General features: G+C 37.6%; 4 protein-coding genes and 1 long non-coding RNA gene across 9 annotated transcripts in view; 2 read left to right on the top strand and 3 right to left on the bottom strand.

Moving 5' to 3' along the window:
- SLIT3 (slit guidance ligand 3) overlaps window positions 1–17,235 on the top strand; it is a 490,388-nt gene extending 473,153 nt beyond the window's left edge. The window contains exons 33-36 of the mRNA XM_034406116.3: window positions 9,089–9,243; window positions 10,299–10,584; window positions 10,893–11,101; window positions 13,915–17,235. Coding sequence (XP_034262007.2) covers window positions 9,089–9,243; window positions 10,299–10,584; window positions 10,893–11,101; window positions 13,915–14,153 — 889 coding nt within the window. The 3' untranslated portion in view covers window positions 14,154–17,235. The remainder of the gene's footprint in view (window positions 1–9,088; window positions 9,244–10,298; window positions 10,585–10,892; window positions 11,102–13,914) is intronic.
- Window positions 17,236–55,865: 38,630 nt separating this feature from the next.
- Window positions 55,866–147,945, top strand: LOC117658005 (rho GTPase-activating protein 7-like). Of its 3 annotated transcripts, none has more exons than XM_034406128.3 (14): window positions 55,866–56,234; window positions 121,483–121,554; window positions 124,101–124,182; window positions 126,724–126,787; window positions 128,953–130,325; window positions 130,947–131,117; window positions 133,618–133,777; window positions 134,626–134,824; window positions 136,160–136,376; window positions 140,034–140,148; window positions 142,036–142,251; window positions 142,880–143,097; window positions 144,822–144,998; window positions 145,387–147,945. In XM_034406128.3, exons 1-14 carry the CDS (start codon window positions 56,120–56,122, stop codon window positions 145,487–145,489), a joined length of 3,282 nt encoding a protein of 1,093 aa, XP_034262019.2. In that variant the 5' UTR covers window positions 55,866–56,119; the 3' UTR covers window positions 145,490–147,945. The 3 variants fall into 3 exon arrangements, with proteins under 3 accessions (XP_034262019.2, XP_034262028.2, XP_034262036.2); XM_034406137.2 differs by lacking the exon at window positions 55,866–56,234 and adding an exon at window positions 113,380–113,710; XM_034406145.3 differs by lacking the exon at window positions 55,866–56,234 and adding an exon at window positions 114,610–114,649.
- LOC117658041 (uncharacterized) lies at window positions 100,287–113,373 on the bottom strand. Its single transcript, XR_004589220.3, has 3 exons — window positions 113,174–113,373; window positions 102,905–103,035; window positions 100,287–101,758 (listed from the first exon to the last, which is right to left on the bottom strand). It is a non-coding gene; the product is annotated as an uncharacterized LOC117658041 (long non-coding RNA).
- Window positions 147,946–148,316: 371 nt separating the features above from the next.
- Window positions 148,317–172,315, bottom strand: RARS1 (arginyl-tRNA synthetase 1). 3 transcript variants are annotated; one of them, XM_034406162.3, is made up of 16 exons: window positions 172,170–172,262; window positions 170,719–170,903; window positions 170,211–170,345; window positions 167,670–167,864; window positions 163,134–163,245; window positions 162,688–162,788; window positions 161,202–161,323; window positions 160,747–160,867; window positions 158,699–158,828; window positions 157,630–157,734; window positions 155,662–155,840; window positions 155,129–155,238; window positions 151,837–151,942; window positions 150,817–150,989; window positions 149,400–149,647; window positions 148,317–148,519 (listed from the first exon to the last, which is right to left on the bottom strand). In XM_034406162.3, the coding sequence occupies exons 4-16, from the start codon at window positions 167,820–167,822 to the stop codon at window positions 148,410–148,412; spliced, it is 1,770 nt and encodes a 589-aa protein (XP_034262053.1). In that variant the 5' UTR covers window positions 167,823–167,864; window positions 170,211–170,345; window positions 170,719–170,903; window positions 172,170–172,262; the 3' UTR covers window positions 148,317–148,409. The 3 variants fall into 3 exon arrangements, with proteins under 3 accessions (XP_034262053.1, XP_034262045.1, XP_087743504.1); XM_034406154.3 differs by lacking the exon at window positions 170,719–170,903 and having other exon boundaries at window positions 172,170–172,315; XM_087887378.1 differs by lacking the exon at window positions 170,719–170,903 and having other exon boundaries at window positions 172,153–172,262.
- A 2,646-nt stretch (window positions 172,316–174,961) lies between these two features.
- Window positions 174,962–285,642, bottom strand: WWC1 (WW and C2 domain containing 1). Its single transcript, XM_034406175.3, has 23 exons — window positions 284,928–285,642; window positions 223,278–223,387; window positions 215,198–215,401; window positions 214,201–214,277; window positions 212,485–212,564; window positions 210,603–210,732; window positions 210,053–210,199; window positions 209,757–209,830; window positions 207,133–207,375; window positions 201,764–201,853; window positions 200,671–201,206; window positions 196,000–196,108; window positions 194,435–194,515; window positions 193,798–193,884; window positions 190,002–190,194; window positions 189,125–189,277; window positions 188,873–188,967; window positions 188,186–188,336; window positions 185,897–186,061; window positions 180,872–180,964; window positions 180,076–180,306; window positions 178,140–178,261; window positions 174,962–177,349 (listed from the first exon to the last, which is right to left on the bottom strand). The coding sequence occupies exons 1-23, from the start codon at window positions 285,044–285,046 to the stop codon at window positions 177,283–177,285; spliced, it is 3,357 nt and encodes a 1,118-aa protein (XP_034262066.2). The 5' UTR covers window positions 285,047–285,642; the 3' UTR covers window positions 174,962–177,282.
- Between the last annotated feature and the right edge of the window lie 2,716 nt (window positions 285,643–288,358).

Here is a 288,358-nt window from a genome sequence, read left to right as displayed (position 1 = left end):
TATTAGTTTAAGGACTATAGCAGAATGAGGATTAGCATCAACCTCAAAAGGGGAAAAATTGTGCTCAGGGAAGAAAAACTGCAGCCAAATAATGTCGGCAGACCAGAGACAAGGAGCTCCTTAAGTGGATTAGATCTATTTAGCGAATGGGATTCAGAATGGGAACAGGTCCAATTCCATTTTCTTTCTATTTGGTGAATCATTTCTTTTTCTTAGCAGTATCTCTAAAGTGGTATCAAATGGTATGGGTTATAACTGTGCTGTTGGGACACACAGAATTTTGGATTGGCAACTGTCATAAGACTCTTAATGCACCTTCCTAAAGTAAGTTAAAAATCCCGCTTTCGCTAAGATACTCCCACTATTGGAAGCAGACTGAGATGTTAGTAGACACCAGCCTAGAAATATAAATACTGTACATCTAAGGTAGTACTAAATAAGCTGGTAACTCTTGGGGTCTTTAACTATATCTTCCATAATGCCTCACTTTTGTCCCTCTTTTGTGGAATATGGCAGGCCTTGACATTCTCACCGTTCAACATCTACATGGAATTGCCAAATGAAATCATTCACCATTTGGGGTCTGGTATCATCAGTATGCTGATAATATTCAATCACATTTTTTAGTCCCAGGCAGCCAACTGAGGTTTCCCAGATGCTATCTCAATATTTGTAGGCTATTTAGGTCTGAATGGAAGGAAACTCTCTGATTTACCAAGTCTTACCAAGACCAGCTGGCAATGAATGTTGGCCCATTTAAATGGGCCCAACGTTTAAGTGGGCCCATAGGAATGTGTTTGCTAACCTTGGATGGGATTGCATCCAAGGTTCCCTATTGAATGGGGAAGTGCTATCTCTGAGTCTTCCAAGATTCACAGCTTGTGTTTGATGAGCAGGTGGCAGATGTGGTCAGGAAGGTCTTTGTGAAATTTCATCTGGTGTGCCAGTTGTACTTCCTAGATCTAGATAAGCACTTATGCCCTAAGTCAACTCATGGGTCAATTCCTGCAAAGACTTTCCTGTGGAGCTACCTTGAAAATCATTCAAAGCTTTCAAATGTCCAGAATGCAGCTGCACAAGCAGTAATATGATTGTTTCATGAGTTGCAAGTGCTGCCAGTTGGTTCAAGATGCAATTCAAGGTGCTGGTTGTGATACATAAAGTCCTAAACGGCAAAGGGTCTGATTAATTGAGGGATTGTCTATCTCTAGAGTCAGTCTGATTTAATCTGACACAGTTAGCACATTCTGGATTGCTTTGATGAATCAGTGTCATACATAGGACCCCAGAAACATGCCTTCTCTATGACAGAGCATGCCCTCTGGAATAAGGTTCTGGAGACCAAGCTATGGGTTAGAATAATTCAAGCCCCTTGTTGGGTGCATACGTTTGTTGCTGATGAGATACACCATGATGCTTACTGTTACCTGTTTTATTCTTTTGATTACACATTTTTTGGGGGTTTTGCTTTTATCTAGAAGCCATCGATTGAACAATGGCAGCATTTAAACCAAAAAAATTAACTACGTTAATTAGACCTAATAGGAGTTGCAGTCCAAAATATGCAGCAGACCCTCATTTTCTTACCCCTTGTCCAAATCTAAGGTGTACCATTATCTTGATTCCTGCACACTCAGCATTAACTTATACATCATTTAAAACAGTACAGATTAAAACTACATATAGCAAAAAGCAAACAACAACAAAAAAAAAACCTACATATGAAATAATTTTTTTGCCAAATCATTACCAAGTTCCAGAAATTCTAGAAAATATATTTATCTACTTTTGACTATAATACTAGAGACTGGCAGATGACTGCAGACACTAATTCCTTCCTTCCTTCCTTCCTTCCTTCCTTCCTTCCTTCCTTCCTTCCTTCCTTCCTTCCTTCCTTCCTTCCTTCCTTCCTTCCTCCCTCCCTCCCTCCCTCCCTCTCTCCCTCCCTCCCTCGCTCGTGAATTTCCAAATTTCCATTTAAGGTCTGTTGCTCTAATCTCACATGAGCCTCTTTTCCCAAAATCATAAAAATCCCCATTTTGTCTCTCTTGTAGTTCTTACTTAGTCAGACAGTTTATCCTGATCTCTTGCTTAGAAGATCAAAATGAACCAAATTGCCACTTCTGGATTTCTTCACTGCTATTGCCCTCCAATATATACATATATAGAAAATATATTACAATTATATGATATCTACAATGAAAAAGAATCCCTCCCAGGCTCATATTCTTTCATTTTTGTTAAAATTGTGCTGAATTGATAAATGAATATGAAGGAGAGGTTTTTTCAAATTTAATCAGATTTTTCTCAGCCTTGTGTCCTAGAACAGAAAGATCAAAGTCTGCATTAATGTTTTCCTGAATATTTAGGTATGTCAGGTAGAAGTCAGTTCATATTTTTGTCAGAGATTATGAAAGGTATTGTCTTCTATCACTGACTTCAAAAGAGTGGAAAAATAGCTCTAGAAAATCCTTTAATCAAATCAGGACTGTCTCATCAGAAATTTTTAATTTTAAAATTGGAAACTTTATCACAACTGTATATATGTATCTGTGTCTTACTAGTTTATTTGTAAAACTTTCAGGTCTGTCAGAATTTTTCTTACTTTGTTTTTAGTCTCTGTTAACTATTCATGTCTAGTTTTCTGCTTTGTAAGAAAAGTAAGGATTATAATTTTTATTATATCTGACATTTGCAGGAAAGGGCTTCTTTTCCCCACTGGATAGTTTTTGTTCTTCACTGTTATTAGAATGTTAAACATTTTAAATGTAACTTTACAATCTCTATTTTTTTTTAAAAAAAAAATACAGTATCCATTGTCAATTTAAGATAATGTAATTTAGGCAATTACTGATACCTTTTGCCATTTCCTGGACAACCTTGTTTATGGTCAATATTAGAAAGCTTGAGTGTAAGATTTGAAATTTTGAGAACTGTATTAGATGCAATGCTTCAAGCCTAACTGAATGATAAATATTTAAAGCAAGACAAAAAAACAAGTGAATTAGTTATCATTCCCACACAACTAAGTCAGGAATTCAAATATATGATATGTTCTTTTGAACATATCCAATGTTGGGATGTTGCAATTTCTTTAGGGAACTGTCAAAAGTCCTTTTTTTTGTTGATGTTATACTCTTACTCTTAACTGAAACATAGACAGATTCACATGTTGAAAAAACGCTAGCCCAAACAATTAGCCCAGAAGGAATTAGCTTTATCTCCACATATTCCAGAATTGGTTGGGACTTAATTAACTTACCCCACTAGGTATGTCATCCAAATGGCAAACAAAATTGATTGCTGCTTTTCGACAAAGGAAGTCCTTAAAGGATTCTGCAAAAAAGAGAACTTTATAGATACCTTGTCTGCTAGGTTTTTTATTTTCTCCACTACCCCACCATGGCCATTTAGCCACATGGGGTAAAAAGGTAAAAAAAAAGCCTTCTCCTAATTTTGTTCTTAGAAGAAGCAAGCTTTTTTCAAGCTACCACACATTTCCTTTAAAAATTTGTTTGTTTATTTATTTATTTATTTATTATTTTATTTATTTGATTTGTATACCGCCCTACTCCCGAAGGACTCAGGGCGGTGAACAGCCAACAATAAAATACATAAATACACAAAATTTAAAAACCCGATAAAATCAAATTAAACTTTTTGGCCCAGACAAATTAAAATACCCCAATAATTTAAAAACAGATTAAAATTTACATATTTAAAAAGGGAAGAGATCAGGCCAAGCCCGCTTGATGGAATAAAAAGGTCTTCACAGCACGGCAGAAGGAGCGCAGATCCGGGATCCTCCGTATCTCCGGGGAGAGCTCATTCCAGATGGTAGGTGCCCCCACAGAGAAGGCTCTCCCCCTAGGGGCCGCCAGTCGACACTGTTTGGCTGACGGCACCCGGAGGAGTCCCTCTCTATGAGAGCGTACTGGCCGGTGGGAGGCTATTGGTGGTAGTAGGCGGTCCCGTAAATAACCAGGCCCTAAGCCATGGAGCGCTTTAAAGGTGGTAACCAAAACCTTGAAGCGCACCCGGAAGACCACCGGGAGCCAGTGCAGCTCGCGCAGGAGAGGTGTTACATGGGAGCGCCATGTCGCTCCCATTACCACCCGCGCGGCCGCACTCTGCGCCAGTTTAAACTGAAAAAGGCAATGACATTCATCAACTACTTTTGAAGTGACTAGGAGGACTAAAAATGGATATGAAATGATTTGACCTTATTATCCCAGATAGCAATAGCGACACCACTTAGACTTGTATACCACTCCATAGTGCTTTGCAGCACTGTCTGAGTAGTTTACAATGTCAGCAAATTGCTCCCAACAATCTGGGTCCTCATTTTACTGACCTCAGAAGGATGGAGGGATGGATCAGCCTGGAGCCCATCAGATTCAAACTTGATTGTACAATATTGTTGGTACATGGAGAAAGCTAGATTGGCCATGTGATGTGCACATGACCATAACTGCTATTAATGAAAGAATAGGTTTCTTATTATTTAAGTCTATAATTCTTTAAAAGACCATTATTTCTTATCTTGAAATCCTAGTCCTAGTCCTAATCTTTGGCATGACTGTCATTCCAGAACTTCCTCCTATAACTCAAAGCTAGAAGGATCTAGTTTTCTGGAGATCTACAGGCTATGTGTGCAGCAAATACCATTTAATTTCTTCAGCATTGTACCATTTTCCTATGGAAATGCATACCATAGCTTGGATTTGGAAATATTTGATTAGGATTAAGTCATCGTATTTTCTTTCTCCAATTGCTTAAGGAATACTTCAGCAGACTTCATTATTTCTAAACTTGACTGTTGAGTGTAACTGCCTAGCAATAAAATTGCTATATAAAATAGCAATTGATAAAATAGTTATCATTATTTCTATTATTCTGCTACATACTTTGCTCACTAAATATCCAGAAACGTGGACAATCTTTTTACTTTCCCTGATTTCTTACAGTTGGAACAGAAATTTTAAATTTATGAGTACATGATGCAACCCATCTAATAAAGTGGAAGCAATTTAATTTCCTGGCTAGCTATCTGGTTTCTAAAGAGACATTTTTTTCAGAGTGTTCAGCTTTCTGTTTCAGCTAAACAGCTTTGTTTTCTGTCTTTTACACAAGCCTGGAACATTTTTAATTACCTTCCGTTCTAGGCACTGTCAATAGAGCAACTGCACGCAAACTGAAACCATTGCAAATCTTTTTAGAAGAATAAGGGTGATAAAGGTGGTACTGAATTAAGCATGGACTTTTAAATATGTGTTTTCCAACTATTATTTTTAATCAGTACAACATAAACACGGGACCTGATTTTGTTGCTCGTACTTTGTTTCTATCCTGAATATAAAATACAGAAAAATCTTAGATATTTTATATTAGGTTGTTTATAAACATAACAACCTTGGTCCTTCCTTCCTTCCTTTCTTTTTTTTTCCTTTTAGTTTTGTGGCATTTAATGGAAAGCAGCTGAGTGAACCTGCAGTCTAAATCATAGTCGAAAGTTAATGTAAGAGAGATATTGGGAGAAAGATAAACTTGATTTTGTTTGTTCAGGACAGCCGTCCAAACTGCCTCCCTTAGGTTCTGTTTTTGAAATCACCTCTCTGCGGGCCTCTTGCTTTTATTAAGGGTTACAGAAAAGCACAGCTTTAAATAAAATGAAACAAAACCAGTTTTAGTAGACAAAACAAAACCATTCCATGAAGCACAAAACAAGCTTGAATCACTGTTTTATGAGGTAGCACATAAGTAACATTATTCTAGTGATGCTTATTTTTTTAAGACTGGATGCAATGGAACATCAGTGTAAGCTGTCTTCTAAATTCCAAACTCTCCAGGGATTCTTGAGCTTCTGAAATCAGAAACAGAACACACTTTGGCTCTTTTTGGAATATTTAGTTGTACATCACCTCTGTTATCACTTGTTGGATTAGATCCATTGGTTGTGACTCCTTTACTATTCATTATTCATGACTTTGTTATATATTATTCATTATCTTGTCTGTGTCCACCTAGGGCTTAATGTTATCACATTAAGCCCTAGGTGGACACAACAAGATAATGTCTATGTCTATCTTAATTGTTTATCCCATTTTAAATAATACCTGGTACAGAGCACAATGCTTCTAACCAAACAGGATTCTGATGTATCTTTTCATGTTACCCAATTTTTCACGCTTATTTATTCTATTCGTTCCCCAACAATGACTGACGATTAGCACAAATCTTAGTGATTGTCACTTGTATTATTTGCGTCAGTATTATTTCTCTTATGTTGATTTTTATTGTTTTGTAATTTTATTGCATTTTTATACCCATTTTTTAATCCTAGTAATAATTTTAGTTCTATGTATTTCTCTGTAGTGTTTTCAGACCTAAAGGTCATAACAAAGGTTTGTTGTTGTTGAAAGGAAATAATACGAATAACAAAGGTTATATGACAAAATATTTCCATTTTTTGCTCTTGGATCAGAGTACTAACTTTTTTACAGTGTCTCTTTTAGAATGCATTTTAATAATGTTATTATTATGAGAATATATTATTATGAGGTTATTAGGAGAATAAACCCACAAAAGTATTATTAATAAGAAAATAAGTGAATAAAGCCATAATGATAATACATTGATAAGTAATACTATTCCGGATGATAAGTTATCATCCGGAATAGTCAGTTCTTTCTCTCAATTCTAGTTTCATGAATCATAATTATGATTTACCATTTAATTTGATTTCTTTCTGAGAACTGAATGAAGGTTATCAAAGTGGCTTAGTGTAGGATCTGCATTGTATTCTCTCGTCCTGTCTTTGATAAGTGTTGCTGACAGCCATTTTCCATAAATTGTCATTTGGTTTTTATGAGCATTTTTTCCTCCCTTTGAATGTAGATGGAATATGGCTATTTTATTTTCTTGGAAGTGTCAAATGAAATACAGCTGGCTATCTTGAAAAGTGTTTATATTTCAATAAGTTTGAAAAAGTATATATTGTGAATTCCAGAGGAATGATTCTAAACAAGGCAGATTCTACTTAGTATACAGCATTTTAATAGGTTTATTGGAATTTAGCCCAAAGTGAAAACTAGAGAACTGTTTCTAATTGGTTGGCAAACAGTTGTTAAGACAAGCTTTGGCTTTTTGAATCCAAACACAAAAATTGGAACCAATCCAATTCCCATTTTAATTTTTCTTTTTCTCTCACACGCACATCCCCTTATTGCTATATCTTACCAAAATAACTTTTGAAAGAGTGTTAGGTATGTTTGCAATCCTAGATCATATACAGTTAATTCAAATGTTACTTTGCCAATTGTAGGGATCAGCCTCATTTTTCTCTCTTCTTCCAAAGCTTTAATTTGGGTGGTAGATTATCCTGATCTAACTTCTAGTCCTCTGTTATTTGTTTACATTCTGATTTGAAGTGAGTGTATAGTACATTGGGTAATATGCAAGCATATTTGCTTCCCCCCCCCCCCCCCCGGTCTAAAAATTGTATTTTTGTGATGCTGTACTGCCATCTAGAAATGAAGCATCAGACTGCACCTTTCTTTAGCTGTACTTCCCACGCTGGTATATTTATCTCTTATATATGAAGCTATAACTACTACTGAAATTTTTATCTATAATGATATTGCCGCTGGGGTAGGAATGCTAAGAAATTATCCTGTGTTTCAAATAATGGGCTTATCTGGTTGATTGTCACATTTTGTAATTAAGCCTTGACAGAGGAATGTTTTCATCTGTAGCATTGTTTTTGAAGGATCAGTGTGAGGACACTTGAATCAGCTCCAATTTTAACACAGTTTCCTCGTTGTAGGATATAGCCTCTTTCTCTACCAAAATCACAGCCTTCGTGCGTTGCTGGCTCAACTGTGGTGCACTGTTCAGTGTCTGTGGTTTTCTTCCATTAATCTCTCGCCAAGCCACTGTCTCTGACTGTCTCTGATCGTTGTAGATTTCCCACACACACACAACAGCATCAAACCAGACCTTCTAGGGTGAAATGAATGAGCATTTATCTTCTTGAAAAGAAATCTTATCCATGAATCCAGGGTTGTCTTTTTGAGGAGACAGCAGTTGCTGATTGAACAAAATGCAAATTTCCAGGCTTCTCTTGAAGCAATACACCTACAAAACACTGATGCACAAGCCAGCCAATGTTCCAGTTCCATATGTTGAAATAACAGAGCTATAAACATGTGTTTAACTTTCTGATTCAAATAAAAATCAGTGTTTAACTTCCTGAGAGACTGATCCTCAGCTGAAGCATGCTCTTAGGATTCTTTATTAAGTAAGTGCCCTTCAAAACAGTTCCCCTGTCAGGATAGTTTCCCTCTGGACAGAAAGCATTGAAAAGGGTTTTCCTTAAAGTAAGCACCTTTCCTCACTTGGTGCAATAAAGGACATCTTCCCTTTATCCCTGAGGCAGGAAGTTGGGCTAGGGCCTTTTCAGAAGGTTCTTTGATGGACAGGCAAACCAGTTTCATCTTCTGAATTTAATAAACTCAATAAACTGAATAGTCAAAACTTTTTGGAAGAGGAAGCCTTGTTCTGTCTTCCAACTTACATACCAATTAAAGCTGAAAAGTATTGAGTTAAGCAGGAAGGGAGGAAAGGAGATTTTACATTGCTAAAAGGTTAGGAAAGTAAGTTTTATTGGAACTATTGTTTTCTAAAAACGAAATCTAATAATCGTCCATTTTAATGTTAGCAAAGGTCTAGACTTTCTCAAAGATCTTAAAAATACTCCTCAACTTGCAACAGTTTGCTTAGTGACTGTTCGAAGTTACAATAGCACTGAAAAAAAGTGACTTATGACCGTTTTTCACACTTACGACCATTGCAGCTTCCCCATGGTCATGTGATTAAAAATTCAGGCATTTGCTAACTGACTCATATTTTTGATGATTGCAGTTACTCTTATTCGCTACCTTTTTCTAATTCTTTTATTCTGACTGCATTTATGAACTCTCTTACATTTCTATTTTTCTTATGGCAATTATATGGAGATCAGATAATTGCAAAAGCTGTTCATCATAACTTCTCTTGTTCTCTTGTTTTTGTTTATTTTTCCTGAAAGTGTGGAGACAGTAAATGATGGACAGTTCCATAGTGTGGAGCTGGTGATGTTAAACCAGACCTTGAATTTGGTAGTAGATAAAGGCACTCCCAAAACCCTTGGCAAACTGCAGAAGCAACCCGTGGTTGGTCAAGACACTCCACTCTACATTGGAGGTGAGTTCCGATTTCTGCAGCGTTTCAGCTGAGGGGCAGGCTTAATAATAGTCTTAAAACCTCCACAAGTGCATAATAAAAGACAATTAGTTGACATGTGAAATAATTGCAGAAGATTCCAATCTTTTTGCCTGAAACACAGTGCTATCTCACAGCAAAACACATGTCGTCCTCGATTTACAACAGTTTATTTAATGACCGTAAATGAAAAACAACTTACATTTGAAAAGTGACTTACGTTCATTTTTCACAGTTGCAACCTTTGAAGCATCCCCATGATCATGTGATCAAACTTCAGATGCTTGGCAACTGGTTCATACTTATGACTATTGCTGTCTCCCAAGGTTATGTATCACCTTTTGCGACCTTCTGCTTCTGACAAGCAAAGTCAATGGGGAAACTAGATTCACTTAACAACCAGGTTACTAACTGATCAGCTGCACAATTTAACAATCACTTAACAATTGTGGCAAGAAAGGTTGAAAAGTTGGGCAAAACTCATTTAACAAATGTCTCCCTTAATAACAGAAATGTTGGGCTCCATTTTGGTCTTAAGTCGAGGATTACCTGTAATGTGTTGATGTTATTATTATTATTTTAAATTCATATATTTGTATGGACTTCAAAATCTGTGCAAATAATTTATTTTTTTAGCATACATTTTTGAAGCATACACACACACACACACACACACACACACGTGTGTTTCTCCGAAAATAAGACCAGGTCTTATATTAATTTATGCTCCAAAAGATGCATTAGGATTTATTTTCTGGTTAGGTCTTATTTTGGGGGAAATACGGTACTAAATGCATCCATCTGGCTGACGATCTTAACTGGGGCTTATTTTGGGGCTTATTACAATCATCCTGAAAAATTGTGGTAGGACTTATTTTCCAGTTGGGTCTTATTTTCGGGGAAACAGGGTATATATTGTTCATTGATAAACTGCTGCAATCTGCTTATCTAATCTAGCACCACTATGTCATTACTTTCAAGTGAAATATCAGAGTTACTCAAATAATGCCCAAAGCATTTTGCAACTTCCTTTGCAGGAATTCCCACATCTACAGGGCTGTCTTCCTTGAGGCAGGGGACAGAGAGGACACCAAGTGGCTTTCATGGCTGCATTCATGATGTTCGAATTAATAATGAGCTGCAGGATTTCAAAGAACTACCACATCAGTCAGTAGGAGTCCTTCCTGGCTGCAAATCCTGTAACATCTGTAAGCATGGAATTTGCCGCTCTCTTGAAAAGACAAGTGTGGTCTGTGAGTGCCATCCAGGCTGGACAGGTTCACTGTGTGATCAAGAACTTAATGATCCCTGCCTTGGCAACAAGTAAGTTTTGTTCAGTGTAACCAGGGGTGGGCTCCACTTACCTTTACTACTGGTTTGCAATGGGGGCACGCATGCGTGCTCGTTTCGTGCACGCCCTTCTACACATGCACAGATCACCCATGATGATGTCGGAGCAGGTGGGTGGAGCCTCCCACCAGTTTTACTACCAGTTCTATAGAACCAGACTGAACTGGAAGTAACCCGCCACTGAGTGTAACATTCCTTACAGATAAAAGGAATGTGTGAAAAATGTGGGATGAAACAATGTGAAATCCAACATATATTTTTTTTCCCTTTTTTTCTATAAGATGCCTTCATGGAAAGTGCATTGCCACCAACTCTGCTTATACATGCAAGTGTATAGTAGGTTACACAGGTATGCACTGCGATCGAAAAAATGATTCCTCCAACTCCTGCAGATTTCTAAAATGTAACCACGGACAGTGTAAGATCTCTGCACAAGGGGAGCCCTACTGCGAATGTGATCCAAGCTACAGTGGAGACCGTTGTGATAGAGGTTGGTGTCTTTGTAATATGTGATACGTGATCTGCGCTGTCCCTTTTACCCATTTACAAAGCAATGCCGAAGCTCTGCTGATGTCTTTCCATTTCAAAGAAAATTTCTATTTGTCTACTGTACATTTACATATTGTCTTACATATGTGACCTGTCTTCCTTTTACTTGACAGAATTGGGGTGCTAATATGGTTAAACAATAAATCTTGAGCCATGGTGGCGCAGTGGTTAGAGTGCAGTACTGCAGGCTACTTCTGCTGACTGCTCACTGCAGTTTGGCAGTTCTAATCTCACCAGGCTCAAGGTTGACTCAGCCTTCCATCCTTCCAAGGTCGGTAAAATGAGGACCCAAATTGTTGGGGACAATGTGCTGACTCTGTGAACCACTTAGAGAGGGCTGTAAAACACTATAAAGCAGTATGTAAGTCTAAGTGCTATTGCTATTTATTACCCATATCAGAAGTTACATCAGATGACAACAGCATGAAGACTTGTCTCTTTTTAATTCCTGTCAGCTGAGTTCTGCAGTAGTTGAGACATACAGCTAGTTCTGTCTTAAATCCTTATTATGTTAGCAGTTTGCATAGTAAATCTTAGATAAAAATCCAGAAATCACAGGGACACAAAAACATCCTTATTCCGATTAGACTACATAGCTAGGTATTGTCTTCTCTGAGAAGCAGCACTTCTTCAGGGCTTTAAAAACAACTTTTCCCAGTCCTACTTACAAATTCTACAAACTGAATGAAAATGTTTTTGTACAGGAAATAAATATCCTAATGAAATATCATTAAGCTATAATCTCTGCCAGGATGAATTTTTGAAAGAGAATGTTACGCAATGCCCTTTTAAAAATAATTTTTATATTAAATTGTGTTAATATTTCAACTAGTGTTTCGGTTAACTTTTATTAACATAAAGGAGATGCATGTTAATATTAATGGGATGTACTTTTAACAAGATTATAGACCTATAGCTAATTACTTTCTCACAGTTTATTAGCAAAATTAAGTCAGAAATTTCTCAGTGTTATAGCTTGATACAGATTATACTAAAGGATATTGCTTTGACTGAGAAATAAAGCTGGACAGATACGTCAGATTCCAAAAAGCATTGTCTCATACTGTCATGCTTGTGAGATAATTCAGACAAGAAGCACACCCAGAAATATTAGTTCTGACTCTATTGTAAGATTACATTGCAGAATATTGCAGGTGTGAAAGTACATCTCTCCCCACCTCATCTTTACAGTTCAAGAAATTAGGGAGTGCCTGTTCTGAGATGTTTACCACACCCACATTCCTCTAAGAGTTCAGTTCCCACTTGTCTGGTCCTTGCCTCCTGCAGCTCTTCCACCTGTCTTTCAAGCTCATTTCCACATATCATTACATATTATTTTGCTAACCTAAGGCCAATCTGTTTCTCCATGTTCCATTTGTACTATGGTTTCCTGATCTACAGATAGGTTTTTCGTGAGGAGGATAAAATGTTCTGAGATTCCCATTTTTCTAAATACACTGCAGACCTTAACATGATCAACACCATCAAAGACATTTCTGTAATCAATGAAGCACATCTCTTTCTGCTGTTGTTTGATTATCCCATATGTATTGTTAATAATGCTTTGTGTTCCTCCGCCCAAATTCAGTTTGAACATCTGGTATTTCTGTTTCCAGAATAACAGAATAACAGAGTTGGAAGAGAGCTTAGAAGTCTTCTAGTCTAACCCCCTGCTCAGGCAGGAAACCCTATACCATTTCAGACAAAGGCATTCCATGTAGAGCTCTAGTCTGTGTTGGATTATTCTGCTAGTGTGCGAAATTAAGAATACTGTGCAATAACTTGCATACTCTGTTATGTCAAGTCTATTAAGTCTTCTTTCTTTGGTATTGGTATGTGGATTGACTTCCAATATGTCACTAAGTCTCCAGATTTACTGCCACAGCTTTATTAGAATCTTTATGAACTAAACAGTGTCATCTTATCTCTTTCAGCATCTGTCCCCTATTGCTTCATAGCTCTTACTCTAATAACACTCCAGAGATCCCTACAAATGTGGTGGCAGCCTTGTGACAGTGTAGCTTTGAAGTCCTCATTAGTCAAGTTCAGTTTTATAGTTGACTATCATTCTTTTGGTTGGCTTTTTATAACTACTGCTTTTGTTTTTTCATTTCTAAGCCGCCCAGAGTCACTAAGGAGTCAGATGGCCTTGAAATTGGATGGATGGATGGATGGATGGATGGATGGACGATAAGCAGGCAGGCAGGCAGGCAGAGAGACATTAATAAATGGAAGATAGATAGATGATAGATAGATAGATAGATAGATAGATAGATAGATAGATAGATAGATAGATAGATAGATAGATGGATGGATGGATGGATGGATGGATGGATGGATGGATGGATGGATGTGGGTGGGTGGGTGGGTGGGTGGGTGGGTGGGTGGATGGATGGATGGATGGATGGATGGATGGATGGATGCAGAGAGACAGAGAGAGAGCATGGACAGACAACAGACAGAGGAATGCTTCCCGATCATCTCAAAAAAATAGGTGTCATGCTGCAATTCTACAAACTTAGATTATATTAGTCACCAATATTACATTGTAACTCTCTAATAGTAATTTAACACCAAAATATTCAGGAAAAGGGTCATTTATAGCAGTTTTTTCTGCAAATATTTTTAGGTCATATGGCATGAAGCCATGTTCTTGATCTTGATCTTCAGATTTTTTTTTAATCAAAAAAATTATAAAAGATTATCTTAAAAGATGACAAAAGATTAACTTGAGCCATGCTTTTGTCTTCACAGAAAATGTTTGTCAAGGAGAGATTATTCGTGAATTCATTCGGAAGCAACAAGATTCAATCGCTTGTGTCTCCATGGTGAAGGTACCTCGTGTGGAATGTCACGGCACTTGTGGGAACAATCAGTGTTGTGTTGTTCTCCGCAGCAAAAGGCGGAAATACGGCTTCCAGTGTGTGGATGGCTCTTCTTTTACAGAAGAACTAGAGAGACATGTGGAGTGTGGCTGTGCAAAGTGTTTATAAGCTTATGATCAGCCTCTTTGCCCTTTGTATCAAATCTGCTTTCCAACACAGGACCTATTTACTTTTAAGTGAAGAAGAGAATATTAAGTATATTGTAAAATAAGCAAAAAAAAGTTATTTTTATTATGAAAAGTGACTATTTTCATCTTTTATTATATAAAATCTGACCATTCTGGGTATATGTATCATATATGAGTTATTTTTACTATGGATTTTTTTTTTACAGTTGGTAAAAAAAATGGGAAAATATTCCAAACCTAAACACAGGGATTAAAAAAAAAAGAGTATAGTTGATAAGCTTTGCACAGTGGCCAGATGTGAAAGGAATTCAAACTGTTTGCCACAGAATTAATGAAACAGGTGTTGAAATGGTCTGGATATATATACATAGTAGGAGCGATACATTCTATGATCATTTGTGCCCAGGATTGCTCAGTTAATAGCCTTCTCTCATGACAATGAAAGCTATATTTGTCACTGTTGTGATTTGCTTGATACAATTGCCAATCACACACACACAGAGACTCACTGTGATAACACTGTTGTAGCTTGGGCCTTATGCACAGATGTTTTTATGCACACATTAATACAATGGTAATAGTAATGTATTTTGTCTTCTGTATATGATTGATTGGCACTCAATTACATTTATCCTATGTTGGGGATCTAGCACAATCACTCATACATGGTAAAGTTGGGAAACGTATTCTTTATAAATTTATTTAGACTAACAAACTCAAAGGACATTTTATGAAACTCATAATGAATAACAGAGGGAATTATCCAATTCCTTGGCACATACTTCCTTGTCCTTCGGCCTGTGAACTAGACCAGTGGTGGGTTGCTTCCAGTTCTGACCGGTTCTTGCGAACCGGTAGTCATAATTGACGATCTGCGCATGCACAGAAGCTTCTGCACACGCGCCCATTGCGAACCAGTAGTAAAGGTAAGTAGAACCCACCCCTGAACTAGACCCTCTATATCTCAACACCCAGAGCATATTGTATGCATCCTCAAGCAAATAAAGAATGAGAAGGTAATTTCCTGTGGTGATGAGCTTTTCATTTGCCATTTCAGAGGATTTAGGGTTTTTTGGTTTCTAGTTGCAAAGCAGAACGGCAAAGAATGCACTGAAACACTGCCTTACCCGATCATGACAATCCATTTTAAAAAGTATTTACACAGATATATTTTACTTAATCCAAGAGTGTGGTATTCAGGTATTATTACCTGAATATCAGTTCTTTGCAACTGACTCTGCATATATTGAGGTGTCTGCAATTTTGCAAATTGTAAAGGAATTTCCCCATACCCTCCAGATGTAAACTGAGCCACATATGGCAATTGCCTAAAACAACTTCTGACTGCCAGCATGTAGAAGTCTTTCCATCAGCCCTGTCTCCACCTGTTGCTGGATTGCTAGTTATGACATGGAGAGTTATTGATACCAATATAGTGCGTGTTACACTTACCACGTAAGAGAACCATGATACAAAAGCTGTTTCATTTAGTTCTCAACATTTATCATCAAGTCTTTCCAAAAGAGCTTTTGGAAAGGAGAATGTTAACAGAAGGAGACATCTCAGAAAGTTGTACTTCAGCACCATAAATGCCTTTCGCCCTTTGCACAACTGCATTTAGCTTCTTTTCCTGGATCTCTCTTCTTTTTCTTGGTATTGTAGTAGTAATAGGAGAGCCTACCTTGCCATGGAGAAGGGTGAGATAATTTTCAGAAAAAGGAAGAATAGGAGAGACAGCTCTTCACATTCCAATGAGATCTTGAAAAACCAGCAGAAATCTTAAATTTGAGATATGTAGACTGTAGCCACATTCATCTGGAGCAATGGTTTAGTACATTTGCCTTTGAAATAGCAAAATATTGGTGTCTTTTCTACTAAGGACAAATGTTTATTTTGTTATCATGCTTCAAGCATTCATTTTCAGAAGTCTTAAGAATCTAAGAATCCTTATTCTATTGCAGTCTTTTGAAAGCCACAATAGTTTGTTCAAGATTTCCTAATGGATTCTCAGGATAATTTTAGGCAGGAGGGAAATAACTGATACAATGGTTACCTCTCAGAGTAAACGGTAATACATGGAGCCTGCAATCAGTGTAAAATAAAACAATCACTAGTTACTTTGCCAAAAAGTGATTGAAATAATAGAGTTCAGTGGCTGGCAGGGGAGTAAAAGGCTGCAATGGAGATTGGGGTTTGTTATTTTGAGCACAATATGTGATCTGGAAGCAGCTGGAATTTATAACACACAAATGCACCGTAGTTTGCGGAGACCAAAAGTTTGCAAAAAGAAATGCAGCAACATTCTTTGAATAAGACTTTGGCACAAGGCATCCTTTCCTTAATGATTTATTCTTATGCATGGCATCTCTTACCCAAAAAGCCTCTGCCTCTGTTGCAGAGCATAATTCAGCCAGAATAGACAGATCTTAGTTGAAAGGCTACTAAAGAATGTATACTCCTAAATAGGAAATGAAAAACATAATATTAAGATAGTAACAAAAAAAGGTACAATCTGTACAATTCATTATCTTCTGTTAGCAAAGTAATATATTTGACAGGACCAAAACTAATAATAACAATAAAAAGCCATCAACGTTTTGTGAAATAATTCCAAAAATGTATACAGAATTTCTGAACTGAACAAGAATTAACCACAGTGGAGTAATATTGGCTGCCTTCCCTCAATATATATTTGGATTAGAAGATTTAGAAGAAATAATAGACACTTTATTTGCTTGCTGCCATTAGATAGTTTATGCTGTGTTGTGTTTCAATTGATTATATGGAATCTGATTTCTTTGTCTGTGTTTTTTAAGTGCCAAAAGATCTATGAAGTTAGTTTAAAAAGTGTTAATTAGATCTCTCTAAGCTGTCAAAATGACAGTAGTACGTCTCAGCTATTGTATGGGGAATGCAGTACCCTACTTTTTAAAAGTAATATAAAGAAAGAACCCTATAAAAAGTGTACATTGGCAACGTGGATTAGTATGAATTTTGTGTATTTTACTGGATTGTCTTCTTGTGATGTAATAAATTTAAGTAAATTGTTGGGTTACGGATAATTGTACTTTGTCTTGTGTTGCTATTTTTTTTTCCTGTCAGTTGGGCACATTTCCAGATCCTTTCCAGACATTTTTGAACCTGTTAGCCATCTCTTGGGCTAGGGGCACACAAGGGAACGTGGAAGATTTAGGAGGTGCAATGGTTCCTGAAAAATTGATCACTTTATTAACTGACATGAGCTTTCATATTATTTAATTTCTGTTCTCATACAGATGAACCACAAGTGGAAACAATCTGAGCTATAACAACACTGGGCAGAAAGAAATCTTTCAGTAATATCTTTTTAAAAATTGATTGGTCCCTTTTTTATATATTTGTAAATATAAAATATGGTATATAAAATTTATATACCATTCCAGTGCAGTTGGGCTGTAAATGAAAATCATTTAGATTTAAGGCAAATGTGGACATCTGGCCCAAGGCATAGAGATGGATTTTAAATTACTACTTTCAATAAATCTTAAGAATCTACATGGGGTGAGGGGGTGAGTCAAAAGGAATTAGTTCAAAAGATGCATATTTAATTCCATCACGGCATAATATATTGCGAAATGACCCTTTTATTCTCTGCCTCTTCATTGTGCTTTTGTCTCAGGTTGCCCAAATAGTAGAAGTCATCAAGACCAAAATAAAGTTATTTCTGATAAAGCAACAAATGACATAAAATAGGAGATTGCATTTCAGATTCTCCTTATCATTAGAAAGAATGAATCTGTTTTTATTTTTAAGTGAAAAAAGACCAAAATGTTTACCACTATAATTTGTTGTCCTCATCATTACCTTCATTTTACTGCCAGGAATGACTGCTTGCTAACCATTTTTATTTTTCCGAAAGATCTATCATATTTATTTTATCCCATAGGCAGTTAAGTCCCTTCAATAGATCCTGGTTCAATACATTGTCTGAGAAGAACACATCTTCTCAAGAAATAAAATTAAACCACTAACAGAATTGCAAACATTCTTCTGAAAATTGTCATGATACAAATTGTGATCAATGGGTTAAGCAGAAGTGAATTATCAAAATAATCAATAGAAAGCAATTTAATCTTACAGCCCTTTTAATTGAACATAGGGTAATATAATAGGAAATGAAACATTAGGCATTCCAGAAAGACAGTGTGTTGCTACAAATCTAGAAACAAGTCTGGTAACAGTAAGTACTTGTCACTTTGTACTTAAGACTCATTCCACACCGATGTGATGGCATTATAGTGACATCATGAGTTATGAAGACAAGATTGTTTTCACTCAGTAAAATTTGTATGTTTAAAGTGAAGTTACTCTGAATTTTATCAAGAACCCACAAATAAATTTAGCAATCTTGAAAAGAACATATACATAAAAATAATGGGAGAAATGAAAGCAGTGCTGGGGTTTGTATTTATCAGCCACCAGACAACTGGCTGCAAAGCACAGATAGCAGAATGCTAATAGGTAGCAAAATTAACAGAAAAATAATTACATGCAATTCTTATCTTGATTCATTCTCTTATGAATGAACACATACGCAGTTATGTGTTCTATTAGGCACTTGGGGGGAAACAGATAACATGATAGGATTGAAGCCAGTAACACAAATACAATTAAGGAATTAGATGAATTACTTCCTAGAATACTAAAGGAACCTGGACAAGTCAATACACATTATCTCTGAGAAATCCTGGAGACCAGGTAAAGTACCAGATGATAGAAGAAACACAAATATTATCCTTATCTTCAAAAAAGTGGTGGTGAAGTGGAGAGAATCCAAGGATTTATAGACCAGTCATTCTGATACCAGTTCCTAGGATGATCCTATTTGAGAATACATCTAAGCACCTTGAGAAAGATGTAATTGCCACAGGGTGATATGGATTTGTTAAGAAGTCTTTCCAGACAAAACATTCCTCATTTTTTGTTTGGGTGACTTTCTATGTATATTGAAATAGAAATAGAATAACAGAGTTGGAAGGGACCTTGGAGGTCTTCTAGTCCAATCCCCTGCCCAGGCAGGAAACCCTACACCAGGGGTGGCTTCTACTTACCTTTACTACCAGTTTGCAACAGGGCTGCGCACACGCACATGAGCAAGCGAAGCGAGTCCGCACGCGTGCTCTTCTGAGCATGCGCAGAAGCGTTTTCATGACATCAGGGCAGTGGTGGGTTCCTCCTGGTTCGGTCTGGTTCAGCCGAGCCAGTAGCGGTGACAATATGATGTCACCGAACCGGTTCTCCCCGCCCTCCCACCCACCCACGTTATTCTTACCTTTTATTTGGTCCCACCCCCAATCTATTGCTGCCTCCTGAGTCCCAGCTGATGACTAGAGGGAAAAAAACTGTTTAAACTCTTGCCGCGGGGCTTCAAAGGGCCGTCCTACAGCTAATCAGTGTTAAAAGCAAACAAATGAGTTGGGTCGTAAGTCGAGGACTTGGTCGTAAGTGCGAGGACCTTCCAGAAATGACTCTGACCAGCTAGCCACGCCCACCTAGTCACATGACCTCTAAGCCACACCCACAAAATAAGCCACGCCCACAGAACCAGTAGTAAAAAAATTTAGAACCCACCCCTGCGTCAGGGTCAGTGGGTGGGGCCTCCCGCCGGTTTTACTACCAGTTCTATAGAACCGGTGCGAACCGGGACAACCCACCACTGCCCTACATCACTTCAGACAAATGGTTATCCAACATCTTCTTAAAAATCTCCAGTGTTGGAGCATTCACAACTTCTGCAGGCAAGTTGTTCCACTTATTAATTGTTCTAACTGTCAGGAAATTTCTCCTTACTTCTAAGTTGCTTCTCTCCTTGATTAGTTTCCACCCATTGTTTCTTGTCCTACCCTCAGGTGCTTTGAAGAATAGCTTGACTCCCTCTTCTTTGTGGCAGCCCCTGAGATATTGGAACACTGCTATCATGTCTTCCCTAGTCCTTCTTTTCATTAAACTAGACATACCCAGTTCCTGCAACCGTTCTTCGTATGTTTTTAGCCTCCAGTCCCCTAATCATCTTTATTGCTCTTCTCTGCACTCTTTCTAGAGTTTTAACATATTACATGGACATATTACATCTTAACTTTGATTTAAAAAAACATTCATTTTTTTAAAAGAGATATCCAATCTAGAATTAAGGAGAAATTTCTTGACAGTGAGAACAATTTATCAGTGGAACAGCTTGCCTCCAGAACTTGTGGGTGATCCTTCACTGGATTTTTCAAGAAGAGGTTGGACAACCATTTGTCTGCAATTGTATAGGGTCTCCTGCTTGAGCAGCAGGTTTAACTAGAAGACCTCCAAGGTCCCTTCTAACCCTATTATTTCATATTCTATTTGAGAAAATACCCAATGGCATTTTCCTTAGTAGCCTACTGAAGTGTGTGCTGAATGCCCTGACAATTAAATTGGTAAATAGTTAACTTAAAATCTGTACTAAAATGGTGCTCATTAATGGTTCTTCATAAAATTGTAGCATTGAATGGGATATGAGAAAATCGACATGTGTCCTGTACTCATCATAACTTTATTAAAGTGAGATTTTTCAGAAAACAGAAAATCTTTAGAGAGTGCAGAAGTGTTCCTCTCTTCTGCTCAACGCTAGTAGCTCACTGCTTATTTCATCTGCTACACTTATCAAAAGCTTTGACAAGCAATGTTGTCTTCATTGACCACCTAAACATTTGCAGGAGACTGAATATTGATTCTTCTGACAGTACTCGCTAAACCTTTGGTGCCAGAGAAGCTGTGAAGCAGAGCAAGTTGAAGCAACTTGATTGCTTTGCTCTTAGAATTAAGGCAATCAGATTGCTTCATGAAGCAGATTTGAGAGAGTGCTTCACTCAAACTTTCAAAAATGGTACTCCTCATTTGAAGGTCTGCACAGTCGTGATTGATTATTCACAGGGTAGTGTGCTTCCATTTACTAGACATGTTCAAGTAGTAGAGGATGGAAAAAGATGGTTCAGTTTGGTTTCTTACGCTATGCAAAGATTTGGACTTAATGACTAGGTCATTATCTACCCCTTCCAGATATAAGATTCAAAATTTGCTGATTTTTTTTTAGTTTAAATGAAAAAACTACAAGTTGATTTCAAATATCTCATCCAATGCCTTTTACGTTAAGGGCTTATCTAATCTTCATTCACCAGGCTAAATAGAACTGGTTTATGGAACTTTCAAAGAAAAATCTTTCAACTTAAATATGTACATAACTTCTATTCAGTCAGCATTCCTTCAAAAAAGCTTCCCAGTCCTGAAAAAGAATTGTGCTAAAGCAGTCCAAATATAAATGAAGTAACTGTTTAAACTATCTTAATTTTAAATAATAAGAAAAAGAGAAAAGTGGAAATCTTTTTAGGGAGCTCATTCTAGATGGCAATCTTTCAAATAACTTTGGTGTTGCATCATAGCTTTATCATCTCCAAGTAAACCCATTAGTTTAAAATGAATTATTTTATTTTATTATCCTTATATCCAGTGGTGGGATTCAAGTAATTTAACAACCAGTTCTCTGCCCTAACGATTTCTTCCAACAACCAGTTTGCCAAACTGCTCAGAAAGTTAACAACCGGTTCTCCCAAAGTGGTGCGAACTGGCTGAATCCCACCACTGCTTATATCGGAATATGCTAACCATGAATGGACATATTAAACGATGAACAATGTGTCATAATGTCATAGGATTGAAATAATGAGCAGTTTCATGCAATATATTTGTGTAAATAGACATGTCTGAAAGAAATCAATCCAAAATGGGATAGAAGACAAATAGATTTGCTCAAATAGATTTCAGTCTATGATGATATGGAAAAATATCAGATTTTTTTTACTAGTTTAATAATCTCCAGTGAAGCACAACCAAACATTTCCTTCCCAAACTTATAAGATAAAACCTATTTCCTCCCAGGAGGCTTTGCAAAAATAAAGCAAGAAGAAAAAGACAAGAAATGGGAGTAAATGGCTTTGTAACACCTCTTGATAAAATCCATCTAGTGTGAAAAAAATGATTTGTCCTTAAAGGAATGGTTCAGTTTTGGAGAGAATTCTTCAGGAGGAGCTTAGGGAAGTACCTCTTGAACTCTCTCCATCCTACATACAAGAATTATCCAAGATTTCACAGAAATTGGATTAGCTCAAATATTACCAGAATGCTCTTGAAGTTGAAGGCATTGACAATTTCTCTGTGCTGATTCAAGAACTGGATGAGGTCATGTTTACCTGTAGAGCTGCAGCTGGCAGACATGCTATTTTGAAACCCAAGACTGAGGAGAATGGAGGACAGCAACTGTGCAAATGCCATTTCCTGGGCCCCGATACAAGTGGGTTGAAGTCATTTATTTGGCATGTGGACCTATTTGATGAGGAGAGGTTGCTAACCTTTGATAGGTCCTGCTCAAACAAGTCCAGCGGGAGAGATGCTTTTTGTTATTGCCACAATTAGAAATGTGCAAAATGACAGCCTCCAAATGTGATCCACACAGTCAAATATTTTCTACTTCCTGCCCATCCCCAGTGGGCAAAATAACACTGCAGGGAAGTGGAAAAATTGCCAGGATAAAGATATTCGCAAGGTTACTATGAGCAGGATTGCTGAAAGAAGAAACATATGCTTTGCATAGGGAGAGGTGGGAGCGGAAGAAATATCTGAATGTCCATTGTGTACAGATACATATTTTGTATTTTTCCTCATGCCTGAAGAGCCAAAAGAAGTGGAGAGGGGAATCCCCCCCCCTTTGTATTACTAGAGAGATTCTGAGGGAATCTAACATTGACTATTTAATATAGCACAAAAAACATATATTTATGGCACAGATTTCATGGGACCTTGAATTATGTAATCTTGTTTACAGATGTGAACATATTTAAAAGTAAAGAGGGATTTGTGGCTTTAAATGTCTCTTGATAGGCTTAATTTTGGTCTCCATTAGGGAACAGGAGGGAAGAAAGATACAGGAGGCACTTGGTGTATCAAAGATGGGACAGAGCAAAAAAACAAAGAGAAAAAGAGAAAACAATGGACAAAAATAGCTCATTAGTAAAATAGACTTTACTAATTTGAAAGAGTTAAGAATATAATTGGGAGGAGTTTACTTTCTTACCCCCTTTATCCTCAACCCACCAAAAACAATCCACTTTCTCTCAAGCGAGCTAACAATTATAGCAGAAAATATACCCAGCAGAAAGACTGGGGAATCTCAGAAATCAGCTTACAATCATCTTACAACAGTTTACAGATGACACCTATTGTATAATCCCTGCATTTCAATAACCTGATCTAACTCAAATCATAGTTAGAGTATGGATGCTTTCTGTGTACAATATGGCTTTACTAGTCAGCAAAAATAGACCCCCAGGGTTTCTGATAGTAGAGTGAGATCTAAATCTAAAAAGAGATAAAGCAAACTGGGGAAAACAAGTGCCTAACTACAAGAAATGCTTTCAAGATATGTACAGGTAATCCTCAAATTATGACCACAATTGAACCAAAATTTATGTTGCTAAGTAAGAAATTTGTTAAGTGAGTTTTAGCAATAGCAATAGCACTTAGACTTATATACCGCTTCACAGTGTTTTACAGCCCTCTATAAACAGTTTACAGAGTCAGCCTATTGCCCCCAACAATCTGGGTTCTCATTTTACTGACCTCGGAAGGATGGAAGGCTGAGTCAACCTTGAGCCTGGTGAGATTCAATCTGCCAAACTGCTGGCAGCCTGTGATCAGCAGAAGTAGCCTGCAGTACTGCATTCTAATCACTGCACCACCGCGGTACTATGGAACTTTTATCCCATTTTACAAATTTTCTTGCCACATTTGTTAAGTGAATCACTGAAATTGTTACACAGTTGTGTAACAAAATTAGTAACACCTTTGTTAAGTGCATTTGGTTTCCCATTGACTTTGCTTATCAGAAGTTTGCAAAAGATGATTAAATGACCCTGGGACACTGCAACCTTGATAAATGTGAGTCAGTTGTCATCCGAATGTAAATCACGTGACCATGGGGATGCTGCAACGGTCATAAGTGTAAAAAATGGTCATAAGCCACTTTTTTCAGTGCCTTTGTAACTTCAAACAGTCACTAAGCGAACTGTTGTAAGTCGACGACCACCTGTATTGGACTGGCAAATATAGGCACAAATTAGCATAAAGTGAGCTGGGTCACCTTGCACCAGTCACTCTCTTTCAACCCTAGGAAGGAAGCAATGGCAAACCACTTCTGAAAAGCCTTGCCAAGGAAACTGTAGGGATTTGTTCAGGCAATCACCAAGAATCAATGCTGGCTCAAAAAAGAGGACACCATGATAAAGACACTAGAGACAAACAAGAGACTCTCAAAAGAAAACGTTTACTTTACTTATAAGAGAAATTAAATGTAGGAGGGGAAAAAAGGCAAATAAGCTTAAGTGCATACTTTTGAAGGCAGGGACTCAAGATGCTGAAATATGTTTGAACTATTATAGACCAGAAAAATATATGGACATAAAATTTCCCATGAATGGTATTTATAATGTGTTATTTGAATGCTAAAACTAAAACTTAAAAAAAATCCATGTCATCATTTAGATACTTAAATTAAATGAAACACATCTGTATTAACCCTGTTTATATTTTATGGGCACGTCCAATACTATCAGACTGGGGCATTTGGAAACAATACTGATGGATTTGGATTTGAAATATTTTTCACACGGTTATGTATTAGGGACACGGTGGCTCAGTGGCTAAGATGCTGAGCTTGTCCATCGAAAGGTTGGCAGTTCAGCGGTTTGAATTCCTAGTGCCGCATAATGGGGTGAGCTCCCGTTACTTGTCCCAGCAACTGCCTAGCAGTTCGAAAGCACATAAAAAATGCAAGAAGAAAAATAGGGACCACCTTTGGTAGGAAGGTAACAGCATTCCGTGCACCTTTGGCATTTAGTCATGCCTGCCACATGACCATGGAGACATCTTCGGACAGTGCTGGCTCTTCGGAGATGAGCACCGCCCCCTAGAGTCGGGAATGTCTAGCACATATGTGCTAGGGGAACCTTTACCTTTACCTTATGTATTGATAAAATTTCCCTGAAAATGGGGGAGGGGGAGTAAAATAGACATAGGGGTTTTGTACTGCAGTTTTGAATATGTGATATTTTAGCCATTAGCAATGCTTGGCAACCAGGTATTTAGACTCAGAGATTCGCAACATTAATCGAGATATGTATGTCATAATAACCATAGCCAGTTGTAAGGCACTTATTTATTAGATACTGGTGATTAGTGAATCTGTTCCACCACCTTGACTTTCTAGTGTTTTCAACCATTTCTCCTTACTTTTGTTTTTAATCCTGGTCAGGTAGGTTTTCTTCTAAATAAGGAATGCAGGTATACATTATATTTATTTTCTAAATATGCCTATGGGAACTACGTGGGGCAGTGAAAAAGATACATCCGTAGAATCCAACAATTTTGCCCAAATGAGTGAGGGTCACAATATCATGATTGAAGCTTTGACCTTAGCATACTGTACCTTTGTGTGATCTCATGACATGCAATACAAAATGGACACAGCTTACATCACAATGATACAGTGTTAATTTCATCATTCCCACCACCATGCCACCAATGATAAAATGATGGTTCTAAATAAAGATGCTATATATCAGAAGCTGATACAATTCTATTAATGGAAGGAATCTCTTAAAAATTATGTAATTGGGATAAGGGATTGGAAATCCACAAACAAGATGTTTTCTGGGTATCTCTGGGAATCTACCATATCTAACAGAATATTAACAGAATAACAGAGTTTGAAGAGTTAAGCTATTGCTTAACGCATTGTAAGCCACCCTGAGTCTCCGGAGAAGGGCGGCATATAAATTAAAGCAAAAAAGGGGGGGACCTTAGAGGTCTTCTAGTCCAATCCCCTGCTCAAGCAGGAAACCCTATACCATTTCAGACAAATCTCTTCTTAAATCCTCCAGTGTTGGAGCCCCCACAACTTCTGGAGGCAAGTAAGCAACTATTAGTCTCTGACAATAAATGGTAAAGCCCATCGCTAAGTTAAGCAGGATGAGTTCCATTTGCTGACTAGATTAAAATTTCCTTGGGGACTCTGTCAGAGCTACCGTGAGTTTCATCAAAGAAGAAATATAGGAAGGACAAGAAATAATACAGAAATAGGTGAATATGTGAACTAAAGAAACCAGCAGAGGGAGTACAGAGATCATCGGATCCCTCTAGTTTTGCTATAAGTGAATTACCAATCTAAACCATTCTTTTTCTTATACAACATATCTCAGCTACCTTCTGGTTTTTATGGGAACCAAAAACACAAGTCAGACAGACCTTGTTGATAGTACACTGCCTGTCACTCCAGCGCATGTACTTAAATTGTAGGGGTAAATTTTATTTTTAAAAAAATCACTTATCAAAATAGAATGTTGGCTAGAGTTCATAAACCCATATCTGCAGTCAGATTCATGAAATACCAGATTCATGACGGCTGCACCATAGAAACAAAACACATTGCTAACTTGGTAATGCTGTCCTATGCAGTTCTAATCCTTACTAAGAGGGATATGAATGCTTTTTCTTTCCTTGAGAAGTCAGGCTGCCTGATCGCCATGAATAGTGGATTCTGCAAGAAAATTAAGCCTTGATACGGAGTTCTGAATGATTTTGTGGGGCCTATCATCAATTATTTGTCATAGCACAGATAATTGGGTTTTTTCGGTGTTTGCAAATGTAAAGACAATCCAGAAATATTGCAGTTATACTCTTCTTTTTCAGTAGAGAAGCTCATACAATCTGTGGGACATTAAGGCCACATTTGAGGGGCCTCTTACATTACATCCACATCCAGAGATGGGCTGCTGGGGGTTTGCAGGGGTTCGGGAGAACCTCTAGCTAAGATTCTGTGCAGTTTGGAGAACTCCCAAATTTCACTCCTGGTGATTCCACCCACCCTGTTCCTCCAAGGAGTCCCCATGCGGCCTGTTTTGGATGCAGGGTGTGCGTGGAGGCTGGAAGTTTGGGAAGGTCTGTTTCCATCCTCCAGAGCACCTTCAAAACCTGGGGAGGCCATTTTCGCCTTCCCAGAGGCTTGAGGAAAGCTTCCTGAGCCCAGGGAGAGCAAAAACGCCCCGCCACTGCCGTGGTGCAGCAGGCCGACTAGGCCACACCCACCCAGCAACCGGGCAGAGAACCCCTTGCTAAAATTTTTGAAGCCCATCCCTGCCCACATCAATTCTATTTTACCTAGGTAGAAAACTAAGAGTGTCATATTTGGGTGGCCCAAATTTAAATGGGAACTTGATAGCAGCAAGAACTGAGAGTTTGCTGTGTACGGTATCTTTGCAGCTATTTAGTACTTATCTCAATATGGTATCCATCCAGAGCAATTATGGACTCTTATCCATTTAAAGTTCTGCCTAAAAAAAGACCTACCTTCATAAAGCAGCCTAGTTGTACTTATAAGCAGATATCAAATTCCGAGAAAAATATAAGCTTGGGGGAAAAGCCACATATCATTTTACTGCATCAATTAATCAATCAGAATAGAGCTGGAAGGGACCTTCAAGGTCTTCTAATCCAACCCCTGCTCAAGCAGGAGACCCTATACCAGTGATGGTTAACCTTTTTGGAGCTGAGTGCCCAAAGTGTACGCACATACGTGCGAATTTATTTATTTATTTATTTATTTATCAAATTTCTATACCGCCCTACTCCCAGAGGACTCAGGGCGGTGAACAGCCAAGATAAAATACAGATAATACAAACATTAAAAATCCATTAAAATTATTAAATATTTTGGCCGAAAACAAATTTAAAACACCCAATTTATAAAACAAATTAAATGATTTAAAAATTTAAAAGGGAGAGTTAGGAGAGTTCTGAATGCATGCCCGAACTCCCAAAATGCAATGTGAATGCCCCCCATGGTTGAACCCCAGCCTGCGCATGCGCCCTGGCCCCTTCCACCCCGTTTTGGCTTCCAGGTTGGTGCAGGAGGCTTTTCAGGCTCAAAATGAGGTGCACGGGGGGCCACACAAGACCTCCCAGTGTCCCATTTTGGGGCTGAAAAGCCTCCTGCACCAACCTAAAAGCCAAAACGGGACACGGGGCACCAAGTGAGGCCACCCACACCCCATTTTGGACCTGAAAAGCCTCCTACACCAACCTGCACCCCCCAGCACATGCATCCCCCCCTCCACGCATGCACGTGGATGTCCCCCGCATGCACCCTGCCCTGTGCATGCATGTCAGAGATTTGAAGACCAGCTGGCTGGCAGGAGGCGCATGCACATGCATAATGAAGCTGGGCTGGCGTGACTGCTGGCATGCCCGCAGAGAGGGATATGTATGCCTTCTGTGGCACGCATGCCATAGGTTCCCCATCAGAGCCCTATGCCATTTCTGACAAGTGGCTGTCCAATCTCCAGTGATGAAGCATCCACAACTTCTGAAGGCAAGCTATTCCACTGGTTAATTGTTCTCACTTTTTGGAAGTTTCTCCTTAATTTCAGGTTGCTTCTCTCCTTGATTAATTTTCATCTATTGTTTCTTGTCCTTCCCTCTGGTGTTTTGGAAAATAAGTTGACCCCCTCTTCTTTGTGGCAACCTCTCAAATACTGGAATACTGCTCAGGTCACCCCTAGTCCTTTTCTCCAGACTAGCTGTACCAATTCCTGCAACCCTTCTTCATATGTTTTAGTTTCCAGGCATTTAATCATCTTAGTTTTTCCAAAGTCTCATCATTTCTGTAATTGGTGACCAAAACTGGATGCAGATTTCCAGGTATGAGCTTACTAAGGTTTTATAAAGTGGTACTAATACTTCATGTGATTTTAATTCTATGCCTCTGTTTATACAACCAAGGATTGTATTAGCATTTTTGGCTGCTGCCACACACTGCCATCACCCAATATAAATTTATAATAAATTTAATAAACAATAATGCCAATCCTAAATTACAATTTAAAACCCATACATCTGGAGGAAAATGCACCATACAAAAGTAATAAAATGCATAGGAACCACCCCTCACCCAAGGCCTAGAAGAGCCAAGTGTAAACCACAAGAATCTTATGTGAGATTATGACAGAGGTGCTAAAACTGTGGTATGATACTTTCTAGGCCTCATCAGATGATGATGCTTATTGGAAGGCATCTGGAATATTTTGAATTTCTTCTGGCCATGAAGAAAACTAAATCTCTTCCATAGTCTATTTAATGGAAGCTGCTTAATATTTACTAAAAATAAAGGCCAATGAATTGTCAAGTAGTAATTGCATTCTGGATTGGAACTTTAGATACTAGAATTGCTCAATAAGAAATATTTTTTAAATGAACCTGTTAGTAATAACCAGTAACATATATATATATTCAGGCATAATGTGGCTGGTTTGTGGCTTAACACATTGTAGGAAGCTAGCTATTATGGTTTATAATTCATGTTTTATGGCATAGCACGTTGAGCTATTTGTTTATTAAGCCCTGGTCAAGAAAATCATTACTAAGTCTGGATTGTTAATAAAGCAAGACACTAAAAGTATCTTTTAAATAAGAAGTTGCCTTGTCGAGGAGAAGGTTACTTTGATTAGCTTGCTGATTTTTGAAGGAAACTTCTAAATTCTAGGAAATCTGACAGATAAAATGATCACACCAATGTCTTGATAAATTTCCCTCGCGTAGGCCAAAAACGTAGTCCAAAATAACACTTTAAATGAAATTAAAACCTAGCCTTTTGTTGTGGATACAGAAAGGTGTCATGTCATAAGGTTGTGCATGTGTTGATGGTTCATAGAAGGCATTTAATTGGTTTGATTGCTTTTTACCCTTGGCACTGTTCCCAAATGAATGGAGAAAAATATGCATTTTTGTGAGCTCCAGTTTCATAACCTTTGGCCCTTCAGCTGGAACTCTTGGCAGCACAATTGCTAACTCAGCTTCAGAAGAAGAAGTGGCTTATCTGAAGAAGTTCAGGGGAAAAGACACACAGTTCCTATAGGGAATCTCATTTTCTAACCCCACAACTAATAAACCAGCTCTCCTTTCTGAGTTTTCAATTAAATATACACACTTGGTTACAAATCTATTCCCTCTCTAACTTGTTTAATTCTGCCTTTGGGGAGAATATCTGCATTTGCCATTTAAGCTGATGTTGTCATGTGGTCATATTGGCTTGACTCTAAGATGGGATAAGAAAATCATGTCCCAATTGAGATATTTTGGCAATAGTCAGAAAAGTTAGAAAACCATATCCTTCCAATGGACAATTCTTCTGCTGCTATCCACCCTGACCTTTCTGTTTCAGGAAAGGAAAGCAATGACCAATTGCTTTCTTTCTTGTGGGCAGGTCTTTCTGGATTAATATACTTTTATGCATGTTGTTTGTATTTAAGATCTATACAACATTAAACTGCCTTTATACAAAGTTAAAGTATCATGATGCACTTGCATGCAGGCATAACAATCAGCTTTTAATAAAACAAACAAATTATCTCTCTGCTCCCTTTCTATATCTTGAGCATCTCATTTACCAGGAATGCTATAATAGCACAACGGTTATAATTCTTTCCTTATAAATAAAAAGGTTGCTGTTTTCAAAGTCAATGAAAATATGTTTTAATTTCACTGAGTCTTCTGATTTTCTCCATTCAATGGTTTTCCATTCAAGGTACAAGGCTTTATTGTTTATTGTTTGTTGGTTGATTGGTTTATTCTTTCTTTCTTTGAAGGAAAGAAGCCATGAATGATAGTTTCATGATTTGGTCCTGAAGAGACTGGCGCAGAACAAGTAGATAGACCTCATTAAAGATTGAGCATATATACAGAAAAGGTGCATAAAAAAGATAAGAACTAAGGAGAAATTTCCTAATGATGAGAGCAATCAACCTAGCTTGCCTTCAGAAGTTGTGGATGTTCCATCATTAGAAGCTTTCAAAAAGAGACTGGACAACTATTTGACTGAAATGGTATAGAGGGTTGAACTAGAAGACCTCCTAGGTCTGTTTCAACTCTATTATTCTATGTTCCATGAGTGTGGAATTAATACATGGCAATGTCATCTGTTTTTGCCCTCACCGTAAGAAGCACAATTGGTCAGCAGTGTCTTTTTTGAAAGACTAAGTGATTTTAGTTGTACTAGAGCAGGGGTGGGCAAATGTGGCCCTTTTACAACCTGTGGACATCAACCCCCAGAATTCCTGAGACAGCTTGGCTATCTCAGGAATTCTGGGAGTTGATGTCCACAGGTTGTAAAAGGGCCACATTTGCCCACCCCTGTACTAGAGTCCTTAATCTGACTATAGTTTCATAAATCTACTTTTTTCTATCAGCTCTCAAAACTAGAAATCAATTATTTTCTCTTGCTTTATTCAGGGGATTAAAGAAAGGATTTTGTTTTTCTAATCATTACCAAAAGAAAAATTATTAATAGAAATCTAACAACATACACTTAACACTTGAAATTTACACAAATTTTGGAGTTTAATATTACAAATACAAATTACAAATAACTTGATTCACATATCATGACAAATCACAATCTAGATTTGTTTTAATTTAGGTTTACTGGGTTATGTGAAACTAGTCATTGTGGCTTGTGCAAGAAGTAATAATTCAAATAAACCATGACTTAACACATATATCTCATATGATTCTTATTGAATATTATTTTATTATTTGCAGTGCAATTCCTTTTACAAACAGTATTGTGTAATATTTTTCTGTCACTTTAAATAATTCCACATTAAGGTTATCAGGTCTGGTGAGCACTAGATTTATTTAAAAGTGCACAGAGCATAATGCAATTCTGTGAGAGAGTGAGGTTACATCGGTGTCAGCTTGAGGTTACGTGGGCACACAAGAAAACAGAACTATCATAGTTGAGCTGCATATATTTTAACAATTATTAGATGGCAGCAAAGATGCAATCATTTCTGTATCTATTTTGTGATTACTGGATTTATTTATTTTGATAGCTCAGAACTGGCATCCCTATTCAGCATCAGTCTCTACCTTAAGTACAAGTTATATTTTGCCTGCTGATAGAACAAATAAATATATTGTAATAATGCAAGTGGTGATGATAATGACCTCATCACTAAGGGTAAGAAACTAAACTCTTAATTGATTTTCTTATGCAAAACTATGTTCTTAATACTGGGATATTCATACATGAATGATAGCTTCTGATTTGGTCCTGAAGAGACTGGCGCAGAACAAGTAGATAGGCCTCATTAAAGATTGGGCACATATAAAGAAGAGGCGCATAAAAAAGGTAAGAAGAATTTCAACCAATCTCTTTCTTGACCTGGAGACAGGGGTGAAATGCTCCCGGTTTTGTCTGGTTTGCCCGAACCGGTAGTAAAAAAGGCTACTGGTTCACCGAATCGGTAGTAAAAAATGTAAAAAAAAAAGTTCCGATGATCAGGTGAATAACGTGCGATCGTCAGAACTTTTTTTTTTTTTACTTTTTTAGCATTTTTTAACTACCGGTTCTCCGGAACTGGTAGTTAAAAATACTTTAAAAAGTAAAAAAAAAAGTTCCGAAGATCTTGTGTCGTTCAGCTGATCATTGGAACTTTTTTTTTTTTTTACTTTTTAGGCATTTTTTTACTACCAGTCTCTGGAACAGGTAGTAAAAATGCTTTAAAAAGGTTTTTAAAAAGGCTCCGATGATCACAGCCGTGGTGCGTGATCATCAGAGCCTTTTTTTACCTTTTAAAAGCATTTTTTTTACAACCTATTCAGCCGAATAGGTTGTAAAAAAATGCTTTTAAAAGAAAAAAAAAGGCTCCGAAGAGCGTGTGCCACAGCTGATCACCCCCCCCCTTGTGCTGTTCTACTTACCCCACACCTCCTTTTGGCATGCACTGTATGTGCATGTGCGCATGTGCACACCTTGCATTTGGTGCATGGTGCACACTGTGCATGCGCACACTCCGTGTGCATTTGTCACGCAGCGTGCATGCACAGCCATCAAACCAGTAGTAAACAGGTTCACAGCCATCAAACTGGTAGTAAACAGGTTCACCACTGCATGAAGATTGTTGAAGGTCAACATGAATATATTTCTAGGTGGCAACATTTCAAGACAATGTTACAGTAAGGTTAATCTGACATATGGTTTGTTTGTTTCTTATAGGCATGGAATATCTATTAAACACATGAAAACAATTACTATCTCAATTGGATAGTATCCTCTACTTCCTAGCCCCTAAACATCAATAATTATCACTGCTATGATTCTTATTTAAAAATCCATACTGATTTATGGACTATTTTTTAAAAACATGTGCCAAGGGATATGTTGCTTACTGTAATACATAATACAGGACATAGAAAGCAATAATGCTTTTATATAGATTATTTTTTTAAAAGGACTTTTAAAAACCTTCTTCCTTTACCAATGAATTATATATTCCCCACATATGTATTTTTTTTAGTTTTGACCAATATAAAGCTATAAATACTACACATCCCGTCATCCATGATCTTTGGTCCTAATGGTGAGGAAGGTTCATTTGACCATAATAATTCTTCAGCATGGAAATTGGCAATTTGGAGTAGAACAGATTTCTAGTTTATTTTTGTCATATTGCAGAATTCTAAGCATGTCTTTCTGTGAAATACATATTGTACACCTAAATTTCCTTTTTTCTACTAATGGACAGGGGGGGCATGGCCAGCTCAGTAGCTTTTTGCTACTGATATAAGATTTGATTAGGACCCAGGTCACACCAGAAAATGAATTGGTGGACCATTGCTGTTGGATTTAAGATTTTCTTTTAATACTCGGGATTTCTCTTTAAGAATTTTTGAGTGTGTATAATTGCTATTCTGCTGAATCAGTATTATACAATACTCCAAAAATGCAGCAATCAAAGATAGTAAAACAATGATGGACTAGATCAGGTTATCAAACTCAAGGTCTGGGGGCCAGATCCGGCCTGCGGGGTACTTAGACTTGGCCAGCGGGGTTGCCCTGGAAACAGAGAAGGACCAGCCCACAGTCACTCTGCCAGTGAAAATGGAGCTCAGGAGGGCTGCATGTGGCACTCACAAGCTCTTTTTTCACTGGCAGATGGTTTCAGGAGGCCATTGCAGCCAAAAATGGAGCTTGCAAGGGCCGCACGTGGCCCTCCCAAGCTCTGTTTTCACTGGCAGAGGGCTGCAGGAGGCCGTCACAGCCAAAAACGGAGCTCAGGAGCCCGTTTTCGCTGGCAGAGTGCTTGGGCCACCACAGGTGCCCCTGACACGAGTGACATTGAGCTGGCCATGCCCCCCCTGTCCATGCCCACCCCCCTGAGGTCAAACACAATCCTGATGTGGCCCTCAATGAAATCGAGTTTGACCCCCCTGGACTAGATAAAACCAGTCTGAAATAGTGCGGAGTATCCAGGGCTAGAAAATATGATGTGTCAATCATTTACACAAATCCTCTGGATAAACAGAGGTAAATATTATGAAGTATTTTTTTAAAAACCCTGTAACCATGGGTGGTGGGGCTTTTTTTTCTTCCCTCAATAACTTTGACTCTCAGCATTTCCTGATGATAAAACAACAGGGGCTGATGTTATTCCCAGTGGGTGAGTGTTGTGATGTTAAAATGTGGGAGGCAGGAAGGAGGAAATTCAATGAGAACCATATGTTGTCTGGTTTTGCCTCTCTTATGTTTATGAACATTGTGGTACATAAAGATTCATTTACTAGCTTCAGTTATTGATCTGTTTTGCTATTCTGAAAATGTAGTCAGTTCTGTTTTTCATTTGAGCTTTCAAATAAAATTGTGCTGTCAGTTCAAGTTATTTCATGCCACATAAATTGAAAGAACTTTGTTCAGTTCATATGCAAAAAAACATTCAGGTCAATCTTGGGTTGGTAAGGATGTGTTCAAGGAGATATTTCAAAGGTTCAGCTTCTTCAGTTACGCAGGCCATAGACATGCTTCTAATGAAATTAAATTTAATATTTGCAATAATTAAAAGTCCCAAAGGTGCTTTTTCAGGAGGCAACTGGACTTTCTTGTTTTTTTCTTTGAAGACGTTTCGCTTCTCATCCATGAAGCTTCTTCAGTTCTGACTGGATGGTCGGGAATGGAAGGATTTATATACCTTGCAGACGGGTGTTCATTTGCATCCTTTTAGAGAGTTATTGAGGCCCCTTGGAGGTTTATCTGTGTCCTCGGGGTTACTTGAATAGTGCAAATGGCGATGGAAACTTCTTGGCTGTAGGATGTTTTCTGTCCTGTGTCCCTTCACTGTTGAAGTCAGGCACAGACTGTTGGGGATGAGTCCGTGTTGTTTGCATCTCAAACTGAAGTGCAAATGGTTCCTGTGGTCTACAATTTTTCTGGAAATCATTTCATACTTCCACACCATTCAAAAGGTGTTCATCCTAAAGTGCATAGCTAAAGGTCTATGGAGATTCTCAGTCATCCAAGTCATGGTTGTCCCAAAGGTTCTTTTTCAGGTGGCAACTGGACTTTCTTGTTTTTATTTGAAGATGTTTTGCTTCTCATCCAAGAAGCTTCTTCAGCTCTGAGTGGATGGTGGGGAATCCAGTCAGAGTTGACTGGATTTTTTCAGTTTTTTCAGAAAACATCCTGCAGCCAAGAAGGCTCCACCCCCATACTCAGGTGACCTTGAGGACACAGATAAACTTCCAAATGGCCTCAAGAACTCTCTAAAAGAATGCAAATGATCAGCTGTCTGCAAGGTATATAAACCCTTTCATTACCCACCATCCAGTCAGAGCTGAAGAAGCTTCTTGGATGAGAAGCAAAACATCTTCAAAGAAAAAAACAGATGCCTCCTGAAAAGCACCTTTGGGACAACCATGACTGGATGACTGAGAATCTTCATAGACTTTAATAATTAAAAGTGTTAGGTTCATGTCCTACTTTCCTCAGGAGCTCAGTTTGATTTACAAGGGGTTTTTCCTCTTACTTTCACCATAAGCTTGTGAGATAGGTTGAGCTGAGTTGTCGGTTGTCTTCAACAGATTGTAAAGATATTTCTTCTACATACAGCAACCTGATGGATTCATGGGTGATGCCTACAGACTTAAACATTATTCTAAAGCTCTAGTCTGCTATATATCTGCCTATACATTACTATTGTCATTGTACAATAGTTGGTACAATGACACTGGCATTCCTACAAAGGGGAATTTGGATTTTCATCATGTACTAATATTAAATGATAATAATTATTTTAAAACAAGGAAATTTTGGGTACACTGGATCTTTTGTAAAATGGCAGCTGAATGTTTCATGATGAAGTTTTATAAACTTGGCATACATTTGTGGTTTACTGTTCTGATTCTGTTTCTATTGTCCTCCTTTTTCTGGTGTCCGTACATTGCTTCTTTCACTGGCAATGCTTTAGAGAAAATTGGGAGGAGCATGGAATGGAGTATGGAGTGAGAAGTATATAAAACAGTACAACATTACAACTCTACAACAGTAGCGAGAGGCAAACATCACTGGGTTTTGGAAGAATCAAATTTTTTGCTCACACAGTAGTTAGTGGAAGATTGAGGAGCAGTATGACTTACACAGATAGATTAAATCAAGTCAAAATGCAGAAGGGCCACTACTACAAGAACTGTAAGTTAATTCATTTTAAAAGATACTATCAAACACCAAAAAACAATACAGAACAATATCAAGCTACAAGAAAGGAAACAGATGACAACCCCATCAGCAACAGAAAGAGGGCGTAGGTATGTTTTAAATTATAATTGTGAATTGCAAAGAAGAAAAAAAGGAAGGCATGCTTGTGTTTTAAGTTATGACTAAGAATTGACACTAGGCAAAAGAGAATGTGGGAGGAAGAAAAGGCTTCAGCAACGAACACAGATCCTTGTCTTTATTCCAATCTAATATTTCCTTCTGTTTCTAAATGCACATCAGTGTACACTTTCCAGAAATCTCTCCAAGTGTCATATATAGGCAGATTTCTGTCACTATTTTGACCATCTTAGAGAGTTTGTATGCTGAGCATTATTATTTAATTGAAGAGCTGTTAACTCCCTTAAAATCTTAAAGCAATTTTTGTTAACCGAAGAGGAAAAAAGAACACAAGTATGCTTCTGCTGATAATTAAAGTAGCCTTCTCAATTACATTAATACTTGATTTTTAAACTGCTATTTCTTGCCCAAATATTGAGCACAGTGAACGTACAATCCAGGATGTTATTTATAATTCACATGTAGCAAATTTGATCACACTAAAATGCATAATTCTATTTTATAGGGAATAGAAGAATGTCCACAAAATGAACAGTATGATATCTATCCTGTCTTCTTAATACCATATGAATATTTTGGCATGGTTGAGCACCACTAGGTATTCTAAGTGGATATCTCTTAGGAAAAGACCTATCAACAATTAATGTATCACAAGGACTGTTAATTCTGCCTACAAAACTCTCAATGGCCACTAGATGGTAGCTAGAAATATAGAAGATTCTTAAAGTCACTCTTCAGATGAAAATTCAATTCGTTTGAATTTTTGCACTCAACTTTTGCTGGCTCTGTGCAAGATAGGTGATTTTAATCGAAGGAAGTCATGTAATTGTCCTTGCTGAGTTTTCACTGGAGGGAAATCAACAGAGAATCAAAGTCTGCCTTTCCTTCATAACACCTTATTTTTCTCATGACTTCAATGTAACCTACTCTGTCTGCAGCAGTTGGAGGATGTTAAAGACTGAATGTGACCTTTTTACATGCAAAGCATAAACTATGTGACAGAACTTTGGTCTCTTCCATTTATTTGCTGATTATTAGCATTTACGTCTGTTTTGTGTCCTGCAGTTGGATTCACCACTGTACTAAGTAAGACATAAAGTAATCTGTTTAGTTTTGCCGAGTTTGTTATGTGGTTTCCACCATTGTGTTAGGAATTGGCATGATCATAACTTGTCCAATTGTGGCTTACTCAATGAAATCATGGCTTAGTGCAATATGTAAACCCAGCCCAAATCTGATATTTTAAAGATTATCCAGCACATGGCTTTATATGGATGGTTCAGTCGATACTTGAGAAATATGAACAGAAGTGCAGAGAGAGATATTTTGGTGCAATATTGTATGCTTCCTCAAAATGGATGCCGACTTGGCAGACTTCAAACAAAAAAAGCCTTTTAGCTATTCCTCTTTCTGTATTATTATTATTTATTTATTTGTGGATCTGTTTTTCTTCACTTCTGTCTGGTAAACATTCCATTCCTTCTATGGAAGTCTTTCCCCTACCTTGTGCTTGCCTACGCAGATTGCTACCGCATTGGTGCATGGTGACTGTGGATTGCTCCAGTTGGAGCACTATCCAAGCACTCCCATGACTAACTTAACACTCTTACTTTTATAGGACACAGAAATGGTGGTGAAATTTAGTCAGTGCCTGGAGCAAAAAGAAAAGGGAAGTAAAACTCGCAAAACTTGTCTGATACAACAAATTCAACTAGCTGCTGGCTGGGGGATTCTGGGAGTTGAAGTCCACCCATCTTCAAGCTACCAAGGTTGAGAAACACTGCTTTACAGTAAATCAAGTTATTTGTTCCTCTAGCCACCCCAACACACAACTGTTTTGTTTTTTTATTTCATTTATTTATATCACACCTTTATTGGTTTCTAAATAACTCAATGTGATGAACATGCCTAATATTCTTTTCTCCTCTGATTTTCTCAACAGCAACCCTATGAGGTGGGTTAAGATGAAAAGAATGATTGCCCTCAAAGTCCCTGGCTGGCTTTCATCTCTACTGGGAGACTAGAATTAACAGTCTTCTGATTTCTAGCCTAGTGCCCTTACCACTAGATGAAACTGGTTCACACTAGACCAAATTGTTGTGCTGAAGATGTGTGCACACAGCCAGCCACAGCTGGCACACACATGGCATCATCAGATTTAATCTATTGCAATGTTAATTTCTGCTGCAAATGATTGGAAAAATTGAGATATTTAAGCAAAACACCTTCCAACCATTTTCCATTTGATCTTTAAACTAGAAATGCTGATAATTGAATCTTCAATACATGCTGCTACTACTAAGCTGTGATACTTTGCACTGTTTTCCATAGATTTCAAAACAAGTCATACAAATTAGCTGTTAATCACAGTTTCAGAAGATAATACCTGCTCTTGTTTTAGTTGACATTAATTCAAGACAGGCCAAGAACATTGCATTGCCCAAGTACAGACTGATGACAGACTGGGTTTTCTGACAATAATGTTTAAGGAGTTGTTAATTTAAAGATTTTTGTTCTGATGTCATGTCTTCAATAATATTACTTTTTCATAATTAGGTGGTAGACTACCTTAGGAAGGTTAGGTAAACTGAAGGGATGGGGACAAGGAATTCTAATAGCAGTCAGGCAAAATTTGCATTCCATGTAACAATTCCTGACACTTATGGGGGAATATTCCAATATTGGAATTTAGCAAGAAATTTTGGAGTTCATGACCTAGAATTTGCCATGTTTCCCTGAGGTTGCTTGAAAATATAGCTGTCCTAACTTTAGTTGATGAATGTGATTCAGCACATTCTGTAGGTATAGGACAGAAGAAACTACATGATAGATTCAGTAGGATGATCAATTTATTATTTATGTTTTCATTTTATTTATTGTATCAATTTATAGAGTTCCTTATCTTGCCAGCTACAACCCCAGATTTCAAACCTAACAGTAAAAACCAATAGAAACAAAATAAAATAACTCCTCTTCCAACAAAATAAAGTTAATAATAACATAATAGCAGTCAAGGAAAATGTAGCCAAATTCATACAACAACAACCATACTAAAATTTCACATTGATAAGCTCTCCCAACCTTTGGATCCCATATGCAAAGAAACACTCAGATGTTCAAGGATATACAAATGCCAGCAGACCTTCTTATCCTGAATTATAAATTATGACATTGTGGTCATGTACAGATTGTGAGTATATGAAACAGCCTGCTGTTGCACAAACGCCTAGTAAATAGAAGGTCATGGTATGTCTGTGTGTCTTTGTTTGAGTGTTTGCATGTGCATGTGCATGCGCATGTGCTTCCAAGAAGAGAAGCTTTATTAGAATTACAATCAAAAGACATTGTGCAAATGCATATTTCTCTCTTGAACAAATGTACTGCGTTGACCAAAAAAAGAGAGACTCAGATAGTAGGAAAAGGACATAAGATGGCTAGGGATGAATGATGTTTTTATTGGAACTTCCAATAAAAAGTTGTTATGATGTCTCATAACCAGGCAGTTAAAAAATTATCTGGAATTGCTCTGGATAAAATCTCTGTAATGGTTATGTTGTTCTACGTTCCAGGCATGGAAACAATTTTGAATTGTGGCACCCTTCAAGGTATTTGCAGAGATGTTAACAATTTGAAAGGGCATGAAATCCTTATTGACGCAAAAGGGATTTCAGCAGAGCATGATGTACTTCAGAGCATGTGTGTCCTGCAGTGAAAGTTGGAAATATATGAAGGAAGGAGGGGAACCTGGTGGCTGTAGGTGTCATTTATCACTTGGGAACACGTAATTCAAGCTTTCTTTTGTATCCTTTTCTTTTTGTAAAATATTTACAATCCTTCTAGAGTTATGGTAAGAATAATTCTGTTTGGCAGAGAGAGAGAGAGAGGAGAGAGGAGAGGGAGAGAGGGAGAGAGAGAGATGGAAAGAGAGGAGAGGGAGAGGGAGATGGGGAGAGGGGGAGAAGGAGACGGAGAGGGAGAGAGAGAGAGAAGAGCAACATGGCTGCCATTGGACTCCTTATGGTCTTGAGTCTTGACCTTATTAGTGGTGTGATAAGTTTCTTTATTACTTGCATGGAGACACCTAGGGGGAAGTAGAAGTAGAGTCAAAAAGAACAACCAGATTGTGCAAGCAATGCAAACAAAGCTCCAAATCTCTGTTGCCCAAAACTATATGATCAGAGTTTTTGAAGATAATTCTTTTCTTTTTAACTTTCAAACAATTATCTTTTACTTTGCCTGAGAGCTTACTTGGTCCATTGCCCATACTGGCCACTCACTGTGTACAGACATGAATGACCTTGTCTTCTTCCCACTTTCAGCCCATTGGATATGCTCCCTATTCCTGTATGTTCCAACTTGGATTCAAAGCTGTTGTTTGCAATCCAAGCTACCTTAAGGCCTTCAAACCAGATGATTTCCAGCACTTCACTCCATTTTTACCGTGTTTCCCCAAAAATAAGACCCTGGGTTTTGGAACCCTGAAATAAGTGCTTGGCCTTATTGCCATGCGCACAAAAGCCCGATTGGGCTTATTATCAGGGGATGTCTTATTTTGGGTGAAACAGGGTAATATTAGGTGTAGATTGAATGGGCTGAACTTTCTGGCACATCTCCTTGCTGCCATCAGCTGTTCTGATGAGCAGTTACTGTTTTCCTAACAATTGGCTTATTACGTTAGTGAACCAACCTTAATCCTAGCAGTTCATGGTCCATTCAATCCCTACATCTCCCATGGGCACTCTTTCAGGTTGAAGAAAGCATCGTTCCTTTGCTTTCCACCCACTACCCACAATATTTTAAAGTTTCCCTTCGCTTTATTTAACCCCTTTAAGTTCCAGTATAGGATTGTTGCTACATTCTTTCTTTAAAGTTTGAACTATTAGTTCTTCCTTGCTACAAAATATCCATGGGCTGCCAAGGAAAGAAGAAGAAAAAAACTGTTCCCTCTTGCTTTGGTTATTATAGCATCAGGATACCATAAAAAAGAAAGAAAAGATCTGTGCTAGCATCAAAGGAGATAATGAGACCAAAAGGGGAGCAAGAAGTGGAGACATCCACATGTGCGAACATCTGGGAAAGCATAGGAAAGGCATGGGACTAATGAGAAGGAAACAACCTCTAAAAACTAAAAGGCAGATATTGACATTGCAATCTGCACAGGAGACAGCACAGGAAACCGCCTTCTCTGAATGGAAGGCAAGTAGCAGGGGAATGACCATCAGATTGTGTGGTGGCCATAATCTGGACCGAGAACCAGGCCAGCTCCATTGCCCACCCACTGTGATCTGGATTGGGATTTCTGAAGTTGACTTAAGAAGCACTAGGAACCAGCAGGAAAACCAGGGGCTTACACTGCAGCATAGCATAGCATTGTTCCGTGAGGAGATTTTTCTTGACAAAAATGTGTGTGACTCAAGCTGCAATTTCTGGGGTCCTTATGGACTCTCTCAACTAAATACGAACTCCTTTGGCCCATTTCTTGCTTCATTTGTTTTGTTTTTCCTTTTCAACTTTCTTTCCTGCTGTCTGAGAGAGTGAAGGGCAGCACCCCATATGCAGATAAGGAGATTCACTTCAGCAAAATGACTTATGGAGAACAAAGTACTAAAGACTTCATTGCAGTGAATCAGTCCAATAATGGAATGTAGAATGTAAGCACTTGCAATTGAGAAGTTACCTGTTTCTTTTTGCCAAAGTTTTCGGTGAATTCATTCAAATGCTTGAATCTTGTACCTGCAATTAATTACTTGGCAGAAAATAGCACTGAATCAGTGGAAACAACCAAGTAGATCAGAAATATAGGTCTGCTTTACCTATTTTATCAATCCCTAATAGCTTTAGTTCTGATAGGTGCACTAAATGATTCCAGCCACTGTAAACTATTGTGCTTTGTGTACACGGTAAACTGTGGTTTATGACAAGCTTAATTCGGCAAAATATGGTCAACTGCAACATGCAAACCAGTTTGAATTGTATCTTAAAATATACTTTTAGAACAGTCTTTAAGGGAAGGGAATTGAGATCTGAAAGTATTTGTAATGGTGTTCGTATTTGTAGTAGCAATAAGTATGGTAAATGGCTTCTTTTAGGAGTATTTTCCCCCAAGAAATGACAGCAGTCAGTGACAATAAATTTAGAGTGGTCTGTTTGGTATTGGATACAATTTGGGCTATCAGAGCTAGGTTGCATTTCTGAATAACCAACCAATGGCAGCAAAGAGGTACAGAATGCTAACTATTTGCTGTCACCTAGTAATTCTCCAGATTCCTGCAGCTCAGAATTGGTAGTTCTATGAACACTGAGCAAATTATTTTTTAATCTGGAAGAGACCCAAAATGTATAAATATTTTCACAGATCTGGCACTGTTAGAATGAAGGCATCCTTCCTGTTGATCTGTAACAACTCATTGGGTTTCATCTGATAAATGTAGAGGATTTGATAAATTTGTGACAAAGAATAACTCTAGCCTGTTGGGGATTTTTTTGACTGAAAACCTGGCCTCATACCAGTTCCTGACTCTCTTAGCCAGTTGGAAGGAAATAAGGGATAAATGGAATGTGTGAGAGAACCCTCCATCCTGTCCTACAGTGGAGTCAAAAAATCTACATTGTTATCTACTGAGTTAATCCTTTATTCAGTCTTTCCATCACTGTGCTGCAGTTGTACAGATGCTGGGCAGTTATGACAAGCAACCCTTTGCAAACTAACAAGGGAATCACAGAAGCTTTGGTGAATTACTATTCTCTTCTTCAGAGATTTCGGAATATGGGTTGTGATTCACAGAAGCTTACACATGTTCCACATTTAATACATGCCTATGGTTAGTAAGTATTTATTGCAGATAAATTGCTTCTTGTTTTGCCACAAGAAGACTTTCAAGGCTACTCTGCTGGATACTGACAGTTTAAGAAAAATGTTATGGGATTTTATATGGCATTGATGACCAGGGAATCTTTATTTTCTTCATGTATTTTACTGGCACCAGCCACAGGGATCCCCTAGTCTTGGTAGTCAGTAACTTCTACTGTTGGAAATGATATGTATCTGTGTTAGGGGGGGAAATGTGGTTATACATTGCCCTGCATTGTGTTTTCTCTGAGTATCATAAACTATTCAGATATTTGTCTTCAGTGTCTCCCATTCTTGGAGCAGTATAACTTGTCAAGAAAGCTGTTTTCCATGCTAACATTGACCAGCCTACATACCATTACAAATCAGAGAACAGGGCAAGAACCAACATTATCCACATACTGCATGCCCATTTTCTATATACTGCATGCTCTAATTGTAATTCCTCACAATAATGAGAGATAGAACATCACATTTAACCTATCAAATATATACATGAAATATCTTATTTTTTTTTACTTTTATTCATAAGACAGGATTTTTAAAAAAGTTTTTTATAAAAACGTCAAATCAATGCATGAACAGTGTGGTATCTGGCTGCCATACATTCTAATACAAATAAATCTAACCAGGTTAATCATAATCATTGCATTCAATCCGCTTATGTATTTCTAATAATAATAATACACACTTGCATTAAGTTATGTTCTATCATTGTTCAATTATTCCACGTTTTCTCTTGTTATTACTTTCATTTTATGATATAAAAATGTATACACTAATATTCCCCTTTCTCTTGTTTCTATCACTTATTCTAACTTTTGATCATATCACCCTTTATTAAAAGACTTTTCCTTTCTTTCCTATCTAATTTCTAATCATATCACCTACCTAAAAAAAAAGGGGGGGGGAGAAAAAAGGAAGAGAGAGAGAGAGAGAGAGAGAGAGAAAAGGAAAAGCAACTCAGAACAACAAAAAAGAAAAATCATCCATCCATCCTCTCTTGCCCACTTCAATACTTTAATTGCTATGCTTTAAAGGAAAGATAGGAAAAAAGAAAATCAAATCTGAACAACAAAAAAAGGGGGGGAACGCATCTATCCATCATTTCATAAGACAGGATTGACTGAGCCCTCTGAAGCCCAGTCTTTTATTTTCTCATACAGAGGCCTCCCATAAGGAAATGATTTGGAATTGACCGCTAGGAGAAGATAGGCCTTACTCGGTGTTCTCCCTTAGAATATTTATCTTGCAATCCCAATAGAAGAACTCTTGGTCTTATATTGAGTTTGAAGACAAACCTTTTGCCTTCTCATATGTGCAAGTCTGAAGAAGACGAAAATAAGCAGGCCTTTCCAGCATCTTGAAGAGGCCCATCAGGGAAAGATGAATCTTGGCACAAGTAGGGGAAGTGGTGATATAATCCCTTTTAAAAATATACTTGCAAGCAAATGCCAGAAAACTTGCAAATACATTTAAAGATTTTGATAATTAAGTAAGTTGCAGGGGTGGGGAAGAATAAGAACCTTCTTTGTCCAAATTTAATAAATCTGTATGCCAAATGCTAATTTTCAAAACCTGAAGAGGTTTGTTTCTGAAGAGTAATGACCAAGGATTTTATATAAACTGTGATGAACTCTGTTGAAGGTGAAATGAAGGGAAATAGTGAATATTCTTAGAAGAGTTCTTTCCTTTCCTGTTTTCTTCCTGCCTCAGTTTCTCTCAGCAAGATAGAAAAGACAAGTGAGTTATAATATAAACGTTGCAATTTGAATCAGATCTAATTTTTCTACAGCCCTGAACAGAATTATGCGTAAGCCCTTCTTCTTCGTTCTAAATAACCATTCTCAATGCAATCATTATTTCAATATTTGCTCTTTAGTTTTATATTTGACTATATAAGCTGTTTGTATCTGCCCCTGTAAACTGATATTATTGGCAAAACATGGCCTGGTTTAAAAAAAACCTACCATGTAAATTCTGAAGCTTTTCAGGTAGTGTGTGGCTGAAATTTTGATCAGAAGATGTCAACAGTCTTATATTAATGAATGTGACCTAAGTGATAGAATTAGAACAAACTTATGTTGCTTACTTAGAATGTGTTCCAAAGAATACAAGTGGTCTGTTAGGTCAATTTGAAGCACTGTTAAGTCAATCTCAAGTAGATGGAACATTTCTTCACTGTAAATATCCTTTGTAGTACTCTTCTCTTTCTATTCATTTAAAGAATGATATGTTCTCCCATGTCACAATAATGACTGTGGGCGGTACAAGATTAAAACAATAATTACAGCATCTGCATATAACCCATAATGCCCATGATTAAAACAAATCAACAACAATAACAACATCAAAAACCAAACAGAAAAGCCATATGGACAAAAGAGCTCACCTGATCACTTGGCCCCAAAACTGGACAAAATAGGCAGGTCTTCAAAGCCTTCAAAAAGTAAATAAGAACAAAGCCATCTGGATTTCTGAAGAGGTTGTATTCCACAGAGAAGGCACAACTCCTGGTTCAACAAGATAACATACATCACTGTTCTGAGTCAGCTACAGCTTTCAAATGCTTTTAAAGGGCAGTCCAGGCAGGTGCATTGTAGTGATCAAAACTGGAGGTTACTACAACATGAGTTACTATGAAAAAGGCTTCCTAGCTCAGGAACACAACTATGCAGTTGGTATAGAAGCAGTTATGATGTTGGACTAGGAGCCAGAACACCCTGGTTTTCTTGTCTGTCTACAATCATTAACTGGGTGACTTTGAGCCAGTCACGTACTCTTATTTCAGGGGTCAGCAATCTTGGCTCTGGAGCCGCATGTGGCTCTTTTATCCCTCTGCTGCAGCTCTGCTGCAGCTCCCTGTCCCTGGTAAGCTCCACAATTGAAAGGTTAGGGCAGGTAGAGGAAAAAGGGCGCTGCGGTAGGAGGAGTCTCTATGATGGAGGAACTGGATTTACGGTCAGTTCCAGAATTTAATGGGGGGCTTCCGGTTAGGACCTTTATGGTTCTGAGTATTTAAGGTTGCCAACCCCTGTCTTAGTTAATTCTTCCTTACAGGCTTGTTGTGAGGAGGAAAGTGTTCTAAATGACAGGCAGGCTATAACTCAAATAAATAAATAAAATCTCGAAGCCAACTTTTTTTAAAACTACTTTTATTGTTGTTTGTAATCCTATAAGGGTTATAGTGCATAAGATTTAAACTATAAATATTTTAAATAATAAACAAAATGAAGCCCATTGGGCAAGGTGTAATGATGTATGTTCTTAGGGATGGGGCAATCTTTGCTACTCAAGGCAGCATATACATTTTTTTCTAAGCAGAAAAAGACCCTTGAAGATGCATTCATGCAAACTCCAAGTACTTCTGAAAGAAAAACAGTGCTTGGAATGTGAAAAAAAAAACCCAGAAGTTTCAACCTCCCTGTCTCTACCATAGTTTTAGGAATTGTTTTGCTTTGCGTGATAGTATGATTTCCTCTTTTACAGAGACAGTTTCTGCTTGTGTAAGAAAGAACTACCTCTTATTATTTTGAGCTGAAGATGTTACTCATCTGTCTTGTGACCCATTGTTTTATTATTATTATTCATATTCAGTAGGGAAAGGCAGCCTTTCCCTACTGAATATGAATAATGAATCCTTCAAATTTTCTGGGCTATCATTTCAACTATTAAAAAAAAAAGCAAAAACATTGAAACAAGCTTTGTATCACTTTAGCTGACTTATTCTCATCCTCTTCTTCTCTTTTCATCTGCATGTTTCCTTCTTCCCACACACTTGAAATCTTGTTCACAGCCTCTAAATGCTCAAAAGCACATTCTGGGAGCATGCAATGGACCCACAAAGAAAAGTGGCATTAACTATCACTTTTTAGTTTAATAACACTTGTTTTAGACTGGCTTTCTCTTTCTCCTTCTCCTGACAAGTAGATTTTTGATTAACAATTGGTTCAGGAACCTTTGTTCTGGCAGGAATGGAGCCTCATTTGGCTCTAACTTTTACTTCTCTTGCCAAATCATGAGATTCTGCAGACTTCAGAATGCTATAACACTGAAATTAAACAAAAGGAAGATAAATTGCTACCACTAAGTAAACAGGTAGATTCTGCTTTACACTGTATTATTAGCAAAACTTTATTCAATATGAACTTGATGGAAGCTTAGTTAGTTTCAGGATAGAGCTGGAACAACCAAGGAAGTGTTAGAAACAGTAGAGAAAGGTAGGACTTGCTGTTTTTATAGTTCATTTGGGAATACATTGAGAGCATGATTTCATTTTTAGGGTACTACAGTGCCAATGGATGAGAGAAGAGAAAACCAAGTTCATAAATTGCACTTAAATTACAACATGATTTGTTTATTTTGGGCTTAGTGTGATGAGCAAACCCATCCAATATTTCATATTATTTGTAAACTATTTTACAGAGATTTCCTTCCTTGACAGGATCTTTCACATGATGCTAAGCCAAAAGCAAACAAATCATAATATCCTTAATATGTTTCATGTACAAGAAACATTTTTCCAAGAAGGCAGCAATAGAGAGATAAAGTTTACCTTTATTTGTAAAATTCATGTCTCTTAATAGTATCAAGTCTGGGTAGCTTTGTTGCATCCAGAACTTTTTAATGGATCACAAGTTTGACATAGTTCTTCCCATTTTTCTCTCTATTTTGCTCTCACTTCCTATAAAGAAACTTCCTGTTTAAAATACTGACATATGTCTACTCTTAGAGATCATGAACATGGTCAAAGATAGCTACAGTCTCCCTAAACATTGGCTGGGGTCCAAAGGACTGATTCAGCTCATGCAGGGAGTTTACAATAGACAAAAAGAGAGTTTCCTCCTTTTTTTTCTCAGCCTCTGATGCCACACATCAAATTAAATTTCACTCGCCTTTTTAAAACTAGGTGCCCAACTAATATTGCTATCTTAAGACAACCACATTTCCAAATATTCATGAAAACTGATGGGTGAACAAAGTAGTAACACATTGCAATATTAGCCTGACATTCAATTTTGACATCTGATTGTTGTCTTTTTGCTGAAAGAATTAGAATAGAATAACAGAGTTGGAAGGGACCTTGGAGGTCTTCTAGTCCAACCTCCTGCTTAGGCAGGAAATCCTATACCACTTTAGACAAATGGTTATCCAACAATTTCTTAAAAACTTCGTGTTGGAGCATTCACAACTTCTGCAGGCAAGTTGTTCCACTGATTAATTGTTCTATTCTTTTTTTTAAATCCTTGTTAGTAGCTTTGAGGATATAACCCATCTTATAAAACAATACTTTGAAGATTTGTGGACATTTTTGGAAATTTATCTGACAATCTGTGATATTTGGTGTCCAGATCTGACACACTAAATCTGAAGCATGCTAGTGTGTATTAGCACCAAAAATGAAACTTACATTTTTCTTCTAATTCAGTATGGGTGAGAGGAATATCATCCTTTACTTTTAAATGATTAAGAAGATCAGACAAATCTTAAATGATGGATGGATGATTTATTTCAAGAATTGTCAATGGGCAGGTGAGCTGGCATTGGTGATCTGAGAATCTGTTTGGTTTTTCAGGGGCCTTGCTCCCCAACTTTCTGGTTGTGAGACCCCATTTCTGAAGTTGGGCTCACTGGGTCAGTTGGGATCGTTGCTACCATACAAGCCTCCTTGCGATGTGGCAACTTCCCTACCTGACCTACTGGAGGCCATTTCAGGGCTGGAGGTAGAGTTCTCCAGGCTGGGGGACTTCAATCTGCCATCTATGAGTTTGGCCTCAGAAGCAGCCCAAGTGGCTACTATGGGCCTATCCCAAATCAGCTCAGGCCCAATTAAGCGGTGGTCACCTGCCAGATATGATCTTACTTGTTGGTGCAACGGCAAGATGATCTGTTGGGGGATCTGTCATTATTCACCCTGTTATGGTAGATTGAGCAAGTTACCCAATATACTTAGCTTGGAATTGTTTTTTCCAGTGCAGGAGGTTGGACTCCACACCATCAATACCTTTCTCAAAAGGTCAGAGCAGGACCAAGCCTTGTATCCAAATTAAGTAAATGAATCCAACCAACCTCCATTTTACCTCTTCGTAAAGTCTTTCAGGCTAAACTTGTTCTGATCATGCTCTATGGTGCCGAAATTTGGGGTCTTACAGAGGCCCCCATATTAGAGAGAACTCAAAATAATTTGTTAAGGAGGATGCTTGGGGTAAACAATTCCACTTCAGCTGCAGCCATCAGAGCTGAATTGGGACATTTCTCACTGTACACCTATACAATCACTAGGGCGGTACCTACTGTCTAAAAATGACCCAGATGGAAGCCAGCAGACTCCCCAAAATCTGCCTAGAGGAACAGCAGATTTCAAATCCTCAAAGGTATTCCTGGCTAACCCGGCTGTCAGAAATATTGAACCGATATGGCGTAGGGTTCCCGTTGTGTGACACACTGAAGCAAGTTAAACAACAGATTAAAGATATACATGGGCAAATGGACATGGCAACCCTTTCAACTAATCAGTCCCTTAAACTGCTGACAGCAGTTAAAACAACTTTCACTCTGGAAAAGTATTTACTTCTAGAAATGCCATCAGTGGAGAGACAGTTATTTGTTAAGTTTAGATTCGAACTTCTAGATACCAACGTTAGATTCGGCCGTTACCGGAAAATCCTGTATGACAAAAGAACATGCATATGTGGGGTAAACGTCGTGGAGGACACGGCGCATATAATATTCGAATGTAGGCTGTATGAGGAAGTAAGAAAACAATATCTGTCCCCAATTATAAATAAATTTACCCACTGGAATATAAGGCATAAATTAGCATTTCTGTTGAGGGCTGACTCTCCTCCCCTGGTAAGAGCTATCACTCGCTATCTTAAAAGGATGACAGCAATACGAGCCAGTTATGTCAAAAAAAATTTCATTGAATGTAAGAAAGATGAGCTGAGTTAGAGAGGAGCTATCTTATTTGGGTTATCTAGTCTTGGCAACTTAGCTATTGAAATTTGATATTGTAAAATTTTAACGTCATATATCATATATTTTTAGATTGTTATTTTTGTAACTGTTTTATCTTTTTCCCTTTTTCTTTTCTGTTTTGTTTGAAAAGGCCTTCGGGCTATTCAATAAACAATACTGTACCCTGTTATGGTCACATCATGGTTTCCTTGAGATGCTATTATGTCCTCCTCCTCCGCAGAGAAGCTAGATCCATTTAAGCAACTGATGGACCAAATGTAGTTTTCTTGGTCAGGTTTTTCAGAAGTGGTTTACCATTGCTTCTTTCTTAGAGCAGACGGTGACTGGTTCAAGGTCACCTATTTGTTTATTTATTTATTATATTATATTTATTACTTTATAAGTAACTCAAGGTGGTAAACATTTCTAATACTCTTTTCTCTTCCTACTTTCCCCACAAAACAACCCTGTGTTGGTCTGAAAGAAAGTGATTGGCCTAAGGCAGGACTAGAACTCATAATATCCTGATTTCTAGGCCAATTCCTTAATCACTACACCAAACTGGGTGCCCTAAAATCTGCTTTACCTAAAGCAGATAAGTTGCACTAAAGAATTGTTGTGTCCATATTTTTCCACTTAAAAATAATTTTACAATTCTTTTTGCTATAATAACTTGCTACTCTATTTTGATCCGGAAGTATTGAAATTCTAATGGACTCTGTTTCATTTAATCAGTGCCATCATTCTGCTGAGCCATTTATTTCTCCTATCCTTGGTGTTTGTAATGGAAAAAAAGACAGTTATAATGATGTACGAAATGAAGAAATGTGATTCCCAATGCTTTCCCAATGAAAGAAACTATGTACATACATGAATTCTCTGGTGAGCATTTAAGCACAGTATGGCCTGTTTAAAAGCAAAACTGTTTACTGCAATTTAGAACTGTTTGTTTACCAAACATAGCATGATCTTGCCCCAAAACACTGGCAAAAGTTGTCGTTTGCTTGCTTGACTGCCTATAAGAAAAATAAAACAAACCAACAAAATAAAGACTCCAGCCACTATCAAATGAATTTGAAGAGGTTTAGTGTTTTAAAAAATCAATTCAATTCTTCCTCTATTTGTTTTGATTTCTATGGTTTCCCAGACTACAATTTGTGATTCTTAAAATAATAGGCCAGAGTTCAGAGAATGTTGTAAACTGTATTTTCTTGGGGCAAAGAGAGACATATGGAGGCAGTGAGAAATCCACCACCTCAAACCCCTTTGCTTTGGCAGTGGAAACCCAAATCTACTTTAATTTCAATTCAATCACCCTTGTCTTGCCATTGTTTTCAACAGAGAACAAACACATCCTCTTCTACCTCCCCTCAATCTTCTCTTTGGCAAGCTAAAAATGCCCAACTTCTCAAGTCCCTTAGCTCTCCTTTGAACCCACCTCAGGATTTCAATATCTCTTCTCAAGTACTGGACCCCAAACTGGAAACAATAAAAGGAAGCCCCACTGGGACACAGAATAATGGAACGATTATCTTCCATAATCTAGATGCAGATTTTCTATTAATGGCAGATCAAGATTATATCGGATTTTTTAGCTGCTGCTTCACAGTGATTGTTTATGGTCAACTGACTTCTTATGTAGATTGCTGCTGCCAAGCCAGATCTCTTCAATCCTGTGCCTATGAGTTTATTTTCCTGCCCCCACTATGTAGGGACTTAATATTTGTCATCGCTAAATATTGTATTGTTGGCTGTGGTCCAATGTACAAATCTGTCAAGGAGGTTTTAAATAATGAATTGTTGATTATTATTTATTATTATTTATAGTTGGGTACACAGGCAGCCAGGCATTTAGCCTAGATTTTACATTTTTATCCACCAATTAAGTCCCTCCCAAGGACCTGAGATTGTCAGATGTCATTGTGAGGGTCCTCTCTGTGCTCTTTGAGCTTGGTTGTTTTCTTGCAAGTGTTTGATTACCCAAATTAGGTAGCATCCTCAGTGCTCACAGTTATTGTTGTTTCATAGTGATAAAGGTATAATTGCAAGATGTAAGCTGTTTGAAGTAAAGCTACCTTTTGGAATTGACTGACAGTGATTTTGTCAGTCCTGATGTTGTTCAAGTAAGGTTCCCAATGTTTTGGAATTGCATGCAAATTATTATTATTAGAACAATCTTTGCTTTATCTGCCACTTATATTTGCAAGTACAGTAGAACCTCTGGTCACGAAAGCTTCTGACCACGACCAAATCAGGTTCTAACCAAAAAATTCACATTCTTTTTTCGCAGCTGATTTCCCCTTCAGCGCCAAATTTCCAAAATTAGGTTCAGGTCACGACCAAATCGGTTTGCGACCAAAGTTATGGAACGAATTATGGTCGTGACCAGAGGTTCTACTGTATTTGTATTTTGTGATTTTATCCAGCTCGTTCTCTTCTCTTCTACTGTGCCCAGGTAGTGCAATGCCCACTAACCAATATTTGTTGTCTTTTTTATTTATTCTTATTTCATTTGAAGGAAGATCTCTTAGTTGAGTTTTTTTACCATTACCTAATTTAGTTCTAGAATAGAATTTGGTTTCCTGTCAGCATTACAATCTCTGCAGAAGTTGTTATATTGGTTGATTTTATGGTATATTCCACTAATTTGCTATAAATCCCCTCCCCCAAGGAATTTACAAGTTAGCTTTAAAAATGACATATGTAGATAATAAAACCAAAATCATTTACAAAAGAGCTGAAAGCAAAAACCAAGAGCATTCGATCTATTAGTAGCAGCAGCAGAAGCAAAATTCAATCCAAATGTCAATTGAATAAAAATATCATATCCCTAAAGGGATGAACAATCACATGTTGTTTTATTATAGCTCCTGTCAACCCAGATCATTGATGATACAAACTGAGACTGATGAAAATTGGAATATCTGATATTCATAAACTTGAAAATATCACTAAAGTTGTCTGGTGTAATGAATTGCCAATGCAAAAAATTGAGTCCCATAGCATCCATAGACTATTGTAAAATTATAACAAAGATATACTGCCCAAGATAAGTCTGTTTTGCCATCAAACATCTCCTATTGTTGCATTATTTTTCCTAATATATAGCACATACTGCTTTTCTTGAAATCCCCTTGTTAGAACAGCAAAATCCCACTCTCCCTGCAAAAAATTCAGGGGTTGCTTCTCTGGGAAAGCTAAAAAAACAAATACCAACAATTTACTTGGTGAAAAATATCCTGCAACCTTGGTGCCACTACTGAAAAACTGACATTAACTGTGCCTCAGAAACAGAGGAAAATAAATCAGTGCTTCAGCTGATAATTCTACAATAAAATTATGCACGATTTTATAGTTAAGTTGCATATAGATCTGGAGGGAGTGCTGTTTTGCCTAATTTGTGGGCTATTTCTGGGTGCTGCTGGCCATGGCACTGGTACCATTTCCTTTCAGCACTAGTCAAGGACAAAGCTAGCTTGTTATCAGTCTTTCTCTACCACTTCACCATATGCTCCTCTTGTGCAGTAATGATCTGTCATGCAAGCTAATTCTGGACTCAGGTTTAGTGCTTTTTTAGAAAATGCTAGATGTGCATTGAGAAATAGCCTGACAAGTCACAGGTGCAAAACATCTCCACATCTTTGAACTGTTATTAGGGCAACTTGATAGGTAATTAAACTAGCTAGAAACCAAAGTGAAATACAACATATAATTATTCATATTTTGTACCCATAACTATCTGGTATGAAGTAGGTTGAATACAGAAGTAATAGCACTAGCAATAACACTTAGACTTATATGTCTCCTCTCAGTGCTTTACAGCTCTTTTTAAGTGGTTTACAGAGTCAGCATATTGCCCCCAACAGTCTGGGTCCTCATTTTACTGACCTGGGAAGGATGGAAGGCTGAGCCAACTTTGAGCCGCTTAGAATTGAACTCGTGGAATGAGCACTGAGTTAGCCTGCAGTACTACATTCTAACCACTGCGCCACCACGGCTCTTTTGAGTAGACCAAAGTCACCCAGACTTTGGGTGGATAGATTAATCGAAATTTGAACCCGGATTTCTTCAGTTTAGCATCCTAAACTTTGTTGGTATGTTGGACAGATCTTGAGGCTGGGAATGTTCTGCCATTTCCCTTAAGATCAGAAGGGAAAATAGAAAGAAATGGTGAAAAGAATATTTGCTTGAAGGTAAGGAGCTTAAAGGAAAGAAGAAAATGAACTGTTGAAATGGTCTTTTCCTTGTCAGCCATGAAAGTGTTAGTGTAAGCCACCAAAATAATGCCAAATTTTTGAAGATAAATATTTTTGTGGGTAATTAAAGATTAATTAGCTGAAGAGATCAATTTACTGGCAACTAGTCTATCATCACCATTGGATTCTGGATAGCATCTTGGAGTCAGGTAGAAGGATGGCAGGGGCGTGATGGCTCAGCATGGGGGAAAGTCAAGGGTGAAGCCGGATGTGTTTAACAAGCGCCCGATTCACTTAACAACTCCAGTCATAGCAAAAATTGTCACAAAATTGGGCATGACTCCTTTAACAACCACCTTCTTTAGTGACAGAAATTCTGGTCCCAGTTGTGTGGTTATAAATTGAGGACTACCTGTGTGATGTCTCTGCATTTTAACAGGCCTTTCGAAGGGATTCTTTTCTGTTAATGAACGAATCCTCCAAGTGCAGTCTTGATAAATTCCAGGATGTCTATATGTGTTAGACCAGAAAGAAGGAATTGCGATTGCCATGCTCTGCTGTCCATATGGACACATCTGGACACATCTGGATAGCCATGGTGAGAAACAGGATGCTGGCTCAGATAGGCTCTTTGGTCTCTCCCCAGGGCTGCTATTCTCACACATAAAAGAGCTGCAGAACAGTCAAGAGAACTGGAAAATGAGGAAGCTAGTTTTTCACATGGTGTTAAATCAGCAAACCCTGGAAGTGGTACAGAGTGCTGCCTGACATGTTATTGTGTGGTTGCCTAATGCTTTTTATTTGCACAGCAGAGCAATGAACATGTTTATAAAATGTGGCAGCTGAGATGCAAAGCTGTGCTCAGAGTTGAAGGAGGAGAAGGGGGGGGAAGAGACTCTATTGGGTTGCTATTTCCTTTTCAGCCTGACCCCAGATTGTTTGGAAGGAGTTTCCTCCTCCTCCTGATTCTCTCCCCCCCCACTTCCCCCCCCACTCCCCAGCCTCTGAGGGGTGTTAACAAATTACATGCAGACTTTCTTCCAGAGCAACTTTTTCTTCTGTCTGATCTAAAAGGAGAAAGCTGACAAGACGGCACTGGCAATGATGGCAAACTTTTGCTTCGTTGGATCTTAATGGCTGGCTGTGTCCCTGTGGACTGAAGAGGGAGGATGGCATATCCAGAGAAGTCTCACTTGAGGAGATCCTTCAGTGAGCATATCAGGGTCTCCACCAACAAAGCCTGGGATATCTTTTGGAAGAGTGCACGAGAAAAGCGTTTATCAGGTTAGTTGCCTGAGCTCTTATACTGATAAAGCTCCAATGCAAGACAAATTCTGCTTCGCTTAACAGATCTCTTGCATGCATCATTGCATGCATTGTGCAGCCAAAACCTGATTGTTTTGGGGGGGAAGCTTGGGTTCTCACATGACACCTAGGTGTTGCAGATTGTTTGGTCTCAAAGTACCTGCTGACTATCAAAAGCTGCTGGGCATGGTCTCTTTTCTTATTAACATTGACACAAAGCAAGCTTCATGCGCTGAGATGTATCAAGTATAAATATGCAGTACAGGACATGATGGCATATGGGATCTGAGTGGAACAGGGGAGTTGCAAAATTCCCCACTAGTTCTGTTCCCTCAATGCCACTTTGCAAATCTGGCAACCGTAAATAGCTACTATGTAAAGCCTAAGAACAAAGTTAAGACACTTGGAATAGTTTTATGTTAAATATATATATATACACATTATGTATTTGCATTGATATATAATATTGTAGGCTTCTAGCATCAATCTAAATATATATGGAAAAAAACCGACAAATCCTAACTGGTGGTGTGATCGTGAGAAGATGGTTGTGTTGATACTCTGACACTCAGTGGGGAAATCTGGTACTACCAAGTAAATATTTGAGAAACATATTCTAAATGAAGTACTGCTCCTAGAGAACACTGTTTCTGAGACATATTGGCTTTTTAGCCTGAGCTTTTGTAACTCTTACATATGGTTCTATTGGAAGGACATTCCAATCTTCAAAAGAAGAATTATATTTCTGTGCTAACACTGGAAAAAGTGTTGAGCTTGTCCTAGCTTAAATGTCAGCTCTTGGTCCTTTCCAACTTTGCTGAGATGTAGGTATGTAATTTGGCAGCTTTGATGTTTACTTTCAGGTGGTTCCATTCAGTCTGAACAAGATTCTACTTCACAGGTAAGCGAAGCAGGACTATGTGTATGCCCATCTCTTCACTTAAGAGGGTCTCTTAGCTACTTCCCTTCTTGACATGACCGCTTTGCCACATTCAAGTGAACATAAAAACAAGTAGTAGGGCACTCATTCTTGATATTGTATATTCATTCCTCTAGAGTTTATTTATTCATTTGGGTCCTGGTTAGCATCTTTTAAGCAGAGGCTTGCATATAGTAAGAGGATAAGATTTTCGTGGTAATAATAAGGAGCTCAGAATGCAGTTCTAAAACAAAGAAGTTAGAGATTTAGAATGGATTAAAGCAGCGGAATGTTTATTCAACCTCTGTAACGCTAGAAGTTTATTCTACTTTCTGGATCTGTTTTCTCTTTATCTGTCAAGGGAATGCCCTACAGGACTGTTCTTTTTGGGGGTAGGGCAGGACTCACAAATGGCAGGAAGAACAAATAAGGGTCACAGAAAATACAGTAACATTGAGAAATCCTTTATGTGGCCTTGAACTTTCTAGATTTGGTTGTACTCTGTAAAAACTCTGTAAAAACTGGGATAAAGATGAGGGCAGGAAAGTGAAAGTGAAAGCAATCAAGTGTTCTGTGGAAAAAATATAGACAACAATTCCTGTTGCCAGGACTCTGAAATTTGAGTCCCACACTACACACATCTACTTGCATCAATAAAAATAAAAACACCTTAAAGCTCGGTTTTTTAAATAAATGAATATCTTATATAGCAAAAACTCAAAAAAAGGCCTATAATCCAGAATTCAGGGCCTTTCTCCACTTTCATCTAACAATGGCAAAAGCATTCCTTGCAATGTCCTTTTTTTCCCCCTGCCTAGTCCCTAGGATGCCACTGTTTCATTCTTATGTAATTAGTGAGACACGTTTATGCAATGATAGCACTGTAACTTTTCTCTTTAAAGCCAAGAGTATCCACCATCAGCCACAAGACATGTAAAATATGTTACACTTGGCCACCCATTTTGTTGGAGATGAGGTTGAATGACCAATAATAGGTTGGATCAGAAAGGTCATTTCATGTTTGGTCATTTCAGGACACAACTTTTGCCCTTTGCCCTCTGATTGCCCAGAAAACATATGTTGTCATTCTGCTGTTATCTCCATAAACAGTTGGGTAGAGCGTTGTTGACTGATGGGCTTTTGGATCTGTGAAAGACAATAGCAGTTTATTTTTTAATACTATATTCCTATCTCTATTTCTCTATCTCTGTCTTTCTATCTATCTCTCTATCTATATTCTATCCAATGATCTGGAACAGAGGCAGTAGAGGAAAGCTAGGGATTGGCAGCAAATTAAAGCTGGTAACTCAGCAGTAGGGAAATTGAAACATCTCAAGTATTTGAAAAGGACTCATTTGGAGAGAGTACTGCTTGCCATTAGCTCAAAAAGAGAGAGAGAAAGAGAGAACTCACCCACTCTTTTGTAGAATCTGAGCAGTTATTTCAAACAATAGCAAAATTTTAACGTTTTTTTAAAAAAATTAGGTCACCAAAGCAAGAACACATGGCTGTAATTACACATGTGAATGGATCTGTCAAAACCAGTTGTACATAATATTTCCTTGCCTCATAGGAATTAAATGAGACATCAATATATAATAAAGATAGTTATTATTGCCAAACTGAATTCTTACCATCATTTATTTCTGCTTGATTTTTGTGGATGCTGCAGAACATAATGTTTTCCTCTCCCCAAGTTGTCTGGTAGGTCAGCAATCTCCTTGTCTTTCACTAAGACGCTATGGGAGATTCCCAATACAAAAGTGTTCAATACATTTATAAGAAAACAGTTCCCCTTAGTCATTTGAACATGACCAAGACAGAGACACAATTCTATTGGTAGTGATTTAGGACCAATGAATTTCTTTAACTACTATTCAATATAAGTTAGAAAAGTGAATGGTTATTCTTATGGGGTGGTGATGAAACCTCTTACATTTCGAGAGATACTGTCTTCATCTTTCCACCTTCAAAACTTTCATAAAAGAAGGTATGCAGAGATGCAAGAATATATCTGCTGGAAGGTCTGATGCGATGAAGAATGTTTTGATGCATGCCTCAGAAGACCTAACATGGCCATCTAGGGCTTAATGGAATTATACTTTTCCAGAACCTTGTACAGTCAGGCTTCTCAACAGCAGAAGACTAACATCCAAATGAATATTATCCATCAACATGGGAAGGTCACAGATGGATTCTTGTATGTGTTGTCTGCCTGAACAAAAGTAGTTTGTTCTGACTTTTTGGCTACGGTCAGCTTGTTTTCTGTCTTTCCAATGTTCTGAGGTCATCTTGAACCAAATAAATATGTAAAACAAAAGACTGAAAAGAGAATGCAAAAGAAGGACAAGTGCTTCAAATAAATGAACTCCATCACAGGAGTTTTTTCCCCATGAAATCTCAATTTCAATCAAAGTAAAACAGAAATAATGGCCTTTACTCAGTAACTTCATAACATTTTTCTTGTGCTCCAATTATATTATGAATTAAGCATGAAGCAATACCCAGAATAGCACACAGGAGGGTCTCTCTCAGCTGCAATTAATTTGAAGATTGAATTAATGCTGACACAGTGCCTCAAATTTCAGATGGCAATACACCTCTGCTTCAAGAAAGAGTGGGGAAAACTACCCTCTTCTTTGATGGTAGGATGTACAGGTAATCTCTGCCATGACAGCTGCAATTAATCTGATGTGAAGTAATCAGTTTTCTTCCACTAGTGGAAGAAATCAGAATTTTCAGATTGAAACTAAAGCATTCTTTTCATGAAAGAAATGAAAGCTTCAGGCATAATGACAGTAAATAATGGCTAACTTCCACACACTGGTTTTATAAATATTTTTCTTTTAAAGGGGTTTTATGGTTCGTTCACTTAGTGATGTAGCCATCATTTTATGTTCATCTCAGCTGGAAAGCAAGATGTTCTTACAGGTGTCCTACAGCTGGTATTTTTCCTGCTTTGAAAATGAAAGCCTGACTAAATACACATGGAGTTAAGCATATATCTAAGAAATGGAGCTTAATGCAGTCACTCCTACTTTACAGGAAAGGCAGCTCATTGATTAGAGAAGCGATCAAAGGATAAACAGTGACCTCACTTCCTTTTCCTTCAACTCAGGGTAGAGGGAGGTCTTGCCAGAAAACCTCCAGGCACTTTCTCATGGCCATTTTCTTCTTTCTAAGAGTGGACAGGAAATTGCTCCACCTCTTTCATTCTCTGTCTCATGGCAAGAGAGCAGACTAAGGACACTGCTTGGTAAGAGAACATCAGCAGAATTCTAACATTGTGGGAGATGAGCTGTACTAGTCTTTGCCATCACAAAACATTAGAATATCAGCACTTAAGACAAGTTTTAATAAAAGGCATCAGTGAGTTGCGGTTCACAACAGCTTGTGTCTTAAAATAAAATTTTCCAGTTGTCATTTTCTTTTGTTCTCTCTTATAAATGGGAACTTAGCTCTGTGGCCTTGATCAACAGCAGGAGGTGCAACCTGCCCTCCTTTCCTGATGTCTACTAGCGTCATTTCCCAAACTAGTAACATCATCAGTCACTAGCACTGATGATGTTACATAATTTAGGTAATGAAACGTCTCCAGAAGCATCAAGGACTCCCCATTTCAACCCTGAGCTACAAATATTTTCCTTTATTGATAACACAACTCTGCAATGATTTCATCTACCAGGCCAAGAAAGGTGTATGAAAGACTGCTGCAAAGTGAGAGAAAATAAGGAAGTGGCTTTTTCATTATAATTCTATGGACTACATAAACCACATCCCTCCACAAAGGCTTAAGTATATAGGAATAGTTTTATTCTTTTTTTATTCAATGTTGCATGGTTGACATTTTCCATTATTTTAAAAGAAACATAATTTAAAAGCAGACATACTTCTTTCAAATGAGGTAAAAATGTGTCTAGAGGAAAAAAAGAGATGCGGGGGGGAAACAGGAATAGTTTCTTGTTCTTTTGTAATCCATCTTTCACTGGTACTCAAAATGGATATTGGGAGGAGCAAAGAGAATAAGAAAATAGGGACTCTCCTCTCCTCTCCTCTCCTCTCCTCACCTCCTGCCTCCCGCCTCCCACCTTCCATCTCTGTCTTCTGTTTTTGCATCTAATATCTGGATAGTGAAGCAGAAAGGATTAGTTTTCCAAAGGAAGGACTTTTTACCAGCTTTGTCTTTTCTTCCTTATGCACATACACTGTCTAATAAGAAATCTGAAACATTTTGGCCCAATTTTTCCTATGAAGAGCTACTTTTGATGCTGCAGAAACAGGAAGCAAGCAAGTGAGCAGATACTGGTGGCTGATCACATTTAGTCTTTGGACAACAGTATAAGCTTTATCATGCCTCCTACCTCACTGATTAGCAAAGGTCAGAAGTAAAAGGAATTTGGACTGTTATTCACTTTTCTTGCATGCTATGCTGAACCCTGACCATAGAATAACACAACTTTGATAGGTTTCAGAGAGTTCCTGTTTGTTGTGTTTTTCATTTTATTTATATCTATATATCAAATTTAGAAATTGTCCATCTCTCTCACAGAAAGACTCTGGGTGGAGCTCCTTCCCTTTGGTACTTTATAGGCAATACTTCAGACCAATTGGACAATTTTAAATGGCGGCCTTAATATTAATAATTTACATAGGTTTAAAGAAACCCAACTCTAACCAATTCTGGATGCTTTACATAACAAAAAAGCTAGGACAATAGAAAAGCCATACAAAACAAGGCAAAATTTTGCAAGGCAAAATCTTGCAAATGCTCTCCCACAACTCTGGGAGAACAGCCGTGTTTTCAGCACCTTTCAGAATATAATTATAGTAGAAACCACACAGATAATACAATTCCAGTTGGCAGGAAACATGATAGGCAAGGCTAGTATAGGTCTCCTGCGTGAGCAGGGGGTTGGATTAGATAAGGTTACCACCTTTAAAGCGCTCCATGGCTTGGGACCTGGTTACTTACGGGACCGCCTACTACCATCAACAGCCTCCCACCAACCAGTACGCTCCCACAGAGAGGGGCTCCTCCAGGTGCCGTCGGCCAAACAATGTCGGCTGTCGGCCCCTAGGGGGAGAGCCTTCTCTGTGGGGGCACCGACGATCTGGAATGAGCTCCCCCCAGAGATACGGAGGATTCCGGATCTGCGCACCTTCCGCCGCGAGTTGAAGACGCTTTTATTTCATCAAGCTGGCCTCGCCTAAATCTTCTCCCTTTTAAGTGTAAATTCTAAATTTTTAATGTATTTTAAAATATGGGTATCTTAAATTATTGGTATTAATTCAGCCAAATTTATTTAATTCATTTTATTCGATTTTAAATTTTGTATATCTATGTGTTTTATCTCATGGCTGTGCACCGCCCTGAGTCCTTCGGGAGTAGGGCGGTATAGAAATTCAATAAAATAATAAATAAATAAAATAATAACCTCCAAGATCTCTTCCAACTAAGTTACTGTTACTTCCACGAATCTAACTGAGAAGAATTGAAGTGTATCCAGTTTGCCAGATCTTATTGGACAAGGGGAAACAATCAGGGTTAGGTGATCCCTCAAGTAATCAGGTCCTATACTATTAACGGCTTCATAAGTAAGCTACAGTACCTTGCAATAGCTGTGGAAGCAATTGGCAACCAATGCACCTCATAGTATCATTTATACCATAGCAAGTCCATTACTGCTCATGTCACTACATTCTGGAGCAGCTGGATCTTCCCAATGATTTTCAAGAGCAGCTCCAAGTATTGCAATATTCCATTTGAGAGATGACTAGAAGATAAGCAGACATATGAAGAACCTCTCGTTCCAGGAATGAGCACAACTGGATGAATCTATACAAAGGCTCCCTTGGCCATTTGCCCCCGAAGCAAGAATTGCGAGTCCAAGATGACACCCAGATAATAAGTTTATATTTAGATAGCTATATACTGTATCTCATAAAGAAATTTAAGCAAACACCCTTACAGTATTGGGCCACAAATACCTATTCTCTTTGGATTCTGGATCTTAAAAGTTTGCTAAAGTTGATTTCATGTTGGAATTCTCTTCATTGCAAGTAGTTCAAGGAGGATGGTTTTGATGCTACTATATTTACTGAACAAGGTTTAACACTCAAGAGCCATCACTGTATCACTGCATCTCCAAAATAATAATAATAACCATATTTGAGAGAGACAGTTTGGTACAGTGGTTAAGGTGCTGCCCTAGAAGCCAGGAACCTGTGAGTTCTAGTCCAGCCTTAGGTGAGAAAGCTGGCTGGGTGACTGTGGGCCAATCACTCTCTCTCAACCCAACCCACCTCATAGGATTGTTGTGGTGGGGGAAAATTGCTGCTGGGAGTTACTTATAAAGTAATAAAGGTTGGATAAAAAAATCTAGCAATAAAATAAATAATTATTCTCTGGAAGTGCATTTGGCTTTAGCTAGGCTCAGAAGAAAAACAGGTCAAGTTTGTTTCAAATTTCTTCTCATGTTGAATTCCATAGTGGAATCTTTAAAATCGCAGTGACCTATGACACATAGTGTGTTTTCTGTCTTTACAGACATGGAGAGTACAAAGGCATTGTTTAGGAAAAGAAATGTGCAATAGGAAATATTAGGATAAAAGTGCATGGTTAGATTAATAAAGTGACAAATAGCATTTCTACAACACAATCAAATTCAGCTTTATATATACAAACACAACTGTGTTTTGTTTGCTGGTATAAACTTTGAGGCACAGTTAACTTTTTAAAATTTCCTACGTATATCCATTCCTAGTATTTGTTTCTATTTTGGATCATAAAACAAACTGCATACATACTTGTTCAGTACAAAGAGCACATTTGCAAAAGCAGTTACAATGTGCTGCAGAAGCCAACCCACTTTTTAAGTTGGTTTCCAGGGAACTGTTCAGGCATTTTCCATTTCAGTGGGTTAATGAATTATTGCTTAATCCAATCTTTTCTCACTGGAATAGCGCTCTCTCCGGCTACACATAGTCAAATGTTGCTCTTATGTATCCGACCCAATTCCCAGGATTTAGTTTGGGATTCTACCAGAAATTACCTCAGATGAAAATCCAGGCCTATCATTTAATTTTCCTTCTAGGTATCATGCTGCATGCAGAGTAATACCTCACATGTACCGTGTTTCCCCGAAAATAAGACCCTGTCTTATATTTTTTTTGAACCCTGAAATAAGCACTTGGCCTTATTGCCATGCGCTCAAAAGCCCAATTGGGCTTATTATCAGGGGGTGTCTTATTTTGGAGAAAACAGGGTAATAAAAACATTTTCATCAAAACAGAGCAGAAATTCATGTGGCTGCTGCTCTTCCATTCTGAAGAGACAAGGAGTAATAGGATAGTATAGGAAGAGTAGGGACTGGGTACATAGGCTCAGAGACACTGATAGATACTGTTGTAGGAAATACTGCAGCAAACCAGCAATTTAAACTATTTATTGTCCGGCGGGGGAAGCCAGCATGAACAGTCCTCTAAAAGTTAGTTCTCACACTGTCAAAAGTAAACAACCTGATGGAAGATCAGGCTATTACCAAAATGAGGAACAGATGGAAACTGTATCTCTGGCCCAAAAAAGGATTTGCTTCTAACCCTTTACATGGACTGTGTGGGAGGAAGAAGTGCTAGAAATTTGACCATTGATTGCTAGACATACAGAGAGCATTTGATTCATAGCAGCTGCTGGAACCCTTTCGCAATGGCTTCATAGTTTTGCCGCAATAAATCTATTTCTCTGACCCTTCATGTCCTGAGAAATGCATTCTTGCAGTGTTTTGCCTTATTAGCGCAGAGAACTCTAACAAGGCCTTAGCTAATACTTGCCTTCTGTTGCAAGCTAACCAAATCGCAAACAGCCGCTGTGCATGCAATAAGGCTTTTTTAATGCTTGTAAATTTAAATTTGGGGAAGATTTCTGCAGGTGACCTCTGATCTGTTGATAGCCCAGAGGCATCCTCTAAGCCACGGGTATAAAATTTGTGGCGTCACGTTGCCATCACGTGACGTCTTGAGACATTTTTTCCCTTTGCGGAGCTGGGTGGGTGTGACCTGAGCATGACACATTTGGCCTGTGTGCTGCCAGTTTGACACCCCTGTAAGCTAAGGAACGTACAGTACTTGATACCAGAAATATTATATAATATGTATAACGAGCATATTTAAATTGATAGCTGTGCAGAATGTGATAATTTTCCATGCTTTTGCTTAAATGTACACCATTCAGCTTAGTTGAGGAAGCTGTACTGCTGTCGGTTCTCACTGAATGATGGTTTTGAAAGACGCACACACCAAGATTTTTTTTTCTGTGTTGACTAAAGATCTCTCCCAGTATGTCATGTGTGTGCCAGAGGGGGGCAGCAAAGGAGCTGCAGGTACCTTTTTCTACTATTGAAAAGGGAGCTGAGATTGTCATCGTCTTTGGTGGAGAAAGTGATACTAACTTTTCTTGGAAGAGAAAACATGATACAACATTGGAAAGCTTCTGAAAAGCCACCCAAAGGCGGTGGTGTCTTGTCATATAAACAGCATAACTGCCATTTTCATCAGTATCCATGCAGCTTCTCGTGCCTGGTTGTGTATTGCAAATTAGAATAAGGTTGTTCAGCATTTCCATCAATGCACACAGCAATTGCCTATGAAGTAGTTTGGTGCTCTTTTCTTTTTTTTTCTTTTTTCTTTCTTTTTTTTTTTTGAATTCAGCCATGCCCTGCTTGTAAGGGAGTTAAAGATATATACCCTGTTTCCCTCAAAATAAGACATCCCCTGAAAAAAAGCCCAATTGGGCTTTTGAGCACATGGCAATAAGGCCAAGCGCTTATTTTAGGGTTCAAAAAAATATAAGACAGGGTCTTATTTTTGGGGAAACACGGTAATACTGGTGGGAGGGGAAAATATAATAGTGTGTGACTGAAGATATTAAAAGACAAACACCTGGGCAGCAATAAAATGTTATCCTTAGCCCTCCCTGCCAAATAATAGAAATTCAAGCGATGCCTTGTTTAACCCAACTTCTCTATTCTTCAGAAAAGGAACAATGGAAACTTGGCATTTTGGAATAAGTCCACGAAATAGCCAGTTCGGTATAGTGCTGTGATGGCAAACCTATGGCACGTGTGCCCGAAGTGGCACGCAGAGCCATGTCACTTGGCACATGTGGCGTTGCCCGTTCCTCTTCTGGCTTTCTGTGTACATGGGCACATGGTGATCAGTTGGCCTTTGTGCATGTGGCAGTGCTGGAAACCGGAAGAGTGCTCCCTTTTTGGCACTTGGTGCCGCCTGCACACGTGTGCTCTCTCAAAAGGTTCGCCATCACTGGTATAGTGGTTAAGATACCAGGATAGAATCAGTAAATTGTGAGTTCTACTTCCATTGGGTGTCTTTGGGGCACTTACACTTAGTCAAAACCACCTCATGGGATTTTTGTTTTGTAGAGAAAATAGAAGGAAGAGGAAGAATTATTATATTTGCTGCCTTGAGTTAGGAAGGAGGGAAGGAAGGAAGGAGGGAAGGAAGGAAGGAAGGAAGGAAGGAAGGAAGGAAGGAAGGAAGGAAGGAAGGAAGGAAGGAAGGAAGGAAGGAAGGAAGGAAAGAAGGAATGTCACATCACCTAGTTGGAAAGAGACAGTTCCTCAGAATGACTTTCTAGGAGATTGAAAGACCTTTTGCCTCTTTCGCATTGATGCGAGTAGCCAGTTATTTTCCAGAAATGTGGATTTTTGTGTTTCAAAACTGTACAAGACTGAGGCATGTTTCTTAAAAACAGGTTGGCTGCATCCCGTCCCTGTTTATATGTTAGCCTAGTCTTCCGCAGTAGCAAACTGCAAGACAACATTGGTACCATTTTTGGTGGGGGGAAAATGAACAGAGAGCCAGTATTTTAAGCCTATTGTACAGTTAAGGTATCTAGAAAAGTATGTCTATCAGAGGGAATCCTAAACTCATCTAAAGCTAGAGAAATTGTGAAACATCCTTACCTATTTTTCCAGTGAAGTAATTATATTGCTGCTCAATCTGCTCTGATTCTTGGTTGACAGAAATAAGCTTATTAGCTGCTGAAAAGTGCTTGTCACTCAAGAAGAAATATTATCCTTCTGTAGAATTCCTAGATTTTTTTAAAAAAAAATAACAAAAATATTTGGAATTCATTCAATATACTATTTTAAGCAGCCTGGACCTCCAGTAATAATTCAAAATGAATAAATATTTGTGACTTAGACTTCTAAAACACATTTACCTTCCAATTCTTCCAGGTTCTTCCCCAAGTCTGTGCATTTTTATAGAGACACTGGAATCTGTTGGTGGCATTACTTGACATATTCATTCTTTGTGTATGCGTGTGTCTGTATCTCTGAGTGAGTGTTGACTCCCAATGACTGCCTGGCAAGTCCTTAAGGTTTTCTTGACAAGATTACAGAAATAGTTGGCCAGTATCTCTTTCTTAGGGCAGTCTTCCCATTTCTAGCCTGGTGCCTTAATCACTACACCAAACCATTCTCTTCATTATCTCTGTATATATACTAATTTCTGGATGCCACTGCATTCTGGATATTTTGCACTACTTTCCAGGTTCTTTTCTCTCTCCCCTTAGGATTCAACTTAAAGTCCTCTGGTTGGCAAGGCAACTTCCAAACATTTCCTAATTCTTTTGAGGCAAAATCCAACTCTTGCCATGAGATCAGCATCTCAAAAATGTATCCCAGTAGCAAGGATTCCCATGGTCACCATCTGTATAACCAGTTATTTATTCTCAATTTTCTACCAATGTTCTTAAACAGAAAAGAGCTAAGAAGAAAACACTCCTCTGCCATCAGATCCATCTCTTCTGTTCTTTTTTGAATCACCAAAAGTAGTTGTTTTATTAAATGTCTTCAGACAGGGCAGAGCAAATGAACGAATTAGCAATGTTGTTAAATCAAACTAGTGAAAAGCCAAGAAAAGTGGTGGGATATATGCATTTATGTTAATTTTCATTCTTGCAAATGGATTATTCTTCAAATAACATTCAGGGCTTTTTGCTTTCGTGGAGAAATAAATCCAGCTGTGTTTCCATGTTCACAGAACATATAACAAAAATAACATTTATATTTATATTTATAAAAGGAAAAATATCTCCTGGGAATAGTAAGTACTTAATGCCTTTCTATCATAAACTCTTCCTTGCATGACCACATCTTAGCCTTGCACAAATTCTGATAAAAATAAGTCTGTTTGGAAGTAAATTAGCTGCTAAATTGGTGGTTATTTTTGTTATTTTTCCATGCTAAGTCGGAATGGGTTCAGGAATGGTGATTTGACTCAGGCCACCTACTGAGTTTCATGGCTGATGTATGAACTGGTTTGGAGCTGAATCTGGGCTTCCCAACTATAAAATCCTGTCTACTCTTCTACTGTTTATTCGAAAGATGTAAGATCTATTCACTACAAGATATATTATGTGTCCTTCTTGGAATCCTTTCTAGGTTATTATTCTTGTTTGTATGATTTAGAGAGAGGAGAGCTCTACTATATTCAAGATCTATTAAATTGCCTTACCAGAGTGGCAAAGTGCTTTATCTTGTTATTGCTGGAAAAGAAAGGCATTAAGAGGTATTCTTTTCCTTCTAGCAATGTGTTGATGCAGGTTGCAGTTTCTAAAACTAGTTCAAAAAATCAAGATAATGATCAGCGATTTGTGGTATATATGCTAAACTGTGAATCTGTGAACCTGAGCATCACAGTGTTATTGATTGGTTGATTATGTGCCATCAAATCTTTTTTGACATTTAGCATTATTACAAAGCAATACTTTCTAGAATAATTATATATTATTTAGATTTCTAAGGCCACTCAAAATTGCAGTTGAATTGAACAGCCTTGGAAATCTAAATTATAAGTTAGCTAGCCCACAGATGAATGCTTCTCAGCTTCAGTGACTTAATTCGAAATGAAATAAACTTTCCTTTATTTATAGTATTCTGGCTACTTATGAAGTTCTGGCTTCATCCACTCTGCAGATAAAAAAAAAGTATAAGATGTGATCCAAATATTTCTAAACCTCTGTAATAGAAATGCAATATAAATACACATTAAGGTTAAGGTGAAAGGGTTGAATGAGAATTCTTTACCAGGAATTATTCAGTGTAAGTCATATTTAAGAACTAGAGATGAGCTCACCTCCATCCTACTCACTCTGCAAAATACAAATGTATTTGTCAGATTAAAAAAATAGATTTATTTTATTAAAATACATGTAGGTTATGTAGTACCATAGGAGTTCCAAATCACCAAGTGTTAATTGACATTTGAATGTTCTCAACATTTGAATCTACTTGAAGAGTCCAAGAGAGAGAATTGCTCTGGTAAAGTACAAGTGTTCAGGTAGAATACATGATATTGTAGGTATGCAAATAGACTATCTCTCTTGTGTTTATATCAAAAGATTTCTTGAAGATATGTTGACGTTCTCTCAAAAAGGATGTCAGGGTTTCTGGGAGGATTTGCACTAAGGATAATTCTTAAGTAGATAGCTTTCTGTTTAACTTGGAGAGCAAACAATATGTACCTTTCACAAATATGTCAAATAAAATGATCATTGCCAATGTTTCAGCAGTTCTTTTTTTAAAAAAAATAGGTAAATCATTTCTTCTTCTTCTTTTATTAGCTTATAATATAAAATACAAAAATACAAAAGAAGTGGGAAAATAAGACAGGGAGAAGAGAAGAGGAAAGTGTAGGGCAAAGGGAAAAAAGAAATAAAAGAGATAGACTTTCGACTCCCTTTGATGCAATAGAATAAGATAATAGCATCAAAATTCAACTTTTACATAATAATGTAAACTAACCGTTTCTATAACAACAAACCTATCTAATCAGTAAAATCTAAAATTTCACTTTTTTTCCACCCTCAAGCACAAAGTCCAGAAGCGGTTTCCAAGTAAAAACAAAAGTAATTGTGTTTTTTTCTTTGATCAAAACAGTCAATTTAGCTATCTCTGTTAACTCCATCAACTTTTGCAGCCATTCATTCATTATGGGAATCAAAGTGTCCCCCATTTTTGTGCATAAAGTAATCTTGCTGCCGTCAAAAAAATCATGGGCAAATTATTACAGATGTATTTAAAATCTAACCAATAATAATACTATGATATTCTGAAGAATATCATAGATTCTTTCCTTGCTTTCATTCGGTTTTCATGGGGGGGGGGGAATAGGGTTCATGATTCCTGTAGTCATTGCCTCATAGCTCATTACATCTCCCAAATTCCAGATGTTCCCAAATCCATACATTATGCAGCTCTGGTAGGGTAGGGAAATGGCAGTTCCTAGCAAGGTTTATTATTTTTTCTTGTATTTTAATGTAAAACTTGTATCAGCATCTTTTTGAAAAATATGTATTCCTATTAATCATACACACAAACATTAATTATTAAATCAAAATAATTACAGATAAAATTAGCTTTTGGCACATTATAAAATTAGAGTGATTGATTCAATTTGTATGGTCAATTAATCATCACATTTCTTGAGTTGGCATAAAGGGAGAATTAAAAACATCACATAACAATCCTCCTCCTCCATGGACTATAGAAACTTAAAAACACATAATATACCACTGGGTTCACAAATCATCCTGGTCCAGGGTCAGCTGGAAGAACCAGGTCTTTAAGGCTTTCCTGAGGACCACAGAGTTGGATTTCAGAAGAAGTGATATTCCAGCAAACAGGAGCAGCAACAGAGAAGGATTTCTTTTTCATTGATCCTGTTCCTACCCCATTCATGGACAACCACTGAATACAGAAAATTGCTACTTGGACATAGGATGCATGAAAGGAAACCATATAGTTATGTGTTTATAAAACTAAAAGTAAATGGAAGGAAGTAATATATTTAAATAAAGTTAATCTTTATTTAGAGATTATAGAGCAGTAGAGATTATAATCTCAGTGTAGGAATTGATATATTAATATGGGGAAATAATGGTATCAATTTAATTATAAATGAAATGCCTAAATTGGATATCAAAAAAGTCAAGTTTCTGTCACCTTTGGGGATGACTTGTGCAATATTTTGAATGAATGAGTTTTAGAGGAAAATGTTATTAGGAATGAAATGAGGGAATTTTTTGAATAACCCAATAATTTATTTTTCTGAATCCCTTCATTTTATTCAATGAAACAAATTCCATTATTTCATTGAATAATGAATATTAATGGTAACTGCTTAGCTTCCCAAGCATGGTTTAAATATAAGATTATTTATTTGTGCACATGGGAAGGAATCTAAAAGGATTATTGATGTGATCCATCATGATAAAAAATTGAAAGTATTAGTGAAAGGCACAAGAATAATGCAAGGATCCTAATGTGGCAGAGACCACTTTTATGACAGTGCCAAGAAAGAATCTTGAAAAAAAATGGACGCAGAAGGAAAAAGGAAGGGAAAAATTAGAGTAGCATGACTGTAGGAAGAAAAAAATACAAGTATTGTACACAACAGTATTAGCAGGTTAAATTAATTTTAACCTTCAAGTGGGATAAATTCAAGTGGACATAGAAGAAAATGATGTGGAAGTTTCTTGGAACAGTGTGGAAGGAATGATATTACAAAGTGCCAGAAAAGTGTAAGAGTAATGCTTAACAGAAGTATTAAAAAGAGGCTTGGTGGAATGTTGAAGTGTCAGAGGAAATAGATGAGGAAAGAAATGCAAATATACAATGAGAACAATTATTACAAAAAAATGAAATTAATCAAATTAGTGTGCAATGTAGATTGAGGGAGAAAGTTTCAAGAAATATAGTCAAAGAGAGCAAGGAACAGTTAAACGAGGTGGCAACATTTCAGACAAGTTTTAATGGAAATTTAAAATGCTGTTTTTGAAGAAGTGAGTGGATAACTTTAAGAATTAAAGTGATGACATTATTTGGATATTTGCATCTAACATCTTGGAAGATTGGACAGCTTTTATGAATAAAGGCCTGCATGTCACATTTGTTACCCATTTTGGTGGCTGTGTAAAAAAGTTAAGACAATTTTGGAAATTTTAGACTAATTCACAGGACCTTCAAGATTAATATACAATTGAAAGCAGAAGCTTTCCTTATGGGATTGATGGATACACATATAGGGGAAAAAATCATGGAACTTGGTTTTTATATATGAATTAATGCAGTGAGATTCTTATATGCACAAAAATGGAAAGATCTGGCATTGCTAACAATGGAAGAATGTTTGGTGAAGATAGAATTTGCAGAGGTGGCTAAATTGATTTCCTTGATTAGAGAGAAGAGAGCATCTACATTTACTGCCAACCAGAAGCCCCTTAGAAACATTGAGTCATGAGAATAATGAAAGAAATTTTATTTGTTCTTTTTGCTTTTTGCTTTATATTAGTTCTTATTTGGTTTTACCTTCCCTTTAAAATTATATTTAAAAAATGAATAATTACCTCATCTTAATTTCTAAGCCTGCAATGAGATTTCATTGTAATTATTTCACCACTGACTACAATACGGTACATACAAGTAAATATGACTTAAAAAATATTTTAGCAGCTAATTAGATTGCTGGATGTTTTACAGGCCAGTGACCATTTCCACCAGAGCTATAGATGAAAAGTGGGGATGCAATATAGAAATAGCACAAAACCCTGAAAGTTTATAAACACAACAAAACTATGAATCTATATTCTGCAGAGGAATAATGTGCAGCACGTTTACCATTTTGACAGGCCTGGATTTATTGCTGAAGCTGGCATCTAACTGAGAATCATCTGCCAGGTACAGGAACACAGAATGTTCAGGAGAACATGTCAAGTTTCTTCTTGTTTTGGAACAACCATGGAAACATCAAGTCTCTCTGGGCTAGAATATTCATAGCCTGTGTTGGAATTCAGAATACTTTAGAGTATTAACTCTGAAAAAAGAGGAGTCAATGCAAATTGAATGCAAATACTTGGCTACTGGACGGAATATTTAAAGTAGTCTCAAAAAATTACATTGTAAACATAATTAGACTTCTGATTAAATGTCATTCATCTTGCTTACCAAATCATCGGAAAAATTATAAATTTTTGTGAACCTGTGATTCCTTTCTTGTGGCCCTTAGAAACCTTTCAAGCCATCTTTGTAGAAGACGACCAGACTGAGTCCGAGAGAGAGGTCAAATGTGACATCAGTCATGAGTCCCTTCATGCCCACAAGAGGTCTAAGTCCAGCCCACCTTGAATTCCTTTCGTAACTCCTGCTAATTTCCCTTGACCATTAGTAGTTCAGATTTTTGTAGAGAGCTGCAGCTTGCAATAAATCTTTATACTCATTTGAACTGCCTAAATTTCCTTATTTCCCCAGTGCTTGACAATCTTTGCTGAAAACAATAATTTTCTGCTATCTGGCTATGAAAATATTGCCTCATTTTTTTTTAAAGTTATCCCACTGAAGGAACAAATCCCAATAATCTACTTTCTTAACCTCTATATGTAATGTTGTTTTTCTCTTCATTTCGTCAGCTCATTTGTAATCTAACTGTTAACTGTCCTGATTGGATTCTGTTGAATATATTCCTTCCTTTGTGTTTTGTTAGGCCAGGTGACTTCAAGTGAGTTGAATGCTTCAAAATGTGACAGCTCCCACCTGTACCTCATGAATAATTATCTGATTTGTAAATTTTCACTTAAAATGTTCCCAAAGTTTGGTAGAAACACATGGATTTCTGATAGCAGCTGGCTTTTTAGAATCAGATGATTTAGTTCATTTACTCTCTCAATTAGTGTTTACAGCTTGTCTAGATAACTTGATTATTATTAATAACCACTTCTTCAATATCATGCTTGCATAAATCTTGCATTTGTAAAACATTTTCTCCTAAACATATTCTTATCTGGTTTGTTTCAGTGCCCTTAAATTATCAGATGTTAGTTGATACTTCAGATAGGAGAAGCGTGCATAAAAACAGGCAAAACCTGACAACATGAATGATATAGTTTCTGTTGGCTGAGAACTGAGGAATGTAAAATATGTATTCAAAAGAAGAATGGCATAGAAATCTGGCACTAGAATGGAATGGAATTTTATTATAGCATTGCTTGAAAATTATCCCTGGTGGAAAATGGCTGGATTTATCTGCTGTAACAATTTGCACCCACAAGTCAGTCCTACATTGGATAGAGTGAGACAGCTGCATCATGCAGCAAATTTTGAGTACCATCAAAGAGCATAGTTAGATATCTTGTTTGCTCTTACTGTATTTTTCCAGTCGAGGATAGGGAGAAAAGCTTCTGGAATCTTTTATTTGCTTATTAATTTTGCCTTAGGATCCCAGAATCAATCATTCTATTACAGTAGTACAGTGGCTGTGGGAGGGTACGATGCATATCAAAAATGATGAGTACAAAACTATTTTTTCTCATAAGGAATAATGTAGTGAGTAACAAGACAGCTGACACCGACAAGTTCTAGCTTGTGCGTTGAGTACCAAACAAACAATGATTATTGGGACAACAATTTCACATCAAAATGTGTTGAGTACCAAATTCAATGAATTTTAAAGTAGCTGAGTACCAAGGCACCACTGTATATGATTAATAATAGCAGGTGTTTGAGGTTTTCCAGCCTACCTTTCTGGGTCCAAATGTAAACATCATTTTACTATTTGAAATTGCTCTGCTGGGCAGCTACCTGAAAATGGAATGGGTCCCCACAAAGTGGGAACCCTCATCTATCCTTCCACCAAGCAGATACAATATTATGCTCTTGGCAGCAACTAATTATACTCGTTATATAAAAATTATACTTTCTGTGAAGTAGTTATCTTGATTTTTTTTTCACTGTCTCCAACTCTGGAATTAGTTGGACTCTGTGGAAGAAGAGAGAACACTTGAAAGTGATTATATCAATACATTTTTCCATCTCCCCATTCCTTAGTGAGGTAGTAATGCTTCACAAAATCATGCTAAATTGAACCATTTGGCAATAATCTGACTAGAAAAAGTACTATTCAAACATGTGGTCTCATGAAATTTTTTCTCCTCTTCTCACAGTTCACTTCCTTAGTTGCACTTCTAAAATATAACTCATGATCTTTTCCTGGGAACTTATCCAAGAGAAGAACAAGAAATTCTGACGATCTATGAATGGCGGTAATGGAAAAGAATGATGAAACCCTTCATAGACCTCTATCTACATAAATACTGCAATTATTTTGATGTGCTTTTACTTTATCCTGCTGAAAAAAGAATTCAAAATATTTTAAATGAAGAACTGTGTCATTTAAGATACTGGTATTATTTTTTTAAAAAATCAGAGAAGCAACTGGGTGTCAAGCTTCAGGCAGTAAACGAAGATGAGAACCTGCTCTTCTGGACAGCAAGAGAATTTAATATCTTGAAGATTAATATATAGAATGCTTTGAAATCAGGGATAATTCTGTATGTAAAATGGAACATCACTGCCATTCCTCTCTACAAACACAATTTAGGAAGCTTATGAACGTTCACTCATTGAAATTAGAAAAAAAAATATGAGAAGCTGTGATCTTCTTGAATATTGCTTTCTTATTAATCATACCAACATGCCAAGATTCAACAGGAAGGCAGCTAAAAGAAGGAAAAAATATATACATTCTGTATTTCAAAAACCTGGAAACTATTATAGGAAAAGATTTCTCCTGGCCACTTGTGTCCAACTGTAAGGGGCTGGTGCTCATCTCTGTTTCTTATCTGAGGGAGCCAGCATTGTCTGAAGACATTTCTGTGGTCATGTGGCCAGCATGACTATGTGCCAAAGTTGCATGGAATGCTGTTGCCTTCCCACCGAAGTAGTACCTATTTATCTACTCGCATTTTGCATGCTTTCAAACTGCTAGGTGGGCAGGAGCTGGGGCAAAAAATGGGAGCTCACCCCTGTCCTCGGGTCTCAAACCCGGTCTGTCAGTTTTCCAGCTGACAAACTCAGCATCTTTAACCACTGAGTCATTGTGCTCCCGAAATTATTATAGTTCATTTTAAATTTTAAAATCTTTCCTGGGATACATTCTGACTTTGATTTGACTGTAACAAAAGAAGCTTTTCTAAAATTCATCTAAAAGGAGAGAGAGAGAGAGAGAGAGGGAGGGAGGGAGAGAGAGAAGATAGTATATGTCAAGTCTGGATTGTATGATACAAATCAGATTCTGGATTAACAAACTAATACCGGTGTCTTCTCCTTAACTTTGATAAGGAGAAAAAAAAGCTCATTGTAAGGAGTGGTATTATTTCTTTAGGCTGGAAATTAAAAACAAGACAATCAGCAATTTGCCAGCCCTTCTGGAAAGTTTGCCAAATTAATAAATTTCCTTCCTATTCCCATATGGATCTCAAAATTGTTTGAAATGATAACTGCAGCAAAGGCAAAAATAAAATAAAATATGAGAATAATTTGATTAACAGCATAAAAATCATTCAAATAACATTGTATTTATCAAATTTATCTAGAGACAAAAAAAAAAATTCTTTCCAGTCCAACAGATAATTGGAAATTGATGTGTAAATGGTTTAGGAAGATCTCTTCCTGACAGAGTTATAGCAATATAACTCTCCAAAATTAGAACTGGACAAAATCTGTATAGAGGGAGAAGAAAGAAAATAGAAAAGCACATTTGGAAAATAGTCTGGATCCAGCCAAGGGCTATGAAGAAAAAGATTTTCAGAAAAAAAAAATTCCCCATACATCCAGTAGGAAATGTAGTTTAAACAATGAAACCAATTATTTTCCTCTCCTCTCCAGTCCTCTCCCCTTCACTCCATCTACTCTACTCTAGTATTGCCCAACTACAAATTGACTCAGGGTGGCTCATGCACAAAAAAATGACCAAAAGTATGTGAATCAATTTAGAAACAAATAGGTCTTGTCAGACCATAATCACTTACTTCTAGTCATATCAGATATTCTCTGCCCACCTTATGGGAAGCTAATTCTAAGCAACCTAAGAATTTTGGGCAGAAAGATTAGGGAGGATTGATGCAATTATTCTCTCACCCACCCACACACACACATGCAAAAAATATTACGATTGGAACCTGTATCCTGTCTTTGAAGTTCCTTCTCTGTTCATTTATGGCTAATGCAAGCCTTATAGATGCTCAGCTCTAACGGAGCCTTGTTTGTGTAGTCACACTTTTAAATGAATCTATGTTGCTCTCTTTGTTTTTGCTGTCCTTGTTTTTAAGATGTTGCAATGTTCCATGATGTTGTAATTTTATGGTTTTAATCCGGAATTTGTGCCTGCTTTGAGATTTTTTTTTCACAATTACACTGAATGTTTCTTAGTGATTTTCATAACTTGCTTACACATATATTTTCCTATCTAATCTGGGAATAGCATCATATAGTATTTTTTCTATCCAGCAATATACTTCATGAAAGATAGGCAAATGCAACCTCTTTTATTTACTAATGTAGGCTAATCCTTTCCATATTGCCTGACTTCTACACATTAGCAGGGATAGATAGATAAAGTCTCACTGGTAATATACTTCATGGAGAATGGCATAGTCATTCCCTGAGTTCTCTTTTGTTTGTGTGTAAAAACATATAGTCTTCCCTTATGTCAATGTAGAATGCAGGTATAATCCTACAGTTCCAAAAATATATTTTTGCTATGTTTAGTCTCTCTGTTAGATGAAATTAAAATATTTGTCATGACCCATATTTCCTCTGCTTTGACTAAAGGAACATACGGCAAGTTATGGTTCCTAAGAACTGTAACTTGCTTTCGTGGGCTCAGTTAGTCTGCTATAGTCACAGAGTCTAAACATAGCTGGATTCTTCTCTGGTTCAGGAAATATATTAGCAAAACCCTGTAGCCTCCTTAGCTATGTGAATGTTTACACATTTCCATTAAACAAAAAAATAAATAAACTTTCTTTGGCTTCTTAAGAATGTATTTGAGGAAACAGCATTTCTAGTGGTTAAGACAAGCAGGATCTGTGCTGAGCAGTACAAAGGAAACTTGCCACAAGGACAGTGATGACAAAAGTACAGTTTTGCATTTCCAGATTTGTCGGATTCTTACCAAATATGGCCATAAAACCACATGCAGGAGAGCTTGTTCTTCAGCTGTTTTGTGGGAAGCGTCTTTGCTTAATAAACAGAGTGTATGCACTAAAACAGAAGGTCCATCTGGCATCTCTACGTAGGGGTGCAACAAACTCATTTCTGTCTACAAGTCTGGGCAGGCACCGTTTGTAGAGACCAACCTGCCCCCAACTGACTGTTCATCAGGAATGTTGGTCTTCAATCCCCAAATCTTCTAGTCACTCTGGAAATGATGGGATAGACACCTCCTTACCAATTTGTTTCAAGCAATTTCTATGCAATGGAAATTTCTACCTCAGTTTAAGAAAGTCCTTGCATAATATCCATTCACAAAGTTATGCCTATCATAGTGAGGTAATTCAGCTAGAAGGCAGGATGCTGCTTTGAAGGGACCAGTATGTTTCCTCCTTCTGCAGTTAACCTTTTTGGCTTTGACTTAGCTTTCTAAGTTCAGCACATTCTTTTCCAGATTGGTTTATCTGCCAGGCTGAACTTCTTGTTCTTTTTTTTTTCTTTTCAAAATTCTTTAGACATGTTCCAAATTGCTCTGTCCGTTTGTACAGGGTGCTGGTCAGGACTGTGAGATTTGATTGTTCTTTTGCATGAACTTGGACAAGTGAACAATTTGAACACTACTGATACTCCTCTGGCACAAGATGATGCAAAGGAAGAAAATAGTGGCAGGCATGCTACTGTTTAGGGAATCTTTTCTACCATCAATGCTTTGCCTATTGAAAAACTATTCTTCTTCTTCTTATTATTATTATTAGTTCAATTTATATGCCGCCTTTCTCCGGAGACTCAGGGCGGCTTACAATGCATTTAGAAAACCATTATAAAAACATTTAAAAATTAAAACATTAAAACCCATTCACAACATTCATGGCCGGATCTCACAAGATTGCAACAGCGAGATCAACGGCCCCAGGCCTGCCAGAAAAGCCAGGTCTTCACCACTTTTCGGAAGGCCAATAGGGTGGGGGTGGTCCGGACCTCAGGAGGTAATTGGTTTCAGAGAGCTGGGGCAGCCACAGAGAAGGCCCTTCCCACGGGCCTGCCAGCAGGCATTGTTTAGCTGACGGGACCCGGAGGAGACCAACTCTGTGGGATATTACCGGTCGCTGGGAGCTATGTGGTAGAAGGCGGTCTCGAAGATAATCTTAATCCAGATTCTAAAGAATCTCAGGATTTCTAGAAACGGACTGAATGTTTTGCTTTACAGAATTGTGATTAACATGTTGAGTTACAGACAGCTTTAAAATGGACAGAATTTTTAGGGGAGAATAGTGATCAGAGCTCAACATGGGATGGGATATGTTTTATCACAACCAAGACATCTGAACTAGATACAGCTCAGTCCAGACTACATTTTAACTTCATAAAACTTACTTGCATGATTAGAAATCTTTGTGCATGATTTCTGAGATGGTATCTATAAGAGAAGGAAATAATATATGACTAGAAGATTTGAAATGGATCTCCCAAATGATGCCATTCACTCCTATTGCTGGATCTATCCTTCCAAAAAGTTGTATGTTGGAATGGGGGTGGGAATATAAAGAAGAAAATAATGACTTTTCTCTGGAAATGTATGACTTGGAAATCCACAAATCATATGAATTGGCTAAAAGGTTGCAAACTTTCCCTGATACTTTCAATATAGAATTGCTGGTGGAGAGAAAATAAACAGGAAGTTGGAAACATATAAATTAAAAGTTTGTAGAAGTTCAGGTACGCTCCTTTACCAAATTTGGATAAAGGGGAAAAATGTAGAACCATCTCTAATGTATTAGAAATCAACAGCATTTTTGAGGTTGACAATCATATGGAAAACTCATCAAAAAAAGAGAGTAATCTGCATCTTTTCTGAATGAATATTTGGTGGCTATTAACAGATTTGGTAATAGTTACCAAAGAATAGTTAACTATAGATCATAGAACTTATCCTGTATCTGACTGCTTTTTCCTAGCATGATAATGCAGTAAAATGTTTCACAAGCAGTTATATTTATTCATTTGTTGATGTTAGCTAGACAATTCAAGCAAAACAAAGCCTTCTTTCTGGACCTGATTATCTTAAGGCATTTTTATTATTAAGCAAGTAATAAAAGAATTTATTCTCTCTGTACTCCTAGTACTGTACTAAACAAGTACAATAGAGAACTTGTACTTTCATAGCATTCATCATGTCATTTTTTAAAGTACGTACTGCAATTGTAGAAAAGTTTACATGAAGATATTTATTGTATGTGTTTAGGAAAATATGGGTAAGAATTATGGTACCATTAAAGATTTTTTTAAATTATGTATTTTAATGACCATTCAGAGTATCACAGAAGTTTAATTTCTATTGGTTTCAAGAAGACGAAAGTATCCTTGAGACAGCAATACAGAGGGTTTTTTGTTCTTTTTCCTGTAGGTGTGGTGAGAAATGTTTTTATTTTACATGATGGGAAATTTGGGGATATTCCAGGGTGTCCTTTAATTGAACAAACCCAATTGCTTGTGTAATGTATATTTATAATGAAGACAGGTTAAACCTTTAACCTAAATAAAACCTTAGTCATGTTTTATTTATTGTGATTTCTGAAATTCATTGGATTATATAGAGCAATTGTCAAGAGACTATATCTAGACTAGATAACCCAGTCACCTGAATAAAGCTTCATTGTTTCCTCTGTCTTAAGAAATGATCTTGGGACATATATTCTCTACTCCAATTCATTAGCTTGTCATAGTAAACAGAAATTCTGGGGATGATCAAATAATGGGACTATCCAGAATTTATCTCAAAGCCATATAATCGTAGCATAAAGCACCTGCCCCATACACATAAAGTCCCAGACTCAGTCTTAGCCCCCCAAATAATGCTCTGAAAGACTACAATTAAACAATAGGAAAACAATAGGAAAGTATCTGTAGTTTGCCATTAACTTCTCTTTTTGACTTGCCACGCTAGTCTGTAGCTTTGGGTTGCTCCCATCCAAATATTGACCAGGTCTAACTTTACTTAGCATTTTTCAGAGAGAAGCCAAGTAGACACCATAGTGGACTGCTAATCTTAAATCCCCAATCTAGTGTTTCTTGCTGTAAGTAATAGTATGCGGAAACATGCTACGACTTTCTGGCTCTACAAGAGAAATGCAAAACTGAGTTGTCCCAATTTAACAGTTGAACACACTTAACTGAAGCACCTTCAGCTACGATTTTCCAAATAGCTGAGGTCTTAGTCTAGTTGGGTAGCATCATGGAAATACATGGAGTGTGTATGTGTAACAATATAGCACAAGGGGAAAAAGCAAATGCTTCTGGGGTGTGGCTTCCAGATAAGAGTAGCAAATATGAAGCAGGAAAAGTCTTAAGGGAATCCAGAACCATCTTGAGAATCACTATTGAATGTTTGCATAGGTTATGCCATCCAATGAGTAATAAAAATTACAATGAAAGGGAAGTTGCAGGATATGGAAAAGGACAAAACAACTTTGGGTGTGTTCCCTTTGGAGTTAAACCAAATATTCAATAGCTTCTTTTTAGGAAATGAAGAAGAATTCTTAGAAGACTGAAAGAGGTAGCTCAATAAAAAAGCCATGTTTCTGGAGAAATTCAGAAGTGGTACAACAAAACATAGGAAAGTTAGAGGTGGCTTTAATGTGCTTGACCTTCCATGGGCATTGCCAATAGATAGGTAAGAATAAAACTTTGATGGCTGCTTCTAAAGGAAGCATTCTCTTTTTAAGTGCTTGCAGGCTCCTTAAGGCCAAGTAGGGACTGGCTAGGGTGCCAATGTAAGGAGCAATAATACTCCCCGTCTTTCAGAATCATTTCAGAAGTGCAAATTTTACATCAGTGCAAGATGGCATTATCAGTCAGTTTGGCCTAGGGGTGTACATAACTTTCAGTCAGCACTGCTGGTGGGCATGCTGCTTAATAACCTATCCCAGGGGTCAGCAACCTGTGGCTCTGGAGCCACATGTGGCTCTTTCACCTCTCTGCTGCAGCTCCTTGTCACTCAAAATATGCATCATAACCGCCAATGTGCGACACCTGTTGGCACGCAATTTATTGAGCTTTTCAACCCCCGCTAGGCCAACCATGGATAAATCCAAGAAAAGAAAAGTTTCAGAAGAAAACAGAATGTTTAATTCAACTACATATGCTAGTTTTGTGGTGATTCAAGAAATAGTGAGGCACAAATAGTGAGGGAAGGGTTTGGTGGCTCCCAGTGTTTTCTTTTCTGTGGGAAATGGCTCCAAATGGCTCTTTGAGTGTTTAAGTGCAGACCCCTGACTATCAGTCCCTTGCCCAGATGTTAACTAAGTGGTGTTTAGTTTTCTGGTCTTCCTTCTTCCACTTGCTGAGTATTGAAATTCGTTTGCTTTTCTCCACTTTTTTTTTTTTAATTTGATTTATATGCCGCCCTTCTCCGGAGACTCAGGGCGGCTTACAATGCGTTAAGCAATAGCCTTCATACTTTTGTATATTTATACAAAGTCAGCTTATTGCCCCCACAAACTGGGTCCTCATTTAACCTACCTTAGAAAGGATGGAAGGCTGAGTCAACCTTGAGCCTGGTAAGATTCGAACCTGCAGTAATTGCAGGCAGCTGTGTTAATAACAGGGTGCTTTAAACCACTGTACTACCAAGGCCCTGCTTTGCTGACACCTTATCAGTTCTCCAGGAATTTTCAAAGATGAGAATCAGAAGTTCTGAGATCATTTTGTCCAACACCTTGAACATCCTGAAATGTAGTTCAATAGCCCTGGAAACCTAATTCATTTCATGTTTTAGGCCTGAACTTCATTCTATCACTCTTTCCAAGTACTTGGGAGATTTTATTTCCCCCCTGAGAAAATATTGCAGATATAAAGGTGTTAACTGGCAACGAACAGTTCCATCCTCTTCCTACTTCCTATTATTGCTTCTACACCTTTCCCATGCAACAAACCAAAAGCCTCCATTATTATTCTTTTATTTTAGACATACTGCCACATAGCTATCTTTCTTAGATTTGGCATTGTTTGTTAATTTCATCATATTCTAGGCCCGTGATGGCGAACCTTTTCCGGACTGAGTGCCCAAAGGGGACGAATGCATGTGCGAATGCACGCATGTGTGCCCGAACCCCCAAAATGCAATGCATGTGTGCCCCCTGCACTTGCCAAGCCCCCTGTACATGCGCACATGGTCCCCCACATACACCTCCCTGCGTGTGCGGCTGAGACCCAATGACCAGCTGGATGGCGGGAGGCACGCGCGCATGCACGGCAGAGCTGAACTCGGGCAACGGCTCATGTTCCCACAGAGAAAGTGCTGTGTGCCACCTGTGGCACGCGTGCCATAGGTTCGCCATCACAGTTCTAGGCTATAGCTTAGGCTTTATGACTCCATCCAAATAGACTCAAGGGGAAAATTTGTCCTCCTCCTGAGTTACTAGACTCTGTTTTCTACAGATTTTTTTCCCCTTACTGCAAAATCTGTTAGTAAATCCACCTTTTATCCAATATCTTTCTGAAAGCTTTATTTCTTCTTATGAGGATGTTTTTTGGCTATATCTTTCAGTATATTGTTTTCGAGGGTTACACATTCCTCTTGGTCTTATTTAGGACTTCAAGGACTCAGTGAGATCATTTATGAACTAGGTTAAGTAAGATTACAAAACTAATTTAATTGAAGATAGATTAGGATGAATTACTTTAATGCATTCTTTGGAAGTGATTCTAATAATTTTAGGAGGATATCCTGGATAAATTCCTGAGCCTTGGTAGAATCTAAGGCCAGAGGCATGTTATCTTAGAAGTTTAGCACTCCCACACTTACATGCTGTATGAGGAATTACGCTGTACTGGAAAACACACTTTATACACAATCATATTTGGTTATGGATGAAATTATCACTCGTATCTTCCTCAAATCTTCCTTTGAGGAACAATTTGCATACTCTGAACAACAATTCAAAACTGTATAGGAAAAAATGATTGTGTAAGAGAAAAAAGCCTTCTGATTGCAGATCTTCTATTTACCAAAAATATTCTGAAATAATGAAAAGGCAGACTTTCTGAAATTAGTATCCTGTAAAAATAGGTTTGTTAGAGCCTGTTAATAAAGATTGATTGAAGTCAATTGATTGAAGTGCTTGAATGTTATTAAAATATTACAAATCAAATGATTTATGCATGCAATAAGCCATCTTTAGATTTGTACTATTCATTGTTGATGTTTTGGAAATTGTTAATATTGGCAAACATAATTAGATTGTTTTCAGCACTTTTCCTCTATAATGTAATCAATGCCACCACATATTTTCTACTCTCTGTTAATGCCAGACAATGATAAGGAGAGCTATATTTAAGTGCAGTGTTGTGTCATCAAGATGGACCCAGAACCCTTATGCTGATATTTGTTATAATTGTTAAGAAAAACATATCAGATAAAACTTTGTACTTATTTTTCCTTTTTAGTCTTTGTATTTTCCTTAGTTTGCATTGGGTTTTTTTAATCTTTGTTTCTGCAAAGAATACAGGTAGTCCTCAACTTATGACCATAATTGAGCCCAAAATTTCTGTTGTTAAGTGAGACATTTGTTAAGTGAGTTTTGTCCCATTTTATGACATTTCTTGCCATTGTTGTTAAGCGAATCACTGCAGTTGATAAGTTAGTAACCCGGCTGTTAAGTGAATCTGGTTTCCCCATTGACTTTGCTTCTCAGAAGGTCACAAAAGGTGATCACATGACCCGGAGACACTGCCACCGTCATAAATATGAGCCAGTTGCCAAGCATCTGAATTTTGATCACATGATCATGGAGATGCTGCAAAGGTCGTAACTGTGAAAAATGGTCATCAGTCACTTTTTTCAGTTCTGTTATAAATTTGAACTGTCACTAAATGAACTGAATGAAATGAAATGAAAGGACTACCTGTAATAAAAATTATGATATAAAAAAAATAAAACAAATGGATCTTTCAATCAAGGCTGAAATAGAAAAATGCTTCCATGTTGTTCATTACAATTGCAATTGTAATGTGACAGAAGGGGAATGTTAACCCTTGTTGAATCATCATATTAGCGCTATGTAATTAATTTTACTTTTGGCATGGCCCCACCCACTGTTTGTTGTATCATCTCTGGAATGGTATGTCACTCAAAAGCCAAGGGCTGAATCCTCTGTATCTCAAAAGGCTGCCTGCTCCTTTCCTAGATCACAATATAATTGACAAGAGAGATTATTGCAAAATCAAGGGCCAAAGGCCGCTTTAAGGAAACCATGTAAATATGGGCATGGCAAAGAAAGCAAAGCATTACTCAGGGACATATCTTGCATGTGATGCATAGTTCAGCCGAGTTGCTTCCCTTTGCATCTCACAAACAACAAGATGCAGATATGAACCTACAAGCAGGACAAATTTTACAAAAGCCAGCAACAACATGTAGAATGATGTAATTTCCTGCCTGGTCCTTCAACCTGATGGGACCTTATAATGAATCCAGATGGAAAAGAAAATGGATAACTTTGTGTTTGTGTCATATATCGAAGAACTTAATCAGGGTGTGTATGTTTTCTCCCTTGCTGTGCTTCCCCCCACCCCACCCCATTTGTTACATGATTACTCAACTGGTTCTGCATGAAAAACTCCAGGTTTTTCAGTAGCTACCTGTTCCAGAAGGATTGGGTGTCCAGTTCGTTCTCTAATTATTTTCTATATGTGAGACAGGGTGAGAGATTTTGTTTCCCTTCCCAGAAAAGTAAAGCATAGAAGAACCTATTAACACCACATTTTTTTTCTCTCTCTCTTCAAACTTTGGTGGCCTTCCTGTTTAAAAGCCAGCACTTTGTTTCTAGCCAACAATATGAGCTCATTCTAGCTCTAGAAAAACAAAGAAAAATAAATACAGGGCACTTTGTGCTCTTAAGTAACATCCTTGGGTTGTTGGCAAAGATTGTATGGAAAGCTACATGGAACGTATTAATATGATTCGAAAATTGGGTGGACTTCCCTTTTTATGTGTGTTTAACCTTTAGTGCAGCAGGGAATAACTGGGTGGTATAGTAAAAAAAGGATTATCTTCCCAGGGTATTTCCTACTTGTTTAAGTTATTCAAAGGACACTTCATTGGCTAAGAGTTTGATGCTGTCTGTCTTTCTCTAGAGGGGTAGAACTGGAACTCTGAGTTGTCGGATATGATGAGAATCTGTGCTAACTGATAATAATGCCCAAACTATTACAATGTTTTGTCAATAGCACACACACCATTCCATTAAGAAAATGTTGTTTATTGGCTGCTGGGTTTATTATTATTTTTCCTTCCTAACGTTTCTTCATTCAGATTCTTCTGCTGTACCATGCATCCAAAGAGAAAGAGTGTGTGTCTCAGTGCATGCATACACAAACACACATCATAAGTCCCTTTTTTAGTTGCTCATGTCAAAGATGGGGAACTGGGTCGGCTCCCTCCACATCATTCTTCCCCATGCTTGTGATGAGGTCCATGGAGATGAACGCTAGAAGCTGCATGTAGGTTCTACAGATAAGAGGACAAGAGCGCTCTATTCTGAAAAAAATCAGTAGCTGACTATTTGGGAGAACGGCACCATTGAAGAACTCTTCTCAAAGTGAACCTGTGTCTTTTCTTCTCATTGTTTTTGACATGACTTAGCTGTGGCCTCCAAAGCTTAGGCCTCAATGCAGTGCTTCAGAGGAATCACCAGATCACTGTTCCCTTATCCCTTTTGCTTTAGACAATATTGCGAGAAGAACTACAGGAAGAATAAACCAAAAATCATGAAGTGTATGCAAAGCACCACAGGAACATTGCCTATCCACCAACTTTTTAAGACACTAATTGTTGATTCATTTCCACCTCTATATGTCATGTTAATCTTAGGCACCAGAAAACTGTTCTTCTTTCCAGAGTTATCAAAAGAGTTTTCACTTTAAATTAAGGTGGGAATCAGGCACTGCAGGTTCTTTGGCCAACACATTCCATTCACCTGATGAAAATGCTGCCCAAACAGAGAGATTTGGCTGGCGGGAGAGACCCTTGGCAAGCAAAGTAGCTGAGGTCACAATCCAGTTTTATCCTTTCCTTCCCCTTCTCACAAGGGGTTCTTTTTTCCATTCAGAACACTCTACCATGCTATGTTAATGGCCTACATGGAAAATAGCAACTATTTTAGATGCTTTTCTTTCTGCTGTATTTCAACTGAAAAGTAGAAGAGCTGCAGCCTGCCACTTTCAACAGAAAACTCTCCCATTTGGGATTGTGAAGAATACTTAGAATTCTTTTAATAAAGCCTCTCTTGGGATTGTATCTGGTTAACTAGGATTATTCCATATATACAGTAGGTTTTCAAGACACATTTCATTTTGTCATGGAGTGACTTTGCTCTGCTTACCTGTTCATCAGGGGTGGGTTCTAAAATTTTTTATTACCGTTCTGTGGGCGTGGCTTATTTTGGGGGCGTGGCTTGATGGTCATGTGAAAGTGGGCATGACTTGATGGTCATGTGACTGGGTAGGTGTGGCCAACTCAATGTCACTCACGTCAAGGGGTGCCTCGCCTGGCCCCTCCCCTCCCAGCCATTCCTTGTCACATCCAGCCTCAACGTATCTGTAAAAATGTTGTTCACCTTTTTTCAACTTTATTATCTACATACTAGAGATGCACTTTCATGGACCACTGAAAGGAGGAAATGGCTCACATGCTTTGCCCAAGAGTATGATAGGCAACAGGCTTTTAAGGGGTGCCAGAAAGAAGGGGGGGCAATGCATTTTCTAAAGCACCAGAAGGCAAAACAAGAAGCAATGGATCGAAACTGAACAAAGAGAGAAGCAACCTAAAACTAAGCAGAAACTTCCTGACAGTGTGAACCAATATAGGTGCAGAAATATTTCAGTCATAATTTCACATATACAATAGCCATTCGTGTAATACAACCTGCATATTGTTCAAAACAGTAATTAGTATTTTGGCTGATGTTTGACAGCAAGCCTAAAAGTCAAAGATTACAAGAGTGCTTCTTTCTCTGTATGTATACAAAACATCACATACCAGGAATAGCATATTAAGATGGACTTGTTCATCGACTTACAGTTACGATCCTGATCAAAGTGTGTAGCATTATCCTAAGGACAAAAGAAGCTAAGTATTTTTTTCCCCACTTCAAACAAAAAAGAACCCAAATATTTTTTCCCCCCACTTCAAACAATGCAACTACAGCTTCAGTATGACAATAGATGGGAAGGTTTAATCTTGGGACCCTTCTGCTGTATTCATCCCATAGATAGCATAGCATAGGTAACATAACAGCAAAACAATTGAGTTGTATCCCAAAGGTCCTGTTGAAGACGTTTCTTGGATGAGAAGCGAAAGGTATTCAAAGAAAAATCAGAAAGTTCAGTTGCCTCTTGAAACAAAGCACCTTTGGACAACCATGACCTGGATGACTGAGAATCTCCATAGACAAATTGAGTTATATATATTTATATACATAAATTTATATAAACAGTTTAATATCTGGTCATTATAAAATCACAAGTGGTCATTCACTAGACTGGAAAGGTTTTTGCCAACTGAAGATTTAGCTTGAATATATTTTATAGATTTAAAGATATATAATGCACATTAGTGGAATGCTGTTTTAATATTAAATAATATACAGTATGTTAATATGACTATCACATTTTCAATTCTAATTATAGGCTCATTTGTAGTAATAACTTGGATTGTTTTTAGATTTATTTTATCCCACATTTTTTATTTTTATAAATAATTCAAGGTTGCAAACATACCTAATATTCATTCCTCCTCCCATTTTCCTCACAACAATCCTGTGAGGTGAGTTGGGCTGAGAGAAAGTGACAGGCCCAAAGTCACCCAGTTGTATTCCATGCCTAAAATACTACTAGAATTCACGGTCTCCTGGTTTCCAGCCTGGACCAAACTAAAATTAGAAACTATCCTTTCTCATTGAACAGTCAGCAAAATGAACATTAATTGACTTGCTATTTTAAAATTTATTGAACATCACAGATAGAGCTACTACAATAGTGCTACTGTACTGATAGTACTACTTGTATCAGAAAGTAGTATTAATTAAAAAGTAGGGATGCTGCAAGTTGTTTAGTAACAAAAGAAAGATATATCCATTTTATTCATCTTACCTCCCATGTTTGCACTGAGTCAATAGGCTTTACACAGACCCAGAAAGAACACAGAGAAATGTGCAAAACAACTCATTATAGTTGTGTATGTTCATAACCACATATTATCCTTTCAAGGAAATAACAATCAACAGTATTGCAACCACTCACATATGGCATAATTTTGCAGATAACTATCTTTCAGGCGCAGAGACCTTTAGTTGTTAACTATTCTTGACTGGAACATCTAGTAAATAACAGATTATTGCTTCAAAAATCACAGGAAAAAATGATTCCTCCAGATCAAGATTTTCTGTTCATGTTTTAAAAATGATTCATATTGCCCTAACTCCAGCATCAGTACAGCCTTAAAATCAGTGGTGGGATTCAGTCAGTTCGCACCACTTCGGGAGAACCAGTTGTCAACTTTCTGAGCAGTTTGACAAACTGGTTGTTGGAAGAAATCATTAGGACAGAGAACCGGTTGTTAAATTACTTGAATCCCACCACTGCTTAAAATGTATTCTTACTTGGTAATAAGTACAACTGTCATATCACAAAAGAAATTCTTCATCAGATTAATAGAATTCTGGGAGAAATGCAACAATTCGTAAGAATGTCCACATGCTGTTTCTTTGAATGAATATATTTAATAATTCAATACATTCAGGGCCAAGGGAGTAGACAAAAAAATATATGAATACAGAATCATAGATAGGTCTGAAATTCAATTGGCTTTTACCCCCTTCCATCATTATTTCTACTCACTTGGATGTACAAGTCAATTAAGATGCCTTTTTTAAGGATATTGCTTTAAAAATAATTGTTCTTCCTATTTGTTTCTTTGAAATTTCCTAGGAAAATAAACAAATCCAGCTCACTAACTTCAACTCTGCTACTATTATATGTTACTTTCACTGAGCAAAGAGGGGGAAAACATGGGTTTTTCCCACAGCCATATAAATGCAGTGGTGAAATCTGGCCAGATTTATCACACAAACTGGTAGTGCCGGCGGCGGAAGGCTCTGCCCACCAGCCGGGACATCATTATGTCTTGTTTTTGACCCTCTGCACATGTGCAGAAGAGGCGCACATGCTCACACTCCCAAACCGGTAGCGAACGTAAGTGCCTTTCACTGCTGCATAAATGTAATATTTGTGAGATGTTTTTCCCCCAAAATACAGCAGATAGCATGTGAAAATTTATTTATTTATTTAGTGTGATGTAGCAAAACGCAGCACAGTGCATGAAATTCACAGAAACAAAATATGAGATGGGTATAAAAATATAAAACACCAGAGCAGTGAATTATTTTGAAAAGACACAGTACGAGCGATGAATAAAATTATGACTCAAATTAAATTATGTGTGAGCATAATACATGACACGTGTGGAAATATAATTTCCTAAATACAAAGGACGGTTATTTCATTCACCGTCTAATGAGTTGCAAATAAGACATGCTCACCTGCAGAAAAGTTGGTGCAACAAGAAGTAAATCCTGTTATGGTGCAATAGGAGAAACTATTTGGGCACTGCCATTTTTTTTCTGTTTTCCCATTCCACACTAAGCTCTTTGAAGCTGATGCAAAATACTGAAAAGACACAGACAACAAAATGAACTGATCAGCACTCCCTCTAGATGATCAAGAGGCGAGTGTGAAACCTATAGTATCATTCAGTTAGTGCTCTCACCTCAACTACCTCCCTTCTGGAATAAAAGAAAACAAATTCCCCCGTCATCATACAACACAAAACAGACATGAAATCAACTGCTAGTGCCACTCCTACTCATGTTTTTGGAACCTGTGGGGCACAGATGTGTGGTTGTTCATAAAGAAAACAAATCTGAGTCATTGCTTCCCGACTGCAACGTGATCATCTCTTCTGCAAACTGGGAGTGACTGGTTCATACACATACATCAAATGTTTATGGCTCTATCTCACAAATGACTCTTGTAGCAAAGTTAATAACAATCGTCCAAGCAGTCCAAATCATAATGTTCAAAGTCATAAACATCCATTCCAAACAATATTAACCAGAAGTCACTTAACCTCCTGATCCTGGAAGAACAGTCATCTCTTCAATGCCTTGTAAAAAGCTAACGGGATTGGGAACATTTGGGCCTCTGGAGGGATGTTGTTCCACAGGGCAGGCACTGCCACAGAAACAGCATAACTCTTGGATCCAACAAGATGGTACTGTTTGATGAAGGTGACCTAAACCCTTTATTGGGGGGGGAGTGGGGAAAGCAGCAATGAAAGGAGACTAGTAGTCCTACAAAGAGCTTAACCCCATGTAGGGCTTTGTAGTGATAACCAGCACCCTGAATCACACCCAGAAACCCACACCCAGTGTGGCTCTTAGATCAATCATGCTATACAAGTGTACAGATAGTTCTTGACTTACGACCATTTATTTAGTGACCATTCAAAGCTACTACGGTGCTGAAAAAAAAGTAATTTGTGACTGTTCCTCATGCTTACAATCATTGCAACGTCCCTGTGGTCATGCGATCCAAATTGGGCCATTTGGTGATGGCCTTATATTTACGACATTTGCAGAGATTTCCAATCCAAAGACCTTCTGACAAGCAAAGTCAGTGGGGGAAGCTGGAGCTGCTTAATGACCAATGAATCACTTAACATTAACTTAAAATGGTGATTTGCTTAATAATTGTGTCAAAAAAAAAGGTTGTGAAATTGGGCACGACTTGCTAAACAACCAAGTGGAGGGCATTACAGTAATCCATATGGGAAGTAACTAAGGCATGAGTCGTCGTAAGGCCTCCTGGAACAGATGCAGTTGTGTACAATAAAAACCTATTCAAAGATTCTCATAACCTTATTGCCAGCTACACTTTAAGCAGGAATCATGAGTCCACGAGGACTTGCAAGCGATCTGTACCAACTCTGATAGAGGAAGTGCACCTCTTCTTCTTGTTATTGTTCAGTCTCTAAATTGTGTCCAACTCTTTGAAATCCTAAGGACCATAGCACTCCAGGGCCCCTGCCCTCCATTGTCTCCCAGAGTTTGCCCAAATTCATGTTTATTGCGTCAATGACACTATCTACCCATCTCATTCTCTTCCATCCCCTTCTCCTTTTGTCTCTTTTCATTTTGTGGCCAACATATTTGTGCTTCAGTTTCAATATCTGTCCACCCAAATAACAGTCAGGGTTGATTTCCTTTAGGATTGACTGATTTGATCTCCTTGCAATCCAGGGGACTGTAAAGAGTCTTCTCCAACACCACAATTCAAAAGTATCAATTCTTTGGTTCCTTATGATCCAACTCTCGCAGCCATACATTATTACTGGGAAAAACATAGCTTTGTCAGCAGGGTGATATCTATAAGGATACCTCTATGCAGTGTTAAAAACAGAAAATCTCTGGATCTTGGGAGCCTTAAAACCCATAGCCACTTGGTTTTCCCATGCTTCTGATGAACCATATTCTCCCTCATTCCAGGGTTTAGGCCAGGGATGTCAAACTGGTGGCTATGGGTGGGATGGGTCACACGCAGGCCATACCCACCTCAGCTCCACGAATGAAAAAAACATTGTAAAACATCACATGATGCCAGCAATGTGACATCGTGAGTTTGACACCCGTGCTCTAGGTCCCGAGAAAGAATCTCGACAATATAACCTGGTCGGCCCAGAGGAGAGAGGTATACATGGGTATTATCAAAATACTGACCTTGTATTGTCAGATTATCTCACCAAGTAGTTTCACATGGATGTTAAATAGGAGCAAGGTGAGAGTAGAACCCTGAGGTCACTCAAAAGCAGGATCCTCGAGGTTGATTTCTTGTCTCCTCTGCCAACAACCACTGGTCCAATAGAAAGGAGGAAAACCAGTACAATACCATGTCTCCCATTCTCAAGAAGGCACTTTTACAACTGGCTGTTTTTTCCAATAGTTAGTACTATGGCTGCCTGTTGCTGAGGTAGCAGGATTGTGTGGAAAAAGTTTTGAACATTGCCTATAGAATAGATAGACATCAGGAGCTGATGCTTTTTAAAGACCAGGGTGAGAAGAGTAATAGTTGTCTTGATGCAGGCACCGGGAGTTGGATTTTCCCACCAATAGGAAAGAAGAACGTATCAAGTTCTTTAGTGGTTAAACAGGAAAACCAATTTTGTCTTGGTTACAAATAATCAGGGGTGAAATGCTCCCAGTTCGGACCGGATCACCCGATCCGGGAGCGATGTCGGCGGGTGGTTCGGAGAACCGGTAGCAAAAATCCCTGAGCCCCCCCCCATGCCCTGCTGGGCTGCTCGATCATCAGAGGCTGTTTTTTTTTTACTTTTAAAAGCATTTTTTCTACAACCTCTTCGGCTGAAAAAATGCTTTTAAAAGTAAAAAAAAAGAGGCCTCTGATGATCGAGTGGCTCAGCTGGGATTGTCAGAGGCTTTTAAAAGCATTTTTTTCTGCAACCGCTTCGGCTGAAGGGGTTGTAGAAAAAATGCTTTTAAAAGGCTCTGACGATCCCAGCTGAGTTGCCTGATCGTCAGAGGTTTTTAAAAGCATTTTTTTCTGCAACCTCTTCGGCCGAAGGGGTTGTAGAAAAAAAAAATGCTTTTAAAAGCCTCTGAGATCCCAGCTGGGTTGCCTGATCGTCAGAGGCTTTTCAAAGCATTTTTTTTCTGCAAACTCTTCGGCTGAAGAGGTTGTAGAAAAAATGCTTTTAAAAGTTAAAAAAAAAAAAGTTGGCCACACCCACCGTCACATTCCCCCCCCACCAAGCCACGCCCACAGAACCGGTAGTAACAAATTTTACATTTCACCACTGCAAATAACCCATTATAAAACCAGAAAGAATGGAAGATGTAAGCTGATTTTCAGCAGACACAAAGCCTTCACATAAAACACAATTTCTTTGTATTCATTCTAAACACTTATGCTTCCTAAAGACTGCTTATGCCAATTTTACTTTTGTTTCAAGCCTCATAAAGTCTGCCCCTCCATCATTTTCTACCAAAAGGAAATGCCTTATATACGTTTATCATCTCCCGAGATAAAACGAGTTTCCCCCTTTTTTTTGCTACTGGTATTTTCCACAAGTTTGAAACAATCTAGTGCTGTGATGGCGAATCTATGGCACGAGTGCGAGAGGTAGCACACAGAGCTCTCTCTGTGGACACACGCACCATCGCCAGCTGCTTTTCTGGTTTCTGTCCGAGCATGTGCACCGGCCAGCTGGTCTTTGGTTTCTGGCACTCTGGCGCGTGCGAAGATCAGCTGGCTGGCGCACGCATGCACATTGGCCAACCATTGTCTTTGGTTTCCAGCACTCTGGCACACACACTCGGGGCCAAAAAGATTCGCTATCACTGATCTAGTGCCTTCTTTCCATTTTCTTTTGCTGCTTTCATAAGTCCTTGTATCCTTGTACAATCTTTGTATTGTTCAGTACATCACAGAAAATGTCTGGTTGAGACTGGACTGTTTGCACATATCTTGCCCTCCGGAGTGTTTACCCAGTGGTATTCCTGCCTGCTGGCACATCCCAACCATTTTGTTCTATGGAATGAAGAGTGGGACATACAGATGATGTATTTGTATTTTACGATGGGGCCCCTAGAGCCAGATTTTATATTAACTGCTAAAACAAAGGTCTGTTTCATATGCTGTCAAGACTCTTCAGATTTCTCAATGTGAGGCAGGAGTTTTCTTTGCGAGGCTTCAAAAGTGTATTTCATCCAAAGCAAATAAAACTCAAACTTGGAAGTGCAAGGGGGGCGGGGGAGGGGAAGAGATTAGTCAGTTAAAGAAGAATGTATCAGAAAATTCATCTGATTTGGTATTAAGCCCTGGCAGGCCTGGAGTCTCCCAGTGCAAAATTCAGAGAAACAGCCAAATACAGGAAACGGCCCACAATTTACTTGTGGAAAACAGAATGATAGACTGCTGGGAAGAATAGCAGAGTTGAGGATTTGTTTGGTTCCCCACCCCCACCCCCCCAAGAAAAAGTCACCTTGGAGAAAGTTAAAGCAATGCTGCTGCAGGAAGCTCCAAAATGCAGTAAAGCAATGGTGAAATACAATTTTTTTTTACATGGGCATGGCTTGGTGAGTGTGGCAGGGTAAGGATACTGCAAAATCTCCATTCCCATCCCGTTCCAGGGGAAGGATACTGCAAAATCTCCATTCCCACCCCACTCCAGGGGAAGGATACTGCAAAATCTCCATTCCCACCCCACTACAGGGAAAGGATACTGCAAAATCTCCATTTCCTCCCCATTCCTGGGGGAAGGATACTGCAAAATCTCCATTCCCACCCCACTCCAGGGGAAGGATTCTGCAAAATCTCCATTTCCTCCCCATTCCTGGGGGAAGGATATTGCAAAATCTCCATTCCCACCCCACCCTCGGGCCAGCCAGAAGTGGTATTTGCTGGTCAGAGGTGGGTTTCAGTAGGTTCTGACCAGTTCTGGAGAACCAGTAACGGAAATTTTGAGTAGTTCGGAGAACCAGTAGTAAAAATCCTGACTGGCTCTGCCCCCCATCTATTCTCTGCCTCCGAAATCCCAGCTGATTGGGAGGAAATGGGGATTTTGCAGTAACTTTCCCCTGAATTGGAGAGGGAATGGAGATTTTACAGTATCCCTCCCTATCATGCCACCAAGCCACGCCCACCAAGCCACACCCACAGAACCGTTGAAACCCACCGTTGCCAGTTCTCCGAAATGCTCAAAATTTCCGCTACCGGTTCTCCAGAACCTGCTGGATTTCACCCCTGCAATAAAGCCACATTGCTAAGTAGCTTCTAAGAGCCACAGGGCTTCATACAGCAGCTGGAAACCTTTCATTTGTTTACAGCAAGGAAGTTTGTGCATAAGTAAGTAAGCTTTTATTGCAGTCAAAGACCAAATTAAAATACACATAGAAGGGGAGTATAATTTTACAAATATAGATAGATCATGTGACAGTACACCATCTACTGCCTTAGATACACTCTGTACTAACAATACTAGTGATCCTCTGCCGTAGGGGTTACCCGTCTCTTCCCCCGTTTTTTTTTCAGCCACGACTGCAGCAAAATTTTTTGCCACCTTTGGAGTTATATTGGGGTCTGTGTCCTGGAGTAAGAAATAAAGGCTGAACAGATCAGGTGAACCAGGGAATCTCTGGGAAATAGGAGAAATGAATCTTGATCTTATGTCTCGGTAGTGGGGACATACGAATGTAATGTGGAACAGAGATTCCGGGGATCGGCCATCACATGTACAATAGATGGATTTTACTCCCCCCGAGAGCCTATTGTCGAGGACACTCGAGGGGATCACGTTAAATCGTGCCTTCATAAATGCGAGCCTATGTTTGATAGAGTGTAACGTGGAGAGATAAGGTGGAAGGTGAGGCAAGGGAACAATACCAAGGGAAAACAGTGAGCATGTTCCCGATCCGTTTGCCAGATTTAATTGTCTATCAATGTTGTCCAGCCATTGAAAAATCAACGATTTGGCAGCATCAGGGCCTAACGTAAAAGCTTCAATGGGGGAAATCCCGATCTTCAAAAGTTTTGTATGGATATTATGGGCCCAGGGACTATGAAACGGGTCCTGCCAAAGGCGTAAGTTTATGCATAAATGCCTCTGTGCAAAAAATCCAAGGAATACCTGATAGTGTGATGACACCCTGAAATACCTGCTGCCCTCTTTCCTTATGGCATCTTTATCTCCTTTAACTAGTTTCAGGAAAATGTTAAACCAAAAGGGCTACTAAAGCAAAAGACAGCATTACTGAAACTGCAACAATGGTACATGTAGCCTTGTTATTCCAGAGCTTTTTGTGTCCAATGCCAACATTCAGAGGTTCTAATGGAACACCTTTTCCATTCCTAACCTGCCCGTGAAAACATTAAAGAAACGTTTCTGCATTTTTTGCCATTTGTGGGAAGGCAGTGACCAGTGAGTTTTAAAAATTTGGCCTGTTTATGAAATTCCTTCTCACGGGGTTCCCAATTATGTTACTTATTTACATTAAACAAATATTCTTTTTTTCTCTCTCTCTTTTTCTAACTGACTTTAAAAAGCTTTGTAATCTGGAGAGTCACCTTTTAGCTGCCAGTTTCAATTTGTTTCTATGTGATGCATCTGTTTTTGTGCAATGTTATATGATTTCATTACTGCAAACTGACCAGGGAATAAGTTGGCAAAAGTCCTTTGTTAAATGTTTGGAAGATTTACTCTGACTTGACAGTTTAGGAGAAGTTATCTAGAAGATAAGCAGTTTATATCCAAAGCGTACTGATAATGACCCTCAACTTGAGCTTGTTTCTTGGTAACTTTATGTGGGCAGGTTGATGTCATTTTCTTGGCAACAATATGTAGAGAATTTGCTGAACAGCTGAGCTATGGTTTTTATTTTAAAGTCCCAGCTTTGTCTAAAGCCCTAGGATTTCCTAATGATGCTCCACTAAAATATTAACTAGTCCAATCCTGCTTAATTCTGAGGGCCTGTGATGTTTTCTTCCCCCTTCTGTTCAGTTGTGTCTGATTCTTAGAGATACCGCAACAAATCCCCGTTTTCTTGGCAAGGTTTTTCAGAAGTGCTTTGCCATTGTCTCCTTTCTAGGACTGAGAGAAAGTGACTGACCCAGCTGGCTTTGTGCCCAATGCCGGACTAAAACTCACAATCTGTTTCTAGCCTGGTGCCTTAAGCACTACTTATTGGGATGGTAGTAAGGTAAAGGTTCCCCCACACATGTGTGCTAGTCATTTCTGGCTCTAGGGCGGTGCTTATCTCCATTTTTAAGCTGAAGAGCCAGCGCTGTCCGAAAATGTCTCCATGGTCATGTGGCTGGCATGACTCAACGCCAAAGGCACACAGAGCGCTGTTACCTTCGCACCAAAGTGGCCCCTATCTTTCTACTTGCATTTTTAACGTGCTTTTGAACTGCTAGGTTGGCAGAAGCTGGGGCAAGTAACTGGAGGTCATCCCATTACGCTGCACTAAGAATTTGAACTGCTGATCGACAAGCGTATCCCCTGGGATGGTAGTAGTAACATGCAAATTCTAGGTACACAGTAGGAAAGCAATCCATAATGAGAATTGCAAAATAAATTATGTGTGATATTCAGAGATGTTTGCGAGGATTTGCAAATGGAATGCTAACAAAGAAGATAGCTGCTGGACAGTTTCATGACTGTTTATGGAAAATTCAGATATAGAGAAAGGAGCCTGAACAGAGGTTGCTGCGATATTTTACTCTGAAAAAGTTGTACAACTGATGTCTTTGTGCGTGAGCTAGGCTTTCAATAATAAATATGACTCTGTCTAACTAAATGAAATGTGTGTCTTTGGACCCAGCGGTAGCCCTGAGAGAGGAGCATAGTAATAGGCAGTTTAATAGGAAGATTGGGAGCATTTGGCTAAAAATAGAATATAATTTTTTATTGGCCAAGTGTGATTGGACACACAAGGAATTTATCTTAGTGCATATGCTCTCAATGTTCATAAAAGAAAAGATACGTTCATCAAGAATCATAAGGTACAACACTTAATGAATCATAGGGTACAAATAAGCATATTGGTGAATCTGATTTATGTGTTAACTCAGGTAAATGTCCAAATCGGGTGAGAAAATGTTTAAAGGTGTGGTGAGACTTCCACAGCAACTTCATGTTACATTATGTGTTGGAAAGCTTATCGTAGCTTAGATCAGGCTCTCCCTGGGATGGCATGTTTCAGAGGGTGTAGGCAATGCTGCTTCTGGCAGTAATGTAGGTCGAAAGCAGACTTGCATAATTTGACTTCTGTTGGGATACACCTGAGAGAAAGGTTTTCTGTTGAGTTTCTCTATGGCCCAGATCCTTCACTGGGCTCAGTCGCCAAAGCAGATGCTAAGCCATACATTATATAATTGCATAAAGTGGGTCTTAATGGTTGAAAGACAGCACATAATTCTAAATCAAGTAGCACGAAGAAATTAAAATGTTTTGTTGGAAAGTACGGCTATTTAAAAATGAATTAAAAGTGGTAACAGTAGGCCCTGCCATTGAAATGAGGTTTACTTTGTGACCCAAAGCTATTTTTTTCAAGAGGCAACTGGATTTTCTTTGTTTTTCCTTGAAGATGTTTTGCTTCTCATCCAAGAAGCTTCTTCAGTTCTGACTGAATGGTGGGGAATGGAAGGATTTATATTCCTTGCAGTTATCTGATCGTTGACACTCTTTCTGTGAGTGGTGGAGGCCACTTGGAGGTTTATCTGTGTCACCTGAATACTGCAAATGAGTGTGGAACCTTTTTACAACTGCTGAAGGAATTGTTTTGTAAACAGGAGATAGGTGATGTCAGACTCCCACACCCCTTGTTGAGAGAGGGCAGTTCAATTGTAATGTAGATGGCCCCTTTGACTCCTCTTTCAAACCAGTTGTCCTCTCTGTCCAGACTGTGGACTTTGTTGTCTTCAAAAGAGTCTTTCAAGTGCAGATGGACTGCTGAATCTTGTCCTCATGGGTTTATTCTCCTATGTTGTGCCATACGTTTGTGGTTGTTTTGTTTCTCCAAAATACAGATGTGCACATGTCTTACTGCATTGTACTGAAACTTCTTGGATGAGAAGCAAAATATCTTCAAGGAAAAACAAAGAAAGTCCAGTTGCCTCTTGAAAAAGCACCTTTGGGACAACCATGACCTGAATGACTCCATAGACATTTGCTTTTTGAACAGAATTTAGGCTCTTTCTTTACATACCTCTGTTAAAAAGAACAAGAAGAGCAACTTTATATAGGAAATATTCCAAATATTCATAACAGTCCAAATATGTAAGAGAGGACAACTGGCTAATCATAATTCCATGTTATTGCAAGAGTGCTGGTCTCAAATACCTAGTTTGTTGAGAATGTATGCTCTGCATTTTTTCTCCATTTGAGTATAAAGTATTGACGTTCATAGATGGTTCTTACATTTACTTAAGTGTCTTTTATTTAACATTTCTTATAGTGGTTCACAAATATCTATATTAAGTCAGTCCCTATAAGGGAAGGTAAAATTCTAATAAAGGACAATATTTGTAGTTCAGGGTTGAAATGAGGGGTCCTTGGTACTCTCTTGCTTGTTTTCTTGTAGACATTTCATTATCCAAACTAGGTAACATAATCAGTGTTTTTCAAATTCAAAGATATGCTAGCAATTTGCTTGGAAGGAAAAAAACTTTTCCCAAATGTTAATGATCTTATTTTAAAATAGAATCATACAGTTGGAAATTGCCATTTAGGTCATCCACTCCAATCCCTCATTGACTATGGGAAAAATTAAAGTATTCTTGACAGATGGGTTTACAGCTCTTGTTTGAACACATCCATTGAAAAGAAATCTACAATCTCACTAAATAATTGGGTTCTGATTGTTCTATCATTCAACCAGAAGCTTCCTATTACTTGAATCTATTATTCCACACAATACACACTGGGATGATAGAGAAGAGATTTTGCTCCTCTTCTTGTGATATACTTTTGAGCATTTGAAAAGCATAACCATCTCACTTCTAGTCTTCTCATGATTGAACATTCTAATTCCTTCAAATTCTCTTCACAGAACTTCTGTAAATGTGGTCCGGTTTGTCTGAATTATTAAACTGTGGACTATACAACTCAGAAAGGGTGAAACCAATACTTGAAACCAATATTTAGACAGTGGACTGACCAAAATACAACAAACTAGAATATGGTCTGGAAATTATAATTTCTGCTGAAATGATGCTGTGAAATTAGTATTTATCTCTATTAAATTTCACTATGTTGTTTTCAGCTTACTTCTTTAGCATAAAAATTTAAATAAAACTTTTCTCTAAATAAAAAAGTTCATTTTGGATATTGCTTCTGTCTTTTACACTATATCTAGTTTTATATTTTCAGATCTGATAAGCATATCTTCTACTTTCCCTTGATGCATACCCAATTCAACATCCAATTCTCTTTAACTTCTTTCTCCAGTTTGATGAGAAGCCTTTGATGAATACTGTCTAAGAAAAATCTTTCAAGTAGCTTTGGCCTTCATTACTTCCATACAGCTTATTCTTAATTAGTCTGCTTGAATCAAAATGCTTTGAAGTATTTTGTTAAATGCTTTCTTGAAATCAAGTTATCCTCAGCATTCCCTCAGTTTATTAACAGAGTCATCTATTTAAAAAATGAGACAAAGATAGTCTTGCAGGCCTGTTTTTCACAAATGCGTGCTGAAGGCTGATTAGTAGTAGCTACCAGGAGGGTGTTCAAGATTGGCAATTTGGAGGGAAAAGACTCACTGGTTTGAAATGGCTTCTATACAAGATGAATGAATGAAGCATTCCCTGTCTCTTTTGACTGTTTATCTGATGTTGGTGTGCACGTCAAAGTGGTGGGGCTTGCATGATGACATTCCATCTTGTGGTATCTGCAGAAAACGGTCAACAATGTCAAAGTAGTAGGATCAAGTGATTGGGTGATCAAAACCCTGTCTCTTTATACATGTTGACATATTAAGAAGAAACAGAAGTACTGATTGTCCAGTCATGCCTACCATTTTTATACTGTTGATATTCCCATATGGGATAGCTTTACTCTATCCCCTATCTTGCTAGTGTTGATACCCTTCAGCAGACACAAGAAGTTCTAACCATCTACATCAGGGATGTCAAACTCAAGGCCTGGCCCATGGGGTGCTTAGATCTGCCCCATGGAGCCGCCCTGGAAACAGCGAAGGAACGGCCCGTGGTGCCTCTGCCAGTGAAAAGCCACACCAGCAACAGAGGGTTATGGGGAAATTGACCACACAGCACTTATTTGTATTTTTTGATAGATTTACACTTTTTTTAACCTTCTTGAAAGCCTTTGCTTTGGCAGATCATAAAACTACAGCCTGCCTTCCTGGGCTCCGTTTTCGTTGGCAGAGGGCTGCAGGAGTCCATTGCAGGCAAAAACGGAGCACAGGTGGGTTGCGCGTGGCCTTCCCGAACTGCGTTTTCACTGGCAGAAGGCTGCAGAAGGCTGTCACAGTTGAAAATGGACCCTTGAGTGACATCAAGTTTGCCATGGCCACCACCATGCCCCCCCGAGGTCAAACATTACCCTCATGCGGCCCTCAATGAAATCGAGTTTGACACTCCTGATCTACATGAAAGTGCCTTAAAATCGTCATATTATTTGCTTCTCAGATACTGATGACAGACTAAAAACATACCTGCAGAGTCCTCAAGGCAGCTAACAACACTAATTATTACAGTTAAATGACTATATTTATAGTACGTGCAAAAGCAGTGAAAAATTCTAGCAATACAATGTTTATTTGGATTGTATTTTCTTTTGAGGGACCAAATGAAACTTGTGACACTTTTTATACTCGGTTTTGTTTTTCTTAAATACATAACATGAGCTTTGTTGGAGCAGGCTGTCCCACAAAATGGACAATGAAATATATTATCCCACACCGGCATCTCAGCAAGATAGCCTTCAATGCTTAAAGAACTCATTGTTCAAATTACTTTGCTTCATTCTGTGTCCCTAATTTCCTTTCCAACCCAGATTTAGATTATATTCCTACCTAAGTGAAGATATTCCTTTCTTTAATGAATTTTCATACTTAAAATACTGCCAAGCAGTCCCTTACTAACAGCAGCCTTGGAAGAGCATTTCCGAAGGAACTTGGGTTCTAAACTGGGTATTGCCATAATCCTGCAATAAAAAATCACTGATTAAAAGAAAATATATAATCAATATCAAAATAGACTAATGAGTGAGAAATCAGCAACAGAAATACAATAGCAACAAACTGTCTTCTGACAGATTTTGGGGGGTGTTGTGATTTATACATTTTACTCAGCTGAACGTGACACCTAGTGATCTTACTAAAAATGTTTTTTTTTAAATTTTCAGGAATTCACTTAAAAAATAAATTGTTCGCCCTTCATGATCTTAATCAAAAACATATTTCAAATCAACATGTCCATTTCAGAATGCCAATATCATGCTCCATATTTTCATTAATGCGGTAAACATAGCAACATTTAGCATTTGCAAATAAATAGATAAATAAAATGTCTGCCTAAATCTTGGCTGTTATAAAGGGGGGAGAAAAACAAATAGACCCACCCACTTTTTCCTCTGGCATTGCCTACTACTTGTTTTGGCCCTGGCGAGCAATTCAGTCGATAACTCTTGTGGAAATGGGCCCTGTAACAGAGGGAAAGTTGCCCAACCTTAGTCTTCATGATGAATTCATGTACTGTAGAAAGAACCTACTGTTCCCCACAATTCATTTGTGTTCATTTTATCCAATCCTTGGACTGAATCTTATGCAAACTAGGCAGGATAGCTTTCTTTTGGGAGAGAGATGGTAAGCCAAGATCTGATTTAAGGGAAGAAATGTATGTTTTTATTTAACAAATAATAGGTGGAGTATGAGCTGGGACACCAGATTTAGCAATAGGGTTGTCCTTATTTGCCCTACTGCTTAGATTTAAATATTATTTTATAATCTTGAAATAGTTTGGGGTTTTGTTTAAAATAATCAGTTTTGAAATCATGTGCATGGTTTTTCTTATCCAAATAAGGAAATTGGAGTCACAAAATGTGCTTCTACTTTTCATTGGTCCTTTTTGCTAATTGCTAATTTGCTGTAATGCTAGATTATTATTAATAACACGCTTATAGAATTGCATCTGCGCATGCTTAACACAATTCATAGTAGGGAAAAGAAAACGAAGACAACAAATATTGTAGGAGCCGTGGTGGCGCAGTGGTTAGAATGCAGTATTGCAGCCTAATTCTGCAGACTGCCAGCAGTTCGATTCTCACCGGCTCAAGGATGAATCAGCCTTCCATCCTTCCGAGGTGGGTAAAATAAGGACCCGGATTGTTGTGGCCAATATGTTGACTCTGTAAACCTCTTCGAGAGGGCTGTAAAGCACTATGAAGTGGTATATAAGTCTAAGTAGCTATTGCTATTTAGAAGCAATATACAATTTAAATACCTAACAATATATAAGCAGGTCCTAGCTTCTTCATTATTCTCTTTAAAGAAAGAAAATATGTATGGGAATCATCATAGTAGGTGGATCATAGCTCATTAGTAGAAAGTACATTGCATGTCTCTGGTCCCAGATATTTTTACGTAAAACAGGATCCAGGACCTATGGTTCCCAGTAATTAAATTGCCAGTAATTCCTCACCACTGATCATAATGTTGGTAATGAGTATACCTCGGGGGGGGGGGGAGTTTTTCCATTGATTTGGCCCATGGAAAGAACCCAGTGACCTAAGTTTTAAAAAGATCATCCAGTGAATGCATATGGATGAAAAGAGGCCTTCCGATCTTGTGCAACCATTTGACTCTCACACATACTGTATGCCTTTTCTCTTCCCTTTCAGTCTGCACAGGATTAAGAGAAATATTCTCGTCATCTGTCAGATAACATTGCTCAACGTTGGTCACAGTTGGATGCCAGCTGGAAGTGATTAAGTACATCAGTTGGATAGAATTGGTAAATAATTTAGGGTTCTCCAAGATTTGCAGTTCCTGCTCCAGAAGAAGGTAGCAGTGAAAGCCAGGAGGGACTTTGCATTTTATGTGTCAAGTGCTTTGCTCCCAACCATTCATGCTCTAATCACTTCCCAGTTAGATTACTACATTGTGCTTTACTTGGGGCTGTCCTTGACTATCTGGAAATTACAGCTAGTCCAGAATTCAGCAATTCTCGGTGTTCTATGGTTTGCACATATGATATCGCTACTATATCACATGTGCTGCACTTCTCATAGTCTCATCTGGGTGCAATTCAGGTTGCTGGTTATCAACTTTAAAACCCTGAATAACATAGGGTCAAGAGATTTGTGGGACCACCTCACCTAAATGGTATTTTACCTTTGCACAAAAATGCTCAGTATGGTTGGATTTACTGTAGGTCTCTTCTCTAAAATACTGTCATCTCCCAGAACCTTGGAAGTCTGTCTTCTCTGCGGTAGCCCTTGCCCTGTGGGATATCCTTCTCCCTGTGATCTGGCAATCCTCCAATTTCATAGCCTTCTTGTAAAACTTGGTCGTTCCCATAACATTGGGGTGGAGTGAGGCTGCCACTGAGTGCAGCTGGATACGGATGAGTGGGAATATATTGCCTTTGAGGCACCAGCTGTTTTTGTTGTGTGTGTTTTTTAAATTTCATATTTTTATTGTTGCTCTGTGAGCCTCCTGGGGTTATAATATGTGAGATCAGCAACTATATAAGTGCTTTAAATAAATAAATACATTTAAAAGTGAATGAGAGACAATATAGCAATTCCATATGCTTCCCATAATTAGGAACCTGTTTCCTTAACAAACTATATAAAATGAAGATGTTGGTGTTACTGGAAGAATTCTACTTGCACATTTCTTCAGGGATAATGCTATTGTGTTGTAACAATAAAACCTGGGAAACTTATTTGCAGAAATTGTACACAGTTAAGCAACACTAAAAAATTTACTACTTTGGTGATTGTCTAGACGAAAGCAAAGGATTTGTCTGTCTCAACCAGTTAATTTAGGATACCTGATTACAACATGTAAAAGCTAATATCTCTTCTTCCTGTTTTCTTCCAAATATTTTGTTCAGCATGTATTTTGCAGGAGACAGAATTTTAGAGTCATATATGGATAGATATAGATTAATTTGAACAGGCTGTTGATTCATTCATTTTCTACAATTGTATCTCTTGATAATAAGAGGTAATTATATTTTTTACATCTCCTTTTCCCACAAGACCACTGAAGACCACTTTCAATCACATACAGTATGATTAAATGTGTATATCAAATGATCAGCACTACTGTGTTATTGAAAAGTTTTAAAACTGTGGGCAACATTTAAGAAAAATGATGCACAAATTGAGAAAAAGATAATTCAGTCTTCAACATTTTTAAACACATCTAAAATGGACATTTGTCAACAAAATGACTTAAGCACTTTAAAATGCATTTAAAGTTCTTCCGTTCTGTTCATACAGACTTGAGGAGAGATTATGGCATGTTGCCTCACTGTAGGAATTAGTTAATATATATAGTCTGGAGAAATGTACTGATGCAAGTGAATTATCATTTGCATTTTTTTCATTTTAAATTGTCAGACTTGTTTGTATTTTGTTATCCTTTGGCTCCAAGTGATATATAAGATAAACACAACCATCTCTACAATGTGCCCATTCATAGGAATTTGTGTCTATATTGTCGGTGAGTTGGAAACAGTACGCAAAATAATAACTAAACACAAATTTTTCCTCCAAACTTTTGTAGTTAGTTATCTTTTTTTAAAATAAAAAGGTCTTAATTACCAATGTGCTTGTCACTGTCAAAATCAGTCTTGAGATGTGAAGGCACTTCTTAGATTGGGCATGGGGTTCTCATCACTTGTTCCCTTATTTGGAACTAGAAAACTGTACCCCATTAATACGTTTTATCATCACAGAACTTTATAGCACTCTACAAAATGGCAGATATCTGTAGTTTTACTTGCACTTCTTAACAGGAACATTGTCTGGAAAGCAGTTTTATTTGCGGCTGTTTGGATTCACTGGGCCTATATTCCTACAGTACAAGACATTAGGAATGGGTTCACGCAGCATACTACAACACGACTTGTTTAATCATGTCTTGTTATTTAAGCCATGATTTGATGCGTTCATACAAAATGCTAAGTCACAATGTAATTTTGCACAGAATCATAGATTTATAGGGCTGGAAGGGAACTTGGAGGTCTTCTCCAACCCCCTGTCCAAGGCAGGAGATCTTCTACCATAAGGAACAAATGGTATTAGCAATTCTCTCTAGCTTGGTGTTGTTTGCAAATTTGATGAGTTCCCCTACTATCCCCTCATTCTAGATCATTTATTTATTAGACAAGTACTGGGCCTAAACCAGAAACTTGAGATACCCCACCAGGGTCGGATTTTCCTATAGGCTAACTAGGCTTCAGCCTAGGGCCTCAAGATCAAGAGGGGCCTACACAGTGGTGGGATTCTGGGGGTTCTAGGGGGTTCAGCCGAACCCTTTGTTAAATTGCTGGCTCGCCCGCCCCTCGCCTCCCACCCGTGCGGCGCCAGCCTACCGTAGCCAGGGGTAGGGAATTGTGGCTCTTTTACAACCTGTGGACTTCAACTTCCAGAATTCCTGAGACAGCTTGGCTGTCCACCCCTTCCCTAGCCTGGGATCCACGTGGGCTCCGGACGCAAGAGAGCAGGATGGAGAAAGCAGCTTCCACGCCTTCACTCACCCTCACTCTCTGCTCTGTTGGATCGCCGGCCGTTCGCTTACCCCGCCCACTCCCCATCTATTGCTGCCTCCGATGGCTAGAGGAAAAAAAAACTTCAAATTCTTGCCGCGGGGCTTCAAAGGGCCGCCCTAGAGCCAGGGGTGCAGCCAAACCCTTTGTTAAATTGCTGGCTTGCCCCGCCCCTCCGCACCACTATTTATTGCCAATAAATAGTGGTGGGCGAGGGGCAGGGGAGCCAGCAATTTAACAAAGGGTTCGGTGTTTTTTTTTGTAATTTTATTGGCCCACGGAGCTTCAGCATAGGCTAATTGGCCTCCCGGCTCTCAGCTGATTTGTCTCAGCTGTTTTGCTCAGGGCTCTTCTGCTTCCTTGCAAAGAGTGCTGATTTTTTTTCCCCTAGCTACGCTGAGAAACAAAACTGAAACTGCTTTGCTGTTGCTGCAAGGTTGGAAAATTAGGCAGGCAGAATTCTTTTCTTTTTCTTCACCAAAAAAGGTAGGTGCAAACAATGGGAAATTTAGGGAAAAAGAGGAGAGTTCAGGATTTTAAAACACAAAAGAAAAAAAGCTCTATTTAACTAGGGAATTGTAATAATTGAGATACTATTAATTGTATATTTCTGAAAGCAGAAATAGTTAAGTTGTGGTTTGGAGGAATATATGGGGGAAATTATTTGGTTTATTATTATTGGTAAATATAATTAATTGATTTGTAACAAATTGGATTGCATGGAAATAATTGGAATATTCATGTTCATATTGATTAATATACAAAAAAGGTAATTATATAACTAATTGATTTATATTAAAATGTTGAATTTATATTAAAGAACTAATATTACATAATTAACCAATGTGAGGATGGATATAAAAATAGATGACAATGGGAAGGGGTATAATATAGAATAGAAGGGAAAAATTGAATTTGATTAAGATTAGAGATGAGGATGAAGGGTAATATTAGTTTTTTACAAAAATAAATGAGGAATAAATATGGCAAAAAGGAAATATAGAAATTGTAAATTTAATTGAAATGACTAAACACTGTTTAAATTTGTGAACCAGCCAAATACTCTGTTCAAAGAAAATACATTGTATGTTTGTATGTGTGTTTCTAATTATTATTTATTCATATTTGTTCTCTTTTATTCTTTAAAGTTTAACAATTCATTCTTTATCTTAATATCTTTATATTTGTTTGGGGTTGGCTTTCTTCCCTTTCATCTTTTTTATTGTACAGCAATCTTTCTCCTCAAACCTACCACCTCTCTCTTTTCTTTCCTTCTTACTTTCTCTTCCTCCCCCTCTTCTTCTCCTCCCTACTTCCTCTTCCTTTCTCCTTCTCCTCCTCTCTTCCTCCCTCTCTTACCCTCACTCCTACTCTAATTTCCCTTCCCTTCCTTCATCCCTCTCTATTGCTGTATCCTTTTATGCATATGGACTATTCAGAGGGCTGAAAAAGTTATTTCTGACTGGTCCTCGCACTTTTGACCAGTCCTCGAACTTATGACTGTCCTCACATTTTACGTTTTTGCCCTATCTTGTCACCATGGTGAAGAGAAGCAGTTGTGAAATGAGTGACATGGTTGTTAAGAATGCTACAATGGGCATAAATGATGACCAGTCATAAGTGCGAAGACCGGTCAAAAGTGCGAGGACCTGTCAGAAATCACTTTTTTCAGCCCTCTGGGTAGTCCTTTTGTGCATATGGACTACTCAGAGGGCTGAAAAAGTTCTTTTTGACTGGTCCTCGCATTTTTGACCAGTCCTCGAACTTACGACTGTCCTCACATTTTACATTTTTGCCCTATCTTGTCACCATGGTGAAGAGAAGCAGTTGTGAAATGAGTGACATGGTTGTTAAGAAAGCTGCACGGGCATAAATGTGAGGATGGTCATAAATGTGAGGACCGGTCAAAAGTGCGAGGCCCAGTCAGAGGCTTCCTGTCTGGTTTCCGGTGCCGCCAGACGGTCCTCTGCGACCGCCGCCCCGTTGCCTGTAAAAGAGCCGCCTTTACATCCGAAAGGCGGCTCGAAAAACTCAATTTCCTGATGGAAATGTGAGTCTGAGCGGGTGGGGGTGGGTAGAGCCCTCTGCGAAGTCCCCAGAGTCTTTTTAAACTCTTGGGGACGAGCAGGTTGGCGCTCCCCCTTTTTCCCTCGCCGCCGCTCCAGCCATCGGGTGCACTATGCACTTTTGCATAGCCAGGCGCTGGAACCGGACTAATCAATGAACTTAACAGATGGATCTACTAAAAAAAAATATGAGATTTGGATTTGGATTTGGGACCCTAAACCGCAAGTATTCTTAATGAATTTACAAGCATTTTAAAGTGAAGAGAAGGAAAAAAAAAAAAGTTTTAAAATGGCCGCGGAGGCTTGGGAAGTAGAAGAAAGAAGAGTCTTTTTATAACAGATACAAAGTTGCGGAATATACAGCGCTGGCTACAATTTGAAACAACAATAGTTATTTTAGGTTCCTCTCTTCCTGGTGATTACTTGATCTTGTTTGGGGGGTAAAAGAGAAAAGTCTGCTGGAAGGATGGCGTTAATAAAAGCTGACAGACAAGAAAGGGGGGGTGCTCCCCCACTCTCTGAGCCTACAGACCCTGCAGAATGGTTGTAATTTAAAAGAATTTATTCAGGAGGAAATGGCAAAATATTATGAAACTGTGAATCAGAAATTTGAAAATTTAAGGCAGGAAATTAAAGAAATGATACAACTAAAGTATGATAATTTGCAACAAAAGATTGTAACAGTGACTAATGGTTTTTCAGAAATTGCGATAAAGTTGGATACAAATATTAAATTGCTAGAGTCTAAAATGGAGAAAATTGATAACTTGGACAATAAAATATTAAGAATTGAAAAGGACTTAGCAAATATTCGAGATAATAGCTTAGAAGTAAAGTCTAAAGAAGAAGCTGGTCACGAGACTTATAATCTAGAAGATATAAAGCAAGGAATTGAAAGAGAGGCTGTAATGTTGCAATACAGGATCACAGAATTTGCGATCAGAATTAGAGGCTTACAGGAAAATAATAGTGATGACTTAAGAAAAACATCTGCTCAAGTTTTGGCTGGGATCTTAAAGGTTCATCACGGGGACGTAATCAGTAAAATTGATAAGGCTTACAGAGTGGATTCCTGGATTGCCAAGCAAAGGCAATTGCCTAGAGATGTGGTAATTTACTTTACAGAAAAAGAGATAAGAAATGATATTCTGCAAAAATCCTTTAACTCTACTTTACAACTGAATGGGAGAAAAATTTGGATATATAAGGAATTGCCGCCTAAGATCTTAAGAGATAGAAAGAAATTTGGGCCCTTGGTGACTGAGTTAAGAAGACAGAATATCTTATACAGGTGGGATGTCCCAGTGGGTATAATATTGAGATATCAAGGAGTAAGATATCAGTTAAATACTCTTGAAAAAGCGGAAGAATTCTATTATAAGGTACTTAAAAAGCAAAATCAACAAGAGATAGAAACCCAAGAAAAGCAGAAGGAGATGGAAATAACGAAGAAACAACAAATTAAAGAGGTCTCCATAGATGAGCCGCTTTTGGATCCTTTTTCAGAGGCCTCAGATGGATTATCTAATATAAGAGAGGCGGTTCCGGACCCTAATGCAATGATTTGTCAAGCCACAAACGAGCATGTAAGTCAATCAGCTGATATACAATTTACAGAACCAGAAAGATCTCAGCCACAGATGCAAACCCAACAGGATCAAGCTACTCTTCAGCAAAACCAAATAGTTGATACACAATCTACAGAAAGGAGTTTAGGATGGAGATCCAACCCACAAGAAGTTAAGAAAAGAAGAAGTAGGTCTCACAAACATAAAAACTTTTAAATTAAACAACAGTGTAATGCCAGTTACTTATGAGAGGACTGAATATATAAAAAGATAATGGGCAAAATATTGGCTTATTTTATCCTGAGGAGAGTGGCAGATCTCTGCAGTGCTGAATTATTGGGTGTGAAAAAGGCCTTAAACCAAATGGTTGGAAATATCTTGTTTGTTTTTTGGAGTTCCGGATAAATACGTGTATGCTGAGCTATATGGCAAGAGACTTATTGGATTGGGGCACGCAGAAGATCTGGTTGTTACCCTATTATGATGGTTGGAACCAATTATCTGGATCAAAGACACCTCCATAAACATTATATGGAATATAATTATAAAGTCACTCGGGTGGTTGTCGGGGTTTTTTCTTTTCCAATATGAAGATATTTGTTGCTGATGGGGGCAGATGGTAACTGAAGATATCGAAAATACTGTTGGAATAAGGATGCGATGTTACCCTAACATGGGTGGAGTTCATCATCCAGTTGAAAGATATTCCAGAAGATGCTATATGGATCATAAGTTTAAAGTTTTTTTTTTTCTTTTAGGATCTTATTTACATAAGGGAATATTTTTCTAGGGGATTGGGTAGAAGAATAAAGATATTAAGAATAATTATGGTAATTCTGTAGGAAAGTGGGTGGAGAAAGGTTAGGTTATGGATTGTCTATTTTAAAGAAATGTTTAGATGTGAATATTTGTAATGAAGGGGGGAAACGAAATGGCTACTGGAACTGAATAAGTGTTAAATTAGGACTTTTTGAATACTTAGAATAGAAGTATGTTTTGAAATGTTATATTGTCTGAGGGGTAGTAAAAGGGTAGACTACGAGTAGAAATTGTTAAATTGGGAGATATAATAATATTATTATTTTAAATCAGGAGTTATTAGATAATGTTATAATAGAATGTCACTTTGAAATGCTTATTATAGCATAGTATACGGGGGGTATGATAATCTTATTAAAATGAAAGGGTCAGTATATGGAGATTGAGTATGTGGATAGTAAAGTATGATATAATCTGTTATGAACTTGGGTTTTACTATGAGGAAGTCAAGGGGAGGGGGGGTGGGGGGGAGGAGGGGGGGGAAAGGGGGAAAAATCTGTATTTGAAAAACTTTTTCAATAAAAAAAAAAAAAAAGTGCGAGGCCCAGTCAGAAATGACTTTTTTCAGCCCCCTGAAAAAAGTCTATGCACATAGCCACGCCCACCCGGTCACATGATGAGCTACCCACGCCTACACAGTCACATGATCAGCTAGCCACACCTGCCCAGTCACGATTGCCAAGCCATACCCCCAACTAAGCCACGCCCACAGAACCTGTTGTTAAAAAAATTGAATCCCACCACTGGTGAAAGGGCCTCATAAGTGGAATAGCCTAGGGCCTCTTTTCATCTAAATCCGGCCCTGTACCCCACTGCATGTTTCCTTCCATGTAGATATAGGATTACATGACGAGTATGGTTGGTCAGTCTCTGCTCAATAGTAATTTGATGATGCTCATGTGTAAATGATGTGGATTTTAACTGGCTGGGGATTTCATGCAGTTGAAATGCAGGCATCTTAACCTTCTCAAATTGAGAAACACAAATCTAATGAGTAATGATTCCGTCCTCTTCTGAGAAATCAGTACCACTGTTCATAGCATAAACAAGGCTTTGGTCTGATGATCTGGTATTAAGAAACTGGGGGGAGGAGGAAAGGGAAAGGTACCTGGCCATTAATCAAGAGCGATCGGCCCCTTCATTGCACCCGGATCTATACATTAACGTATGCGTGTCAGTGATCCCGTTTCTTCGACTCTCCAAATTCTTCCGTCCTCACCAAAAACCGCAAAATTCGCCAAGACTTCGGTGAGAGCATCTGCAAATCTCCGCTCCCCAGAAAAGGCGGCGAGGAGGGAGGAGCCCCAAGGCCCCGCCTCGCTCATTTCCCCTCTGCAAGCGGGACGGGCGCATCGTAATTCGCGTAGCTTTCGCAGCGTTTTGCACGAACTGGGGGAGGGGGGGGGCTTGGGGTGCCAGCGAGCGAGCAAGCAAAAGCACGCATCTAAGCGGCGGGCGAGCTCGTTGGAGGCGCCCCCGATTCTTGGGCTAGGCTTCCCTTCGGCGAACCGGTTGGCACGGACGGCGGACGGCGTTGCCTCGCCGTCTTTTGGTTTGCGGAGCCGTATCTGAAGGATGGGTAGAGAGTGAAGCAGGAGCGGCCAAGCCAGTTATCCGGACGACCGAGTCAGGATGATATTAACGCGTAAGTATCGTCGTCACCAAGTCCCACGTTCGCTTGGGTCGCGTTGCTCCCGCCGGTTACGGCGAGGCTGGGCTATAAAGGCTTGTGAACGTGACTGGAGAGCCGCTTTAAAGTGAAGGCAGGCATGATGGAGCCTGGTCAGAACTGTCCGGATTGCGGTGCGCCTCGACTAGCTGGGGGTCTCTTGAACCAAGCGAAGGGAAGCGAAGCCGGGCGAGCTGCGGTGATCTCAGGATGGAAAACGTGACAGGAGAACGTCCCAAAGATGCTTTTTCAAGAGGCAACTGGACTTTCTGGGGGGAGGGGGGTTGGTTTTGTTTTTGAAGACGTTTTGCTTCTCATCCAAAAAGCTTCTTCAGCTCTGACTGGATGGTGGGGGAGTGGAAGGATTTATACTCCTTGCAGGCAGGTGGTCAGAGTTGAAGAAGCTTCTTGGATGAGAGGCAAAACGTCTTCAAAGAAAAACCAGAAAGTCCAGTTGCCTCTTGAAAAAAAGCACCTTTGGCACAACCATGACCTGGATCATTGAGAATCTCCAGTGACAGGAGAATGTGTGACTTCCTATGGCTTTGGGCGGCTCTGGGCTTGGCCATTGATGGATCCCTCCAAGGGAAGTGGGAGTAGGTTTCGTTGTGGGGAGAGAGGGTCATCCTCACTTCGGATTCCCAGGGTTTGTGTCATTTCCTGAGGCAGAACCCTTGTACAGAATCTTATTGCTGAATAGCTTTGTTCGATCGGAGCTGTGTTGCAATTCAGTGATGTGTCTCTGGATTGCAGGATCGTCTGGTAGGAAGGGAAATAGAGATTAAAAAAGAAATGCAAGAGGCACAGTCCCATACATACTTTGCATTCCAGGCTTGTGGGTCGTTTCTGAATATTCCTGAAGTGAATCCTTGACTGTTACTCCTTCGGCTAACCTTTCCTGACCTCAGACTTGTGGTATGTGAGAATGTAGGCATCGTTCTTTAAAATTAAAACTCAACATTATTATATCCTTAAACAGCCATAGTTGAGCTCAGAGGGGAAAAAAATGAGAACAGTTCTTTAGTATGTAAAATTGGCTTGGCCTTAAAGCGGAGTTCTTTCCTGCAACTGAGCCTATTGGGAAAAGATATATGGAAAATATTTTAATACTGTTCTGTTCAGTTACTTAAGTTTCACTCTTTCTCAGCCCATATAACTAAGAGATATTGAGAATTCCATAGGGGTGGAAGGAAAATTACAACCTGCCTCTAAAAGCTATATTATTAGAAGAAGCCTCTGCTATTTTTAAAAGTGTATAAAATCAGAATAAAGGAAATAAAATCTCTTTCTGTGTTGAATTATGTATGAGAGAGATATAGATGCATGTGAACACACACGCATTTTCAATAGCTATCTCCTTAATTACTTTTGCAGGGGTTTTTTTCTTACTTACTGCATGAACACAATGCTATTCTGGTACTACAGGCCTTTTGTATATTGAGCTTAATTGTTTGGAGCCCCTGGATACCTGCTGGCAAGCATCACTCCCACAGAGTGGGAAAACTTTGAGCCACAATATGACCTGTGTGGGCCTTATTTATTTCCCACCTTCTGCCCTTGTTAGCACATGATCTTAAAACAGAAGGTTGTCTAAAAAGATTGTCAATGCAGTTGCTGATGGGACGTAGCTACTACTAGGGGGATTGTGAATTCCAGTGCTTGGCATTTGTCTAATTCAGTGCTTGTTGACTGTTGTTCTGGAGCAGGCCATCCTGGGGAATGGTGGTGGGAAAAAACAATGTGGTTAAGTTTTTAAGGACAAAAGGAGCAATAGGCAAAAAGTTAATGGTTTGGCTTTTATGGCAGCTGTAAATCCTGCAAACATTGTTGAATACTGTCAGCTGGGTTTTTTTTGGTTTATTATTATTTTTTTTTTTGCTGCTCTAATAGGACTATTCCAGGTAAAATGAAGAACCACAGTTAACATGTGTCAGGACAAATATAGTAGAGGAAAAGATATTCTTTACTGAGCTGATCAAACTGATGTCTAGATGCAACAAACAATAACATACAATTGGCATTAACAATCTTACATCTGATTGGAAATAACATCCAGTTGATCTTCACTTCTCTTAATAGTATTTTCATAGCCTTTACAAAATCCTTAACTGACAGACTTAATTGATTTTGTAAAGACTGTGAAAATACTACTACTGAGAGAAGAGAAGCACCATTAGTTCTGTTTTCATAAGGATTTTGAATATAACTTGCTGAACACACATTAATTTGACTATAGGAAATTTTGTCTGACAAATATGCATTAGATATGATAATTATGAAATCCCTTCATATTTTTCCATAATACTTTCTGATATGGATTATGAACATTTGCATCTAAGATTGGAAATTATCATATAATAACAGCTAATAGCTATAAATTCATCACCACTATTTTAGAAATTAACATTAAATCTAGATTGCCAGTTAAAATAATGATATCTAGATATTCACTATAACAAAATTTTAAGTAGTATTACAGTTCAGCAAAAGACAGTAATAAAAAAGTAAAATAGGTTAAAAAAAGACATCAGAGGAAACAGATTTAAATATGGGGTCAGTTGTCAATAATAGTTTTAAATTATTTTTTTGTCTGAAAAAATATTCTGATTTATATATATTTCTCATTTTAACTCATATTGAGTATGGTTACAATTCATACATTTTATTGACCACAGTGCTGGGGATATGTGATTCCATAACCTAAATTATTAACTTTTTATTGTCTAATTTACAGTGCAAATTATTACTAAAAGAAGGCACGTATTTGATATTGCTACTTGCACAATTTTAACTTTTCTCAAGTGCAGATTGGTTTGCACTTTATAATGATGTTATAAAGCTTTTACTACTATTTTTCAAAGTTGAAATTCAAAATTAGGCAAGATTCACAGTGCATATTTACATAATTTCTAAAAAGGATCTAACAGTGATTTTTTTCAATAATCTGAATCTTCAATCTTTGAATAATGAAATCAGCAGGAAATGGAAACTTTCAACTGTTCAAATGTTTAGAAAGTCAGGAAATGTGTATTATATGCAAAGACAAGGAGAATCATAATTCTTTGGGATTTGGCACCATATAATGATAATATATAAAATACTTTAAAAGCTTGGAATGGTTTTTGAGTGACTGTTATTTAATCAAACCTGGAAAATAAAAAGTCTAATATTATAAGAAAATGAACATTTTAGAATCATTTATTGAAGAATAAGATAAACCAGCTTTTCAGGAGACTAAGTCTAAGTAGTGTGGTGAAGGCATTAAGATTCCTTATCCACAGATGTTCATTAGGTAATCTTGGAAAATGGTCTCTGAGTCCAAACTATTTTATAGGGAGTAAGGAGCACAACACAATTTTCTTTCTTTCACTGATGTTTCCAGTCCACACTTCTTCCAAGTGTTTTGGGGGAAATACTCCAAACCTCAGGAATGAATTGTAATTAAGGTCTAGATGTAATTTCCTTTTTCTATTCTGCTGGTTAAAACTGTGCTTCCAGTTGTAAGGATTAATTGAATACAAGGCCATCAATAAAAACACTTGCATATTGCATGAACACTAAGAGAAAAAAAGGCTGAAATTAATCAATGCAGATTAGTCTTCATTGACCAGTTTGGGCCGTCTTTTCTCTCAGTGTTCATGCAAGTGTTTTTATACAAATAATTCCTGTGATATTTAAGTCGGGTGTGTTGTTCATTGGTTTATTTTCACACATCAGTCCCATTTCTGTTGGTATGAAGTTTCTTTTATCTCTAAGGAATGAAAGAGATCACATAGAATGGATAGATGGTTCTATTGAGAACAAATGTTGACCAGGGACTTCTGAGCTCTGGGTAAAAAACTGAAAAGGTATCTTTCTAAAAAAATTGCTGTCATAAAGTCTGACTCTATTCAAAGCTGACGTGTACAATGTTAACCATTTATGTCTGAAAGTGAGGACAAAATCTGCTTGGCTCACTTACAGGGGTTTAGAAATGCCCATATTCACACTCCAGACTGCAAGCAGATTGAGAAAAACTATTGCAAACTTTGCCTTCCCATATGTACAACTGGAAAAAGAGACATCTAGAAAACTTTAAAAAACCAGAATAGGATAAAATCTGCAGGAAAGTTCAGTCAGTATGAGCATATTTCAAGAACATCATTAAGAATTTTTGGATTATACTCTGAAAATATTTCTTTAAAGAACTTGTAACTTGTATTTTGGCTGTGAGAGATGATGAAATTTGTACCAAAATTATTCATATCATGTCAAATTTCAAACAGGTTGAGAGGGTTTAATACAAAGGGAAGGGGGTGATAATAAAAATAATTTTATTCTTCCTGAAGGTAGTGCAGCTGTTTGTTGGTTGGGACCGAGAAGATTAATTCACATTTCTTTTTTTTAAAAAAAACAGTCTTTAAACCAATCAGTTAACCAATATAATTCATAAAATATCGTTTTGTAACTGCTGAATATGAGGGAAAATGAGGTGGAATGAATGGTAAAGCATTTCCAAGATCTTGCCACTCATCCCAGATGGCCAAATTATTGAAGTGAGAAATAACTGCAGTCACTTTTATTGTGGCTAAGGATCTATCACAAAAGTCACTCTGACCTTTGCCTAGATCTTAAGCCTAGGTTTGTTGATACATAGATTCTAGTCTTTCTCCTTCCTTCCATTCTTGGCTGACCACTATATTCTATGTAAGTTATGAAAAAGACAACAATTACTTTCCTCCTCCTCGCTCCCCTCTTCTTCCTCTTTTGATATGGCTGCTGAAGTGTCATGATTTTAGTTCAGCAGAGGTTTAGATGAAAGATTGGGATCAACCCATCCAAGACCGAGTGGCTGTGGTTTCCGACGTCCCGATATAGTCAGTTGACGCCATCACTGACTATTGGGGGTGAATCATTGGCCCCCACGGAGAGGGCTCGCAACTTGGGCGTCCTCCTGGATTCACGGCTGTCTTTAGAAGAGCACTTGACGGCCGTGACCGGGAGGATTTTTTATCAGGTCCGCCTGATTCGCCAGTTGCGTCCCTTTCTGGATCGGGACTCGTTACGCACGGTCACTCATGCCCTCGTCACCTCCCGCCTGGACTATTGTAATGCTCTCTACATGGGGCTCCCCTTGAGGAGCACCCGGAGGCTCCAACTGGCGCAGAGTGCAGCCGTGCGGGTGGTAATGGGAGCGACATGGCGCTCCCATGTAACACCTCTCCTGCGCGAGCTGCACTGGCTCCCGGTGGTCTTCCGGGTGCGCTTCAAGGTTTTGGTTACCACCTTTAAAGCGCTCCATGGCTTAGGGCCTGGTTATTTACGGGACCGCCTACTACCACCAATAGCCTCCCACCGGCCAGTACGCTCTCATAGAGAGGGACTCCTCCGGGTGCCGTCAGCCAAACAGGGTCGACTGGCGGCCCCTAGGGGGAGAGCCTTCTCTGTGGGAGCACCTACCATCTGGAATGAGCTCCCCCCGGAGATACGGAGGAACCCGGATCTGCGTTCCTTCCGCCGTGCTGTGAAGACCTTTTTATTCCATCAAGCGGGCTTGGCCTGATCTCTTCCCTTTTTAAAATATGTAAATTTTAATCTGTTTTTAAATTATTGGGGTATTTTAATTTGTCTGGGCCAAAAAGTTTAATTTGATTTTATCGGGTTTTTAAATTTTGTGTATTTATGTATTTTATTGTTGGCTGTTCACTGCCCTGAGTCCTTCGGGAGTAGGGCGGTATACAAATCAAATAAAACCTAAAACCTAAAAAAAAACCTAAAATGTTTTGCAGAGGATTTTGAACTGAGGTAAATGCAGGTTAGAGCTGTCTACTCCATTTCCTGTAAATGTGTTCCAGATGTTTAACTTCTGGAGCTGGAGCTCACCTCTAGTAACTTTTAACAGATCAGTGTGTGGTTTCTTGTCTGAATCATAGGTTGATAACGAAATTATTTAATACTTTATCCTTAAAACGTGCCTACTTTCAGTTCCTGATTATTATTTTTTTATGCACTCATTCTGATCTGTCTTCCATTTGTGATAGTAATACAATAGTGTTCCTTGTTATTTCCTCATCTTTTTTATTTTGGCTCCTTTGATACTTCTGCTTCTACTTTTGAACAGATTGAATATTTCCATGGGCTCCTAGTTAACTCATAATATACACAACTCTTGCTCCAAAGAGTAATAAACAAAGTTTGCAGGTCTCAAAGTTTGCAATTATAGACAATGGACAAAGTTTGCAGGCAATACATCGAGTTTGCAGGTGGACTTTGCACCTATCTAGTAACTATCACACACTTTATTTATACCCCACCATGCAAAAAATGAGATCATTGACTATAATCCAGCCATGTAAAATTTTTATAATTGGAAACTTCTAGTATTCAACCACTGCCTAATATTCCCTTTGGATGTGGTGTATTTAAACATGTTTCTATTTAAACATGTAAATGACAATTACATACATTTGGTTGACATGGGAAGACATAAATCTGGATTTGAAAATTCATTGATTTGATTTATACATCACATTATGCTAAAGCCAAAGAATTACATTTAAAGTGAGGTAGGGAGTCCCGTTATTGATGTTGGTGCATTTTAGGTGCTACTCCTAAATATAAACATGAATGCCTTTGATACAGCCTGTCTACCTTATAATTAAATTCTTAATCCACATTGTACTTTGCTTGTGTGCTTTGATTTGAAATTACATACATAATTAAATGTGTACAGTTGGATTAATTGGAGAGTTGGTTGGGAAACTGACATCTACAATGCAAAGTGAAAACTGCAAATAATTAATCAATTTATAGCTTTCTCTGATTTGACAACTCTATGCTGACCAGGTTGCAGAAAATTGCACAATAATGGTGCAATCCCTTTGTGGTTCTGGTGTGAATAGGGCAACCTTCCTCCCCAACAATCAGAGTTTGCACTGAAGCCTTCAACCCTGAATACCTTGGTACTTCAACTTGAACCAGAGCTATAACATAAACTAGGTTAGAGAAGAAACTGTCTTCATAAGGGACCCAATAACCTGTAATATTTTCTCATTTTAGATATGATGAGCCTATATTGTCCTAGAAACATGCTTGAAGTTTTAAGGGAACTGTTGAATGTTCTGTAATTGTCAGAATTCTGTTTCCACCTTTTTCCTGTGAGGATGTTACACTATTATAGCTGCAAGGTTTATATTAATTAGTACCAAATGATTGTCATTTGGTTGTAATTAACTAACTATCTAAATACCAAGTAATATAGATGGAGAGTTGTGTAATTAAAATCCTTAGAAATAGGTGGAGGATAATGAAAGTGATTATTTCTTCAAAATGAACTATTTAAAGATTAAACTATTATTTAAAGATAAATAGACTATTTATCAAAGCATTAGTGTGCCCAGATATCTCAAAGACAATTTTGGGGTTTTTTTTTAATTACCATATGTTTTTGCTGGTTGAGTTTGATTTATGGAACACTTTCTGTATCACAATCCTCTGCTATTTTGCATTACTAAAGCCATTGTGTTTTTAGAGGCAAATACATAATCAAATGCACTCTATGTTTGGGCTCATCTTTATAGCTCTATAATGAATATATGAAGAGTAATACATTGCAAAAGTCTGTTTGAGGTTAGGGATTATTTTGGTGAAGGAGATACCACAATAAGCAGATTGATTCTGAGTTAGTAGCATGACATAATGACAGTTGTTTTGCTTCCTTAATATTGGAGTATCAGTCTTTAAAGTTGTTTTCTGATTCTTTCTTTCAGAAATTGAAGCCAAGGAAGCCTGTGATTGGCTGAAGGCTGCTGGTTTCCCCCAGTATGCTCAGATGTTTGCAGGTATTGCTACAGTGCTTGCAATAAGATATAATTATATACTGTATAATGTATACATACATACCTACATACCAGTGGTGGGTTCCTCCCAGTTCTGCCCAGTTCTGCCGAGCCGGTAGCGGTGATGATATGACGTCACTGAGCTGGTACTGCCCCCCCCCCCGTCCTCCACCCCCACTCCACCCCACCCCCGCATTATTCTTACCTTTTATTTGGCCTCACTCCCAATCTATTGCTTCCTCCTGAGTCCCAGCTGATGGCTAAAGAGAAAAAACTGTTTAAACTCTTGCCATGGGGCTTCAAAGGGCCATCCTACAGCTGATCAGTGTTAAAAGAAAACAAATGAGTAGACCGGTGCCTGCAAAAATAAATGGATAGACCAGTGCCTGCAAAAATACATGAGTAGACCGGTGCCTGCAAAAATAAATGGGTAGACCAGTGCCTGCAAAAATACATGAGTAGATCAGTGCCTGCAAAAATAAATGGGTAGACCGGGGCCTGCAAAAGTACATGAGTAGACTGGTGCCTGCAAAAATAAATGGGTAGAACAGTGCCTGCAAAAATACATGAGTAGATCAGTGCCTGCAAAAATAAATGGATAGATTGGTACAGCTCTGCAAGCAGTTAAAAGCCTGGTAGACCAGTACCTCTGCTAAATCCTAAATAATTGTCACATGACCATCAAGCCATGCCCACAAAAATAGCCACGCCCACAGAACCGGTAGTAAAAATGTTTAGAACCCACCCCGATACATATATACATACATATATATAATTACAATTATTTGCAAGAATAAACGCAAGAATAAATCCAAGCTCTTTCTAGAAAATCTTTACCCACATTTAATGATCTTTAATAAACAAATGCCAACAAATATAAAATCATTTATGCCAGTTCTACCGGTATAGAAAGTAAACAAAGTAGGCAAAGAATTGTTATCCATAAACTTGGTTAATATTAACAAAGTAGGGTTGGCTCAGAACTGGGGAACTTTGACTATAACATCCCCTATTTAAAGTACTTCCTATAGATATGATATAGCAATATAGTCTTATGAAAGGAAACATTATCTCCATATCAGTGTCGTAATTGAACTCTAGAAGGAATATTTTATATTATGCAAACTTTAATCAGGCTGCCAAAATATACAAAGGTCGGTCTGATAAACAATGCAAGAATAATTGTAACACACACCTTTAGTGTCAGAATTGATGGTCTCATTAAAAAAGATCTGAAAAGATGAAGGGGCTTTTTATTTTATGCCTACATTTTTTAAAAACAAATTTACTGGCAAATGACCACTTTGGTACCTAGTTATTTTAAAATGACTGGGAGTTGAGTATCAGAAAAAAATATGTCTCTTGTTTTCAGATGTCTTCTTTCAGGGATAAGATAAAGGTAAAAGTTCCCCTCACACATATGTGCCAGTCGTTCCTGACTCTAGGGGGCGGTGCTCATCTCCATTTCAAAGCCAAAGAGCCAGCGCTGTCTGACAATGATTCCGTGGTCATGTGGCCAGCATGACTAAATGCCGAAGGTGCACGGAGTGCTGTTACCTTCCCACTGAAGTGATCCCTATTTTTCTACTTGCATTTTTATGTGCTTTCGAACTGCTAGATTGGCAGAAGTTGGGGCAAATAATGGGAGCTTACTCCGTTACGCGGCGCTAGGGATTCAAACCACCAAACAGCCGATCTTTTTGATTGATAAGCTCAGCATCTTAGCCACTGAGCTACCGTGTCCCTCTTTTTTCAGGGGTAGATAAATACAATTACTGATTTAGAAAGAAGCAAGTTCAGAGTTCTTCCTATTATCCTCATCTACCCCACATCACAGTGGATACAGGATACTGTTTATTTGTTTATTGGACAATAGGTACTTTCCATATGACACAGCTAAAACCCAGCCTTTGTTCTCAAATAACTTTGTTCAAGCTGTCACCCAGTAAAATTTGAACAATAGGAGAGTAGACTTTTCAGAGGAAATACTCTGGTTTTCTCCTTAAAGCTTTCCTGGGCATGTCTTTAAGATAGGTTCAGCATCAACAGAGACAAGAATAATAATTCAATCAGAGCAATGAGTATAATAGATAATTCAAGTTGAAAAATTCATTTCAGAGAAATGAAGGAGGAAAATCAGGCTAGAGATTATTGCAGTTCATGAGAGACAAAATAATAAACAGACTTGTAGTTGTATCAAAATAACAGAAAATGAATGTTAGACTTAAAGATTGTAGGGGAAAAATGTTTATAAAGCAAATTAGGCGTTACTTTGGGTCTAGTCTTGTAGAATGCATTGCTGAGTGTGTCTTTTATGGAATAGTAATGGACACTTGAATTTCTAATTCTTAAAATGTATTTCTGTCATAGATATTCAAAATTCCTAGTTTTTCCCTGGTTAATATACTCTAAAATTCTCACATGCAAAGTATTGTGTCCTGATTCATAAATATTTATGAGAGCTTTATCATTTTAAGTTCTGTTGTTTTTCTTAACTTTAGAAATGTTAAATAAAAGTGAAAGCATAGTATTTGGAACTTGTTTTTCAGATATGCAGTTTCCAGTTGACATAAAAACTGTGAGGAAAGATCATGAATTTTTAGATCGAGATGAAATAGAATCTCTCTACAGGTAAACTTTGGTCTGAATTTCTCTTTGGCTTAGTAATAGATGTCTAGGACTGATAACCTAAGGCTTTAATTAAGTGAAGCACTTAATGAAGTCAGTGGGCTATGACTAATATCTTGTATCTTACTTTGTTCCTGTTTGGATGTCTGGAGGAATATGTATTGTTGTTGTACGCAATATATAAGTTCCAATTTCAGTACATATGGCTTCAATGGATTTTTGTAAGAAAAAAAAATACCCTTGCAGCTACAGAGTTGCCTTGAAGCAGTCAATATATATATAAAATGAATTTTGGTGATTTCAGTACACAGACTATCATTACAATTGGCAAAATACTAATGAAATCTTGCTAATTTCTGATCTATGCAAAGTTTATCGTTGTCCAAATATGAGCTTTACAATAATGTGGAAGAATTTCAGTAGTGTCACCAAATTTATGAACTAGATTTAAGTTGTTTTGTCAAATATTTCAGGCTACACATCAGATATATATCAATTGATGGTGCTCATAATTTTTCCATTGCACATGAAATTTCGGAATCTAGGATGCAATGCTCAGATTTTTTTTACAGTACTGTAGATAAGAGGCTTTAGGTCAGAGAGATGCACAAGTTTATATAGGTCAAGGAATACATTTTACCTTTGAGTAGCATGCCAGAAACTGGACACCAAAAAACAGCAAGTCGGCCTAGGACAAAGTAACTTCTCATTTACCAACTGTGTAGTATACTGTGCATGTATTGGATTTAGGACCAGGAGACCCAGTTCAAAATTGATCTTTGGTCTCTCAAGTGTATCTTTGAAACTCATATAGGTCTGATATCTCACATTGTGCGTCTTTGATGTAGATAATATGTTTTCTCTTTTGGATTAACTGTACTGCTCCTATCATCAAGCTTGAGAGAATATGTATTCTAAGTGCACTTATTTTTAACTATTTTAACTATTAGTATTAGAAAATGCCAGGTAATGAAGGAATTGCCATTTTAACAGTGCTTTAGTATCTGCAGTGGCTTTCTTTGGGTTGCAAATTATAAGTGTAGAGTTGTGTTTAATTGTACTAGGAGTAAGAAAATTGTGGGCCCAGTTTTCTGTATGGTTCGTATTTTAAGTTTTTTGGTTGGTCCCAAAGTATCATCTGAAAATCAGCCATTATAATTTTTCTGGAAAGAGCTTGAATAAAATGCTGCAGGTGGTTAAGTGGTGCTGAAATATCGCCAGAGCAGCTGAAGAGTTTTACATATATGTTATAATTACATTATTTTTTTCTTTTGGAAAGCAACGATCCTCCCATCTATTACACAACTACCAACTATACCTCAGGGGAGTTCAAGAATAATTGCTTAAATTGCAAACAAATTGCACAATATTTTAAGCTATTTCATCCATAAATATATTGCTGGAAGGCTATATGTAGCAAATTTCCTTTAAAATGCATATGAAGATTAAAAGAGCAAATGAATTCTCAGAGATCCTGGTATGAACTGACAACCTTTCCATTCCATTTACTGGAATTATATGCCACTGGAATTATTGACCATTCTGGTTTTGAATATTTTGCATATATTCAACCTTTGAAAATCAGATTTGAAATAAGATAACAACATTACAAATATTTTTAAAAAATAACAACCAAAAGCATAGAGGTCATTCACACTTAATGATGGGGTTGGGAACTCCATCACTAAACCAAATGTGTATAAAAGTGAGACCTCATGTGACTGTACTGAATTATGATGGCAATCGCAGCAGTTCCAGTTGCCATCATTAAGTGAATCCTGCCCAGTCATTAAGTGTAATGTCTCTATTTGCAACTTCCTACCTTTTTTCCCTATTGGCTTGTTAGAAGCCAGTAGTGAAGGTCACAAATAGTGATGGTATGATTGGAGGATGCTGTGACTGGAGTAATTGCAGGGCACCTGAATTGCAATCTGATAGTCAAGGAGAAGTTTTTAATCCAGTGGAAAAAAAATCACTGGACTAAAAGAAAAAAGAAACTATGCTTGAGGATTCCCATTTTCTTATACCTAAATGAAACACCTGAGAATCTGTATCAGAAAACTCCCCCTACCCTCCACACCAACTCATATTGAATTGAATTAGGATGGCCTATTGAATGAGATGAGGCTATCTTGCTGTGAGGATTGTGTCCCTTTGTGTCTGAATGAAATGTGACTGAAGGACTTTTTGCTAATGAAATAAATTCTGAATATCATTCACAGGATTAAAAAAAAAAGAATGATACTGAAAATAGCTATAACCTTTTATGTATTAATTGGAAGACTTCAAGCCACAATCTTTTTTTAAAAATTCAGTAGCTTTGTCAGGACATTTTTGTTGTTGTTGTTAATGCATACCTTGATGCCTGTTTCCTTGTATGAGGTTTTTTTTAAAAAAACATTAAGAAGCAAACAAAGTGAGACACTATCCTCAGTGGAACAGCGCAGAAAAAATAAAGAGATGATTTTGCTTATAATGTGTGCCATATTTAAGAATGGAAGACAACCAGGATGATAGAACTTTGTCTCTCTTTGTTTTCCCCAGACGGTTAAATACCTTGAATAAGTATGCAGAAGTGAAGATGGAAATAAGTAAGCCAAGAAAGCGGGTATGTTTATTATTCATTAAAAAAATGTTTACCGTAAAGTGAAAGACATTGGTATGCATGGTAGTGTTTGCCTCAGGACTACATATCAATCTTTGCTTGTAGATACTTATGAATGAAACGGTTGTATTAGCTAGTTCCTATCTCTGGCAGAGACCATCCCTGGGTTGTTTATGGTCCATCATGTCACCAACTCACAACTTTTATTACATAGTTGCATAGTAGGCAACGGACTGGACAGCAAAGAGATACGTTGCTGGTTAAACACACAGATACTCAGAGACTCTGAACGGTGAAAAAAAACATTCTTTACTCTTAGTGAAAAAACAAACTTGGTTTCTCAAAACAATGATAACACGTCTTCGAATAATCACTCTCCAACACAAAACATAGTTTGCTTACAGTTCTCTTCAGTCACACACAGTCCCTCTTCAGAAGATCAATCATCAAATAGCAAGAGCAGGAGCTCCTGGGTTTCCAGTCTACTTTTATGGCTGCCTGATAATAGTACAGCCAATCATTCTTCTTATATCATTTAAAGTCACAAACATAGTTCTTCTATATATTACCTACCCAATCGTAGGATAAATATCCAACACTTATTAACCAGAGAAATGAGTCTAAAATCATCTCCAATACATTACATTTGTCCTTCTGAATTTGCTCATGGATAGATGATTAAAGCATTAAAGAAACCAGTGGTTATAAGCAGATGATATGAGAAATCTTAAAAAAAACAAAACATCCTAGACCTAGCAGGACATGATTCAGAGGCTGAATGGAAGAAGCCACCTTGGGACAATTGGTTGTCTTCATGACTGACTGATTACTTGATAGAGTCTTCTATTGAGCAATCTGTTTCTCAACATATTATTTACTATAAAGACTGTTTTCCTGCTGGTATTAATTTTCAGTTGTAAGTATATAATATATTCTCACTTGGAAATGATATTTTATCCTAAATGCCATCTGTATACCCTATTCCCTCCATAATATTCATGATGTTAAATGAGGTGAGAGTGTTTTGAGATATAATATTCTTACTTATATTTTTAAACTAAAATGGACATAGTTAAAAAGAAGATTGGACTATTTTTTTTTCACCCAAGCATTTTTATATATGAGATATGTTTTTTTTTCTGTGTGTGATAAGGGTATTAATAAATTTATATCTGCAGTATTACATGATTCTACCAATTCATTTATTGCATATATAATGTTAAATGGCTCAATTGCCTCCTCTAATTTCATGGAAGACCATAAAGATATGGCTCTTCCCCAAATACTGGACTAGGATGGAGATTGAGTCAAGGCACTCATTGAGTGCCTGGTAGGAAGGGTGGTTTTGTTATGATTCATGTTTATATTAATTGTTGTGAGCTGCCCAGGATCATTGTATGAATTAGGTGACCATATTAGTTCTTTAAATACAGTAGATAATAAATAAATTTCTAAATTTAGGTAATGTTAGCTGCTGAATTCCCAGAAGTTCATTAAAGGATATCTTAATTTAAAACTCTTTCACTTATAAGGCAGTATTTAGGTTGAACACATTTGTTTGAGTGTTGCAAAAAGAAGATGTTGCATACTTAAATAAAATATTCCAATACTGTTCTCAAATATTAAAATAGCTTGATTTGTTAGAACTGTATGTGCCTATAAATGAGCTATACAGATAGAGCAGTAGGATTGCCATTTTTTCTTTTCTAGCATTAGCCTTTTTTTAATGAAACTGTCAACTGTGAAACGGATCGAGCCCATGGCAGCCATCTTCCATTTCTCAAGTTGCCACACAGCTTGGGGAGGGGAGAACCAAGGTTGCTCCCAATAGGTGCCGGCCAGAGACTGAAACCAGTAGCCAAGGAGATACCAGAATATCTAATTCAACAATGTGACCTGTGACACTGGGGAGGGAGGAATCTCTAACGTTTAATTACACTGAAACCCTGGGAAATAACTAGAGCCGGTTTGAAGATCATCTGTGCCAAAATCATGTACTCAGTAAAGCAATTCTTTGAAGCTGAAAGTCTCAGAGTGCTGACTCGTTTGGGTTCATTAGTTGGAACCTTGACCAAAACATTATTTTGGAAAATGAAACAGTTAATGCTATTTTCAGATCTTGATTATCTATATGATGTTATGTTTTAAATTTCTTTGTTTGCTTTAAGAGTGATGAATCTGAAGATGAAGAACCTTGTGCAATAAGTAACAAATGGACTTATGAGAAAGGTACCAAACGATGGTCCCATCTGGAAAATATAGAGGTTTCTTGTGCACTAAGACCTGAAAACCTGAGACTTAAAAGCAACGGCAGTGGGGATATTATATTTTCGGATCAAGGAGACATTCATGACAAAACTTCAGTTCATAGTTCTAGCAGTGGGGATAGTGATATAATCAATTTTCCCAAGATTTGCGATGTTGAGACCAGCAGAAGCTCTTCAACCTGTTCCTCAAATAAATTGGCATCCCCTGACTCTGCTTCCAGTTGCTCTCCTTCTCTTACTGAGACCTTGAATATGACAAGTGAGGACAAGAACTTGGATAAACTATGCCATAAAAAAGGAAACAGTTTCTTAAAGAAAATGGAGAAGTTGCGCTTAAGAAGTGGCACCTGTAAGAAACAAACACATTTGAAGGCCAAATTCAACATTAGTGAGCCTATTCTCCTAGAGGGATTGAGTGAAGAAAAGTTAAGAAGCTTAAATTGCATAGATATTTCTGATGCACCAGTGAGTCGGGTGATACAGCCTTCTTTCTATCCACAGAGCTGTAGTAGTAGCAGCAGCAGCAGCCAGTCGGGAGACAGTAGCACTGTGAGCACCCCAAGCCCAGTCAGCAAAGTAAGGAGACACAGTAAAAGAGGAGGAATGTATGCTGAAGAGTTTGATCCCAGCAAGCTTTCCTTAAGGAGTGATTTTTCTGAGCAAAACTCCAACAGTGAGATAAGTTTGCACAAAAACAAAGTATTTCAGGTACCACAAGGTCATAAGCCTGGGACTTTCCCCAAAGCGCTTACATATAGTCTGTTATCTCCAATAGACAATACCTCAGTCAACTGGAGAACGGGGAGTTTTCATGGATGCCAGAGAAGCAGGGATAAGAGTAATTCTCAGGAGCCTGAAGGGTCATGTGACTCTCCTTCACTGATGGATAACAGGCTGAGTATATATGACAATGTGCCAGAAAATCTTCACAAAATGAATTCACCAGAGACTGATGATGATGATGTCTTTACGGAATTAGACAATGTTATGGAACATGTGAATGGACTCAGGAAGTTGGTCAGCCAATGGACAGAGAAATTATCTGATGATGGTGACTCTGATTCTGCAAGTTACTCTAACCAATCCACTTCTCCATGCCCGTCGTCTCCTAAAGAAATCCATCTTGAAATTAAAAAGCGTTCAGAAGAAAAATCAGCAGAATTGCCAAATATTGATGGTGAAGACAGCTGCAGACACCTTGGTGAACACGGTTTAATGGAACTGACGTATGTAATGGGAACAGGAACAGGGATGATACCAACACATTCCATCAGGTTTGTTGAAATTGCAAAGAGTCAGAATAAAATGTGAAATGTGTAACAAATAAGTTAAGCAGTCTGATTAACTCTAAAAGCAGTCTATGTTAAATGCTGTTGGATTAAATTGCTTAATAATGACAATGACAATTTAACTAAATGTGAAATGTTTCAGGCTTTGATGTATAATTATTATGATTTGCAAATTATTAATTTTATATAATTAAATAATGAATGGTAAAAGAAAGTAGAGTTAATACCAACAGTAATAGGCATCTTAGGTGCAACTTCAAAGCATCGGGAACACTCTTAACACGATCAGCATTGACAAACTCACCATCAGTCAATTGCAAAAGGCAGCTTTACTTAGAACAGCTTATATGATGAGACAATGTATTTAGTATTATTAAACAACAATATCTGCTTAACCCAGGTTGATGGGAAGGACTCAATAGGCGGACAGGAATACCAAATCCAGTCTAACGATCTGGTTGATTGTGCAACCAAGTATAATAATATATTCTTATAAGATATTTTCAAACATTTAGAATTTTCAATGGGCCAGTATACCTTTAGATATAGAATGAGTACTGAAAATGGCATTAATACTAAAGAACATTTATGGTTTTTGTTTTTCAGGCATGGGAGAAGACCCTGGTCTAGCAGAGAAGGCACACATTTTGAAAGTCTTTATCTACAAATAGACAGCCAATCAGCAACTTGTCTGAACCGCATGCAAAAGCTTGCTTTGTTAAAATTAACTACTTTAATGGACAAATACTCTCCATCTAGCAAACAAGGATGGAACTGGTAAGTTAAAATGTCGGCTGGTGACCCCCAGGAGTAGAGCTTTCTCTGTGAGCGTTCCCACCCTTTGGAATCAATTTCCCTTGGGGCTCCGGTTGGCCCCTGACCTTCGCACCTTCCGCCGTGAATTGAAAACCTGGCTATTTATGTCCCCTAGCCTGGACTGATGGGGTAGTATATTTTAAATTTTTAAAATTTTTAAAATTTTTTATATTTTTTGTGTATATTTGTTGATTTTAACAGTTGTTGGTCGATTGTTGTGTGAGCTGCCCTGAGTCCTTGGAGATAGGACGGCATACAAATTTTATAAATAAATAAAATAAATAAATAAATAAAAGAAATAAAGACTTTTAGAATTTTATGGGCAAAATTGACAGTGTTCCAGAGTGTTTCACTTTTGCAGGAGTGCATTGTACATTTCTGAAAGTATATCTTTTAGATCAGGAGTGTCAAACTCGATTTCATTGAGGGCCACATCAGGGTTGTGTTTGACCTCGGGGGCTGGGGTGGCATGGCCAGCTTGACGTCACTCGTGCCAAGGGTGCCGGTGGTGGCTCGAATGCTCTACCAGCAAAAACAGCGCTCGGGTGCGCCGGGTGTGCCCCCCAGGCCCCATTTTTGGCCGGGATGGCCCTCTGCCAGTGAAAACAGAGCTTTTTGCTGGCAGAGGGCTGCAGGAGGCTATTGTGGCCGAAAACGGGGCCTGGGAGGGCCGTGTGCCGCCCTTCCGAGCTCCGTTTTTGCTGACAGAGGCATCGCAGGCTAGTCCTTTGCTGTTTCCAGGGCAGTCCAATGGGCCAGATCTAAGTACCCAGTGGGCCAGATCCAGCCTCCGGGCCTTGAGTTTGACTGCCCTGTTTTAGATCAACAAGTAGTTCTTGATGTTCCAGTTTGGCTCTGAACCTAGAATACTCCAATTGGCATATTCTGGTAGAAAGTGAAACCTTCAAGACATTGCCTACATTAATAATTTAAATAAAGGTAGCTCAGTTGAAGTTATTCCCAAAGTCTACTCACATTTCTGCTGCTTATTTTCTAGCAGGGCTGCCACATGATCCCAGAAAAATATTAGTTTAAGAAGGTGTCACATGTGTTCTGAATTGTTTTGTCTGTTTTCAGTGTGGCTCATAGCACAGCTCTACTTTCTACAGTAGTATCTAATTCCATCGTTGCATCTAGCTCTTTATGTTAGTGGTGTAGAATTTTATACAAACTATTTAATATATTGTATCTAAATTAAAAACAAGCAGAATATACGGAATATTTTGGTATAGATTTAAGATAGACGAAGAAAGATATAAACAGTAGTAGAAGTCTAAAGGCAAAGGAATGATATTTAGAGGTCAGCTGGTTTGTGGTAATTTATACTATGTAGATATTGAATATTGATACAAGATTCAATAATACGGATAATACAGGAGAAATAAAGTCTTTTTTTTCCGCCTGAGCCCTCCCATTTTTTTTACCTGTCTGGCCTTCTCCTGATGCAGAGATATCAAAGAGCAGGATAGGAGCCATGATTTTTGGCACATTTTGGGGGAAATTATGGGATATATGGTACAAGCATTAACAGACCCACTTAGCATCTTTTTAGTATAAATCACATTGTTGAAACCAATAATTTTGCTACCAAAAACCGGTGTTGTAATCAGGGTGGATTTGATTTAAATCCAGTCAGTTTAAATCACAATTTAAATCACAATTTAAATCATTAGTAAAAAGGCTTGATTTAAATCAACTCGATTTAAATAATAATTTTTAAAGAGCAACTGTCATCTCTGTCCCACAGAGCTCCTCCTCTGACCTGCTGTTGACTCACCAACAGTCCCAATATTGCAGAATATACAGCCTCATGCTACATAACCAAGCTCCATTTCATGCTGAATAAACTAAATTATTAATGCATCTTAAATAGAAAATTATCTTTAGATAGATTTTTACTCCAAAAGTATTTTATTAAAATAAATTAGATAAAAATATAAAAAATCTGATTTTTTGATTTTTTTTTTTAAATCATTGATTTTGATTCACCCTAGTTGTAATCAGGAGATACTCAGAAGCTTTGAAAGGAAATTGGAATTAGAGGGAAGGTACAGCCTGACAACGGGGCATTAATTCTGCATTACATTCCTATCCTAATGCAGAAGAGCCTAGAAACATAGTTTTTCATCTGTCATTTTCATGAAATGCAATGATAAAAACTTTGTTTGGTTAAAAAAATTATCGGTTATTTATTCACTTTAAAAAAAAAAAAAGTCAACCAAACTTGGTAAAAATTGTAAATAAAACTTCCCTCAATTGTACAAATAGCTATGTCTAAATAGCTTGTTTGTCTATAAAGTTGAAATTTATTAAGCAATGCAAGTAATGTCCAATATTGCTTTGTTACTTCGGGATTTTTTTAACCTGTTATATCCTATTAACAAATTCAAAAACCTGGTTATATGCACTTAGTACCACCCAGATATCCTTGTCCGCTAATGAATTATTTCCATATTTTCAGGACTATTCCAAAATTCATTAGAAAAATAAAAGTCCCTGATTATAAAGATAAAAATGTATTTGGAGTACCATTACTGTTAAATGTTCAAAGAACGAGTCATCCTCTTCCAAGGAGTATATTCCAAGCTATGGACTACTTAAGACACCATTTTCTTGACCAGGTACCAGTATGAAATGTGTTTAGGTTCACATCTTTGGTTTTTCTTTCTCTATTTCTCTGTCTGTCTCTGTCTGTCTCTCTCTCAAACACACACACACACATACGAGTAGAAGTCCAATGCACACATTTCTCAAGACTTGAGAATTCTTGTTTGTTATTATTATTGTTTATTTAATTTGTATCTCACATTTATTTTTACTAGAACTCAAGGCAGCAAACACACCTTCCTGCTGTGTTTTCGCCCACAACAACAATCCTGTGAGGTGGTTTAGGCTAAAAGAGAGTGACTGGCCCAAAGTCATCAAGTTAGTTTAATTGACTAAGATGGAACTTGAACTCATGGGTTCTAGTTTGGTGCCTTAACTATTAGACCAAACTGGCTCTATTGGCATGTAATTGCTACTTAAATAAATTGGTACTTAAATAAGTACATTCTCTTCAACCATGATTCATTTTGACACACGTATGATGACAAACTCTCTCTTTGTCCCTGCTCCATCTTTTAGCTTTCAGAGCTGTTTGTCATAAATCTTTTTAAAGAAAAATCTCTAGGATGCTTTTCTTCCAGTAACATATCTTTACATTGTCTATCTAGTCCATATCCTTTCTGCTAAATCTAAACTGTATATTTCATTTGGGGTTTGGAGCATGAGGTTGCTTTATGGGGTTGGTCGTGATTATACATAACTGGCCAACTCACTCTCTCAAGGTTTGCTCCTTATTAATTGTAATTATTAATAGATGTGCACCTGCCACTCATATTTTGATGCATTAAATATTGACCATTAATGTATAGTAATTAGCGTGTGTGTGTGTATATTGTGACTTTTAAAACATTCTGTTTTCTAGGTTGGTCTTTTCAGAAAATCTGGTGTTAAATCTAGGATCCTCTACTTAAGAGAAATGAATGAAATTAACCCAAATAACATGAATTATGAGGGTCAATCAGCCTTTGATGTGGCAGACATGTTGAAGCAGTATTTCCGAGATCTTCCAGAACCTATATTCACTAGCAAGCTCTGTGAAACCTTCCTGCACATCTATCAATGTATGTAGATGCTTTATTGTTTTGGGGTAAAAAATGAACAAGGGGTCATTTCTGGTGGAGGATATGGGGAAGGAGTGTTTCTGGCTCGCTCAGTTTGATGAGGGTAGTGGAGAATTCCCCCCCCCTTGCCCCTCTTGTTCTTGCTCTAGCTTGGGGGGCTAACCACATTAAGAGGAAGAGGGGCAAGGGTTAGTATGGTGTGTGACTTGATGGAGGAGTAATCCATCAAGGTAACCAGTGGGTTAGGGAACCCACCAGTGTGGGGTCAAATGCTTGCACAAGCACTTGATTGATGCATAGATTGGACAGCTACAGTATTTTAGTTATCTAGTATGAATGAAACTTCATAAACTGCCAGATGATCATGTATAAGTATAAGATTATACATTATAGGATTATTCTTTGGACCAGTGTCATTTGATGGGACCCAAGAGGTGTCCATTTTCGAGAGTCTGTCCTATGGAACAAGCTCCTCCCTGAGATTTGGATGGCCCAATCCTGTTGGCTTCCTGGGAGACTATAAAAATCTAGTTTTCCCCTCAGATATGGTTCTGAGGTATTAGTGGAGCTTAGTATGGATATCTTGTTTTGTGTTGTCAAGTACTTGTGTTGTCATTGGTCCTTTCATAGCAAGGTTTTCTTATTACTCAAAGCCAGGCATATTGGCATGAAATCCTTCTCCTAATTCCAGCTATGTAGGTCCAGCTGTAATTACTGTGCAATAAGAATAAGGAACTCTGTGCATGTTCAGATTCTCTCTTTATCGATATACATACTCCATGAGGGATAAACCATGTCCCGAGCTTCATTTTTCTGACATAAGTCCAACCCAGTCCAAGCAGTACTTCTCCAATGCTCTAAATTAAGTCATTTTATTACTGTTTGGTGTTGGTGTTGTTTCATGATTTTTTTAAAAAAAATATTTATATATATTTTGGGTTAGCCACCTATAGTTATTTGTTGAATAAGAGACCACACACATTTGTTAAATTGATTAATTCATTTCTGGACATTTTAATTATTATTTTATCCCTGAGACATCCTATGCTTCCTTAATGTTATCATATCGGTACTGCTACTGGTACTAACTAAGGGATAGCTTCTATTGATTTCTTTTAGAAATGCAAAGATTCTTAACGATTCACCATTTAATTCAATTAATTATAATTAGTCCTTGGTATATTCTGTATTCCTTAATTTAGATTTTAACACAGTTAAACATAACTGGATAGTAGGCCCGGGTGGCAAGTTCTTTTTAAGATAATATATACATGTTGTTTAAGAAATGCTTTTAAAGATAACATATCTAATTCCTCTTTTCCTTTCTCTTCTTAGACCTACCAAAAGATCAGCAATTTTGTGCTGTCCAGGCTGCCATTCTTCTTCTCCCAGATGAAAACCGTGATGCTCTAAAAATTCTGTTGTACTTCTTAAGGGATGTTGTGATGTTTGTGGAGAAAAATCAGATGACTCCAACCAATATAGCTGTGTGCCTGGCACCATCTTTATTCCACCTCAACACCTTGAGGAGAGACAGTTCTTCATCTTCCAGGTATGTTTTAAAATTAAATTATGGTTAGCATCTGTGCTTCATCATTGCAGTTATTGTTTCCCCATCCAAAAAGTGAGAAAGCAAGGATAAATTTCAAAATGGCTCAGAAATTGATTTTTTAAAGTGTGCCTGGTAAGTTATTTGGCAGAATTCTAATTGTAACTGAATAATGATAAGGACCATCATTTGGAAACTGCAATGAATGGATTACATGCTGGACAGCAAAATGCTGAACAAACGTTTGCTCCTTGGCAGGTCTTTTGAGTGATAGTTTGGCCATTTAAAGATAATGATTAAAGCTTGAATAAAAAAACAACAACAAATCTATGAAAGAGTGACTGGATTTACATTAAAGAGAAGAGCAAGAAAACTGGATTTTGGGGTTGGATGACATCCCCCCAAAAGAACTTATGCTGTGTTGTTTGGGCATGGTGGAAGCAAGGACAGAAAGACCCAGAACAATATAATGAATGGTGTTGATGTAAGCTTAGATATTTTATTTTATTTCTTGCTTCCACTTTCTTTTTTTACTACTTTTTACTCATTTGTTCTCCCCCTCCTTCATTTTACATAACTCTGTTTTCCCTGACAGATAATAGGATGACTGGTATGTTTGTCTGCTCTATAGGGAATTCTGATTATAATTACCCTTCCTGATCATAATATGTTGGGTGGTAATGCAGTTTTTAATAAAGTAAGCATAGAGCATGCTAGAAGAGAAAATAAATAAGCCACCTTCCCCCCTTGATTCTTCCATGAGTAGTGCTTGAGAATACTTCTAATTCTACATCACCCTATCTAATGTTTAAATAACGCACAAGGGAACAAAGCTGGTTGATGGAAACCTTGCCTCTGTGAAAAGTACCCTTTGAAACTATAGTTAAATGTTTTGCTAACCTGCAAAACATTTACGTTTTGATGGGTTGGTTGTCTTCCTTGAAGATATTCCAGATTCTATGTTTGTTTGAAGTTGAAGACAGTTTAGTTTGCCAGCCTATAAGCTTGTGGTTTATGATGAGTATAGAGAGAAACTACACAAGATTATAAACTGTCAGGCCATACAGACGAATAGGCAGACTTTAAGTGTGTATAATTTTTTTAGCTTCTTGCGTCATCAGTCACTTTCGTGTGGCTTCCTCCCACACTGCTCTAATAACACAAGAACATAAAAGTCCTGTGAGACTTAATTCTTTTGCCAATATTGCTCCACCTCCTCGAAGAGACATAATTGGGTTAGGAAATAGCCACAGAATTCAGTGTTCCCACAAGACCATTTGAAACCAGAGTAATGTTGGAAGCAATCCCACCAATGGAATGAAAAAAATTAACCAATACAACTTTTCTTGAGAAACAGTAAGTGGCAGCTAACTTTTAAAGCCCTGAAAATAAATAAAAATACAAGAGTACTGTAGTCATGGAAAAAGATATATTTTGTAGCAAATATATCAGATTTCTCCAACATAGTACCCTCCAAATATTTTAGACTTCACCTTTTGTCATCTGGGAGTATGAATTTTAATCAAATATATCTGTAGTATATCTGATTGAGGAAAAATGTAATATAAAATACATGATACGATAATTCCCAAAATATGTTGGACATTTGAAAGTGCCTCAGTTTGCAATTGATCAAAGTTAAGAATTATTTTTGTTTTAGACATGGGGTGAGAAATCAGGGTAAATATATATGCCTGTGCAGTATGTATGTATAAAGAATATATAGAGAATTAGCAACTGCATGAATTGTATGTGTTGAATATCTGTCCACCATTGTATGTTATAGTTAGGCCTTGTACATGAAACACTCTTCAGCTTGTAGGCTTTGAATGTCATTGTAGGTTAAGATCTGAGTACAAGTTTTATTTCTGCAGGATGGGGATCTGGAAAAATAAATAGTAGTTCAATTTCTGTCAGAGGTGAAGAGAGGTAAAGCATTTGAAGAATGCATTTTAAGAGGCTTACACATCCCAGATGTGCATCAGGCAATAAAACAAGTCTTGTGATGTTCAGCATTCCCCAGGGAGAAAGAAAACAAAGATGATGACAGCTTTGTCAGTCATAGAGAGTGAAAATGTGGTCAGGGCCAGAAATGTGTCAGAAAAATGAAGGGGAAATGTTGCATAGTTTTTATTTCTAGGTGAAAAAATTTGTATTTCTATGGAGTTTTAGAGATGGTGGTAGTGGAGACCAATACTTTCAGGGTTTTTTTTCTATCTACAAATTATAGTAGGTTTTATCTTACTAGGTTAAGAAGCCGTTCTTTTAAAATTGGGAAATTTTCTGCATTAATATCTTGAAATTTAAATTAAAAAATTGGATTTTATTACTGATATCAGTGCAGGGACATCAAAAAGCTCTATCTAACAGCTCTGATTTCAGAATTGAGGTTAACAATATCTATGTCTGTCTGTCTCTGTCTGTCATCTATCTCCTTCCTTCCTTCCTTCCTTCCTTCCTTCCTTCCTTCCTTCCTTCCTTCCTTCCTTCCTTCCTTCCTTCCTTCCTTCCGTCTATATCTATCTATCTGTCTGTCTGTCTGTCTGTCTGTCTGTCTGTCTGTCTGTCTGTCTGTCTGTCTGTCTGTCTGTCTATCTATCTATCTATCTATCTATCTATCTATCTATCTATCTATCTATCTATCTATCTATCTATCTATCTATCTCGCTGGCTGGTTGGCTGGCTGGCTGGCTGGCTTATTAGCTAGCTAGTTAGCTATCATCTATCCCTCTATTTATCTACTATATCTATCTATCCACCATCTACCTAATCTTTAAATGTTAATAAAATATTCCAAGATAGAGCTAGTAGAGATGAATGCCAGGTTTTTCGCAATCAAGGTTTTGGCCAGATGCCACAAGAAAGCTTTAAATATGTAAATATGAAAAATACTCTCTGGCAAAGCATTGAGAACTCTTGAATAATGGAATTGGCTTTTCCTCTGAATTTTTGGCCCAGCTTTTATTAAAGCATTTTAATGATACCAGACAAATCAATGACTGCTTTGTATGTTTAACTGAAACAAAATTAGCTACCACTTGCTCTGTTTGGATAAACTCATTAAATGCTCCACAAAGAGGTATTACATTAACAGGCTAATATACTGGTTTATCTTAGTCTCATATGCAGTTTTTAAAGTGGTATTTGATGTAACTAGAAATGCAAACTGGAATGGGTGAAGCCTATAATCGTCACAGGAAATTATTTATATTGCATTCTTTACTTTTTTTTCAACATCTTAGTGTTTTTCTCCTCTGAATTATACCACCCTAAGATTGGGTTCAATGCTCATCTATATTGCAGCCCTCCCTGTCAATTTATCTCTGCTCTCCCAGGAATTGGGACCCATCTTGCTCACCTCTTCACACCTCTCTAGTCATAGCTATGCCCAGTTGTTCCTGCTCCTGCCATCCAAGGAAACCAGCCAAGAGAACCCACCCCTGCAAAACACAGACCCTCAATATCAGTTCAGAGATGGTGGAATTATATCTACTGGTTATAACTGCCCAATGTCTTATTTTCTTATTTTTTTCCACATACAACATATAACCACTTCCTTTTCCACTTAGCCCTTCTCTCCAAAATAGCAAATGTATTTTCTAAACCAGAACTAGTGGCCAGTGATCAAAACAATGAAGTTGTTACATTTTCTTTTTCAAGATCTAGCCAAAGGAAGCTCAGTACAGGAAAACCTGATCAGAGGGATTTGAGTGAGAACTCGGCTGCAACTCATGGCCTGGCCCATATGATTATGCAGTGTCACAGACTATTTGGGGTAGGTGGTATTTTTTCAAGCATATTTTTTAAAAGTCTGTTCTAACATCTAGGAAGTAGAATCTGAGTACGTTGCTTATTGGAAAGGACAAATAGATTATTTTTTAAATTATTTTTTCAAATTATTGGCAAGAGTAATCTAAGCCAAACTAAATAGCAAACAATGACTGTTTTAAGTTTTCTTTAAAAACAGACCAATTTATGTGTCTTTTCATCACTCATTTTGCTTGCCTTTCCTGAAACACATAGACCTCTGCTTATGGCCGGTTGTTTAATCACCGTTTGAAATATAAGGAACACAGAACAGTTCATTTGTGGCCTATAAACCACTTTTGGCATTATAAAATGTCAGCGATTGTATTTGAAATGTTTGGCAACCGACTTGTTTCATGACTGGTTGCAGCATCCCTTGGTCACATGTCCATGTTTTGTGACATTTTTTGTTGGCTTCCAGCAGTTTTGCAGATTTCTAGCAAAATGTATTCACATTTACGATCCTGGAATTGGTTTAGCAACCTCAGTGATTCACTAAATGACAGCCTCAAAAAATGTAGTAAAATCAGGTCTGATCATATCGATGCCATATGATCTATAACTATTCTTTTTAAAGAAAAAAATATTTAGTGTATTTTAGTGAAATGGATATTATATGTTTTTAATTCAGTTCAAAATGTAAAGCTTTGTTTTTAAATAAATATCTAATTGTCTTCATTTTGTTTTCCCTTATATGAGTATTTTACTTGATTCCTTTTTGGTTTATTTTAAATATGGGCTCAGAAATATTTTGGGGGCATGAGTCATCTATTCATTAAGAGCTAACAATCTCTAGTTGCTTATAACAGAAAAGCTGATACTTCCCAAACTGATCTAAAACTTCCTTAATGATATGAAGGAAATGTGAGTTTCCCTGTTTCTGCTTAAGAACAGCTTGGACATAATTATACTCATTCAGTATAATCATTCAGCCCCGTTTTTAAAGATTTTTTGGCATCTCTTCTGCTATATTTACAATATCATTTTGCAATGAAAGTTTAATTGTCTGATAGGAAGCCAACCAGGTTAAAAGTAATTTGTACTGATATTGCCTGGCTCCAAAATGTTTCTTTAGACAAACATAAGAGTTGTTTTGATACAGGATGGGTGGCAAATAAATTTAATAAATGAAAATATAAATAAGCAATAGTCTGCTATTGAAAAAGCCCTTTATCCATTTTAGGATTGGAAAAATTAGCTGAGAATGAGCTGGGCTTTCATAAGGAATCACTTAGACTCAGCTCAGAGTCTTCTATTATTTGTAACTCATTGGCTTTCTACAGTTAGATGAATAACTTTACTTATTCATCGTATTTCCTCATATGATAGAATGCAAATGTGTATGAGAAAGGGGGACTGGATAGGAAGTGTCAAAAGAACAGAATGCAAGAGACTCACAGCCAATAATTTATGCAAAGTGCAGAATCAAAAGTGAACTTCAGAGTTCAGATATAATGCTTATTTAACATGATCTTTTTTCTCCCTTTCCTTTTGTATGGAAAACTGGCAATGAATTTGATAGGAACAAAACTCCAAGGGTATGAAAGCTGCCTTTGTACCTTATTAAGCCCTAAATTGCACTTTATAATATACTTTTCTTCAGTTCTTTAAACCCATGTCTCTAGAGCAGTATTTCTCAACCTTAGCAGTTTGAAGATGTGTAGACTTCAACTGCCAGAATTTCCTAGCCAGTTAAGAGTGCCATAGCCATTCCTACATGTGCTGAATGTATACAGATTTCCTTTCTGATTTGGTGGTATATTTTCTTCATGTACATAAGACTATAATGTACTACTTACTGAAAGTAATGTTACTTTTTATTTCAGGCAATGTAAATACGTGTGCTCTTTTTCAGGTACCCAACTATTGCTTTGATCAGGGATATGAAAATGAACACAAGCAAACAGATTCAGGTGAAATAGCTCCACATCAAGCCATTTTAATAAAATATTCTAACATAGTGACATCCCTGGAACACTTCATGCAGGACCTACTCAGAGATGCCAAAGAAAAATTCAAGAACTGGGTCACTTGCTCCATCTTAGACGGAGTAGACTCAGCATATAAGAAGGTAATTTAGCAATTACGCCTTAAGGCACGTTTAATCACGGAATCGTCCTGAATTTAACAATAGCTTTTAAAAAAAAACAAATGCAGAAACTTCAATTCTATAGAACTATAAAAATGAGCAGAAATTGCACTGAACCAGCCTAAATCCCTATTGATATTTCAAGTGACAAAGTTTGAAAATGGCATTAGTACTGTTTCTTAGTGTCTCAACTCTGAAATACTTGCAATCATAATTTGAGTGAAAATAGTTTTTTATGTGTTTTAATCATTGTGCATTGTGCCAAACCAAATTAAATGCCTAAAATGTCTCTTTACTGTTGCTTGGAATACATAATGTAACATTTAATGATAAAAATGTCATTGCCCTATTCTTCAGTATACAGTTTTTGTCTACAATCTTTTCTAAATACTTACCTGAGACTGAAACTTATTACAATCATGTTTATTTTTTTAGTGATGCACATAAGATTGTGCTTGTCCTAAAAGAACATTTGTTACAGGACTATCCATTTGGGCCCCAAATTGCTTTAGTTGTCTTTATATTGATTCAATGGTGCTCCTAACTTGTTTAAGTATTGAAGGATAGATGTCTGCCACATTTTTTCTTAATATATTGACTATATTCTAAGGTGGATGATGACTACCACATCCATTTATGGAAAACGTCCGTTGAAATTGATGCTGTTCCTAAAGTTATTCTACACCGGATATTGATGGAGCAACATCTGTGGGATCCAAACCTTCAACAAACAAACATCCTGGAGATTTTAGATGATGAAACAGATATTTATCAGTACACAGCAGCAAATATGTCTCCACTTCCTTCAAGAGAATATGTGGTCCTAAGGTTAGAAACTCTAATAAATTCCCATTTTTTGACATTTGTTGATCTATGATTTTTACAGTATTATTTGTCATACATATTCTCAGAGGGAAAAAATCCTAAAAGATTTAAGTTCTAGGCTGCATTAACATATAGATAGAATCACGATCACGTGAAATGTTAATACCACTTTATAATGCCTTGGTAAGGCTATACTTGGAACACTGCATCCAGTTTTGGTCGCTATGATGTAAAAAAGATGTTGAGATTCTAGATTGTAGAGAAGAGCAACAAAGATGATTAGGGGACTGGAGGCTAAAACATAGAAAGAATGGTTGCTGGAATTGGGTATGACTTGTTTAATGAAAAGAAGGACTAGGAGAGACATGATAGCAGTGTTCTGATATCTCAGGGGATGCCACAAAGAGGGAGTCAAGTTATTTTCCAAAGCACCTGAAAGCAGGACAAGAAGCAATGGGTGGAAACTAATCAAGGAGAAAAGCAACCTAGAACCAAGGAGAAATTTCCTGACAGTTAGAACAATTAATCAGTGGAAATGATTAACTTCCAGTGTTGGAGTATTCACAACTGTCTCCAGAAGTTGTGAATGCTCCAACACTGGAAGTTGTTAAGAAGACATTGGACAACCATTTGTCTGACATGGTATAGGGTTTCCTGCCTGAGCAGAGGGTTGGACTAGAAGATCTCCAAGGTTCCTTCCAACTATCCCATCCCATCCTATCCCATTGTTTGAATCTCCCTATCCTACAATTGACTTAGATTTAACAAATCACAATTGGTTTGTTTGCATATTGCACTAAGGAAAAAACAATGACTTCTGACGGGTGTAAAAATCACAAGGGATTTAAATTTCCAACCTGTAGTGCACTTATTTTTCCTTCAAATTAAGAGTGTAGAGGTTTCGTAAATGAAATTACTAAAATATTAATTACAGAGAAAAGGATTTAAAAAATGGTAATTTATAACTATGCTTATGATATCAACTGAGAAATCTGTGATGGGATGGGAAGGCAGAATTAATTGGTAGGTGATTGCATTCTAAACTTTGTCAATGGAAAATTTTAAGAGTTTGCTATCCTGTACATGTTCTGCAAGTCCTTTGGGAAGCAAATTGTTCTATCCATGGGGTAAACATCCTTTTTCTATATTGAGAAGAGTAGTTGAGCACTCACCCCAAAATCTCAATATTTCAGATAAAAATAATACAATCTCAATGGGTTGTCCGATTCATCTGAAATATTGCAAGATTTGACAGTTTAGTGCACGTGTGTCAAACTCGATCGCGTTGCGGGCTGGATCGTGATGTATCAAGATGTTTTTTGTATTTGTAGAGCCGGGGTGAGTGTGGCTTGTACAGGTTGTATACGGCCCATGGGCCGCCAGTTTGATAGGCCTGGTTTACTGAGATCTTAGATATTGTTTAAAAATTTAAGTTAAAAATATTTAAGTTTGCAATCCTGTGGGTGCTATGTTGCCAAATTGTTCATTTCTACTGTTTATAGAAGCTGCAGTTTGGATTGGATTTTGCCTATATTTGACACTATTTCAGAGATATATTATATATGTATTGGGGAATATAATTGTTTATTATAACTAAAGTTAGAAAGCTGATATAAATGAAGTGTCATAAAAAGGTTATTTCTGTAGCTAATATGACTGTAGTTCATAAATATAATAGGAAATCATAATCTGATTTCCCCCCCCCCCCCCCACTTTGTTATTTCCAGGACTTGGCGGACTGATCCTCAAAGTGGCACATGTGTTCTAGCAGCTACCTCAACAGATAACAAAGGTGCTACTGTGAATGGAATTTTGGCTCACGTGATACTTTACCAGTACCTTATAGAAGTTGTTGCTGGTTCCCAGAAATCCAAAGTAACATATGTTTGTCAAATAGATACCAGGTATTTCTTCTATTCTTTTCCTTGAAACTAAAACCTTATATATGAAAGCCTTGATGTTCTCTGACTTAGTTGTTTGTTTGAGGGTATTTCATTACCCAATTTCATAACATCATCAGTGTGAGAATGAGGTATGCTCCCCATTTATATACCGTAGCCTGCCAGTGTGGTGGTATGATTTTCTTGACAGTTCATTATTTATTTTATTATATTATTTATTATATAGCCTGTCTAGTTGTGTTACGGAAGTAAGAATTAAGATGATTTTTTTATTATAAATGGTTTTATACTAATAGATGTGAAATGACACCCTCCCTCCCAAAAAAAGAAAGAAAAGAAAGAATGCTTATTATTTAGTTCCTAATATTGTGTTTATTTTTTTTTTGGTCAGGGGCCGGACCACAGAATGGTATAAGAGGGTTTTTGGTCATATCTGTGCTGCAGACATGATAAGGATTAAAGATTCTTTCAAAGCATCCCCTTATCGAAATTAAACCAAAGACAACAGCTTTATGCTTCTAGAGATGAAGATAATGCAAGATGGCTTCAGTTACCATTTTCAAATTTTGATTAACTGAAAAGCAGTATATAAAGCCATCGAAGAAGAATTTTACAAATGAAAGTTTCAGTTTAAACGTACCTTTCAACTGAATAATTTACATATTATTCTTTTACAGTGTTTTGCCAAGAAAATGAAATTATTTTTGATTATTTCTTAATTTATTTATAAGGAACATCTTTTAATAGTATATGTTAACTAATGTGTAAATGAGATATATTTTTAGATGTTTTATTGATTGAAAATGTGAAAGCAATAGTAAAATTGTATCAGCAGCTTACAGCCTGACCAGCTTTTATGCTGATTTTATTTTTATTATTGTAACATATTAGGAAACAGTGATGCTTGTATAAGAAGCTAAGCTAAGCTAATTACATTATATATATATATATATTGGTCATAGATTTTTGTATCTTGAGTAGCCACAATAATCTACTTGAGAATTTATACATCCATTTTTAATGCAGGAATTTTTCAGTTTGCTTTATAAGACACGCTCAAGGCAATGTTCAAAGCAGAATAGGCACTTTAAATGGAAAATGTTTACCTTTGAGAAATAATCGGTTAAACAGTGCTGCGTGGAGCTGAAAACACACTAGATTCACATTCTGTATTTACTTAGTATGCCCAGTTTTCATTTGTTTTTGTTTTTATACTGAAAAATGCCATTAGACTCTTTGAAGATAATCTCACTTTTTTAAAAAAATGAAATCTCTACCGATGTCTATGAGTAGCTTTCATTTACAATACTGGATGAAAAGATTTTGGATGAGAAATTGAATCAGATGACAACTAGTTTACATCTAAACCAGTTTGTATCTGCTATGCAAAACATAGCAAATTATATTATGGTATTGTGCCCAATCAATGGCATAAACTTATCCCTCTACAATGATTATATTTTTTTAACCACTTCACTTCTGCCTAATTGTCTTTTATTTTCTCATTCATTCCAGTATAATGGAACATTTGATCTTTTGGACGCTTTGTGTAACTCTTTAAAGATTTTTTTCTCCATTTATGAAATAAGTTACTCCAAGTTTGCCAGTACTTTTGGCATGCGGACTGCATTTTTTGCCTCCAGCTCCACAAGCTTAAAAAGATTCTCAAAGTATTATATAATTAGTATTTTTATTACTTACTATAATATATTGTTTTTCCAGTTGCATAAGCCTGTAACCCACAATTCCTAATTAAAGGATGGTTGCTAAAAAACAAGTCCTAACATTACAGTTAGCTTGATAGAATCAAGGTAATCATATTAAAATACATAACTACCCAGTGTATGTATACAATAACATGGGATTTTTTTTTTTAAAAAAACCCTGGTAATTCAAGTAAATATCTGCCCTATTTTTGGTGACACCTGCACCTTATCACAGCCTATCCTATTCAGGATGTTCAATGTTAATTTTTACAGTGGTGTTTTGTGCAGCTGCTTGCAGGAGATGCCAATGCCAAGCTCATTTGATTGAGCTTAAAAAATCTACCGTAGTTAATACATTGATGAAGGGCGGTCAGACTGAGAAACTGGAAAAAAAAAATGGAGAAAGCAGGAGAAAACTACTGCTATATTTTGTGTGTATTCATGCAGTTGTAGTGATTTTAAATTATCTATTTTCTCCAGTCTGCCAATCCATCTGATTGAAGTATTATAGCACAAAATGTTTTTTTTTAAAAAAAACATAAGATAGAAGTTAGTTGCAGCATTCTACTTGGGTATTCTATTTTGTGCTACATTTCATACATACTGCCATCTATCTGGGCTATTTTGTTAAGGTGTTGTAAATATTTAGCTATCCCTTAATTTTGTACTTGATGTAGATAATTTATATACTATTATAATAACACATATATTTCATATTAATGTGATATTCTACAAGCCCCTCAGTGAAAGAAATGTGTTTATTACAACTATTTTTTCTAGGTGTTTCATTATTGCTTTCATTAGGAATAACTGAGTAGCCAAATTGATTTCTTGGTTTGTGATGACAAAATGTACCTTTTTTAAAAAAGGTATTTTGTATAATAACACTAGCCATGTAAAAGAAGTCTTTGGTATTTCTACCACTGTTTATATATTTCCAACAACAAAAAAACCTCTTGCCGCATGGCATCAATTTACAAATCTTTAGACATGGAGAGCTGGTGAATGCTAATATTTAGCAGCTAAGTAGCAATTTTAGTAATAGAAAAGGGGGGAGGGGAGAGAAGGAAGGAAATAATATATTGAATACTATTGGTACTTTAACATGTTGAACATGCTGCAGTATTTTACTTCTTTATCATCTACTTGTATTGTCAAAATAACTAGTAAAAATTGTTAACATGCTTGACTTATTGACAATGCACCTTTAATAAAAAGGTGAAGCGCTTCGTCACTTCAATATTGATGTGTGTGGCACAGATAACTTTGTTTCATATTTTATAACACTGTATGTTTTCAATTCCTGCAACATATGACTTGGTAAACTATCAGAGAAAGCTAGAGGATCCGTTTTTCATTTAGAATCATATAAGCCTCTGACATAAATATTCCATTTTACTGAGCTCAAACATGACAAATTTCTAAAAAAAATTTTTGTTCTTGCTTACGTTTCCCTACTGTAATTCAAATTTTATATGAACTTTAAATTTATGCAAATTTTAAAATGCATACATATTGTGTCTGCATTTATAACTTTTGTGGCTGAAAAAACATCTAACCTAGTAAAACACAATTGCAAGCATTTCTGGTCCGATAAGAAAGAGAAAATCGAATCTGAGCATCTGTTATTTTTATTAAGTTCTAACCCTGGCAAGGAAAAAAGAAACTGTTTATCCTTTGCTTCTAACAGTTTTAAAAGTCATTTTAATTACATTTTTTGGACAGGCTTGATTCCCAAGATATCAAAACCTTTGGCCATCACAGCAGCTGTTGCTTCACACAGGAGCATTCGCCACATGTTCACATTCACTATTTCACCTAGATACAAAACAGACACAGCACAAAAATAAATATTAGATGCAGCCATTTCAGAAATTAATATATTTTGCCTCAATAACACAACATCATGCAGTCATAATCCGTTTCTCTCAATCTATCACAAATTAAGTTTATGAACAGACACTCTACAGGTAGACCCTGACTTACAACCATTCCTTTAGTGACCATTCAAAGTTATAGCACAGAAAAAAGTGACTTATGATTGGTGCAGCATCCAGATGGTCAGGTGATCAAAATTCAGATGCTTGGCAACTGGCATGTATTTATGACGGTTGCAGTGTCCCAAGGTCATGTGATTTCTTCTTGTGACCTAACAAGCTAAGTCAATGAGGAAGCCAGTTGTTATGTTACTAACATAACAACTGCAGTGATTCTCTTTACAACTCTGGCAAGAAAAGGTCGTAAAATAAAAGGTCGGCAAAACTTTCTTAACTATTTCATTTAGCAATAGAAACTTTGGGCTCAATTGTGGATCGTAAGTCGAGGACTACCTGTACTACTTTACTTTTGTGATGATTCTGTTCAAACTTTTGCATTCATAAGAGATCCAATGCAGCTATAATTTAACGTTAGTCTATCCAACCATGTATTTATTTTGCAATCATGGCAGGGTTTTATTTCAAAGGATTAATAATTTTATTTGCCATATTTTATAGCCCTTTTTAGAGTAGAAAATTGAAAATATATTTAGTACAAAAAGTCTCATAAGTTCTTTCAGTATGAGGTTCCATCCAACCTGGTTTGAAAGGAAAGATTTTCACAGATCTTTGTATTTCTTACTGAGTTGGCAATACTCTGGGGCTTTAATAATCTTCACACAACTGTCCCACTTTACTTTCAAAACACTAAGGTAACTCACCAGTTTGTCTATCTTTTTCCACACAATAACAGTTATCATAGAATTCAGTAAATGTGGTGGCTAGTTCATAGAGGTAGTCGCAGAGTGTGTGGAGTAAAAGGTCATCCAAGCACTTTTGGATGATCTCAGGAAACCTCAAAATGCATTTGCCTAGTTTCCATTCTTTTTCATGATCCAATATTATCTCTGTTGTTCCAGCTGCCTTTTGTAGTTTATCCTCACTGATATTAGCCACTCTTGCTATAGATCTGTTACAGAAATAAACCTTAGATTAGATGCTAACGGATCAAACCTTTCCTTCTCTAGAAAAACATCTTTATCTGGACTCCCCAAAAAAGATTATGTGATGCAAGAACAAAGATGTACCAAAATTACTGATTTATCCCAAAAGGATGGGATAGCTATTATGCATTAAATAATATTGTTAGAAATACTGCTTCTTAAAATACAGAATTATGTCTTGAAAGATGCACTTTGAAAATGCTGTAGCAGAAGTGATGTCTGAACCTGGGGATGGAGTGAAAAGAAGGATCACCCCAGAATCCCTATGTAACCACAAGAGAAGTAAATATAATCCCTTGACAACTGTTGACCCTTAGCTAACTCCAACCAGGTGCTGACCTTAGTTGAGAATATTGCTTTACATTGGACAATAAATCTATTTAATTTAACTTTCACAAGTTGAACTGATCTTTCATATCTGACAAGTCCTGAGTCAATGTAAAACCAATATAAGCTACAGACACTTTAGGCATCAATTGCTCTATAAAAGTGGGAGTAAGATATCAAGCAACCACACCTCAATCATCTTGAGTTTTTATGCAAGAAGAACTTGCATACATACAAAAAAATCCTTAAAATAAGCCACATAGTTTTATTGGCCTGTGCCAAGTGAGCAGGAAAAGACATATTTGATTGAAGGAAGTCCCAGCAGGTTCAATACATGTCAGCAGCTCTTTCTTACTGAACCCCAATCGCAGAACCATAATATGTACTTTTGCTCCAATCACTATATATGCCATGCAAGTGTGTCCCAGATTACCTTATCAAATTACTAAGTCTTGCCCTTAAAGCAAAATACATTGCTGAATGGGCTGGATGTTGCTTTTAATGCTTAAAATTTAAAGTTAAATGTTTACTTTAATTTTTTCTGGCTTCCTTGGGCATTAAAATAATTAGTGATGTATGTCCATAGCTATAGATTGTGAAAGCAAGACTATTAAATATACTGACAATTAAATGCCATTTTATAGTTAACAAATTAGCTAGTTTAGCACATAGTAGCATAGCCTCAGCATTCTAAAAGTGATTAGCTCAGGTTGTTTTTTTTTTTAAATATAGAATGGTCCCATATTATATTATATATTATCATATATTATAACTTGAAAAATAAAAGAACTTGGCATAATATCTCTACCTGATTCGAGTGAAGGCATAAAGTAAATAAGCAGCAGTATTTCCTCTATCATCAAGCATCTTATCAAAAGAGAAAATATAATCATTTATTCTGTGATGAGACAGGTCTGCATATTTAATGCAACCAAAGGCAACTGAGATCTGGGCTGCCTTTAATTCTTCAGCTGTAAGAACCTGTTAAGACAAATAAAATATTTTTTTCAAACAAATGAATGAGTTTATTTAATTACCATCAATGTCCAGCAAGATAAAGACATACAGAATCGAACAAATACAACAAAAACAGTACCAGTCATGTACAACTATAAAGGCTTGAAAATATTAGATAAAACATATTGCTTTAAAAAACGGTCAAGTAGCATCAAATGAGACCTCATAAAGAAACAATCTTCTATCATTTCCAGCTACTATTTGGAGACACTGTTGCTCAAAGATTGCAGTCTTCTTCCAACACATTTTTGCTCAACTCTACAAGTGGCTTAAAATAATTCTCTAAAACTGGATGATGTTGGTTTATCTCTCATTATATATGCAAAGAATTGAGGTCACCAATGAAAGTTACAGTGACCATTCTACTTGTGGTAAGGTACAAAGCATTTCTTAGCAGTGAATTACACCCCGCCACATACCAATACAATCAATACAAAAGTTGTCCTATCTATTCTTCATTCTATGTTGTTCTGCCATCTGCTGGAAAGCTAAAATAATACAAGAGTCTACAGACCAGAGCCAAAATTAATCTCTAAATGTATGAATTCTCCGAGAGTATCTCGGTAGATCTTGTCTCTATTCCATACCCATTTAAACAGCTTTAAGCACTATGAAACAGTATCCAAGATGGGACATCTTAATGCGATGTTCATTGCTAACCAAACACATAAAATTAGCAAAACAGAAAATTCCAGTAAATTAAAACAAAAAGAAATACAAAGTGTAGGACATGCTGCATGAAGGCAAGATAGCAGAAAAAACAAAATTACTACATTGGATTCAAGAAAAAAAAAAAAAAGAAATCCATTACCTTATCTCTTTCCTTTTCCTTCAGTTTATCCATTGATCGCTTCAATCCCTCTTCAAGAAGATCAATCAGTCGTACTGTATCCCCAGAACGTGTTTTGAACTTTTTTCTTATAGCAAAGAGTGAAAATTATTACTTTCCTGAAATGGTATCTCATTTTAAATAAAAGTTACATTCCAAATGTAAACACATGCTGCTTTCACAGCATGAAAGTGATGTCCCAAACACTCTTTGTATCCATGGTGACAGGTAATATATTAAAAAATGAATGGATTTTAAAGAATCTAAATTTTATTTCAGTGTAAATACCCAGACTCAAAGTAAGAGGGTTAATTAAAGCTGAATTTTAGTTTGAACATGGGAATATTATAATTAATTTTGGGAAGGAGCACTTTTTTCAATTAATGTCACAATTTGTCTTAATGGGGTATGCTAGGAATCAAACTCTTCCTGCACTCCTAAAAAGATAAGCCTTATTATTATTTGCCTATAACAATAATTCCATTTTAGGTGTAAGAAAATGTATTTTCTCTAGCAACTGGTCTAGCTGTTTAAAGCGTGGTTTGGTAGTTTTCCAAAAGTTAGCAACAGCAAAAACATGAGCACTTACATGCAGCTATGTAGTGCTTTACAGCACTCTCTGAGAGGTTTACAGAGTCAGCATAGTGCTCCCAACAATCTGGGTCCTCATTTTACCGACCTTGGAAAGATGGAAGGCTGAGTCAACCTTGAGCCAGTCAGGATCGAACTCCTGCATTCTAATACTGCATTCTAATGACTGTGCCACCATGGCTCTAAATTAATCTTGTGAAAGCAATTATTAATGCTTCAGACAAAACCAAGTTTGTTTTAGGCCAGGATCAGCATGGTCGAGAGGAGGAATGGAATCTTCATCCCCTGGACCATACCGATCCTGATCCAAAACCTTCTGGAGTGTTCCATTCCTGAAACAGTAGGTTTTTCATTTCATTGACTCTAGTGTAATAAAATTATGTTTAGTTAATTACTGTAGTTAGTCCTCATATAATTTACAGTATAAATTTTAAGGCACCACATGAGGCCCCAAAATCTCAAAGCAACATAAGGCAGCAAATAAAGTTAACAAATTAATTAATTAATTTTAAAAATGTGACTGAAATAAAAAAAATAATTTAACAGCAAATGAAAGGGCTCCCACACACAAAGATTTTGGGCCTCATGTGGCTCTGTATGCCTCAGATGGTGAGCCCCTAATTAACGGGCATAATTCAAATCTAAAATAGAAGAATAAAATAAAGAAGTGACAAGAGTTAGTAATAAAAATCTGGATGGGGGGAAAAAAGAGAAAGTCTTTCCAAACTCAAAAAATATATTGCTTCCTGAGTATTATTTAAGCTGTTACTTTAGTTAATGAAGGTTTGATTAACCATATTCATAAAATTGTATAGATGGATGAAGAGGATTCTTATTTCCAATATAGACAATTTAATTACAACATGCAGATCAAAAAATAGATGTCTATATACAGTAGCTTTTCTTGCACTATGCACTAATATATACATTTCAGTGTTATTTATTTATTTATTTAATTTTATTTTATTTCTATACCGCCCTACTCCCGAAGGACTCAGGGCGGTGCACAGCCAAACAATAAAACACATACATACAAAATTTAAAAATAGAATTAAAATCAAATTAAATAATTTTGGTCCAGACAAATTAAAACCCCAAACTATTTAAAACCAATTTTAAAATTGAATATATAAAATACTAAAAAATAATTAAAAATTAAAAAATCTTTTATAAAAGAGAGAAAATTAGGTCAGGCCCGCCTGGTGAAATAATAAGGTCTTTAAAGCACGGCGGAAGGTGCGTAGATCCGGGATCCTCCGTATCTCTGGGGGGAGCTCGTTCCAGATAGTAGGTGCCCCCACAGAGAAGGCTCTCCCCCTGGGGGCCGCCAGTCGGCATTGTTTGGCCGACGGCACCCAGAGGAGCCCCTCTCTATGGGAGCTTACCAGCCGGTGGGAGGCTATTGGTGGTAGTAGGCGGTCCCGCAAGTACCCAGGTCCTAAGCCATGGAGCGCTTTAAAGGTGGTAACCAAAACCTTGAAGCGCACCCGGAAGACCACCGGGAGCCAGTGCAGCTCGCGCAGGAGGGGTGTTACATGGGAACACCATGTCACTCCCATTACCACCTGCGCGGCCGCACTCTGCGCCAGTTGGAGCCTCCGGGTGCTCCTCAAGGGGAGCCCCATGTAGAGAGCGTTACAATAGTCCAGGCGGGAGGTGACAAGGGCATGAGTGACCGTGCGTAATGAGTCCCGATCCAGAAAGGGACGCAACTGGCGAATCAGGCGAACCTGATGAAAAATCCTCCTGGTCACAGCCGTCAAGTGCTCTTCTAAAGACAGCCGTGAATCCAGGAGGACGCCCAAGTTGCGCGCCCTCTCCGTGGGGGCCAATGATTCGCCCCCAATAGTCAGTGATGGCACCAACTGACTATATAGGGACGTCGGAAACCACAGCCACTCGGTCTTGGATGGGTTGAACCTGAGCCTATTCCTCCCCATCCAGATCTGCACGGCCTCCAGGCAAAAGTAATGCCTCCTTATGGCTCAAAGTTATGCTGCAGAATGTACAACCAAACCCCATTCTAACCATCCTGCAAGAATATGCTTAAAAAAACAAGGCAAAATACATGTCACAATTGAACTTATGATAGAACTATTCAGAAATACCAAAAAAAAAAAAAAAAGTCTGTGTGTGTTGACAAAAAACCTTTTTCAAAAGAAAGTCTTATACAGAATCAGACTATTCATCTATCTAGATTGATACTGGCCTCATTTCCAGGCGGTAGCTCAGAAAAAGGAGCACCTTTGAAAATATCCAATTCAAAAACCTGAATATTTGATCTAAATAGTTTATTTCCTAAAACTGCCTTCAACATGAATATTGCATGGTCCAAATCAATAGAATTCTTTTCTCTATTGAATTAATCTTAAATAAGCATATTAATTCCTCCAGTGAGATTAACAATAGAGTTTAGTTTAAAGCATACTGAAGTAGAGTTTAGTATAGTAGTTAAGGCAATAGGCTAGAAACAATTAAGTTCTGAGTTCTAACCCTGCCTTAGGTGTGTTGCTAGCTGGGTGATCTCAGTTATTCTAAGAAACTAATGGTAAACCACTTCTGAATTTGCTGGCAAGAAAACTGCAAGGACTTGTCTAGATAGTCACTAAGAGTCAAGACAGACTCAACTGACATACACATTCACATACCTCCCCCCGAAAAAGAAAATACTTTGTACACTTACTTGTCTTCTCCCAACACCACTCCAAAAGGAGCATGAATTACTTTGGTCACTTTGGGATCATACCAGCCAATCATCTGAGCTGCTGCAAATACTGTTTGTAAGTGAACAGACTGCAAAACAAAGCAGGATTAAAGTAGCAATTGTTAATTATGATGTCTAAAAATGTTTCTAATAAAGTGTGTGCTTTGTTTCAGAGAAAGCAATGGGAGCAACTGTCCTGAGAACCAAGGAAGGAACCAGACTCCCAGTAGGGTTCAATACTCAAAATGATCAGATAGATTAATCTTTTTGTTCAAGGAGAGAACATTAATCAGTTAAGCATAACTGACTATATTTTGTGTTTCTCCATATATTGCTGTTTAATGGGCTGTTGACGTAAATGGGTAAAAATAACAGACAAAAAAGTTACAGGAATTAATGAAATGGGAGGGAGTATTACATGAACAGTACATTTAGATCTGGTTTGCATCACATCAATGTCCACAAGCGAAACATTTTACAAAACAGAAAACACTCAGGTTAGAGAAGCTCACCTGCCCACTGTCTACCACGTAAATTATATAATCAGCTTTTTCTTCGAAAATCCTCTGTTTTATTGCTGCCAAGTCTGATGTATCATATGTGAAACCACCATCAGACTTCACAATTGTCAAAGGAACGGAACATCCTGGAATAAATACAATCTTTCGGCCGTCATCCATTTGTAGAAACCCTAAAGATAGAAAATACATCATGGGTAACCATGCAAAAACAGACAGAAAATTCTATTAAAGTTTGGGAAGCAAATCTACTTTTTTTTTTTTTTTTTTTACAAAAACTGTATAAATAAAAGCCAGTTCAATAAAGATTTACAAACAGAACTTGTCATAAAGCCATACTCCAAGCCAAGCAAACAAAATGGAGTCAATTGTTTAAAATTTCTACATCTGTCACTTCCAATGCAACACTTATAATTATCTCTTGAGCTGGGCTTAACTTCAGATTTCAGAGGTTGATTAAAGAAGGAAAAATAAAGTGTCCAATTGCCTGAAATTCTTTAAAAAGAATCAGAGGATAATGTAGCAAAATGGTTTTGGACTCAGTTTAACTTTCATCCTGTTCTCACATAAGGCTTTGCTCCAAATTTAATCAAGAAAAATTTATCTGATTATCTTCCCATGTGTAACATCTCTTACTTTCTATTTTGAGTAGACTGATTTGAAGCCTATTTTCCAGCAATCAGAACCCTATAGATCTTATTATTAATCTTACACAAAAGAATCAGCCACTATTAAATATTTCCAGATTATAAATTTAGCCTTCCTAATACAACAAATTCTGTTAGTTGAAGCCATATCTCTAAAACATAGGAAGCAATGATATTATTAGTTACTTGATTCCGGTTAAATGTAAGCAGCAAGAAAAACAACTTGTTTCGTTCAGAAAGAGATAAAACACAATGAAAAAAATTATGGAAAATACCTTCTATCAGCCTTCAGTATTTTAAAGCATATAATTCAAAAGCTAAACTAACTGGGGGTTGAATTTAGGTGGCCTAGATTAAAAAGCAGAGTTAATCATGGCATTGAGCTATAAATAGCTATCTTAATGGGTAAATGAAGGATTTAGTTTTTAGTTAGTGAACACTTTTAAGAGATGGAATGGCAACAATTGGAAATTGTTAGAAACTACCAACACTTCAAATAGATAAGAACATATTGTCTGAAGATAGAAGATTCTCATATCAACAGTGTGTCCCAAACAACATTGGCTTATCATGCATGAGAGATATTTACATCTATTTTGGAAATTTATTAACAACGAGGATACTAAAAAGAACCAATCAGAAGTCAAAAGATCCTGCCCAATTTTATTGAAGCAATTTGCAATGTAATGGTTTCCAGGCCAGAGGATACAAAATAGTAACCTCCATATTTGGGAGCTGCCCAACTGAAGAGTAAACTGGAAATAATACAACATAGAAGAAACATCTTATCAAAGAATAGCTATCTCGGAAATTGACCAATCAAGAAAGAGTCTCCATATGATCATTCAGGCATTAACTCATTTTTTTTTATCTGTCTGAACTTCTCTTTGTACTACAGTAGGTATCCAAAATGTGCACATACTTAATTAAAGAACATTTTCTTGTATCATTGAACTTACATATGGCTATGAATATATTGCAAAAAATATTGCATGGTAGTCATCCTGATATTTGGCTTGTCACAATTTCTCTCTGAAAATATGCTATAAGGCAGATTTGATAATCTTGCCCTGTGTCAGGTTAAATCAGTTAAATAAAGTTGTATATTACTTCTCCAAACCCATGACAACAGAAAGAAAAATAAAGTAATTTTGAATTTATGGCTAATGGTAGTAGTTAGGTTTATTGATTAAGTATAATAAAACATTTTTAATAAAAGCAAACTTTCCTGAAGGTCTGAAACATATAATAAATGGATTATCATTTTAAACATATTTCAGCTATTTAATTTCCAATTACAATACAAATGTGTTACCTCGTTCTTCAAGCTCCTTCACAATTTCATGCATCCTATCTTGGTAGTATGATTCTCCTCTGTCTATGATGGAAACATCCAAGCAGTCATAGATCTTTTGGAATTCTGATCAAGAAGAGGAGGCAAAAAAATCTCAGCACATAGCAGTGAAGAATTTGAAAATCTAGTTGAAAAGTTAAGTTGAAAATCTAGTGATTAGAATAATACAACAGCAAATTATATAGAGGAGGAGCAATGTTAAAAAAATGGGTTTACCTTGAAATTCACCAAGGCCTTTGTCCTTAGTTTAAAACACAATAATAATTAAAGTGGTATCCTCTCCTCTCATAGGTAATTCTAACTGTTTAATGAACTTTCAGGTAAACAAGACTGAAGCTGGCTGTTGATTTTTATCAGTATTCAATGTAGATTAATAATTTAACTGGACCTTGAGTAATGGGATAAGCAGCATCCAAGGATAAGCAGTGAAATGTTTCAAACCAAAAAGGAAAGAAGCTCAGTTGGCATGACTGAACTCCCGGACAACTCTACCTGGATAACTGAGAATCTCCATTGACATATAGCATGATGTTAAGCATTCAGAAAAGGTAACCAAGAGAAAAACTGAAAATTTTTCAGTGTCACACACTTGATTGAGAGCTTCCTACAAATAAAATTGTATAATAAAAAAGAAACTAGGCCTTAAAATCAACTATAATCTTCTCTATGCAAATTACATTGATAAATCCCTGAATTGTTGTTGAAAAACAGTGGACAAAAATCTATTTCAGGACATTCTTTATGGAGGTGACTCCCTCCCTCCCTTTCTTTCTTCATGCTGTAATATGTTGGTAGTTAGGAGACCCAAAACACTGTAAAGTTTGATATTACAGACTCGATCTTGGTCTCACAGAGGAGTAACTTTAGATCCACCTCTCAAAATTTTCCACCCTAAATGGTACATTCAAAATTCTTATGCTTTAGCATGATCTACAAAAATAATTGCAAGTCACAACTGTTTAAAAAAGTCTTTTTCTAAGAAAATGCTCAAAAGTAGCCAAGACAAACCCGTCAAAATTTCAAAAATCACCTTTTCGGGATACATCACAAATGAGGTTCCAAGCTTTAATAATGTCTGGAGTTTTGCTCTGCAAGAGGACCACACAGTGGTATGCATGCTTCTTAAACTCTTCCTCAGTGTCAAACCTTCTTTTTGATTCCTAGGTTAAGAATATAAACTTCAAGTTCAAAGTTCAAAGCCTTTATTGTCATTGTACATCATGTATATAACGAAACTGGTTTAACCTCTACTGGTGCAGTCCATACAAGAATACAAGACAATATGAATAATATAAAGAATAATCCTTATTCAAGTAGTTAAGAAAAAAAACTAGTCATATGTTTCCATATATACATCATATTCTGTGCAACATGTATATTACTCTGGTGTATGATCTTATATCATGGTATATACATATTACAGACTACACTGGCACCAGTGAAATTTATATTAATCTGTTTGTGGTGTTATATTGTGTTTAGGAGTCTGACAGCCCATGGGTAGAAGTTGTTTTTAAGCCTGTTTGTCCAGCTGGCTATACTTCTGTGTCTTTTACCCATTGGTAAAAGTGAAAAGACACACTGGCCAGAGTGTGAATCATCCCTAAGTATCTTTCTTACTCTGCTGAAACAGCGAGACCTGGCGATGTCATCCAGTGGTGTTAGGGGGAAACCAATGGTTTCTTGGCCGAATTAATCACTCTCTAGTGCCTTCCTGTCCGCGGCTGTTAAACAGCCGTACCATACGGCTGTTTAACATACAGTATGTGAGGACACTTTTTATTGTGGACCGATACAAAGAAGTCATCAGCCGTTGTTCCACCTGATTTTTACGCAGGACTCTAAGGAAATGAAGTATCTATTGAGCCTTACTAACTACCAAGGATGTGTTGTTTTAAAGATGCTGTGATGTGCATTAAATGGAATCCAATCAAAGTATTCATAGCAGCATTAATGTTTAGAGTAGATAAAAAGGGCAATATTAATTAAATTTCAAATTAATAAACATAACTATCTCAATTGCAATTTCAGCAATGTTAACTGTTTGATCTTTTCAGCATGTTTTAACATATGCAGAAATTAAGCACACTATGAAGTTGCAGCTCTATTACTGAAGAGAAATTGGGAATCCTCACTCACATATGAGTTTACTGTATGTGAATTTGAATATCCATGGGAAATTTTCTGTACTATTAATCTGCATAATCTTCAATTGCTGACATGATAGTTCTTCTATAAAGAAGTGGAGAATGAAAATCTGCTCTCATTGGAATTAAAATCGCACTCCCCCCCGCTTAGAAATTGAGAAGTGCAGGTTTTTAAGTAATCGAAGTGCATCTAATTTTTTTAAAAGTTGAGTTAGTGTCTGAAAATATGCAGCTATACAGACATTTTCTTTTCAAACTTCTTACCCAATTATTACTTTTGTTTGGGTAATGTGTAGCAAAATCCTGTGTGTTCAGGGACAGTTTCTTCAGAAATGGAAAGAACTCTCGCTTTTAACCCTGGCAGTAACGCCCATCATGCAAGGATACACTCATATGTCTCTGGATTCATTCCATCAATACCTCTTTGATAGAAAAATGTTTATGTAGTCTGGATGGTTATAAACATTTTCCTACATCCTATTGATCTAAGGAGATTTTAGTCTAGTATCCCATCCTACTTCCTCCTGTAATCCCCAGAAATAGGCTGTCAATGGCATTAACTATTATTTGACTGATTTTGTTGAGTCAATCATAAACAACTTTACATATGTAGATGATGACTTTACCTGCAGTTTTTCCTAATGGATTAAACTAACAGATTCATCTTTAAACACATTATTTTTCCTCTAATTAAGAATAGCATTTAGTAAAAGCTCTGAATAAACATTTGCAATATTAGTTGCTGCAACACTGATTTTTCATATGTAATGGTCTGTACTGATCTCTTTTAATTTAAAAAAATCTTACAAAAACAACCTATAGTAAGGAATAATGAAAATGAAAAACAAACATACTATTTCAATACCGTGCAAAACATCAAGCATTTTGTAAGCAATTATAATAACAGGAATAAACATTGTGGATACAATACCTTATAAAAAGCTTGGAGATCTCCTATGGGTGGAGAAACAGTGAGGTAATCTGGAAATTTATCTTGCAGATGAGCAATAAGCATCCCAAACTGGGTGCCCCAATCTCCTAAATGATTCAATCTGGATATCAAGAAAAATAAACCAAGTGTAAAATACAGGTAACCTTTACATAGAAAAACACTATTTCAGTTAATCTAATTGAAATGGTTCATCTAGAGTTCTGTGGTGTTTGGCCTAAAAATACTGTGCCAGATAAGTAACCACAATAGTATTTACAGTGCGCTTATTGCTTAATTAACACAGTTCATTGCAAGGCAGAGGAGTTCTAGCATTTCTTTGATACATTTGTGTCATACAAATTATTGAAAGTAAAGTGTGGCTGCTTCACAGAAAGAGAAGCACTATATCTCTAAATACGTTATGAGCCTGTCCATAATTATACTACACGACATACCTTAGAACATCATGCCCCATGAATTCGAAAAGACGGCACATGCTGTCCCCAATTATAGTTGACCTCAGATGTCCAACATGCATCTCTTTTGCAATATTTGGGGAAGAGAAATCAATCACCACCTTTTTGTATGGAATAAAGAATGAAAAAAAAGTTGTCTAAAAATTTAGAATACAATTGATGTAAAAATATATACCGTATTTTTTGTACTATAAGACACTCCGGACCGTAAGACGCACCTAGCTTTTGGGGAAGAAAACAAAAAATCTGTCTCTGCCTCCCAGTATCCATCGGTATTCATCTGGCTAGCGTCCTTGCAGTAAACAGCCTGGCCATCTTCAGCATGTTATCGCGAGCAGCTGATTGGCGGTTGGATTGGCCTTCCGGAATACTGCCAATCAGCTGCTCCAGGCTGTGCGGATTGCCGCCGTCTATTACCGCCTCCACGCGTCCTGTGTTCAGACTACGTGTGTCCCGTTTCTGGCCCATTCCAGGCGGCGGGGATTGCCACCGCCTATTGCCGCTGCTTATCACCAGTGGTGAACGCCAGCAGCAATCGCCACCGCTTGGAACGGTGGGAAATGGGGTGCGCAGAGGCCGAAAACAGCCAAAGGGTGGGCGGGGCTTCAGCAACATTCGTTCTATAAAACACACAGATATTTCCACCCACTTTTTTGGGGGGGGGAGGGGGAAGGCATCTTATAGAGCGAAAAATACGGTATGTAATATATTTTTTTAAGGTAATTATGGAATCCCACTATTGAGAGTGAAGAATGAACATAATTGTATACTGCTCTACATGTTTACTACATACAGAAAATATATCTATATACACACACATACACACACATTCCATTATCTGTGGAGTCCATGTATGCACTAACAAGACAACATTTAAAACTCATGTAGTTTTATGTAGTGGTTAAGGTGCTGGCCTAGAAACCAGGAGACTGTGAGTCCTAGTCCTGCCTTGGGCATAAAAGCTGGCTGAGTTATGTTGGACCTCTCTCAGACCAATTCCTTCACAGAGTTGTCTTTGTGAGGAAAATGGGAAGAGAGAGAGTATTATGTATGTTTGCCACCCTGATTTATCTATAAAAAAAGGTGGGATAAAAATCAAACAAATGAAATAAATATGGTATGTTCAGGTTTTACCTAAATTATTTGTTTTTTGTACAAATATTTCTTTGAAAGGAAAATAACCAATTTCTATATTTAAAAGGACAGAATTTTTGGAAGCTTGTATTATTAATCTGGATCAAAATCTAAAGAAGGTCACAGGTATTTTTCTATGCTTATAAAAATGAGCTGGTTTTTCTGTCATTAGCTCTCTTTCCTGGAATACTATGAAAGACCTGTTTCATTGTTATGAAAGAGTTTGTACAGAAGCTCAAGAAAACTACATATTAAAAAAACATTCATTTTTGGCAAAGGCAAAATGAACTCATCGGGCAAGGTAAGATACCAACAGCCATTTACTGTTCACCTTTTTTCTTCCATCAGCAGCAGGTGGTTGAACTCCATTCATTAGCACACTGCTCAGCTGTCTGGATACAAAATCTTTCTTCAAGTGTACGTTGATAAAACCTTTAGAGTCATCAAAATTAAAATGGTCATTAAGAATATAAATACATATCCATATCTATTTTCTTTACAAAGAAAATATTTTGCGGCAGATTAGCTCAATATTTGTAGACAATGCAAATGATTAGTATAATATTTGTAATCACAATATAAATCTTCAGTTTACCACAAATAAAAGTTTATGCCAAAAAAGCTACACATACTTATACCAAACAGATACACTCTTCTATTAGCAGACTTAATTAATTATGGCGAGGAAGAACCATGTTCAGCATGTGCCAGAGCATGATATTACCAACTTAATATTATAATATACATTGCTAGCAAATAAAGATAGAGTAACTGTACCAGGTCCAGCGATTTCAATTTTCTCAATGCATTCATTGTCTGGAATATTTCTGGCAATCTTGTCAGCAATATCTCTTGGGCTTACTTTTTGCTCCTTAGTCTTGAGCAGTATCTGAAAATAAGGAAAGGAGTCAGTGTAATTGCTTATTGACTGGAAATACAGCCAGGCACACAATGCCATAGTCAATAACCTACAGATCTATCATTTAACCCGCTTTGACAAAAATACCATATTTTCAGAGTATAAGACGCACTTCCCTCCTCCCCATTCCCCCAGTGGGTGAAAATTTCGGTATGTCTTATAGACCGAATACAGGTGTCAGGCCTGCAAGCCATCTTTTGGGTTGGGCCCTGACAACAGGCCTATTTTTGGGCTTCTGAATCCTTTGTGCGTCGCATTTTCTCTTTCTCCCTGGCCGTCCCTGGGTCATCCGAGAGCAATCTTCTGTCGGAGACGGCTCATTTGAACTGTCAAAGGCTCAGCATATCGGGTAGGGGGCCGATGAGTGGAAAAAATGGCCTTCCCCCGGTTTCCTGTCGCAACTCTTTCATCCCGATCTCAGCCGGCACTTCGGGGAACCGCCATCTCGCGCATGCGCAGATTTGCCAGTTTGTCTGTTCATCAGAACAATTCCAATATATGAAAGTAATCAGTGAAGCAAATATAACTTTTGCAAAGTTTAAGGAAAAAAAGCTCCAGTAGCATCACATCTTGAATATGACCTAAGACAGGGGTCTTCAACCTTAAACATTCAAAGAGCCATTTGGACCCATTTCCCACAGAAAAAAAAAAAACACCGGGAGCCACAAAACCCTTCCCGTGCCTGACTATTTCTTGAGCGGCCACAAAACTAGCATATGTAGTTGAATTAAATGTTCTGTTTTCTTCTGAAACTTTTCTTTTCTTGGATTTATCTATGGTTGGCTACTGGGGGTTGAAAAGCTCAATAAATCACATGCTGGCAGGTGTTGTACATTGGCAGTGTGATGCATATTTTGAGTGCATATTTTGAGTGACAGGGAGCAACAGCAGAGGAATGAAAATGCCACATGCGGCTCCAGAGCCGCAGGTTGCTGACCCCTGACCTAGGAAGAATTCAAAAGCATATGCAGTTGGTGGAAACAGTCCATTACCAACTTCTGCCCATGCCTATTTTAAGAAGCAACAAAAACAGAAACCCATATTGGACAAGACAGCTAGCCACTGTTTTTTGGAGTAAAACAACAGTCAAACTATATTCTCTAAAAGGGATTGCAAGTTTGTGTTGAGTTGGATGGCTTCCAATCTCAGTACTAATGAGCTCTTTTTTAAAAATGTGGTTCATTTACTGCAATACAGTCATGCAGAGAACCTGATGGCTGGCATGTATCAATGAGATTACTGCCAGGCCACTTTGCCAAGCCATCCAACTATTTTCCTAGGCAATTAAGAAAAAAGTGTGAGTTATACTGTGAACATGCACTGATTTAATTGATTATAGAACATTACAAACATTGTGCCCATGTGGATGAATATATTAGGAATATATAAACGTGCCAGCTAGTGGGATGCAAACAAGAGCATGTTGGCTTGTAAGACTTAGATTGTACTTGTGGCACATTGGCCAAAATGGTTGATTATTGTGTCATTAGGATTAGTAGGGAAACTGCATATGGCATAACTACAACAGAGAGTGGTAAACTAATGTGCTCTTTCTTATTTTTACTAAAAATCATTCCATGTAAGCTTTGATTGACTAAAACTGGTATCTTATAGGCCCAAATGGTAAATGGAGCCTTGGTAGTACAGTGGTTTAATGCACCCTGTTATTAACACAGCTGCCTGCAATTTCTGCAGGTTCGAATCTTACCAGGCTCAAGGTTGACTCAGCCTTCCATCCTTTCTAAGGTAGGTGAAATGAGGACCCAGTTTGTGGGGGCAATAAGCTGACTTTGTATAAATATACAAAAGTATGAAGGCTATTGCTTAACGCATTGTAAACCGCCCTGAGTCTCCGAAGAAGGGCGGCATATAAATCAAATTAAAAAAAAAAAAAATGCTAAAGGACATGGAAATAAATAATAATGATAAATTAAATGAAGGAAATAAAAGTATCCTTCACTAATTATATTATTCTTTCACCATAAATAATAAAGTTATATCCTTTGCACACAAGCACATGCTTATACCACATATAAGTGATATCTTATCAACCTTGCAAACTCTCAAGCTTCTTCTTTCTGCTATGTATTCAAGATGAACAGTGATTAATATTTGTATGTATTTATATGTTAGGATGTAGGTGTATACATATGCATGTATATAGCATGTCTACATATGTTATGTATGTGTATACTTTAGAGAGTAGGCAACAGAATTTCATTTTTAGTGTGCCAGAGTGCCCACAGAAAAAAATGATAATAAAAGTTCTTATATTCCTTATATTTAAAATAGATTTCTGAGCAGATATGCATTGAAAAATAACAATTTCCCTTATTTTTTGCTCTCTAAATGACCCACTGTTCCTATATTCTTTAATTTTGTTCAGAATAACTTTCCTCCTAATTATATTAATTCAGAATACGTTTCATCCTTAAATTCATTATCACTACTTGAGTGTTGATATGAAACTACCTCCAAACATCTTCTTTTATGACATAAAAATCCTAGATAATGTTGTATGTTATATAAGAAAATATCTACAGACCCCTCACATCCTGGACATAAACTGTTTCAACTTCTCCCCTTAGGACGCCTCTATAAGGCATTGCATGTCAAAACAACTAGACAGTTTTTCCCCAGTTTGAATCCCATCCCTAGTGGTGGGATTCAAATAATTTAACAACCGGCTCTCTGCCCTAATGATTTCTTCCAACAACCAGTTCACCAAACTGTTCAGAAAGTTAACAACTGTTCTCCTGAAGTGATGCGAACTGGCTGAATCCCACTACTGCATCACTTTGCTAAACACCTAACTCCCACAGCACTGTCTTATGCCTAAAGATGTAGAAGGGCTGTATTGCTATCATCTTCTCATCTTAATTATCTTTCCTACTACCTTCTTCTATCAGTATCTTATGATTTATCATTTGTTGTTTGTATCTTATGATTTATGATTGTAACTATGATTTATGATCTATGACTTATCACTTTGTTTTTTGTATGTACACTGGGAGTTTATAGATTGGAGACAAGTCCCTTGTGTGTCCAATCACATTTGGCCAATAAAGAATATTCTACTCTATTCTATTCAATGTGTATTTTCTTATATACAATATGTTTAGGCCCTTGCATTCATAATTAAAACTATCCCTTCACTTTCATGCATATATTAATCTATACAAGACTAGACTACTTTTACCCAAATCTATTTTCATTTTAATTTTTCTCTACTTTCATAGAAACATTTTTCATTCATACAACTATGCATATTCTTCACCATTTATTCTTCTTGAATTTCAAGATACAACCTCTCATACTATTTCAAAGAGTAAAAGAGATGAGAATGAGCAGTAAGAGAGAGAGATTAAGGTCTCCTTGGAAGTGTAATTGTGGAAAGATTTACAATGTATGCTGACAAAGCTATGATATTGGCTAAAAACCTGAGTGGTTTTCAGCAAATTTAAACAGATTTTTATGATGCAAGGACAAGCATGGATATAAAAGTTAATTTATCAAAGGTCAATGTTTTGTTTAAAAGGGAAAACTGAATGAATAGTTGTAAGTTGTACATAAGTGGGAACAGACCAAGATCAAATGTATTTATGTGCAAGTGGATTAATGTTAGGATATGGAATACAGTTAGTGGAGAATATGTCTGCAAGGAATTCAGGGACTGAATATTTGCAAGGAATGTTTGTCAAAGGATGTAAGTAAGTATAAGTCATCTGCTTCCATCCAGTTTGTTATGGAAGATTGCGAGGGGAAGGGGAAAAAGCAATCGTTCATTTATAAACATATTTATTATATAAATAAATCATTCATATCAATCCTCTTACAGATGTCATACCCACATTTATTTGGAACAATAAATATGATCTTTAACTCAATTCCCAGAAAGATGTGTTGCACATCTTTGCTGACCTTTCACTACATTTAAAACTTTTGACCTAAAAGACTAATTTTTATTACTGCTTTTACTTTTTAATTGCTAGATTGCTAATTTGTCACTTCTGCTTTCCTTTCAATATATATTATTAATACATTATCTGCTTTAACTTGCACAAAAAAAAAAGATGTAGGAATAGTTAAAATAAATACATGCAAACAGCTTGACAGTTTCCACTGAAATATTTGTTTTTTGGCTATACAATCACCAAACCAAATTTTGAGAAATCCTGAAGTCCAAAATAATATCACTATACCCTGCTATTCACATGACTACCCTTTTTCCAAGTTATTTACAAAGCATTGCCACAATTCAAAGGCTTAATAATATAGAGCAGGTCTATGGAAAAAGAGCTGTCTAATAAAAACAGATCAATTGTCTAATTGGACAATTACAAATTACAGCATGGCAATAAAGATCTATGAAAAATATACATACTATCAATTACCTGAGATATGCTCATAGCACTGTTACACTGGTAATCACCAAACCTAGACTGTTGGCTTGGTGTTACTGCCAATGGTGGGTTTTCTAAATCAGGATATGCAGCTTTGATAGCTGCCTTAAAAATTTCTTGAATCCTGTGATTGATATTAATCATGCCTTTGAATGATTTTTCTCTACGTCTTTCCTCTTGAAGGCTCTAAACAGGAATACAAAATAAAATTACTTAATAATGATAAGAATGCATGGTTCCATGGAGCTAAGAATTCAAAATGCAATTTCAAATTATAAACAAAATAAGGAAGTCCTATTTATTCATTTCCCATCTTTTCAAATTAGAATTCCACAAATGGTTGGAATTAGATGGTCATGTATATACATATTTATGTGTCTGAATTATAACGAATGAAAAAGTTCCATTGTTACATGATGCGTCACACCTCATAGAAACAATCCTGATAGATCTGGATGCTTTGTCCATATCTGGTTCTATCCATTTGTGTGTGCGTGCATGGGCAGACACATGCAACCTGTCCCCCTTTTATTTGGGAAAACCCTTACACTGTAAGTGCATTTCCAAGAATAGCAACATAGTGGATAGTCTACTTACACATCCCTGTTAAAACACCAGGTTGTTAGATGTAAAAAATGAGACCAAATAAATCACTTCATTTCATCTTTAATATAGCATATAAGCTGTACAATTCAATAAAAAAAAAAAAACCTCTGAAATGCTGAGGGTGGGGGGAAATAATAAAAACATAGAATAATGTGGTTGCATAAGTGTGTACACCCTTAGGGTGGCTGTGTTCAGAATTATCCTATCACATTCAAAAGTCAGGACACATTTACCATCAATTGAAGTGACTCTGATCAAGCATATATAAAGTTCAGCTGTTCTATTAGGATTTTTCTGACATTTACTCAGTTGCATCTTATAGCAAAAGCCATGGTCTACAAAGAGCTTAAAAAGTATCTAAGGGATCTCACTGCTGGAAGGTATCAATCAGGAGAAGGGTACAAAAAATTTCCAAGCATTGTACCATGGAACACAATGAACACAATCATCAACAAGTGGAAAAAATATGGTATAACAGTGACATCATCAAGAACTGGATGTCCCTCCATTTCCAATGTATTATGGTCTGATGAGACCAAAGTTGAACTTTTTTGCCATAATTCCAAAAAGTATGTTTGGAACAAAAACAACATTGCATATCGCCAAACGTACACTCTACCACAACGAAACATGGAGGTGGCAGTATCATGCTCTGAGGCTGCTTTTCTTTAGCTGGAACTAGGGCTTTAGTCAGGGTGGAAGGAAGTATGAACAGTTCCAAATATCGGTCAATTTTGGCACAAAATCTTCAGACCTCTGCTAAAAGGCTGAAGAGGAATTTCATCTATAATGACCCAAAATATACCTTCAAATCAACAAAAGAATAGCTTCACCAGAAGATAATCAAAGTTTTGGAATGGCCCAGCCACAGCCCAGTCCTGAATCCAATTGCAAATCTTTTTTTTCCCATCAAGTTTTTATAAATCCAATTGCAAATCTGTGGATAATCTTAAGAGGGCTGTCCACAGGAGATGCCTTGCAATCTGACAGATTTGGAGTGTTGTTTTTTTTAAACCTTTATTGTTAAAAAAAAATTGGACAAGGTGGTACCATCTTGGCAATATCTCTGACATACAAAGTGCAACACAAGTCTCTTATGTGTTCAATATACATTAAAAAGGTAAAGGTTCCCCTCGCACATATGTGCTAGTCGTTCCCAACATTACTACTTACTAATTATATACACATATTGATTTAAAGTGTTTTTTCAAGGAAGAGTGAACAGATTCCGAAGGCAAGATGTAACATGCTAATAAGGCTCCTATCCCACAAGACTGAATGCTGTCATAAAATCAAAAGGTCTTTCAATAAAGTATCAGTTTAAAGGTATGCATCTTTATTCAGCAACATTATTATAGTTTTATTGTTATTTCCCCCCTAAAAGCTTTCAGTTTTGTTTTTCAATTGAATTGTATAGCTTATATATTAGATGAACGGTAGAAAAAATTCTGAAGTGATTTTATTTTGGTCTGATTTTTTACATCTCAAAAATCTGGCATTTTAACAGGGGTGTGTAGGCTTTTTATATTCACTGCACATCAAGAGGGAAAATTCCTGACAGTTCTGGAACTGTAGTTATTTTCCACTGCAATTCTTCTCCTACCTTTCTGCTTTTTCTTCCTCTGGGTGTGCTGCTCAATTTTGTCCCAATCTAATTTACCCTTTCTTAACTTTAAACAAAAAACTCAAGAAAGAAAGCTTCATGAACCACTGGGTCTTATTATTGCGCACTAACCACTTCTGGATGCAATGTCTTCTATTTTCAATTTATTTAGCTTTGACACAGTATCCCTTTAGTTCTGGAAACCTATCTAGCAGCTTAGCACACATGCTCATGATTTTCATAAAAATGATTCTTTCAGATCTGTAGAAATGTCCATTTCCCTTATTCACAATGTTTGCTCTCCAAAAAGTTCAAAATCATACCTTTTGCAGGATATTTAAGCGATATTTCAATTTTGCATTTTCTTCCCGCAATTCTTCCAAGGTTGGTGAAGCTCCCAAACATCCATAGTTTTTCAAATGATCTATTTCAGCAGTCAAAAACTTGATTTCTCTTTCCTAAAAAGCAACAATGATTTTTTGAACATTACAGTTTATTTCCTACAATTAAATAAGTGTACCATTCTTATTTCTTATATAGTAAGTTAATATTGCTGATTTCAGTCATCTATTAATCTGTATCTTTTTGCATCCTCAAGTTTTAAATATCAATCTAATACTAAGCCTACTGAAGAAATAAATAGCTTTTTGCAATAGGTTTCTGCTATTAAAACGTGCAATTTTTAATCAAGCTTTCATGTCATGAATTATGGAAATAACTAATCTCCCTTATTCATACAGTAAAAATTATTATAAGATGAGTGCACTATATGTTTGAAAGAATAAGTACAATGACCACATGGCAAAGAAAGAAGCTGCTAACAATTGTCACCTTTATGTGAAAAGTTCACTGTGTGAGATGTCATAAGTTTTCTCATTTAATTTTTATAGTTTTTATTTTATTCATTAAACGTATATGCTGCTATCCATCACACTTATTTTCAGTCTTGGTAGGAATTATTTTGGCTTCCTTGGAGATTGCTGGAAAGGTAGGCATTTATTTGCAATATTTTATTGCTTTAATATAAAAAGAAAAGAAAAGAAAAATAGGAAAGGGGGAAAACATTTCATTACACAGAAAAAATCATGCAGTTCAGTTTATGATAACCAAGTGCAGAATACTTTAACTTCTGACATCCTTTCCCTTGCTGTCAGGAAATGTCAATCTTGCCATAGATTGGGAAAAAACTAAGAATAAATCGATAGGTGTATAACACCACGTTCAGTTTTTACCATACATCTTTTCATCAAACAACTAAATTCGTCCCATAAAAGAACTAGCTTATTTGATATTTTCGGCAGCAAATACAGATAGTCCTCAACTTAAAACCATAATTGAGCCCAACATTTATGTTGCTAAGTGAGAAATTTCTTAAGTGAGCTTTGCCTCATTTTACGACTTTTCTTGCCACATTTGCTAAGTGAATCACTGCAGTTATTAAATTAGCAATACGGTTGTTAAGGGAATCAGGTTTCCCCATCAGAAGGTCGCAAAAGGGGATCACATGACTCTGGGACACTGCAACCGACAACTGAGCCAGTTGTCAATGTAAATCACATGAACATGGGGCTGCTGTAACAGTCATAAGTGTGAAAAATGGTCATAAGACACTTTTTTCAGTGCCGTTGTAACTTCAAACTGTCCCCAGGTGAACCAGCAAAATTCACAGGTAAATGGAAATTATAACACACTATTTACCACATTAGGTACGTAAATCTTTTATTTTAAGAAAATAAAAACGAAAATACAGAATACAAACGAGAGGAGGGATAAAAAGAGAAAGAGAAAGTGAGACAGTAGGGTAATCTGCTTGTATTAGCTCTTTTTCCCTAGACCTGACATATATTATTCCTTTTTTGCCGGAGGAACTTATTCGCCACTCACAAAATATGCAAAATTTAAAACGTTTTTTAATTTTTCGCTATGCCCCGCTAAGCCACCTTTCCTTCCCTCCCTGGCACAACGGAGTCGAGCGGGAGCAAAGGTTGCTTATTCAACCTTCTGCTTTAGGAAATCCATTTCACGGTCCCGCTTTAAAGCCCCGGCCAAGAATATGAAAATAAATGCCGAAGGGGAGAGACTCCGAAGAGACAAAAGGAGGAAAGCCCAAAGCTTCCCCCGCGCAAGCTCCAAGCATTGCCACGCGTCCGCAGCGGAAGCCCAGCCGGCAAGAGAGAAAAGAAGCTCTCCGGCGCGTCTTCGGAGAAGAGCGAGGACCGTCACGGCTTCCCCGTTCGTCTTCCCCCGAAACCGCGCCCAACCCACCCGGGGAAGCCTCTGACCTGGCGCTGCAGCCGCTCTACCCACTCCGCCGCTTGCATTGCCATTCTCACGAACCACAGGCTAGCCGCAGCCGGAACCGGAACCAGAACTTACTGTTAACGCCAAGGCGAGAGAAAGTGAAATATAGAGGGCCGAGGAAGAAAGCGCGTCGAAGCTTCCTCCAGCGCCCCCTATTGAGTCGCGTCGGAACGTGGTGGGTTTTGTTTTTTTTTGTTTTTTTGCCGTTCCTCTTTTGGAGGCTTCCTGGCCGCCTGGCGCCAAGGACGAGATTTTTGGATTAACCAAAAAAAAAAAAAAAAAAGACTGCAAAATTAATTGCAGGAAATTATAATGCAGGAGACGAAACGATTGTCTAGGAAGCGTCGGACAAACCGTGCGAATCAACTTAAGTCTTATGGCCAGGGCGATTCAAGAGACTCGCACCTGTCCAGCATCTACCGCTTGAGGTAGTCGGTTTACTCTCCTGGTTAGAATAGAATAGAATAGAATAGAATAGAATAGAAGAGAAGAGAAGAGAAGAGAAGAGAAGAGAAGAGAAGAACTTTATTGTCACTTTGAATGTGCACTAATCAGCATACATTAAAATTAAATTTCGTTGCATACAGCTCTCAGAGATACTAGAAATACTGCTAGAAATACTTCTAAACTTCCTCCCAGAGGGGAGCAACAGAAACAGACCATAAAAGTGTCTTATGTGTGAGAGGTCTATTATTTGAATGAGTCACAGAGGGGACAAGGTGATGTGAGGAGCTGGGAAGCCAAGCAGTGGAAAAAGGGTCCTTTCTTACCTAATGTTTCATTGTTAGACTGTTGCAGAGCTTCAGACACCATTGAGATATAAGTAGTTGCAAAATTCGAGTTTGACCTTCCCCACCATTCCTGGAAATGTTTTTACTTTCCATTACCAGCTTGTTATTTTGTTAAAAATCTTGAAGATACACTTAAGTGTCTTACTGACACTTAAGTGTCTTACTGACACTTTCCGCAAGCATATTTTCCCCATCACCACATGGAAACACTTAAAAATTCACAACACAGTATTGAGCAGTGTCTAGAACTTGCATTACATGTAAGGATGACCTTGAATTAGTTCCATCAGTTTTCTTAAAGTCTAAGTCTTTTTACATAATTGCTATGCTGTTAAGATTCTGTTTCATGTCTTTTACATTCACTTTTGCTCTGTTTTGATAAAATATCAGGCAAGGTTCTTTCATTATGCCTGAATTTGAACTGGGGCTCAGTTTCCAAACTGAGTCATAATCCCACTATCTGAACATGCTACCACTTAACAAGTAGTAGTTTCATTTTAAAGTTACAGTGAACTAGGTATAAATGTTTTGGTTTTCAAGTAATACCTGAAATTTAACACAGCAGAGCACAGAGCATTGAAATTCTTAACATTTTCAGTGTACGAAAAATACATTGACAGTCTTTAAATTTGCCTTTTTATGTAAATGGCAGTTGTGAGATAGTTCTGAGAACAGATTAGATCCATTAGGACATTGTTAAATGCAACAGATTTAGAAGTTAGGATGAAAGGGTTCTAAGGGATGGGTTTATCCGAGCATTTGAACTAGATGTGGTTAGAATGAGAATTTAAATTCCTTCTTCAGCTCATTACTCTGGAAACCATACAGAAACCCAAGAAGTTGCCTTAAAACTTTCTCTCTAGGAAAGTACACCGGATCAGGAAATTACAAAAGAAACATATTATTACAATGCAGAAGGAAGGACAATGCTCAGGACTACCTAAAAGTGTTGATCCAAGTACCTTTTTATCTGATTCAAAGAATAGAGATGTTCATTGATTGTATTTATAATTTATTTATATCCAGAGTTTATTATTTTTACAAATAACTCAAGACGGCAAACATATCCAACACCTTTCTTCTTCTATTCTCTCAGCAACAACCACCCTTGACATGGTTTGGGCTGAGAAAGAGTGACTGGCCCAGTCACCCAGCTGGCTTTCACGGTTAAGAGGACTTGAACTCATTCTTCTGCTTTCCAGCCTGATGCCTTAACCACTAGACCAAACTGGCTCTTTATTGATGATAATCTCCTCTAACAATTCAGTGCTCCTTTATTTGTAGATGAAGGCTGAACTGTGATATAAAGCTATTGTCCTCTTATTCATGTTTCAGTCCCTTTTTTACTGATTCTGGTTGGACACTGTTAACATAGAATGTTGAACTATATGGGATATTGGCTTGATCTAACAGGATTCTTCTTCTATTCAGAAAGTAATAGTCTTCATTTCTTTTTAAGACACTAAATTCATATCCATTAATTAACCCATATCTTTCTTCACCCTGTCTTAACTTTCAATTCCCATAACCTCCCCCCTCCACCAAATGTAACTATTGCCAAGAATTCTGAGAGTTAAGAATCTGCATACCTAGATAGCTCTCAGGTCAGGGAAGGCTGCAAAAATTCATTTGCAATATAAACCTCAGGCCATTATCTTTTAAAGTTGTGAAACTGTATTTTCTTTGCTTGCTTGTTTCAATCCATGTAGATCAATAAACCACTGAAATCCAGTAAGAATGAGTTTTGAAGAACATGTGGAAGCTACTGCTGAAAAACAACTAAAGTTCTTAAATATGTGCAGAATAAACTCTCAAGAAAAACAAGTCTTTTTTTTAAAAAAAAACATTGTTCTCAATCACAGTTGTTGGCTTCTATCATTGCATGGATCTGAAAAAGAGCCATATTTATCTGTATCTTTGTATGAACTGATATATTTTGAATTATATACATAGGCATACAAAAGACACAACAATCAGGTAGGTTAATTTCTATCTATAACAATTTTAATGTTAATCCTAATAAAATTTAAAATATATAAATTCAATCATTTAGTGGTTGCTTATTCCAGTGTTTATACATGAAAAATATATATATACATCTCAGGAAAAGAGATTTTAAACCACTTGTCAACTTTACTCCTGAAGGTGCATCTTGTTTTGTGGACCTTTAAGGCCTTTGTATTCCAGTGTCCATTACTCTCTGTTCTTAAATTGTTAACAATTAAATACATGGGTTAATGTAAGAAGATATTTCAGTTATGTTCCAAAGAGAGCCAAACGCCATATAGATCCTGGATTCACACACATTCATGTTTCAAAGAAAACAATCAAATTGGAATGTATTAACATTTCTTCAAATGCTATATGAAAAGCAAAATAGATCTTGGGTCTAGAGAAGTGGATGGTTATTAGTGTAAGATGATCTTCCTATCCCATCTTCCAATAAATTCTTGCCAAACGTCTCTTTCAGGGATTAAGATACTCTCCTAAAGCAAGTAGGCTATGATTTAAAAGGGATATTACAAAAAAACTGACAGAAGTATTTTCTGCAACTGAATTCTCATTCTTGGATTGTGTCTCGGCCTAATTTTTAAAACAATACCAGATTCTGCTTGAGGATGAGAGGATAGAAAAGTCAGCTTCTATCCTCCTGACTTTCTTTCACATACTTTTTTTTCTGGATTGAAGTCATTAAAATCGATAATTAGCAGTTACTAATTATTAAAAATAAGACACATTGTTTCATTATTTTCCCCTGAAGTGACTAGAAAGGGTATTTATTTTTTTTATCAGGCCATTATTATTTTTATAAATAAGTCAAGACAGCAAATATATTTAATATTCCTTTCTCTTCCTATTTTCTCCACAACAACAAGCCTATGATTTGGGCTGAGCAAGAGTGACTGACCCAAAGTCACCCGGCCAGCTTTCTAGCCTAAGGCAGCACTAGAACTCACAATCTCCTAGTTTATAGCCTGGTGCCTTACAACTAAACTGGCACTCATATGCATCAAAGAGTGAATTGACATCTAGTTCCATAACCTAACCATGTCTAGTTCTACATCTATGCATGTATACATGTGCATACTGTATATTTAAAGATGGGCATATAAAAATGAAAGTGCAGAGCAGAGTGCTTGGGTGTGCACAACCCCCCCCCCACACACAATTATTAAAGTAAACAAACTGGGGGAAAATAAACAAATTACAAGCAATGTGATTAACTGGGTTATAAACATGATTACAGGTTTTTAAACCAAGGTTTTATTGCAGGCTGTTCAGTTAAGGTAAAATCCACGTAGTTCTTAGCAGGAGCAAATCAGCAATTTGCTGCTGTTTTCTTCTAGAATGTTGTTTTTAATATCCAAATAGATGTTCTCAATAGTAATCAGAGAAAGCCTTTCGGATTAAATACTTTCTCGCTGAAGAATGGGGAGAATTTACTAGATTTAAATTAGTTTTTTAAAAACCAACACAGAAAGCATTTGTAGCTATTAAATAACATTACCGGAAATGATTTGTTTTTAGAAGCTCCTTTTGGTTGCTGCTGGTTGTAAACTGGCATGATTATATGAGGATTATTTACTAAAAGAAATACAAATAATTTTAAGACAGATATAGCTTTTTTAAAATAGCTGCTGGCTCTTGATATTTCTTTCAAGCCAAATATGTAGCCACGGATATATGTTTCCTGCAACTCTCTTTTTAACACAGGATTCACAGGGCTTTAGGAACTCTTACAGGATAACAGCATAATGAAATGAAGTAACAATCTCCAGATTAAAGTGCAGTAGGCATTTAAACTCCACACCCATTTTTTATGACCTAGATGGAAATGGAAGTGTTTCACAGCTCACAGGGCACTCATTTTTAACTCTCAAAATGGCTTCTTTTATCCTTTATTTGATATAAAAATATTTGAATTAGCAAAACCTAGTTATATAAGAGTTGGGGTCCTGTTTTTAGAATTGTATGTCAGATCCTTTTCAAATTCAAAATTTATTGCAGCAAAACCTGTCTTTAAAAAAAGCAAAGCTGTACAAAATGTCAATATTTTTTAAATGGCATTGTGAGCTATACTGTTTCATTTTTAAAAATCTTTCAAAAATACATAGCTAAATATACAAACTATATGATAGTGTAATTTTAATGCTGGCATTTGCAATGAAAAAAATAAAGAAAGTTAAAAATCTGGCCCTAGAAGTGATAAAGCCATCAATGTACTAACATGATATAAATAAACTTCGGTGAATGACATATACTTTTCGGAAGTGGTTTTAAGAACAAAATACTTAAATAGACATTAAACATCATCTGCTGAGAGAGCTGGGATATTTATCCTCGGTCGTGTGAAAAATGCCATCTTCTCTCTACAAATAACAAAAGCATCAGTTATTATTGTAATTAATTAACGTTTCAACAGTCAAAATCTGAAAATAAAAATCTATGTTTAACAATGTACAATTTCACAATATCACTTTGACTTTAAAACCACTGTGAATAAAAAAAAGGAGACTATCATGTAATCTTGATAATAATAGATGTGCTACAGCATAAAATCTACAGACCACTATGTCATCATAATTATTAAATACATGATATCATAGTTATCAATATATTTTATGCATGTCATTTTCACCTGACCTCATTGTTTACAACTCCTCTTATTCAAATAATATGATGCAACTACTGAAATGGACTACTGCCACAAAAGTTAAATGCTATTAAATCTTAAAGGGGCATCAAAATTCTAATTTTTTACATAGCAAGCTATGATATTCATTGTTTCGGTCCTTTGTTGGCAATAATTTAAAAAGTGAAATGCAACAGTTTCAGTATCAAAAATCTGACTGTTAACCAGAACAATAAATATTTTAGCAAAGCACGATAATTTTCATTTACATAGTGAAGTATTTGCATGTAAGTTATTTCAATGAAAGCAATTTAACTGTTGAAACAGTTCCATGCCAGAAAAGGATATGCTTGTTATAAAATGCCAAACACAATTAATCAGAAGATGAAATTGATGCAAATACGATTACCTTGTTTTAAATATTAATGATAATGAATTGATCAGTGAATCTAGATAAAGCAGAAAATATTTCGAAAGGGTGCACAAAAGAAAGGATATGCAAAGAAAAAAGGATATATTTTTCCTACCTGAATGACTGTACTTCTAGAGGTTCTTTTTGGGTCTGCCCTCGTAATCTATGCACATCTTTAGCAGCTGCCCTCATCATTTTATCAGCCTTCCGTTCATATTTACATCCAGCCTTTAAGGTCTGAAAGATGAGAATGGAATCATTTATTTAAATAGGAGTATAACAAATTCTTTCCTAATCTGACACATATATGTAAGATTAAAAGTAGTTTGTTTCTATGTTTGAAATGTAACAGGGAGGGCAAACATATTTATTTAGAAATAATACAAAGACTGAATGTGTATAAATTGTTTAATTGCTGCTGTTGCTTCTACCAATTCTACCATTGGAGGAATTTTGGGGGGGGAAGAGGCAGAAAAAAATTAATTAGTGTATTTCCTGTGAAATGTAGTATTATCAAATCTCAATGGATTAATTTTGCCCAACTAAAAATAAAGGGGGGGAAAAGTTAAATATAAAAATTAGAACTGGAATGGAGGTCAATAGAATCTTATGAATTAATAATCTGTCATTTAATACTTCCAAAGATAGTCACTTTTTCTAAGAACAAGAATTGATGACAAGTGTATTTTAACTTAGAGTCATATCATAGAATATTTATGAAGAAAATTTGTTTCACAGTCCTGCTGAAAACTGAATGTGCATACATATTACTGTGTATAATATATGTATTATATCTCATATATGTTATAGAGTAATCCTATGAACATTGGAATATACATTTATATTGCAACAGGGTATTACATATAATAAAACCTTGTTTTAATGGATTCATTGGAATAAGTGACATACCGTTATTCACAAATATCCACTAAAATATATCATCATGGCAATTTACATAATTTCTGTGATGCAAATGGCACAAATTACTTCATTTGCATCAATTTGTATCATTTGAATAGATGATTTTAACTGATGTAAGAATATAATTTGCATAATTTATGTAATTTCATTATAAAAGACATGATGACAATCACCATAGAAATTTGGACTGTGGCACACAAAGTCAAGGTGAATTATAATTATTATAATTCCAGACTATGTACATATAACTGTATTAGCTAGGAATAATACTTCACATTATTTTAAAAAAAACATTTAATTTTACCTGTATTTATTTATTTATTTATTTATTTTAATTTTTTTTTGCTTTAATTTATATGCTGCCCTTCTCTGGAGACTCAGGGCGGTTTACAATGCATTAAGCAATAGCCTTCATACTTTTGTATATTTATACAAAGTCATGTTATTTCCCCCACAATCTGGGTCCTAAATTATGTCCTAAATTATATCTCAAGGCAGCATTTATTATACATTTGATACTTAATACATTTTATTAAGAAAACAAGATTTATCTCAAAGTACTTAATACAAAAGAGGGGCAGGTTTTAGGTCCCTGACAGCTGCACTTTTGGTGGAAGAGACTTATTACCAGAGAATAGAGAGAGCACATTGAAATGTGATTGCATTATTGAAGTGGTGTTTCTCCTCCTGCCTTCCTCTCCTTTGGGGATGAAAAAAGTCATATACCCCATGTTTTATGCCACTTGCCTGAAATTGTCATGTCAGTGATTTGACACTAAGTGGAATCCCAGGTGGCTATAGAATGCAAATTGCAAATTTGTGTGTGGAGCATGAACTTTTTAAACCCCTCCCCCCAACTTAGTCACTTCAAATTTGACAGGAATCTTTGCCCTATAAATGCTATGATTTAAGATCATTCAGCTTCCAAGGAAATATGGCATTAGTGTGGAACACGCTGCCTTGCATAGAAGTCAGAATAGGCTAACTAAACTTTTTAACTCCCATTAAAATAAACTAGGCCCTTAACCACCAATAAGATGTGTTTTTATTTTTAAAAATCAGTCTTGGATCATACTGTCATTTGGAGAAATGGAAAGTCAAAACCAATTTTTAGCCTTAAGAATACTTGCCTTTTTCTCTACCAGTCTCATTAACATCCTGAATTGCTCATTCTCATCTATACATCTGGGTAACTCTTTTTCTCCTTGATTTTGAGCTTGTTCTAACTGTTCCTTGAGCTGTTTGAGGACAGAAATCTCTTGCAGCAACTGACTATGCCAGGTCTTTGACGCCTGCAAATCTAATTCCAGGTCGAGAGAAGTACGGATCAAACGCTCAGGTCCAAGAGTTTTAATAGAGGACTGGAAAAAAAAGCCAACAATATAATTTAAATATATTAAAACTCCAAATTGGTGTCTATACCTTATCTGGTATAGCAGATCAGACCAGATAGTACCCCACCAGGAAATATGGTTGAAATAGCAAGGTATGAAACATAATGACTGATAACACCCTGGAAAAGAAGGTGATTGCAAATCTCTTCCAGACTGTTGCTAAACATTCCTAGGTGTATGTCCATAAAGTCACCAGGAGTCAAACTTAATTCAAAGGAAACATTATACTTTTTATATCATCTTTCTATGTTGTGAAAATGTAGAAACTCACCTTATTTTTACATCACAACTATTTGTCATTACTTTTAATTTATACTGCTTTAAATAAATAACAATTCTTATTTTAATTTATAATATTGAAATTTTCTTTAGTTTAAGCACTGTTGTACTTGATGCTGCCTGAAGCTCTCAGTACATAAAAAAAAATGTTCATTAGTCTTATTAACCAAGCAACTAACTGATCAGCTAATGAAAAACAAATATAAGGAAACGTTAAAATAAAAACTGGACAATATATAAAAATATTATTTACCCGTTTCATTCTGACACTTCGTCTCTCAACAGCATTCCGAACAAAAGGTGGTTTCTTAGATAGTGTTGAACTATCACTATCACTACGATTAAGCTGGGGAAAAAAACAGGAAAAAAAAATCACTGGTAGTAGATATTGTCTCATCTATCTTTAGGAGCTTATTCCATTGGAATAAAAATAAACTTATTTATTTGTAGTATAGAATTTATACACTGCCTCGATTCAATGGGCCTCTAGTTGATTTATAATATATATTATAGAATACAATATATTCTCTTCCTCTCATTCTAATTTTAGCTGTTTTCTTCTCCAAACTCTTTTTCTTGCTTTTCTCCTCCTCTTCCTTACTCTTTTTCAGAATAACAATTGCTCCAGCCAGTTTGCTTTTCTATCTTCATCTCCTCTGCTCCCCAACAATGTTTTGTGGCATAGCCCTATCTACCACTCCAAATGTTGACTTTGGATGCAACACTTGGTCTTCTAACTCATCTGGTCCATCAGACTGACTGTGATGCTATTTTGTAGCTTCCAGCAGTACCTCTGGCCTTTTCAATACAGTGAATCTTTGTTGATGTTTTATCCATTCTTGTTTTATCCATTCTTTCAGTGCTCACCTCAGTCTTTGACTCAGCCTTTTCTCCATTTAACCCCTCACCTCCTCTCTCTCTCCCCCCTCCTCCCCTCTTCTCCCCAATCCTTGCCATTTTGGGTTTTGTGGATTTAAATGGACCCATGTGTCAACTCGCAAAGTACCCCTGGCCTTTAGGCCTTTAGGTTCAGATCAACAAAATGTGAAGAACCACTATAGGAGAGGTGTCAAACTACATCGTCATGGCGGTGTCGTGATGTATCAGGACTTTTTCCCTCTTCGCTAAAATGGGCGTGGCCGTGGCCAGTGTGTTTGACAGCCCTGCGCTATAGCTATAAATAGCTAAAACAAAATTTTAAAACAATCTGCTTCTCAGAAAAAAAAAACATGAGTGTTCTGACCTAGGCTTCCTGAGTCAGTAAAACACACAAGTTGTCCCAAAAACCTCTTTTATTGCAACAGCTGTGAATTCTGTTCATTCACCGATGAGTCCCAAATAGTTGTAAAGAGTCCTTTGGTGATAATCACCCACCTTTACTCTCTTGACATGCTGCCCAAGACCTAATTGGCAAAGCCACATGGAGTCCAGAATCAAACAGAGCTTCAGACTTTAAACTGCACAGAATTAACAACGTTGCTTCCTGCAAAGGCCTACGTGCCTTTGCTCTTCTTTTAAGTCTTATGGGAGGGGGCCAATCATTTCCAAGCCCTATTTCCGAGTCGTCCCTTTTGTTTTAACTGTTCTTGCCTTCTGGCAGCTCTGCACATGCGCACAATGGGAACAGGCTCTCCCTGTCCTTCTGCCTCACTGAGGTCCGACTCTGGAGGCTCCAGAGGCAGCATGTATCTCCTAGATGGCCCTTTCTCTGCCTCTGACACATAGCCCTCATCCGAGCCTTCCCCATACTCTGGCCCATGTTACTCCCCAACCTCCTCACTGTCCGACTCTGCTGCCAGCTCTGCAGGCCGCCGGCGGACCATAACAATGAGAAGGAAAGAATGCCGTTCATCTTCAGGGCAGGCTAATAAAAAAGCTACAGCTCAGGAGTCCAACATAAGCTTTTCATTCTCAAGACAATTTGTTGTTTTCTATTCCTTTCAGCAAACAGTTCTAAGTTTCTTATTTCACTGTAAATGGCATAAAAGTACCATAGAATGTCTCTGCTTTCTTTATGGGGCAAGGGAAATGACAATCTTATAATTGGCAATTTCCTCTAAAGTTAAAGAATTCAAAAATTGTTTTGTTCTGAAAATTAATTTGAGTATTGGTGGTGGACAGAGTACGACCCATTCATATCTAGACAGAAATATAATTTCATATGCAGGTAGTCCTTGATTTACAACAGTTCATTTAGTGACTGTTCAAAGTTAAAACAGCACTGAAAAATATGACTTATGACCGTTTTTCACAGTTATGACCTTCGCAGCTTCCCATGATCATGTGATCAAAATTTAGATGCTTGGCTACTGGTTTGTATTTATGACTGTTGCTGTGTTCCAAGGTTACGTGATCCCCTTTTGCGACCTTCTCACAAGTAAAGTCAATAGGGAAGCCAGACTCACTTAACATCCAGGTTAGTAACTTTATCAACTATAGTGATTCACTTAACAAATGTGGCAAAAAAAGGTCGTAAAATGGGGAAAAACTCACTTAACAAATGTCATACATAACAATAGAAATTTTGGACTCAATTGGGGTCGTAAATCGAGGACTATCTGTATTCAATCACACTGTGATTTCGAAGGCCTTTGGCTGCAGGGGACGAATGAGACTTCGTCGAAACGTTGCCAAGAAACCTCCAATTTTACACGGGAGAAAACCCGAATAACCAAAGACCTACATACAAACACCCGCGAAAACCTCAGAAATATATATATATATATAAAAGAAATCTGCCCCTCAGTAGAATATCTTAAATTTCCAGTTGTCATTCGTAGCAAAATCAATCGAATATTGTAAGTTTAAAAATTTTGTCTTGTATGTAACTACCAAATAGAACAAAATGTCTTTGATTTTTTTTCCCTGTAAAACTGGGCAGAGCTGCTTACTTATGAGTTATTTCTTCCCAATGCCTTTTATATATCTAGGGCATTAAGTAATGCTAAGTAATACATTCTTCTTGCAAAGCTATTGAACATATCAGACAAGCAGCATTTAAGTTTTAAAGCTGCATTTTTTGCTATTTTGTGCCAGATAGGTAAGTAAACTGAGATGCTCTGAAGGATTTTCTTCATTTGTTGTTTACTGTGCTGAACTATTCATCTATCATACAATGCCTGGACACCTTGTCATGTGTCATTTATTCTGTGGATTGATGCTAGAAGGTCTACTTTAAAAAACAACAACAAGATGATAAAATTGTATAGCCTATTGCTTAGAGTTGCAACTAATCAAAGAGAAAATGGATACCTAAAAATCCTGACGGTGTCAGAATTTGTGAGCCATAATTTTATTTATTTAACATATTTATATGCCGCTGCAATAAAAAAATGGCTCTCAGTGGCACACATAAAAGAGACCTCTTGGGTGCCTTCAGCAATTGATGTGCTGAAGGAACCCAACATTTTTCAACAGAACCAGCCCATCCTTCATGAAAGGAACTTCTTGACAGTGTTTTCCATCTTTTGCTTCTCAGACCAAAGCTAAAGAGTGTTTATTTATAGTCCTACCTGATCCTGTCTCCTGGTGCAAATTAATTATAAATAAGTATTTTATCAAAAAGGCAAACCCCCACAGATGTAGCTGCAATGCACTGGATTCATTCACGCTTGCTTGTGTTATAGGCTGCACTTGAAATCACAGCCATGTTTATTTTCAGATTGCCCTGATATTCTTTCTCCTTTATTTTTATAAAAGTCACCACACTTGATTCATAATTGAACAGCAATAAAACTGGCAGAATACATAACTTGGAAGAAAACAATATGGTAATATTTATGCTAAGCAACTACATTTGAATTCCAGTAGAGTTGGGCAATTAGGGACTTTAGAATTCTTGACACATAGGAGCTAAGGTTTATCAGCTGGACTTACATTGTAATACTACACACTATGTATAATCCTAACAAGCAACATATTTTTCATTGGAATTTACTGCGTAGCCACAGAACTATTCAAATTATGAGCATAGCCCTAAAACAGCAGAAAATGAAATTTGGCACTGAAACATACCCTATACCCTAAAATAAAAGCATTTCTATTCATACAAACTTTAAATTCTTCCAAGTTCAAAAAGCTGAACATGTGCAGGGATGTGTATGTGTGAGAGGGATGGGTTTGGAAAAGAAAACAAAATAAGACAGGTAGTCCTTGTGTTAACCCTGAAGAATTTTTGGGGGAGCATCTTCAGGGCTGCACAGCGATGCCGGGTGGAGCTATGGGAACGTAAGGGGGGAGGTAGCGATAGCTGGGGGATATGTAGCCAAAATAACGTTCTTTCTCATGGGAGCCAAGGACGCTCTATCAAGTGTTGGAAGGGCATGAACCAAAGCCAGCGGGAATTGGGACTGCAACCTGTCTCAATCATGTGATGGACATGTGACCTGGGGGGCAAGAACTTTGGGTTTTGATTTGGGTGGGGAAAATCCTGTATCCTTCAGTCAGGTTTTCACCAGCTGTGCCAATATGACATCCCAAATAAAACTACGCTTTGAGAAAACTCTAGGCCTCAGAGTTTTGATTGCTTTGGGGTTATTACTTGGAAACCTGACACCTTGACTTACAACAGTTCATTTAGTGACCGTTCAAATTTTCAATGGCACTGAAAAATGTGACTTATGACCATTTTCATAGTTATGGCCTTTATTTATATGATGTTTGCTGTGTCCCAGGATCATGTAATCACCTTTTGCGATCTTCTGACAAGCAAAGTCAATGGGAAAGCCAGATTCACTTAATAACCAGGTTTCTAACTTATCAACTACAGGGATTCATTTAACAACTGTGGCAAGAAAAGTCGTAAAATGGGGCAAAACTCACTTAACAAATGTCTCACTTAACAACAGAAATTTTGGGCTCAATTGTGGTCATAATTTGCATTTTAACAACACTTTTGTTACTTTTCCACTGAATTTGAAAGAGATTAAAAAAATGTATTAAGGGAATTGAAATTCTATGCAAGAATATCCTGGCAACTTCTCCCACATATCTAAGTGGGGGAGTTTTAACATTTTTCACTTTCGTTTGAACTACTAGCTTAGCCTGTCAGGAGTTGGTCTGTCAAAAGATTTTAATGATTTTCAAAGAGCATTTTTAACTAACTGAAAATCCAGTTTATTTTTTCCCAAACTCATATCAAAATTATCAAAAAAGAATCCAGGAAAGGAAAATGTTCTTCCATAAAGTGTGTAGTGGTGTTAACTAAGATAATTATTAGTGGTCTATTTGTAGAAGAGGGAGAATGAAGAAATAAATACATTAATTCTGTTTTCCTTACCCGACACACATACTGGCTTTGTGGTCCTGGAGAAAAAGTTTTGGAGCGGATGATTGTGCTGCCTCTAACAAAGGGTGTTTGTAAAGGATTAGGTGTTCTTTTATCTTTTGGACGAACTACTAGAGAAGATTGCATAAGACTATCTGTGTTGGTCTCTTTATCCACCTGGAAGTGAAAGATATATCAATGTAGTTTTCTTTCCTGATATACTTTCAGCCTGACTGCTTTGCTATAAGAACAGAATTGTATGATATTTCTTTTCAATGCTTATAGTACATAAAAAAAAATACACAGCAACACAATGAGTTCTTCGACACAGCCCATTAAGTCTGGACTAGCAATGCCTCAGCAAATTGATTTATAAGGCATGAACGATTTCATCCTCAGCTCACCCCATCCCACAGTTGAGCCAGCATTTACCTGTGTTTACTTGTTCTGCTTCTAAAGTGATATTTTCCAACTTTTGCAGAACAAACTGTATAATGTGGTCCCCTTGTGGTGCCTTATTTTGGGGTAAGATTAAAGGAAAGGATCTGCCCTGCTCCCAATAGCAACCCGAAGCTGCTTTTGGCACACCCACACCTTGACAATGGTTTTTAGGGCTATGTTCACTCCCATTGTCCCAAGCAACCGTCTCTTCCATTTCTCTTGCCAACCCTGAAAAACTGGCAAGAGATCTCTGGTTTCCAATATTTAGAGAAATGACAGGAAAAGTGCATTGATGTCATGGAGGAATGCCATTTTTTAGCCAGCTATGGGAAAAAGCAGCACTTCAGCAATCGGCTCCATGGGTAAACAGAGAAAAGACTCACTTCCCTCCTTTTCTCTTAGTCTGCTTTGATTGCCATGTGAGACAAGTGAAGTTAAGGGGAAGAAGAAAATAGGACCAGATTTGTTCTCGTGCAACTTCCATTGCCACACGTGGCAGAACAATAGAGGAAAGAACAATGGAGAACCATTCTCTTGGTCCTAATTCTCCAGAGTTCAGTGGGATCAAACAATTGGCAACCTAAAACTTCTGGAACTTCTTTGTCAATAACTGGCATCAAACAAGGTGTTCCTGTCCTATGGATTTCTTCTCCCTGTTTCTTTTGGGGATAGAACATTTATTCTGCTTCATTTCAGACTAAGGATTGAAAGGGCACCATATTTTTTCTGCTGAACAACCAACTTCAGTGACTCATAATGAAAAGTCAGCGGCACCCTCCATACATGCATAAATTCTTGTAAATTTTATTTGAAGAGGAAAGCAACTTTCATCTATGTCAGCTAATTTATATATGAATATGCCAATTAACTTCAATATTTTAATGGATAATTAGCTTGGTTTGATTTTATCCTACAGAATTTAGTTACTTTGGAATCAGGGATTCTATGGTCAGTCAGTTTTTCAACATAGATTCTATTATGTATAAACAAGCACCCCAAAGTAGCTTGCAAGTGCAAAGCTTTTGTTTGCAACTAACGATAAATGTTAAGATAATGATAGATAATGATAATGATAGTGATAGAGAAGGAATCTCTAGTTGAAAACAGAGCTAAAAGAGTTGTGTTCTAATGAAATGCATCTAAACAATAAAACAGAAACATTATAGCGCCTTTAAAACTTCCACACTGATTTTTAATAATAGATTTCAATATCAGAGTATGGAAATTAATACAAAAAGAGATATTGATCTGATATTTGAATCTGGGGAATAGATGGCAGTGAGAAAGAACAATAAAGAAAATGCACTTCAGGAATTCTTTTTCTCCTATTAATGAGAAAACATGAACTGTTCGTCAAATTCTTATGTTGACATGCAAGAAAAAATAGCACGATCCCATTTGCCTATGGAAATGTTGGTTTGTGTTTCCAAGGCCAAATAGGCATATTGTAAATTCTGGCAGTAGTGTAATTGTTCATAATAAGCAGAAGATGTTAGTGTGATTTTCCATATCTATTTATTGGAAAGTTACATAGCTCTATTTGGGCAAAAAAAAAAGAAGAAAGTCTTCCATCAAGCCAAGAGCTTTGAGATTTGAGCCAGTCTTAATATAATCACTGGGAGAGACCATGACTGGGTTTCAAAAGCAACTAATTTGCCAATGATATTTGAAGGCTATATAATAAAAAACAAAACAAACCTCAACAATATTGATTCATGAGCCTAGTGAAGAATGTAAATTCAAAAGACAGCTTGTCAGAAATGAAACAAGGGGACTGCAGCAAGGGCATAATGCTTAAGGCAGCTTGTCTTTCTGCTCACTGGCTTTCAACGGATTCTGCTTTCATTATACATTCTTTACCTTGATGGTTGCTGACTCAGCCTGCAACAAAGGTAGCAAGTTCTCTTCAGTGGCCCACACAATCCTTCTGCCATAAAATTCCTCCTCTGCTTCAGTCTCACCATTTTCAGTTTCACTGTTACCATCCTGTTCACCATCTCCCTTATATTGCCTGTAAAAATGAACAATGTTCACACAAAATTACAGCATATAGGAACTTTGTCAAAACTATTACATTCACAGTCACTGTGGGAAGGAAAACATCACAACATCATGTGATAAAATTAAATAAACTGGACATATGCCGTAGCTACATGACATATGCTTGAATTAATAAATCTAAAACAGTGAGAGCTATAGAAAGTCTTCTCATCATGACTAGAGATCTCAGGAGATGTGTGTCACCAAATACACAAATTTGAAAATACAAAATGAAATTTGTATTGGATTAATATCAAAATATTGTGCAGCTTTTGCTTGTGTTAGAAGTATATCATGTTCTAAAGATTAGCGTCTGTTTAAAGATGCCAATTTTAAAACTGAAATGTTAAACTCTTTAATACAGCGATTTTCTCTAAAGAATTACTTCAATGTTTAATGCCTATATAATGAAAAATTGCCAGAGAGGGGGATTTGATTATATCCTTTATTAAATTCTGTCATTCTAAAAAGAATTATGGAATCCCATGATTGCATCATACGACTCACCAGGTTTCATCGGTACCGAAAGTACTTTCTCCTAGTTTTTTCTCTACTGCCTCAAGTTCAACAACAGTTTGTTCCAGCAATGCAGATACAGAGTCCTATGGAAAATAGGTTAACAAGATTAACAATATCACCCTCAGTGTCTGAAGGTTTACCAAAGACTACCATTATTCAAGCTGAGAGAACAAATATATTGGCCATGAGGCTTTGTCTCCTACAGTTTGTGCAAAAACACCTTTAATTATTAGTTTTTACCATTTTCTCAGTGCAGAGTAGCTCAGAACAAGTATCCTCTTGCTTATTTTCACAACTATGCCTTTGTAGATATTTATAGCTGAGGAGGTTGTACCAGCGCATTGACCTTTCCCCTGATCTGCAAATATCCGCCAGGCTAACTTGTGCACCTCCCTACAGTAAAAAGAAAACAAAATACATTGATGAGTCCCTTCAGGACATTCAAAGAATTTGATTCCCAGATGTTAGGATAAATGTGTGATTCTGGGCAGTGTACATAATTTATCATTCCTTTACATTTATACTCTAAGTAATAGCGCAAAACAATGTTCAGTTGCACAACTATGCAAGTGGTGTTGCATGCTGTCATACACAAGAGGGTTTTCAATATAAACATTACAGGTAGTCCAAAAGTTGCAATCATTTGTTTAGTGACCATTCAAAGCTACAAAGGCACTGAAAAAAGTGACTTATGAATGACCCTCAGTTACATTGCAGCATCCCCGCGGTTACGTGATCAAACTTTGGGAGCTTGGCAAACAGCATGTATTTAGGATGGTTGCAATGGCCCAAGGTCATATGATCACCATTTGCAACCTTCTCAGCTGGCTTCTGACAAGCAAAATCAATGGGGGAAGCTGGATTCGATTAATGACTTAACAGCTGCAGTGAATTGCTTCACAACTGCGATAAAAAAAGATTGTAAAATTGGACCTGACTCACTTAACTACCATCTTGCTTAACAATTCTGGTCCCAATTGTGATCGTAAGTTGAGAACTGCCTTTACTGTGGTGCCAAGTGCCACTCACATTTAGGAGAGGTGGCGATCTGCTCTCCCATATTTTGAGGTCACCACAATGAAGAAGATGACATTATCACATAGAAATAAGCACTAACCAAGCATTCTTCAAGGTGGAACTTATCTAAAGTGCAGACATCAATCCTTAGTGTCTTCTGTCGCAAAACTGAATGAGGGATTGTAACACAAAATAATTCATTGTATGTGAGATTGTCTGATGCGTCCATGAGTCTTGTACGGAACAAACAGCTTGTGCTTTCAGATGAAGGGAGAACAGCCACACGAATGCTCCTGTTGGAAAGGATCTTAAATAAGGATTACTTACTCTACAAGTTCACTGAATATGTGAATATCACTAGTGACTATCAGTGTAACCCATTTTTGCATAGTTTTTTAGAGAAGAAACTTATTTTTCAACCTCTCTTTGTTCCTATAAGTCTGTGATTGAGATGGATATTAATATTAAAATCATGACAGATTTCAGTATATCAATTATGTAAAAAAGTTGAGTTAGAAATTATGGATGGCAGAACTTGACATACCCTGTTTCCCCCAAAATAAGACATCCTCTGATAATAAGCCCAATCAGGCTTTTGAGCGCATGGCAATAAGGCCAAGCGCTTATTTCAGGGTTCAAAAAAATATAAGACAGGGTCTTATTTTTGAGGAAACACGGTAGTTTAGAGTAGAATATACATTCACTTCAGTGCTTGGTTGGATTCCCCTTTCCTCTCTTTACACAGACATGAGAAATAAGTTCCAGTATAACATATCAAAATCAAAAAACTATGACAAATTATAAACAAGATCCCTCTTGCATTCTATGTTAAAATAGACATAGTAGTTATTCAATTTCCAAGAACTATTTATTATTACAGTACTATCTTTAACAGAGAAAAACATTTATAGATGGGACAGAATCAGAAAATTCCCAGATAATCTGTTATATCTCTTTGTAAACTGTGTTCATGCAGAATCTTGACCAGACTTAATTTGCATATACAGTTTTCTGCTCCTTGAACACTACTGAGCTTCAAGATTGCTCAGCTGATTCATTAATTTTAAGCAGAATTCTTACCCCTTTAAAATATTCCATCGTATTTGACAGTTTAAAAAAAAATAAGATCAAAGAAAAGGAACAGACTTATCCCAGCAACAGCTCCTTGCCCTGTAATAACTTCTCTACTTTTTTACGAAACAGAAGTTCAAAGGATGCTCTAGGACAGGGGTCCTCAAACTACGGCCCGCGGGCCGAGTACGGCCCGCTAACACAATGCATCTGGCCTGCACAGTGGTGGGATTCAGCCCCACCCCCTGCCCTGCCTCCCGCCCCACCACTCCCACCCACTCCTCGCATGGCTGGCTTTTTGGCCGAAGAGGTTGTAGGAAAAAAAATGCCTTTAAAAGCCTTTGGCGATCCCAGCTGAGTTGCCTGATTGTCAGAGGCTTTTAAAAGCATTTTTTTTCTGCAACCTCTTAAGGTTAATAAGAGCCTTGGTAGTACAGGGGTTTAAGGCACCCTGTTATTAAGCTTATTAAGACCAGCTGCCTGCAATTACTGCAGGGTTCGAATCTCGCCAAGGCTCAAGGTTGACTCAGCCTTCCATCCTTTCTAAGATGGTTAAATGAGGACCCAGTTGTGGGGGCAATAAGCTGACTTTGTATAAATATATACAAAAGGATGAAGGCTATTGCTGAGCACATTGTAAGCCGCCCTGAGTCTTCGGAGAAGGGTGGCATATAAATCAAATTAAAAAAAAAAAAAAGTTGTAGAAAAAATGCTTTTAAAAATAAAATTAAAAAAAAGTTGGCCACGCCCACCCGTGACCTGATGATGTGGTAGGTGCGCTGCCGCCGCCACTCCCCAGGTGAGATGGAGATGGAGAGAAAGAGAGATGAAGGAGAGAAAGGGGAGGGGAGAAAGAGATGAAGGAGAGAAAGAGGGGGGAGAAAGAGAGATGGAGAGAAAGAGAGATGGAGAGAAAGAGAGGAGAAAGAGAGATGAAGGAGAGAAAGAGGGGGGGAGAAAGAAAGAGATGAGAGTGATGAAAGAGACAAACAGACTTACCAAAAGAAAATACTGGGAGCCACAAAACCTGGGTGGGAGTAAGTGATATGGAGTTGGCAATGCCCACCCAGGTTTAAGGTTGTGTTTAAGTGTTTACATGTGTTTAAGGCTGAGTGTTTAAAGTTGCAGACCCCTGACCTACCCCATCTGATCGCTTCACCCTGCAGCCAGCCCTGTAGGCCTGCGCCCACCTCCCACCTGGGCAGCAGCTGTCTACCTACCCCGGTTGTATCACCTTGCCCTGTAGCCGGCCCGAACGCCCGCCTCGGACTGTCTCCGACTGCTCCAGTAGGTCGTTTTTATTTAACTAATTTAATTAAGTGCTGCAATTGGCATAAATGATGACTGGTCAAAAGTGCGAGGACCTGTCAGAAATCACTTTTTTCAGCCCTCTGGGTAGTCCCTATGTGCATATGGACTACTCAGAGGGCTGAAAAAGTTATTTTTGACCGGTTCTCGCATTTTTGACCAGTTCTTGCACTTATGACTGTCATTTTACATTTTACGACTGTACATTTTACGTTTTGCACCCTATCTTGTCACCATGATGAAGAGAAGTAGTTGTGAAATGAGTGACATGGTTGTTAAGAATGCTGCAATGGGCATAAATGTGAGGATGGTCATAAGTGCGAGGACCAGTCAGAAATGACTTTTTCAGCCCTCTGAGTAATCCCTATGCACATAGCCATGCCCATCCGGTCACATGACCAGCTAGCCACGCTCACCCAGTCACATGGGGGACCTAGCCAGTCCGCCCTCCCAATAGTCTGAGGGACCCTGAAGTGGCCCCGTTCAAAAAGTTTGAGGACGCCTGCTCTAGGAATTCTGCAACAGATGTGAATTTATGGATCTAATGATAATTCTTATTTTATAGCAGGGATCCTCAGCCTGTGGGCCGGATATGGCCTAAACCATTAATCCGCCCCGTGCAGGACCACAAGGCTGCTCCGCACACATCATCCCATCTACCCGCTGGCCCCTACTCACCTTCTGGAGACCAGGGAGGCCAAAAACGGGATGCACAGAGGCCTCTGTAGGCCAAAAATGGGCCAGTTTTTGGCCTCCCCAGCCTCCAGAGGGAGGGAGGGAGGGAGGGAGAGAGAGAGGGAGAGAGGGGGGGGAAAGAGAAACAGAAGTCTCTCATACACACCCCAAGGCAGCCATTTCCCTTCACTAACCTGCTTTCCACCCGCAGGAGCATAACAAATTAAAGTTTAATTTGTGTGTATTGTTTGGATTGCTAAATTGGCCATGCCCATCCAGTCACATGACCACCTAGCCATGCCCACCCAGCTAGTCTGGCTCCCAAACAGTCTGAGGGACCATAAATTGGCCACCCTGTTTAAAAAGTTTGAGGACCCCTGTTTTATAGCATTAATATTTATATAGTATATGTGTTTCATATTGCATTTTAAGGTAGTCTTCTTAAAAAATCGCATGGAGGAGAGTCATTAGAATTTGCAGAGACATCTTTTTCATGTCAGTGCATTAATCATTTCATATATTGTGGAGAGGAAAAGCTTTGTTCTGCAGAAGTACAGAGGAATATTTCAAGTACATCAGAAATAATTCTAATTTTTAATGTCATCTGTGAAGCTGAAGCATTTTCCACAAGCCATTAGCTATGTATATTTAAGAATATGTTTTTCAATGAAAATGATGTAGAAGAATATCTATTTATTCAAGTAAATTGCTATATAGGCTCAAAAGTGATAGTTGGTAAATTTAAGACTTTTTTGTCTTTTAGTCTTACTAGATTTTTAAAAAGTCATTTAGGATAACTGATGGAGACCTGCAGAAATATTTTTGTCCTTGTAATTACTTACACTTTCTGGTCTTGCTGTGGTAAAAGAGCAGGCACATTATTCAATTGGGCAATAAATACTGCAAATTGTTTGTTTTTGTCGTCATACCTGAAGTGAAAATAAATGAAAGATGCAATTGTAGATTGTAATAAAATAATCCTAATCACAAACACACACACACACGTACAGATATACAGATACCCCTATTCATTCTTATGAAATATTTTCAGATTTTCATACCTAGTACTAATCAATCCTCTGTGATCTTTCAAAAGAGGAAAATCGTTTGGATATAATAGGATTTCCTGGCATATGTGCCAAAGAAGTGGTTACAAGATGATTGGGCTCAGTGGTCTTTAATTTAAGCAAACATAATTAAAATTAGAGAGAGCTGAAATGAACTCAAGCATACAGTCATATTTTTGCCAAGCATCTACACTATGGATAAAAGAACGATAATGAAGTATGAGGGTCCAGAAAAATTGTGCCTTGAGGCCTCATCATTAAGCCTCCAATATTATCTGTTAATATCACATTCAAATCTATACCTCTAGCTTTTTTTGTAATCTTACTTGCAGTACGCCACTCTATTATAGAAAAATTATCCAGTACTAATAAGGATACTATCTTAAAGCACAGGAGAAGCCATTCATCTTACTTCATTGAAACTTGAACTTTAGCTGTAATAGAGGCATCTGCATCATCATTCTCAAATGTCGCCATTTCTGAGATGCAAGGCCTGAAAAAGATAACAGAGACATTTAAATAGAAATTTTAAAATGCCAGTAGAATTCAATAATAAGGACATAAAACAAAATGTAAAAACATAAAACATCCATTTCTGAACAGCTACTGAAATTCTTTCTTTATAGTCTAAAAATTATGAGGGGAAAGAAATGGTTTTGCGTAGGATCAGAAATGTGTAGGTACCAGGTTAGCCTCCATGGGGAGGGCATGCTGCTGATGCACACAGTTCTGAGAGGGCCCTCTGTTGTGTAGCTATCTTGAGAAGAATCTTCAAGAACAACTTATGGATCAGAAAGTGATCTATAGGAATTATTCGACTATTCTGAACCCAGGCTATTTAGGGTTTAATGAGTTGCATCATTTGTGAAAGTTTGAGCAACAAAGGAATTACTGGGATCCCATGACTTTGTTGCTCAGGCTCCAATAATATACTAGCAGTTGTATTTTGGATAGTTTTTCAAAAGTAGGTGCAATTTTAATACCTGGCAATAATTTGATGATGATTAGATCAAATATCTTAATTTAGACAGGGATGCAATTGTTATACCAAAACTGATAAAGGCTACTACAGCTAGTCATAGAGAACACCTGTACCACCCAAGAGACTGAGAGAAATACATTAATTGGAGTCTTTATACCATGGTTACTTTATAAACTTTTAGGTTTCTTTTTCTAAAAAAAAGTCAAATCATTAAAAAGTAATTCATTTTTGCTCTCTTTTGCAACAAATAGACGGCATTTATTTTCCCACCTACTGTATAGTCACAGCATAGTCTTCTTCCCCAAAATTTGGAGTGTAGAAAACCATTTAAATGTGATATGTAATATTAATATTTAATATTTAATAATTGTAAGATTTCTTAATTAAGGACTTACTTCTCCAAGTACATGGGAAAATCAAATAAGTGGGATTCTCAGTGAGAGAATCATGAGAAGCAGAAAGGGCACAAGCTTAAAATTCATTCCATACCCTCCCTAGGAGAATGCTAAATTGGTCAAGAGAAACTACTGATCATAAGTAAAATTAAGGTTAGAAAGAATAAGATACAAGTTGCATTTCAGTGAGTCCTTGGCTGATAATGTCTCATCAGTCTTAGGGTATCTTTGATTAACATAGTCTTTAGTACTTCAGATAGCTTTCTTACAGTTTATCCTACAGAACCAACACATTTCCTATGGCTGGCTATTTTGAACAAGAAAATGGAATTATTAATTATTCCATTATTATTATTAATGGAATTATACTATTCAATTATGGGAAATTAAAAATGGAGTCTATAGGAAACATTCCAGTGATATCAGAAAAGGAAATGCGGACCAGCGTATTATATTATGTACACTATCTACTGAAATTGTTGTGGCCTGAAAATAACCTTGACAATTTTTTTCGTAACAAATATGTAATCTGCAAGATTCAACTTTCCTGATTTGGTAAAGTATCAAATCAAATTTGTAATCAACTTGGGTGAGAATTACCTTTGCACAGATGCTTCATACACCCCACTATCTCCAGCAACTGACTCATCTGACACTGCAGCTGATACACATGCCACTTTCGGTACAGATCCTTCAATCATATTTACAGCTAGAAAAATGCAAAAACAAAAGGGGTAAATTCATGACAAAGTTGCACAATATTAAAGAAACCAATGGGCAGACTCATTAGATACCCGTATCTAATTCAAAAAGCAGTGGATCCAATGGTGATATCTGGATCTAAAGTGGGCACTGTTGATTGCTTCCTAAAAATAACATGCTTTTTCCCCCCCAAGTTTGCACAATAGCGGCACATACTCAAAAAAATATGCATTTGGGTTGAAAAGGGATGAAGGTCCTTGATGTCACCTTCTTAACATAATGTCTCCTTAATTTGAACCAAATATACTGATCTTATACTACTACAGTATGCAAGGTCAGAAAATTGTCTGAATATATAAGGAGATGCTGACAGGTAGAGTGTGACTGGCCCTACTGATTCTGAAGCACTGCTTTTGATCTAAATATTGTACATCTTGAGAGAAAAAGATGCCAACTTTGAAATAATGCATGATGATATGCAATCAGAAACTCTCATACTTTGGGCATGTGATCCGAGTGAATAATAGATTAGGAAAATTGACTCTGGTTGGCAAATTTGAGAGATGTAAAGGATAAAGGAACAAGTGGCTGAATAGGATTAGAGAGATTATTGGACTATCCTTGGAAGACTTCCAGGTTGCTGGCTACAGGTTTAAATGGCAAGCAAGCAGTCATTTGAAGTAAGTTAGTTTTGATGACTGTGAGCTAGTTTGGGGGAACTAGCTTGGGGAAAATCTTGAGATGGCAAATATGAACAGAAGTTAATCTAATAAAAAGTCCCTAGTTATATTATATTCTTTTTAAAAGTCTTATTGCTTTTATTTTATAGATCAAGGGTTTTGACTGCATGAGCTCATGTGCTGAATTGTTTTTCTTTTATTACAGTTATTTTGATTTGTGTCCTATATTTCCACAACCCAACTATTTAAATGACACCAGAGAACAATATTTAAACTTTAAAACAGTAAACGTTTCCTTTAAGCGATGTCTATGAAGAAAGGGAAGGAGAGGTAATGGGGGGGGGGGGGCGGTGAATTAATTAGCTGTATCTTACATGTGAAGACACATGATCCCAGAAGGTTATGCTGTAACTCAATCAGGCAGCTTTTCCACTTCTCTGAGCTGTGTGTGCAAATCTCAGGGAGTGAATGTTTTTACTCATTACTGCCCTGAAATAAACTACCTATGGTGATTATTTTGTCTGCTGACTGAATAACAATCCTCAATCACTTAATCTGCTTAGTGCCTTGTAGCTTTCTCTTTAACTCCCTCAGCCATTTTCAAAGAACCAAGAAAGTTTAGGCTAATTGCCATCAAGACCTAATGGGAATAATAACCCTTTCACACTCCAAATACAAATTGTGGTATTGCTCACAGGCAAGAAGTAAGCACTTATCCCTCATGCTAAAGACAAATTATTTTAAAAAAAACTTTTCAAGACCCCCAGATTGATAGTTTTCTGTCACAAACAGCATGCTTTAATCAAATAGAACAGAAGCTCAGAAATACTTCTTAAAATCTGAATAATGCTGCTCTGTAAATTCAAAATAAATTTGTAGGACGCGTATATTTGATCATTTTATCAATCAAATGTCTCCTGACCTTTCATGCAGTTCAGTTGATAAATTGACAGCCACAAAATAACTGTTATGATAAAAGTATGCGGTTGTTTTCATTTTAATTTATTCAGATAATTCAGGAAGTTGTCCCAGGACAGCATAAATTTAACTATTAGATTATGAGATTAGGATGATTGCTTGAATTTCAGTTGATTATTAATAACAGATTGTTTTGAAAAGGAAGGCAAGGAACATCTAAAGGTATTTGATTGAAAATCTTTTCCTTCTCTGAAAAGAATGGACCACTGAAGATTTTTTAATATTTTAATAATGTTAATAATTTTAACATATTAGAGAGGTCTGGAAAGCACTGTGAAGTGGTATATAAGTCTAAGTGCTATTGCTATTTTTAGTTGTTTTACTGTATTATTGCAAATCTCCTGGACTCATTAGAGTAGGTAATACCCAAATATTTTTAATAAATAAAATATATTCATTTAGCTCCTTAGTATATTGTTTTTAGCTATATTGGCTCCCAAAGTAATGTGAATGAAAATGAATGACAATGGCAGAAAGGACAGTAGGGAGTGCCACCTGTCTTTAGATTTCCGGTTTCCTTCCATTATAGCATATTTCGGATAGTCCCTCTTAGTTTCTTACTTTTAAAGCAGTATAGTATTTTAAGAACCATGTAGCCTTTGGCATATCTGTAAACACAATACGTTTACTATACATATGTGTGTGTGTATACAAACATGTAAGTATGAAGTACATATAGGAGTATATACAGAAAAGGTATTTTCTAAAGAATAAAATTTGTAAAAAAAATCTAAGTTCCAGTCCCAAATTATTTAGATAGCCGACCTTTTCCACTTTTCCTCAAATCCCAGGCTAAGTATGTTGACTTGCCTTTAGCATTATTAGAAGGAACAGTCAATGGCTCCCCTTAATTGGAAGTCAGTGTCCCTGTTCCCTGGGCAAAACTGAATCCATTATTCATATCCTTGTTCATTTCTCTTTCAATTCTTCTTGGTAAGAATGCAATAATTGCTTTTTTTTTTTGTCTCACTATTCCACGAATTCAGAAGACAAAGCTGACAATAATATCTAAGAGTGTTACAAAATGTCCAAATGCTATTACCATCTGTTATGGGACTATATAGCCATTACATTGTGCATTATATTGTGTCAATTTGCTATACCCATTTTTAAAGTAGTATTTTATAATGAATCAAACAGGATCACCACCAGATGGATTTGTTACTGGCTGAACAACTGCACTTAACTCATAGTCTTTAACGGAACAGCATCTACATGGAGGGAAGTATGCAGTGGGGTACCCCAAGATTCTTTCTTAGGGCCAGTACTCTTCAATACTTTCATCAATGATTTAGACAAGGGGATAGAAGAGGAAAACATTAAATTTGCAGACAACACCAAGTTGGCAGGAATAGTCAACACTCCAGAAGATAGGCTCAAGATACAGAAGGATCTTGATAGACTTGAACACTGGGTCCTATCTAACAAAATGAATGTTGAGAAAAGTAAGGTTCTACACTTAGGCAAGAAAAACCAAATGCATAGGTATAGAATAGGTGGTACCTGGCTCAACAGCAGTAACTGTGAGAGGGAATTTGAGTCACTAAAATATGAGCCATCAGTATGCTGAAGCTGCCAAAAAAGGCAATGCAGTCCTAGGCTGCATTAACAGAGGGATAGAATCAAGATCATGAGAAGTGTTAGTACCACTATATAATGCCTTGATAAGACCACATTTGGAATACTGCATCCAGATTTGGTCACCACAATATAAAAAAGATGTTGAGACTCTAGAAAGACTGTGGAGAAGATGAACAAAGATGTTTGGGGATTGGAGGGTAAAACATGAAGAACGGTTGCAGGAATTGGATATGTCTAGTTTATTGGTTTATTTATAAATTGCAATGATAAAATAAATAAATAATAAATAATAAATAAAATAAATTTATTGGTTTGATTTATATGCCGTCCTTTTCCGGAGACTCAGGGCGGCTTACAATGCGTTAAGCAATAGCCTTCATACTTTTGTATATACCTACTTAGTAGGGCTTTCACCCCCACCCCAAGCGGTGTTCTTTTTTATACAAAGTCAGCTTATTGCCCCCATAAACCGGGTTCTCATTTTACCTACCTCAAAAGGATGGAAGGCTGAGTCAACCTTGAGCCTGGTGAGATTTGAACTTGCAGTAATTGCAGGCAGCTGGTGTTACTTAACAGTGCTTTAGTCTGCTGCGCCACCAAGGCTCTAGTTTAATGAAAATATGGACTAGGGGTAACTTGATAGCAGTATTCTAATATCTAAAGGGTTGCCACAAAGGAGAGTGGATCAACGTATTTTCCAAAGGCAGGAAAAGAAGAGAGTGGATCAACGTATTTTCCTGAAGGCAGGAAAAGAAGCAATGGATGGAAACTAATCAAGGAGAGAAGCAACCTAGAACTAAGGAGAAATTTCCTGACAGTTAGAACAATTAATCAGTGGGACCTTGCCTCCAGAAATTGTGACTGCTCCAATCCGGGAAATTTTTAAGAAGTTATTGGACAATCATTCGTGTGAAATGGTATAAGGTTTCCTGCCTGAGAAGGGGGTTGGACTAGAAGACCTCCAAGGTCCCTTCCAACTCTGTTATTCTCTTATAATGTAATTCCTATGGAAAATTATGTATGCATAGAAGACACTTCTCATAGGATATCTACCAAAGGTAGAAGTATCTTTACCATATGGATTTTATGGACAATATGGATTTATTATTATAAATTTCATCTTCACTATTGTATTTAACTATGATTATTGGAATATCCAAAAACATTTTATATGAATTCAGTGCTAAAAATTTTTGCTGTATAGGCTTGTTGTTCTACTTTATAGCTGTTAGCTTGAAACTTTGTAAATGAAACTGGTAACTTTTTTAAAAAAATAGCAAATAATACCAATAATTTGGAATGAAAATGAGGAAGGCATCCATTACTTCACCTTGGTCCAAATGCTTGACCCCAGTTCTAGAATCTTCTATTCTATACTTCTTCCCACCTACAGAGTTTAGGCCAAGTTCAGCAAGTCCACTGTTTATTTCAGTATCTTCAAAGTCTGCATGATTCACAAAGGCATCTCCTATGAAGAATGGGTCTGTCACTAGTGGTGAACATGGTGGAGAAGGAGATGAAAGAGATGACCTTGGAGATAAAGAGGTTGAGGATTTGGGTGTTCCAGACAAGGATCTCAAGATCTGCAAACGGCTGGTGGAATCTGTTTTCTGCGTTTTTACTACTTCATTCTCATGGATAGTAGTGATGCATCCTGAAGGTCGAAAACCAGTTGTTCTCTCCAAAAGCAAGAGGTCCATTTTATTCTGATATTCAGAGTCTAGCTGTTCAAACTGTTCATGTAACAGATCAGTAAAGCTGGCTGAAGTTGAAGAATCCTGGCTTGAGGTGACCAGAGATCCTCTACTGGATGCAAGTGAGCCATGACTACTGCCAGAAGATAAGGAAAGCATGCTAGAGGACAAACTGAAACAAAAATAATAATTAGAAATCAAAATCAGGATGGATATATTGATTTAAGTATCTTATTTAGAACAAGTGATTCAAATAATCTGACATTTAGAAAACTCTCTAGATGAACTGTTTCCTAACTCTTAACCTAAACTATTTCACAAAATTTTTAGAAGGATGAAATAGCAGAACTGCTCTTCATTCAAAGTATTTCTGAGAAATTTGAATTTAAATAAACAAATTTTTAGGCACAATTAATTATTTTGTCTGTTTTCAATAAGATTTTCTATCCCCTTGCTCCATTTCTTGTAATACAGTTTCCAAAAGTGAATTACTATTTCAGCATATTATCTTTATTTTATGAAATACCTGCTAGATACTGCAGAAGATATGTCACTGTATTATTACCACTGTCTAAGCATCCTTGACACTTTTGCGTTTCTACTCAAAGGGTCGTCTCTTAATAAGACCAAGTTGCTATTTGTAATGCTAAGGGAAATCATTTTTACATTTATGTTCAGAGGCCTCTTTTACTCATAAAATTCAAAAATCTAAAAGTGTAGGATACTTACTTTTTCAACTGCACGTGCAACACTGCTACTAATCGTGTTGTTTCCTCTAGTTCTTGAGCCAACTGATTTCTTTTACTGCTTAACTTCAACCTGAAGAAAATATATACAAAGGCAAGATTATAGTGCTGCTGCTGTGATGTCAACTGTGCTGTCAGAGAAGTATGGTAGTACCCACACTGTCTGCAGCTTAATGACAAGTGGAAGAGAAAAAAATAAGTAAAAACAAAGTAAATTCTCTAATGCAAATTCTTGCTCATGTAACAGTGAGGCTTGGAACTAGGAAAATTAGCCTTCTTCCTTGTGGGAAGAGACCAATTACACAAGAAACGAATAGAATCAAACTTTAACAAAGAAGCAGAAAGAATGCAAAAATATTTTAAGTAGTTCTTTGCAAAACAATTGATGGCATAAGAAATAATAGTATATGGCTACTCAAATCACAAACATCTTACAATAATCTTCATTAAAATAATATACTGTAGTAAGAAGGATCCAAAGATTATGCAAATCCACTATTTAGAAGTAGTTCCTATAGAAAGAGGAAATTTCATAAAACACACAAGAGCTTGTCTATATAGAGACAACAATCACTAGAAATAATATATTAGATTTAAAACATACAGAAAAAAATTAAACCGAGCACAGTTCTTAGCTAACTTTTTCTTATTCTGCTAGAAAACAAACAACCCTTGGAACACATGTTATCTCTGCCAATCTGTCATCCAAATTCTTCTCGCAAATTCCAACTTTAATCAGAGCCTGGAGGATTATCTTAGCTTCCCACAACCTCTATCTTAACACATAGCTTATTGCTTGTCTCCCTCCTACCAGGGAACTGTCTGCTGTTCCATAAACAAAAAGCTTTTCCATTTAGAGAGGAGAAGGCTGCAGGAGAACTTTCCTTTGGCTAAATGTTAAAAGTTTTTTTAAAAATGGAGGTGTCTGATAGCACTTTTTCTAATTAACAAATCTGATTAAAAGACACAAGGTTTGGTGAGATGCAGATCACTTTATCAATTCACAGAGGGGCATACTAATGTAGTATTTAAGCAAGTGCACACAGATTTAGAGATGTCTTCCCATGCTCTTCCTCTAATGTACTATGACATATGCTATCATCTGTCAGCCATAACCCTCTGGATTCTGTTAGGACAACACATTTTGTACAAAAGAATTAATGAGTATGTTTAACATCAGGACTGAAACAAGAACAAGGTAATATCAAAGCATTTCAATCTCAGTTCCCTCTATTGCAGATATCAAAACAAGACTTCAACAGCAGAATTGAGAGAGGGACAGATTGTGAAACCCATATAACATATTTAAAAGAGTTCAGGTTATTTCAAAAGATCTTAGCTAACGTAATGGTTTTTAAACTCATTACAATTGTTTATTGATAAGGTACTTGTAATCTGTCTCACATGTAACCTACTTCAGCATAATTGGCTAACAAGTTAATTCTCTTTCCATCCCTTGTACTCCACTCTTTCCCAATGTTAATCCTAAAGCAGTTTTGATATTCTGGTTGTCTTTTGATACAATTTGTTAGTTAAAAGATACTACCAGATTCTTTCTGGGTTTCGGCTCTTTTCCAGAGAAATGAAATAATTCAAAATAAATTTTAAAGAAAGAAAGTAAAGAAAGAATTGTGTAAAAACGTTAAACCTTGTTGTGAATGTTATTCATCTCATAGTGTGCTAGTTCCTCTGAACAAGAGTTACTTTGAGGGTGGTGCTTGCTGTAAGTGAGCATATTTTATTGTGAAGCAAAACTATATGCTCTATTGTACTTTGTTGTTGCACTGGAATCTGTTACAGACATTGTTCCTGCAGAGAGTTATTACATTTCCACATTCACATTCCCAAAAGAATGAAGCAGCCCTCAGAATCTTTTGGAAGTTGCATGGTTCAGAGGCTTTACATACAGGTAGCCATACAAAAGCAATCCAAGAACAGTGTGCCAAAATATGGTAATCTTTTGTATGAATGTATAATTTGCTTCACTGGAGGATATTATTTTGATTGCATTGTCAGCTCAAAAACAAAGGAGACTTGTATTAAGGAGGAAGTATTAAGACTTTATGATTTTTAGGTAACAATTAGAAATTAAACACCAAACTTAATAACTATAATACATTTTCAAGTCACAAATATAAATAGTAAAGTGGATAAATAGAGGCATTTGTTTTCAATTCCCCAAATCAATCTGAAACATAACACCTGTCTCTCCCTTCTTTATCTTTCAAAATAGATGTGAGATTTATCCAATTTCAAATTAACCCATATACTGCTATAAAATATTCTGCTATATTAAGTATGTGTGTATATATATCTATATCTATATCTATATCTATATCTATCTATCTATCTATCTATCTATCTATCTATCTATCTATCTATCTATCTATCTATCTATCTATCTATCTATCTCATAATACATTATTTTAATTAACACAGGCTTATCATATGTACTCCTGAATGTAATCACTATTGCCTAAAACCTTAGATTATCCATCTGTTTTTTAATTCAAGTTATCAACTGCTGTCAATTTAGCTCCAAATATCAGAAGCAGCAGGACAGTAATTGAAACAAATGAATATTAAATCTCTCTCTTTATAATAAGTACCTGATAAAACATTTCTATCAGTATCATGAATCTTTGTTATTTAAATGGAAACTTTTCAATAAAAATTTACTGGGTGAATCCACTTGAGCTAATTTGAAAAATAATTTATCAGCATATTCCAAATTCTAAAAATTTCAAAAATCTTTAGACCTGAGAAATCTTCAGGACTCTGTTAAATATTGCAGAATATTGGCACCAGAGAATGTTTTTTATTTCTGTGCTTTCAAGCATTCATGTCAGTGAGCCTCATAAATAGCCTAATAGATAAATAGATACTACGAGACAGTCTCTTCCACAATAAGGTAGCTTTTAAATTCCTTTGATTATTTATTATAACCCCAACAAAGACATTAGTAAAATGGGTGAGAAAACAGCTTTCTTCAACCATTCACTGTCACTTTGATAAGTAGCAAAACATAATTTTAGAAAGTAAGTTAGGACATTTCAATTTCTTTCTAGTCTACATAAAGCATTCCAGCAGTAGAATGTAGCAAAAAGAAAGAGTATCATTCTGAGATTTAGATTCTAAATATTTTCAGATGTCTGAACACTTTAATTTTTACAGAGAACTGTTTTTAGATCATTTGTATAAGATGGCTGATGATCTTTCACAAGACAATGCCTGGTCTATAAAACCATGCATAACAATTGAATAAAAAAGACAACATATGCAAATGGCTTTAAGTAAGTATAATCTGTCAAAATTATCACTACAGACTCTAGAAATATCCACCTACACATAAAGTCTAAAAACAGCAATTACACTGAGAATGTCCAAATTATTACTATTGCATTTTGCCATGGGACTTTCATTATAGCTGTAACAATAAGGTATTACTACTACATACTACTACTACTACATGCAATCATGACAATTCCATTTAGTAGCCCACAGAACTACTGAACAGAGGATAAATAGCATTTTTATGTTCTTGATGACCCAGCTGTCAAATTACAGTCATCCAATACTTCAGTTTCTATGGGGATAACATTTAAAGAGTAATATCAATTTAAATACAGCTACCTTTTTAGTATCTCTGCACTTCTGAAGCATTGTATCTGCCTGGATTTACAGACATCTATACAACAAATTTACTGAATTGTTTAGTTAAAAAAAAATCAAGTGTATTAGTGTTTTCCAACTCATAATTAATGGAAAGAAGAATATCATGAATTCAACTCTAGTACAGCTCAAGCATTAAGTAATTAATGCTTGTCTGGATAATTCTGTGATACAGATTAACTGCTATTTCATGTTTAATACTTTTCTCATTTCTCAGTTATATATTATTTCTTTTTTTTAGTCTAATTAGAAGGTTTCGTAAAATAATATTAGTTTATGAAGGCAGGCATCCAATGCACAGGTTCAATGTATTTTTTTTACTTTTTTCACATATTGCATATTTTTCCATATCCTATTATAAGATTTTTACAATTGTTTTTTAATTTAAAAATTTATAAATATTCTCATCTACATAAATTTTACTTGATTCTTGGTGATCCAAAATTTAACAGTCTTTTTTTGAATAATGCAATATTCTATTATCTCCCATACCTATGGTCCATATTTACTTAGTTTAAATTCTTCAAAACACAGCTATCATATGTGAATGGCCATCATAAGTTTACCTTCAACAATCTATTTGTGTCACATTTGGCAAGACAAAAATATTTAGTAATGCTATTTAGAAGTAAGATCAATTTTAAAATTGTATTTCAGATTCAATCTGCAATACAATTTCCTTTCTTTTGGCATTTTAAAATGATCCACTGTTTAATATGTTCACCTCAAGCTATGGGTTAAGTGCTTCCCATCTCATTCAGAGACTCATCTTGTCACAGGAATTTTCTTGAAGATGGCTTTGCAGATGTTTTTGACCTGACTGAGAGCTGGATTAATAAACCACAATACCGCCAGTGGTGAAACAGTGGACGATCAGGCAAGTCAGCTGGGATCGTCAGAGCTTGGCTCGTCAGAGGCATTTAAAAGAAAAAAAGCCTCTGATGATCGCGCGGCTCAGCTGGGCATGGGGGGCGGGGGAAGGGGATTTTGCTACCGGTTCTCCGAACTGCCCGCCACCATCGCTACCTACTCGCCCGAGCCAGTCTGAACCGGAAGCATTTCACCCCTGGATACCGCAATAATAAATTTCCATTACAGGATTATAAGAAAACCCTAACCCCATTGTAAAGTACTTCTAAGTGATTTTTGAGTTCTAACTTTTATTAAACTTGTATTGACAAAAGATACCTTATTCATTGAACTATATATAATACTTTTTATGGACTTGTGAATAAGATGTGAAACAAAGAGCATTACCATATTTTCCACTCCATAAATCCATTAATTTAAAATTAATTAACTATTTATTGAATTTATGTCTTTTGTGATAGTCTACAACAGTGGTGTCAAATTGTCAGCCAGCGGGCCAGATGCATCACACATAGGCCACATCCATCCCAGCTCTGGGAAGTGGAAAAACATTGCAAAACATCACCTGACGGCAACGTGACACAGCAAGTTTTGACACCTGTGGTCTACAATTACTTTTGTGATAGTCTACATTTTGTTTTCTTTCCATTTCTAACTCTTTTCCTCTTTCTTTTTTTCCCCATACCAAGGTAATGTTTCACTGCCATCACTGAAATCCACAGATTAAAAGCCCTAATTTATGAGACTCAGTTCATAAAGCATCATCTGCTAATATAAACAAGGCATTCCAACATGAAATAATTCCCATACCTTTCTGTTAAAGCTTTGCTCTGTGTATTTCTTGCAGTCTGAAGATCTTCTTCTAGACGTTTTCGCTTCATCTCCAGTTTTTCTATATCAGTCTGAGTCCATTTTCTTGGGCTAATGAACCGCATTTCTTTGAGAAGTTCCTCCTTTTCATTTATTAACATTAATCTGTCTTGTTCAGAATCAAGCACACCAGGCCAGGCCTCACTGTCCAATTTAGCCAGCTGTATTTTTAAGTTTGCTATTCTGTGAAAGGGAAAGAAATTATTATTATATCATGTTTTTATCTCTAAAGTATATTAAAGAGTAAAGAATACTCTTCAGTGTAAACTCTCTTTTTTCTTTGACAATACAAAGTAAAATTTAGGATATAAAAAATCACTGACTATTTTAAACCTCTATAGTGGGCCATTTTGTTCTGCAGACTGCAATTTATTATTCTTACCAGAATTGCAGACTGGATCTTTATTGACATACAGTGGGATGTCAATGTTTTGGCTGGTGCTTTGCTGAAAATCTGTATTTTAAGGATACCTCTCTATTAACAAGTGACCTTGTTCCTATAGGATACATTTAATTAATTTAAATTTTGTAATTAATAGAAATCCATCCACTGAAATCTTCTTTGAAGCCATTTTAACAGTTAACTGTCTCGCTAAACTCAACACTGGGCTCTAGTGAATAATTATTACAGGCATTAATATATAATCTGCAAATTCCTCAGTGTATTTGTAAAAAGTATGTTCTAAGAGGATTTCTCAGCTGTAATTTGATAACTTCTGTCATTTACCAGCCTGAATGCAATAATATATCGGCTTAGTATTCACAACTCTTTCAGGGTAAGCAGTATTATGAAAAACACAGAACGGGAATATAAAATTATAAGATAAATAAATCGAAGTATGAAGGGAGGGGATACAGCTAAATCTTTTTACATTAACATTATTCACTATACCTCTTCAGTCCTTTTTATCTTTGCAACTATCCTTTTCTCCATTATACCTATTTCATTCATTATCTTTGTGAAATTTCCCAACTGTGTTATTTTGCATTTTTTACATTCTGAAAAGTGCACACAGCATGTAGTGCAGATTACGAAGTTATGCTTTGGTGTGAGCGAGAGTGGAAATGTAATTCCTGACTGCAATTTATTTAATCAATTGCATCTCTTCCTAGGACTGCATGGCACCTGAGAAAGGGAGTCATGCGATACTAGGGAAAAATACAACTGCTTTAAAGAAGTTGCTGATAGGTACTAAACTGTACTCCAGGTGTACTGAAACAAGTCTTGGTGTATTCGGGTACCAGGAAGAGACAAAGTTCCTTCATAAATTTGCAGACAGATGCTAAATTTACATTCCTGAACATGGAATGTAAGTATCTAAAACACATTTTTTAAGATTTCTGATGCCTTACACAACCTTATAACTAAAGAGTCATGCTATACTTGCAAAAGGATATTTTCACAGAAACAAAACTATGAAGATGTAATTTATTTCCAAATAGGATTGAAACAAGTGCTCTTGGATTATAATATCTATCTATCTATCTATCTATCTATCTATCTATCTATCTATCTATCTACCTACCTACCTACCTACCTACCTACCTACCTACCTACCTACCTACCTATCATCTATCAACAGCTTTGGTAGTGTTCCAAATATATATTTTTCTAACCAATAAATGTTACATTTTATGTTAGAATATTAGAATAGATGCTCAGAGTTATTCTTAGGTAAGATATGTGGCCAATAATTTTTTTTTAAATAAAGTTAATAAATTAATAAATGTTGTCAGTTGGAGAAAGCACAAAGTGAGTTGGCTTCTGCAAAAATAGAAATTATTTCTAACTCAAAGATTTCCTAACACCAATTCTGTAATTATTCACTTTATGACTTTTTTTTCTAGAAATGATAAACATTGTTGATGAAATTACAGGAAAATTTTGTGCACATTTATTCAAAACTTTTTAAAAATGGTAAATTTTGGTTATGGCATCTCAGAAATATTGGCATAATACTTCCAGAGTCTGAACCTTATTCTCAGAAAAAAGAACTAAAAAGATCCTGTTACCAGATTTTATATATGTGTGGGTTTTTTGGAGAGTACTGTGGGGACTTTAGAAATTTGTTTTATAAAATGTAGTTACTTAGAAAACTTGAGTTAGAAGTGCAAAAAGACAAAGGGTACGAGAATTGCTTACCATGCCCTTTTATCCTTATAATTCAGATGTTCTGCTATTCCAAATATACCACGTCAACTTAGGATGCTTGATTTTTTTTATTTTTATTTTTAAAAATTAAGAGAATGGCAATATTTTCTTGTTGTCAAATCAGGGTGGAACTACGCTTCAGCGTTAAAGAAAAGGCTACTAGGTCATAATTATTTCACAATTCTTACAATATAAAGGCACTTCGTTTACAATTAACTGCAACTGACAAAAATGTATGAAAAGCATATACTTGTATAACAGCATTTAAAACATAGATGTAGGTAAATAAATAAGTGATCTATTTTTAGAAAATGATCACTTTGTTGAAGATATTTGACAGAAATAGATTCTTTTATGGTAGATAACAGCTGCTTTCTGAATTGCCAAGAGCAATAAAGAAAAACCTAATTACCTTCGCTTAGCATCTTCATATTGGAGACGCACTCTTACTTTCTCAGCCAAGTGATTATTGCAGCTCACAAAAAACTGACAGGAGAAAATATTAATCATTAAGAGGTCAGAGCCAAAATTCACAAGAATTCAAAGACAAATTTATTTCATTAACTTTGTTTTCAAGAAACATAGAAATATTATGTAAAACAAATTTATATAGATAAATGCTACAAAATCTATTCCAAACATTTGTATATTGGATCTATGAAAAATCATCAGGCTATTAAAGAACATGCTTAAAGATGAAATACATACATTTCCAGAAACATCTGTTTGGGAGCCAGCATCCAGATACGTCCTAGGTAAAGAGCAATGGGAACTTCCCAAGGAAGTGCTATTGGTCCACAAGTCCGAATGGGATCTTTTATTTGCCACAAAATTAGCTTTTAGTCTGGCAAGACTCTGAAATGAGAAGAACAAACCCACCATCTTATTACCTTCTCATTTCCATGCTGTTTTGAAGGAGACACTTAAAAGGAAAGTAATGAAGGAATAATAAACACTTAAAAATTAGTGATTTGAATAAATCTGAAGGGACATTTAAAATCAAATTTATTTATTTTTATTAAATGGGTTTCTTTTATCAAAGCAGAAGTTGGGCTACAGATGGCAGTTATTTCACCTATTTTACTTTACAGAAAATTATCAACAGTGAGAATAACTGATTTTTAACCAGCATTTCTATATAAAGTTAATTTTATGTGTAGGTTAGAAATAAAGATCTCTGTACTTGCATAAACTCGGAATTATTACGATAGTTTTTAATGTATGCTAGGCACATTATTTCATTAAACTGATTTCATACCTCAATAAGATCTTGTTTTTCTTGCTCTCCTGAAGTGATAGCCTTCTTGATAGCTTTCATTTCATTTAAAATGGCTTGTGCTTCATCAAGTTTATATCCACCTTGGGTATCAGACATTTTCATATCAATTCTTTAGATAAAAGGAAAGAGAAACCATTACTCACTGTAAGAGACTTAAGAAAAGGAATAAATCTATTAAAGTGGGGTTGAATTGGGATTTTTGAGCCATTGATTTTCCATCTACTGGAGCACTTAAAGCAATATCTACTGTATATTGCTTAAATTCCTATGTGCTAATTTCATATGTTGCAAATTGATGTACTGAAAAATATGACTGAACAAGTATAGAAATGTTCAGTTTTCAGGGGGGAAAAAGATTAAATTACATTAACATGGGACTAAAATTTATCTTGTTTTGATATATTTTCACTATCATCTACAAGATGGCCCAGTACATGTTCATGCAGATATATGTGAGAAAGCTAGGGAGCATATAGAATTTGGATTTTCATTCATTACTATGACAGAAAGAGAATCTATATCATTATTTTCTTGCAACATTGTCATTTCCTAGCTGATCTGAGTCTAAAGTTGACTGAACCTCATGTTGTCCTGAAGGTGCTTTTCCAAAAAGCAGCTGGACTTCCTTGGTTTTTTCCCTTGAAAATCTGTTAAAATTGAACAGCTCTCTCTCTCTCACTAGAAGGGGAGGGATAGAAACACCACTGATCTCCTATATACAACACCGCCGTTTCAGCAGTCTCAAGAAGGTTCCACACCCATTTGGAGTCTAATTCAGGTGACTGAGGATACAAATAAACTCCCAAGTGGCATCAACCACTCTCAGAATGCTAACAACCAGATGAATAAAAATCATTCCATTCCCCACCATTCAGGCAGAACTGAAGAAGCTTCTTGGATGAGAAGCAAAACATTTGCAAGGATAAAACCAAGAAAAACCTTAGAAAAGCGCCTTTGGGTTAAAGCCATTGTGAAAACTGCAGATGAACATCAAACTTTAATGTGACACCAATGTATTAAGTATATTGGATGTAATTTTATGAAAGGAAGAGTTTCCTTTAAATCTAGCTTAACTCTTAGTCATTGCATGGTCATGGCTATGCAATGTTTTCTTGGCAACCATAGGGAACTATTTTACCTTTACTTTCTTTACTAGAATCCCCCATTTCTGAATCGGCTGGAAATTTCTTGATGATCTCTTATCCAAGTAGAAATGAGACCCAGCCTTACTTATCTTAAGTGCAGCCAAGGTTGGTAGAGATTATCATCCACGTGACTTTTAACTATATAAAAACAAACTTAAAATCCAATGAATTCTGGGGCAATTTGTCTTTATTCTCCCCTATTTGTATAATCTATACTCTTGTTTTGTAATGCAGTCTATCATATAACATGCAAAGCCTGCATATTTCTCTAGATCCTGTCCTCAAACTTTTTACCATTTTTTTTTTTTTGTGTGTGTTCAGAGGCTGTTCTCTTTGTATAATACTTATAATTTCTTTAATTTCAATTCTCCGGTCAATAATGACAAGAATTTACATTTTCCAACTAGTAATGTGTGTGTTTATGTATGTATGTGTATGTATGTATGTACATGTGTGTGTGTATGTATGAATATTTTATTTATTTAAATAGATGATAGATGGATAGATAGATAGATATGATAGATAGGTGGATAGATGAAAGAAGAGAGAGGGAGGGAGAGAGGGGAGGAGGAAGCACTCCTTGGAAGCTTTGCACAGGCCTGTATGAGACTTTGTATTTAGTCAAGTTTCTTATCACCGATCTTTGATCCTGATCAGTTGCACGAACTGCTGACAGATCCGAAGTCAGAATTCCAGACAGATATATTGGAACTTACTTCTTCAGTGTTTGAAAACCATGTTCTTTATACTGGAGTTCCTGTCTCATGTGAGCAACTTCTCTTTTGAGTTTATTAACCTAGAGATAAATGAAACAAAATGCTTTATTTTAGCCAGTATATACTATGTTTCTTTTAAAAAACACATCAAGATTCAAAGAAAATGGCATGCCCATATAGTGCTCTGCTAAATATGTCTACCTTCTTAGTATTAGAGATTAACTTCTTTCAATTCATTGATAAACCATGCATTAGGGCTTTCAGTTTGAAACCATAATTAATACACCAGACTTCCCCATACCAAGCACATGATTCTCCCCTGCAATTTTAGCTACTAGAAGATTTATTTTTTCCCCTAGCTGTTTGAATCATCATCTAATAATTTCATTTGATGACACAATTAGGACTGGCATCTCCACTGCTAAGCAACCCAGTTATTAAGAGAGATACTACATGACCGCAATTTTACTGGGCTTCTCCCTCAACTCTGCTTTTGGAAGCCGATTGTGAATGTAGCAGATAGTGATTATATAACCACAGGGCTCTTGTGCAAACCATTCAAATGTTTATCATGTGATTACAGGGATATTGTAACAGTCCTAAGTACAAGGACTAGTTATAAAGTTACTTTTTCCATGTGGTCATAATTTGAATGGTCACTAAACAGTCATTAATCAAGGACTACCTGTACTGATTAGTTGTTCACCTATGCAGGGATTTAAATAAAGTAAAACATTTCTATAGATTATTTTTAAACAGTTATATTGAAATATAATTAGCTTTGTTATATTTGTAAAAATGCACAGGCTAAAGAAGTGCAAAGTGACACCATACACTTTTTGTCACTGCCTTTATTCTACCTGTTGGTCAGAGCCACTTTTGCTTATGCAGAAAAACAAGGTACCCTATCTTGACATCTCCAGTTGAAAAGATGTATTGTGGTAGACTGCGGTATCTACCCATTTCACCTTAATATTCACATACACAGCTGGCATTCAAAATTCAACAGACAAGAACTGCATCAAAGGTCTGCTTTGTCAAAGCAATTCTAGCAAAGCACTCCTTAGAATCTTTGCACAGGCCTGTATGAAACTTTGTATTTAGTCAAGTTCCTTATCAGCGATCTTTGATCCTGATTAGTTGTACGGGCTGCTGACAGATCTGAAGTCAGAATTCCAGTCAGATATAAAAAAAGGTACTTGTTTTAATTCAAGCCAGGGTTTACCTATATCTCACTATGGAATGTAATGAGGAAGTTGAGGTTTCTGTGTTTCTCAATGTATGAATCCTACACAGCTTCAATAACTACAGCACTTAACCCCAACATGTGAATGCCACATAAATAATAGATTCAAAATAAAGTGAATCCTTATGACACTTCACTTAGAAGGAAACAACCAACAATAATTTGAATACATATTTTACAATGTAAAACATTTCTTTGAGGATATTGCACTCTTAACTTGCTTTCTTTTAATATGGTTATGGAAAACCTATATCCCTGATATTGCTTAGCCATATATTTCAGTATTGGTAATAGTGAAATATGCTGGGATTTGTAAATCACCAACGTTATAAAGCTCTGCTTCCTTAGTTATGTACAAATCTGCAAATGGAAGAATTATAATATACAGCAATTGAATATGCGGGGGGGTGGGGTGGGGTGGGTTCTAGAAGCATTTTAACTTAAAAAGAAATTAAAAATTATTTTCTTACCCTAGATTTTGTGGTAGCAATTTCAGCTTTAAGAATTTCTGGATCATATTTTGAGCTAGATGATGAACTGGAGGCTACTACAGTAAGAGGGGGAAATGGAAAAAAAAACAGCAAAAAATTAAGGAAATGAGAACAAATGCAAAACAAAACATATTTTTTAAAAAAATGTAAAAGCAATTAAACTGCCAGAAACCACATTTTTAGTTGGATAGCTTAAGCATTTCAAAATAGAAGAAATGGGAAGGAGCTTTACCAAAATTAAGCTGTTTCATTTATTTTCCCCTTTTAAACAAATTCTGAAGTTTCAGAGCTATTTAAAAAAAAAACCATACAGAGGTATTACATTTATTAGACCAGGTAATTAAAATAAAATCTGGAATAGTTTAAACCTTCCATTTTCCAAGTTATTTTCATTAGAATAGTAAAAACAAAAACATCTGCATAATATAGGCAAAAAAAAAAAAAGCGGGGGGCGGGAATACACAGGATGGTGTGACTATACAAAATACAGTGTCACAGTTAAGTCTTTGTATAGCGATCACAATTGGGAACATGGTTATTATAGTTAAGTGGTCACTAAATAAAATGCCAACTGTCCTTATGATCTCACTTCAGATTTCCTTTGCTTTTCAGATCTACAAAGGTCATAAATGTGGGTTGCAAAGTTACTTTTTCATCACCATTATAATTGTGAACAGTCACTGTATGAGGCAGTTGCTAAGTCAGGGCTACCTGTACATGAACAATGGAAGTGCAAGGAATGACACCTGCATATAGAATGTAGTCTGCAAAGATATAAATTAACTATTGGGGAAGAAATGCTTTTAGGTTGCATGAAGAATTTTTCCGAGATGTTTTAGAAAGGAGAAACAAAAAAATAACTGTTATTCCCCATTTCTGAAAACACCAAATCTAGTTATTAAAGCCAAAACTTGTTCCCAGAGGAAAAATAAATTACACATTCTTATATTCCTAAATTATAATTTAAGACACGTACAGCTGGTCTGAGACCCCAGTTTGTGTTCCCAGACATCATGAAGTTGCTTGTATTCCTGCTGGGCCAATTCAAGCCTCTGTTGCTTGACCTGGTAAACCTCCTTCTGCGCAGTTAAGGCTTCTTGGGCCAATATAAGGTAGTCCTTCAGCATGTGTTCCTGTTCCTGCCGCCACTGCACCCGAGGATCCTCTATCTGGGTAGTTTCTTTAAACAAGAATACAACAAGCTAGAGATAAATCTAACATAAACTACTATTTGGCCTATAATAGGACTTTATAATTTTTATTTGATACATATGGCATAAGGTCTGCTAAAGATGAAGTTTTGCTGTGTGTTCAAAGTACAAACCGGTTTGTCTCTTCTTTATTCCAGATCAGTCCAATCTAGTAGTTAAAATGACATCCTTTGTTATATATTTATATTGCTTAATGCAAGTATCCATGCAGAAAATGATAATAATTTTGGGCAAATGAACCAGCTTCCTATTACACGTGATCTGTATTTTATGTTAACTATGAATAATAAAGTTATACATGGACATCATATCAGACAAGACAGCAAGGCTAATCCAGTTCCTTCACAACTCTGTGGGAGTGAACAATGACAGCAAAAGAGCAGAAATACTCGTGCAGAAGCAGCATCTCTTAACTGACAGCCAGGCTGATGAATCAGTACCCATAAATCAGCCATTAATCAGGATTCAGGTGACAAGGAAAGCCATGGCTGTAAACCAACAACACATAAAATTTTCAAACCTTCAAAAGTTAAAGCATTATATGGCCACTGATCTGGATGACATGTACACCACACTATAGTAAGGGTTTTTTTAAAAAAAAAAACAAAAACAAAAACTAAACACGTTGGGCGATTATGGTCAGACACTTGGTTCACCTATTATAGTAAAGTTTGTTGGATAAACTATACACATGGATTTCTATATAGCTCTATATCAGTTTAAAAATCCCAAATGGCGGTATTAATGTAATATGCTAACTGAAACCAAACAAATCACATTATATCTCTGATCAAGTTAATTCTGTACTTATTTCCTTAAAATAGTGAAATACAGCAGCTTAATATTGAAACTGAATAAGAGTGCTTATAATCTGTTTCTTTTTTTCTTAAAAAAAATAAGACTCGTTTACTTACCTCTGATGATATTGGTCTATCTTCCAACAAATGGAAGAAACTGAAACATTAGTCACGGGCCTCTAGGCTACATGGCCTGGGGGCTGCATCATCATCATCATCATCATCATCATCATCATCATCATCATCATCATCATCATCATCATCATCATCATCATCATCTTTTAAATGCCAAAAAGGCAGCACAGATTGTGAAAGCCCAATCTTTTAATATATCAGAATTGAGAAAACTGCCAAATGAGGCATCCCATGGAACAGGGTCCCAACTTCCAGGCTATGGATCAGTCTATGGCTTGTTAGGAAACAGGCCGCACAGCTGGAGGTGGGCAGTGAGCAAGCAACCATCTGCCCCCAGTTTGTAGAAAAAATTGTCTTCCATGAAATCGAATTTATTCAATCTTTTATTTAACATGAATAGTTAAGAATAAGGGAAAATGAAATTGTGACGACTACAAAAAGAAGTTGCATTATCTCCTGAATCTCTATTACTTCTCATTTGAGATAGACAGAAATTCCAGTAGTTTTACTAGGAAAAGTATGTATGTGATGCATATAAGAAATTATTGAAATGGTGTATCATTCTGTTTAGTGAGCAAGTGGAGTGAATTAAATAGTGTACTACTAAAAAGTCTATGGGAGAAAATTTGTCTGAAAAGTTAGAAACATACATTTCTGCTCTAGGCCTGATGGCGAACCTATGGCATCCATGCCAAAGGTGGTACGCAGAGCCCTCTCTGTGGGCATGCACACCGTTGCCAGTGCTCTTCCGGGTTCCATCACGCGCATGCACACCATCCAGCTGCTCTCTTCTGGGTTCTGGTGCTCTAGCACTCTAGTTTCGGCACTTGGTGCCGAAAAGATTAGCCATCATTGCTCTAGGCTAATTATACGTGAGATGCCTAGCTAACACATAATAAATCATTAATTCTATTGGGCTCTAGGATAACAAAGTAATCTAATCTGCATAATTTAGGAGTTCCTTAATATTTAACAGAAAATTCTTGCACAAAGAAACCATTAAATGATTCAAACAAACAAGAGGATCTTCTTTCGGACTAAATGCTCTGTAATGAAAAAAGGCGTCTATCATAGTCCCAGGCCAGAGCATTTACTTTTTCAAATGCTTGGAGGTTGCTGATATGGTGACTATAAGGAAGAAGAGCCTATGTCAAGCTCTGTAAATGATGCGAAGATTCAGCATTCTATAATGTACTGCCTTTCCCATCATTTCTACATGAAGCTTGAGCTTTTACTTATGGTTAATTCTAATTCACTGCCTTTCAGTTTTATTAAAATAAATAATGCTCTATTATTGCTCAAAAATTACTGATAGCTTCTCTGTGAATTCTGAAAGTGTAGCACCAACATCTCTAGATGGTGCCAGTTTGCTAAAGGCTGAATTAGCTCTTTTCAGATAGGTCATGTTTTAGCCTTCAGAAGTGGGATTAACTGACTGAAAAACTATGAATCATACAGAGATACAGAAAATTAATTCGTTCCATCTAGTGATAATTCCAGCTCCTCAATCAGTTGTGGTAGTTTTCAAAGAATACATATTCTACCACATTGAAATTGGTTAAATGTTTATACATAACTAGTGTTAGTGTTAGTTAGTGCGGGATTGTATGCTATTACTAAATTATCATTAAATCTAAGATTACAGTACTTGTTTAGTTTATAGGTCCTTATAGTTGTGGCTGTCAAAGTTCCTCTACAGTCACATAATCAAAATTTGGGTGCTAGGCAACGGGCTTGCAATGACAATATCAGTTTCCCATTCTCATGTGACTGCTATTTGTGACTTTCCTTGCCTGTTTATGACAAACAAAGTCAGTGGGGATGCTAGTAGGAAGTCCCGAATGCCAATCATGTTACTGCAGGACGCTGCAACTGCGCAAAATTCATCTAATGACAGCAACTAGGACCTCTGAAATTGCCTTTGTAAGTCAGTACAGTCACATAGTTCTATGCCTCATAACCCCATTATGCAGTGACAGAGTTCCCAGTGTTAATTATTGTCAATAAGTGAGGACTACCTGTACTGTATAAGCATTCATTTTTGCTCCACTAGATTCTGCAAAAAAAAACATTCCATACCTAGCTGAATCAGGATAGACACAAGATATAAAAAAAATGTTTTCATTAAATGTACAAATATATATTTCAAAGAGTGCTGAGACAGATTCGATTCTTACAAACAAGTCCAATTTCATGTATTAAGGAAAATGCCAAGAGATAATAATTTTTGCTTCTTCTTAGGAGTTTGATGTTAATACCTTATTCTATTGCACCAAAGGGATTCTGAAGTCAATGCATTTTCTTTCTTCTCCCATTTTCTTTCTCTCACTCTTCTATTCCCTTTCCCCTTCCCTATTTTTTACTTTTATATTTTCTTTGTATGATATATTATAAACTAATAAAAACTGTTTAAAAATAACTTTTGCTTCTTCCCATATCCTTATAATTATTTATTTTATTATTTTATTTTATTAGATTTTTATACCGCTCTTCTCCTACTGGACTCAGGGCAGTGAACAGCCAAAAATAAAAACATCACATACAAAATTTAAAATTTTTAAAAGAATTAAACAAGTATTAGCCCAATAAAATTTAAAATACCCCAACTAAAACCAATTAACAATTAAAAATATCTAAGAGGGGGTCAAGCCAGCCCAGCTTGATGAAATAAAAAAGTTTTAAGGGCACGGCGAAAAGCACGGAGATCTGGGATCCTACGTATCTCCGGGGGCAGGTCGTTCCAAAGGACAGGTGTTGCCACAGAGAAGGCCCTCCCCCTGGGGGTCACCAGCTGACATTGTCTGGCCGACGGCACCCTGAGGAGTCCCTCTCTGTGGGAGCGTACTGGCCGATGGGAGGCTATCGGTGGCAGAAGGCGGTCCCGTAAGTACCCAGGCCCTAAGCCATGGAGCGCTTTAAAGGTGGTAACCAACACCTTGAAGCGCACCTGGAATCCCACCAGGACCCAATGCAGCTCGCGTAGGAGGGGTGTCACATGGGAGCGCCCCATAGCTTCCATAATCCCCCGCGCAGCTGCATTCTGCACCAGTTGGAGCCTCCAGGTGCTCCTCAAGGGGAGCCCCATGTAGAGAGCATTACAGTAGTCCAGGCGAGAAGTGACGAGTGCCTGAGTGACCATGCGTAAGGAGTCTCGATCCAGAAGGGGACGCAACTGGCGAATCAGGCGAACCTGGTAAAAAGCCCCCCTGGCCACGGCCATCGTATGCTCTTCTAAAGATAGCCATGCGTCCAGGAGGACACCTAAGTTGTGAGCCCTCTCCATGGGGGCCAGTAACTCGCCCCCTATAACCAGCGATAGCACCAGCTGACTATATCAGGATGCTGGAAGCCACAGCCACTTGGTCTTGGAAGGGCTGAGTCGAAGCCTGTTTCTCCCCATCCAGACCCGCACGGCCTCCAGGCACCGGGACATCATTTCAAGGGCATCATTGGGATAGCCTGGGGTGGAGATGTACAGCTGAGTGTCATCAGCATACTGATGGAACTACACCCCAAAACCACGGATGATCTCACCCAGCAGCTTCACATAAATGTTGAACAGGAGGGGTGAGAGGACCGACCCCTGTGGCACCCCACAAACAAGGCGCCTCGGGGTCGACCTCTGCCCTCCTGCCAACACCGACTGTGACCAGTCAGAGAGATAGGAGAGATAGGAGAACCATCGTAAAATGGTGACCCCACCCCCCAACCCCTCCGACCGGCGCAGCATGATACCATGGTCGATGGTATCAAAAGCCGCTGAGAGATCTAACAGGACTAGGATAGAGGAACAACCCCTATCCTGAGCCCTCCAGAGATCATCCACCAATGCGACCAATGCCGTTTCTGTGCTGTGCCCAGGCCTGAAGCTGGACTGGAGCAGATCTAGATAGACAGCTTCATCCAGGTACTGCGGAAGCTGTTGCGCCACCACACTCTCAACAACCTTCGCCACAAAGCGAAGGTTGGAGACTGGATGGTAGTTAGCCAAAACAGCCAGATCCAGAGAGGGTTTCTTGAGGAGGGGCCTCACCACCACCTCTTTCAAGGCGGAAGGCAAGACACCCTCACTCAGAGAAGCGTTAATAATCCCCTGGAGCCAGCCTCGCGTAACCTCCCGGGAGGCCAGCACCAACCAGGAGGGACACGGGTCCAATAAACATGTGGTCGCATTCAGCCATCCCAGAATCCTGTCCACGTCCTCGGGAGCCACAGGGTCGAACTTCTCCCAAATGGCATTCTCAAGACCTGCCTCCATCATCCCACCTGTACCTACCCAGTCAGAGACCAAGCCTTCCCGAATCTGAGTGATTTTATCATGCAGATACTGCACAAAATCCTCAGCCCGACCCTGCAAGGGATCCTCCCCCACTCCCAGATGGAGAAGGGAGTGGGTCACCCTAAACAGGGCAGCTGGGCGGTTATCTGCAGATGCGATAAGAGCGGAAAAATAATGAAGTTTTTTTAAAAAGTGCTTAATAAGAATATTCATTAATAGTTTAGTCAGAATATAATTATTCTAGATTCTTAGTTTTATTTTAAAAATAGGAGTTAAAAACCACTAGAATAATTAAAACTATTAGAAGTAATGAGATTTATACCCATAAAGCATTCTAGGACTTACATTTCGCATTTGTAATAGGTTATATCAGTTCATTTCAGGACAGTTGCTAATGATAAAACTTCCCTTGTAACATTTTTTATCTAACATTTATGTATTATCGGTAAAACAATATATTTTAACACTAACCTGTATTAGGAAAAAAAGGCAGCATTAATTTTTATTTTCACTGAAAACTATTAGTGGCTTCCTAATATGTGCTTGCCGTCTTGAGTTATTTGGAAAAATAATAATGGCAGGATATAAATAAACAAAAAAAAATCTTAAACAATCTGCCTCAGCTTTAACAAACATATACATAATGCAAGTAGCAAAAATTTACATAATAAATAGTTTTTCTTGGATATTATATCTATATAAATGCTGGAATCCTTTCCAAAATATAACGAATTGGATGGATAGATGGATGGATGAATGAATGAATGAATAAATAAATGAATGAGAATTGAATTAAAACAAATTTTTTTATTTATTTATTTATTTATTTATTTATTTATTTATTTATTTATTTATTTATATATATTGTCGCCTATTCACCCATGGCGACTCAAGGAGGCTTACAGAATATAAAAAATCACATTTAAAAAACAGTAAAACTCATAAAAAAATCAAATAAATTAATGTAATAATATCACTCCTGTTCACCACCTCCTGCCCCAGCGACAGCCGACTAAGGCATGAGTGACTGTGAGTAGGGATTGCCGGTCCAGGAAGGGCGTAACTGGTGCACAACTCGCAGTTGTGCAAAGGCCCTCCTGGCCATGACCATCACCTGCTCTTCGAGCAGGAGTTGTGAGTGCAGGAGAAACCCCAGATTATGCACAGGGTCTGTTTGGGGTAGTGCTAGCTCATCCAAGACCAAAGATGGCAATTCTCCCTGAGCCAACGAACCCCAAACCCAGAGCCACTCGGTCTTGCCAGGGTTTAATTTCAACCCATTGCTCCCCATCCAATCCCTAACAGCCTCCAGGCCCTGCGAGAGGGAGGACATGGCATCACTTAACTCACCATGGCTGAAACATACAGCTGAGTATCATCAGCATATTGGTGATACCTCAGTCCATGGTGATGGATGATCTCACCCAGCGGCTTCATATAAATGTTGAACAGGAGTGGAGAGAATACCGAACCCTGTGGCAAACTGCATAGCAGTGGGCGAGGGCTGGATCTCTCCCCTCCTATCAGCACTGAGAGCAGCCGCAGAGGAAGGAAGTGAACCAGAATAGCACAAGGCTTCACACTCCCATCACCCGAAGCTTCTCCAGGAGAATATCATGGTCAATAGTATTGAAAACTGCTGAGAGGTCAAATAGAGCAAGGATGGATGCACTACCCCCATCCTGCTCCCGCCAGAGATCATCCAAAAGTGCAACCAATGCTGTTTCTGTCCCAGATCCAGGCCTGAATTCTGACTCCTGAATTAGTACGTGTACAAAAGAAGTACATTTAGGAGTTTTGGTCATATGAGGATCCAATCCCAAAAAATTTATGAAGGAAAAATAAATAGGTTGGGACGAAGGAAAAGACTAAGGATGCAGCTACTAAAACCCTTAAGAGGTTAGACGTTTAAAGAACCAGAAACAATGAGTGATGTGATATATATGATTATAATGAAAGCTAGGATGGTTTACAAGCACAGAAGGATATGAATGACAGTGAATGGTGTTAACCTAAATTGAATTAAGTTTTCTTTTCTTTTTCTTATTCCATGAATTTAATTTCTTTGCCTCATTACTTCTTTTTTTTTCCTGTGCTCTGCATATCTTTTTTCCCCACTGGAAAAGAATTGCATGCTGGATTACTCGTGTGTGTGTGTGTGTGTGTGTGTGTGTGTGTGTGTGTGTAAAAATCAGTATTTAAAAACCAAAGCTACTCTAAGGCAGATCACACCACATGTCATAAAATATTTTAAAATTAAACCAGTTAACATTTAAATAAAATACTCCATCTAAGTAAATCTTTAATATCATTCCATAATTATTTTGACTTTTGCACAATGCAAATGTAGCTTCCAATAAAGAAGCTACATTTTATCAGACTTTTTAAAAACAGTAAAGACAACTATAGAAAAAACCCACATTTCAAAGGATAAATAACAACAACAAAGAAAAACTAATTTCTATCAGATTACAGATTACATCACTTTTAAAGTGAAGAACTTTGAAAAAAATATTTATCCCCTTCATGTTCTGAAACATCTATTCTTTATAATTTTCAATGAATGCTCAGCACTAATGAGTGCTATATATCAAAGCCACTTATGCATTAAATATAAAATCATGTTACACTTACTGGTGTTATGGTCAATGTAATAGTTTCCAACCTGAGGATCATAGGCCTCTTCCCATCCTAATGGCAATTCATCACATATGCAATCAGCAAAGGTAAGTGGTTTAGTATACCTGAAATAGAAAATGTATTATGCTTCACATGAAACCCAGGTTACAAGAAATAACAAACAAAATTAATTGCAGTGTTCCCCGGCTCATCATTAAAAAACAAACATGTAGTGAGTCTGTATGTCAACTCGCAAAGCATTCTTGATCTGCTCTCGAGTTGCCACTGTACACATCAAAGCTTATTTTTCATTTTTTAAAAATCTATGAATTTCCTCCTTTTACAGAAGATGGAATCTTATTTATTTCTAGATAATAGCTTGTGTTTGGTTTCCACTCGTCCTGTTTTTAGGGAAGGCTGTAGAGATGACAATAGACCTGCAGCTTCAAAGAGCCCCGGAGTAAATAGATTACAGATAGATATAGACTTGACTATAGCATTGGGATGGTACCGATCACTCTTGTCAATGGAAGGAACAGGTTGGGGGTATTGTATCCATTATGATTTTCTTGGATCTTTAGCGGTCTTCATTATCAACCATTGTAGTCTTCTGGATAGGCTCATGGATTTGGGAGTGCCAAACATGATTTTACAGTAATTCTTCTCTTTCCTCCATAGCCAGTTCCAGACAATGTTGTTAGGAAGCAAAAATCCAATTTTCAATTTCCAATAGACCTTGGGACTCAACTCTTTCCCCACTACCTATTTTGAAGCCACTAGAGTTCAATTATTTGTACTAGGTTGGGTATGACCAAAATGGTAATGATATTCAGGTGTATAACTTTGCCGTTTATTGTCTATGTGATGCCATCAAGTGCCTGAATACCTGAAGACTATGGCGTTCTGGGTGGAAAAGAAAAGGCTTTGACTTTTGACTCAAGACCAATTGGCTGTAGTAATCTGGGGTGACCATGGGAGAGGATGAGCTAAAAGAATGTCATAATGGCAGCTATAATTGAAACTCCACATATGATGCACACCAAGGGTGGGCTCTACTTACCTTTACTACCGGTTTGCATTGTGGCATGGTCTGTTTACAGAGCATATCAACCTTCCTCTCACCTAAGCTATGCAGATGTTAGACTTGATCTCCAAGCCAACTACACTTTATCCTCCTTCCTCTTCAATATCATTTTCTCCTCTGTTCTCCTTATTAAAACTCATCTGTTCTTTTTTCATTATGATTTACCACCATAGAGATAAATTCAAATCAACAGACGACTTATGAGAAAAATATTGATGCAACAGTTCCTAAATGAGTGGCCCATGGGGACACAGTCTTACTTTCATATTTCCCAAGACTATAGGTGGTCTCTATGGTTTTTTAAAATCAAAAATAGTACAAATAGTACAATAGTACAAATATAAAGTATATATTCTTAAAATATATACTTTATATTTATATTATTGAGTTACTGTTTGAATGGTGTGGTGGCCTAATGGTGAAGACTTTTGCCTCCTACACAAAAGGTTGAACGTTCAATCCTAGATAGTGGGAGATGTTTCTATCCTAGGGACCAAAGAAAAAGGATCTGCTGCAAACTCTGCATGGTGTCAGGAAAGGCATCCAGCCAGTAAATGCTCAGCTCCATCGCCCCAACTCTACTCCAAATTAAGGGTTTTCAGGGACATAAAAAGGGAGTTTATTGCTCAGCAAATAATTCATGGGAACAGGTTGTGATCCTAATAAAATACCAAAATTTGGCAAAAAGTATCTGTTTAGTTTTTTAAAATATTCTTCTTTTCCAGGAAGGATATCAATAACATGATTTTAAGTTACTTTATGAGATTTTGCCGTTATATTTATTTATATGGTTATGTCTTTCTTTACAATATAATTAAGCCTTTGATTTATCTTGATTGTTATATTGTATCTGTGGATTTTTGCATTTTTTCTGTGAGACATCTAACAGTTGAGGATTTTTTAAAAAAAATCTTAATTAAGATCATTGTTGTTAATCAAGATTTTAAAACTAAGCTTTATCTCTCATTTACATATAATAAAAACTGCAACACTTTCTTTAGATTCTGTTTACCTATGATGAAATGACTTGCATCAAACAACTCTTAACCATACCACCAAGACAGACTGCATTTCTGCAGCACCTTTCAATGACTCACTGCTTTCTCAGTTAAAAAATACTCAGAATCATGTTTCATTTAACCATTTCAGTCCTTCCCATCAAGTCACTGATCAATTTAGTCAGCACCAATTTCTTTTCCTTTATCTCCCTCTTCCCCCTTCTCCTCCACAATACATCACAAATCAAACAGTATAATTTTTCTTGGGGTATTTTTATTGCACTTTTCCCAATATGAAGCACAGACATGATAATTATTGCACTGTCACTTCCATGTGCACTTCACTTGCATTGTTTTCTTCCATGTAAAATTTATATAATGAATTATATATATGCCTGTGTGACATATACTTTACACTGCATACCATGAATAATTTAATAAATGAAATATTAACTTATTTATAAGCCATATAATCATGATTTTAAACAAACAGTTAAAAAAGACTCATATTTTTGATAAATGTGATTTTCAGAAGCAAAACTACAGCAGTTTTTACTATGACAAAAACACACAATCTATTTTATGTGCATATATTTAAAATTTAAAATGTACACATAATCCTTGCAAATGAGATTTTGTTCAGCTGAATATAAATATAAATACAGTCTAGCCAAAATAAATATGAAACAAGTGCATATTTTGTAAATTGTGATTTGAACAAAAATATGATTTTAAACATTTGTACCACATAGGAACTCTTACCAGGGATATGCAATTACAGTGATGAGAATATTCTCAGCCCAGATGTGGCTTGTTCAACTTTGGATTGATCAACCACTGTTACTTAAAAAAAAAAATCCTGCATACTGTAGTGTACAGCTGTAGTGTACAGCTATACCACCATATTGCTATTACACTACAGCTGTAGTGTCTACAGCTATACCACCATATTGCTATTTGGTTTAAGTAACAGAATCAGAAAATTAGAAAATATGTCATCTATTCCAATTGCCTGTTAATTCAAGTTCTATTTATAAAACACAACCAAATCTTGCATATTTTTCCCCAGGCTAAAAATCATGTATTAAACATATCATGAGATGCAAGGAAGTATAGCATTAACTCCTAGTAACCTTCTTCTAGATCTTTTCCAGAGAGTATTATGGCCTTTGGAATCATCAACATTCATATCTAGAAAAAGTGACAATAAAATCCCAGGAGAATATAAAGCTTGATCTATTCAACATATCTAGCTTTTTCATAGGCAAACAGACAATGCATCATTTGCCTCCAATTTTTATCCTAAGATAAAACAATACTGTAAAACAGTATTGTGTGATTAAAAAAGATAACACCAACAAAATATATGTTCACAGAGATCCTGATCAGGGGACAATCTTAGTAACTTCTCAAAGAACAGAGGATGGAATTACCAAAGTGGCACACAGTTATTGATTCTAAAAAAAAATGTTGAAAGATCCAGGAGTAATATAAGATGCAAATAGTGGAGTGTATGTTAGCACATCCTGGCAAATAGATGGGGAAGAAATGGAGGCAGTGACAGATTTTATTTTCCTGGGCTCCAAGTTGACTGCAGCCAAGAAATTAAAAGACGCTTACTCCTGGGGAGGAAAGCTATGGCAAATCTAGACAGCATACTAAAAAGCAGAGACATCACCCTGCCAACAAAAGTGCATATAGTCAAGGCTATGGTTTTCCCAGTTGCAATGTATGGCTGTGAAAGTTGGACCATAAGAAAGGCTGAGCACCAAAGAATTGAGGCCTTTTAATTATGGTGCTGGAGAAGACTCCTGCGAGTCCCTTGGACTGCAAGGCAAACAAACAAGTCAGCCCTAGAGGAGATTAACCCTGACTGCACTTTAGAAGGCCAGATCCTGAAGATGAAACTCAAATATTTTGGCCACCTAATGAGAAGGAAGGACTCACTGGAGAAGAACTTAATGCTGGGAAAGATTGAGGACAAAAGAAGAAGGGGACGACAGAGAATGAGGTGGCTGGATGGAGTCACTGAAGCAGTAGGCATGAACTTAAATGGACTCCAGAGGATGATAGAGGACAGGAAGGCCTGGAGAAACATTGTCCATGCGGTCGCAATGGGTTGGACACGACTTTGCAACTAACAACAACAGTTAGCACAAATGCTTTTGATCATCTAAGAACTGATACCATTGATTTACTGCTGTTTCCAATACCCAGGTGCTAAATTAAACTGTGAATTCTCTGAAAATTATAGTCATGTTTCCATCCATACTTCATAATTTAATACAGTGTTTCCCAAAAAATAAGGCCTACCCCTAAAATAAGACCTAGCCTGATTTTTTTAAGTGCGCGCCTGTTATAAACTTAACTCACATGTGCTGCGGGGGTTCCACAGTCCCAGAGTGTGCCGACCAAGGGACCGGCAGGCTGCAACTGATACTGTCAGTCCCCACATGCTTGCTGCCTCTTGTGAGCGCAATGGGGAACTGGGAGCCCAGCTGGGCTGATCACCCTGAAATTGTGTTTCCCCAAAAATAAGCCCTAGAGCTTATTTCCTGGGGCTAAGAGAGAATGACTGGCTCAAAGCTAACTGGCAGAATATGTTGATGCTAGTTTAATGTACAAAGCCAAAATGATTGAACATCTGATGGCTGCAACTATAGTTTACAAGGGAGGGGAGTTACAAGGTACGTAAGGTTTTATCACAGATGTAGACAAGACTGTACTTTGGGGCAGGTAAGGATCTCTTCATTATTAAATGTCTTCTTTAGAATATTCCCTCCAAATATAAAGAAGAATGCTATGTTGTCATTAGTTGTTACAGTTAGTTAGAAGCTATGAAGCAACAAAAAAGCGAATCATGTGAAAAACAGTCAAAGCCAACTTCTTTGAAATGCTATTTCAGCAAAGACTGAAATAAAACAATCTAAGAGTAAATATATATATATAAAATCTTAAATAAGGGAATGTAGTTCATTCTATACTTTTAACAAGTATTTCTACAAAATGATGCAAGATAGTTTAAAATATAGCTTTAAGATGAGGCTTATTATGCAGACAAGCAAGAGCTGCAATAGGTACACATTGCAACCAAATTATTTTAATTAACTATTGAATGAACCTTATATTCTGTTTCTACACAGCATATAATTCTTAATTTATGTGGGTATGTTTATGATATAGACATGTACATACAATACTTTCCCTTTGGTGAAATTCAGATCTTATATTAGAGATATGTGCAACAGGGAACTTGTTGAAACTCCCATCTCTTTTCTTCATCTGATTTGCCTAACTATAGCTTGGAACAAAGTCTAACCTGAGAAACTTGTCATGAGAGAATATGATTTATAGTCTATTTTAAAGACAAATGTAATCACTTCTGACCAGCCCTCAAAGTTCAAACCATTACGGCAGCCTCTCGATCATGTGATCATGATTTTCAACATTCCCTGGCCTCCCACAAGCAAAGTCAATAGGGAAGCTGGCAAGAAGTCAGAAACTATGGGCACATGAAGTTCTTGGTTAATAACCCGCACAATCCTCGCTTAATGACAGCAACGAGGATTGCCAGAACTGCTGTTGCTACATAGAGAATGTGATATCACACCACATCACTCAGCAACAGCAATTCCAGTCCCAATTGCTATAATTAACCAAGAACCACCTGTATGTGTAAATGAATAAAGTAACATTTTCTTATTGTTGCTTACTGATTGCAACTGTAGTTTAGTGTGTGGTGCAAATTCATTTGCACGATTTGTTTCTAAACCACAAGGGCAGATAAGTCAACAAATATGCTTTGGCTTGGACTGTTCTGTTTTTTAAAGCTGAGGCCCACTACAAAATTATATCTCAGTAAATCCTGGAAATCAGATGAAGCATCAATAGCTAGCTTGCTTTTCTTCTGCTACTATTATCTGATCGCTAAATCAAATTATTCTGCCCACTCCCCTATGATAAAGGGGATAGAGATGGGCAATCTTTTGGCTTAGAAGTTTTGCTACCTCAAGTTATATAGGAACGTTAATTTTAAAAAGATGGATTGCTCCATTATGACCATACATGGATCAAAGCGTAGTCTCAATAATCTATACACAAATAATCACTCTGATGGGTTACTTCAGTCCATTCTCCATATCTTTGAAGATATCAAGAAGCAGAATGCAATGTGGAATACTTAAATAGGACCATTTAATGCCATGTAATCCCTAAAGCACTGCTCTGACTGCTTGTGAGCTACTGCAAATATAATTACAGTATATTACTGTAGTTTCTAAACCATAAAGAGCTTATTACTCAAGTTCTTAAAAGATCATTATAAGACTTGTGCATTAAGATCAGCTGAAGAGGCCCTGCTGGTGGTCCTTGGGAGGGGGTTTGTCTCTTATTTGGTGGCCCAAAGTAGGGCTTAGTGCTCAATTTTAAGAGGCTTCCAAGGCACATTTGGCTGGTTTTTGCTCAGAAAAGAATGAGAGATATGTCCATTCATCCAAAAAATTGTAAATAACAATTATTTCAAGACCAGATTACTTTTGGATTTTTTTTTATTTTTCCTTTTCTGATTTTGCAAGATGAATTTTGGGAGCATGAGCTAACTATAGGCTGAAGTAGTATTTATCAATGGCTAATCTAGTGTATCCAAAGTTTTCAAAACCTTCTGCAAGTTTCTGTATGATGAGGTATATATTACTTTGTGCATTATGACCACTCCTTACAAGTAGTTTTTTTGTAGTTTTTGAATATGCTAATTTTAGATGTCTACATAAATCTTTATATCTCAACATGACATATTAAGAAATCACAAGCACTTGCTTCACAGCAGTATTAAGGGTTATCTTTCCTGGATGGTTTTATGAACTATCTTTTGCACAACACAAAAAAGTGAGTGTAGTTTCTTCATGGTTTGGCTTGAAATTCTGCTTAGGCAAAGTGGAATACAATGCTTTGATTTTTTTTTTTCTTGTACTCAGTTGCTAATGTTCAAAATACACTGCACATTGAAATAATCCTGTCCCTATGTTTGATTTAGTAATGTTGGCAGTGGCTAGATTTACACAATACACAAAGCCAAAACATGCAAAACAATTAGCACTGATCACAATACCCCAACTAATAGGGTTCAGCATATTGTATGAATATATTAAAAGTACTGGGGCAAAGGTTTTTAATTTGAGAAACTATAGAATTATTTGTAACAGTAAATTCAGTGCTGCAGTAACCATTGTAGGTTACATTTCATTTGAGAACATTTAAAATTTAAAATCAAGTAGTAGACACATTTTCCATTGCAGTGCATCCCCCATGGAAATCATGCTTCATGAGGTTCAGATTTTACCAATTTGCAGGCTTTTTGTAAGGTGGTAAAAATCTGGAACTACCCCCAAGCATTGAGCCTAAATAATAGGCAACCTTATTTTTTGGTGGTAATTGGTATCTGTTGGGTTTTATACCATGCAGCATGTTTGTTTTAATTAGTTTTAATCAATATATTACTATATTTATTATTAATCACCCACAGTATATGCCATATAAATCTATATTATAAAGAAACATCTATTAATAAATATAACTGTCCTCAAGTTCAGCATGGTTAAGCCACTTTTGGCAAGATGGACAGCTATATAAATTCGATACATAAGATTTAAAAAATCATGCCTCCTCAGCCATAAACATTGTAACACAGGCTACAACCAAAGGGTTCAACAGATTTTATCCCACAGTATAAATAGATCTCAACAGTTAGAGACATTGCATATATTAACCTGCTGGAAATTACCATTAGTAAGTAAGATCCTCTTTGCATAAAACTTGTGTCAAATAATAAATTGGATAGACAAAAGATATATTTGCATTTTCATTTGTTAAATATTAGTGTTACTGAGAGTTTAATATGGGTATAAATTATTAATGTTTTCAAATTCCATAACATATATTTAAATAATTACATCTGTGTATTATTCAAAACAAAACTTTGAATATCACAAATAGCAACTCTCTTTGCCATATTCCATTCAACAGCGTGTTATTGTATCAATTAGAATAAAACTTGCTTCTCTAAAATAAACCTCTGTAGTCATTAATGAAAAAGTTCCTCCAATTATTTAGTTATAATTTTAACAGAGTACTGATCATATTGATTAAAGCTTAGAATGCTATTAATACAAAAAAGTTTTTAAAAGTATTTTCAATTCAAATTAGAACACATAGTATTCCTTCGTAAATAGTTTTGTAAATACAAAGGTGTATAATCCTTGATTTCTATCGATATAATTTGTGCTAGATATGATGAAATGGATTGTTCCTTTTAGATGAATTGCAAATATTTCTTTAACGCTAAGTAAGTGAGAAGGATATAGGGTTAGTGTCCTAATGTCATGCTCATCTGTGTTATCACAGCCGTGGTGGCACAGTGATTAGAATGCAGTATTGCAGGCTAATTCTGCCGACTGCCAGCAATTTGATTCTCTCCAACTCAAGGTTGACTCAGTCTTTCATTTTTCCGAGATTGGTAAAATGAGGACCTACATGGATTGTGGGGGCAATATACTAACTCTGTAAACCACTTCGAGAAGGCTGTGAAGCACTATGAAGCGATATATATATATTGCTATTGATATACCATAATTTTTTTTTGAGAATAGATCAAAAACTCTTTAATGTTATATAATTTACATTTTCAAATTAGGAGTATTTTTCACACACTAAAATCTAATCTTGGCATTAAAAAAGTAAGAACATAAAGCACGCCTGTCAAACTGGTGGCCTGTGGGCCAGATGCATCACGGGCAGGCCACGCTCATCCTGGCTCCACAAACGAAAAAAAAATTGCAATAACTCATGTGATGCGATTGAATTTTACACCCATGACATAAAGGAATTAAAGGTAGCATAGATTTTATTATGCTTGGAGACAGTATTTGTGACTGCAGGTCATAATTCTCTGGATTCATATATCATAACAAACACTTTCTGAATTCAGACATCCAAGGCTAAAAATGTTAGCTTATCGAAAATCAATTTCTTTTTGATATCTTTCTGTTTCTACTTTCATAACATCCAGTTAACAAACCAAGAAGAAACAATTTCCTGTGATGTTCAAGTACAGGATTATGGTAATTTGCAACTCCGATTTGTAACTCCATAATGAATTCTGTTTAATGGTATCATTACTTTGAACTTAATTATAAAGTAACATAATCTGAATATCACACAAAGATCAGGTATTCTTGGTCTGTGCAGTCTTCATTATAAAAGCAAAAGCAAACAGCTTACATGCTTACACAAAACCTTCATTTACATTAAGTTTTATAGCTTGTTCTAGTTTTATAGCATATACATATAGTTTTATAGCTTGTTCTAGAGTAACATATACCAATAAATAGTTAACTGTAACTAACTGTAGTCCTAAACTCAGTTAGAGGTCAGTATGTTTATATGGCCATAAGTTTAAATTCATTCTATGTGGCTGGAGGGGGGTCTCAATGCTATTTTTATTCCCCAATCCTTCAGAAAGAAAAATGAGTTACAATCATCTTCATTGCTACCAACTTCCGAACTTGGCTTTGTCCTGCACAATATTGTGTAGAAAACACAATAATAGCATTATACTATTAAAATAATATAATCTTAAATAAAATATCCTTGCCTACCCTCATTCAGTGAAAAAATTAGGGGGAAATCCCTCTAATATCCCGCATCCGATATCCCATTTTTTCACTACACCTTATATGACTTTGCATGGTTGCTTGCTGTTCGCCCAAAGGGAAAAACTCTCTTTTAGACATTTTTCTGTGGAACTATCATTCCTGCTGTACTTAAATGCCCGCTGAAGGTACTAAAGGATTAGGTTTATTGTTAGCACTAAAGGTGAAATAAAACCATCACAGATTATTTGTATCAGACACTTCATCTGTGAGGCTTCATACCTCATTCCTGGAACACGAACTGTGTATTTATCTCTAGGTCTCTTCCAGTCCAGGCACTGGAGCAGTTAGAAATGAAATGCTTCAGCCCCCGTGGTTGAACAGGACTACTAAAGTCACAGATTACTGTAATACCAGAGGAAGGTTACTGGCTGCAATAAAGGAGATTTGTTACATGGTAGTTAACCTTCACACATGCTTAACAACTGATTCTTTTCTTTTCTTGAATACAAGAAAGAAAGTCCCACCAGCACTAGTAGATACTGTAGATATATTTTTGTATTTGTTAGCAGCTATGAATTCTCTGAAGAACTGGTAAAATACTTAGTCCCCCAAACGAGGTAGAAAAGTCATTGAATTCTTTAACTTGGTATTACATGCACACTGAGCTTCATGTTTGAAATAAATAAAAGCCTTATTTGTCCATTGTTAAGTCATTTGATTTAACATTTATGGGAGGGATGAACACATTCAGTATCCTGCCACACGATTATATTTCTCTCCCTATTTCTCTATAAAGTAAAAGGTAAAGGTTCCCCTCGCAAATATGTGCTAGTCATTCCCGACTCTAGGGGTTGGTGCTCATCTCTGTTTCAAAGCTGAAGAGCCAGCACTGTCCAAAGACGTCTCCGTGGTCATGTGGCCGGCATGACTAAATGCCAAAGGCACACGGAATACTGTTACCTTCCCACCAAAGGTGGTCCCTATTTTTCTATTTGAATTTCTTTTTTAACATACTTTCAAACTGCTAGGTTGGCAGAAGCTGGGACAAGTAATGGGAGCTCACCCCGTTACTTGGCACTAGGGATTCGAACCACTGAACTGCCGACCTTTCGATCGACAAGCTCAGCATCTTAGCCACTGAGCATCACCATATTTCTCTATAGATATGTCTTTAATAAGTGAAGGGCCAGCTGAATGTTGCAAAAGAACGCAAAATGAGGCTAAATTGACAATTCAATCCTAAAAAATCTCTGTCAGGGAATTTACTTACCTTGAATTTCTAAGTTCAAATGAATGGCATGCTACAGTACTGAAAGTACCTGCTGATGCTTTGAGAAAAAATTTACATATTATGTGAGAAGTCCTGGGGAATGAATGAAGATACAGAAAAGGGGGAATCAGTGACCTTCCGATCATTAAAAGATTACTCTGTAAGCCCTGTGAAAAAAATATGACTACCAGAAATCAGTACTCATTTATCAAGAACAAATCTTGCCTGCCAAGCCATATTCCATTTTTTGTTGCAGTAACTGATATAAAAAACTGCAAGGATACTGTACTGTAGGTATTCTAATTTCAGCAAAGCATTGGATAAAATATTCCATCATTTTCTGATAAGAAAGCTTGTGAGGGTGGGTTGTTGTGCATGCCAATTAAGTGAATACATAACTAGTTTAAAAACTGTTTGTACATAGTATTCATTACTGGTTTCTTAACAAACATTAGAAAAGTTTTGAGTGAGTTGCCACAAGGATTATTCCTGGACATTCTACTTTTTCATATTTTTATTAATGATTTGGAAGAAGTTAAAAGGAAATGAAAAATCCATATTTGCAAAAGAAAATTGGTCTGTATAACTAATATCCTGTTTTCCCCAAAATAAGGCATCCCCTGATAATAAGCCCAATCAGGCTTTTGAGTGCATGGCAATAAGGCCAAGCACTTATTTCAGGGTTCAAAAAAATATAAGACAGGGTCTTATTTTCAGGAAAACACGGTACCTAGAAAAAGAAAAAATCCAAAAGATCTTAATCGAAAAACAATTTTTACAGATTGCAATGTTCTGCAGGTAGGAAACAAACATCAAATGCATTGGTATTTAATTAGAGATACCTGACTTGATAATAGAACTTATTTTAAAAAATCTTAGAATAGTAGTGGACTACTTTGCTGATTATGGAGCAGCAAAGTGATATATCTAGAAAAAGTGTAAATCCCATTTTAGATGAAGCATAATTTCAAAGCATAGAAACTGATGGTTCCGCATTATTTTTAACTGGGCTGATCATTTCTTGAGTATGTCTGCAATGGTGTATTTTGAAAACAACTTGGAACCTTTAAAACAGGTTCAGGAAACAGCAATGAAGATGAACTGGGAAACTAAAATGCACAACACATGGAGGAAGATTAATGTAACTGTGAAAGCTTAAAGTTATGCATTAGTGTGATTATATTCTGTAACAAAATGTATACACACATACATACACACAAATGCACTGTGTATCCATATATACTGTAACAAAATGTATACTGTAACAAAATGTTATCTACTGTGTGCAAACCTTGAAAAACAGCTCTGGGGGAAAAATGGTTTCAGTATAGAAAGATTTGATCTATGATTAACAACTCATACATGCAAATCATTATTTTAAGCTTCAGTCATGGATTAATATGTATATGTGAGCCAGCTCTGAATCAGCCATAGGTGATTTTTTACGTTCTATTTGACTTACTCATAGTTCTAAAACAGTAAACCATATAGAAAAGGCCACCAGAATGCTATTTGCTAATTCAACAAAACACTTCTTTTGTTTACATACAGTATTTCTGAGCTCTGGGAAGTTTCTAAACACAGACTGCTGAAAAAACATTTGAATGCTTTCAGTTAGACAAGAGCATTTCCCTTTTGGAGAAAAAAATCTGGGTCATTACACATTTGTAAAGGTGACAGACAAATTACTCCTTACAAGAAAATTGTGGCTTCTAGAACATTCTGAGAAAATCTGAAATAGTAAAAACCATATGAGCATTTCTATCAATTTTGTTTTCAAAATCAATTTTAGCAGAATTCTGTGTATTAATCAATGCAGTCCATTTATTTACTTATGAACTGCAATGCAAAGTTAAAGCTTAAAAGAAGCAAATATACATTGACCAGAGATCTGAGACAATATTGGTTGTGCCCTGTTTATGGAATTTAGTCCTTTGGAATTAGTGGTATTGGCTTCTTAGTAATTGTGCAAAGGTTTGAAGTCTTGACTTCTATTAAAACATGACCATCAATATTTTATATCCACTTCTATTACTTTCTCAAGCGTAGAGTTGTTTAAGTTAGTTACAAATAGCTATATTCTTCACCTTGTTGAAGTACCCTTTCATATTTCTATGCAATTATGTTCCAAACAAGATCCATTGTTCAGGCATGCAGTCTGCATAATGCAAATTATTTTTCTGTATCAATGGAGAACCTATTTGGTTGAGTGGTTAAGGCATTGTAGTAGGAACAGATAAACCTAAACTCTAGTTCCTTTCTTCCCATCTTAAAAATGAAGCAAGAGACTACTTTGAAAATATTTGTCTATTTGTTTATTCATTCCATATCTATATCTATAAATGTGAAATACCACTCATACATCATCACAAAATCTCCAGAACCGTAAAGCCTACAAACTTGAAATTTGCTACGTATGTTCCTCTTGGCTTCTAGGTGCTCAATAAGAAAGAATTTTTCGAAATAACCATCAGAGTATTAGTATTTCCTATATTATGATTAACACACTCTGATGCTAAGGAGTTCTACTCCCCCTCCCCAACTGAAAAGAAATCTGTTCGAAATGCAAAACACAAACAGAGGAGAGTTTAAGTTTCAGTTTTACTTTCACAGCAGCAAGCAGCTTTACTACAGAACAGTTGAGCTAAGCCATGGCCAGACTCCTTCCTGTCTCCTTCTTGCTCACACAGCAAATACTGTTTTAGTTTCCATACAGCCCTCTGATGCTAAGGAGTTCTACTCCCCCCTACCTGAAAAGAAATCTGTTCCAAATGCAAAACACAAGTAGAGGAGAGGAGTTGCAGTTTCAGTTTTACTTTCACAGCAGCAAGCAGGGGATAAGATGGGGAGGCTTCTGTGGGGCAAGGCTGAGGGAGAGAAGGGTATAGGAGAGGCTTCTGTGGGGCAAGGCTGAGGGAGAGAAGGGGATAGGATAGGGGAGGCTTCTGTGGGGCAAGGTTGAGGGAGAGAAGGGGATAGGATAGGGGAGGCTTCTGTAGGGCAAGCCTGAGGGAAAGAAGGGGAGAGGAGAGGCTGATTGTAACTACTCATTAATTTTCAAGCTGTAGTGTTGATTTATCAAGCCTGATCACATAGTTTCATAGCAGAGCACGGGTATTCAGCTAGTGTATTATATACAGTGGGGCAAAAAAGTATTTAGTCAGTCACCAATTGTGCAAGTTGTCCCACTTAAAAAGATGAGAGAGGCCTGTAATTGTTATCATAGGTAGACCTCAACTATGAGAGACAAAATGAGAACACAAATCCAGACAATCACATTGTTTGATTTGGAAAGAATTTATTTGCAAATTATGGTGGAAAATAAGTATTTGGTCACCTACAAACAAGCAAGATTTCTGGCTCTCACAGACCTGTAACTTCTTCTTTAAGAGGCTCCTCTGTCGTCCATTCATTACCTGTATTAATGGCACCTGTTTGAACTTGTTATCAGTATAAAAGACACCTGTCCACAACCTCAAACAGTCACACTCCAAACTCCACTATGGTGAAGACCAAAGAGCTGTCAAAGGACACCAGAAACAAAATTGTAGACCTGCAGCAGGCTGGGAAGACTGAATCTGCAATAGGCAAGCAGCTTGGTGTGAAGAAATCAACTGTGGGAGCAATAATTAGAAAATGGAAGACATACAAGACCACTGATAATCTCCCTCGATCTGGGGCTCCACGCAAGATCTCACCCCGTGGGGTCAAAATGATCACAAGAACGGTGAGCAAAAATCCCAGAACCACACGGGGGGATCTAGTGAATGACCTGCAGAGAGCTGGGACCAACATAATAAAGTCTACCATCAGTAACACACTACGCCAGCAGGGACTCAGATCCTGCAGTGCCAGACGTGTCCCCCTGCTTAAGCCAGTACATGTCCGGGCCCGTCTGAAGTTTGCTAGAGAGCATTTGGATGATCCAGAAGAGGACTGGGAGAATGTCATATGGTCAGATGAAACCAAAGTAGAACTGTTTGGTAGAAACACAACTCGTCATGTTTGGAGGAGAGAGAATACTGAGTTGCATCCAAAGAACACCATACCTACTGTGAAGCATGGGGGTGGCAACATCATGCTTTGGGGCTGTTTCACTGCAAAGGGACCAGGACGACTGATCCGTGTACAGGAAAGAATGAATGGGGCCATGTATTGTGAGATTTTGAGTGCAAACCTTCCATCAGCAAGGGCATTGAAGATGAAACGTGGCTGGGTCTTTCAGCATGATAATGATCCCAAACACACCGCTCGGGCTACGAAGGAGTGGCTTCATAAGAAGCATTTCAAGGTCCTGGAGTGGCCTAGCCAGTCTCCAGATCTCAACGCCATAGAAAACCTTTGGAGGGAGTTGAAAGTCCGTGTTGCCCAGCGACAGCCCCAAAACATCACTGCTCTAGAGGAGATCTGCATGGAGGAATGGGCCAACATACCAGCAACAGTGTGTGCCAACCTTGTGAAGACTTACAGAAAATGTTTGACTTCTGTCATTGCCAACAAAGGATATATAACAAAGTATTGAGATGAACTTTTGATACTGACCAAATACTTATTTTCCACCATAATTTGCAAATAAATTCTTTCCAAATCAGACAATGTGATTGACAATGTGGATTTGTTTTCTCATTTTGTCTCTCATAGTTGAGGTCTACCTATGATGTCAATTACAGGCCTCTCTCATCTTTTTAAGTGGGAGAACTTGCACAATTGGTGGCTGACTAAATACTTTTTTGCCCCACTGTATGTATGTGTGTGTTTATTAGATGTGTATCATATAATAACACACACACACACACATACCACAAACACATACCATCTCACTTTGTGACTCTAGGTGGCTATGTTGCTGAGATAACATGTCCAGGCAGTTGACAGGTGTGAAGACTGATTTGAAGAACTACACAAGGACCAATGGAAGAAGTATGGTAACTATGATTTTCCATTCAAAATAAATTTTAGGGCACCTGTAAATATGTGATTTGGATTTGCTTATGTTTCCATTTCACTATACAGTATGTGTTCGTGTATTTGTTCCAGCACTACTGTCAATAATTGAAAGAAATAGTATACGTCTTAAATGCTGGCAGATATACACTCAAGTTTGCACACCTTCCACCCAACAGTATCAAGATATTACCAGAGTCCAACACAAAAGTATAAATAAACTTCTGACAGTATTCAGTATGTACCTAGGAATTGAATGTAATACTCATTTCATCACTGGGGGTGGGGGTGGGAGAACTCTTATTATGTGAGACTTTCCCCCAAAATAATTCTCAAACGTTGGACAGAGGAAATAGGAATGTTCCAGACACAAGGAGGAAGCTACATGTATCCCTATGTCCTTTTTCATTTTCAGATATGCAATCCTTTGCATATAATAAGAACCTCCTCATGGAATACTCTAGAAAATTGATTCTCTGGCTATACTTTGAAAGAAAGAGAGATTTTCCTTTCCTCAGAATAGAAAAAAAATATCTCTGGAATCAAGAATCATAGTGATGTGTTATGGAAGGGAGAGAATGGACGTTGTCTTACCTGAACGTCCTTTTTCGGAACGCTGCGTATACACTCCAGCATAGAGTTAAATCCTCATTTCTGCCAGCAACTGAGAGAACTTTTATTCAAATAACTTCCTACTCTGTGCTCCAACCACGCCCCTTTTGCACTCAGTTCCCCAGTCTTGAACGAAGACACAACATGTGAAACAGAAAACCATTTTATTAAACCAAGTAGAAAACCAACTCACAAACAACATAAACCAAATGGGAGGGAAATGGAGTGTATACGCAGCATTCCGAAAAAGGACGTTCAGGTAAGACAACGTCCATTTTCCAGAACGCTGCTACTACACTCCAGCATAGGGACATACCCAAGCCTAATTCCCAGGGCCGGGCAACCCACTGCTCCCCTCCGAGGAGCCAGAAACTACAGTCTGCAAAACTCTCCGTCCAAAAGACGCCTCCGCAGAAGCGTAAGCGTCAATGCGATAGTGCCGAATGAACGGCGACAAGGAAGTCCATGTGGCAGCTCTGCAGATGTCCAACACCGAAGCCTGGGTAGCCCAGGCAGCCGACGTAGCTGCACTCCGAGTCAAATGAGACTGCACTCTCGCGGGCACTGGGCGTGCCTGCTTCTCGTAAGCTGAGGAAATGCAGGCCTTAATCCAACGACCTATAGTGGCCGACGACACCTTCTGGCCCATAGAGGCTGGATGAAACGAAACAAAAAGCGCCTCCGTCTTGCGAAATGACTCAGTCCTGCGGATGTAGCGTCTCAGAGCTCTGCGAACATCTAGCGTGTGCCAAAGAACCTCACGGTGATGTCTGGGCGATGGACAGAAGTCTGGAAGAATCAGTTCCTGCGAGCGGTGAAACCAGGAGTTGACCTTGGGTATAAAGGCAGGATCAAGCCGAAGAACAACAGTGTTAGCGTGGAAAATACACAAATCCTTCCGGACAGACAAGGCCGAGAGCTCAGATATGCGCCGAGCCGAAGTAATAGCAATCAGGAAAGCAACTTTGAACGACAAAAACTTCAAAGAAATAGAACCAAGCGGCTCAAACGGTGAAACTGTCAGGGCCTGTAGAACCAGCGCCAAATCCCAAGAAGGACAACGGTGAACAGTAGGCGGTCTCAGGTTCGTAGCTCCATGTAGAAACCCTCTCACCCACGGGTGATGCGACAGAGACGTGTACGGCGGAAAGGAAAGCACCGTGGCCAGAGCCGCCACCTGGCGTCTGAGGGTCGCCGCAGCCAGGCCTTTGCCCAACCCCGCTTGGAGAAAGCCTAAAACATCCTGAATAGTTGCGGAGGTCGGGTCCACATGGGCCCCCGCGCACCATCGGCAAAAGGCCCTCCACGAGGCTTCATAAATTCTTGTTGTGGAAGGTCTACGGGCCGCCTGGATCGTTCCAATCACGTCGTCCGGCAGACGGCCTTTCCTCAGGATAACGCGTTCAAATGCCACACAGCCAACTGGAATCGCTGAGGCTCGGGGTGTCGAATGGCCCCCTGACGTAGTACAATCCGATGAGGAGGGATTCGCCACGGGCTGCCATCGAAAGCTCCACGAGGTCTGCAAACCACGGTCTGCGTGGCCAGTATGGCGCCACCAGCAGCACCTCCGCCTTCTCCACCAACAACTTCCGGATCACCCGCTGAATCAATGGCACTGGCGGGAAGGCATATAGGAGGCCGGCCGGCCAACTGCATCGGAGTGCGTCTGTGTCCTCCGCGAGCGGTGTCGGAAACCGAGAGATGAACCTTGGAAGTTGTGCATTGGCCGCGCTGGCAAAGAGGTCCACCACCGGTCGCCCGAAGCGAAGCGAGGCTTCTTGAAACAGACGGGGAAGAAGTTGCCACTCGGCCGGATCGATCACCTCCCTGCTGAGCCAGTCCGCTCGAGTATTGGCTATCCCGGAGATGTGGTCCGCCCGAATCGACGCCAGATGACGTTCCGCCCAGTTGAACAGGAGCTCCGACTTGAGCATGAGGCCCCGTGACCTCGTCCCTCCTTCGCGGTTCACGTGCGCTTTGGCGGACGTGTTGTCCGTGAGTATTAGAACGTGACGGTCGTGAATCATGGACCTGAAGTGTAGGAGGGCGAGGCGGATCGCTCGTAGCTCCAGCAAGTTGATACTGTGAGTGCGTTCCGCCTGCGTCCACAGCCCCTGGGCCACTTGAGCCCCCAGGTGGGCTCCCCAGCCATGGAGACTGGCATCGGTGGTGATCACGATCCGGTTCGGTTCCAGAAAGCTGCATCCCCTCCGAATGGCCTTCGACTTCCACCAACGAAGTGCTAGGCGAACTCGTGGAGGGACTAATACCTTCCTCGCTGAATTGGAACTGCCCTGCCGCTGAAAGGGGAGCAGGAGCCATTGTAGCGGGCGAGAGTGTCGGCGCGCCCACGGCACAATGCGGAAGCACGACACCATCTTCCCCAACAACCGGGACAACGACAGCAGAGGTACTGACCGCTGGGTCAAGATTTGGTCCAGGAGTGAAAGGATGCTTCTCACTCTGTCTTCTGATAGGAAGACCTGCCCTCTCCCAGAGTCTATTATTGTCCCGAGATGTAAAATCGAGGTTACGGGCACTAGGTGGCTCTTGTCCAGGTTGATAGTGAAACCGTGTTCCCGGAAGGCTGAGAGCACTCGCTCCATGTCTCGCACTGCTCTCTGTCTGGATGAGGAAAGGACCAGTACATCGTCCAGGTAACAGAGCGCTCTGACTGGAATGGCACCGAGAGTTGCCGCCACCACTGCCACCAACTTGGTGAAAGTACGGGGAGCCGAAGAGAGTCCGAACGGCATCGCACAATATTGGTAATGACTGCCCGCATACTCGAAGCGCAGAAATTGCCGATGCGAAGGAAGTACCGGAACATGCAGATAGGCCTCTCGCAGATCCACCGACTGCATCAGATCCCCCGGTCGAACCGACGCCAGTATTGAGTGAAGGGAGTGCATTTTGAACCGACGGTAACGCACCGTACGGTTCAAGTCCTTGAGGTTGAGAATCCCCCGGACGCCCCCAGAAGACTTCGGCACCAAAAACAGGACCGAGTAGAACCCGGTCCTTTGCTGATCCACCGGCACCGGTTCTATCGCTCTGATCTCCAAGAGGTGTGAGATCTCCTCCGCCATCTGGTTGCGACGGTCCACGGACAGGGGCACAGGACAGCATAGAAAACGTCGAGGCGGGCGATCCAAAAATTCTATCGAGAGGCCTTCGGAAATTGTGCGGCGGACCCACTCGTCTGACGTGGAGCGGTCCCACCGGCGACGAAAAGCTTGAAGTCGCCCGCCCACGGGACCGGAAGTCAGTGAGTCATTTGCCTCTGCGAAAGGGCTTGGAGTTGGCCCCACGGTATGGACGCTTCGAAGCGTGTTGAGGTCTGCCACGGTCTTTGAAGCGCTGCCTGTCTGCGAAGCGATCTGACTGCTGGAAGGGTGGTCTGTAAGAGGAGGGGCCTCCCTGCCCCGAGTAAGTCCGAAAGGGCTGACGCTGCGAGTACGGGGTATAGCGCCTGTCTTGCCTGCGAGAAGAAGAGGGCATAATTTTACGCTTGTCTTTGTCCTCCACCAGGACCGGATCCAAAGCAGCACCGAACAGATTGGAGGCCTTGTACGGGGCCGCCGCCAGCTTCCACTTGGTTTTGACGTCCGCCTTCCACGGGCGTAGCCAGAACAGTCGACGCGATGTGATGGAAGCCGCCATCGCCCGGGATGCAAACTTGACTGAGTTTAACGACGCATCTGCCGAGTATTCCATGGCCGCAATGATTTTGTTGATATCGTGATGCATGCGTCTTTCTTCTGGCGGAAGCCGTTCTCGGAGCTGTCTCAACCATATCAGGGATGCTCGATTAAAGAACGACGTGGCCATGGCTGTTCTAACCGTCCAAGCCACTGCTTGATGTGACCTCCGGAAGGCCAGTTCGGTGCGTCTGTCCTCAGATTTCAGGCCCTCAAGAGGATCAGAGGACACCATCGATTGAGAAGTGAGGCTGGCCACGGGAGCATCCACAGCGGGTAAGTCCAACAATGCATCCAACTCAGGTGCAGAACAGAACAATTTCTTGTCGAGGTTACTGGGCGCAGTAGACGACCCAGGTTGGCTCCAAGGGGCCTGCAACACATCCGTGAACAGTTGGGGGCATGGAATGAAGTCCTTTTCCTGCTTGACTTGTTTGAACAAGGCATCGTGCGGCCCAGATTCGGTTTGGGACGCCGGGGGTTGAGCCCCCACCGACCCCAGATTCGTTGTCTGACGGGCCTTGTGAAGCAGGAACTTGAACAATGCAGGTCGGAACAAACCCGTGAAAGCCGGAGTGTCAGGAGGCAGGCCTTCATCCTCTGAAAACTCCAGGTCCTCTGGCACCTCCTCCTCCTGGTCCGAAGTCTCAGACGAATCAGATTCCAGACGTGAGGGGGAGCGGGTCCTGCGAGATCCCGCAGCCCCCACCCCACCTGAAGCAGTTCCCGCAGATGAAGTCAGTGCCGCTGTTTGAGCCCCAGCAGCCATAATAGATGCCAAAGCAGTGGACAGCATCGATTGGAAGTCATACTGGGAAGGAGGCGGGGATGATCCACCGGGCGGAGCCCCGCCGCTGTAGGTGTGAAAGTGGCAGACGGCTGGCGTCGTGGAGGTGGAAAGGAATCCAGACCTACCATCGAGACGTCCGGCATAGACTGGGACACGCCTTTCTGCAGTGCCAACGGTATGGGTCGAGCCGCCCTCCGCTCCGGACCAGGAGGATCACCTGATGCTTGTTGAGCGAGCCCCGTGTCCCGGCCTGACGAGGAAGCCGAAGCCTGTCTGGCCTTTTCACAAAGTTTTTCCAAGGTCTTATGACGACGGAGCTCGTCCTTGTCAGCCGTAGAGGAAGACTTGGTAGACCGGGACTTGTGGCCCCCCGCCGTGGCCCGTTTGGCCGGCTGCTTCTTACGAGATTTGCTCGCTCTGACTGGGCTGGCCTCCTGCTCCACATCAGAAGAAAATGATGAGTCCGCCATAATGTACGCCAGGCGCCCACCTATGTAACAAGAGGGCATGGGTTTTTTTTTTTTTTTTAAATTATTAATTCAGGTCAGTGGCGAATTTTCCACTCAGGGAAATGACTCAATAGCCCACCAGTAACTGAGGCACCAAGAACCCAGTATCTTCGGGGCACTTGCCCGGGCCAGGGAGGAAAACCGGCTTTGCAGAGGGCTTCGCCAGTTAAATCGCCCCCCCCCAGCCAACAGGTGTAAAAGGCTGGTGGGGTCTGCTAACTCCCCTTCCTGAGGGAGAGATTGAGCACGCCTCCCCTTTGGGCGCCACAGAATGGTCCCCCTTAGAGGCGAATAGCCTTATTCAGGCCTGGGCGCTCCACGTGGCCGGGTACAATAGCGGCCGCCCGAGAACCAAGATGGCGGCTGCGCGGCAGAAGCGCGGGGAGATTAGCGATCCCACGCGCTCTCCGCTGGTCTCAGTCTCACCCCTTTGGCGCCACTCCCTGGGCCGCCACGTGGAAGGGGACTCTGGCCGCTTGCTTTGCCGCAGGAGGGTGGCGAGCAATGTTTCGCCACGCCGCACCCTCCGCCCACCGTTTCTCGCCGGCACAGAGCTTCGGAGGCGATCGGGAAGCCGGCCAAGACGCCGCCCGCAGAAACCTGACGGGATGGTCGTCGGAAGGGCTCCGAGGCGGTAGCTCACCCGCTGACCGCCTTTTCCTGAAGTTTTGCCGCTCTGCCTTCGCCTCCACGAGCGGATCGGGCGGGAAGCGTAACCCTCAGCCCTACTTCGCCTGCGGGCACCAATTAGCCGGATCCGCCCCGCAGGGACAGAAACCGGCGGCTGCTGCGCCAGAACGCGCCGGTCGGGACGACCTGGATGCCCAGGCACGAACCCGACTAAAGCAGACAGGCAGGGAGGCAGCAGAACACAAGAAGCAAAGGAAAAAAGGGGAAAAACCTTACAAACCGAAAAAATAAAGAAGGGGCTAATCAAAAATAAATAAAGGCCTAACGCTTACCTCGGAGCACAGAGAAAAACCCTCTCAGTCTGGCAGCAACTGAGAGAAAGACTGGGGAACTGAGTGCAAAAGGGGCGTGGTTGGAGCACAGAGTAGGAAGTTATTTGAATAAAAGTTCTCTCAGTTGCTGGCAGAAATGAGGATTTAACCCTATGCTGGAGTGTAGTAGCAGCGTTCTGGAAAACATGATTTTCCTTGCTGTTGTTAAGAAGCTGCAGTACCCTAATGGCAAGCAACAAAACTAATGCAGAGAAGCCATGTAACTTCTAGAATTTGAAATATCTTTTTTTTATTCTGAATGACTATATTACCGACATGTCCAAAGAAACATATAGACATTAATAAATCTAAACAAGCCAGAAAATATAGATGCAAACTGTCCGTTCCCAGGAAGAGGAAGCACTTGACAATAAAGTCTTAGGTAGCTAAAAAGGTGGATATTGTTCATATATTATCTAAGTGTATAAACTGTATGCTAACTATCTGTAGTTTTTCTCTTTTCAGATAAGCAGAATGCAAGTGAGCTTTCAGTTCCATTCGTATTATTCTACCATTCATACCTATGGAATAATATGTGAATCTATTTTCTTTCTAACTAACTTGAAAAGATCTCCAGAGAAATTTGAAACTGCTTTAAAGTATTTCTCAATTACTCTTTCACTGCTGAACCCCTAAAGCGTTCACAGTTCTTTATCCCAGAGAAAATCTACAATGAAACACACTGGAATATCATTATTTTATAATAGCATAAGTGATAAATCCTGAATAAACTTTTCTTGCACAGACATGTCATTAATATAACTGGTTGTGAAACATCCTCAAATTCCTTACAGTAAATGCAATTTTCCTGCAATAGATAGAGGGAACAGATTATTTATATTATAAAACTGCTTAAATCTGATTAACATATCATAGTCAAAGTCTAAAATATAAAATAAATTAATGTAATATTATGATCCCAAATAAGATTTCTTATTATTCAAACAATCATCTGCTAAAGATCACACTACTGAATTCATAATATAAAAGGTGTCCTTTTAAATTCTCTTTTTAAGAATCTCAGTGAAACATTTAGTCATATTTGCTTGATACAATTCAACAATAATTTTAAAGTAGCCATACCACCTGTGAAATTATTATACCAACATGCCTTATAGCACCTTGGATGGTCCCCATCAAAGACCCCTACACCAGTTCTTAGGAATAAGAACTGTTTATATGATATGAACAAATATATGCTCCTTCAAAAAATGTATTATATTTTCCTAGAAGACACAAATCAGCAGTTTTTGAGAGCAAAGATCCTTGTGTTCTATAACATACTCCACTCAAACATGTTTTCATATAAAGCTAATCCACAGTGTATCAGGGGTGTCAAACTGGCGGCCCATGGACCAGATGCATCACACACAGGCCACGCCTACCCCAGGTCTGTGAAGGGGGTGTGGAAACGTCACGAAACGTCACCTGACGGCAACGTGATGCGGTGAGTTTGACACCCATGATATAGCTCTTTAGGAATTAATTTGTGTTTTTTGTTCTTTTGACAAACTACAAGCAGCAAAACAAGAGTGTCCACTTATATTTTCAATCAACTAGGATTGCTTAAAATTGGTTTAAGTTAGAAAGGTTTTACATCAAGGTTATTATGTGCAAATAGTATTAAGCATATCACACAAGCCAGATTGATGCATCTTCTTTCTCAGATAATACAGGTAATATGTATTATCTGAGAAATACATTACAAGACAAGGTAGAAACATGTGCACATGGATTAGAGAACAAACAAAAGTATATGATATCATCAAGAAAGTAAAAGAATTGACACGGAAATGGGCTGGTCACATCGATGGCAGGCAGATCAAGGCAGTCATAGATTGGATCAAGGGTGAAATGCTCCCGGTTCGGACCGGATCCGGTAGCAATGGCGGTGGGTGTTTCGGAGAACCGGTAGCAAAAATCCCTGCACTCCCCCCCCATGCCCAGCTGAGCCATGCGATCATCAGAGGCTTTTTTTTTTAACTTTTAAAAGCATTTCCTCTACAACCTCTTTGGCTGAAAAAATGTTTTTAAAAGTTAAAAAAAAAGAAGCCTCTGATGATTGCGTGGCTCAGCAGGGATCGTCAGAGGCTTTTAAAAGCATTTTTTCTACAACCTCTTCAGCCGAAGAGGTTGTAGAAAAAATGCTTTTAAAAGCCTCTGACGATCCCAGCTGAGTTGCCTGATCGTCAGAGGCTTTTAAAAGCATTTTTTTCTGCAACCTCTTAAGGTTGTTGAAAAAATGCTTTTAAAAGTAAAAAAAAAAAAAAGTTGGCCAGGCCCACCCAGTCACATTAACACCCCCTTAAACACCCCAAGCCATGCCCACAGAACCGGTAGTAACAAATTTTACATTTCACCACTGGATTGGATCCCACTTTAGAAAAGCATCCATGAAAGAGACCTAAAACAAGATGCATCGACCACATCAGCAAGTATTGTGGGCCCAACTGGCTAAAGAAAGCTCAGGACTGTATTAGTTGGAACCATGCGAAAGAGGTCTTCACCCTGCAGTGGATAGACAATGGCTAAAATGATGATGATGATGTATTAGTTATATTTAATACTTATATATTTCATTAAAATGGGCAGATATCTATCAATCAGTAATGGTTTCTTTCCTTACAAAGTGTTTCCAAACATCTTTACTATATTGGGACAAAACAGCACTTACTATGACTTCCAGCCAAATAAAAAATTTGGCTGAAGGGAAACCATTTCTCACATTCAAGGCATTATCAATGCATTCAGCTTTCTCACTACAAAGCAGTAGCTATCAAAAGCCAAAAGCCCAGAAGGCCATAATACACAGTGAGCATAAATTATGACTAAGGTCTTCATTTATTATCTTACAATAGAATTGTGATCACAAGATTTACAGTTCATTCAATTATACAGATCATTTCTCTGCACCCAGTTTGCATATAATATATGTGACATGTACCTAATATGTAAATCCTAAACAGAAGAATTGATTTCCAAGTGCAGTATGCTTAAAAGCTGTTTTTCCTGATAAGCGTAACCTATCAGGGCAAACAGCTTTAAGATGTCATGTTGTCACCAAAATTTCCTACCTGCCAAGATTATAACACAATAAGCAGGCCAAATTCATCTTTAATGTTTATGTAATCTTTGATCATGAAGGAAAATGTGTTTATTTATACCAAAAAGATAGTTCAAATTTACCTCAGCACACCAGTATCTCTTTTGTACTAACAAAAAAAACCACAAGCCTCAACAACAGGAGACTGGATTTGCTACACCATTCCTAAAATTTTAAAATTTCTATTATTTCAGTGTAAATTTGTTATAAAATTAAGCTGGGGCGTCTTCAAAATTCTTAAGGCAAGTTAGTTACATTCTTGTTTTTCTACTCTCCCATCAAAGAAACACTTTATCATGTCAACTCCCACAGGTATCATTTCTTAGTCTAGAGGCCTCCAATGTGTCACCTTGAACTCCAATATGTTTATGGATGGTGGTATTCGGCAGACACCTTGCATTTCTGTCTTTCTGGATTTTTTAAAATAACCCTCAAAGTTAGCTGTCATGCTTTAAAGGCAAGCATTGAATCATTGTTAAACATATATCTGTAGCTGTGTGGTTAGAAGTATTTCTACCTATCAAAGCATTTGCATAAGAAGAAAACATTGGTATGAATATGGCAATCATCCACAAAAGTGTAAAATGCCTCTCGTGGGAGTTGAAACTAGTGGGGGTGGCAAGTAGCATTCTGGTAAATTGATATATTACAAAAGGATATATTTTCCAATTTTTTGCATGGTTGTGGAATGAGACCCTCACAACAGTCAGCACAATTTCTTCCTTCCCAGACTTTAAGGCAGTAAGGGTAGCTGAATCACTCCTGTGCTCTGTCTTTAAAATAAGAGGCTTTGGGGCATATGTTGCAGTTGTGCAGGAGACCAGAGGATGAGTGTATATAATATAGAAGGAAACACCCAGACAACAGTAACTTACTACAGTAGAGCATGAAGTGGGTGACTGGCGGTGAGGGAATTTTGGGTGCAGAAAGCCATTGGGATGACTTGGGTTAGTCACTTTGTCACTGTCTTGGGAAGGAGAGAGTGGCAGACTACTCCTGAAAAACCTTGCCAAGAAAACTGCAGTGATTTGTCCAATCAATCACCAAGAATCAATGACTGAATAGAAGAAAAAAAAATAGTAAAGGACAAGCAATATGCGGTAGATTAAAACTCGTTAGAGCAGGGGTCCCAGCCCTCAATCCGTGGCATGCCAGAAACCGGACCGCACAAACAACTGAAGCCCCATCTGCAGGATGCAGGCAGCACATGAAACCATGCCCCCTCCGGTCCGCAGAAAAACCTCTCTCCACGAAACTGGTCTCTGGTGCCTAAAAGATTGGGGGCCTCTGTGGTAGACCATTCATGAAGGCCCCATAAAAGGTATTCAGATGCTATGATATGTCTATACATACAAAGATGAGAACAGCACCAATAATACCATTTCCCATGACACTAGGTTTCTCTATGGAAGTGAAAATTGGATCTTGAAAAAGCAGAATAGAAAAAGTATTGACACTTTTTGCAATTTGGTGTTAGAGAAGACTCTTGAGAATGCTATGTACAGCCAAGAAAATAAGCAAATTGACCCAGAGTTCTAACCTGAAGAACAAATGACTAAAGTAACCATCCTTTAAATACATTTTGTGAAGATCTAATTTTTGGAGATGGCTATAATGCCAGGAGAGGTGGAAGGAAAGAGAAGGTGATCAACAGCAAAATGTATGTACTTAATGGCAGTGGCAATGAGTCTGTAAGGTTTCTCAGTCATCCAGGTTATGGTTGTCCCAAAGGTGCTTTTTCAGGAAGCAACTTGACTTTCTTGTTTTCTCTTTAAAGACATTTTGCTTTTTCAGCTCTGACTGGATGATGGGGAATGGAAAGATTTCTGCAAGGAATATAAATCCTTCCATTCCTCACCATACAGTCAGAGCTGAAGAAGCTTCTTGGATTAGAAGCGAAACATTGTCAAAGAAAAAAACAAGAAAGTCCAGTTGCCTCCTGAAAAAGTACCTTTGGTGCAGTGGCAATGGGCACCATTAGAAGATCTGAAGGACCAGGTTATTGACTGATTGTCATGAAGAAAATATGTCTATGAATAAACATCACCCAGATGGCACAAAAACATGAATTGTTATTTTCACATAGTAAATGTTGCTTTGTAATAAAGAAAAAGAAACTACACCCCTTATCAAGTTCCTCAAAAGAACCTGTCATAATCAGGAACTATCATTAGGAATCATAATATGTTCTAAACATTCAAAATGTCCCATCAACTTAAAAATATTGTTGACTTCTAGCTTCATTTGTTTTAAACATTTCTGGCTTATTACTTCATTGATCAATATTTAATTATTAAATTGTTTACGGTACGATTGTCTTTCAGATATTCATTAGGCTGAAAATATAGTAAATTTAAACAAAGAAGTATGCTTTTACTTTTTCTCCATGTGCAAACTCTAAAAAGAAAAATTATTAGCTATGCTTACATTAAATTAGAACTGATACCTAATTTCAAAGCAGTTATTATAATCATAACATATAAGGTGGAAGAAAGTGCTAAATGTTGTCACAAATTAATATATCTAACATATGTGATTAAAAAAATAGAATAAAGTTTCTAAATCAGAGTGTCAGCCATGGCTGTGAATTTAGTCCCAAAGTAACTGGAAAGTGTCAGTTATAGAAGGCTCAAAGTGTGTGTGTGTGTGTGTGTAAAAGACTAAATGTTCATATACTGTAAATGAACAAGTTAATAGCCAGTTTGCATTTCTAAAAGATTATGCATTTTAAAAAGAATGATGGAACAAAGTAGGGAGCATTATCAGAGAAGAAATACTTATCTCTCAAAAAATTTGACAATTTTTCAATTACCAAAAGAGAGTATATTTGTAAATTAGTTGCTCTAAAGATCAATTTATTTATTTTATTTATTAATCTAATTTATATACTCATCCATCACATGAGACGTGACTCTGAGTGGCATAGAGTAGAAGAATTAACCATTGCCCAAACCACTTATAAGACATCCTCCAGGCTACTTTCACAAGCCAAGAAGGATATGGATTGAAAGATCAGGTGGCTAACCTCACAGTCGTAAGGACTCTGTCCACTTCAATAGAATTCTTTATTGGCCAAGTGTGATTGGACACACAAGGAATTTGTCTTTGGTGTATATGCTCTCAGTGTACATAAGGAGAATAAAATACATTCATTGAGAATAAAAAGATACAACACTTAGTGCAGGGGTCAGCAACTTTAAACACTCAAAGAGCCACAAAAGTCCTAACTGGAAGCCCCTGTTCAATTCTGGAGCCAACCGGAAGTCCAGTTCCCCCATCATAGTCTCCTCCTAGTGCGGTGTCCTTTTTCCTCTACCTGTCCTAACCAAAAGTCTTATCAATTGTGGAGCAGACCAGCAACAGGGAGCCACAGCAGACGGATGAAAGAATCACATGCAGCTCCAGAGCCACGGGTTGCTGATTCCTGACTTAGTGATAGTCAAGGTTACTAATAAGCTATCAAATCGTACTAGGAAACAAATAAAAACAATATAAATTGAAAGATACAAGCAACATGGTTATAGTAGTAAGTGGGAAGAGATAGATACTAGTAAGGAAGAGAAGAATAATAGTAATACAGTCTTAGTAAATTATTTGACAGTGTTGTGGGAATTAGTTGTTAAACAGAGTGATGCCATTTGGGAAAAAACTGTCCTTGTGTCTAGTGCTATTCTGGTGTGCAGGGTGCAGTCTGGTGCGCAGTGCCCTATAGCGTTGTTTTGAGGATAGAAGTTGAAACAATTTATGTTTCAAACAAGTTGCTATGAGCAGGGAGACTAGTTTAGTAGTAACAGTCCCAACTGATCCCTAGAGCCCAACTTAATGAACAGGGTCTCACATTCAGAAACCCAGAGTTCAGTGCCCCTGAAGGTCATAAGGAATTCCCAAATTACAACCATCACCTCCTAGCTAATGCCATACTCAAGATGGACACATTTCCGAAAGGGCAACTCTCTTTGCCAGACCAACCCTAGGTTTGTCCGTGTAACACCTCTGTGCACAAGCTGCACTAGCTTCCAGTTTTCCCTTACCATAAATATTTCCTTCGGTTGGGAGCTAGGAAGTGTGTTTTTTCTATGGCAGCCCCATCCATGGGATACTTTGCTCCCTGAAATTCAGCAGGCCTCTACCCTCCTAGCCTTCTGTAAAGCTTTGAAGACTGGCTCTTTCCCCAAGTGCTGGAGTAAGAGACTATATGACTTGGTGCCAAGTTTTTAATGTATTTATATAATTTTTTGATGGTTTTTATGTTGTTTTTACTTTTGATTGGAGCTGCCCACAGTTGGTTATAAAATGGAAGGGGAGCTATATAAATATTTTAAATGAATAAATAATAAAACAGATGGAGGCAGATAGAGCCACATTTTTTTCTTCTTCTTTCCTACCTTCTTGGGACAGTCAGAAGGCGGGCAAGGTGTCCTCCCCTGTCATTCTACTGTCTCTTTCACACACACTCACACTCACAAACCAGCCCAGCCACCACTCATATGCCAAAGTCCCAGTATCCCACAAAGGAAGGAAGTAGTAATGGAGCAAATAGCAAGAAAGGCATCTATTAGCAGAGTCCCCAGCAAAAATGCCTATGTCTGATAGAAGTGTCCCTGAGAGTCCCAGGTCATCCTGCCCTCAGCATCCAGGAGCAGTCCAGTCCTCAGCAACACCAACAGCTGGTCTTCCAAAAATGAGTCCAAAACTGATCTGTCAAGACAAAAACATCTTTGCCTAGCCTGTGACAAGATGATACAATGCAGCCAACCAGCCAAGATGATGCAAAAGATCAAAAAATCTGGGAAATGCTGGAAACAAGCAAGCAAGCCACCAAACAAGGCAAGGATGATGAATGGAGAAAAGCTACTCTCCTCAGGTATACTACTCGTTGCAATCCAACCTTCCTTTAAGTCTCTTGAGCCTCCAGCCTAAACAGCCTGAACTACTTCCATCCAGGTAATAATTCCTAAAATCAAACGAACACATACATGCACACAGAACCAAGAGGACATCTAACAATAGCTTATCTCTCGCCATCTTAACAACCCCCATGTAATTTAATTGATAGTATGATTAATTTTTAAATCTCAATCATGTCAGCATAGAAAAAACATAGCAACACAACAGAGTTTCACTCATTCTTGTTGAAGTATTTACTCAAATAGTTAATGCTTCCAGGTCCTTTTTATCAGAATGAAATAAACACGTATTTGTCATATTGCTTATGTTCAAATAGGTAATGTTACAAACCTGCTGAAATGAAGAAGAAAATTTACAGTTTATATTTCCTTGTCCAGATATTTGCCTTGCTTGATAGAATGATAGAAATTTTTGAAAACTATTGATATCTGTCTTACACCTTTCAATTTCAGCTTTTTTTCTAGGTATACAAGGACAAGCCATGAAATTATACTCAGCATGCCTCCAATTTGTAATTTGCTGCCCTAATCTAAGTGGATTTCATCACATATATTTGCAAAATATGCTGATCCAACACCGCCCACCTCCTTTTCTAATGACAGAATAAGGGGATTATGTGGACAGTTTCGCTGTCACAATCTGAAAAACATAACTAAACTCATATTCAACTTGTCTCAATTTTTCTTTTTCTTTTTTTTTTGTATATAGTTTCAGTATTGTGCTGCTACATAAGGTTACTTTATATAGTACACTGTCTCTAACATGAGGGTTTTTTGGGGGGGGTGAAGGAGTTGCCCTTTACCTATTATCAGTTCTAACTATATTAAGATGAGGCACTTTTTTTCTTCTGTTCAGTCATGTCTGATTCTTGGAGATTGTTTTATGTAGTTTTCTTGGCAATTTTTTTCAGAAATGATTTGCCATTGCACTCTTCCTAGGGCTGAGAGAAAATGACTGGCTCAAAATCACCCCACTTTCTTTCAAAGGATTACTCTGGATCCAACTGTATCTTTTTCAAAGCTACTATTTTACTTGATATAGAAATATGCTATCTGAGATATCTGAAATCTGATCTGGACCTAGATGTCAACTCTGACAAGAGTACCAGTTTTCAAATAGGCTATTTCACAGTAATGACCGTTCTGCATTTTTATTTCTTACTATCAAGAACAACAGTTAAACAATCAACTTATTCTAAGAAAATTTGGTTAAATAGCTGCTTCCTCAGAAGTAGGAAGGGAGAAAAACATCTTTCTCCATGGAAATATCTTGATAGGAAACCTGTGTATCTATACTACATGTTAAAACAACAAATTATATATCTAGATGTGTTCTATTTCACCGGTATTTTCTAAAGAAAGAGTGTACTCAACCGCAACACCTTTTATCTTGAACTAAACTCTCGAACACTTATTTTCCTCCTTCCTCTTAGCTGAAGTGAAATCCCAAGAATGTAGCCATGGGCTCTTGTTTACATTCTCACTCCCCATGTATCTTGGAAACTGGATCAGCCTGTCACATTCCACTGAGCCAATACTATATAAAACAACAGTCCTTTTAGAATATGGCACCTGATTATCAAGCCTCCATCCCAAGCACTGATGTTACAAAATAAGCGAAATGCTTGTGGAATTAGCACTGATTGATAATATCTAGGAAAAGGAGAGGTGCAATAATTCCATCATACAAAGGAGGTTTATTGTATCATATTTTTATGGACCAGAGCTAATTTTACCAAAATTGTACCCCATAAATAAATATGTTAATCTTAAGAAGTGTAGTTTATTGTTGAGATGGACTGGAATTCTTGCCACAGGCAATTTGCAAATATATTTTAATGAGGTTCAGTGGTCTCAAGAGCATTGCCCATAACATTATTTCAGCTTGATCACTGAACAAAACAGCACAACAAATACATTATATGGTAAATGGAACAGGCATTTACATATGAAATGGGGTTTTAACCTAAGCTTCTCCAATTTCTATTCTTCAGTGTGCAAGATTTTTTTAAAAAGGTGGGGCAAACATTAAATCCTATAAGGGCTTTTGCCCCACTCTATAACACAATGTGTTTTTGTTTAAATGTGTAAAGGTAATAAATATTATAACATAAATGTTGTTTTCTGTTTCTCTATATAGGACAATAAATTAACTCAGATAAATCTACTTCCTTAGAAATAGAAGAGGAACAAATCTACAGTAAGAATCCTCTGTCTGAATCAGAAATTAGAAAACTCCAATCCCATTCCACTTCAGTTGCAATCTTTATGGTTTTGCTGCCTGAAGAGAAGTTTCAGTAATGCTTCCCTAACTCCCTGAATAGTAGCTAACTAAAGTGTTACCAGAATCTAATTCAACACTGACAGCAGATTGGCTGGATGTGGTGGGGGCTTGGGGAATATGGAACAGATTAAACAGTGCTGTTTATATAATGCATTTGCAATTTGCAGTAGATCTGCAAATGACACCTATTTTCTGACAATAATTAAATGTCTTCTGTCTTGTAAATTGGGCTGTTGAAAAAGAACATTTAGAAGAAATGATTTTTATATGAAAAGACTTATAAATCACAAATACACATCTGTGCATGTTTTCAAAGGCATCTTATTCTATAATTTTTAAAGTATGCTTTGAGTTCATCCTGGTAGTACTTGGATAGAAGATTAGTAAGGAATTTCAGGGCTGTTAACTAAAGTGGGAATTAAAAGCAAATCCCCCAAAGACAGTGGCAAGCTATTTCTATCATCCTGCCAAGAAAACTGCATGGAACAGGAGTTGAACTCAATTCAAAAGCATCTTTCCTCTCCCCCCTCACTTCTTTTGTTTTGCACAGGCTCTGAATGGTGGATGCCAGGCTTCTAGAAAGAAACAAAGTCAAGGCACCAAACTTAAAGTCATCCCAGCTCTCTTTTATGCCTCGGCATAACAGCATTAGCAGGTTTGAACAATATAAAAAATGAAACCCAGCGACCAGCAATATTAGAGATGCATTTGCACCTCATAACTAAACCCTGACAACCTTGAATGAAACTAAAAATACACTAGTAGAGAAGCATCTAGTCTTACTTCCATTCAGGCATAATCTGATCTAAAATCCCCAGAGATTTTGCTTTCACAGAGAGGCAAGCCTCTAGTCACTATGGTAGCAGCAATAGCTACCATACCACGAAGAGCCTTTAATCTGGCATTCACTGATGATGTATTTATCAGCCTATCTAACTTGTTAGCTAGTCAACATTCAGAAATCCTATAGTATATTGTGGATTTTCTGCCCCAATTCTCAATGGAGTCATAAGCTACTTGTCTGATTCTGTATCTTTACAGAATGGAAACACAGAGAGGTCCTCTATGCAATCAACCCTGGTTTTCAGAGTTATGCTGTCAGAGCATAAGGTTTATATGCACAGATTCAGCAGTATCTCACTAGGTACTGGGTATAATTCTGTCTAATCAGTGATTAATCATATGGCAAAATTATCAGAAAAATGACTGAATTACCACTAGTTTTAAAGTTTTTAGATTGAACAATTAAACAAAAGCAGATAATGTTTAGATATATTTAAAGAACAATTTTATTCTTAATACTTCTTTTATTATTTACATCATAGCTTCCACGATCTACAGAATAGTGTCACTATTTTTAAAACATGTTGCTTATTGTTTTAAACTATCTAAATCTATATATAATCCATGTCTGTCTGTCTGTCTGTCTGTCTGTCTGTCTGTCTGTCTGTCTGTCTGTCTGTCTATCTATCTATCTATCTATCTATCTATCTATCTATCTATCTATCTATCTATCTTTCTATCTATCTATCTATCTTGAAGCATCATACCTGCTTTATAGTACAACTCAAAAACCCAAGACAGTAAAACATCTGATTTGCTGTATAGGACTTAGCACATCTAGAAGTAGCAAGATACATGAATCAAACAGCAATTTTGAAAAACATACTCCTTATATATTTATAAGGGATTTTGCATGCTTCTTTTTAGAATGGGTGAAGTATTATTTAGAGCAGTAGCATTAGTAATTGCATGCACCATCAACCAAAAGAACTATTCCATGGATTATAACAGACTTTCTGGCAGAGTGAAATATTATTTATACATACAAATCTATGATCACTTCTAAAATAACTCTGTAGGATTCCACTTGTTCTTTGAATTAGGAGAATGTGAACCAGAAAAAACTTAAAGTCTTTAGTGCAACTCAAAAACCAGTCGATTAAGTGATGTCATTTTAAAGGGCTTAGCTGCCAACATACTTTAGTTATACCTAGTATAAGAGTTCTGCTGTTTATTCTTCAAAAGCAAACATCCTGGTGGACTAGTGCTTAACAAAAAATGCATGTATGGGCCAATCAACATATTTTAAAAAGTACACACTATTCTGGTTGTATCAGTATTCTCCAAACCAGCCTGGGAATGTAACCTTTTGAGGACATGACACCCCATTTGAAGTTAAGAAAACACTCCATGTTACTATGAAGTCTTTCTTCTCAATCACAAAAGTATCCCTCAAAATGTTTTGACTAGACTCGTCAGTGCAAGTGAAGCTTGCTGTAGCAAAACGTGCATGATACAAATACCAAATGTTGTTGCAAGTAGAGCATCCTTCCTGAAATGTAAGATGCCAACAATGGAAAAAATAAAAAATACAGAATGGACAATTAGAGCAGAATTAGATCAAGCCTAAGTTGAAGAACTCATTAACATTACTTTTTTAATTGAGGTGGCAGACTAATTGTTACCATATCTACATTTAGCATTGTTATTATTAAATTATATTTTTCAATGCCTTGCAGTTGCTTAATTATCTTAATTGTTATAATTAATTATCTATTTATTGAAAATGATTAAATTTAATCATTAAATGATTAAATAGATTAAATTTATGTAACCCCCCAAAAAAACTGTCTAAGAGGACTTTAAACTTTTTCTGGAATATTTTGACCATTTAATAAACATGCCACATTGAATTATCTTTGAAAAGACAACTTATACAAAGACAGATTTTCCAGATATTTGATTCGATAAATAGAAATTGCCTTAAATCTAAAATTGACAAGAAAACGTTGCCTAGAGAGGTATTATACGAAACAGTTAATTGAAAGTTAATTCTCAATTTATGCAGGAGTGGGGCAATAACAATCTCTGAAGTTTTTTTGTTTTGTTTTGTTTTGTTTTGTTTTGTTTTGTTTTGTTTTGTTGTTTTGTTTTGTTTTGTTTTGTTGTTTTGTTTTGTTTTTATACCGCCCTTCTCCTGCGGGACTCAGGGCGGTGTACAGCCAAGATAAAACCTAGCATATAAAATTTAAAAACAGTTTAAAAAGCAATTAAATAATTTCGGCCCAAAATTTAAAACAACCCAATTAAAACCGAATTCAATTAAAACTGAGAGGATGGGATCAAGCCAGCCCGGCTAGATGGAATAAGTGTGTTTTCAGGGCCCGACGAAAAGTCCGGAGGTCTGATATCGTGCGTATCTCAGGGGATAGGTCATTGCAGAGGGCAGGTGCTGCCACAGAGAAGGCTCTCCCTCTGGGGGTCGCCAGCCGGCACTGTCTGGCCGACGGCACCCTGAGGAGGCCATCTCTGTGCGAGCGAACCGGTCGGTGGGAGGCTATTGGCGGCAGAAGGCGGTCTCGCAGATACCCGGGCCCTAAGCCGGGGTATATAAGTTGCCTGAAAGTTGTTAGAATGTGATAAAAATGTTCCTTTTTCAGCAGCAAAGGCATCTGCCAATAGAAATGCACATCCAATGTTGAAGATTAGGTAAAGTGCATCTCGGCAGGCAAGAAATATTCAATTACAGCATCACTCCAAACAGGTATCTCAGAAATAGTTCTGAGGGAGCTGTATTCCTTTCAATCAGGCACATCAATTTGGAGTAGCCATAGATTATGCCCTCCGTTATCACTGGATTTAAAGAAAATGAAATTAAGAATAACCCTACTAGCATATTTTGTGGGGAAAAATCATTCCATCTACAGTTCCTGTTCTTATCATGACCAATGAAAATTACAAGGATGTTGAAAATAATATACTGTAGGCTATTTTATTCCCCCATCTCTGTTTATGAGTGTTCTGTTCCAAATTAAAGAAGTTATTGGTACAGATGCAGAAGACAAATTTAACATTCTAATGAATAAACAGTAGGATCACCAACAGTGAACACAATGTTATGTTTCTAGCACTTAAGGGTCAAAGAACAATAGCATACCTGTTGCCAAATAGCAACTCAAACATTTTTTGCATTCCATACAGTTACTTGTAGTCATAAATAACTAATATTTAACCATGAAGAATGTCACTTTGACCTCACATCCAATGGTTTAGTCTATTCTTTTAAGCAGAGTCCAGGAACACTCACCAATGATGGCCTTCTCTCTAAGAAGTTCTTTATTTTACTTCCATTCTATCAACCTTGACACATTTTTAAATGTAAAATGAACCATTTTATTAATATCTGAATGAACTGCACTATCATATAGAGAATTGCAAATAATATTAAGCCTTTAGAGTACAGTCAGATACGAATGAACAAAGAGGCAATATAGCTATGAGGAGAAACTTCAATAATTTGCATCAGAAAACATACAGTAGTGGCCAAAATTGTGGAAACCTTTTGGGAAAAGTTTGATGGCTAATACCACCACTCTTTTTTGGAGTTTCAAGATAATCATATTCCACTGCTGGAATGGCCCAGACCTTAACCCAACTGAAAATCTATGTAGCCAACTAAAGAAACTTGTTAATCAGAAGCGGCCCAGCAATAAAACCCAGTTAATAGAAGCAATCATTCAATCTTGGTTTCACATTATAACAGCTGCAGAACTAAAAAACTTGCTTCACTCTTTATACTGTAACTGCTATTCCAATAGCAAATCCTTCATAAATGTTATTGCATTACATTCTTGATTAAATTATCTTTCCATTGATATATTCCAAAATTGATTCCATTGGTTTTTCAAAAAAAAAGGGGGGGGGGTGTTATTAGCTAGTTTTAGAAAATATATTTTTCCCAAAAGGTTTCCACAATTTTGGCCACTACTGTAGTCTCTCTTTGGCTAATTTCAGCACTGACATTTGGAAACTTTAATTGCGATGGCAGAGAAGATATATGGGTTTCTGTTATAATATGGGTTTCTATTAGAAAATCATTGAATTCCTTTTGACTGATTAGCAGTAATGTATCAACTGATGGTTGTTTATATGAGGGAGCAGGCAATAGGTTAGCAGCACATTGCAATTAATTTATACAATGTTCTACAGATTTAAGCATATTTAGAGGTTTTATGAGAAATTATGCTTTCTTGTTAGGTTTAATTAAACAACTTATTTATAAATTATTCCATATAATATTCCTGTCAGCGCCTCAGCGCTGAAAAGATTTCCTTAAAGATTGGCAGTTTGGAAATTCATTTATTTTGAGATAGCATCGAAGTCTGACAATTCCTTTATTATCTTTATTAATCAGTTATATAAGATTCCTTTGATTCATTGCAAACAACTTTATCTCTTTTTTTTTAATTTGCTACCACAAGATGTGGCTGTTAGCTGTCTTCAAAAATGAGTTAGGGTAATTCATTGAAGTCATGAGGATCAATGGCTATTAGCCATTGATGGCAGTGGGACAACTCCTACTGGGAGATTAGTTGGCTTCTTTGTGCAATTGTTTGGCTGCTGAGGGAACAGACTATTGGACTAGAGCAGGGCTTCAAACTTCCAGCCCGCAGGCCAGATGTGTCACACGCTGGCCATGCCCACTCCCAGTTTAGCGAAGGGGGGAAAGTCCCAATACATCACGTGATGCTGCCATGATGTGAGTTTGACACCCCTGGACTAGAGGGACCAAGGGTCTAATTCAGCAAGGTATATCTTATGTTCTTAATACCTTAGTGCACATATCACTGCTGGTTTGTACTGTTATGAATAATAATTATAAAGCTATATTGAATGTTTCATTTAGAACTTCCAGGGAATAAATGGAAGACCGAACATGGTTGTGCAAAGAAAAAAATGTGCTGATGATCGTGGTGGAATGAAGTAGTCCAGCCCTTCATAATTTCTCTCCAGTCAAGGAGAAGACTTGAAATCACCCAAATGCTTCAGGCTCCTCATGAAGAGACTGCAAGGCAGTTGTCTCTGGTGGATTTAAAGCACTTGGTAATAGCCATTTCCTTCACACTGTACTTGGCCTTTGAAAGGACACTGGGTTCACATACTTCATTTTCTAATCACTTATGGAAATTTCTTGTAAACTGCTGTTCAGTTATTAGGAACCTTTAGATTGATAACTTTTATCACACTGAGTGAGTTTCCTTCAATCCTTAGTAAAAGTTTAAATACAATTTGTGTATATGGAACAGCAAAAGGGTGATTAAAACTTATAAACGGACAAAGATTGCAGATAAACTTGAAATAATATTTTGGAATGAATTATAAGAATCCTTCCCATGGAAAAAGACTTTTGTTTTGAATTTTTTTTAAATAATAAGACTTTAAAAATTGGACTCTAATTACAATTATAGGCAAATAACACACAACTCGACTTACAAGTACAGATTGAAGCAAGATATGTTAACATTGGACACATTAAGGATGTTTTCAAACAATAGACCCAGAAGTTAGTTTTAAGACTGTCTGCCTCTTTAGCTAGATTGTGTTTAAAAGATGATATGGAAGAGGAATATACACGACAAGCCTGAGATTGATTTGAAAGTAGATTTAAAAATGAAAGGCTGCAATAAAATGACATAGAAAAAGTGCTACAATGAACATACAAAGGAAACAGGTTGATCCCTTAATAATTGAAAGGTATATACAAATAACAAATCAAGAAAGTGAAATCAAGTTCTATGTCACTGTTTGGAAATACCACAAATCAAGATTGTTAAAAGTAAAAGGAAGGAATATAAGGTTGGTTTATTTGATCAAGGTTAAAATAGATATGTTATCTTTGGTAAACCTTAATAGTTTTTTGCTGACATAGAAATGAAATGACAAGGGATTTAAGGATTTGTTTATAGATAAGAGTTGGATTTTGGGGAAAAGAGACCATTTGTTGCATTTTAGGAGGTGGTAAATTTCTAAAATTATTTATACCTGCTATGATGAACAGGGAAGTCATGTTTTATATATTTCTTATTCATTTTTTATTTCTCATTTCTATTTTTCTTTTTTGCATCTACTTTTTTATTTTGTATTAGTTCTACTGTTATTGTAATTTTTGTATTAGTTCTACTGTTATTGTAATTTTTAATAAAATTATGATTAAAAAAAGAATACAATACACTTAATACAATACAAAGAAAGAGTTGTTGAATAACTTGATCAAATCCTGCTGAGCGTAATTACATTGATCCAATGTAACTAAAGCTCAGACTGGGTATTGTTGGCTCCAATTGATGATCTCCACTAAGAGATGCAAAGCATTATTTCTTCTGGATGTCTCAGCAGTGATTATTGTTACTAATTATATTTCTGATTGAATAGAAATAGAAGTATTATTTAGATGCACCTCAGGAAGTAGCAGTGGATGACTTCACTCTTGCTGCAAGTATTTTTTGAATACCTATTTGCATCTCCTGGAAGAAAGAGTCCAGCATTTCAGAACATTCTGTCATTAATATGCTGCTAAACCTCTAGTGTTTTATTTTATCCAAGCCAGATGTAGGAGACCTCTGCAGGTCATGCTTTTTATTAGTTAGCATTGAACAACCAAAGAAAAAAGTTCTATGGTCAACTGGATTTTCTTGTTCTAAACATAGACCAGTCTATGTAGAGACTAATCGGCATGCCACGCTTCTTGCTGTCAATCAGTTCTCTATTATCCTTAGATAAAGAAAAAAAAAGCAGCTGTGTCTCTGAGAATATTATAAACTTTTCTAGGTGGTTCATATAGGTACTGTTGTTCTCAATTTCAATTATTGGGAAATATTAGAATGTACTATTGGAAAAAAGACTCATAATTAAATTTTAATAGTTATAGAAATGATATTGTACGGTAGAAAGTAGCTCTAGAATCACTCTTCAATTTGCAGCACCAGGAAATGGTAGCCAATTTCAAATTTTTTATATTTATTCCAATTACTATATTAAATCAAGTACTTCTTTTAAAAATGATTGCTTCTTTTACAATAAAAATATTAAAACTTAAATACCACCAGGTATTTAACTTTGCACCTGGGAACAAAATACCGTGAAGCCAGTTTTTCCAGCATTATTCAGCCTTAAGGCCTTATGTGGGCGTTAAATGCAGAAATGTTTTATTTGGCTGCTGATAGCTACCATTAATTGGTACTTCTATTCAAATCCAAGGTTGTTCCTAATGTTGGATATCTTTTAAAAAATCACCAATGAAAAAGGAAGGAAGGAAGGAAGGAAGGAAGGAAGGAAGGAAGGAAGGAAGGAAGGAAGGAAGGAAGGAAGGAAGCAAGCAAGCAAGCAAGCAAGCAAGCAAGCAAGCCATGACTATTATTTATGAAATATGTAAGTCTAATTATGTTCCATTAATGACTTGCATAAAAAATAAGTATATGCATGTGTAAAATAAACATTTTTACAGTACAAGGATGAAATTTTTACCTAGTCAATATGCAGCTGATTGTAAGAAGATAAAAAAGAAAGCTTTCAGAAACCTCCTGATGTCATTTTCCTTTAACCATAAAGACAAAATTGAAAATGCTTCAGTATATGTTTTGGACTTTGTTAACAATTAGATACTGTTCAAAGCCATTTTTACTTTGAAGGATCACTCCAGTCTTTCGACCACCAAGAAAATATTTTTTATGCATTTTCCTAGCCATCTGTGTATGCAAGACCAATCTGCCTTTTCCTATCTTTACAACGAGTGGTATTTATGCCACACAAGATCTATGGCTTACAAAAATATGACATAGGTTCCAATATTTTATTCTGATGTAGCATATGAAGTACATTTTCTCCAGTGGTGGGATTCAGCTGGTTTGGGTAGGTTCAGGGAAACCGGTAGGTAAATTGCTGACTGGCTCTGACCCTTCCCTTCCCTTCCCTTCCAGGAGTCCCCATGTTTTCCATTTTGGCTCCCAGGTAAGTGCAGGGAGGCTTCAGGGAGGCCATCTAGGCCCAAAATGGGGTGCGTGGGAGGGGGTAGCACCCCCGTGACCCGTTTTTGCTCCCAAGGGGGTGCAGGAGGCCGAGTGCTGCCGGTCATACCCCTTGGCCCTGCCCACCCAGCCGTTCATTAGGGCAAAGAACCAGTTGTTAAATTACTTGAATCCCACCACTGATTTTCTCCCTACAGGTTGTTTTGTTTTCGGCCTATATAACACTTTCTGAGGAACTGCTTCATGGAGGCCCATAGAACACTGAGTTTATAATGGCTGCAACTTCGGGACTTCTGGCAGTGACGTAGGGTCGAGGCGGCACGGGAAAAGAAGCACTCTGTTCCCAGTGCCGAATTTCTACATTTTTGGTGCCCTTTCGGGCAAAGATCGGTCCTGAAGGGACCGGTAATAAAGAGGGGAATCTTCGGAGGAGGTGAGGAGAGGTGCGATCTCCAGCCACACCAAGAAGGACCCTCAGTTCAAGCTTAGAAGAAGTCAGCCGGTGCGGCTGACTCAGAGGCCCAACGCCCCGAGCGAGACCAACGGGAAGCAGAAGAGTGAATACAGTGCGGAGAAAAGCGGTGTGAGCAGAGTAAGAAACTTTAAACTTCTTTTTTACCTTTGTGGAAAGCCGAAGGGAGAGAAAGTGATTTTCAGAGGGGCAGCGAGTAAGAGAAAGACTCAGAGCGTAAACGGGCGGCAAACAACGAGGAGAGTAAAACGGAAGAGAATAAACTTCAAACCAGCGGAGAAATATTAAAGGACTGAAACGTTAAAATACGAGAATATTGAACGTGCAGAGAGGTGGATCTAGATAGCTGGACTGAGAAGTGAATTGGACATTAATTTTATCCAACTTAGCAGCCCCAACGGAAAGAAAGAGGTGGATTGGCAAAAATAGAAACGCTGACGAGTGACTGTGCAGATTGGAGATTGCCATATTGAATGACTCTATTTTGGAATGGAAAGTAGAAACATAAGGAAAAAAGATCACAGCGGAACACACTGGACTTATAGAACTTTTGGAAAACACATCCTTTGCTCTTTCCTTTTGGACATACCTATATATTTATTGTTCTAGACATTTATATTTATATCTATTTATTACAAAGTAAACTATTATCTATATAAACATCTATATACAACCTAAAAGTATATTTTAGAAATATTTAAATCTATTTAAACCCCATACACATAATTAACTGTGGTAATTATTATTAATTGTTTTATAATTTAGTATTATTTCTAAGAGTTTAATCTGTCATCCTAAACTAAGTGGTTTTTCTCTTTCTCTTTTTTATAGTTTGATTATTATATAGTAAGAATTAATTATTTAAAGTAAATAGACAAGTTAATTGATTGATTAATAGATAGGAATGTGGATTTTGGGAGGAATTTTTTAAGATATTAATGAATTGAATTGAATTGGTTAAAAGGATAATTAGAAATTAACTCAGTAGTGTAAAATAGTAGGAGGGGATAGTAGGAGGATAAGGAAGGAAGGAAAAGAAGGTAGTGATATAGAAATTGGATGGTGATTTGGGAGAAGGTAGATAAAATCTTGGTGGAACAATATAAAATACTCAAAGAGATGACTAGTACCACCACAACGACGGTGAAAACAGGGAAGAAAACCGCATCAATACTAGCAGGACCATCGGCTTCCCCAGTGACACAAAAGACATGTTTTCATCAGAGAAACAGCCCACTGCATTAAGTATGCCAACAATGCAGGCCACACTTATGACAATACAAGAAACTATGGTTAAAATGCAAGAATGCATGACTAGGAACCATGAAGAAACCAGGAGGGACATGGATGAGGTCAAGAGAGAGGTCAAAAGCGACATCCAGAAGATAGACGAAAAGATGGACTCGATACAAAAAATAATTTTAAAAAATTACCAAAGGATAATAGCAATAGAAAAAAACCCAGAAATGACAGAAGAAAGAATGGAATCTTTAAGATTTAAAAATGATGGGACTAAATAAAGAATTAGAAAACAATGTGGCGCAATTGGAGATGGAAAGAGCTGCATTCTTTTTACGCTTTCAAAATGTGGCAGAAGACAGAGAGGAGGACTTAACGTTAGTAATGGCGGAGATGATAGCACCGGCCCTCCAAAGAGAGAAGGATGAAATAATAAATGAGCTGGACGAAGTATACAGAGTCCACACTAATTATGCGCAAAACAAATTACCCCGGGAGGTACATGTAAGATTTGTGAAAAGGAAAGTTAGAGACATTGTTTACAAAATAACAAAAGATGATCCTATGCTGTATAAGAAGGATGGACGTGGACAGGATCTTGGGACGGCTGAACGCCACCACATGTTTATTGGACCCGTGTCCCTCCTGGTTGGTGCTGGCTTCCCGGGAGGTTACACGAGGCTGGCTCCAGGAAATTATCAACGCTTCTTTGAGTGAGGGTGTCCTGCCGGCCGCCTTGAAAGAGGCGGTGGTGAGGCCTCTCCTCAAGAAGCCATCCCTGGATCCGGCTGTTTTGGCTAACTATCGTCCAGTCTCCAACCTTCGCTTTATTGCGAAGGTTGTTGAGAGTGTGGTGGCGCGACAGCTTCCACAGTACCTGGATGAAGCTGTCTATTTGGATCCGCTCCAGTCCGGTTTCAGACCTGGGTACAGCACGGAAACGGCATTGGTCGCGTTGGTGGATGATCTCTGGAGGGCTCGGGATAGGGGTTACTCCTCTATCCTGGTCCTGTTAGACCTCTCAGCGGCTTTTGATACCATCGACCATGGTATCATGTTGCGCCGGCTGGAGGGACTGGGAGTGGGGGGCACCGTTTTGGGGTGGTTCTCCTCCTATCTCTCCGACCGGTCGCAATCCGTGTTGACAGGGGGGCAGCGGTCGACCCCGAGGCGCCTTGTTTGTGGGGTGCTACAAGGGTCGGTCCTCTCGCCCCTCCTGTTCAACATTTATGTGAAGCCGCTGGATGAGATCATCCGTGGTTTTGGGGTGGAGTTCCATCAGTACGCTGATGATACTCAGCTGTACATCTCCACCCCAGACCATCCCAACGATGCCTTGGAAGTGATGTCCCAGTGCCTGGAGGCCGTGCGGGTCTGGATGGGGAGAAACAGGCTTCGACTCAACCCTTCCAAGACCGAGTGGCTGTGGCTGCCGGCGTCCCGGTATAGCCAGCTGACGCCATCGCTGGTTATTGGGGGTGAATCATTGGCCCCCACGGAAAGGGCCCGCAACTTGGGCGTCCTCCTGGATGCACGGCTGTCCTTAGAAGGGCATATGACGGCCGTGGCCAGGGGGGCTTTTTATCAGGTTCGCCTGATACGCCAGTTGCGCCCCTTTCTGGATCGGGACTCCCTACGCACAGTCACTCAAGCACTCGTCACTTCTCGTCTGGACTATTGTAACGCTCTCTACATGGGGCTCCCCTTGGGGTACACCCGGAGGCTCCAACTGGTGCAGAATGCGGCCGCGCGGGGGATTATGGGAGCGACTGGGCGCTCCCATGTGACTCCTCTCCTGCACGAGCTGCATTGGCTTCCGGTGGACTTCCAGGTGCGCTTCAAGGTGTTGGTGATCACCTTTAAAGCGCTCCATGGCTTAGGGCCAGGGTACTTACAGGACCGCCTTCTGCCACCAATAGCCTCCCACTGGCCAGTTCACTCCCACAGAGAGGGCCTCCTCAGGGTGCCGTCGGCTAGACAATGCCGGCTGGCGACCCCCAGGAGGAGAGCCTTCTCTGTGGTGGCACCTACCCTTTGGAACAATCTACCCCCAGAGATACGAGTGATCTCCGACCTCCGGACCTTTCGTCGAGCCCTAAAAACTCATCTCTTTCAGTTAGCCGGTCTCTCTTGATTTTATGATTTTATGGTTGGTTTTAAATTTTGATATGGATTTTAAATTGATAAATTTTAAACTATGGGCCAAATTTAATTATTTTAAATCTATTTTTAGTCGTATTTATGTATAAATGTTTTTATTTTGGCTGTTCACCGCCCTGAGTCCGAAAGGAGAAGGGCGGTATAGAAATTCGAATAATAAATAAATAATAAATAAATAAAAGAACAAAGACATAATTACGTTGAAGCAAATCCCAAAAAGAATGAGAGACCTGCAGAAGGATTATTGGTTCCTGGCCACGTTACTAAATAAGAGATATATACCATTTAGATGGATAACACCAGAAGGAATGCTGGTAACGTGGCAGGGAAAGAAAATAAGGGTGGACTCACAAAGTAAAGCAAGAGATCTATATGATCAAGTGATGGGTATTGAAACATCAAGTAACAGCAAAGAGGAAGTGGGATGGAACACTAAAGGAAAACAGAGACGAGAACGTGAAAGACTGCTAAAGAAAGGAGAAAAAGAGGAGGAAGGAGAGATTCAGGAGGAAGGAGGAGTACAAACAAGGGGGGGAAAAGGAACAGGAAGAAACAAAAAAGAAACAACAGGAAAACTAGTACGAAATGGAACAAAATCTAAAAATTCTATCGTTAAATGTAAACGGTTTTAACTCACTATCCAAGCGACATCAAACATTAAGAAAAATTTGGAAACAAAATACAGATATTGTGTGCCTCCAGGAGGTACACATAAGAAAACAAGAGGAAAAATATGTACAATATAAGAAGTTAGGCAAAGCATATGCAGCATTAGCTGAAGGAAAAAAAAAAGAGGGGTTGTGCTATATGTTAAGGAAGAAATAGATAGTAATTTAAAGTATGTAGACTCGGAAGGGAGAATAGTGATGATAGAAGTAAAATTCAATTATAAAAACATTTTATTGGTGGTTATATATGTTCCAAATAGTCGACAATCAGAATTCTATAAAAAGTGCATGAGAAAATTATAGAACAAAAAATGGAAAATGTATGTTTGATCGAAGATTTTAATGCGATTATGGACGTAAGAAAGGATTATAAAAGTGCCCAGAAAAATAAAAATAAGAAAAATGTATTGCCCAGAACCTTTATAGATTTGGTAGAAGAATTAAATATGGTAGACAGTTGGAGATTTCATAATCCGGAAGTTAAAAATTTTACATATTATCCAAACCCACACAAGTCCTGGTCTAGACTGGATATGGCATGGGTAACTAATACATTGTTGTTAGAGATAGAAACGGTAGAAATATTGTCTAATAAGTGGGTGGATCATAATCCAATAATGCTGACATGGAAGGACGGCAGAGAAAAAAAAGCAGATGGACAATGAATATACAACTATTGAAAGAGAAGGAATATAAGGAATATATGGAGAAGGTATTAAAATTGTTCTATAAGGAGAACATAAAACAACATACCTCCCTACAAAATTTATTGGACACAACTAAGGCGTATGTGAGAGGTCTGACTATAGCTTACAATGCAAAACGGAAAAAAGAGAGGGAAAAAGAATATAATAAGGCACAAGAAGAAATTTAAAAATGGGAAAGAAAATTACAGGAAAACCTGGGAGATGAACAAATTAGAGTCAAATGGACAGCGGTGAAACATAATCTGACTATATTAGAACAGGGAAAATACGCAATGGCATTGAAATACATAAAGCAGAATTATTTTGAGCATGCAAATAAATCTGGGAGGTGGTTGGCGTATAGGTTGAGGAAAGAAAGGAAAAAAAGAACAATTCAAAAATTACAAGATAGAAAGGGCATAATTCAACAGAGTTTAGAGAAGAAAAAAGAAATAATAATTCAATACTATCAAGAGCTATACGAGAAAGACAAAAGTAACAGCGGAGGAAATAGAACAATATTTAAGTGGGGAAGGGATGTCAATATTGACAGAGGAAGAAAAAGAGCTACTTGACAAGGAAATTACCATAGGGGAGTTAGAAGAAGCATTGAAGAGGCAAAAAAATAATAAAACGCCGGGGACAGATGGTCTACCAATGGAGCTTTATAAAAGTTTAGGGGAATCACTAAATGGGATATTATTAGAAACATACAACGAGGCATTGATGGAGGCAAAGCTACCAAATACATGGAAGGAAGCATATATATCCCTGATACCGAAAGAAGGAGCAGATATCACATTAATAAAAAATTATAGACCGATCTCCTTATTAAATACTGACTACAAAATTTTCATGAACATAATTGCAAATAGGATGAAAAAATATTAAACAATAGAATACATCAGGATCAAAATGCTTTCTTGCCACAAGGCAAATAAAAAACAATATAAGAATGGTAATTAATGTTTTAGAATACTATGAGATGCATCCAGAGAGACAGGCAGCACTGATATTTCTGGATGCACAAAAAGCATTTGATCAAGTTAATTGGCAGTTCATGATACATCAAATTAAAAATATAAAATTTGGAGAGAAATTTACAAGAATGATATCGTCAATATATAGGAATCAAAAGGCAAGTATTTTAGTAAATGGGGACCCAACAAATTTTTTTGGAATAAATAAAGGAGTACGGCAGGGCTGCCCGCTATCACCTTTACTTTTTATTTTGACTTTGGAAAACTTATTAATTAGGATTAGGTCAAATAAAGAAATAAAAGGATTAAACGTAAAAAAAGAATACAAGGTCCAAGCGTTTGCGGACGACCTTGTCTTCTTCATAGAAGATCCAATAAAAACAACACCAAAATTAATAAAAGAGATAGAGAAATTTGGAAAGGTAAAGGGCTTAAAAATTAATAAGGAAAAGACTAAAATGATAACGAAAAACATGATAGCAAAACATGTGGAGAAATTAGTAAAAGATTCAGGATTACAAGTAGTTAAAAAGGTGAAATACCTAGGGATACATTTGACACCCAGAAGTGTAACGATAAAAGAAAATAATTATGACCCTTTGGTCCAAAACATAAAAGAGGATTTGGTAAAATGGGGGAAATTAAAATTGTCATTGCTGGGAAGAATTGCAGCAATAAAATCGAATATACTGCCAAGACTCCTTTATTTATTCCAAACAATTCCAATAAAATTAGACAAGAAATTCTTTATTAATTTGGATAAAATAACTACTAATTTCGTGTGGGAGGGGAAAAATCAAGAATTAAATTAAGTATATTACAAGATGATAAAATTAGAGGTGGATTCGGACTTCCGGCATGGGAGAAAAATTATAAAGCTTCAAGCTTAACATGGATTAGAGAATGGGTAACATTGGGAAATCAAAGATTATTACAATTAGAAGGCCATGATTTAATGAAGGGTGGCATGCCTTTCTATGGAGCCCTAGAAATAAAATATATAAACATTTCAATAATCATGTAATTAAGAAATCATTAATTAGTACATGGCAAGAAACCAAAAGTAAACATTATATGAAAGTACCCAGTTGGCTATCAACAATAGAAGCAATAACATACCCCAACACACTATCGAAACAAAAATTGTTAAGATATAGAGAGATACTAGACTCACAAGGAAGACTGAAAACAAGAGAGGAATTAAAAGAACAAGGAATATTAATAGACTGGTGGCCCTACTCACAAATTAAAACAAGATATAGGAAAGACCAGGAGGAGGGAGGAATAGACCCAAAACCAAATCGATTAGACAAATTATTAGAATCCAAAGAAGAAAAATCAATTTAAAAAATTTACAAATACCTACTAGAATTTGATTTGGCAGAAGAATTGGTTAAAGGACAGATGATAGCTTGGGCAAGGAACATTGGGCACAGTATACAGCTAGAAGAATGGGAAAGGGCTTGGGAAAACAATTACAGTATGACAAAATCAGTAGCATATAAGGAGACTCATTATAAAATGTGGTACAGATGGTATCTAGCTCCTTCGAGGTTAGCGAAAATGTACCCGAATGTAAATTCGGCTTGTTGGAAATGTAAGCAAGCTCAGGATACTTTCTTCCATTCATGGTGGCTTTGCCCAGAAATCAAGAAATATTGGAGCAAAATAAAAACATGGATAGTAGAAATAACAGATCAAGAAATTGAATTAGAACCAGAAATCTTTTTATTAGGCATGATCAAAAGGAACATTAGACAGGACATAAAATACTTAACACTACATATAATTACGGCGGCAAGATTGGTACTAGCACAATTATGGAAAACATATCGTTTGCCAACAGACCAGGAGATAATTCAAAAAATTTACGCATGTGCAGAAATGGATAAATTAACATTAAAATTAAAAGACAAGGAAGACTCAAAATATTTTGAAGTATGGAATAGATGGTATAAGTGGATAAATCAAAAGAAAAAAGGGTAAAGACTAAATTTAGGAAAAATCAAATGTAACAAATAAGCACCGTAAGGTAGATAGAATAAGAAATAAATCACTGTTTATATATGTATGTATGTATGTATGTATGTATGTATGTATGTATGTATGTGTATATATACATATATATATATACAGGTACATATATTTAGCTTGTCGGTGGGGTTGTGTATTGTATATGCAATTTTACGATTGAGAAAAATTTGTATAATTTTGTATTTTTAAATTTTTAAATTCAATAAAGTTTGTTTTATATATATATATAGGCTGCAACTTCAAAGTTTAATTTTTTTAGGGTTTTTGGAAGAGGGGGCACATTTTGATCATTAAGCCACCAAAATATATTCTATAAATGTTAGATAATTTACCAATTACAACATTTGTTTTTTACCTAAGCAATCTATCCTGATATACAAGTAATCTTCACTTACTGACTGCTTATTCAGTGACTATTTAAGAGAAACATGTGAACAATTGTTGAAGTTGTAATGTCCCCAGAGTTATGTAATTACGATTCAGGATCTTGGCAACTGGTTTACTGGCACATTTATAATGATCACAAGAATCCCGCAGTCATGTGATTGTCATTAGCAAACTTCACAGCCAGCTTCCGACAAGCAAAGTCAATGGAAAAACTGGCAGGAAGTGTCAAGTCAGTCATGTGACATCACACTTAATGACCCATGGCGATTCACTTAACAATTGCAGAACTGCTATCATAAGGTGGGCACTGTTACATGAGTTTTTCACTTTGTGACTGCATCACTGAGCAACCAAGTTGCCAATGCCAATTGCAGTTGGTAAGGATTTCCTACATATCATTTCACTAAACAATGAAAGACAATTTGTTTACACTCTTTAAAGTGACTTCCATCTAATTAGCATGACGTTCAATGTTTGAAAATTGTAGAACTCCAAAAATAAGTTAGAATAAGCTTAAAGAATTAGTAAGATGTTTAGGCAAGATCTTGTACAAAGGCAAGCATCAAGTCTTTAAAGCGGTACATCTTTTAAGACAATCTTGCATAGCAACATCTTACAACAGTAATATCAGCCTGGCACTGATGTCTGAAAAAAACATGTACTTTAAAATCTGTGGTGATCCAAAGCATTTCATAGCTTTAGAGTTCAATGCAACAAAATCAGATGCTTTAATGAACTTTTTTTTCTGTGCATTATATTTTATAAATAACAATTGACTTCATGAAACAAAACATAAACACATGGACTTACATTAATGTACACTACCACAATGAAAAAACAACAACATAGAATTGATTTCAATCACCTCACTTGGTTTTCATCAAAAAGCTGAAAAGTTTAAAAAACTATATTATATTTCAAAATTGATTTTTTTTTCATAAAATACTTGCAATTCATCTAATTCCTCACAAATTTATAATTTCTAAGGTTTACACTCTTGCTGTAACAATTGCCATAGTATCTACGCGATAGAAAAAGAACAAATATACATAGGGTTAACTGAGAAACAGAAATAATTGAAGGAATACAAATACTAAAATCATTCTCACTCTGATAAAGGTCCCAAGTAATACTCTGGATTTTCAAACAATAACCTTATTGAATTCCAGCAATGTATTGGTTGGGTGGGTGAGAAGTATAATACAATAATAAAATGTGGACAGACAGGTTTGCATTCTTTCGTAAAGGAAATACATGTGCATTATGTACCCTGAACGGAGGAATGTTTGTTGTACTAAACTTTAAGGAATAACATGTTTCGCTGCTGTGAAATGAACTAACACAAGAAGCCTGGGATGCATTATAATTCATACAATTTGGTGAATGGGCAGTTTATAGGAAGCATTCCCTTCTCCAGTTTGCAGAGTTTTGGACAAAGTAAGCATGTTACTTGGAAACCGGTTCAAAGACAACTTTGCATTTGCCAACTTTTTGTAACAGGAGAGTGGAACATTTTCCATCTTACAAACCTATGCAAACTATAACCCTCTCCACTTGTATTTTAATATTCTTTGCTCCTATCAGTGCCATCACCAAAAGTTAGGGACAAGAGTTGAACATACATGAATATGATGCCTAACTCTTTGCTGTTCCAAATAGCATATATTGGTGGCTATAAGACTGGGAAAGGACATTTGTGAAAATAGATTGCTTATGTAAAATAAAGTTTTCTTTTAATCCTGTCCACTGATAATATATCTGCTTCCTATTTTATTAATTTATTTTTAAAATTTATATGCCATCCATCTCACAGTTTTAGAAGACTCTGAATGGCTTTTTACCTGTCCTTTTTAAAAGATATTTTAAAAATATCTTTTAATCAGCTGACTTTTTAAAATGTATTGTCATTTTACAGTTATATTTTCCTGTTACTTGTACATTGCTCCAATTAATTTTATGGGTAGTGGAATGCACAGTGGTTGGATTCAATTTTTTTTACTACCGGTTCTGTGGGCATGGCTTGGTGGGTGTGGCTTGGTGAGCGTGACAAGGGAAGGATACTGTAAAATCTCCATTCCCACCCCACTCCAGGGGAAGGATACTGTAAAAACTCCATTCCCTCCCTACTCCAGGGGAAGGTTACTGCAAAATCCCCATTTCCTCCTGATCAGCTGGGACTCAGGAGGCAGAGAATAGATGAGGGCGGGGACAGTCGGAGCTGGTATTTACTGGTTCTCCAAACTACTCAAAATTTCTGCTACCGGCTCTCCAGAACTGGTCAGAACCTGCTGAATACGAGCTCTGGGTATGCACAAACACATCAATAAATGGGATCAACAATAAAAAAAAAGGAAATAAAAGGAAATAAAAATAAGGACAACTCACTAGAAAATACTAGGGTTGGGAAATATAGGATAAAGCAGTCATTCAAAATCACGTTTAAAAAGAATAGGTGATTATTATAATGAAAGATATCATTTTGTACAAGTAATACCTGCTGTATGTCATGATAGAATGACTTCACGTGCCAATACAAAAAAGCCTGTTTCTCATGCTCTCTGCTTGTCTTTCTGAACATAATTTCAGATCACGATGTCTACTTGCAGAGAGGGTTTGACACCAACTTGACTGAAAAGAAAGCTAAGTATTTTAAAATGGCTTGAAATAGGTCATTTTAAATATGCTCTAACTTTAAATTTGTCTATTTTGTCTGCGTTTTGTGGTTCTTTAGGTTAATTATTATAAAACTATTATAAACCGGACTGAAATTTTTGAATACAAATTGAATCAGACAAAAATAAAATTTGCCAATACTTTCTACTTCATATCAAAATTAATAATTTAATGGATATTGGGGCAGGCAGAATGATAATAGCACAATAGTAGCACACTTAGATCCAATAGAAGAGAATATATTTAACTCAGGTTTGAACTGTGGAGCTCTTGGTGCTCCCTAAACTTCTTGCTTGCTTGCTTACAGAGGTTTCATTACCTAACTAGGTAACATCATCACTGAGAGGGAGGTTGACTCCATGTTTATATACAGCAGCTATCTTTTAGTACAATGAAAAACATCTGGATTTTTTAAACATTAAGGCAAGGTAAATCAAGTTCAGTTTTTTTTAAAAAAAAAAGCTTTAAAGAAAAGCCTAAAAAGACTAATTATTCTATTGGTCAACATATAGTGGAAAATCCAATTTACTCATTCATGCCCCTCAATTTAAGATTTAAGACCTACTTTCAACATTTTTCTGTGGGAGCTTGTCATAGGTAAAACTACCAAAACAATGTTATTATACATACCTTGTTGCATTATGTATTGTGCAATGAAATAATCCTTACTCTTGTAAAATCAAATAATGATTAGCAAATTGAAACCAAAGGGGAGCTGAATTCTGAAACCATGAATATTACATGTTGTAACTAAGGATAATATATATACATATTATTATCTTAAAGTTAAGGAATAATAATATTATTTATATATTAAGACCCACAATCAGTTTCAAATAAAAGCACACTTTTACTGAAGCACTTTTTCCCTGTTCCAGCCACTTAATTTGCAAAAGAAAATTATACATTGGGTGTGAGTTTTATGTAGAGTTACCAAACTGCAGTTATATACATCACTTAAAACTAAAACAAAAATAAAAATCTAGCTGTTAAATGATGCTTCAGTGGTATGCAATTAAATTTAGCTAAATAAAATGAACATTTCCAAAGAAAGAGATCCATGGGGGAAAAAGTTCAGTGAGAAGCACAAACAACAAACAGAATAGTGCTGATTTGCAAATGAAAACCCAGAGTGTAAAGAAAAAATCTCAGAGATGTAGGGCATCTCTCCTCAGCTTTTGTTCCTTTTCTTGACTACTCTCATTATTCTTTTTGGCAGAATTGGAGCTTATGCAGCTGCAGACCTTCCCAATCTGTTGCCCTTTCTTGATTGGTAACGAAGCAAAGGCAGCCAACTGCACTCATGTGAATCTTTTCCCTCAGAGGCGCACTAACCAAGGATGGCAACTGCTCCAGCCTTCTGGGAAGGCCAGATTAAATTATAGCTAACCACCAACAAAACAATGTTCACCTCAGTCACTAAACAGACTCCCACATGCACTTAAGCCTATAAGATGGTTTGAAAACGCATTTGTCCATAAAAAGAAGACAGTCTGGAACATATGCAAAAACTTTTGACAATCTTGAAATGTGAAGAAAGCCATTTTTAATATGAACATATGAAGAACATGATTCAGTTTATATTACATCTATGCCTTGTACATTTTTTAAAGTATGGCTTTTAAATAACCAATCTTAAAAATGTGACATTGAATATAACTTCATACAGAATGCAACACTTTTACTGGAAACTTACAGTAGCTCCAAAAAGTCATATTTCTTTGGGGGTAATTCCACCTCAACTCAATGATTCCTGATAATTATTCAAACTGATTTAAAGGTTCGATAGAGGGTTTGGAGTTTCAGGAACCTTGCTAATAAGTGCAAATTTTGATGCATTTTCTTTCTTTGTCCCCTTCCTTCCTTCCCTCCAAAAAACCTTGGCCAACTTTTAAGTTACCATTTTAAAAAAGTAAAAAAATGTAAGGAAAAATGAGACATGTTTTAGAAATCCTTACAAGTTTTAGTTCTTCATCTACTAAATTCAAGGTTGGGGTATGATTTAAATTTCTTCTCACAAATATATCCATGATATCTCAAAGGAATTTGATTGGTAAATAATATGAATACTGGGATTGTCGAATTTTGATACATAACAATAATTTTCTATAAATATCTGCTAAACTAATGTTTTATTATAAGAACTCAGGAATCTTTTTTTAAAAAATGCTTGCAAAGAAATGGTTCTAACACTGGTATAAGAATGTGTCACATATGATGTATATATTGAGCCAAGTTGATATAACAGCCATAGGCTTGGTTTACTATTAAATGCACCTGTGTGTACCAATTGGAAACAACACTTTGTGCCTTGCTTTAAGCTTACTATTTTTGATTGCCAACTAGTCTCTAAGCAGACAATGTTCCCACAGTTTGCTTCTTAAGCCAGTCTCTGGTTACCGTACCAGAAAAAAAACTGTAGTTATGGTAAACCTAAAACAAAAAGAGCCACAAGACAGCGCCATGCTTGTAACTTTTCATCTTCAAGATAGGTTTACCAAAGATCTGTGGCCTCTACTTTCCATCCTAATGCTCTCCAGATATTTTGAAGTACAAGCCAGAATAATCAGAAATAATGAGAACTGGGATCCAAAACATCTGGAGAATATTAAGTTGGAAGAGAGGCTGAATCCACTATAAAATTCTCACTTTTTAAAGAAAACCTGGATTTTGATTGTTACAATTCGAATCTCTGCTTCCCCATTGAAAGGATACTGTTATCAAGATCACAAAAATCCTAGTAGGAATTATCACATAGATTTGGAAATACTGCTGAAACAGTTAGATGAGTTTTCAAACACAGCTAGGAAAAAAATCATTTCAGTAGTTAATAGCCAAAAAAGAGAATCCTGATACCCTTAACTTAGTAAAAATGGTACATCGTTCCACCTAGAGAGAAAATACTTTTTTCCAGGTTCAGTGCTTAAAGAAAGCTAATGTTTTATGTACACACATACTTGCTCACACATGTCAGTTATGGAGCGACATTCTGATCTTGAAAACAATATGACCCTTGGACAATGGAAATAGCCATGGGAATGCAATCTAGCTACGGCCCAGTGCCGCAGTTTATGTATTTCTAGTCTATAGCTTAATTTTCTCAAAAAAGTTTTAAGTGTTTCACATTCTAGAATAAGCATATTCTAGAACAGGAAAATTTTATCTGAAATATCTATCTAAAATACTGAAATACCACTCAACTGGATGTTCCAAGCTAGATAGTTCATTGATCTGATATTAAAGAACTATGTCCATACCGAACAGAAAAGAAAGCAGCAAGTTATGGTTTTTACACAAAGTTTTACACAAAGTTTACTTACTTGTATTTTAAACACATTTAGTATTTGGAGATAATGAAGTCATCATAATATGTGATGTAATATATGTGATGACTTCATAACCCCCAAATCACATAAAGAAAGCATTTTTAGCAATCTGGACTTCTTTCTGCACCCTAATACCGTGATGGCGAACCTATAGCACACCTGCCAGAGGTGGCACACAGTGCCCTCTCTGTGGACACACAAACTGTTGCCCCAGTTCAGCTCCGTCATGCATACGTGCACACCTCCCATGGGCCAGCTGGTCTTTGGATCTCTGCCGCGCATATGCAGGGGGTGTGTGGGGGGGCGTGCATGTGCAGGATGCATGTGCGGAGTGCATCCAGGGAGCGTGCATGCACGAGGGCAGGGTGTATGCACAAAGCACGTGTATGCACGGGGCGTACGTATGCACAGGACGCATGCATGGGGGCCGCGTGTGCATGGGGGACAAGGTGCATGCCTGGGGGCTATGTGTGCATTGCATTTGAAGGTTCAGGCACGTGTGCTTTGGGCACTCGGTCTGGAAAAGGTTAGCCATTGCTGTCTTAATATTTTACATTTTTCTCAAATCTATCTTTTCCATTTGATTATGATACTGGGTATTTTCTTAACAATGTTGATTTAACAGGTTTTAGAATTTAATATGTCCTTCTAACACTAAATTCTTATTCCTCTCAAAATGTGGACAGCATAGCATTAATTTTAAAGTAAACATGACTATGTCTGAATCAATGTGTTTTAGTTCATTGTCTAAAACTGCAATACAGTAAAGGGAGAATCACATAAAATATTTGAGACACATTTTAGTTCTATCCCAGGTATTTCCTGGAATTACTGTAATCTACATTTCTAATACTTTATCTGTAAAACACACACAAAGCAACATACCTTCTCTCTAATAACTTTTTGCTTTCATGTTTATAATACTGTAAGTCAGAAACACGGGGCAACTAAATTACCTACATTCTGATCTAAGAGTGTCAATTGTCAATCTCTGAGTTTGGTTGAAATATGTTCTGCAATCCAAGAATACATTCAGATTTTCATTCATTATTGAAAAAATTCCCAGAAAAGGGAAGTGAGGGGATATGATATTGAAACCCAAAAATTATCATCCTGAAGAATACCACAGAACATAGTAAAGTAATAATTGTACTATATCAAAATCAGAGATGCCACAAACTTTAAGTGACCTCAAGATTTCTGGCTAGAATTTGCAGAACTAAACACTATAAATCTAACACAATACATTACAGATAGTATTATTAAATTGGACATTTAGACTTCAATACTTTCTTTTAAAAACATTATTCTTTAATTGTAGTCATATCGGTATTATGCTATACCTTGGGTGTCTTGATTTTGGTCTGGCAACAATTTAACAGAAATTTGAACAGGAAGTAGTTTTACTAGTAGATCATTTTTCATTATTAATAACTGTCATCTGGTTGTTTAACACAAGCAACATAGGTAAGGTGTTCTAAAGAACCCTTTTTTATTTGAATACACAGGTCATATAAGTAAATGGCACAGAAAATATTAGCAATTAATATTATCCCTGAGCCACCATTTCACACCTTGTTCAGCTTGCTGGATTTCCATATTGTTGCAAAGAAGCCATGAAATCTAGAAGTTTGTCCATTATCTTTCACATAGCCTTTACATTAAGGTGTGAAAAATTATTAAACCTGTCTTCCCATTTATACAAAATCAAGATGTGGTAAGTCATAATAGAGAATGAATAAAATTCATTCTGACTATTTTATCATATATTTGGTGGGGAAGGAAGTTGCGCAAGTACTCAATCTACACTTGAATATCAATATATACTCAATATACACATACATTCTTCTATATTTGAAGATCAACATTTCTGTTAATTCAAAAGTTGCTCTGGATCAAATGCCAACATTTTAGCTAAAGATGCTTTTGTGTTAGATATAGTCTAAGACAAAAGCATCTTATTATTTTGAATAAAATATTTTTAATAAAATATATCCCACACCCAGCTGTACATCTCCACCCCGGACCACCCCAATGATGCCCTTGAAGTGATGTCCTGGTGTCTGGAGGCCGTGCGGATCTGGATGGGGAGGAACAGGCTCAGGCTCAACCCATCCAAGACCGAGTGGCTGTGGTTTCCGACGTCCCAATATAATCAGTTGACGCCATCGCTGACTATTGGGGGCGAATCGCTGGCCCCCATGGAGAGGGCTCGCAACTTGGGCGTCCTCCTGGATTCACGGCTGTCTTTAGAAGAGCACTTGACAGCCGTGACCAGGAGGATTTTTCATCAGGTTCGCCTGATTCGCCAGTTGCGTCCCTTTCTGGATCGGGACTCCCTACACACTGTCACTCATGCCCTCGTCACCTCCTGCCTGGACTATTGTAACGCTCTCTACATGGGGCTCCCCTTGAGGAGCACCCGGAGGCTCCAACTGGCGCAGAATGCGGCCGCGCGGGTGGTTATGGGAGCAACATGGCGCTCCCGTGTGACACCTGTCCTGCGCGAGCTGCACTGGCTCCCGGTGGTCTTCCGGGTGCGCTTCAAGGTTTTGGTCACCACCTTTAGAGCGCTCCATGGCTTAGGACCTGGTTATTTACGGGACCGCCTACCACAAACAGCCTCCCACCGGCCGGTACGCTCTCATAGAGAGGGGCTCCTCTGGGTGCTGTCAGCCAAGCAGTGTCAACTGGCGGCCCCCAGGGGGAGGGCCTTCTCTGTGGGGGCACCCACTATCTGGAACGAGTTCCCCCCGGAGATACGGAGGATCCTGGATCTGGCACTTTCCGCCATGCTCTTAGGACCCTCCTATTCCAGCAAGCCGGCCTGGCCTAATTTTCTCCCCTTTCTTTTAAATTTTTAAATTGAAATTTTAATTTGTTTTAAATTATTGGGATTTTTAATTGTCTTGGGCTAAATTATTTAATTTGGTTCTAATTATGTTTCTAAGTTTTTGTATTTATGTATTTTATTTTGTGCCTGTTCACCGCCCTGAGTCCTTCGGGAGTAGGGCGGTATATAAATTTAATAAAACAAACAAACACACCAAGGCTTTCAACTTGAACTCAATGAAAAATGTATAATGATTAAAAATATAATTGGTATCTTTTTAAGAAGACAGCAAAGAAGCTAAAGAATACTCAGGGATGCATGGAGCAACAATTTTACCCACACTGAGTAGTATATCATTAATAAGACAAGGGGGCAAATACATACATACCCCACTCACCCTAGCAAGAAGCATGGAAAAAGAAGCAATGGTATAATGAAAATTTACATCTTTTAATCTGCATAGCAAGCAGTGAAATTCAAGGTAGTTTAAATACTTCTACAGATATAATACTGCTCTGCTTTTAACAACAGTGTCTAAAGAATAATAATATATTGTAGTTATTTTAGTTAAATACCAAATGTATTTATTTAAGATGTACAAATGTAGCTACTTAGAAAAACAGCTTTTTCAAAAAATAAACTGAGTTGCCTCAAGTATAACTGGGGAGTCAAACAAGTTTTATGCACCTGTTTAATTCCACCACCAGTTTCCTAAGACACACCTTTAGTTCAGCAGGTGCAATTCTGTGTTCTGACAAGTCTGAAAAATGGAGGAGGAAGCTAGTCCTGACTAGCACCATTCCAGTTAGCCTTTGATTTGCATAAGTATCTGGGAGCCAATTCAAATTTTAGGATTCACCGTATGAAATGAAGAAAGGAGTCAATGATTTTAAGGATACTGCCTGAACAGCTACCAATATATCACTGAAGTAGGGCTCCAGGAAATAAGATAGATTACATAATGGAACACTTGAGTTTCATACCTTTGCTGAATTCTAAGCATGTGGTGTAATCATAACAGAAAAAAATGCATGCAAGGAAGTTGACAGTGGAAGCCATTCACATATCTACCTGGCCCATGAGCAAATACTGTTCTATAAAGTGGGATTAGAATACTGGATTTATATTGAGCTTTTGCACCCATCCACTTTAGGTATTTCCCACCAGACCAAAAACGTAATGAATCATTCAAAAAAGCAACAAAAGAAGCTGTGTGGCAAGCCGATGGCAGCTTCCATGTTCAAATTACACAGGCTTTCCACCTGAACTTTGACATGATGCCCTTTGTCTGTGTAAGCATTCCACTAATGCCATTTAAATGTATCAACCATGTGGGTCAGCATATTTAAGATATCTCTGCACGGTTTCAGGAAGCAGGTTAGATGTTGGCAATGTATAGTTCAAATCTCTGTTTAGGCATGAAACTCTGCTAAAGGGAATGGAATGAACAGTCTGACTCTACCCTACTTCTTGGAATTGAAAAAAGTAAGGAATGAGATGAGGAAAGCCTGAAGTGCAGAGGAAATTCAAACATAAAAATTAGTGAAAAAATTAAAGCCCTTCTCCAACTTGGGTTTAGAATGACAGTGATGAATCATATGCAGGATACACAACAATTAAAATACACACCAATAAGACCACAAATGAAAGATCTGATCCTTGTCCTAAATACACTTGAATAGGATGGAGTCTCTGGAAGTTTCCCAGTTATTAAACGGTTTGGCTTTTGGCTTGTTTGAATAATGTCCATGTTCCCCAGACCCTCCCTTGTCCAGTTGATGTATGTTTACTGAAGCCAAGAACGAAACATCTGCATAAACTCAGAAGCTGCTTTCTTTTGCCAATATTGCTAGGTATGTTCCTACTCAAAACAGCTTCTTGCGCGGAGCCATCCCAGAGGCAGGTAGTCTTCGACTTAAAACAGTTCATTTAGTGACCATTCAAAAGTTCCAACGGCACTGAAAAAAAGTGACTTGTGACTGTTTTTCACACTTATAACTGTTACAGCATCCCCACGGTCCTATGATCAAGCTTCAGACTCTTGGCAGCTGGTTCATACTTGTGACCACTGCTGTGTCCCAAGGTCATGCGATTACCCTGTTGCAACCTTTTCACCACGGGGAAAGCCAGATTCACTTAACAACCAGGTTACTAACATCAAGGGCAATGATTCACTTAACAATCGTGGCAGGAAAGGTCCTAAAATGGGACAAAACTCACTTAAGAAATGTTTCACTTAACAACAGAAATTTTGGGTTCAATTGTGGTCGTAAGTCTTAGAGCTACCTATACTAATACTGGCCCCAGTCTTCAGAGATCGCTCTCAAATCGTCCTGACCTGCCAGGAACAAGTGGGGGGGTAGGGGAAGCGAGCGGACAAATACACACACGCGTTCCCAAATGCACACATACTTTCCGCGGCCAAGTTCTTCCCCTCTTATCCCCACCAGGGCACAGCCTGCTCCAGGCACCTGTCGCCCTTAGAGCGGCAGGCTCCACCCCGGGCCGCCTGGCTCGGCCTCCTCCGGGTCCCGTCCTTCCTCACCTGTCCCGCGGGTCGACCCAGCTGGTGGTTTTGGTAGCGTGGTCGATGTAATAGACTTTGCCGTCGTAGTCGCGGGCTTCCTCCCAGCCTTCGGGCAAAGGCAGTTCCTGCCGGGGCATCTTTCCCGGCGGCAGGGGCAAGCAGCGGAGAGACGGGCAGAGGCCGGAGGCGGAGGCCACCCCATGCAAAGCGAGAGTTCAGCAACCCCCCGCCCAGCCCAGCAGCTGGCACGGCGGGCTGGGACGAGGGGTCGCGGCGAGCAGGGAAACGGGAGCGAAGGAACCGACCGAGCGGGAGCCTCGCATCCTCAGCCGGCTCGGGGAACGAGGAGGAAGGAGCGGCGCGTGCGGGGGAGAGAAGAGCTTTTTTCGAACGTTGCAGGCAACACGCGACAGCCCGGGCTGGCCGCCGTCCGTCCCTCCTCCTCCTCCTCCTCCTCCTCTGATAAGCGAGCCGGCGTCGGCTTTTTTTCCCCCTTTCCCTCTCCTCCCCCCAACCTCCTCTCTTCAGTGGGAGACACCCCCCCCCCTTAAAAAGAGGCGGGGCTGTTGCTGCCGCTTAGCCTGGTCCCTAGAGAGGTCGAGCCCACTTCTTTTTCCCGGGCTTTTGCTTCCAGGGAAAGTAGGGCCGCCAGCTAGCCAAGGCGCCGAGCGCTCCTCGCCAGAGAGTCTTGCAGCGCCGCTCCGCCCGCGGCTCTTGCTCCTCCTCCTCCTCCTCCTCCTCTCACCGCTTGTCTCCTAGGTTGCTTCCTTCACTCCTCCCCTGTGCCGGTGCTACTGTAATACAGGTAATAGTAGAGCCGCCTCAACTTTTTTTTTCCCTTAAAAAAAAAAAAAATCTAGCGGCGGCTATTACCATAAACACGACCGTGTGGGAGACGAGCGCCTCCTCCTGTTTGAGGCGGGGTTAAGAGAAGCGAACCTGAGAGCGGGCGGTGGGTGGATTCCCACGTGCGATCAACTCTGGTTGGCAAATGGGAGGGTTCGGGGAATTGGTCAAAGGGTTTTCGGAGGAGACGCTCGTCCCCCCCCCCTGAATCCAGGTGCAGGTAACTGCTTTGTCAAGACTGCAGGGCTTGGGATCATCAAGCTCTGGGAGAGAAAAGGGGGGTGGGGGTGCCGGAGACAAAATCTGAATAAAAGATGCTATGCGGGGCTCCCTTTTCTGAAGACAGCTTGCCAATGATTTGTACTAGGCGAAGGCGATCGTGTTGGCTGGTGCCGAACCGAATCGGTAGAGCCAAAGTTGAGAATTCAAAATCGGCAGAACGGAAATCTTACAGGAAAGCTTCCCCCTCCCTCCCGCAAATAAGAGGGTTTTCCCCCCTCCCTCATTGAACCAAAATAGCAGTTCCTTAACTCTTTTGTCTTATCTACGTAAGGAAGAATATGTAGATAAGAAAGAAAACGTCGACTATCGACCTTTAAAAAAAAAAAAAACAACTTGGAAGAAAAGTAAAAACGAAAAACATTCGTGTTAACCCGGTAAACGTGGAGAGTGTATCTCTGAGCCACGTGGAACCCTTATTTCCATCATATCAAGGGTAGTCTGTAGATCACTTGATCCCACTTGATTGGCTTGTATAAATGGGGGGGGCGGGGAGGGAAACAGTAGCTGATGGTGACTTCATGGGGAAATCCATGTCATCTTCTTAACAATAATGTAAAGATGGCTTGCCGTCACCTTCCTCCAAGATGTTTTTCAATTTCCTAGACTAAACCTGGTGGTCTTCCATCAAAGTGCTTAACCTTATCCAACCCTACTAAACTTCTGGAGATCAGCTGAATAAGTTAGGTGCTGCCATCTAGCTATATTTAAACTCAATGTACAGCCAAATTGGCACCAAGTGCCCAACTTGTTTCAAACTCCCCAAAAAAAGTTGATAATCATTTAAGAGCAGGAAGACTAAGGTTGGCAAGTCAATTGTTTGATATATGTCAATATAGTATTTATAAGATGACAGAATAACACCATTTTAAAATATATACTAAATTTTGAATTGTATGTACGTGTGTTTTCTTAGAAATCAGTGGGTTTTACTTCTGAGAAAACATGTATCAGATTCTGTAAGGTAACAATCTATGTTTGTAACCTATAACCAAAAAATTGGGAGTAGACATCACATGATTCTAACATGATAACATTTAGATAACATTTTTTATAAATTTTAAAAATAAAAACTTGCTGTGAACTTGGACTTTGAGTTTAAATGAACAGATCCATGTTTGTCTATACAAGCCAATCAGATTATAATCACGATTAAATCCAAATGAGGTTCCAGTAATAAGCATTCAGCGATGTTGTAATGGCAGAGCCCTTGATCACTGCAGAGAGAGAATGGACACTGACAGAAAAGATAATACTCCTTTACCCAAGGAAAATAATTATACCCCCAACTGAACATAAACAGGCCATTCCCAGAAAAAGAACAGTTGTTATATGAGTTGCCAGAGATGGGAAAGTCTCTGTGAATTCATACATAAGAGATAACTTTATACTTTATATTTGTTTGGTTTTTTTCAGATCTTCAAACTGAACATTTACGATGTGGAGGTTCACTGGGACAAAAATGGGGGGAAAACTGAGCACGCTTTAAGACAGCTTTCACATTGCCTAAGATCAACTATGAATGCAGAGTATGATACAGAGTAAATACAAAAAGAACTTCAAAAATAAGATACTGCAGCACATACTCCAGATACCATGGCAACTGCACAATTCCAGCACCAGTCATAATGGTGCATCAAAATATCCCCCCCAGATATGTGGAAGGAGAAGGCCAAGAAAGGCCATTAAATATGGTTAGGATGAGGAATGGCATTTTCCCTATAGTCACAGTGGTTGTTATATTATTATTGGGCTTATACAACATGCTAAGCAATGATTCATATCAATAGAGAAAGCCTTCTATCTGACATTAATTAATAGGAATTGAAACATTGCCCTCTGTCCAGTCATACAGGATGGGCAGAAACTAAAGATATAATCCCTCAAACAGCCTGGCCCTACATCATGAAGGGCTTCATAAATTGTAACCAGAACCTTGAGTTTCACCTGGAAGCTTTCACCAGCTCATGAAGCAGAGATCCCACATAGGCATGTTTCAGCATCATTGCTGCTGCATTCTGGACCACCTGTAGCTTCCAAGTATCCTCAAGACTGATGTTAAGTGGAACATGCTGCATATTGCAATAATCCATACCAATCATAGCTAAGTCCATGCAATAGGCAAAATCAGGAAGGAGAGTTGTGTTGTGTAGATCAGTGCTTGGGTTTATCTTCCCAGAGAAAATCAAGAGTTAAAATTGCCCTCCTAGATTGTGTCCCCCTTATTTAAAGCTATGAATAGTTATTTCAGTGAACAAAGGGTTTTTTTAAGAAGAGAGATCCAAATTTCTATTCTGTAATTATCTCTACATATTCCTCCTAAT

This window comes from Pantherophis guttatus, chromosome 2 (genome assembly GCF_059756535.1).
Source record: "Pantherophis guttatus breed Tessera chromosome 2, ASM5975653v1, whole genome shotgun sequence".
Classification (NCBI taxonomy): Eukaryota; Metazoa; Chordata; class Lepidosauria; order Squamata; family Colubridae; genus Pantherophis; species Pantherophis guttatus.
The sequence above is the reverse complement of the archived record's forward strand: the minus strand, read 5'-3'. Positions and strand labels throughout refer to the sequence as shown.

Bases quoted from the DNA above. Each gene is read 5' to 3' on its own strand.
- RARS1 (XM_034406154.3), bottom strand. From the start codon at position 172,214: ATGGCAATGCAAGCGGCGGAGTGGGTAGAGCGGCTGCAGCGCCAG. The intron at 170,346-172,169 runs GTCAGAGGCTTC...GTTGCTTTTTAG, and splicing joins TAGAGCGGCTGCAGCGCCAG to GAAAGAGAAATCAAGTTTTT. The intron at 155,239-155,661 runs GTGAGCTTCTCT...TTTGTTTTGCAG, and splicing joins ACGTGGTAGACAGTGGGCAG to TCTGTTCACTTACAAACAGT.
- WWC1 (XM_034406175.3), bottom strand. From the start codon at position 285,046: ATGCCCCGGCAGGAACTGCCTTTGCCCGAAGGCTGGGAGGAAGCCCGC. The intron at 186,062-188,185 runs GTAAAGAATGTA...TTTCACTTCCAG, and splicing joins CTGAGTCAGCAACCATCAAG to GTGGATAAAGAGACCAACAC. The intron at 180,965-185,896 runs GTAAGGAAAACA...TTTTTTCCCCAG, and splicing joins AAAGCCAGTATGTGTGTCGG to CTTAATCGTAGTGATAGTGA.
- LOC117658005 (XM_034406128.3), top strand. From the start codon at position 56,120: ATGGCATATCCAGAGAAGTCTCACTTGAGGAGATCCTTCAGTGAGCAT. The intron at 134,825-136,159 runs GTATGTAGATGC...TTCTCTTCTTAG, and splicing joins CTTCCTGCACATCTATCAAT to ACCTACCAAAAGATCAGCAA. The intron at 136,377-140,033 runs GTATGTTTTAAA...TTCTTTTTCAAG, and splicing joins GACAGTTCTTCATCTTCCAG to ATCTAGCCAAAGGAAGCTCA.